Source organism: Catharus ustulatus, chromosome 1, assembly GCF_009819885.2.
Source record: "Catharus ustulatus isolate bCatUst1 chromosome 1, bCatUst1.pri.v2, whole genome shotgun sequence".
In the NCBI taxonomy this organism is placed as follows: Eukaryota; Metazoa; Chordata; class Aves; order Passeriformes; family Turdidae; genus Catharus; species Catharus ustulatus.
In genome coordinates, this window is record NC_046221.1 from 104,254,949 (window position 1) to 104,543,306 (window position 288,358).

The 288,358-nt window shown below is 36.9% G+C and overlaps 1 protein-coding gene and 1 long non-coding RNA gene across 4 annotated transcripts; one reads left to right on the forward strand and one right to left on the reverse strand.

Annotated features, from left to right (window-relative positions):
- Window positions 1-38,072: 38,072 nt before the first annotated feature.
- CDH19 (cadherin 19) lies at window positions 38,073-159,885 on the forward strand. 3 transcript variants are annotated; one of them, XM_033052514.2, is made up of 13 exons: window positions 38,073-38,227; window positions 64,137-64,233; window positions 118,604-118,824; window positions 123,075-123,369; window positions 130,357-130,476; window positions 131,128-131,292; window positions 132,198-132,382; window positions 133,860-134,113; window positions 136,411-136,547; window positions 144,848-144,969; window positions 153,533-153,650; window positions 155,645-155,896; window positions 158,230-159,885. In XM_033052514.2, exons 3-13 carry the CDS (start codon window positions 118,627-118,629, stop codon window positions 158,721-158,723), a joined length of 2,340 nt encoding a protein of 779 aa, XP_032908405.1. In that variant the 5' UTR covers window positions 38,073-38,227; window positions 64,137-64,233; window positions 118,604-118,626; the 3' UTR covers window positions 158,724-159,885. The 3 variants fall into 3 exon arrangements, with proteins under 3 accessions (XP_032908405.1, XP_032908388.1, XP_032908396.1); XM_033052497.2 differs by lacking the exon at window positions 64,137-64,233 and having other exon boundaries at window positions 38,074-38,227; XM_033052505.2 differs by lacking the exons at window positions 38,073-38,227; window positions 64,137-64,233 and adding an exon at window positions 88,668-88,817.
- Window positions 78,650-80,004, reverse strand: LOC116992677. Its single transcript, XR_004417091.1, has 3 exons — window positions 79,890-80,004; window positions 79,308-79,452; window positions 78,650-78,776 (listed from the first exon to the last, which is right to left on the reverse strand). It is a non-coding gene; the product is annotated as an uncharacterized LOC116992677 (long non-coding RNA).
- Window positions 159,886-288,358: the final 128,473 nt, after the last annotated feature.

Sequence of the window (288,358 nt, forward strand, 5' to 3'; positions counted from 1 at the left end):
AAAAGAGAGCTGCTCTGTCTCTCAAAATATGCTAATAATACATGATTGGAGAAAGTTTCCAGTAGTAATGCAGTGCTGAAAATGTTACTGATAGTATTATAAAATTCAAGGTTGACTTTAAAATTATTTATGTGATTCTTGGATGCAATTTCCTTTAAAAAGTAAAAAACTTTAAAATAAATTGAGAAATCATACCAGGACATGATTTTTTATATTTGGAAATGGTACTCAGAGAGGAATGCATTTTGTTAGAGAGTCTTCTCTGTCAGAAAATTAATGTAGGATCTCATTACATTGTAGTTACAGTTGTAGATGAGACTATGCCAAATAGTCTCATCAACAAAACCCAAAACATATTTCTGCCTCTACTCTTCTTGTTTTAACTTCATTTAATCCTATTTCTCCTCAACCCCTTCTTCCGTCATGTTCTTGAACCCTGAGATAGTAATTCTTCTCTTGTACAATTCTAATGCATCTCTGATTTCCCTATCAGCAAATAGCTTTCCTCCCTACTTATTCAGCCATTCGGCTTCTCTCTCAGATAACACAGTTCTTATAACCACTTCTTATTCACCACACTCTCATTTGTCTCTCAGCTTCTCTATCATCTGTGATTTCCTTTGCTCCTTACTCTCCTGAACCTTAAAGGAGAGGGAATAAATCATGAAGAAACATGTGTTTCATTTTTCAGGTCTGTGCATGTGAAGCACAAGCACAAGTTCAGGTCAGTTCTGGATATGGCTGATTACTTCTTTAGAGGCTCAAAATTCTTCAGCAAATGGAAACTATACGTCCTCTCTGGATGAAATGCAACACAGCTTCGGAGTCCAGCTGTAAATAATTAACAGATCTCTCCTGAATCCATGTCCGCAATGTCATTGAATTTTCCCCTCTGTATGCATTTTTGTAGCCTGTAGATCCTTTTGTGTCAAAATTTGTAATCAAAGTGGTGCAGCATGTACAATTCACTCCAAATGTCTAAAGTTTAGCAAAATAATCAACAACTGAAAAAAACTTTAGAACAGGAAGCCTTAGCCAGCATTGGCCTGCACTCTGTGTTAGTATCTGCCCAAAATAGAATTAAAATTTTTAGCATGTAAATTTTATACGAAGCACCATCAGGAGCTATGACCTTCTAGAGACCTTTTTCCAAATCCAGTTATTTCCATTCTGTGTCCTTCGCATATCCACAAATATGACTAAGAATTCTATTTTGAGAACTCCTATATTAACCAGGGCCAAAATGTGTATTAAAAAAACCATTTATAATATCAAATCCCTGTCAACACATTGCTGAGAATATTTTGGACAGAAAGGAATAATTTGTGTGCAACTAACATTTTGCTTTTTGTTTTTTAATTGTTAGCTGAATTTATTGGCCTGAGTATTCTGACACATGACAAGGGTAACGATCTAGGAAAATTGAAAAGTGTGATACTGACTAGGCAAATGAAAAAACATATCTCTACTCTGCATGAATTGTTACAAAAAGGTTTGATAAAGTATTATTTAGTGAAAGAAATGGACATTTAGAAGCATAAAAGTAAAAGAAAAATGAGGGGTCATAATTTTATAAAAGTAAGATAAGTTTCCTACTGAAGCCAAAATAGTGGAAATAAATATACCATCTTGAAATCTCATTGAAGTGGATAACTCTTACATTGAAGGATGATGAAAATTATATTTATACCGGATGAACTGTAAGTATGAAAGCTTAAAATGAAAACTGTGGTAATTTTTATTAACATTTTGGTAATAACCTCACTGGAGTCAACAGCTTTTTCCATTCCTTCTCTCTGTAGTTCAGTTTCTAGCTAGCTACCTGCAGTGAACTAGCTGCAAAATAAGAAAAAGTAATTGAGCATTTTGTGAAGAAGGGAAGGATACAGGTATTATTAAACAGTGATCAGTTTCCCCAGTTGTAGACAGTACTATAGCAAACTTTTCTTTTTTGTTTCTAAGAAGATGATAGAAAAAGCACCAAAGAAAAAGGTAAAATAGGGCAGGGAACATACAATAATTTCACGATTATAAGCAACACTATTTTGACTAAAATTTTGGTCCGAACCCAAAGTGCGGTTTATAATCAGGTGCAGCTTATATATGGACAAAGAACGAAAAGTTGCTGTTTTAGTTTGGAGGACAGGTGTCTGCTGAGAAAGGCAGGAACTTCTCTTTGAAATGGAGAATGTAAACCCCCTCCCTCAAATTATTATCATTTGGAAATCAAGGGGCTTTCAGGCAAAAATATGGGAATTAGGAATAACAGTTCTTTTCTAGGGAAATTAAAATAGAAATACAGTACTACAAAGAAACAAACTGCAAACCCTGACAAAGTCAGAGTACAACCTGACACCCCGTCAGGCAGGGTGTTGGTAGCAGTCACATTAAATGGTGGCTGCATCCTCCTGCAGTGACAGATGTGATTCAGTTGGAGCAGTGGTCCTGTACAAGGTGCAGTTTCCTTCTGGAGGTCCAGTGGTGATGTGGAGAAATCCGGTTTTCCTCTGGAGTCCAGTGGAGAAAGGGGCTCCCTTAGTGTCCCAAAACCTATGTTTTTATCTTGGTAAGAAATGTTGGGCTCTTCCCCCTGGCTGGAGTAACTTCCAATGGGATGCAGTAATTTTATCAGTCCCACAGTGGGACTCAATGGGCCATTAGCAGAAAATGACTCCCTGGACGAAGGATGGGTTGTGAAAAGATAAAGAACAATGCCCCGTCTGGTTTCAATGGATGGCCCATTATCAGAATATCTGCCATTGAGATAAGGATCACTGCCCCCACCCTCAACAGATGGTGATAGAATAGATACCTTTTATCACTCTCTGTATTGTAATGTAGGGCTTATAATCAGGTGCGGCTTATGTATGGACAAAGAATGAAAAGTTCCTGGCACCTGGAAGTGCGGCTTATACTCAGTGCAGCTTATAATCATGAAATTGCTGTAACTTGTGTAATGTAGTATCTTGGAAAATAAATGGAGAGGGAAAAAATCCAGTAATTTAGAAAAAGCAATTTTTTAAATGTAAGTGGAACAAAATCGGCATGATCAATGAATCAGTTTGGAATAATGTAATTATAGGCCATATAAGCTTTTAAGATCATTGAAACATGACAAGGCCATATCTCTAGCAGTAAGCTATGTCTTTTTAATTACATGAATTTATCTTTGAACCCCTTTAGTACTTCAAGTCTACCGTTTTCTGTTATCAACTCACTTTCTGTGGGATTGGGAATAATTCTGTCGCAAATGCATTAACATTATTGCCACATCTAGATTTTACCTTCCATCCTCAAATGAATATTAGCTAAGAAATTCTTTGAGGATATGTTTCTTTTGAAACTTGTGGCTCTGTAAGCAAGTTCTGTCTTTGACAGTGTGTTGCATTCAAAGTAAAATATACTGCTGATTCAGAAATAGTTATTTACATGTATTTCTGAAAAGTTGTTTTATTGTGGCAGGAAAACAACTAAAAGCAAAGGTAGGGGTGCAGAATCTAGGCATTCCCACAACTCATTATCTTGCAAATACATGGATTGTCACAGCATGAAAGCAGTGACTGTATTCAAGAGTAGCCAACAGATCTCTCACAGTGAATAGTTACTGTGGGAGGCTTGACAAGAAGAAAGTTGTAAGCGACTTTTGTGCTGCTCAAAAATTCATTCAGGCATGTAGGGGGTGAAGCTTCATCTCTCCAGTTTAGTAAACTGGTTCATTTTAATTAAGCAATAAGGTCTGGTAAAGCATAAACTATGCAGCATTAATTCATAGTTAGTGTATCACCGTTAGCCATGAGGCTGAAGGATGTCACCATCAATGCAACAAGGCATGAATTACCTCCACTGAGAGTTCATTTTGGAGTGTCTTATGGTCACAAAAAATGTTACTATTTAAAAAATTTTCTTTTATATTTGATTTAAATCATTGCAATTACAGTTTTGTATTAAGAAATCCCCATTTTTTTCAACTTTTTAGTCTATCCCTTTATTTATCAATGAAGGATTTCAACTCACCCTGCACAGTGCCTATTTGCAATGAAATAAGTGGTAATGGGGAAAGGGAATAGTCAGGGTTTTGTTTTTTGTTGGTTTGTTTTTTTTTTTTTTCTGTTAACCTATTCAATTTTTTTCTGTTTGGCTATGCCTGAAACTTCATCTCTTTTCTGAAGGGCTGGTATGCAGATTTTTCACAAATATATATAAAAATGTATAAATTCAGTGGTTAAAAGAGAGTTTAGATTAAACTCAGAAGCTGAAAATCCCTAGTGCTGCTCTAAATACTGAGCATATCCCTTGCAGTTCAGCAGAATAAGTCCACTTTCTTCAAGGAACTGCTTTGTATTCAAGTAACAGAATGTTCTGTTCTAATGACAGTCACTAGAACATGATGCATTTTGCAGAGCATTTACCTGCTTTGTTTCTCTTCAACTGTTGAAGATTTCATGTATGTTGCAGAGTGGAATTACAAAGAAGTTCCCACACTCTCTCTCACCATACCCACTCTGAGTTACATCTCGCTCAACTTTGGCCCAAATATACTGCAGTCCTACCACCATGGGAGAAAAATGAAAGTTGACATTAAATAATGTAGTAAAAGGCATAATATCCTTGTATTCTCTCAACAAAATCCTTATATTTTATTTTAAAACATACTTTAAAACATGCTTTACCAGAAAATTGGAAAACTAGAAATTTAATATTGTTTAATGATGCTGATGGACAGAAAAAAAGCACACTAATAGTACAAAAACATGTTTAGCAAAACTTTTAATATCTTTCATCCATTCTTACAAGTTCTGTACTAATTATCATTCCTTTCATTAGTCTTCTTTTCTCTGTGCCACTTTTATCATAGTTAGTACCCAATGAAAGAATTCCTGCCTTATTTTTCATTTTGAGGAGGGGATGTTAGCACTTAGAGCGCATTAGGACTGAGACAGGTCCTAATAATATAAGCTGGCAACACTTTCTCTGCCTCTTATCATCATAAGTCAAATTCTGTCATAATACGAGACCAAGTGTATGGAATATCCTGCATTTGAAGCACATTGTATGATTAGATTTCTTTACGCTGGTGGAAACCAATTAACAACACAATAGGATATGATTCAATACAACTGCCACATTTCATAACAAAGTAATTATTTCATTTTTTCCAAATATTAATTCAGGATTTTCTTTTCCATATGGCATATGAAAGAAAGTAATTGACAGTGTTAAAATTCTATGTTTGCCAAAAGTGCTCTTTGACAAGCAAAAATTCAGCAAGCAAATAAGTTTTCATATATAATTAGCTGATGGAATGACCATGTGAAATTTTATTATTTATAAGTAATTAATTTATTACTGGTAATAGTTTTCTCTAAAGAACTATTTTTGAGATACCTAAGAAAAATAGGTAATTTTTAAAATATTATTAGCATCAAAAGGTAGAAAACAGTATAGAGGTGTAGCAATGTCCACTGGAAATACCAAGGGTTTTTTTGGCCAGAAAGTGGCACATTGTTTTGTGTAGTCTCAGGGGTTAAGTAATCTATTTTATCTTCACAGAAGATAGCAGCAAATAGTAGTTGAAACTTCATTAAGGTAAGAGCTTGCTCATGATTATTTGGGCTGGAAGTCTCACTCTTCAGTAGAACTTGCCTTCAAACTGCAAATTTGATCTCTTGACCTAGTTCAACTAAACACTGGATTGTAACTTAGCCACAAATACTATGGATTTTTAAATGATTAAACATCCTGCCAGGGAAGAGGGAGGATAGTAATGATTTTTTTCTGTCTCCCAGGAAACTGAAAAGAACCTACAAAATTACTAAATAGCTCAGAAATGGTCTAAAGTTAAACTTCGCACAGTCCTTAAAAACATAAGTTGTCATCAATTTCTCCTCATCCTAAACTGATACTTAAAAAACCCACAGAAAAGTATTAGGTTTCCTTTTTCTGTCTGAACACCCAGTACAGTGAAAGGAATCAGTACATCTCATCAGTCTGATTCTCACACAGACAACTAATGACGCTAGTGTTGATATTTGCTTCTAGTCATAAGCAGAATACCTGTTACCTTTCTAGGTCAGCCTTAAAATTACTGATCAAACTCTGATTTTCACAAATCTGAAGGCAGAAAGTTACAAATTGGTAGATTGTATTATACCTACAGAAGAAGCAATAGCACTGACAAATAGTGTAGGGTGGACACTGATTAAGTAACTAGAAAAATTATTTCCCTAGTGGTGATCAGCATTAGAAGAGGTAACTGAAAGATGGTTTGTAGCAACATTGACATATACTATGACCAGGTTTGACATGTTCAGGTTTACAATGAATTAATTTTATTACTGATTAGATGGATAGGAAATTTTGTATCAGTTTACAATTTCAGATGAAGAGGTTTATTTTAAAATATAAGAAAAAGTATTTTGGTTTGAGCCAAAATCTAAATATGTTTCTTAAAGAAGGTATATAAGCAGGTAGATAAGTAATAGCTAAATGTGTTGAACATAATAAAATTTTCTTTATCCTGATTAGTGGAGGTATTTGAGGGCCTAGAAAGTTAGTATTTATATGAAAAAATTATCAAGAAATAATTTGCAATAAGTATGTTTGAGGAACAGGTTAATAATCTCTAGATAAGCCTACTTTACTACTTCATATCTCATTCTAAATTTTTTTAAAATCAAATTCACTTGCCAGTGTCACTAACATAAAGGCAGAACAGTTTTCAGTAGAATAATTTTGTGCCATTATTACATAAAATCTGTGATAGTTATATCAGCTGTATCTCTTGTCTTCTAACTTTTTAAATTTTTAATAAACTTGGCTGTTGCTCAGGCAATTTGTTTATAGTCATAAGGGGCCTTGACTTGGTTTCTTTATTTGAGAAGCATAACACTGTGGAGAAAAAGCAAACATTGTTTTCATTGATAACCAGCTTCATACTGACAGCAAATAGATATTTGAAAATCTGACCTTCTCTTTGCTTTCTATGGTCATTTTATGATTGACATAGGATAAAATGTTTATGAAAGAGTATTAGGTTAATCAAAATTTCTGAGAGAAAGAAGAGAAAAGTAGGAGGGAAGGTGATAGACTTTGAAACAAGATAAACCCTTCAGATTTATGAATCAGTCACGTGAATTTTAATAAAAATTCAGAGAGTCTAATGTAGTAGAGTCTTCACAGGCAAATTGCAAATGTGTGCAGCATGGTACACTTCTACAAGGCTGCAGAATAGCCACATTAGCATCCCAACATCTTTAAAATAAAAGATCTGCAAAATTATTCACTTGCCATGCATTTTGAATGTTAATGACATTTAATACTGCACTTTATTAACCTTTTACATTAGTGGTCAAAAATGAAACACTCTGGGAACAAATGCATGACAGAAGGGAAAAATTTTTCTGACGGATATTGGGCTCCATTTGACAGTTAATAAAAACCATCAAGTCCATATTATGTTAGATTAACCAAGATCTGGATTCTACTTGACAAGTCATTATTATTAAAGGCAAGTGGAGGGTATTTTCAAATACACCCTGGAGTGATGCATGTTAAAATATGTATGGCAAACCCTTGAATGTCAAGGACATTTTGTGCAGTGTATAATGGAAAACTGCATGTAATGTGCAGTTTGGGAACTATTTTATGTACCTCTGAAGACCTCAAAGCATCACAATGAATGTTTTATTGAAAACTGTCATACTTGGTACTGGGACCAACTATATTGCAGATATTTATGAACAGTCATCAGTTCAGCAGCTCAGTGCTTCTGCTAAAGGAGGAAAAGAGCAGAATGGCCCATCTTAGTTTATTCTCTCTTCACTTCATGACCTGAGTTATTCTAAATAGTCCTAAATTAGTACTGAAATTTTTACCTTAATATTCTTTTTAAATACACCAAAAGCCTTCTAATTTTGGTATCAATGCTGCACAAGGATTTTATTTTCCAAAACTCATCTGTTTTCAAGTCTATCTCCAGGTTTTGTTCTATTGAAGAGTTATTTTTATTTTACAACTCCTTTGCACTATTTTTGTAAGAAAAGTTAGTATTTAGGGATATATTTGTTTGGAAATCTAAATTCAAATACAAATTTAAATTTCCAGTAGTTTATGAACTTTAAAACTCTAATGTTGTTAAAACAGAAAAAGACCTGATTCAGCTTCATAATTATCATTTTCTCCTTCACACTCATAAGAACAATTCTGTTTTAGCAAAGAAAGAGAATTACATCAAACGTAACCTTTTTCTCCATACAGAAAGTAATTTTGCAACACATACTGTCTGTCCTATGATGTGCCCACTACCTCTGACTATCCCCTTATATTATGAAAGTAATGTAATGCCCAGGTAAGTGGTAGAATAGCAATGAAAAAAAATCCAAAATTATTATTCTACATCACGGAGATACTTGATTCAAATTTTTTTTTTTTTTTGTTTCCTTTTTAAAGCCCAAGTGTTTTGAACTTGGACTCAGGTCTTCAGGTATTATCAGTCTACAAGTCACTGTGATCTTCCAATTTTATCAGGAGCGGATGCTCATTTTTGAATGAATGCATCACTTTATGTTTGGTCAGGACTTATTGAAATTTAAAAAGTGATGAGCGAAAAAAGAACCATAGGTGAAAATGATAATGAATTAATGTGCAACTGGTGGATTTGAGGATATATGCCTGCTAGAAGAAATAAAGGGGGTAAGGCAGAGCAGAGCAAAGTGCTTCCTCTGCATGAAAAATGTGAGATAGTAAAGAGGATTTTTCAATATGTCCACAGCTAATTCTTGCTTTTATCCCACCTTTTATCATGTCTAGAGATGAACCATGGAATGGACATTAATAGTATTCTCTTTGTATACAGTAATATCATCCTATCAAAATTCAGATAATTTACTGTAATTTGCCACAAATTTTGCAAAGCTATAATAAAAAACTTATTGAACTCTGCTTTTGTCATGAAAAGACCACCTTAACTTTGTAATGGGAAAGTAGTTTCAAAAATTTCCAATTTTATATACTCACTATTATGGTAACAGAGTAATTCCCTTATCTTTTATTCAGTTTAGGTTTCACAGAATTCCTTTGTATCATGCAACTTACACACATAGAAAAAAGTACCACACTGAATGCCAGTTCTTCTTAATTCCATTTGTTAATTGAAATTTAATTTTCTACATAAAAGACTACGACATTTATTTAACAAGTAGAAAATGATATAACATTTTGGAAATAAAAGTGCTTGTGACAATTTCACACCACATGAAAGTGTAAAGTTTTATTTACTTTATACACATTTATCATAAAAGTACTGTGAATCCTGGGGAATAGGAAGTTTAGATTCTCTGATCATGCAATCCTTGAAGATTCAAATTTCTTATTGTATGCATAAGGCTCTTAAACAAAATCCCTGCTTTAGCAGGGAGTTGAGCTAGATGGTCTCAGTGGCCCCTTCCAACTCTGCACATTCTATATTCGTGAATCTGTATTATAACTCAGTAAACTTTCAGTGAGACCTGACTTTGCTGTTGTCCAGATCTAAAAATGAGTTGAAGAGTGTACACTTAGGGATGGTGGACACTTGGTCTTCCCTTTCTTATGTGATTTCCAATTTTTAACTGAGCAGAATTCTCTGTAACCACGTGTAACATTAGTATTCCTAGGTAAAAAATGTTGCAAGTTAAACTGAGATAGGATAAAGAGATTACCCCCGAGATAATCTTTATCAATCCAGAAAAATAATGATCAAGGTTATAACTCTAGGAATACTCATAAACACACAGAGACAAACCATTCAGTCTACACCTTACCTCCCATAATGACTCATAAAAAGAATCTCAGGAAAAAAGATCAAAGCTGAGAGGAACTCTAGATAGATCACTCATCTGACTTTTCCTGATTGATCATTGAGGAACTTCTGTCTGGACAATAATATTTATTTTCCTGGAAGTATTCCCCATTAATTATTTTAACATTTTTTTAATGTAAAAAAAAGAAGAAAAATATTTTCTTTGTTTCTAAACCACTTACAAAATTATCTTTTTTTTTCACCTAGCTTCTCTGTTATGAGAAACAAGCAATCATTCCTTGTTCACCTTTTCCTGATTAACATGGTTTTGAATACCTTTCAGAAAACCGCGTTGTCTTGCAGGCGAAAAACCTTCTCTTGTGAAAACTTTACTATGTTTTAATAATCTTTCTTGCCCTTCTCTGTTCCTTGTTTGTTCTACTGCACTGTGTTATGTAGGTGATCAGCTTTCAAGTATGACCACAATATAAATTTGTGACACTTTACAACCTCCTTCAAAAACATTACTAACATACATCACTACTGTTGTTCAGCTTTCAGTAATATCTTTTTTTCAACAACCTATGGAGAATAACTCCAAAAGTCCAAAACATATTTTCTGTGCCTCAATAATTGAATTAGGCCTATGCAGGTTTGTGTCTATAAGCCAAAATTTTTAAAGGTTTTTAATGTGAGTTTCTTTTTATTAGCTGATGTTGATTTTTAAGTACCAGTAGTAATATGAGACAGCTTTAATAAAATTCTTGTGTATGTAGGGTTTGGTTTTTATTATTTTTAATATTAAAAATTGCATTATTCCAAATATTTTTTCATCATTAGAAAACATTTAGACATGAGCATTCACAACTTAATCTGTATCACAGACATTTATTATAAAGCTCAGTTTTCATAACAGAATTTTGATAGTCTGATGGTGATGTATTTTACGCATAAACACTGATTAAATACTCTGAAGTTTTTTTTCTAGTCTTTGTTTCTTGCATGTGGACAGCTATTAATTCATAAGTATCTTTCTTCTTAATTGATATTATTATAATTCTTGAAGACTGTTCAGAAGGAGCCTTTGAAAGACTTTGAAAACCCATGCTTTTATGACTAAATTGTAGGATTTTGAATAATTCCAGTCTTTCTCATCTGCATAACTAGTTGGACATTAGAGATATTTGTGTGAGATTGATACCAAGATATCAGAATGTGCCCTATATGTGTTTGATATATTTTAACATGAACCAACAAGTTCCCAATGACTCATATTTTCAAAGGACTTGAATCTTTTTTTTCCAGCTATGCTAACTACTGAATATATGACAGGAAACTGTTTCTAAAAGAGATGATTGAAATATATGGTTTTCATTTAGAGATTAGCTGTTCTGTCAGGTGCTTTACCTGATCCTCTCAAAGGGAGTACTTCTGTTATGAAATTCCTCAAAGACCAATTTAAATCTCCAATGAATCATTCACTTATTTCTAAAAAAAATTAGAACAAAAATTCATTAATTACACCAAAGGCTGGAAAAAATCTGTTTTGACCCCTGCCCAAAGCTAAACTAACAAGTTTAGTATTCCTTCTCTTTGAAATTTGAGTCTCTGACATCCTCCTTTTACTCATCTAACATGTTAATTTTCAAGGTTTTTAGAGTCACACAGTTATCATAATTATAAAGGGTTCAATATCCAGGAGTTCTACACTTAAAAAAGATTATAAAAACTGGACAGGAGATTCAAGCTAAATCTTCAAGTTCAATAAACAGTATAAATCAGATATAGCATTGCCTCATGACTGTCATCATCAATTACAAGTAGAGTGTGAACAGCAACACACAAGAATGATGTCTTGACTCTATAGCAGGATTCTGGGTAATAAAATGGTCTATCTGTAAACTGTACAGAGTCCTTCAATATAAGACATTCTGTTATAAATATTATGTACAATATATTTCCACCTCAAATATGCAAGGTACCTTTGCAGAACACCATGTCAAGTGGTTATCCAAACACATGAGTCAGCTTGCAGTCAAATTATAAAAGTTCATAAAAATTGATCAGAAATCTGTAACTACTAAATGAGCATTGTTTGTGTGGAGAGGTCCTGGTACCAAGCTGGTGAGCTTTTCCATCTACTCTGGAAATGTCACTGAGTTGCTGCAGTTATGTTCACTACTGTACTTTACTTCTCCTCCTAAAATTGTTGTGTGACACAAGGCAGCTGATGCAGTTACCTCAGAGATGGCTTTATTTTACAGCAACTGAAATGGGGCCTGGCATATAGCCTGTACCTGTCCGTGTTTGTGAATTCCTTGAGCTAAATGGTATTTATATAGTGTTAAGAGTAGGTATTTATAGATGGAAGGTGATGTAATAACTGACTAAGGGTAAAATTGCCAGAAATATTAAATTACGGTTCAGGCCATGGTGTCTGCTGTTTACAGTGCTCATTCAACTTTTTTTGTTTTTTAGAATGTAATTTGTATATGAAATACGCTCTATTTCCAATCTATTCTTTAAACTTTTTTGGTATCTTGTATGAAAGACAACATTTTTCTTTTTTGTATCTAATACATCATCCAAAGCCAGAAATAATATGTTCATTTATTATTTTCGTATAGATATTTTGAAGAGCAACAAGTGCCAGTTGCCACCTCAACAGTTGACTGGACGAATCGAAATGCCATGATCCCCATCCACAAGATGCTCCGTGAGCTGGAGAGCCACGGTCAGAAAAACCCACTCACCCTTCAACAGCCCCATCTGGCCCATGCACAAGTCTGATGGAGAATGGAGATTGACTGCGGACTATCGTACACTGGACGAAGTGACTCCACCACTGAGCGCTGCCGTGCCGGACATGCTGGAGCTCCAGTACGAGTTGGAGTCCAAGGCAGCAAGGTGGTATGCCACCATTGACATTGCCAACGCATTTTTCTCCATTCCCCTGGCAACAGAGTGCAGGCCTCAGTTTGCTTTCACCTGGAGGGGCATGCAGTACACTTGGAATCGTTTGCCCCAGGGGTGGAAACACAGCCCCACCATCTGTCATGGACTGATCCAGGCTGCACTGGAAAAGGGTGAAGCTCCAGAACACTTGCAATACATTGATGACATCATTGTGTGGGGCAACACGGCAGTGGAGGTATTTGAGAAAGGAGAGAAAATAATTCAGATTCTGCTGGGAGTCAACTTTGCCATTAAAAAGAGCAAAGTCAAAGGACCTGCCAGAGAGATCCAGTTCCTAGAAGTAAAGTGACAAGATGGACGGCGCCAGATCCCCACTGAGGTCATCAACAAGATCACCGTGATGTCTCCACCAGCAAGAAAGAAACACAAGCTTTCCTAGGTGCCATCGGCTTTTGGAGAATGCACATTTCTAAGTACAGTCAGATTGTGAACCCTCTCTCCCTAGTTACCCGCAAGAAGAACGATCTCCACTGGAGTGCTGAGCAGTAGCAAACCTTTGCCCAGATCAAGCAGGGATCGCTCATGCAGTGGCCCTTGGCGCAGTCAGAACGAGACCAGAAGTGAAGAATGTGCTTTATTCTGCAGCCGGGAGCCATGGTCTGTCCTGGAGCCTTTGGCAGAAGGTGCCTGGGGAGACTCGAGGCCAACCTCTGGGATTCTGGAGCCAGAGATACAGAGGGTCTGAAGCCAATTACACTCCCACAGAGAAAGAGATCTTGGCTGTCTATGAAGGAGTCCAAGCTGCCTCAGAGGTGATCGGCACGGAAGCACAACTCCTCCTGGGGTGGATGTTCAAAGGAAAGGTTCCCTCTACCCACCACGCCACCGATGCCACATGGAGCAAGAGGGTTGCCCTCATTACGCAACGCGCCTGCATTGGAAACCCGAATCGCCCTGGGATTTTGGAGATAATTGCGAACTGGCCAAAGGTGAAGACTTTGGTTTCGCCGATGGTGAAAAGTAAGAACAAGTAACCCGGGCTGAAGAAGCCCCACCGTATAACTAACTGCCAGCAGATGAAACACACTACACTCTTTTCACCGACGGTTCCTGCTGCATCGTGGGGATGAACCAGAAGTGGAAAGTAGCCGTATGGAGCCCCACATGACAGGTTACACAAGCTACTGAAGGAGAAGGTGGATCAAGTCAACTTGCTGAACTTAAAGCTGTTCAACTGGCTTTAGACATTGCTGAGAGAGAAAAGTGTCCAAAGCTCTACCTTTACACTGATTCATAGATGGTAGCCAATGTTCTGTGGGGTTGGCTGGAAAGGTGGAAAAAAGCAAACTAACAACATAAGGGAAAACCAATCTGGGCCACTGACGAGTGGAAAGACATTGCCACCCGGGTAGAGGAGCTCCCTGTGAAAGTTCATCATGTAGATACCCATGTCCCAAAGAGTCGAGCTAATGAGGAGCACCAACACAACAAGCAAGTAGATTTGGCCTTGAAGATAGAGGTGTCACGGATAGATTTAGATTGGCAACACAAGACAGAATTGTTCCTGGCTCGATGATGCCTCAGGTCATCAGAGCAGAGATGCCATGTATAAGTGGGCACGAGACCGAGGGGTGGATCTAACCATGGACAGTGTCTCTCAAGTTATCCATGACTGTGAGACGTGCGCTGCCATCAAGCAAGACAAGCCGGTCAAGCCTCTCTGATGTGGTGGGCGTTGGTCCAAATATAAGTACGGGGAGGCCTGGCAGATTGACTACATCACCCTGCCTCCAACCCGCCAAGGCAAGCACTACGTGCTGACCATGGTGGAAGCCACCACCGGATGGTTGGAGACCTACCCAGTACCTCACACCACGGCCCAGAACACCATCCTGGGCCTTGAGAAACAGGTCCTTTGGAGGCATAGTACCCCTGAAAGAATTGAGTCAGACAACGGGACTCATTTGAAGAACAGCCTCATAAACAACTGGGCTAGGGAACACGGCATTGAGTGGGTGTACCATATCCCCTACCATGTACCAGCAGCTGGGAAAGTCCAACGTTGCAATAGCCTGCTTAAAACCACCTTAAAGGCACTTAGTGGGGGGACTTTCAAGAACTGGGAGAGTAATCTACCAAAGGCCACATAGTTAGTAAATACCCGAGGTTCCACTAACCGAGCAGGCCCTGCCCAATCTGAGCTCTTGGGAACACCAGACGGAGATAAGGTTCCGGTGGTACATATGAGAGGTATGTTAGGGAAAACTATTTGGGTGAACTCTGCCTCCAGCAAAGACAATCATGTCCGTGGAGTGGTTTTTGCTCAAGGACCAGGTTGTACCCGGTGGGTGATGCAAAAGGATGGAGAAACCCGATGCATACTCCAAAGAGACCTTGTTCTAAGGTAAACTATCCATGATACTGTGTCTGTAACTGCATGTATGTATATAATTTAAAGGTTCTAATTTGATGTAGTATGTTAGCATGAGAAAAATTTGGGGTGGATAATGTTGAGGGTTGGGGGAGTTTTTTACTCTTTCCCTCGGTGGAGGAATTTTTCCCATTATTATGTTAACAAACTGGCCGGACGGCTCCCCTTTAGCTCTTAAGTGCTCAAGACAAAAGGGATGGCTGGGCTGGCTCAATGGCTCGATTGCTGAGGGGGGTTTGAGGGGTGGCGGTGGATGGTCGGGTGCTGCTTTGTCCTTCCGGGGGGGGGGGGGGGGCGGGGAGTGACTCTCACGCTCGCCGGCCTGAACGCTGGGGAGAGAGGTTCTTTTTTCTCTGTGGTGCGACCAGGCCCTGCAGTCCGACACTGCTACAGCTTCCTGCTTCTGAAAACACTGCTGAGAACCTGGACGCAAACAGTGAGCAGAGGTTTCTTTTCCTTCACCCTTCTCCCACCTGGGACCCCCCTGCCACTGCTGCCTGCCTGTTCCTGCAATTCCTGCGACTGAGAAAAAAAAAGCTACTCCTCCCCTGCTCCACCGAGACTATGGGGAGAAAGAGGACACCTGACTGGACAAAAGACTGAGACTGAGTTTCGTTCTGTTTTGTCACTGATCTGTTCATAGCTGATGTTGTTCTTGTTTTGTCTTGTAAATATATCAGTAAAGAACTGTTATTCCTAAACCCATACCTTTTGCCTGAGACTTCCTTAATTTTCAAATTAAAGTAAACTGGGAGAGAGGTAATTTTTCACTCTCCATTTTGGGAAAAAAAAAAAACAAAACCTCTCACCTTTTTCTTTTCTGGCAATACTGTCCCTTAAACCAAGACAATGAACTATGGATACAGGCAAATATTTTACTTCACTACTTTGTGTCTGAACCATCCACAGATTATCAAAAGTGACTGTGATCTCCTAAGTTTTTAACTGGGAAACAGAAATGTTCACCTTTTCTAAATCCAGAATTCAGAAAATACTTATCTTTTCTCTCTGAAACCATGTATCTAGCAATTTGGGTGTTTGCATATGGCAGAGTCCGTCTATTTTTCATATCTAATTTATTCTTAATATTCAGATTTGTCATTATAAAAGGTCTTACTTATTAACATAGGTTAGACACTGAGATTTGAGAAAAAAAATAATGATTTCAGACTTACAAGTGTAACGCTAAAAATAACTCCCTTGTCTGTCCTTTAAACTATCGTTGCCATCCCTCAGATTTTCCATAGTCTTAGATTTGGCTGAGCTGCTGCAGTCGTGCGCGCTTCTATTAACATCTTATTTCCACAAGATATTTAGTCAGAACTGACCTTTGTAATAAAATTCTTATATGAGAAATATACCTCATATTGAAATTGCAGAGCCATTTTTTGTAACCCTTCAATAACCTTATTCCGAGATTTGTAAGGAGCATGAAAGCTTAGATGGTCCAGCGTGGTTGAGTAACATACAAGATTCACAAATATTCAAACCAAACCAAACCAAACCAAAAACAAACAAAAAACCACAAAAAACCCCACAAAAAACTGAAAAGAAAATAGAAGACAAGGCAAGAAAAGCTAAAAGGAATTTTTATTTGAAGGTGACAAAATAATATTTTACTTTCATTTCAATGTAGAGGTAAAAGTCTTGAAATTTATCATCATTGTAAAAGCATAAAAAAAAATGCATATATGATGAAATTGAAATACAAAAGAGTGTAAATGTGAAGGTATAAAGTTTTAAGGTTAGCTTTTCATAGATTGTTTTTCATTCCATAATTTTAAAAATGACAATTGCATAGTAGAAGTAAATTGAATAATTTAGTATAGTCAGTATACTCAAACTGTTGAAGAATAGGCTATTCTAAGCTTTATTGATTTTTTTTTTTTTTATGAAGGGGAAATAGCTGCATATCCATCTACAATTTAAAGTACTTCATTATAATACCTTGGATGTTATGTAATTTTCTTGAGCCTTTTTTAAATCCCTACAAAAATTAATTTAATAAAACCATTTATATGTTAGTATTCTATATTCTGAGATTGAGTTTTCTTAATCTGTAACCTGTCCTGAAAAATCCATGAGACTAACATGAGAAGAGAATGTAAAATTATGAAAATATTTCTGAATCAGCATGAGACTAGACAGCAGAAAATACACATGAAGATCTTTGCTTTTGAACTCAGCAGTACTGATGTGATTTAATCTCTACCTTCCACACAATTTAAGCATTCCTCATAGGCACTCTTTCAAGTGGATATACACATTCAGAATAAATAAAAATCATACCAATAGCTCTGTACCACAGACATTGGGGAAGAAGAATACAGTTTAAAAGCAGACTTTTTGTTTAAGACACAAGCAATATATAAATGTTTCTCTGTTGGTTTATTTCACAGACTTTACAAGATTTCTTTTGCTAGTGTTGCAAAAGCAGGGCAACCAACAGTGTGCCAATAGAATTCATGTCTCTTACATTCAGGTATTCAGGTGGAATTCATTGAAAATGTGGAAAGCTATGACCAAGATAGGTAGATTATTTTCATTTTGAAACTGATTTTCAATTTCATATATATATATATATATGAAAACACTAATTTAAAGTTTTACACTTTAAAGTTGTTTAGCATATAATTGGCCAAATTGGAACATGGAGCTGAAAACTGAAAATTTTCAAGGCTTACTCCCACAAATTCCAGGTAAGAGAAGAATTTTGTCTAGAGTTTGGCATATAGCTACTCATATACTTCACATATTCAGTTTTTTGTTTCTTGACATGATTTAAAATTGTTGTCATCAACACTGTCTATATAAAATAAGGAGGAAGGTTGAAATTTCTTCAAATAAAGATGCAGACATAAAATTGATGACTTTGAACATAGCATGGGATTAGGAGATAAGAGCATGCTGATTTCAAACTTACCTACTGTTTGCACTTACAGAATTAGTTTTCTGCTTGATAGTTAGAAGACAGAGAGGGATAGGAGATTCACAGTGACTTTGTTTACTTTCATAAATTTTTCAGGTTTTTCTCCCATTTAATTTCCAGGCAAATTCTACCAACAAGTGACATTTAAGGTTCAGAGCAGAATAAGTAGTTTAGTTTATTCTGTAGCTCAGCTAGTGTAAGAGAAAAGCCTAGAGCTTCCAAGAAAAAAGTTTAAAGCTTTTAGATTCCTGTGCATGCCTTTAGCTGTTGGATTGGAGTTTTTTTGTTGGGTTTGGTTTTTTGATTGTTTTTCTTCTCCCCCCTGGCATCAGGGTTGCTGTACACTGTTATTACTCATTTGTCAATGCAAGAAGTTCTGGTTTTGACTTGACACAAGATGACAATGATGGAGACATGTGACAAATGAGCCATTCTCTTTTTTATGTACTTGGCTATTTTGTTCCACCATGAACACTATTTTTTTTTTGCCAGAGGTTTTCATCCCCTGAAAATTTCTTGTTGTGCAACTAGTGCCACTCTTCAGTCACCGAGGATGGATGCTTGGTTGCTTTTCCCATGCAGTGAGCACACAGCAGGAGAACATATGCTGTGTGGTGGCTTATATGGGAATTACTCAGAGCTAAGGAATCTGACAGATCTTAGCCTCATTCAGCTGCTGCTCAGCAGAAAAGACACTAGAACTTGATTTGATACAAGGCATTACAATAATCTTTTTGAAAATCAGGTATAATACTTTACTGATACCTGTGTAAATGGTATTAATGTAGTATTTCTAGAAAGATGTGTATATATATAAAAATATGAATGTATATATTTAAGCAACAAAATAGTCAGAAAATGAGTCAGTTAAACAGGTGTAACAGGATACAAAATTCCAAAGTTTCCATGAGAATAAAGCAACCCATCCTATTTCAGAAAATCTTCTAGGCAAGGTGCTAAAAGGAAGCATGGTGACTGCTCTGAGAAAATAGATATTTGTCACTACTAACAACATAATAAGGTATAACAGGAGACTTCCATTTTTATTCCTATTCATTTATCATATTATTTAAATGAAGAAGGAAGAGAGCAGAGAAAGACAGAAAAAATTGTGCCAGCAACCAGAATGTCCCAGCCAGCTCTGAGAAAAGACATTTTTACAGCTGAGATTTGTTGCAGTATGTTCTCTTGTTTAGCAGACCGTACAGGGCTGTAAATACGGAAAGAAAGAATATAAGAAAGGAAAAAAAGCTGCTAGCAGTTTTTTGACTTGATGGAAAAACTAAACACTTGGTTTGATTTTTGGTTAAAAAAACTCCACAATCTTAGTGTCAGCTTTCTGGTTTCTGAGATCTGTGACCTATGAAAGTGTTTTCCAAGTGGTGTCACTGATGAAAAGCAAAAATGGAATTCCAGTGAACAGCACAGGATTTAAACACAATTCAGCAGACAGCTGCATAATATTAGGGATGCATACACATAGTGTAGCAGCAAATTTCAAGATTCTGGCAATAACTTCTTAACGGCATTTTTCTTTAGCTCCCTTCTTTGGAAGAAATAATAACAACAACAACAACAACAACAGTATTAAACAGTAATTAATTCAATCTTTTAAGAATCTTACTGTCGGTGTTTCAGCATGTCTGACTGTGTTGCATAAACTGACTGTGACTCACAGAAATATTGCAGCACTGGTACCTGATGGCAGCTTGACCATTCACCCTGAATTGTGCCATGCCCTGGAGTTTTATTTGACTGCAATGGTTATTTTCTCCCATTTTCCAGGATATGCAGCCTGCCAGGAGTGAGAGAAGACATCTGTAGCTGGAGGACTGCATTAGATTTCAAAGGGCAAAAGTCTCTGCTCATAAACCCTCAGGTCTGTACTGTGGTCAGATTTCTGATTCTGGCACAAAGCACTAGGTCTTTGCACAGATGACATTGGCTGGAATAACCTCTTGGTTTAATTGGTTTGAGGTCATCATAATTTCTGGTCTCCTGTGTCTGCAAAGTGGGAAGACCTAATTTCATAAGTGCCCAAGTCTTTGCCTATAATATTTGTGTATAAGGTTTCACAAAGTGAATGTGGTCATTATTCATTCCAGATTTTCTAAATGTGTCTTTATTTTCAGATTCTCTCGATTCTGGAATAATCTTTGTGAATGCTGTCTGTTTCACTGGCCCAAGATATTATTGGGTAACCAGGAACAGAAAGGTAGAAATCCACTGAGGTCTTCTCATTTCAAGAAATCTTTGCTCATTGTCAGAATGTTGCCTGACCAAAACACAAAAACTGAGTTAAGTGGCACAATAGTTAATGTCCAAAGAATATACAAATATAATGACTTGCATTTGGACAAATTCTGGAATGCAGCAAAGCCATTACAACTGATTAATATACTCAATAATGTAAGTGAAACGAATCTTTACCATGTTTCCCACCATGGGACAATTAAGGGCTTACTGGTAACATTTTATATAGACTTTGTTAATCAATCAGTAAAATAGTATTATTTTCCATAGCCGCAGGAGAATTAGTAGCAATATACAGCCACTTGAAAATACTTAATTAAACCAAATATAGAGATGTTGAATTTTTAAAGCAAGGAAAGATTTTCAGAAGTAACTATTTTATTAGTCAAACAAATGTAGCATAAAAAAAAAAGTTTTAAAAGCTCCCTTCTACCAAAGAAAAGCTCTACCAGTTTTTTGAGACAGTTGAAATTTAAGCCAATTGAAAACAAGCTTTTCCTGGTTGAGGCTCGGTATTGGGATTTTTTTCTTTTTTACTTTTGTTTTGTTTTGTTTTTTAATGTTATTTCCCTTTCTCTTTTATCTCATTTCCTCTTTTGTTTTATTCTCTTGATTGTCTTATTTCTTTACTTTTGTTTTCTTATTTTCCTTTTTTTTCTTTCTGCTTTGGGATGGTGAGTGGGAAATGTTGGTATTAAAGCTAACATGGCATTTTGGTGTACGTTATGTCCTACTGAATGTGACATTGGGAGTGTAGTTTTATTTGGGTAACAGGAAAGATGACCTTTTCCTGATTGCATGGAATTTACAATGAATCATAAACTCCCCGCATGCTGATGTACCATAAAAATCTCATACTGTGTATTGCAGAGTAGACCAAAACTCATCCTCCTAAGTATGTATTGACATGACAAATTTAATAGAAGCATAGGGATAATGGCCAATAGTAAAATGTGTGACTTGTTACTTGTTTATTTACTAGGAAAAAACTCAAAGCTGTTTTTGAAATTGGATGATTATATTACTCAATTTTTTGCTCTATGCTGGTTTAATTCTCCAAAATTCTGCCTTTCCATAATGTATGATAAAGGAGAAAGAAACTCTGGTCTTTTGAAAGCTTTATCTTAGAAGGATTTAAATCCTTACTTTATATTTTGAATGAGATTTGGACAGAGTATAAAAGCTGTATCTCTCCTCTGCTATTGTCTCTCTGGGCTTTTACATATGGATACTGAAATTTTGTAACAAAGAATAATTCATCATATTTAAGCACAGAGTAGCTTCCAAATATTATTATGAAAGAAATAGGGACTGCTATAAACTCTAAGGCCTTATTTGATTTTTCTCTATATTAGCTCTATATTTAATTTTATTGTTGAAAATTTCTTGTCCATGCTTTCTGATTATTGTTAAGCATAAATGCTTGCACTCTTGAGGTTGTAGTTTTCATTTTCTATTGTGCCAATTTTCCTTTTCTAGCATGGATGTCTGAGAATTTAAATCAACGAACAGAGTGCAACATTTTCAAGTCCTTTCCCCCCATTGACTTAAATCCTTTTTTCCCCTGTATTTAAGGAGAACTGTAGATTATCTATTGGCACTTAAAACCTCCAAAAGCTCCCAATACATTTATTCTCGTTAACGGTTACCTCTATATTCTCTGTGTTAGAGATGGCCCACTAGCTGATCCTTCCTTCCAACTGGCAAGTTCAGTGGGAAAAAGTGTCAGTTTCATCATTTTTATTCTGAAGTTTACTCATTTTATTTATGAATAGTTCCCACAGAAGTCGTTTACAAATGGAATTGCCTGTAGGACATGTATCCCGCTGCTGTTTTCGAGGACTCACAAATGACTTAAAGGGATCCTATTTTTACTGTCTTTCCCAGCAATTTTCATATCAAATAGTCTCAAACTACAGACAAAAACCTGCTTAAACTATTTGTCTCCTGCCAGCTCTACTTCAGCTCCAAGGGTTGAGCTGCAGTTCCTCTGTATATAGTAATAAAATGTTAACAGTTTTACGCCTATTTGCAAAATATAGTTGTTCTATTCGTATTTATGGATTTAAAATTAAAGTTTCTAATTTATACTAGCTCAAAGTGGAACTACTTTTAATTAAAAGTGCTTGTATACTTGTATCCACATCTTTATTAGATTTTTCCTACTTCCTGAACTTGACACCATGAGGTAATTTAACAAAGAGAAGAAAAAAAGGAAATATGGAAAGGTTAATAAAAGATCCCAGAAGCATTTACAGAAATTCCTAACGGCAGAGAAAGAAATTAGATGCACTGCCTTGGATGTTCAAGAGTCCATAGCTGATGGTGCCTTTCAGCAAGTAAGCAGAAATGCAGCCACCAATACTGAGCCAACAACAAGCATAAGAAAATAAGATCTCTACTTCTCTCTGAGATTAGGCTTCATTAATCAATGAGTTCAAATATTACTGAGGTGTCAGAATGCAAGGGGACAGGAAGCCTATGTTGACTATGTTACTGCATAGGTCTTATTTTTATCCAAAACCAGGTTCTTGACATTGTAAAAGTATTTGTTGTTACGGTGAAAATAAATCAGAACAACCCTCAGCAAAAAGTGAATTTGCTTGAATTGAAGAAAATAGCAGTAGCCCATTGCACAAAGACAGCAAAGAGAAGGAAACGATTTTCAGACTTGCTTGAGACATAGGGCTTATTCTCAGTCTACTGCAAGCATATTTTATCACCTGAATAACTTATTAGTCTACTGCTCTGTAGTAGAAAGTAAATTTCATACCACTCTTTTAAAAAATCTGTAGTAAGGGGACTCTGTGGAGGTTGTGATTATTTTTGAAAATAGAGGAAATGGTTTTAGATAGTCTTTTCTAACTCAAGAATAAGCAGCACAGTATCATAAACTTTGTTTCCATAGGGCTTTCTCCCATGTTTCATTAAATCAGACATTCTTGTCTTCCTAGAACCTTGTTTGGGTTTCTAGACAATGGTATTTTCCTTTTCCCTTAAATTAAGTCCTCACCTTCCTTGTACAATTGCTGCGTCTATCTAGTTTCTGTTGCAGCAGATTACCTCCTGACAGCAGAATTTCATTGAGCTGGCTCTGAAAGCCCCTCAGAGATATGATAGAAAACATCAGTTTGACTAACAGAGATCTCTTCTCATGTTTTCAGCTGGGAAAGGGAATTCCTCATGGCTTCAGAGAGCTTTGCAGGGGCCACTGAATGCTCAGTAAAACCCACAATTCTCTTATGTCCTAGAGAATTAACAGTTACAAAATTGGCTTGAAATTCACCATGAAATTTTGACTCATAAGTTTACGTGTCTACACATAAGTTCCCACATGCATACTAGGCATCTAAATTCCTGTTAAAGTTATCATAGATTTATTTTCCAGTGTTTTGGACTTGGTTTGTACAATGGAAATAGGGATTTTATTAGTGAGACTACACTGTAAGTACCCTTCAGAGCCATTATGCAAAGAATATAACTTCTTATAGCCCCTGGTAAGAACATGTTGATGATTTTGCTAGTAATGTAATAGCTTTTGCTTTTTGTTCTGGAGTTCAATGGCTCAATTCCTATTATGTCAACCAAATGGGCAGCTGCCACATCTGCATTTAATGTGGTTCATGAATATGGGACGCAAACTAAAATTCAGCAAGATTGCTGGTAGAATCCTGTATAACCAAATTTAATTACATAGAAACTCACAGTTTATTGAAAAGAAAATCAACTATAATCAGATTTTCTGTTTTACAGCTAGTTTAGGCATCCTAAAATTTCTGCTTTTGATATAGAAGGGGAGCATATTATTTTAAATTCTAAATGATAGCATTTATTAAATGGGAGGAGAGCAATATAGCATGACTAGGATACAGACTCAATCCCTGTGAAGGCTCACGACAAACCTCTGATATAGTTTTAACTTTTATTTTCTCTCAATATTTGTATTTCCTGGATGAACAAAGGAATAAAGGTTTGTAATCAGGTCCCTAACTAGGGCTGAAAGATAGTATGAAGGTAAGGTCTCCAGTCCCTACGTTCACTGCTGGAGTATTCTCTGTTAAGTGCAGGTAACCATTAACATTTTGGGAAGTTATTAACTCAGTCTTGATATCGTGTGATTCATCCAGCCTTAATCAAAGAAGCCTTTACTCTATGCATGAAGATAATCTAGCATAAAAATTGCAGCAGGTTATTTTTTAAGGGAGGATGCAGAGAGTGCAATTACCTCAAGTATTTACAGAAACCAGTTATCTTGGTGGAATAATAGAGGCTATGATATAGGCAGAAAAAGAATACCAAACATTTATCATGACTTATGAAACTAAAAAAACCCCTGTAAATATGCTTTATAACTATTAAATATGTATTATTTGCACATACCTTTACAATGTTTTGCCTATAAATGTTGTATCAATGGATGTATTTAATATTACTTTATAATCAGCAATTAAGCAAAACAATGCTTCTTAATAACAGCCTACCATATTTCACATTGAACTGTAATTATGTAGTTAGAATACCACTGCACTATTTTATGAGGCTGTAGTTTTGTAAAAGAATGGACAAGCTATAAGACCAAGGTATAAATAGGTCCATGTGATGACTGGATAAAAATGGTTTCCTCATAAACCATCACAGATGAATTGGTGTCTCTACTACACTGAGAGGTCCTACTCTTTTAAAAAGTATGTCCAACCTACATGATGACCTACATATGTCTTGTCACAGCTTTGGTGGAAATGTTGGGCACTTACCAGGACACTGTTCTCTTAATCCTGATGTCTGAAAAAGAAAGCCTGAGGGCCTGATCATCCGTTTGACTTCTTTCCTCACTATTATCAATTAGTTTAATAAGAGATGCCATTCCTTTCAAACTTGAAAAAATAGCACTACAGTTCAGGCATATGTAAATCACAGGCTAGATAAAAAGCAAAACTAATGCAAATCTAACTACCTAGACAAATATTTCAAAACATTAAGGTAATTTGTAAAATCTATATTTTGCTGCTGCAATTTGGAAAGGGAAAAAAATAATAAAAAAGTGTGAGGGAAAAAAAACAGAGAGAGAGAGAGAGAGAGAGAGAGAGAGAGAAATTTTAGTTTTCCAGTGTTGGTTTTTCCAATGTTTTGTATTTCATTGTTTGATTGTTTCTGTTCCTTTTTATCATTGTCATGAAATAAATTGTCTTATTTAGAAATACCTTTATCCACTTATTATATCTTAGTAAGCACTTACATATAAGTTTCTGCTTTCATTCTGGCTCTCTTCAACCCAAAAGCATTACAAGATTCCGTATGGTTGATTTAAAGATCGGGGGGGAAAAAATGATTTGACTTTTGAGAGACCACTGGCTGTGATCATTGTGAATGTTTAGATAGCTGAGCTTTTCAGACAAGCAGAAATGTTTATCAGATGTAAGGCTGTTTTCTAGCAGCAGTAAGTGAATAGATTTTTCAAGAAAATCTATGAACAAAATTTCTGATAACTAAAAATGTTTAGAGAACTCCACTCCCATTAGTTTTATACTATAAGTGTCAGGAGTAAAATTCACATAAATAGGAAAGAGCTGGAGTTGTATTTGCAATCATAAATTCATATTTATCTGAACTTCATTCACAATAAATACTTTTGCGTGAGATTTGACCTTTTTGCTCCCTGTATTTAAAGGAGAAAATCACAGGTAATGTTAGCACTTTTAAATAGCTGAAAACCTCAAACATCAGAAAACTACTGATTTAGAGCATGTAGGGTTCGTACACGTTTCACCTTGCCCTGTATTTGTTGGTAGTTTTTATCCTTAGAAATCTGCAGAATTCTTTGATCAGGTATTTGAATTTTGTCTGTAGATAGGTAAGTCTCTTCAATGGGACTCCTAATTCTGCTGTAAAGCATACAGAAATCATCTCGTCTACATGACTCTGTAGATCTCCTACCCTTACTACACTTTTCAAGTTTCACAGGGGTTGAGTGGAAAATCAATGGGTTTTTATAACTAAATTAAAAACAATGAAAGCCCTCCCAGGAAATTCATTCTGGTTTAATTACAGCAGTTAACTGTAACTTTTAATCAACAAGATTAAAGATAAAACAGATAAAACAAAACACCGGAAATGGAAATTTTCAATTTGGAAATTGATGAGCTAGTACAAATGTATTTAATTGCTTTTTAAAATAACTGTAACAAATTAGGAAATCATTTTTTCTGAATAAAATCACATGTTCACTTCTTGCTATGAAGGAAAACAGAAGGACTTTTCTTTTAGAATGTTGCCCAGAAATGCAAGGCATTTTGTGTTTTTGCAGAATAGAAGAGGAGATAAATTTAAACAGGGTCAATCATTCTAGTCTGAACTAGCTTAAATATATTTCAAAATTCTCGGATGCTCAAAATACCACTTGAATATAAACCCGTATTTCTAACACAGGGCAGGTAAGGAGGTAGCTTATATGTAATCAGCTACTGAAGGTCTAGTCCTGCTATATGGTTTTACTTACATAAATAAAATACTTGTATTCACAGACTACAATAAGTTATCCTTTCCATTCAATGTAAAAAAAAAAAAAATGTATTTATATATTTTTTTTTTTAAGAGTGGGGGCTGGGTTTTTTTATTTTGGCATTATTTTCTTTCTATTTACTGTGGAGTTACTTGAAAATCAGGATGTGTGAAATGTGTGAAATTTAAGGAAAATTTCCCACATCTGAGACAATGCAGCAGAGGAAAGAGAAACAAGAATATTTTCATCTTTCTTCACAGATTCCATTTTTTTTTTTTTTCAGATGAAATTCCAAAAGATCACTCCTTTAAAATATATTTTATAAATTGAGGATCAAATCCATAAAGCAAAGATATCTCTCCAAGCTTATGTCTGTTTGTACAAGATTAGAAATCTGAGCCGTCAAATCACAGTTTCACAAAATGTCAGTAGCACCTTGTGCTTGTACTGCTCCTTGAACAATCTTTTTGAACAATCCTGGCCTTCTAGTCAAAACTTATTGTTTTTCCTTATAAATATATAAGGCAAGCAAAGCTAGATATAGGCTTTTGTGCTATGCAGTTTCATGGGTGTCAATGACATTTGACAGGCTAAATTGTAACAGGCTGGAGATTTAAAGTGTACCCTATGTTTTATGAGCAAATCATTTAAAGTGAATAATATAATCACAGTTCTCATAGTTTCTCTAGTGTTTCAGTTTTTCACTGATTGTGCAAGAACTATGAACTAAACACACTTTTTTTTTTTTTTAACTTGGATATTTAAATCCAAAGATTTTCTTTAGATGTTTAATACCTCCAAACTCCTATTTTCAATTCCATATAAACAAAAGTGAGAGTTTCAATCAAAAACAATAGACATACTGATAGAAGCAATATTAGGTGATCTTGTTTCACTTAATTTTCAGCATATATTTTCCACCCTTTTATTTTGAAGTACCGTCCCAAAGAAGTACAGATATCCTAAGCATGATGTCTTCAATTCTTACATAAACCCAGAAATCAATTTTAAAAATAGCTCATATATAATCACAGGCCATCCTAGTTCATATTTTATCAGTTGTCCCAAAAGAACTAGATTTGGTCTAATTTGGGATAAATCCTTTTAAGCTCTGTTCTGTGCCTTTCTGCAGAGCTACTGTCTTTTAATGCACAGTAGGTGTTACATTCCTTCTCTTTTCCTGTCAAACCAGCTCTTTCTGTGTTTCCTTTAGTTTGTGATATACTGTTTTCTGTCTATCAGTGAGGCCTTTGTGGGCCTACTTCCCTATTTCTATTGTTTTTTGTCGCCATTTCATGTGTGTCAAATTTTCGTTGTTCTTTCTAACTCACAGAATAAGGACTCTGTCCGGCATTTTGAACTCCTGATAAGTTTGCAATTCTCTGATATGTTGGAAACCCACTAGAAGGCTACATGAAGTTAAAGATGAATTTGTTATGGTAGAATTTATGGAAAAGATTGTTTCATCTCTAGATACAAAAGAAAAAGAGAAAGGATTCCAACAGTAAGCAGTTAGTAAAATGGAAAACATTTTTGATCAAAAAAGAAGAAGAGAAGGAATGTGAGAGAATAGTTTAGAATATTTAATTACAAATTATTTGGATTTTGGTTCACTGTGAAGGAGTAATAGATAGAATTTAATAATAGAATTTTATGTGTTTAAGTATCCCCTGATTTCAAGCTGCACATTAAGCAAGTGCAAAGTTAAACAATGCACATTAAAATTTTTATCTCTATAAGAATTTAATCTCAATATTGATTAGGAAAATGTATGTGCAATTATACATAGACAATACACATTCAAATATATGTACACTGAGGTTGCATCAGTGGAAGAAAAAATCTTAAATAATTTAAGTAATTAAAGCCCAAAAAATGCATGATATGCTAACACACAGAAAACAGGGAAACATCATCTCACTGAATATTCTGAAAATACTAGCTTACTTGGCAAGGCATCATCTATCTGAAATGTAGCTATTTTTAAAAAATATATAAAAATATATTTTCTAGTATTGTATATGGTAGTTAATCTCCCCTTCATCTCTTGTGATTTTAGAGTGATGATTTCCACCTAAAATAATATTCTTGCCTAGACCAAAGAAACAGGGAAGTCTGTCTAGCAAACATTACGCAAGAAACTGAAACTGACTGTAAAGTGCTGTGAAATGCATATTGTAGACACTGAAAGAAATTAGATTATCCTCCCATCGTCTTTCTTTATAGAAATATGGTATGTTTCTTGTAAATCATAACAAGAGCAAGTACAATGTTTTCAAACTGAAGTAATTTTTGAGATGATAGTATTCCTTAAGACACTGATCTATTTGATTATATTATCAAACAGAGAAAAGCAATCTACCACTGCTTCAGTTTTGTAGATGAAAAATAGCAACACTAAAATATAAGAATGGACTGAGGAATAATAATAACAAAAATCAAAACCAAAACACAACCTATTTTTCCATACAGGGAAATCCACAGGAGGCCACAAAAACTGCTTTGCAGCATGGAAAGTACTTGTATACTCCACTTCTTTCTCCTAATAACAGAAAGCTAATACAATTGGAGAAGTCAACCTGTTCTTCTTTCACAAAGAGAGTCAGCAAGACCTATTTTAAATACATATATATACATTTACAGCATTTTTACTATAGACCTTTTTTTTTAAAGTAGTGAAAGTGGAAAAAGTACAATTAGACAAATTATTCCAAAAATCAAAAAACAATGCTTTCCAGGCTTTAGTTTCCAGAACCAAATTCTATCTGCCCATGTAACCGCAATTACTTGTACAGAAAATCAGAATCATAAGTTAAGTTACTGTAAGTGATGTCAGCCTCATTTGTTGTCAGGAAACAGAATGTCCAGAAGATAAGGTCATCCAGAACTGAAAACAAATTTGTTTTCTTCTCTACTTTGTTATTGACTCTTAAGTTCTGAACCAATGTGTGAGCAACGCTAGAAAAATGAGGCATTTGTCATTTAATAAGCAAAGATCTAATGTTCAAAAAGCTGAGAGAAAGGAGGAAACATTGGAATAAGTGATATGTAGGGGGGAGGAAAAAAAATTGTGTGGAAAACATGCGAAAATATTAACAGTAGAATATGGGAAAATATTAACAGTAGAGGATAGAAAACCAACTGTGGGACCTATTATACTTCTTAGTGACTTCTGACACGTGGAACTGGTGTGGGGGTGTAGGCACGTAAAGTGATAACACTTGTGACCTGCAAGAAAATAAATTTAGAGTAAATAGAACACTATTTTTTGCGAGTTAAATTATACGCTAATAGTTTGAGAATTAAGGTCAGAAACCTTATTCTCAATCAGTGCACATATCTATATACACAGCCTCATTCTCTGTAATTTATAATAAAATCAGAAAACAAGAAAAGGTGAAGGAAATTTTTTATGCTACTCTTTTGGTTTATGGCCCTTTTTTAAAGCACATTTAGGCAGTTCTGTGGAATTCATATAAATGACTGGGGTGTCTAGGCAGTCTGACAGCATTATTTATAGGCAACAGCAACAACTGGGGACCAAGCTATCTTGCTTGATATGTCTCTGTCTTCTAGTGCTCTGAGTGGTGACTAATAACTAGGGTTAGAGAAGTTGCAAATGCACTGACATTAAACAAGAGAAATGACAGAAGGGAGGGGAAGGGCATGCAACAAAACAAAATGAAATAAAACAAAATGTGTTCTGTAGGAAAACCAGAGCACAGCACAATGCATTGTAGCCACTCTCTCTGAACATTCTGAGTTTTGCATTTTCCATTCAAAGTGTTTACACCTTCAGTATCATGCTGCTTTCAGCTTCACCAGGGAATACTGCAAATGCTTACAGTACAAAAGCCTTTTTTTTCAGTTTGTAGCAAGAGAGGTTCTTGTGGCATTCTCTTTGTGGCAGTTGTCTATCACTTCCTGAAAGGATGTGTCTGTTCTCAAATTTGTGTTACAAAATCAGGAAGGTTAAACATAAGAAGCAGTGAAATTCCAAAGCAATACAAAACACATTGCACAGTGTTGTCAGTGGTTTGTTACTGGTTTTCTCTATTTAAATTTATAGGGAACAAGATAATCTAATAAATCTGAAAAAATAGTTAAAAATAAACTCTTATGAGGCAAAACTCCCCCAAGACAGATATCAGGGACAAAACTTGCGGCAAGAGAAATTTAGGTGGGAATCAATATTTTACAGTGATTGTATCTTTTGCTATTTCAGAAAATTTTCAAATTAGTAAAATATTATTATTTTAGGAAGAACACACATGTAGTCTAGTGGAAAAGGTAGAATCAATGAGTTTTTAAACTTATTATTAGTCTTAAGGATTAACATGAGCAGACCTAGCAAAATCACAGAAAAAAAATCAGAATTTCAGAGTGACTGACAGGTGCCTGGATCAGTATGAAGTTTAAATCTTAGTATCTGCTTTTTCTAGCTGCAGAACTTTACCACAGTTCGTGTGCAGACAAGAAATCTGCTGCCCTTTGAATATGACATTAAATATCACAGGAAGTAAGTTGGCATTTTGTTAGTTGTCCTCTTATCCCTCTTGTATGTTTGCTAATGGATTGAAATCCTCATGACAACAGCAGTGGGAGAAGCTACAGCTCTCCAAATCTCAAACCAGGGACTTCGCAATTATTTTAGCAGAGTTTGAAGCACTCAATGTGCAGTCTGTGGGAGATATTATGAAAAACTGATGTCTTCTGAGAACTTCAGGCGTTGAACAGTGATCTGTATGCTGAAGGCAAGTAAAAAAAAAAAAGGTAGTAGACGTTGAAATAAGTCATGTAAGTTTAACTGTTAAATAGAGTGGCATGACATTTTATAGAAGGAAGGCAAGAAGATTTTCTCTACTGTTTTCTTAATCTAAAACTTTCCTTAGGCAGCAAAGTATCTTACTCAAGCTGTAGATTTCAGAGCAATAAGAATTTGAATTCTCCTTTCTGAAAAAGGACAAATTTAATTGTTTTGGAAGACCAATCTTGAAGAATAATTTTCATCTGTAAATATCCTTACGTCTGTTTATGCCACAGTAGTGCATCTACCTTGGCATATCCTGAGATGCTGGTGGAGAAAAGCAGTATATTTTCCTTCTAAATAATAAAAAAGGTAGAGATTAATGTGTTTTTACATATACATGTGTGTGTCTGTGTGTTTTGCTCAGTATATCTAGACATTTAACTGAGTTTTGAAGTGTCAGTTATCGAGCATGAAAGAATCACAACTGAAAATGCTGGATCAGAGAATTTTCAGAGATGTCCAGGAAATAAGTCACAGTCCTTCCCTTCATGACTACTGATTCCATTATCATTACTGTGAAATGTAGTAAAATTTTCTGTGTTCAAAAATCAATATTACAGTAGTTTCACGAATACAAGCCGCACGGATTATAAGCCGCACTTCCGGTGCCTCGACAATGTTGCTGTCTTTGTCAATAGATAAACCGCACCCCGAATATTAGCCGCACTTTCGTTCGTCGCGAGAATCCGTGCGCAGCTTTCACAAATTGGCCAATTAGTAACAGGATCGCGGCATAGCGGGCTTTACTGGCTCGGGGCGGGGCCAGGAAGGCTCGGCCCGCTCATGGTTGCCGACGGGGCCGGGTAGCCCAGCTCAGCGCCACGGCTCGGCGGGGCTGGCCGGGTGGTGCTGCCGCCGCCGCCGGGCTCGCTGGCCCCCCTCTCCCGTCAGCACCGCCCCGCTGCCGCGTTCCCTAGCCCTGCTGGCGGCCTGCCGCCGCCCGGCTCGCCGGCCGCGCCGCGCCGCGTTCCCTAGCCCTGGTGGCGGCCTGCCGCCGCCCGGCTCGCGGGCCGCGCCGCGCCGCATTCCCTAGCCCTGCCGGCGGGCTTCCGCCGCCACCACCCGGCTCGCCGGCCGCGCCGCACTGCGTTCACTAGCCCTGCCGGCGGCCTGCCGCCGCCCGGCTCGCCGGCCGCGCCGCACCGCATTCCCTAGCCCTGCCGGCGGCCTACCGCCACCGCCGCCGCCGCCCGGCTCGCCGGCCGCGCCGCGTTCCCTAGCCCTGCCGGCGGCCTGCCACCGCCGCCGCCCGGCTCACCGGCCGCGCCGCACCGCGTTCACTAGCCCTGCCGGCGGCCTGCCGCCGCCCGGCTCGCCGACCGCGCCACGCCGCGTTCCCTAGCCCTGCCGGCGGCCTACCGCCGCCGCCGCCCGGCTCGCCGGCCACGCCGCGTTCCCTAGCCCTGCCGGCGGGCTGCCGCCGCCGCCACCGGGCTCGCCGGCTCCCCCCTCCCGTCTGCACCGCTGCCGCGTTTGCTCGCCCTGGCCGGCACTGCACGCCCCCGCACCGCCGGGCTCCCCCACGCTGCTGGCCCCCCGCTGCCAGGCAGCCCCACCCGCCCGGCTTCCTGCTTCTGCCATGCTCCCCTGCACTGCTAGCCCCAGTTCTCCCAGGCTCCCCCGCCCTACTGACCCGGCTCTGCCGCCCCCCTGCCCCGCCCTGCTTGCTCAGGCTCTGCCGCCCGCCCCCCACACTGCTGGCCCCGCCTCTGCCAGGCTTTCCCACCTCAGCCGGGGCCGGCCGGGCTCCAGCTTGGCTTGGGGCTGCCGCGGGCTCTCACTTCCGTGTTGGCAGCTTTTAGAATTTTGTTAATGTATTAGTCGCCCCGGAATATTGGCCGCACTTCCGGGTTTCCACCAAAATTTTGGTCAAATTGGTGCGGCTTGTATTCGTGAAATTACTGTACTTGCCTTTTTTTAATTTGCACAAAACAGAATTTAAAGCCCTCACATTAAATTTCTATGATCTTTTCCTGAAGAAAAATTTCCATGTTTAGTCTGAAAATATTACTCTGGAAAATGACTTTGCATAGTAAATAGATACACAGAAATTTAAAGATCCGAAATTTAGTAAATCAGACTAAAATGAAATTACTCATGATGTTTTCTTTTTTTCAGTATTGGCTGCATAATAGTTAAGGCTTAAAATGGCTTTGCATACTTAGGTTAAATTAGGAAGAAGGAAAAATATGAAGAACTTTGTAAAGTGCTTAATGTGTAAGATGAACTGCAGTAATACTTACTTTGAATTTTGAGCATATTGATAAACTTGTCTACAGTGGCCATTATCCCATAAATAACTATAAATTATCATATCCCATTAATCACTATAAAAAAAGAAAAAACACCTATACTTTTTTTTTTTTTTCATATGGAAGTTCTGGACAGATGCAGATGTTGAGATAGATTAATTGTTTTGTCGTATTTTCTACTTCATACATACATTAATACATATCTACCATTAATTTCTAAAATTATTTTTCAGGTTAAAAACAAATATCAGAACTTTGACAGGACTTGGGGAGATTTTTACAGGTCCCCATGAATTTTAAGAGCCATCAGAGTACAGTAATTTCACGACTATAAGGCACACTCATTTGACAAAAATTTTTGGCCCAAACCCGGAAGTGCGCATTATAGTCCGGTGCACCTTATATATGGGCAAAAGTTCGGAAATTTGCTAACCCGAAAGTGTGAGCTGCAAGCCGCGGAGGGAGCCGGCAGGGCCACGGCTGCCGGGTGGAGGTGGGCCATGGGGCTGGGACTGCTGGGTGCCTGCGGGGGCGCGGCTGCTGGGTGCCTGCGGGGCCGGGGCTGGGGCTGCTGGCTGGAGGTGAGGCCGGGGCTGCTGGGTGCCTGTGGGGCTGGGGCTTCCAGGTACCTGTGGGGCTGGGGCTGCTGGGTGCCTGCAGGGCCACGGGGCCGGGGCTGCCGAGTGGAGGTGGGGCCTCGGTCAGCAACCACGTGGGGGGAGCTGGGGGAGGATCCTCGCTGCAAAAAATAGTGCGCCTTATAGTCCGGTGCGCCTTATATGATCTGCAAAGTTGCAAAATTTGCCGACTCCCGGGGGGTACGCCTTATAGTCCAGTGTGCCTTATGGTTGTGAAATTACTGTAGTTCCTTGGTGAGAAGGTATAAAAGAGTTATTCAGAAGCAATGGGCCATGAGAAGGATAAGGTAGGATTTTCCAAGAAGCCCTTATCTGGCCTCAGCATTGTGTAGCAGCAGGACCTGAGTACCTGGGGTCCTCTGGAGGAGATATCAAATAAGGGGGAAAAGAATCTGTGGGCTATGAAATCTAGAGAAAAGTTTAAAGGACCAGAGTCAAACTACTCAGAATAATACCATAATTACTCTCAAGGCATCATATCTGTGTCCAAGGCAACATTATCTATGATAACTCTTGGCGGCTCTTTAGTTTATCAGGATATTTAAAGTGAACCTTAGGTGAAGGACTCACATACAATATGTTTTTTAAAATGGAAGACTGTGATCATTTTTCATATACAACTCTTCATATACTAGATGGGATTGAAAAAAAATTAGGAGTGAGAAACTTGTAAATAGCACAGGAAAACAAATATTCAGGGTTAATTGTGCCTTTAAGCATAGCATGCTCCCTGCTGCAAGAGCTCCCATTTAGTGTTTTAGTTGGGGAGCAACCTATTACAATTCCACTTTTGCTATTTTCTTGTTTGTTAGTTTTTCTCAGTCTAGAATAAAAGTAAATCAGTCTGAATAAAAAAGAAGTTTTCTCTATATGTATAACAACAAAACCATGACAAGAGAGATTGATGTGTCTATTAAAGAAGTAAGTGAGGGAAATCATATCTTAGTTTGCTAAGGCTACGCTTGCTGTTCTTTTTCTAAATGCTTTGGAGTATAATGTTGTGCTTAAAAAAATAAAAATTAACCCATTCATCCAGCAAAATCAGGAAAATAATAATTTAGCTTCCAGGATAATTTTGAAAATAGCAAAGTATTCATGTCAGCACCCAAATTCCCAGCTGACTATAGGTTCAGTGATCAGAAACTTTCCATGCAATTACCTGTCATCTTCTTCGAAACGTAAAACAAAGCATAAAATAGGTTTGTGGGGTTTGTTTGTTTTGGGCTGTATTTTTTTTTTCCAGTGAAGAAGACTAGGATCGCCATACAGAAAGCTGCAGCATCTGACATTATAAACAACTGGAAAGCTCTAGGTATCAAAAATTTTTAAAACTAATGTTAAATATTTTAGGAAACATTATGATGCAGTTTAGTTGGTTACAGATAATCCTCTTCTTTTTGCCATTGTTTTAGTTTTGCAACTGCACTTGTTTACTATCAATCCACATCAAGTCAGAGAAGTTATTTAATTGTGCAGAAATCAGTGTCTTATGAAGCAGTGTTAGGGCTGCACAGGATTAATGGAAGCTGATGAATGGCAATGAAACATAGAAATAATACAGGTGAAAGCCTATAGATATTTTCACAGTTTTCATTTTCACAGTGTTTCATTCTACATTTTAATTATACTACTGGTCAGCAAAATCCACTTCTGCACAATGGGTTTGGGATGTTGCAAATGGGAATAACTTCTATGATGATGATACCATTGGAAGCTTCTTATTTAAGAAGTATTTCCTCCTATCCCTGCATAAACCCCTATCTGCCTATTATTTATCTCATCTGATCATATAAATGGTATTCACAGGGATTCCCACTGCACTTAGTATTAATAAACCTCTTGAGAGTGCCTGAAATAAATCAAATTTCAAATGAACCTGAAACTTTAACTAACCTACCAAGACATAAGACAGAGCACATAGCTCAGAAGTGCAGAACATGGAAACTTCACTGAGTTGCAGAACTTGGTATTACTTCTCAGTTGTGCCCTGGCAACACCTCAGGGCAAGGCTAAAGTCACAACTGCCTTGTCCTTTCATCCTTCTGCATGGAAAGAAAATAAAAGGGGACAATCTAGATCTAGCTGCAAACCAGCACATGACAGATGACTGATGTGCCTATGTCTCAGCAAATGCACACAGATACAGTGCAAGAATGATAAATAGCCTGTCTGTAGTTAAGCAGAAAATCAGTTCTCCTTGACAACCTCTGTTTTTGTGATGGCAGAATAGCTATTGAAGTCCAAGGCAATACCAAAATCAACTCACAAGAACGAATTTGTAGCAAGTATTTTGGCAACACAGTAAACCTGGAAACATGATTTAAGGAAAAATTTCCTCAGACTTTCAAGCACTGGTATTGTCTTCTCATAGACTTTCAAGCTTTCAAATTAACAGAAGCAGTAAAAGCCTGGTTCTGGACAGATTCTTCTGCAGTGGAAGTGTCTTTGAGCAACTGTGAAGCTGACCAGCATGTCAGGTCCCCATCATCTCATCTATGAAGCTAATACTAAGCTCCAGTGTGTCAATGAGAAATTACAAGTTGCTCAAAAACTAAGTCAGAGTGTAAACCCTTAAATTAGATGCTCTAACACATTTTTTTGTGATACCATCCTCCCTTGATTTTCATTATAATATTTAGTCTTATTATCCAAATCATTCATGTAAGCATGTATATTTGAGGAGTCATGGGATCCCACCTCTGGTGTTGGTCTCTGTCCTTCAGAACTACTACTGAAAAGGTAAAGGTGAACACAACACCTCCGTGACCTTGTGTGCCAAAATGTAGATTTGTAATTTCCCATTTGGAAGATACCTCCAGAAATTCCCTATGTCAAAGTTAGAAAGGAAATTGAAAAATTATTCCATCTTCATAAATTTGGATCCATGTGATGTCTAAATAGGGAACACAGAGATCCTGAGGCAGTCTCCTTCTTACAGATCTCAGCTGGTTTTTTTGCTATCACAGCAACCACAGACAGCTTGCTTGGACACCATGCTGGGATGAGTCAGACCTCTGTATGCATCAGAAAGCTTCCTCATGCCCAACACTTCTGAAGACTGGATTGAATGATGCAGAGAGGATGGTTTGTACCAGAGGAGCTATGATTTTGTGACACAAAATTCTGCAGATATTTTTGAAGGGAAAAAAATTTTCCACTAAAGTGTAGTGTGGATGGAATTGCTGTCAGGCATGTGAGAGCCTCCAGGATCTGGGATTTCAAGTCTGAGTCCAATATCTTGAATCAGAGACACCTAACTCTTTTATTGACTAAAAAACATAGGACAATAATGTTTTTTCCTTAGACACCTTCTGACAGTTAAGAAAGTAGACTCCTGGTTTAGACGCACATAAAATTTTTAAAATCTACTGTTACTTACGGTTAAAAGTACCATTCATGCAAAACATATGTACAGCATGTTTACTGTCTGCCTAATATTTATTCAAAATGCTTTCCCACTGCAGCTGGGAATGCTGCTTCTAACCACCAAAGACAAGTGCAGAACGCTGGGGATGTAGAACAATTGACATTGTTAAAGGCAACAGGGACAGCTTTCATCCAAAACATACTACGCATCTCACAGATGCTGGTTATCTCCCAGAGCTGGTACTGATAAATGATGTACAACACGAGTGATTGCTGAGACACAACCAAGCAGAGAAAAGGGTATCTAGGAGGAATTCTTTCACAGAAAAAGCAACTCATTAAATGAAGACAGCAGGTACAGCATTTATTTTTCCTTTGCACATCTGTCTTCCTTCTTTCTTAAAATTAGGACTTGTTTGTTTGCATGCTGCATTCTATTTAAAGACAGAATCTTGGTCATGACAGCAGCAAAACTTTGATTTCTTTGTGCCTAGGATGGGTTAATATAGGTATAAATGTGATCAAGAGCATTGAAAGGAGATCTTGAAAAAGTACTTAGCTTATGAGAAAGCAGGGTGCACACCCAAAAGAGGCCCTGTGCTTCAATATGCCTTACTCTTACTCCCCCATAATGGATAGCAGGTTCCTGGTTTTCCTCCTTTCCCTTTAATATTTCATGGTTTTTTTCCCCAATTTCAAAATATCTGAGTTGTCCTAAAGAATATCTCTATTGTTTGAAAGGTTGTACAGTTTTTTTTTTTATTTCCTGGTTTTGGCTGAAGTAGAGTTAATTTTCTTCACAGTGGCTGGTATGGGTCTATGTTTTGGATTTGTGGTGAGCAGGGGGTTCATAATACAGAGATTGCTGTTATTGTTGACCAGGGATTGCACAGAGCCAGGGACGTTTTTGCTTTTTGTACTGCCACGCTGGTGAGGAAGTTAGGGGCTGGGAGGAGACACAGCTGGACAGGCGATTCAAACTGACCAAAGGGATACTCCAAACCACATGGCATTATGTTCTGTATATAAAGTGTGAGAATAAGGAGGTAGGATGTGAGGTTTGGAGTGAAGTTTGTCTTTCCAAGTCACCATTACATGTGATGGGGCCTGGCTCTCCAGGGGATGGCGAACACCTGCCTGCCAATGGGAAGCAGTGAATTAATCCTTTGTTTTACTTACTTGTGTGCTTGACTTTTGCGTTCCCTATTAAACTGTCTTCATCTCAACCCTTGAGTTTTCCAGATGTCACCCTTTTGATTCTCTTCCTGATTCCACTGGTGGGGCAGGGGGAGTGAGTGAGTGGCTGTGTGGGGCCCCATTCCAAGCTGGGGTTAAAGCATGACACTAGTCTAACCTGTCTCATATATTAAATTGTGTAAAGAAAATTTGCAATTAATTGAAAACATGCATAAACTTCACAGATGAATGCCTCAGTCATTATCTTTCAATTATGAATCTTGGCTCTATCTATTCTTCAATATCTGGTTCTGAAATCACCTTCAAATCCTGACGTATAAGCTCAGTAACCTGTGTAGGATCTGGAAGATAAAGAACACTTTGAGTTTTGGCTCTGCCTTATGTCAGATCCTATTTATGGGGAAATATAAAAATTATCATCTATGGTGACTACGGTGTGGCACATATTTAATAGAATAAACATAATTTTCTCAGAAACACTGGCGTTTGAAAGCAGAAATCAAAGAATTTGCAATATGTTATACCAGGCTCTGATCTACTTCCAGCAATAATAGGAGGGTTTTTAAAGAAAATCAGACACTTTTATCCACTCAGGTCCTAGGTTCAGAACCAAACAGAGCTGAATATTAAAGTGTGACTCACTGACACTGATTCAGGAGTCACTGAGGACATTTAAACTCACCCAGTGTGGGTCATTGTAGATCCACTTGAAGTGGCATGATCCACCAACCATGAGACCATACAGATTCAAAACCTTTAAAAATTGCTTGTTTTAATTTGCTGTTGATGCTAAAATGTTTTCTTTAAAAATTGTTTCCCTTTAGGCAATTGATGACAGATATGGGGGAATGTTCTAATGAAATTGTAATTTAAAAAAATTTAAAAAGTAATATGAATAAGTGAAGAAATGTAAGTATTTACAAATTGCTCTTTCTTACTCAGGAAGGGAAAAAAAGACTTTTGATTTATTAAACTACTATGCTTTAGCATTTTAAAGTTTAAGCTTCTTGTCCAATTTGTTATTAATTATTTGAAATTATCTTTCATTTTGGAATTTATTTCATTTTAGGAAAAAAATATAGAAATTCAAAAATGATTTATTCATTTATGAACTAAAAAATCCTGAAGATAAACAAGTTATTGTCTTTTATGCCTCATTTTTATTTGCATTGAATTCAGAAATCTTAAGGGCTAGGGAGACAATATGCTTATACCTTTTTTAATGGTTTACAGCTAGGAAAAGTGAATAAATGAAGCAAAAATTTTATCATTTATTTTCATAGACTTTATTTCTCGGATCTACTTCATAATATGAACACAGAAAATGTTGCAATTCATGTCATGCCTCCCTTGATCATTATCACTATATTCAGTTCAAAATAAAATTAAATAGGTACAAACTGGTCAGAAAGTAATTTGGTTGGTCACTGCAAGAACAATATTAATCATCAGAAGCTAATGTATTCTTTTAGTCCTATTCACTCTCTCAGAATTAGTTCTAGAGCTTAAAATTATTCCATGGCCAAAGTAGTTTGGATTTAAGCAACAAAATCAATTAACCCGATTAATCATAGATCCATTTGATCAATGGAAGGCGTGATATAACAGCAGACTATGGTACTGAATGATTAATGAGTTTTCTTTCGGTCTTGGGAAGCCATAAATAGGCATGTGATTTTTCTGTTCCATTTCTATCAATAATTATGGGTCTCTGTACAAAATGTCACACTAGTTTTATAATAATTTTTGCTCCTATAATGCATGCTAAGATTGAGAAGAGACTCAGGTATTTGTCCTTTCCCTTCTTTCCCTTCAGCAGTAGTAAGGCTGACTAAACAAAGGGACTTTGCACTCTGGGTTTGGGTCATGACACGATAGATGGCTGGGTCCAATTACTTCTCCTAACCTGGCCTGCTGCAAGAAGGGTCATGTTTTAAAACATAAAAAAAAGGAGAAAAAGAGCACGAAGGAAGCTGGAAAGAGTAATCAGTATCCATGTCCGGTCTTTCTCTTCCTTACAATGGAATCATATTTTTATCCTTGCATTCCACAGAGCTTGGTTTGCAGATTTTTTTAAGTCTGGGATACATTTAACTCTTTTTCTTCCACAATGGTGGTACAAAGTCCACATCACCAAAGTAGTTGTTTATGATATCCTAAAGAAAATCAAATAACGAGTGAAAGTTTTACAGTGTGAAGGATGAAATCTTTGTGTGTAGACAGGATGGGGTGGGAAAAGTTGTTTGGAATATTTCCTATGGACTGTGCTATGAAATTGCAAATCTAACAGAATAATCAGTGAAACTTATTTTTCACAGGCTAATAGTTGCCTTCTGTATTCTGAGCCCAAATTTATCTGTCCCATGGAAGCGAACTCAGTTTGAAAAAGTGTTTTTCTTCACACAACCTGCCTAGCTGCGCTTAGTCTTGCATTGGATGACTCAATTACTTCTTTATGACACATATACTAGCCAAAAATATTCATTCCTTGCCTCTTCAGGAGTGTAAAGAAACACCCACGTTCCCCTTTATCAATTTGTTAAAGAACAAGATGGCTTAATTGCCACATTGTAAAGCTTATTTAACTAGAACCTTTAGTATATTACAGTACACAAAAGATTATACAGCTGCTTCTAGAAGTGCTTTTATGAACAACTCATCCAGGAACAGTGCACGCAGTGGATGCAGTATAATCCCAGTCTTCCTTGAGAAGACAAACATAGAAATTAGCAGAAGAGTTCAATCTGATGCCAGTGCACACAAATCTGAATGCTTTATCTATTTCCCTCACAATAGACTGATGTAAGTCACTAAAGAAAAAGAAGTCATTGCCTTTTCAGTCTGTCAGATCAATGGTCCGCAAATAAAGAAGCCTTCATGCCAAGAATTACAATAGATGGGAGATCTGTTACTTTTGTTTTCAGTGTACTTGAAAAATTAAGCCCATTATGAAGATTTGTGTATGCACTGGTTTTCTTGTTGTGTTTGGTTTTGTTTCTGACTATAAATCCATTTTTTCAAGACTTTCTTATTTGCAAATCCTGAATTAATACATCAGTATTGGAGATACTGTAAAATTACATTTCTGTATTAGAAGTGGCTTTCTTCTTGGAAAGAAAGTCTGCGTATTCCATTTCCTGATAGACCCATGGAAGGGATAGGGATGTGAGACATCCAAGCAAAAAAAAAAAAAAAAAAAAAAAAAAAGAGACCTGAAAGATTTAGTTACTGTAGGACAAAGCATCTTATTCCAGGTAACTAGCAGGCCAAATTGCTTGAAATATCTCCTTTATTGAAATATATACTGCTTTATTGAAATACATACAACATTTTTTTTTTGTTATGTGCTATGAAATAATGTTTAGGAAACACAGTTCTTGTTTGTTTTTCTAAAAACTGAATCTATATATGTGTGTATATATGGGGGTATGTGCTCATATTCTTTAGTTTTATTAGCCCTACTCACACAGAGAAACAGTGTTTGGACTTGTGATGTTGTATGAGAAAGAAAAGTGTGTCTACCACTCCCAAATTGTTTAATCCTTTCAAATTTTAATTTTTGAGCTAATAATGTTGTCTAAGCATCTCATTAAACTACAAGAAAAATAGATATAATCAATATAGAATTTGAAGGTTTTTTTTAATAAAATGCAAGAAGTTTTTCAGAAAACATAAAAGCAAAATCCTTAGGTTAAACAAAAAAAAAAAGTGAGATGTCAAGGTTTGAAATATCCAGGACAGACCTTGATAATGAATAAAATAGACTCTGACTGGGACTTTTTTCATTCTGGATTTCAGAGGAGCTCTTGGTTTGTGTGGTCTCTGTTACATTGGATGGACAATTTGTCTCATCACGATTTAATTTGTCACACACCACTTACTTACCAAATCCAGGGAGAAGAATAGTCTTAAGGACACTTATATTTGATTGTTGCAGTAAGGAAAATTTTATGCCCTCAGTGTCCATTACTTTTTTGCAAATATGAAATGAATACCCAAAAATGGTGACAGATGGAGTCCAAACACATGATAAATTGTTTGAAATCCAACTATAATTTCCTGTGAGTATAAAAACTAATTTGTTTTTTCTTTTTGAGCTCAAGACGTTGAAAATTTTACTTTATTTAAAAATCTTAATACCAAGGGATCATACAATATTCAATTGAAGGCAAGGAGTATTACAGGAAAAGAAAAAGTTGAAGCAAAATTTTGGTAAATGTGAAACTGATAGTCAACAGAGATTTATGTGTGTGAAACACAATAATCGTTATGCTAAAAACATCAAGCTTCAATAAAACAATGTTGATGACTTGGATATTGTAAGACATTTATTTTCTTGTTTCCATTAATGTTGTGGTAGGCTCACTGGGATTTTAAATTTAATTACTCTTATTTCAAATAAAATTGAGAGAAAAAAAGAGGCAGCAAATATGTTTGAAGACCACAGGTGAAATAAACAATTATGAGGCTGATATAACTCTATAAATTGTACTAGGTATTTTAAGTTAATTGTTTTTAATAGATTTTAGCATGCTTTGAATTTTTCAGAATGTTTCTGGGTGACTTTTTATATTAAAGATAAATATTGTTTCATATGCATGTGTGTAAACATACTTATACATAAATTTGGGTGCTGACTAGAAGTTAATAAATAACAACTGTAAATGGAAGATAGGTCAGATCGAAGGTACAAATACTGTGCTTAAGTTAGTATATTCTAAAATTATGCATTAATTCCACAGCATAAAAAATATTTTTATATGCCTTTTTTGAGATAGATATTAGACCAAAAATAATCCATGAGTCTATTCATGCTTCAGTATTTATTATTTGATTTTTATAACAGTATGAAAAATTGACTTGAAACATCACAACTGAGGTGTAAAAAAGTCAAAGACAATCAAGTTCTACTTTAAATTTTATTTAGGTTACCTATATTCACTATTTATTCCTCTAATTGCAGTGATCTTAATTCTTGAAGAAAATTCCAAACTCTGGTGAACTTAGAAATCAGAACTTCACACTAGTCCTTTAGTGGGTCATTGAAGTGGTTCAAAAAATTCAAATTTGAAATTTCTATCTCCATGTTACATTCATACATTTAGGTTTAGTGGATAATGTGATGTCTATAAGAATCTCTCTGTTGGTAGACACTGCTTACATGAAAATTACCTTTTTTTCACTGATATGAAGAGAACACCACATCACTGAGCCACAGACTAATGGTGAATGTTCTCATCACAAATCTATAACGTTTCTTGCATATGCTGATGTGTGTATGCTTAATATCCAGAAAAAAAAAAAAAAGAAAAAAAAAAGAAGAAAAGCTTTAAAAGTAATAGATTAAGTACTCTTGATCTCTCTCAAGGAATGTAAAGTAGGATTTTTATTGCAGACCATCAAATTTCAGTCTTGATTTTCAGTTTAAAGGAAGGGATGCAATACCTCAGGAACATAATCTTACTACATTACATCCTCTGCCTAAAATCAAAAGAACAGACAATCTGGAAGGTGGGATCACTTGTAATGAGCCACCATTAACATTGATAGCTACTTCAATTCTCACTCTTGCTGAAAGACTGTAATTAGCATTTCTTCAGCGAGAGAACACGCGCAAAACCATCAAATATCATTTTACAGTTAACTAAGTATGATATTGAGAAAGAAGTGAAATAGTTGGAAAACTAGTTTCTTACCATGATGTTGCCAAATTAATGTGCAAGCGAGGACTGGGAAATCTCCTCTGTGTGTCTGAGAAAATCTAAAAGACTACAGTAATTTCACGAATACAAGCCACACCATTTTGACTAAGATTTTGCTCCCAAACCAGAAATGCGGCTTATACTCAGGAGTGGCTAATATGTGAATAATTTTCTGACATTTACAACCTCAGAAGTGCCAGCCAGGGTGCCGATCTGAGCACCTGCTAGTAACAGCCGGCATTTCGCGATTGTTACAAATTGTTACTCTGTTGTGCCGCGGGTGGAGCCTGGCTGCCTGCAGGCAGCACGGGGGGCGGGAAAAGAGGAGGGAGAGCTCTCTCCTTCCCTCCTCTGCCGCAGCCCGGGGGAGAGACGGGGGGCCCCGTGTTGCCATTGCCACGGCTCGGGGAGGAGGTGGGGGCCCCGTGCTGCCATTGCCGTGACTCGGGGAGGAGGCGGGGTGCTCTGTCCCCGCCTGCCTCTACCATCGCAGGAGTGGGGGGGGCTCCGTCCCTGCCTGCCACCACGGGGCAGCGCCGGGCCAGGGTGAGCGAACCCAGAGGCGGCAGTTGGCCCTGAGTGGCCCCGCTGAGCAACCCCGAGCGGGCTGAACCTCCACAACCCGAGCCGAGCCAGTAAACCCCGCCCTGCCGCGGTTCTGTTACTAATTGGCAACTTTGTTGCACGCAGGTCCTCGCTGCAAACGCCAGAGTGGCTTATACTGAGGTACGGTTCATTTATGGACAAAAAACAAAATATTTACCAACACCCAGAGATGCGGCTTACACTGAGTGCGGCTTGTATTTGTGAAATTACTGTATGTCCATCTTTGTAGGTGACAATTTTGTGGTAGCACGTGTTGCAACCAAGACATGAGAACAGACCATGTAAATATTATTCATCTGTTTTTCATTAGATACCTTGAACATTGGATAAAGCAGCTAAAACAACAAACTCAGATGCATAGACCTCCAAAGCAAAAACAAGCAGCTTTTTCCCAGAAATTTCAGTACTGTTAAAACTAGACTGCTATTAAGGTATACAGTTTAATTTTGATGTATCTGTGTGACCCATATCACAGTATTTGATACAAATAACCTTGAGCTACTGTGATTTTTCTACCAGTACAATTTCATAGTTTGTGTAACTCAGTTATTTTTCAATGGTAAAAAAGAAACAGAGAAAAGAGAGCAACTATGATCAGTATTTGAAAATAAATAAAAAGTAATATTTGCTTCATTGAAAACTTGATGCAAAATTTGAATTAAGACATAATTTATAGTTTATTATGGAAAGTGAAACAAAATCACTGTTGCAGTTTTCATATAATGTAATTTTAGTCATTTGCTCTACATTTTTTTATTTCTTTGTTTAGAATGCAAAATCCTGGGTTTATTAAAGAGTATGCATCTGTACACCTATGTCATGCAAATGAAATAAACAAAATTATTTCCATAGCTAATAGTCATAAATTTCCCATAGCATAATTTCAGTTACATAAAAGGAAGATTTTGTTTACTAAGTTTTCATTGACATTTGAGTTCAGCTACTGCCATGGTAGAAGACAAGTTGATTAGGTCATTTGCATCATCTAAATGGAATTCTGAGTAATGTCATCATGCAGTGGGTCATTGAGAACAGAAAAGTGATTGTACCCCATCAAACCAGGCTTTATAATCAAGCAAATAATACTTGGAATGTATCGTTAGTCTGTACAGATACAAAGTCTGATTGGCTGATATTCAGATAAGGAATATGGACTTTGAATTGTAAAAGGGTGCTTAAGAGTGGGAAATAAAGAAAACATTAAGAAGGAGGAGAAGAAAAACACCTTTCAAGTGAATCCATGTTTGCATCCCAACCTATTCACATTAGTCGGAATTGAAATCACCTTTACATGTGGTGAGATGCCAATAAAAAAATTATTTTCACTAACAATATAATTTTATTTATATGCATGAGTGTTTCTATAGTGGATTGTATATTTTATTATGCACAAATGTTCAAGATATCTCCACATTTCAATAGGAACAAAGGGTCTTACTTAAACCAGCTTTAAACAAACTTGTATAGAAACATTTAACTTCAGCTGCCTGGAGCTCTTGACTTTCAATCAGCCCCAAATGGCTCAAGTTAGTCCAAACTGTAAAAAACACTTTCATTTAAAGCACATACCACCACCGCAGAGGTGTTGAATCTGTTGCGTATTAAGTTAGCCTTTGTCAGCAGAACATTGTGGGGATTTAAATGTGTGTTAACAAATTACCTTCGTTCAGAACACCAACTTGACCTGAATCTCCTGAGCTATAACATTCAGCATGATCAAAAAAGAGAAAGGAAAGTGACAGTCTAGGTTAGACTCTCTTGGAATTGTAATGTTTTCACTTTTAGTACAACTGGCAAGAGTTTTAAGAAACTTGAGAATATGAGAATATCTTCTATTGAATGGAATATGAAAAAACCTGAGAATAATACTGTGTTTAACCTCTATACTGTAAGGAACATATATTCACATGTGTCTGTATATCTTGCCTTAGGCCAGTGTCAAAGAAAAGAGTGTTCAATCCTGTAAGGTACTGAGTACTCTGGCTGTGATCCAGCAGAGCACTCAACTATGTGTTTAAATTTAAGTACATGGATCATGCCACTAACTTCAATGGGATTATGCTTAAAGATAAACTAACCTTAAATACTTTGCTGGATCACAGCCACAGAGCTCAGTATGGAGTGAATACAAATCCAGTCTGAGATGAGTGTTTTCTTCTCTGTTTCAAATGAGACTTCACAAAATACTTTAAAAAAATTCTTTTCAGGAAAGGAAGTTCATATGATAACCAGACTGAATAGATTCAGAAGGGAGGGAGGATTAATAAACCTTGGCTTCCTGTTGTTCAAACAAATAGGCAAAGCAACAAACAAAAATCAAGTTTTGAACTTTCCCAGGCTTAGATAGTCATTTTTTTTGCATGTAACATAATGACTGAGCATGGACTGGGATGTAGATAAAGCAGCAGAAATTGAGTGAAAGAGTAGAGATAGAGGCAAACAATGTTCCCTTTTATCCTTTGCCAAATTTCTCTCCTGATTTTAGCTGTGGCCTTTCTTAATTCTGTAATTGAAAACAATGAGAAGTCTCTAAGTCTAAGCATGTGTGAATGCCCTCACAGAATACACATCAATTGAAATCAGACAATACAGTCTATATAATTAGAGGCAAGGGACATTCTTATACTGTTCCAGATTAAAAAACACATCATAGTAAGCTTAGGAAACGAAGAATATTTAAAAAAAAAAAACAAAAGAAAACCTGTGTTTTTCAGCATTATATGTAGAGACTACTAACTTTGTCATTTGGTGTACTGTTTTGTGGCTCCTGTCAGTGTAAAGAGGACCTGGTTAAAGAACTGGAGCCTACTGAAAGAAGGCAGATGAAACATACTTGTCTTTCAAAAAGTGAACCAAGTGAGAAGAGAAAGAACCTATCATGTATATACTTCCACCACTCACCTATTCTTTTAGGGCAACAAGAAAGCATTGTCATCAATTTTTCTTTTATTATTATCATTCCAGGTTGCCAGGGTTTTGGGCAAACCTGCAAGTTTGTCTTCAAACAGTAACTGTCACAACAACTCAGATGGTGAAAATGGACTGTGCAACAGTATTTACCAGGGTGATGATATGACTTGAACAAACATGTAACAATTGCAAAATCCTGGGCAGCCTGACTGACAAAATGACAACCAAGTCACATTTATCTCCCTGTAAAAGAGAAAAAGAGAACATATTCCCTAAAATATCACACCAAAAAACTAGGACTGCCTCAGAAAACTTGGCCACATATGGCTTTCTCAAAGGCTTGAATCTTATTTAAAAATAATACACAATGCATGTAATAGGGCTTCATATTTCAAGAGAAATAATTAAAGACAGCATTGTACATTCTAGCTAACAGCTCTTGCTGAAGCAATGGGCAGCACTGGCAAAAGTCTGCCACAGTGCACCCTGAAGTACAATCAAATCAAACTGATAAAAAATTCTATCAGAGGTTAGTGAACATGAAACACTTTTGAACTACAAAGCGTCCAAGCAACTCAGCATGTGTATTTTTTTCCCCTAGGTTTATCTTATTCCCACAATTCAACTTCTCACCTTTTCATCATATCCATCAATTTCTTCCTTGTAGGGAAACAATTATACCTTAGCAATCTCTTGAACTCATTTATACTCTGTTCTTGAACCTTGAATCTTATCCTATGACTTTTTTTTTTTTTTTTTTAATAGAAGTCCCACTTTAATTTTCTATTTACTCCTAGATCATTAATGCTGGAAAATATTCTTCACATTCAAAATTTGTCATAATGTTTTAAAGGAGGACATATTTCCTCAGTTATACTCCCACAGATCTACCTTTTAAACTATATAATCCAGTCAGAAAGAAAAAAATCCAAAAACATTGAACTAGTTGATATCTCTTTTCCATCATACACAGGTTTTATTCTCTCTATTAACAGAATACACAAGAGTTTACAAGCTGTATGCAATATAGGAACTCATTGCCTAATTTTTGGAAATGCTTTTTCAATTTTTAAAAAAACCTAAATTTTGTTTGACTGAAAATTCCACTTTGCTCCAATGGGGAAAATATTTAAATCTGTAGTTCATTGATGCTAATTTAACTGAAATCAAGAGATAGTTCCACTTTTGAAATTCAGTATTTCTTGCATAACATCTGTAAAGCTCACTGCAATACCTGTAGCAGCTCTTTTCCTGGGAGGTAAGTGTCCATCAGGAATTTTTTCATCAAAACTAGAATTCCTAGGGAACTCCCACAAAGAAACTGAAAATTAAAGGCCTTCTAAAATATAATTTTTATTCTTACTTCTGTACTAAGGCATTTTGGTGAATTTCTCCTCTTTTTTTCAACTATTGCAATGCCCTGCTGAGGTCCTGATAGAGTTTAGGTTGATCTCGAAGTCAGCTCTTTATGCAAGTTCTCAGTTTGTTTCCACACTGATGCTAACTCAGGTTTTCAACACTTTTACAAAGTCACTGCTCAGTGTTCACAATGTCAGCACATAACAGCTGAGCTCTTGATTTTGAACCCAGAATAACACACTGGCGAGCTAGCTCAAATTTAGGGTGCTTATTAGCTCTAGGGAGAAGTCTCCTGCTTTGAATACGAATGAAGTTAAGATGTACATGAAAGCTAAAGCTTGTGTTTACACTTCAGCAGGAAAAGAGGCATTCAGATTTTTTTACTGTTTATGTTTTTAGATTCCCAAGGGAAATGACAAAAAACAAATCTTACATAGAGAATGGAAGCATGTTTAGGTAGAGAAAAGTAGAATATTTATTTTATTTATTGGCATATGAATATGTTTGATACAGACTTCTCACTGTGTGAGCCTTGTTAGGTTAGGAATCTTTTACTGCAGTGTAGTTCCTCTAACCCCAGCAGCACAAATAAAGTAAAGCTCAATTTTCAAGAAAACCAGCAAATGTCATTTGTCCCAGGAAGCAATGTAGTTATTCATATTGAACTTCTGTTTTGAATTAGTGACTAAGTACAAACATAATTCAGACTTCCTTCTATTGGTAGATAAGAGTCTTGAAAACTGGGAAATGGGAATTTATGTAGTAATTATGATGTATTACTTAGGTGGCAATTTAATCAAAATTACAGCACATTTAAAACTGAAAGTGGGAGAAAATGCATATGACAAAATAGGATTTAATCCCTTCTTTGGATGTAGCTCAATGAGACAACATAGCTGCTTCAAGGTGTTGAGGTATGTCCATCTTCTTTCTGATCCAATCCTACCTCTCTCTTCTCCAGCTCCTTGTCTCCCACTTCATATTTGCATTCATCTCTGTGCAGCAATCTCACTTCTCTTGCGTCCACTGTTACAAAACTGTTTTTGAAGGCAAATGCAGGTTAGAGTCTGTGAAAGCATCGGGTTGATAAACCTATGCAATTTGTCAGAACAATACAAAAACACTTTCATGCTTTTGCTGGGGGTGGATTGTGTTTTGTGGTTTGTCGTTGGGGCTTTTTCCAGCCAGATTTAGTTTATTGATTCGTAATTGATTTTCTGCACAGACAATGTTTTGGTGGCTCAAGATTGGGGAAGGGTTGTACAGTAAGAAATGGGGAAGCAGTAGAGGTAGAGGAGTGGAATATTGCTCTTTCCCATTTGAAGGTAGAAAGTTTCTAAGTCTTCTCATATTTCTACATAGCTGTACCGTTAGGCTATGATAGTTTGGAAGGGATAACAAGTAAATTTGGTGTGGTATTGCCACACAAAAGACTAACTTATGGTCAGACTTTGTAAAACTACCTTAAAAGACTGAAAATTAAATTTTACCTTTTAATTTATTATCAAAATTTTTTAAGAATGATTTTACATTCAGCAAAGAATCTAAGAGTCTGTCAACTTCTAAATCAGATGCCCAAAGTTAAATGAGGTTAAGACATGAATATTCATCTTAGCACAGCCCTGAGGGACCAGCGCAGAAACAGAGATCTTGAAGTTTCTCCCAGAGCCCATGTTTTGTAGTCTATGAAGAAACTGGAGATTATTTTTCACCAGGTAGATCAAACAGCTGCAGAGGTAGGAGTCTCTTTCAGAGAAGACTATGGCAGCAACCAACATGTTTTTGCTGAGAGTTGAACTCTTTTGCTGCAAACAAAATGTGATGCAGCTGGTTGTCTATCTGTACTTTGTGGTAGCTAGGATTTAATGGAGCTTTGCTGACAGAGAACTTGGATAATGTAGTACAAATCAATCCTGTCCTGAAAATGAGTGTCAGCTTTTACCAATATACTTTCTCATATTATTCTTTACCCTCTCACAATTAAATAAAAAAAAAAAAAAACCTTTTAGCTTTTCTGAGCACTAATTTGCATTGAGAAACCAAGTTTTATGTTCTGCCTATGTTGACACATACATCTTATTCCTCTTAGATTAAAACAAATTCTAAAACTATTAATTTTTATGGATTTGCTTTCCTGCCTGCTAGGTTCATTTGTCTAGATTGCAATGAATATAATTTTTCATCAAGTGTCTTCATTTTTGTTTTCACACAGTCCTCCTGCTTTTCATTAACATGAGTATGGGTTAACCACATGACAGTTTTTTTTTTTTTTTATTTCTATTCATCCTCCTCAAATTTCCTAATCATTTTTCATCTCTGCTTTAATTGTAAAGTTCCACAAACATATTTCTCTCTTTTTTTGCTGTTGTCAAAAGAGCTCCTCTTTTTGAGCTACCCTCAGCTTTTTGGTGCAATGACTGAGTAGAGCTACTTGAGTTGCCTCTCAGTAAGACCCTTTGAATTTTGCTTTGTGCACATTTGGTTTTCCTTTGTTCGGAAAAAACAATGGAAACAATTGTGCGTTTTGTGTCAGAGCACAGTGTTTACACTCTTACACCATGACTGCACTTGCTGTCCCAGACCCAGTAGCACTGCTATGAGGAATGTTACACCTTGCAATTTTATGTAAAAGGAAAGTCATTCTTATATATGTTTTGATACTGTTCAATCTGAGGGTACAATTGCATTCGCTTCAGTTTCGAAACAGACTGGCATTCAAAACATCTCTTAAGAAAAAAGGGTATATATTTCTGTGTAAGTAAAAACTGGAATATTTGCGGTTTGAGGGTACAAAGGAGTTGATCTCTAGCTTACTCTAAAGCCTACTGAATCAATGAAAACGCTTCCACTGGCAGCAGCTAATTTTGTAGAAGGTCCCTTTTGCAGTATCTCTCCTCCACTATTGGCCTATGCCTTGTTCTGAGACTCTTTCAGCAAAGAAATGGAAAGAGCATCTTACTTAACAGCTGACATCCCTGGGATACATCCCTGTTAATCAGAGACAAAAAATAGCACTTCAGTAGATGTAAACGTATTTTTAAAAACCAGAGTAAAATTACATACCTTTGCAACTAATTTATCACTGTTCATAGTTTCCAGTCTATGGCAAAAGAAATGCCAATAAATATTTACCAAAGGAAAGCGGATTTGCGTTTAGATCATTTTAATAAATGTTTAAAAGAAAATCAGCATAGATCACTTGGCTTTGGCAATCACTTATCTTTTATCTGTCTGTCTTTGATGGATGTTTTTCATGGTCTTCAGTTTACAGTAACAAGCAGGTTTTTAATTTTTCTATCTTCCTTCTTGCTAGTACCAGGCTATGATGGATGATGTGACAAAAATATTAATCACTAAATTCTAAATCCTGAATACAAATCAAATTAGTAATATAAAAAAACAGATTTGCATTCTCCTTTGACGTTGTAACTTCATCTGCTACTCTCTTGGTTTTCCCTCCTTCTTGTTTAATCTTGCATCTTGTTTAAATCCGCATTTGGATATCTTGTATTTTGCCTTAAGGATATGAGTGTACAGTATTGTTCTAATATACTTTATGCCATTATTTTAGCAAAGGTGTTCGGATTTTGAATTGAAGCAGCAGAAGCTGAATGATAGCTATCAAGGACTGGATTTCCAACCAACCACATTCCACTCTCTAAACAACATGGGTAAAAAAATTTGCTAAGTAAAAAATCTGGCTGTCTGACCAGGCCCAGAGAGTGGTGGTGAATGGAGTTATATTCAACTGGTGACTGATCACCACTGGGTTTCCCCTGGACTTAGTGTTGAATATGGACTTGTGTAACATGTTATATCTGGGATCTGGATGAGGGGACTGAGTGCATCCTTAGTCAGTTTGTAGATTACACCAAACTGGGTGGGAGTGCTGACCTTCCTGATGGAGCTGACATGGAGAGTAGGAAGGTTCTGCAGGGGGATTTGAACAGGATTGACCTACCAAGGTCAATATCATTAAACCTTTAAAATATTTGTAGAAGTGACAGTTGAGGACATGGTTTAATGGTGGGCTTGGCAGTGTTTGTTTAATGGTTGGACTCAGTGGCCTTAAAGCCTTTTCTAACCAGAAAAAATCTATGAATCTGTGATTCTATTCTGTTTTCCAAGTGTTTTTATTTTACTCTCCTGAAGGGCAGTTTACCCTGCCCTTAAAGTCACTTTAAAGTCACTTTAACAAATGCTTTCCTCATGTTTAGGAGTGTCTGAGTCCCTAAAGGTCTGCTGCATCTAAGTGGTTGCTTGGAAGTTTTCTGAGGTCCTCTATCCTCCATGTAGAGGAAAAACAATACCTCATGACAAAAATAACAATGGTACCAAATGGTAGAATGGTAGAATGATCTTCCTTTTTAAATGTTTTTTTTCTTTTACGCACAATTTCTACTTTAAGTTGATGTTGCATGAAATAACTGACCCCACTCACACACACACACACAAAGAAGATAGTGATGTTGATGTTTGCCTGAGAGAAGAAATATGTGTTCAGGAACTTACAAACTGATATTTGTGAAAGTCAGGGAGGACTAAAATAAATGTATACAACTCAAAATGTTGCTAGTTAAAGATCAATAGGGAGAAGAAAGCTGGTTGAATTTAAAATGTTCCTTCTTATAGATACCATATATTTTGCAATTTTATCTTAGCCTTGCTGTTACTCACTCTTGCTGGAAAGCTACTCTAAGGTTGATCTCAACAGAAACTCAGATTGACTCAAAATAAAGGATTATTTTATTGTGTGGTGTGCATCATCTGCAGTCTCTTTTACAGTTCTCTTCAAAGGTATGACTGACCAAGTTAAAAAGAGATGTCAAGGCATCCTTATTCTTTTATAAATTTCCAACCACTTTTTGGTCATCTAATTTAAACTTTTCAGGTGACAGATTTTATCCCATAATTCTTGTATCTACCTTAAGGTTTTACATTTTTACATAGTATTTCCACATATGAACATAGATAACATCTGGTGGAGCTATAAAATGTATTTTAGAATGGTTTTTAGTCTAATGTTAAAGACTTGCAGAGGCAGAGCTCAAAAGCATATTGATGAAAGGATTTCAGTGTTTAGCTATTGTAAGTGTGAAAACGAACTCTGATTTCTAGCATTAACTTTCCTCCTCAGGCTAGTGGATTTTCTGATAAGCATGAATAAATTGAAACACTTTTTTAAAAAAATCTAGCTGCATAGTTTGTGTTTTGGATGATGAGATATTTTGAGACATAGAATTCCATCCAACCCGAACATCTAAGGGAACAAAGCTGCCAGCAATCAAAACCTCAGATCACCCTCAGCTTCCCCTGCAAAGTACAGTAATTTCACGATTATAAGCCACACCTGATTATAAGCCACACTTCCAGGTGTTGGCAACTTTTCGTTCTTTGTCCATTTATAAGACACACCTGATTATAAGACACACGTCTTATAATCCCTTGGTTTTGTCTGGTTCTTCTTATGTAGTCTGGGATATAGTCTATCAATTTGCTTTCAGGTATGAGCAAAATGCCTATGTGTGTAATACCCACACCTATCACAAATTCTTAAAAATATTTGTTGTAAAGGAAGAATTTCATCTTCAGACATAGCTCTACTGGAGGTTCCTGGAGAAGGCGAACCTTATTTCCAAGACCTAGACATTCTCGGCACTTTGGTGCCAAAGGATTATCACAGTACTAAGGGAAGTTCCTATCTTGTGTACCTCAGGCAGAGGCAGAAAATGTCCATGAGCAGAACCAGAAAACTCATGATTTATGGGATTCAAAGCCCACAAATCTCTCACAGCAGTTCTGCATGTTCAAGCTAGGGTGCTCCATTAGATCCATGACATATTTTGGATTTTTTTGTGTTGAGTTTGTACCATTCACACCTGGGAATTTAGTCTAACTTGAACAAAACTTACAGGTAATATGCATTCTAATAAAATTTATATTCTGATTGTAATAATTTTTTTCCTGATTGTAAATATAATTAAAACATATTAATTCCTTTTTTTTTATCATATATATCATATGGTCATAAAGAACACCTACATATATTTCTCCTTTTTCACTTTTCATGCAATCTTCTTCCCTCTAAGATTTACCATAAGTGTGATGCTACAATTTTACAGCGTTTCTCTGTCCACCAAGCAAATCAGCAGAGTTTTCACCTACCTTATGCCTCCATCACTGATACCTCTTGATAATGTGCAATGTGAGTGAAGGAAACTGGGACATCCTATTTGAAAACACATTTAGATGTTCCAGCTTGAGTGGAAAATAGACATCATTTCAAGTAATGCTCAGGAAAAAAACCCCAAACATAAGAACATTTTGTTTCACAGTAATTCCAAAGACTTAGCATCAACAGTGACTATAAATAGCAGCAGTTACTGAAAATGCTGTGGAGTGTATTACAAACGTGTTTGAATTACTGTACTGGTGCTGTGTAAAAGGCCATATGTATATGCAGAAAACATGCTGGAAAATTAAAACTGGAGGAAAACTAGTGGGATGCAAAACAAACTATAAACACCATTTCACCCATTTCTGCCCTTGAAGTTAAGCACTTCTCATGGAGGTGAAGCTAAATAAATTCTGAAAATTAGAAGAGAGAAAACCAAAAAGCATGCTGAAAAGAAAACTTACAAAGAAAATGTTAATGTGTTATTGAAGTTTACATTTATTCTTTTTCTAAAAAAAATATTAAAAAAATATAAAAGAGTATAAAACAATCTTCAGCTAAGCACTACAGGTTTCTTCTAAGAACATGAGGAGTTAGAATATACCCACTTTTTAAGGCTAATCTCAAATCTGTGTTAGAAGCCCATTTAAGATGTCTAATCATGATTTCAGTTTTTCTCACCCAACCAGATAGGAAACATCTAACTGTCAAACACCGGGACAGTTCCTAGTTAAATACCTCTTTTTTATATATAGACCTAAAGAAATTGGGAAAAAAATACAATCTATGAAATATTATTATAAAAGTTATACTCTGATGTGGTAAAACCAGAATCATTTTGGGAGGCTGAAGCTGTTCCTTAAAGGAGAAGTTGTCATACTCCTGAGTTATCTGACATTCTTGGCATAGGCAGATTAAAAACAAAAGCAAACTAAACCCACCCAAAGGAGGGAAACACCCCCTCAACAACTACAATCTTTGATGAAAAGTTTTTTTATGTTCCTGTTGGATCTGATATCCAATTTAAAAGTTTTGCATTGCCCTCTTTTTAGGCATTTGAACTTTTCACTTCTCCCCTGACAGTCTAAAATATACATCGTGCACTACCCCAGTTTTGATGCATGAAATTTAAACTAAGAAATGAATTTGCAGGGGACCATGATGGAAAAGGATTCTTACTTTTCTTTAGATGTATGAACCTGCTGCATGTAATGAGTGACTCTCTGGATCCCAAAGATATCTATGGGAAGATTCCCCCAGCCCCATGACTCCAACCAGGCAATACACATCTTCTAGATTAAGGGAGCAGTGAAGAATACTTCTGTGACACTTAAACGGGGCAATCTCTAGCATGTGTTGCATTAGAGGAACGAATCTTGAGTTCTTTGCTAGTGCTTTAATAGCTGGAAAATCCCACTTTTCATTTTACTTTTCTTGAAGTGAGGAAACACAATCTCTATTGGTAACAACTCCCAGTCATGTCTGAGAAGTGGAACCTATGTGACTGACCATTGCATCCATGTACAGGTGTTGTCAGGTGAGAACTGAAGTTTTAGGAGGGTTCTCCATGGCACCCAACACTGACACTACAGTCTACAGCTGCAATCCAAAGGCTAAACCTCATTTAAATGAAGTATGATCTTGTACACAAAAAATTATTTTGAAGGAGCTACCAAATTTTTATGCTAGTATACAAATTCATGATACGTTATCTTGGGTATCAGAATTCCAATTTTTCATACTGAGTTTTCAGAGGTACTGAAAGGTACTGAAAGGCACTGAAAATCTGTCAGTTTTAGGCAAGAGAAAACTTCATATAAATATCAAATTTAGTCAGGATGGTTTGTGTTCTGGATGTTAGTGAAGGGCACAAAGGTGAAAGGACGGAGTGGAAGAGGGAGTTTGCGTGAATGACTTTAAGCCTCTGGGTGAGCTCAGGGCAGACCCTATGCCTATGAAATCATTTTCTATTGTTAGCCTGTACAAAATGTTTGACTGTAAGCCCAGAGGGAAACTAGACTGGTTTTGTGCCAGACTACTGTTATCAGGGCAGTGCTAGACTGCTGCACTGCACATACAGAACAAAGAATTACAGATTTACTTTTCTCTTCTCTGTGAAAGTCAGCTTAATGACCATTATTGTGATTTTCTACAACAAATCAGTAAAAAACCCATGTGTTCAGGCAGATGTGTTTCTCCTGCATTAGAGAAGGGAAACCTTGATTCCCTGTGTACTGAGGGTGAAAGGAAAGTTATTTGTACCCTTGAAAAGGTGACCTGCTCCAGAATATCTCAGCAGAGATTTGCTGCCGTCTTTATACTAGCCTTTACCTTTGCACACACAATTATCCTGGTTAACCAGGATAGTGAATAAAAAAAATGATTTCTGCATGTAAAGGCATGTGGCTTGGGTTTTACTTGAGAGAATCAATGGACTCACAGTACATAATGGGGGGGTGGGGGTGGAAAGAAAAATAAAATAGAAAACTCTTTTAGCAGTATTTCTGGTAATAAACGATGAGATAATTATATACGTGAAAATATCTTATGATCCCATTCCTAAGTAAGCTCTGCAGTACAGTGTTCTAGTAAGCATGAGTAAGAGATTACTGTAGAATTTAATTTAAAATAAATTTTGTTTTAATACATTATATGCATTCCTTTCAATCTCTGCATTTCAGCATTGTCTGATAGTGTTTCATTTGTTGAGCTTTATTTCTGCTTTACTGGTTGTAATAACTACTCAGGTTGAGAATCTTAGTTTTGGATACTGATGGACAGGCCATTTCATTTTAGATCCAGGTTATACTTGCTGCTCACTGTCTTCAGATATAAAGGGGTAAGGCTATAAAAATAGAAAGTACTTTTCACAGGTCATTTGATTCAGCTTTGGAGAATAGAGTGGTGTGATATCGATCATGTCAGAATCTCTTCCTCTGCTTTAACTAGACCAGCTTAACATTAATTACAGAGCATTTAAAAGTCATCTGTTTAAAGGAGAATGGCTGGGAGGAAGGATAGATGAAAGAACTTAATAAAGTTCTGTTTCGGTTGGCATGTATTTTGAAGAGCAAAGTGTGTTATCAGCCCTGAATATGATTCCCATTCTGTCAGCATGCTCAGGAAGTGTAGGGTCCTTTGCAGCGAAAGTAGAACGAACGTCATTTTGAATGTGAAACAAATACGTAAAACAAGTATCCTGAAACACAATTTCTCCAAGGAAGTTGTCATTGTCACAAGTCATGAAGTGATTTAGTATCAAGAAAACTGTAGATAGTTTTGCTTCTTTCCTCAGGGCTCACTGATATTAATTATTTGCAGGAATGAGTATATTCTTATGAAACAATAAAGACAAGGAATATTGAATCTGAAATAAATAGTTTCATTAAGTAAATGCCTCTAGGTAAAAATATGCTCTGTGAAATACAACTCTTTCAAAGTCCTATATATGCATGTGCTGTCACAGATCCTAAACTGTGTTTTCTTGAGAACTTCCAAAGAGGTAAAGTATACACCATTAAATAAGTAATATAGGATATCTACTATGTTAAGATGGTTTTCAGTTAGGTTAAGCTGACTATAGGACAGAGGGTTTTCCTTTATGAACAACCTGAAACTCTTGGTTACTGTAAACAAATTATGCTACAGCTTGTACTGAGTAAAATACAAATTTCTCAACTAAGTGACTGTTTTACTCAGCTCAAGTCGCTTATAGTGGGACAATGGCCTTTTAAAACCCATTAATTGCTTGCCAAATTCTGAAAAATGAATATTCGGATGGCTCATCATGGTAATCCCATGTGTTGGCAAGGATCAAACACAGACATATATTGGCTTGCAAATTAATCTTAGGAGCTAGATAACATAGTAACATATTTTGTGTAGGATGAATAGATAAACTGATCACATCTGGGTAAATTCAGTTTTTGTATTTGCAAGTTTTTGTATTTGTACTTGTATGGTCAGCTTTTCTTATACAGGCAAGTCAATATTAGATAATACCTGATGGTGAAACTCTTGGTTTTTCTGTAAGTGTTGCACTTCTTGTTAATTCAGTCTCAAATATCAGCTCTGGTAGCTTTTTTTGTGGATTAACATGCAAAATAGTAGATTTATAGTAAAATTCCACCAGAAAAGTCTTGCGTTAATCTTTATGAAGGTTAGGTCCAACTTTATTAGATATGAACAAACAAAGCAAAAGGTGGTTAAAGTGATTCACCTTGCAAGTTGTACAAAGTATAACCTCTTCCTGGAATCACAGAGTATCTCAAGTTGGAAAGGACCCATAAGGAATATTGAATCCAAGTCTCTGGTCCTCAGAAGAGTAGCCTACCTCTTATATAGAAAAATCCTTGTTTTATCCCATGATAATCTCACACAGGAGTCCTACTGAACACAAGACACTCCATAAACAAGACAGGCACCCTGTTCTGATGGCAGATGTCTGTGTACCAACTCTATGTAAAGACGTCTTCATCTTAAAGGGATGTTTGAAGTCTTCTGGAGAACCACTAATGAAAAATTTGTGGTTTGGGGGGTTTTTTATTGGTTGGGGTTTTTTTGGGGTGAGGTTGTTTTTTGTTGTTGTTGCTTTTGTTAGGTTATTTTTTTGGGGGGGGGAATAGTTTTTTGTTTTGGTTATGTTTTTATTTGTTTTTATTGGTTTTTTTGTTTGTTTGTTTGTTTGTTTGTTTGCTTGTTTGTTTTAATTATTCTATCAAACTAGATTATAGGGAAGCATTTACAAGTTTCCCAGTAGTTTTTAAAAAATTATTTTCATCTGTTGGATGACTGATGTCCTTCAGTATCAAGGGTTCTGTTGAGAAAACAACATGTCTTCTTAAAGATGATGTAATGGGAAAACACTGGCAGATAAGAAGTAATACACAGCAGGGCAAAAACTTTGCACCATGGCCCTGTGAACTAAGACAGTAACACATGTTATTTTCATGAGATCACAATTCTGGAAAATTAAAAATTTTAAGTGAGGATATGAAAGGCAGGAAAAAAAGTTGCTATTATTGGTAGATTTACAAGATTTACTCTATCATTAATTTTAGCATCCCTGGAACTCAGCTTTTAGATCCTTCAATCCTACTCAATCTGCACAGAGTTCAGTTCTTCCTAATAGCAAAGCATGAACAAATGGATTCTCTCTATTTAAGGGGTACCTGTGGTGTTCTAAAACATGTAGTTTCAGTTGCTTACTTTTTATATTGTATATCTATTCAGAAACCCTCTGGAAGTACAGTAGCTGGTCAAATAATCTGCAGTTTGAGTCAAACAGTATATCCAAGAGGAGGGTTGTGAAGATCAGAGGGATGGAATATCTCTTCCATGAAGTCAGGCTGAGAGAGTTGGGGTAGTTCAGCCTGAAGAAGAAATCACCAAGGGACCTAACTGTGGCCTTCCAGTACCTAAAGAAAAAAAACTAGAGAAGGGCTTTTTCCCAGAGTATGCAGTGATAGAACAAGGGAGAATGGCTCGTAAATGGAAGAGGGTAGATTTGGATTAGATATTAGAAATAAATTTTTCACTGTGGTGGTGGTGAGGCTTGGAATAGGTTGGCCAGAGAAGTTGCACCATCCCTAGAAGTGTTCAAGGCCAGGCTGAATGAGGCTTTGAGAAACCTGGTCTATTGGAAGCTGTCTCTGCCCATGGGAGGGGGGTTGGAGATAGATTATCTTTAAGGCCCTTTCAAAACCAAACTACAGTAATTTCACGACTATAAGGCGCACCCTTTTGACTAAAATTTTCCCCTGAACCCGGAAGTGCGCCTTACAGTCTGGTGTGCCGTATATAATGTAAAAAGTTGTGAAATTTGCCAAACCGGAAGTGTGAGCCGCAATGGGGGGGCGGTGCCAGGGGAGTACTGAGTCACGAGGAGGGGTGGGAGTGGGTGGCCACAGCTGGTAGGAGCCGCGGGGGGAGGGAGGGAGCTGCCGCTGGCCCCAGCCCGGGCGCAGGCAGAGCAAGAAGCCGGGCAGCGCCGCCCCCGGCCCGGGCGCAGGGGGGATGAGAAGTGCAAGCCAGCAACAGCCTCGAGCCGAGCAGAGCCCACCTGGCGGTGGCATCAGGACAACAGCGGTGCAGTGAGAGCCTGCCAGCATCGGGGCAGTGGTGGTGTGGGGGAAAAGCGCTGGGGGCGTGGTCCTCCCAGAGTGAGAGGCGGCTCCCGGAGCACCAGGAGAGCGCCGGAGTCCCAGCATGGCATGGGGCACCCAGAGTGCTGGGGAGGCATGGGGAGGGAGGGAACGGGTTGCTGCAGAAGCCGCGAGCCGCGGCAGCCCCGAGCCCCGCCTCACCAGCCAGCATCAGGGGCAGGTGAGAGTGCCGGGCCCCCCACACAGGGAGGGTGTTTGGGGCTGCATTTAAAGACTGCGCCAATCTGTGAAAAATGTTCGCAAATTGAACACCTGCCAGTAAACTCCACGATCGCAGGATTCTGTTACTAATTAGTTACTTTGTTGCAAGCGGCACAGATCTTCGAGGCAAAAAAAAAAGTGCGCCTTATAGTCCGGTGTGCCTTATGGTCGTGAAATTACTGTAATCTGTGTGTCTATAGTCTGAGCCCCACAAGTCCCCTCAGCACTACAAATAAAAGGCATTATCTGCTGGCCAGCAGCCCAATATCAAGACATCAGAGACAAGTCAGAACAGACTCTCAGCCTGAAGGTGCGATTGGTGCCTGAAGGGAACATTTCTATGAATGCTGAGTTAACAGAGGCCAGCATAATATCTTTGATATTCAGATATTTCCTATTAATAAAGCAGGGATCTTGGTATTGAACATACAATTCTGCTCAACCTCATCAAGATACATTTTTTTCTTCTTGAATCACAGTAAGGTATGTTTTGTGAAAAAAAGCTTATACCATCAGAATGAAAATTGAATTCTAACAGGGGGAAAATTTTAAAAATAAAAGTTGTGAAAGTCTCCTGAAAGTGAGATTCAGTCCAATCTGACACAATATATTGTTTTACTGCTGAACAGAGTCCCACTAACAAGTATAGATTACATGTGTAAGACCCAGTTTTGCCTGCAGCTAATGTAGCTAGAAGATGTATCAAATGTGCAACTCTCCTATTTACAGGCAGTAGAAAGAATTTGTTTCTATTTAAGTATAGGGTAAAATGGAAAAGAATATGAACACTAAAGCTTAAAGTCAGCCAAAATATTTAACACCAGTAACTGACTTAATGTTCTAAATAATCTAGGGCGTCTACATTTGTACCTACATGTAAAATATACATTATTATTTTCTGGAATATTCAATTTAAGAATTACATTAGTCATATTAAAATGCCAGACGGGAAGAGGAGGTATGCTCTGTATTCTGCTGTATGCCTCCTAGGAACTATTAGTACTTCATGCTGTAACAGGCTGAAAATGAAGTGTAAACTCATCAGTGTAATTATTTTTCCCTTCCTTTTGTGGAGGCTGTGCTGAAGGGTGGACATCTTTAGCTTAATCACTGATTACATTTGTTGCCAACTGTAAAACAAGTATAGCAATTCTATTGCTATACTGAGTTGTTGGGAGCCCCAGTTCCTGCTCTAAAATTTGTAGCTCTGCTGTATGAAAAACAGAAAACGTACTTTTTCCTGCTGGTGGTTTGAATTGGTCTAATTTGTTCTCGTAATGGCTCCAGATGTCACAGTATAAAAGGAAGCCCAGCCCTGCAAAAAAGATTGCCATTCTGACCTTCTATTGAATTCTAGAGCTCTTGCCCTTTTTTGTCTTCTGAACAAACCCAGCACTCACAAACAGGCTGAATGGAGTGGAAAAAGCAGCTTGACTCTTGTGAAAGAAGTTACAAGCAGAGCTGAGATGGCCGCCTGCCACTTTCCCTGTCAGGGTGACATCTGCCACAGCTTACTGAGCTTTTTATTGGGGGGAAAATGAACCTTCACCTCAGCAGGGCTGATCCTCTCCCCCCACCCCTGTACCTTTGTTGTGTTTCTTTTTTTCTGAAGCATTTGTGGTTTTCCTTCTGTTTCTGGAGTCTATCTTTTAGGAGAGATGAAAGCTATACCTTGTGGGGTTTTTACTTCTTCAGTGAGATCCTGATACTATTTCTGTTCTCATACAATAAAAATTTATTTTATTACATTTACCACTCTATTTGTCTTGGCAAGAAAAAACCCATCAATTCCAAATGAATACAGACAGACGTCTGCTCATATCGATAATAGTTCCCTTACATGATACCAGGCAGGCAACATGATTCATGCATCTTTGCCTTTAATTCATGTATTTGGTTAGCTGAACTGTTCAAGACCAAATTTGTGATATTCTATTTCCCTGTTTACAGGTGCAAGTAACAAATCTTAGCAATACTGGTTTTGCCTGCAAATATGTGTGCATATGTGTATGCACATGGATCTGCATTTGTGTGTGTCTATCTCAAGGTACTGTCGCTTTATTTCCTTAGCTGTTTTTTAAATAAACCTAAACACAACTCTGCCAAAAAACTGGATACAGAGCATGATATAGTTGCAGCTTTCATAGGTAGAGAAAGGGTCATTCAAAGAAAAAGAAGAGAACATATTCAAAATCCTCCTCTGCTTGGAGAGGGTATAAGTACCCTTGGCAACCCAACAAGAGCATAGATTTTGATCTGTCCTACTAACTGCCTCAGATGTACTATTCAGCATCCTCCAGGGCAAAGACATGCTACTTGGCAGAGGGCATAATCTCCCAGTGCTACATGAGGCTGTCTCTATTTAATGAGTGCAGAAAAGGGAATAATCAAAAAGGATGAGACCAAGTGACAACCAAAGATATAGTGTGCAAATCACCCATAAAAACACTTTAGAAGAAGACTGTAGCCCTTGCTCATACAAATTCATATTTTCTCAATTTGAGAAACCCAGCAATCATGTACAGTACTTCATTATTATATTCAGGAAGCAGAATTACGTGGATACGTATTTTTTTCAATATAAAGAATTCAAGGGGGAAACCTTTTATTAAGCTGAAATAAAATATTCTTTTTTGGTATCATGTTCAAGAGAGTGAAAAGCAAGGGAGAATTACAGACTAATGTTAAAGTAGACTGAAAATATAAAGGATTTTGGAATATTAATATTAGAACCTGCCTTGGACATTAAAATAGTGTTAAGGATCTTCCCCACAATGTTTATCATAGGATACATGTGGGAGAAGAAAACTCTGTAGAAGGAGTTTGCCTATTTTTATATTTATCTTTATAACTTTATATCTATCTTCATATCTTCATGTCTTTATCACTATCTTCATCAACAATATATTTTTATTAAATTTTACCTACACAGTATGCTTCTTTGGGTTACGTCACTGCTTTTTGGGTTGATTTCAATTTACACACAAGAAGGAATTTAATATTCAAATACTGAATTTTTCCTTGGTTTCTGTTCTTGCTTTAAAATGGAATTCATATAAAAAATATTTTGGTTATGAGGTTTCTACTATCAAGCCCACAATGATCAGATTAGAAATCATAGGCAATTGGGACAAGTTTATTATTCACTTATCTGCCAGATGATGTTGGAGTTCAAAAAGACTCAGTCTACTGAAACCCAGAATAAGAGTTTCACTGTTGCATTTTGTGTCTGATATGATCTTTACTCAATTTGCAAAGCAAGTTTCCTTTTCTTTGCAGAATATTGTGGTGCATTGCTAAGCTATCTCTTTATTTGACTGTTGTGTTAGAGACATGTAAGTGCTAAATTCAATTGTTCTTTCATCAGAATAATTCTTATTTTCACAATTCATGAAGTATACTAGGATGTACATAAATGTGAAATATGCTCATAGTCAGAAAACAACCCAAAGCCTCATGAAATGGAAGGAGGGAAGGAAGGAAGGAAGGAAGGAAGGAAGGAAGGAAGGAAGGAAGGAAGGAAGGAAGGAAGGAAGGAAGGAAGGAAGGAAGGAAGGAAGGAAGGAAGGAAGGAAGGAAGGAAGGAAGGAAGGAAGGAAGGAAAAGAAAGAAAGAAAGTGTCAGCAAATATGACACTGGGCCAACTGTCTTCCGTGGATTCATGCTGTCTGGAGATTTCTATCCAACTGTTTTATTTTTTTTCTCCCTCCATTCTCTGTTATTTATCATCAGTCCATCTCTTTTTTTGCTCCTTGCAGTAGTAACTGACTCCCACCAGCACTAGCAAGTAAAGGTCACTAAGGCAAGTGCCTGTGTCCTGATAGAATTGATCATTGATCTGGGAGTATGACACACATATGACAGAGCAAGGTCATTCAACTTCTTTCCCCCTATTCTTCATTTCTATTCAGGTAGCTATCACTTCAAGGTTCTTCCTCCCAGTCTGTCATATTGTTTCTTATTATACTACCAATGAAAAATAGAGAGTACTCCAACCTTTATGAGATATTATCTCCTAAGTGTTGCTCGACTAACAGTTCAGAAACACACTCTTCACTAAAAAAACCACATTGCTGAGGTATGCTGTTTTGAAAATACAGGGTTTTTTCTAGTAAAATTTTTTACTATGGGGAAAAAGCTGCAAAGAAAGATGGAAGCCAATTCATTAGGAATAACCTATTAAATCTTAATGAAAATATGTGTAAAGGAGTCATATATCTGCAGGGATGACATAAATAATAATTCAATGTGAAGTAAAAATTTACTCAAATACCTATGATAATAACTTTTGTTGATGTAAAGCAATTTAGGATATTCCATAAGTGCCATTAGGCTATTTATCTTCGAGCAAAAAAAAGCATTTGGGAGCAGTGCAAGGACTTTTGTTTAAAATGGATAAACTTACTTGCATATTAAAAATCAGCCTCATGCTCTGACATCACAGCTCCACTCTCAAATATTTAGTGGTGCAAAAATAGATGCATTTTTGAAAGCGTGTGAAGCAAATTTCCTACTTTTTTTGTTTGTTTGGTTGACTTGACATAGTTATTTTATTATGTGTAGGAGTGAATGGTGCGTGCATTGACAGACTCTAAAACTGTAATTTCTATCTGACAGCCAGTGTCTGAAGCCTCAGGAATGTTTTTAAATTAACCTTAATCCAGAACTGGAATAAATTGTCTGAAGGAACAAAAATTATTTATTGCTATATTTCACTGATTTTCCGAAACAAAGATTGGATGTAAACATAAAACTTGAGGTTAGCCCTTCCTAGACTGTCTTCGTCATCTAGCAAGAATTGAAAGTGCTATGTTTTTTTCAGATTTTATAATTGAGTCAGAATGGGAACAGAGTTTCATATGAGGTCCAACTGCTGTAGTCACTAGTGTAAATCAAAATCACTGTCTTATACCAGTTCTGGTGCCAGGTTATCTGATGCTGATGAGAGCGTACAATGGGGAAAAAAAGACAGAGTCTAAGGCCAATGACATAAGAAGATTTAAAAATTTTAGAGAAGCATAGAGAAATAATTTTTTAAAGAAAAGATCCCTCCTTCCACATTTCATTCAATGGGTTTAAAAATTATTGAAGATTAAAAATATGTTCACCCATTCAGTATAAATCAATCTCTAACTCTTGGCTAATTGGTAGAAGATTTGGTTAAGGACAATTATTACATTGTTGAAGACTGGCTTTTGGAAAAAATTGTCATGGCAGTCTGAACATTTAAAGACATGATGTTAAGAAAACCTTATATCCCTGGCCCCTGATATCATAGATTTTTAAACTGTGATGGGCCTTAAGGCATCATTAAGTCTTTCCTTTATCAAAAGGTAGAATCATCGGAACTTAAAGCATTGCTGACAGATGTTTCAACAGTTTGGCTTAAAAGCCAAATGTTATCACATACTTTCCCTCCTGCATCTAGACCTCCGTCACCCTCAAACTATTTTTTTTTTGCTACATCACATTGTAAACTTCTGTATAAATCACACTTGACTCAATGCCTACCAGTTTATAATCAAGGAATTACACTTACAGTAATTTCACGAATACAAGCCGCAGCAAGAAGACTAAAATATTGGTGGAAACCCGAAAATGCGGCCAATATTCCGGTGCGGCTAATCTATGGACAAAAATGTGATGTCTGCCCTTACCTAGTATCATGCTGGTCCAGTCCCGAACCAAAACAGTCTGAAATCCATGGTTTCCCGTTGTTCCGACGATGAACCAATCAGAGAACAACTTATTGCCTGCCTGTGGATGGCGGCGTTACTGAGGGGCGGGGGTTGTTATCAGGGTGAGTTACCTCGGCAGTTCGATAAAAGTGTGTGATATTTCTCTGTACTTTTTAAAGTGTTTTCAGTCTTGTGCGGCTACGGGGCTGGCTGGGCTGGCAGGGAGAGGGCTGGGGGAGCCTCTCTCCCCGCATAGAGAGGGATGAAGCGGGTAATCGGCTCGCAGGGAGAGGGCTGGGGGAGCTGCTCAGCCCACAGGGAGAGGGCTACAACGGCCGCTCCCCCCGCAGTCGCAACGGCTACAACGGGGCCGCTGCCCCTGCGGGGTTGCGAGGGCCAGAGTGGCGCTCGCCCCGCGGGCCGCGGGGGCTAAAACGGGGCCACTCCCCCCGCGGGCTGCGAGGGCCAGAGCGGCGCTCCCCCCGCGGGCCGTGGGGGCTAAAACGGGGCCGCTAGCCCCCGCGGGGCTGCGAGGGCCAGAGCGGCGCTCCCCCTGCGGGTCACGGGGGCTAAAACGGGGCCGCTCCCCCCGCGGGCTGCGAGGGCCAGAGCGGCGCTCACCCCGCGGGCCGTGAGGGCTAAAATGGGGCCGCTCCCCCCGCGGGCTGCGAGGGTTAGAGCGGCGCTCCCCCCGCGGGCCGCGGGGGCTAAAACGGCCGGTCCTGTGCCAGCACGGAGCACGGAGATGTGGCTCCGCTCGGAGCTCAGCTGCCTGCCCGCGCGGCTGAGCGGCTGTTTAAAGGCAACGCGGATCCATTGGGAATGCTCGCAAAATGACCACACTATTGTTCCTGTCTTTTTCGGCTTGTAAATAAAGGGTGTGTCTTTTTTCACTTGGAAACAATGTTTCCGAGGTCGGCAGTAAGCCAGTAAGCCCCAGCGATCCCGCGATTGTGTTACTAAATGACGATTTTGTGAAAGTTCGCTGCGAACTAAAGTGCGGCTAATATTCCGGGTGCGGCTTATCTATTAACAAAGGCAACAATGTTACCAACACACCAGCAGTGCGGCTTATATTCCGTGCGGCTTGTATTCGTGAATTTACTGTACTTATTCTCACTGCTAGATTTATTCCCCTGATATCTATCCTCATGTTGTCTCATACAGAATGACATTTATTATTTTTTTGTCCTACCTATGAAGATTACAGGGCATATTTTATCCTATTCCTTCATATATCACTTCTCTTTTATTTTTTTCTATGTTCTTAGCAGATTTCAGTATTTCAAAAAAGTGATATATTTTATTAGATGGCCCTTTCATGATTAAGCTCTTCCTTACTAAACACCACAGTAAGTATGTAGGCTTTTCAAAATATTCTGCATGTTGAGATTTTCCTCAGTTCTGTGGATTTATAGCCTTATCCATAGCATAATCTTATTGCCTGGGTGGTTCAAAACCATTTAGATGTAATGATCTGTATACATCTCTAACACTTTGCTTGAAATGTCACCCTTATTTTGATCTTTAAATTTCCTTAAAAAACTTGCATTTTCTCTCCATCCAAGATGGATGATTCCAATATTTGTTCTCAATCACATTTTGTCATCCTGTCAACTTATATCTAAATCATTGTATTGTTTAACCCTGGGATTGTGTAAATGACCAAAATTAATACTGATGTCAGTTAGTTTGATGAATGTCCCAAAACAAAGAGAAAAATACTTGTTTACTTTATATGTGAAATGATTAGTGTAACCAAAGCAAAATCATGCAACTAAACTGGCTATGATAAACTGCAGATAAAAAGGTTCAGGTCTACACAGGTGTGCAGTTATTAGAAAGTAAATACACATACGTGACCTTGTGTTTCTTCTGGAGAAAGATATCTATAGCTCACAGAAACAGGATGCATACGTGAAGACATCCATATGCCCATGCTTTCATAGACTTATCATGTGTGTTCAATTTTTGACAGTTCTGTCTCCAGATAATAATATATCCAAGTATGTCACCACATACTTATAACTTGTCATGCTTGCCATGCCTCTCTAAATTTGTGAACTTTCTCCAGAATCACTGCAAAAATACTGCCCTCCATCCCTCCCACCCCCAACATCCCTTGAGTTCCCTGCCAGACACCATCACTTTAAAATACCAGCAATGCTCACTGCAAGATGAATGGCTTACAAGATGACTAGAAATAATGTGAATATTTCTGCTTGGCAAATTTTACTGAAATTTTTGTCACATCTGAAATGCTTTGAAGACAGATATCAATGTATATTGCCATTGGAATTTACTGAAGGCCATAGCCCACCTGTCTTCTCTAAAGCAGCTTCTTCTACCATTTACCAAGTTTCAGACTAAGGACCTCTTGGTTCACAACATTGATATAATTACTTTTTTTGTCTTTCTGTCTTTTAAATATCAGAAAGATGACCGATTCCAACAGTGTGCAAAAGAGAACTGGAGAAAGAACAGTGGGGAAAATTATAAGTATTTGAAGATGCAGAGAATCTCGACATTAAGTGAGAGCATTCTAGCAATGCAGAGAGTGTTATAGGAAATGACATATAAATTAATAATCAGAAAGTGCCATGTGTATAATAGGTATCAAGAAGGAAAAGAAAAGAAACCACCTCCTAGATCTGTAGTTATGGGAGACACCAGATAATTTAAGTAAAAATGCACAAAACTTCATTGAAGTCTAGGGCACTGCTAAGAGTGGTAGAACATGCTTACCTAGATTGTCTTGGAAATAATTTAAAATACTATAACAAGAAAAAGGCTTCATACAAGTAGATCAAAGAACAGAAATCTTAGTATTTTGCATTATTCATATTTGTTTAATGAAATAAAAAGAAAATAATTGCTGTTCTTTGAGGAGCTAAATGGTAGCTGACTAATCAAAGATGACATGGTAACTATCACATGTACTGTTGCAAAGCAGAACTAGATATCTATTTTGAATGTCAGAGTTAAAGTCACCATCCCCAGCAGTAATATAAATAATCACAACACCTCATCAGTTTTTCCTCTGTGAGCATGAAATAAAACTGTTGAAGCCTGAAATGAATAATTTATCTCAGAAGATGGCAATAGCGGTAACATCAACAGTTACAGAAAAGGAAATAAAAACTTTTGTCATCTTAATCATTTTGTGGCGAAACACACAGGGCTGTGCCCTGCTGCCTGGTTCCCCTCCTCTGGGGAGGAGGAGAGGGAGGAAAGGAAGGAAAGCTGACACAGCAGTGCCAGTGAATGGGGCAGGGATGTGCCCTTGCCCACCTCTCTCTGCCTTTCCCTATTCCTGCAGGACTGCCGGCTGTGCCATTGCTCTTCGATCCTCTTGCAGGAGCAGCAGCCTGGGATGCAGGCAGGCCCTGCTAGGAGCATACACCAGAAGCCATCCCCTCACCCTGAGGATTCATGCCTTCCTGATAAAGTCCTCTTTTTTACTACAGAAGGAGGGAGGCAGGTGTGAACACATGGGGCTTGGAAGGATTAACCCTTTTTTTGTATTTTCGGTCCTGCTTTATCTCTGTGTTGGCAGTTTAAGAGACTTTCAATTATCCTTATCAGAGTGTTCACTCATGCAGCTTCAACAACTAAAATAACTGGGTCTAAGCAAGTTTTTTATTACTGATGGATGTTGTGGTTAAGAGGACATGACAGTGAGCTGCAAGAGTCATTATGTATTAATTTTGCTGGTTTATTTTAGTAAGCAATTTATAGCTTTTCCAGAATGTCTTTTACATTTTCCGCTCATTAATTGAGTCCCATTTATACTATTTCTTTTGCATTAAAAGATGTATTGCACTATTTAAAGTCTTAATTTAGCCCATATGTCAAAACTATATCTAAATGAGCCACTTAGAGCACTTTTGTATGAATTACATTATGTATGTCTTTCCCTCTCTGTCTTTTCCATCCTTGCAGTTTCAGTTTCCTTATTAGATGGTAGGAAAGGAGCAAATAAAATATAAGTATAATAAGTAGCAACATTAAAACACAACTTGGGAGTACCAAGTCAAGTTCAAGCTGTAGAAGATAATTTTAGTGCCTGAAAATCTCTGGCTTTTCATTTATCTCTTTTCCTATCTGTCTGCTGAAGGTATTGCTACCATCCTTTACAAAAAGAAGGTGCATACTTTCTAAAGAGAATTTCTTCTTTGTAAACCCATGTTAGGGAGACAAAGTAGCAAAAAATAGAAGGAAGTATCAAGGTGGACCATTGCCAGAACGTCTTTCTCAAATCTTATCTAGTATTTCTTCTTTTGACAGACCTTTTACTCCAGGAAAAAAAGATCAAAACAAAGCCAAACCAACCCTCTCTACCCTAAAATCTGACCTGTGTTACTGACACATTCTCTGTTTTAAAAAGTTTGTTTTGTTTTTTTTTTGTTTGTTTGTTTTGTTTTTTTTTGTTTTTTTTGTTTTTTTGTTTTTCTGGGAACTCTTCTGGAGGTTTTGTATGCATATTTGATTTCTGTCAAATAATTTTTTCCTGTTTCATATCGTAGCTTCCTAAGCTGTGAGCTAGATAGTTTACTGGTTTACATTTTTAAATGTTTCCTTTAAGGTCTCCACTGAATCTTCCATGGACTCCAAAAGAGTGTATTTACAACAGGGTACAAGAAATGATTGGAAGCAGGCAGTGACATCTCCCATTGGGAGTAGCACATTTGCACTGTTCAAATGTGCATGTAACTTAGATGCTGATATGGATGTTCACAGTAATGATGTTTGTCATCTGCTCCATTGCAGATGTGAGAAGCTCTTTTCCATTTATCACTACATGAGGTGTCATTCTTACTGTTCTTTATGCTTCTTTCTTTATTCAGAGAGTTTGGTGAGCTTTTTTTCTACTTTATCTTTTCATAAGCAATATATGATTCTTTCAGATTACTTAAGGCACATACTATATTTTTAGGGTCTCGATTAATACTGGCCAAAGCACTTTTTTGCCCATAAAACTGGATTTTCAACAGAGGTTTTACTTTCCTTCTATGCTATTTTGTGCTAGTAAATTGTGTATTATAAGAGACAATATTGCCAGTGGTTATAATAATGATCTTTAACATCTGTTCTTTGCAAATACCAACTGTTTCTTAATTTGGTGCCATATTTAAAAGTAATTACGAGCTTTCAGCCTTCTAATTTAATGTAAAGTCATATTTCATTTCAATGTATTTTACTACGTAGCTGAATTTGTTTCCTTTGTTACATAGTTGAGTTTTAGATTATAGCAGGTTACTATTTCTCTCACCCTGGATTTATGTTTTCTTGGTTCACTGACTGCTTTCTTTCAATCTTGGCAAAGAAAAAAAAAAAAACAAAAAATGATCACAACCATTTTGTTAAAAATTCTCCATTTTATCCTGAACAAGAATTTAAAGTACTGCAATCTGGAGATATGTCTACAGATATGCAACACCTAGCAGTATTGTTTCTTTCTAGCAACTACTTTTCACATGGATATTTATTTATTTATTTATTCATTCATTTATTTGCTTATTTATTTATTTATTTATTTACGCTACACTTTGGAAGACTTTGTGTTTTTGGCCGAACGCCTTACTGATACTCATAAGGGAAATCACTTCAGCCCCTGGACTGCTAATTTATCTTCTCCGTAAACAAGAACTAGAACAATTCTGCACCCAAATCTTCAATGTTATAGGTGAGATAGTAAATTTTTAGTTATCGGTACTTACACATTAGAACTTTATAAGGGTTATCTGCTCAGATATTTCTTGTTCTCTATTTTTTCAAGGAATGCACCCTAACCAGTCCTTGTGCTTTGTGCAGAGCCCGTTTTCCACCTTCATGGAGGGAATTATGACACATATTTTCAAATTTACTCTCTCTGTGGAAAGGTCGCAGTTATTTGGGCCATTCTGAAGTATTATCACCATAAAAATAACCTGTTCTCTCTTCTAGATCTTCACTGATCTGTTGGAAATGTTTTTTACTTTTTTTGTCTTCAAGATAATGTTGAAGAAACCTGAAACTGTCTAAGGATTTGATCAGGTTATTGATAAGAATAGTTCAGAAAAATAAGAGAGATCCATGTTACTCCATAACACCTTGCTACCTCATTTTAACAACTTTCTGGATCGGTTAGTATTAGAAGCTGTTGAAAACTGACTCCTGTACTAGCTAGATCTCATACTCACCCAATGTGGCCATTCCAATGTTCCTGCAATTGTTTCTGTCCTGGTACTGCATCTATTCCAACTTTCTGCTAAACATATTTTAGGTACCCTTGAAATTCATGGTCATAAATATTCTCAGAAGAATACATGGTCTGCAAAAATATTTTTAATGATTGTTGTAAGCAGTTATCCCTGTAAAGTTTATTATAGTATAGATAAAGAAGGATGGATATTGCATTAAGTGAACATGTACCTTGTAAATATTGATGCAATGGGCTGGGGAAAAATTCTGGTACAAAATTGGTTTAGGTGACCAGTATAGTTAAGCACAGACGAAATGCACTTTATGTGTACAAAACACCAGGAATACTTTTTATTTTCCCCTTTCGGACAACAAAGTAAATTGAATTAATCAAGAACTGAGTAAAAAGCTAGTAAAGATACACAAATTTTTACTTTAAAAAATATCTGCAAATACATACTGTTCATTTGTGCTTGTAGCTATGCTTCCTGAATGGCAATACAGAAGCTGAGGGCTCAGAACCCTTTCCACCTGTTCCTAATCTGCTAGGGTCACTGAACAGAATATTCAAATTCTTATGCAACCATAAGCTTTTAGAAAATCTTCAGCTTTTCAGACTCACAGACACAGGTAAATTCAAAGATGATAATTTCTCTGTACTGGAAGTGCTGTGATATGAATATATGCATTTTTTCTGAGCTTTTTTTTTTTTGCTGTTGAAGGAAAACTAACATTTTTTGATTATGCTCAAAACAAACAGATCAAATAGAGATGATGAGTTACTGTTTTTAATTTATGAATATCAGACAACCTTTAAAAAGAGCATCAAAACCTCTGATTTTTAATGAAAATATTTAAAGCATATATATCGTTTTGGATGAAGGAACTTTATTCTCTGAAGGTACAGTACCCAACACAATGAAAATACTATTTTTTAGAGTCTCCTTGATACTACTGTTCACAGCATGAAAAATTAATAATATTATTAACCTTCTGGGGTAACACTTCAGAATAAATTTCTTTCTTGAGGAGTGCCCTTTTTTGTCACAGAATTACATTTCCAGTAGTTTGAAGGTTTTATGAAATAAAATCAAATGGTAAGGATGCAACATGAAAGAGTGAATTAGTTTATGACAATGCATTTGCATTTGAAGCAAAAAGGACAGAAAGCCAAATACAACTAAAAATGAAATGTCTTATCATTGACCTCTAGAGAAGGAATATTATTCCTTGTAATATTCCTGTGTTAATTTTATTAGCCACAAATTGCATTTGGAACCTCTTTGCATTTTCTTTCTATATTTCTTTTTTTAAGAATGATTGTAAAAGTTTATGTATAAAAATTACCAAGCTATAATTTGTAAATATTATATTATGTCACATCAAAAAAGGAAGATGAGAAATGCTTATTACTATTTTTGATGAATCTTAGGGTATTATTTTGTATATTTTGTTTCTACTTTTGTTGAAGATGATCTTTTGGAAGAATCCTAATGACATATAATACTTTATAAAGTCATTCTATCTAGTTAGTCAGATAAATTTATTGAGGAAAAATAATCTCTGATGTGTGATCAACTAACTTCCTCTGGAAATTTTATGACTAGACTAAAAAGAGAATTTATTTATTGTGTTGAAGTCGAAACATTTGAATGTTCATGTTCCCAGAAATGCAGATTCCACAAAGTTTTATGATCAGCCAATTGATGTGATATGTTGCTTTCATACAATTTTTTTGAGAATTTAGCTTATTGCTTATAATAATAAAATTGAAGTTATTAAATTAATGAGAATTCATTTCTTCATACCAATAACTAAAAATAAGGAATACATGATTTGATCTGGGAAGTGATTGCAAAACTAAAGTTATAAACATCTTCTTAAATCTTCCTCTTGAATCTCTTAATTGAAATAAGAAGGTGACTCCCTTTTTCATTTGCTACCTTTGTTGTGGTTTTCTGTGTGTGAATTATTTTGTTTTTACTTTACAAAGACATGGAAATAGCTACTTATAAGAATTTTATAAGCACCTTTCCTTATAAGCACCTTTTTTTTCTTGAATATCCCAAAACTTTTGTGCTATAGGGCAAATATTATCTTGTCTGATGAACAAAGAATCTCAAATTCCAAAAACACTGTGGTAAATGCACATTTGTGCAACCAGTTTTGTGCATCTGATTTATAGAATGGGTTGCTTAAATTCCTTTGGAATTAATTAATCTCAAATCACGTTATAAACAAAGAGCAACAGTCACATTCTTTTCAAAATCAAGAAATTTTTTTTCAAATTATAGTCTCAAGATTCAAATGAAATATTAACTTATTAATAGAAAATTACTATCGCAATTACTATATTAATAAGTTGTGATTCAAAATATGGGCAATTAAAATTACTGTACTCTAATTTCCTGGTATGCTGACTTTATTTTTCCAGTGAAGTGTTCATCTTTTCTAGTGACCCGCTGTGTACTGAGGTTGGTAGCTTCAGTGAGGGTTGAAGGAAATTTTGCATCAAAGCATCAGAATCTGCAGCCCTTCACTGGAAGCAGCTAACTCTTGGTGAGGATAACATCTTCCCTCTCAGTGCCTGAGGCCCTTTTTGTATTTTATTTTTCATTTTTAGCATCTTGGTCTTTCTTCATTGGTCTGCAGGACCATGTCAAATCCAAATGCACTGTAAAAGGCATGTTTTACATGTTTACCCAGGTTACCAGCTTACATTCATCTCATAAACATTGACATGTCATCTCTGGTACCATCCTATGCCCATAATTTTAAGGTCTCTGCTCTTATCCTGCACCTCCCCTCCTCTATGCAGCATTTAATTCCAGGGTCATGGAGAGTTCATTCTGCACCAAACACAGCTGCTGAATACAGATATCAAGCAGCTACCAAAGTATGCATAGCTATACACAAAAATGCATGTTTGTACACATTTACACAGCTTTACAAAGCCAAGGAAAGAAAAACAAAATCAGATAAGCATTAAATTGATCATTGGATAACCTCTTTTATTGTTAAATAAGCTAAAAAATAAAATTATTTTCAGACATGAATACAGGCAAAAGGTTGTAAATCCTAGCACATATGATGTCTCCTCAAAACATGTAGCCCATAACTAGCAATGACCTAATGACCTTTTTCTGTAGAGCTTGAAGGCTGAGCTTGCTTTCATGGAAAAGGTGGTCCTAAGACATAGTCCATTTATGAGACATTTATAACATCACAGACTGAGCATTCTAAAGTCAGGCACTAAGTCATCGGCAATGGAAAGCTTATAAATCTGATAAACTGATTGACTTGTTAGACATAGGCATAGTAGATTTTTTTCTTTTTTTAGTTATTATAGAGTTGTGTGAGACACTATGAAGAAATTATTTTCTGCAGGTCATGCCTGGAGCATATTTTTAACACAGAATTTGCAATGGCACATGCCATTTGATTTTATTTTCTGTAGTATAGTTTAAACAAGCTGTAAATCCTAAAACTGCTACTTTCTTCATAGAGCCCCAACTGATGGTGGCAAAAACCTTAAACACTGTTTGGATTTTAGAGTTACTTTATTGGGAAACTATGATTCTATAGAGATAGCAAAATGGAGATACCAATGGCTGAAGGAAAAAATTGTCAAGTCCATATAATGTAGGGCATACCTAGATAGCTATGGCTACACTCTTTATTAAATTTAGCTCTGATATTCCTTTTCATACCAGTTTCAGTGATCTTCCAGACACTGACCAGTAGCTGCCATCACAAGAGAATGCTCCGCATTACATATGGGCCCTGCATACCAGGACAGGTTTAGCTTTCTGGCACATAGAGCAGTAACCACTGAAATAAAGATGAGAGATAAGAGGAAGAGCTATATTCATTACCACTCCAGTGCATGCTATTTTATTGAAAAGCAGAATAATTTTGTGAGGTTACATACAACCAGATAAACCCTGCTTTCAGGAACCTTTAATGTAATGGTGAAAGAGAATACGCACATATGTATCATCCATGTATCTTAGTTTCTAGATTACTGACACAGGTTTCTCTGTCACATGCATTTTTTCAGAGTTTTATGGTGCACACTTACAGATTTCCAATCTGCATTTGCTTACAGGCATGGAATTCTTTTAAGGAAAAAGGAAGATTTAACCTTTATAACTTATAAAATATTCACATAACAAAACATGATACATTTGCCAAAATGATCAAATTTGAGACTGGACATAAAATGCATGTCACTGCTGATCTTGAAAATACTGGGAATTTTGAATTTCCGCTTTAAGAAGCATGTGAAATGTGAAAAGTACAAAGTTAATCTTAAGTCTTTTGCATCAAACAACAGAATCCAACCACTCCATTTCATTCTTGCTAGATTTAGCTTCCTAATCCTCTAAGGAGCAGAGTCATCCAGTGACAATGATAGTTGTCCATCCTATCCACATCCTTCTCTGTGTGAAGCCTGAAAACCTTGCCATTTACACGGGAGGTGGATTGGCTCCTGGAGGCAGCAGCCTGACTGCTGCACAAGCTGCTCTGCATCCTGCTGGGGGTGAGCTGGCCAGCACCCAAGGCAGGGCTGACCTTGCTCCTGGGCTACTCACATCTTCATCTGTCTGAGGCCTTGCTGTGCTTCTCATAGGTTGCTCTCCCTTTCCTCCTGGCTGCCAGAATAACCGGTCCTCCATCTGGCTAGTGTCCAAACAAATCCAGTCACAGTTTCTCCATCTGGTTTATTCTTCAAAAGATGAACTGGATGTTTTAATTTAGAAGAGTCAATCTCTTCCTACCCTCTCTCCACAGCCTACTTATTTCGTCTACAATTTTGGCTAGATTTCTGCATAACTGAGATGTGACTGCCTCCTCCCTACACCTCCCCCCCATTTTTTTTCCCCTTTGATCCTTTTGTGTCCTCCAACAGAAGAAAGTTTCCTAAAGCCTGTGAAATTGTCCCTCACAATATAGCTTCATCATCATTGCACAACTTTCTTGTCTATTCTTTGCTGTTTTGTGGAAACCAGTCTTTCTTCCAAAAAATAGAACAGCTTAAAATCTCTATTTTTTTATCTGTACTATATTTTAATTTTCCTCTTGATACACCTCTATCAATTACACGCATTCCACCCTCTCCAGTAGATAAAGATATTTACAACACAAATTCATAGAAATAGTTGTGTATTAACAACTTATATCTTTGTTACCACAGAGCAAACACATGAAGAGAGAAAGTTTTTGAAAGGAAGAAGTTGTGTGAATATTTTCAGCTTACCATGAAATATTGCTTTAAACAAGATGATTTTCCCCCTCAGATTTTGTCACATAAGGTCTTGTTTGCTGCTTGACTCTGACTCTTCGAGGTCAATGCAGTTCCATGCTGTTACTCATGTAGGATTCACGTCAGGGCATCAGCTGGTCTAATTGGCAGAATGTACACAGTGGCCAATGAAGCAAGCTACATTTGCATTTTCCTGTTCTGCTCATAGATCAAATAGGAGCATTATGTAAACAGCAGTTACTCAGTACTATCTTTCATGTCTTTGATATTTAAAGATTATAGAATCATAGAAAAGAGTCCCACAATGATTTGAGTTGGAAGGGACCTTTAAGGTCATCCAGTTCTGATTCCTCAGCATGGGCAGGGATGCCTTCCACTAAACCAGGCCCCCATCCAACCTGGTTTTAAACACTTCCAGGGATGGGCATGCACAGCTTCTCCAGGCAACCTGTTCCAGTGTCTCCATATCTTTACAGTAAAGAATTTCTTCGTGATATTTCATCTAAATCTACTCTTTCATTTAAAGCTAGTACTCCTCCTTGAGGCCATTACCCATCCTTGCTGCCCATCACTCACCAAAGAGAAAGATTTTGGGACTTGCTGCAGTCTGAGGTCTGCAGTGGAGACTCTCCCTTCAACAGCTCCATTGGAGTGGAGGCATTGGCCCACCACACAGGGCAGATGGTGCAGACCCAGACACAGGTTCTTTCTTATAGGTAAAAATGAAAGAAAACAAGATAATTGTCATTATAATCACAGTTTAAGTTAAATTGTTGTGCCCAGAACACAACTGTGAACTGCATTAAATTATTTTCTTTTAAGCATCCACCTCTGAATCTCAATGTAAAAATAAAAAAAAAAAAAAATAAAAGAAAACCAACTTTTTCCCCATCTAAATTAGAAAACAGATAAAAAGAGGGGAATTCTTAGGAAAAAAACCAAAACAAAACATAACAAAAATCCCCAAAAAAGACCAACAAACCCAAAACCAAACAAAATGGAAGGTGGTATTATTGTCGAACAAAGCAAGGGTCTTCTTTCAGTTTTGCTGGCTGGAAAACTCTTTCTCAGGGTGTAATACAAAAGCCCAGTTTTTTCATTCTAAGAAATCAGAACTCAAAAAAATTGCTCTATTCCTTTCCTCTATTCCCAAGGAAAAAAAAAAGAGGTAGACGTTTAGAGCGGTATACTGAGCATAAATTGAGGACACCCTGTCCTATGTAATCTTTTTAGCATTCATTAATAAAAATAAAATAATAATTGGCATTCTGGGATATGGGATGAAGTGTTGGCATCATGGAATTCTTCAGATGAGACTCTTTCATTTTATTTTGTTCTATTTGATTTCATTCATTTTTTGGAATTGAAATGTCATGAGGATTAATTAAAACAAAACAAAACAAACCAAACAAACCAAAACACATTGACATTTCTGAAACTGGAATATTTAATTTAGTTTTTCTGAACTAATCCAACATGGTTACTTTTTGGCCACAAACATTTGTGCATAAGTGTCTGTTCCATAAATGTCTTGGCCTTGTAGTCACTACTCAGTTGTTGTACTAATTTCTACACTTATTTTCAAACTGGGACATTTTAAGGCAGTAGGATACTGGGCTGATCAGACACAGTTATATTTTTTCTTCATAAATACACACTTCATATTTATAATATCTATTTCATGCATATTTTTTTCTACATGTAAATGGGTGTGTAAGTGCTATTGCTACTTACACAGAAGTGGAAAAGCTCTAACAGTTGTATGAGACTGATCATGTATGCGAAAAAAAGTGTATGAGGGTTATGTAAACAAATGGAGAAAATATCTGTCTTGTTATTCTTCAACATATTTTGTTATTCACACTGAATTCTGACTTGCATTGCATAAGATCTATATCTCATGACAGGCATTGTCTGTAATGCAGGAGACGGGAGAATACGAACGAGTTACTTACAGATAGCAGCCCAATTCAGGCTCTTAGGAACTGATCATCAGCATGAGACCCGAGGCTAAATAAAGAGATGAGATGACATCCCCTATTTCATTCAATTTATTTCTAAACACTGTTTAATAGTAAGACAATAAGAGAACTCCATTCCTTGAGGGGATCATCTCAAAGATTTACCTGCTCTGAATTTAACATTTGGTTGTATCTTGTGATGGAAATAGAAACAGAGGGAGAAAAGACAATCAGGAGTCTGCATATTATTTACCAAAATCAGTGCATCCTATCATAACAGTAGTCCCTGAGAAAAGAAAAGGAAAGAGTAAAGAAAAGTAAAATGGAAAGGAAAAAATTGGAAAGGTCTGATTACTGTGAAATATTCAGATTTTTTTTAATGAATGGTTATGCACCATTTCCACAGACTTTTCACACAACCCACTAAGTACACACATAAGCAGTTATATTTTGCTGCAATTCATTAAACTTTTTTCCCTCTGGAAAAAAAAAGTCATTAGACAAAAACTGAAAACATGCACAAGATTATCATTAAATAATACTTTAAAAGACACAAAATGATTTTTAAATAGATTCCAGATAATTCAATGAAAAAGACTCTCATTAGTATTGTAGATTAATCCATGTATTTTTGTATTTACAGTGCCTCATATAACTTCAATCTTCTCTTCCAGAAGCTGTGACTCATAAGATATTTTAGCGGGAACGGAATTCTGGTTGTAAAATTATTAAAGATGAAAGGAAGGGGAAAAAAGATGCATTAAAGAAAAATAAATTCTTTCATTCAGCATTGTATATTTATTTTGTATAGTGACAAGAGACTGTTCAGGAATGAAAGAAAATGTTATTGCCTTTCAGCCTATGAAGCACTACAGTCCTCACTTCTCTGTTTTCTCTTGGTACCACTTGGCTCCTCTTGAAGCTATATCTCCTTTAAGTGGTTATAAATAAGACTAGCTTTAAGAAAAACTGCATATCAGAATCCCCATTAAAAAGTCTGTCAAGAGATAGCAAAGATCCCAACAATAACAAAACAAAACAAGACAAAACAAACACCACAAATCCCATAAATTCAGTATTGAATCTCCAGAGATGCAGATATTACGAATGTCTTCACTGGTATTGTGAGCAATAAAACTTCTATCTTCACAGCACTTCAACTTTCCAGAAGTGTTGTGCTGTCTATTTACCCATCCTGGAGTAATTCTGCTTCTGAAAATTCCAGATGTAAATTTCAAACACAAGAGCCAAGATTTGGACAGAGGTAATATGGGAGAATCATCCCCATTGAAATAATGGACTATATCCCTCTCTTCTCCATACTTCCTTTCCTTCACTGAATAAATTGATTTTACTCTGATATCAGATCACTGAGTGAACTGAAGAGAGTGAAATCTTATGAGATCAGTCCAATTAAATAAATGTCATCTCCTTGAATGAAAAATGACCCCTTTAAAAAAATTGTGGTGTTCTTTGTTTTTCTAAAAGCCAAAAAATTCTCTGGCATTTTTCCATTTTTTTTTTTTTTGATGTTGTTCAGTTTCTGGAAATATGAATATATTTTATTTAAAACAAAACAAAACAAACAAAAAAAAAGTGAAGAAAGGTAATTAAATCTTCTGAATTCTTAAGACTTTCCCTTCAATCCATTATAGCATGTACAGATATACAGTAATTTCACGAATACAAGCCGCACCAATTTGACCAAAATTTTGGTGGAAACCCGGAAGTGCGGCTAATATTCCGGGGCGGCTAATACATTAACAAAATTCTAAAAGCTGCCAACACGGAAGTGAGAGCCCGCGGTAGCCCCAAGCCAAGCTGGAGCCCGGCCGGCCCCGGCAGAGGTGGGAAAGCCTGGCAGAGGCGGGGCCAGCAGTGTGGGGGGCGGGCGGCAGAGCCTGAGCCAGCAGGGCGGGGCAGGGGGGCGGCAGAGCCGGGTCAGTAGGGCGGGGGAGCCCGGGAGAACTGGGGCTAGCAGTGCAGGGGAGCATGGCAGAAGCAGGAAGGCCGGCGGGTGGGGCTGCGTGGCAGCGGGGGAAGCCCAGCAGAATCGGGGCCAGCAGCATGGGGGAGCCCGGCGGTGTGGGGGCCTGCAGTGCCGGCCAGGGCGAGGAAACGCGACGGCGGTGCAGACGGGAGGGGGCGGCCAGCGAGCCCGGCGGCGGCAGCCCGCCGGCAGGGCTAAGGAACGCGGCGCGGCGCGGCCGGCGAGCCGGGCGGCGGCGGCGGCAGCCTGCCGGCAGGGCTAGGGAACGCAGCGCGGCCGGCGAGCCGGGCGGCGGCGGGCAGGGCTAGGGAACGTGGCGCGGCCGGCGAGCCGGGCGGCGGCAGCCCGCCGGCAGGGCTAGGGAACGCGGCGCAGCCGGCGAGCCGGGCGGCGGTGGGTAGGTCTAGGGAACGCGACGCGGCGCGGCCGGCGAGCCGGGCGGCGGCAGCCCGCCGGCAGGGCTAGGGAACGCGGCAGCGGGGCGGTGCTGACGGGAGAGGGGGGCCAGCGAGCCCGGCGGCGGCGGCAGTGGCTGGCCCACCGGCAGGGCGAGTACGTAAACAACGCAGCGGCGAGGCGGCCGGCATGCCTGCCAGCGGCGGCAGTGGCTGGCCCGCCGGCAGGGCGAGTACGTAAACAACGCAGCGGCGAGGCGGCCGGCATGCCTGCCAGCGGCGGCAGTGCCTGGCCCGCCGGCAGGGCGAGTACGTAAACAACGCAGCGGCGAGGCGGCCGGCATGCCTGCCAGCGGCAGCAGTGGCTGGCCCGCCGGCAGCGCGAGTACGTAAACAACGCAGCGGCGAGGCGGCCGGCATGCCTGCCTGTGGCGGCAGTGCCTGGCCCGCCGGCAGGGCGAGTACGTAAACAACGCAGCGGCGAGGCGGCCGGCATGCCTGCCTGCGGCGGCAGTGCCTGGCCCGCCGGCAGGGCGAGTACGGAAACAACGCAGCGGCGAGGCGGCCGGCATGCCTGCCAGCGGCGGCAGTGGCTGGCCCGCCGGCAGGGCGAGTACGTAAACAACGCAGCGGCGAGGCGGCCGGCATGCCTGCCAGCGGCGGCAGTGGCTGGCCCGCCGGCAGGGTGAGTACGGAAACAACGCAGCGGCGAGGCGGCCGGCATGCCTGCCAGCGGCGGCAGTGGCTGGTCTGCCGGCAGGGCGAGTACGTAAACAACGCAGCGGCGAGGCGGCCGGCATGCCTGCCAGCGGCAGCAGTGGCTGGCCCGCCGGCAGCGCGAGTACGTAAACAACGCAGCGGCGAGGCGGCCGGCATGCCTGCCTGTGGCGGCAGTGCCTGGCCCGCCGGCAGGGCGAGTACGTAAACAACGCAGCGGCGAGGCGGCCGGCATGCCTGCCTGTGGCGGCAGTGCCTGGCCCGCCGGCAGGGCGAGTACGTAAACAACGCAGCGGCGAGGCGGCCGGCATGCCTGCCTGCGGCGGCAGTGCCTGGCCCGCCGGCAGGGCGAGTACGGAAACAACGCAGCGGCGAGGCGGCCGGCATGCCTACCAGCGGCGGCAGTGGCTGGCCCGCCGGCAGGGCGAGTACGTAAACAACGCAGCGGCGAGGCGGCCGGCATGCCTGCCAGCGGCGGCAGTGGCTGGCCCGCCGGCAGGGTGAGTACGGAAACAACGCAGCGGCGAGGCGGCCGGCATGCCTGCCAGCGGCGGCAGTGGCTGGTCTGCCGGCAGGGCGAGTACGTAAACAACGCAGCGGCGAGGCGGCCGGCATGCCTGCCAGCGGCGGCAGTGCCTGGCCCGCCGGCAGAGCGAGTACGTAAACGCAGCGGCGAGGCGGTGCTGACGGGAGAGGGGGGCCAGTGAGCCCGGCGGCGGCTGCAGCACCACCTGGCCGGCCCCTTCAGCAACCATGAGCGGGCCGAGCCTTCCTGGCCCCGCCCCGAACCAGTAAAGCCCTCTATGCCGCGATCCTGTTACTAATTGGCCAATTTGTGAAAGCTGCGCACGGATTCTCGCGACGAACGAAATTGCGGCTAATATTCGGGGTGCGGCTTATCTATTGACAAAGATAGCAACATTGTTGAGGCACCGGAAGTGCGGCTTATAATCCGTGTGGCTTGTATTCGTGAAACTACTGTACATATAAAATATGGTTGATTATTATATTTCAGGTTTACATTTAAAATAAATTAATAAATATCATGTTATAATTGACAGATCCGTAACCAAGTTTAAAAATATATATATTTTTTAATTCCAAATTTATTATGCTCTTACCTTTAAGAAAACACCTAATTTTAGTTCTAGGTTTTGGATGGATAAAATTCCTATTTTTAATTACAATAAAGATAGTGAAAGAAAATACTCCAAACAGGTTAACTTTATTTTTTACTTCACATACTCTATACAACAACTCTCTTTATTTATTTATTTAGGTAATAAAAATCCACTCAACTCCTCCAAACCTCCTGAAAGGTTTTGCTAAGGTGATGAGTAAAGTTATTCTACTGAACTCTCCCATTTAGCTGAGATCCTTCTCTGCAGGAAATGTCATGCTCTATAAGATCATGGGTAAAGGTAAAAGGGTAAAAGTTTTCCTTCAGAGGTGGCAGTCCAAATTATTTCATCTCTATGTTAATATTGAAAAGCCTGCTGATCATTAATAGATGCCTACACAAAGAGAAGCAGAGACTGCTTATCACACGAGAACACTGTACTGTAATGTGTTTTCTTCTGATTTGAGAAAATTTTTCTCAGAATTGCATTAATTAGCCTTCATGTGACTTCTTTTTTAAGGTGCAGCCTGTACAACTACCTTTAGTTTTTCCCTTACAGTTACATGCTATCTTCATCTTGTCAAAAACCCAGCCATTGCTCTAGTCAGTCCCCTTCATGAGTTCTTCAACATTTCTAAGAAATCCTATTTTTGTTTGCTTCCTTGCGTTCATTTGTGTTTGCTTCACATGGCAAATCTTAGTTAGATTCTATCCTGTGACAAGATCCAGTATTGTCAGTAAATGAGAATATCTTGTTTACCAACTGTCAACAACAGGTTTGCCCCATTCTTACATCCATGTCTAGTTAATTCTGCCTTAGTGAATGAAATGTCACCTCTTCTTTATTAGAAGAAAGTCAGTGAGAAGTATAGTTCCTAAAAGAACTGTTTTTTTCCAGGTGGTGAGTGGTAACATATCTCTGAATTCCAATTACACTTCTTCAGTTTCCACAGAGCTTAGGAGAATGTCTGTCTCCTCTTCACGTTTTTCTGGTTTGCTCTACCTCAATCTGTACAGAGCTGGTGTCAGACCATGAATAAACAGTAAGAAGTAACCATTCTCACTAAATAGCAGCTCTCACCAAACATTCCTGTTTCTTATAACAAGCAAACAAAAAAGCAAACAAAAGATGAAGCATGATAAAATGTGTAGACTATGAAAATGTGATCATAGTTAATTTTAATTCCCTCACTCAAGTCTAATGTCAAGATTTACACAATTCAGATTTTGTCTAGCACAGGCAAAAATTTTTTTGAGGTAAGGGCGGACAAAGAAATTTCTGACAGCTTGTTTTTTATATATAATTTCATAAATAGTCAAATAATGTGTACTAGGAAGACTATATTGTCAAAGACCCTTAAACTGTATAACATTATGATGTTTGCTTTGATTTGTGGAAAAAAAAATAAATTACTGATCTATACTTCTCAAAGGTAAAACTGTATATAAGTTGATAAACTGTATTCATTTCCAGCCTGATACAGAAATTATATTACTTGTGCTAAAATCATTAGGATGAGATAATCCTCAAGAAGTTTTCAGGAGATCATCCTTAAAAGACTCATAAGTGATTCTGAATAATCTTTAAAAAATCCAACTGCTCAGATAATTGACACCATACTTTCCTATAGAGAGCAAATCTTTCTGTCTCATTCAGGATGGACATGATGGGTGGATAGTTTTCCTGCGTTACTTCAAGCTCATTCAATACAAGTTTTAAAGTCTGTGATATTGGGGAGGGGTGGGGGGTGTGTGTGTTTATTTGGTAGAAGTTAATTTGACCTTGACATCTAGTAAATGCAGTGAACAGGGATTCAGCGTTTGCCAAGGCACCAGGTTTCATATCTGCATTAATTAGGACTGTTCCCTTGGCAGACCATGGTCTCATCACGTTGTTTTATAGCATTACCCATGCTAAAGAGTCACATTTCCTCATTTACCATCTCTTTTGTTCTTCTCATGAAATTCCTGAACATCTGACTAAGATCTGCATAGCTGGCCATAATTTAATAAGAAAAAAAAACTAAAAACAAACGATAAAGGTACAATGTATGTGACAGAAATATAGACAAGAAATTTTCCATTTCCACAGAGAAACAGTTGTTAAATTTTCTGAGACTATTTGAGGAAGAAGAAAAAGGGAGAGAGAATTTTGTTGAGATGGGTGGCTTGGAACTTTCTAAAGTTTTAGTTTTATCATTAACAGGACACATTTTTTCTGAGAAAATGTCATCTTTGGTTTTTTCCATTTAGTACTTCTCAGAAATCTTCTTGACCTGGAGCTATAACTGATGTAGCACTACATTCTAAATTATTCCACCATAAACATGTTTTCTATAATAATTACTGAAGTGCTATTGCAATGCACAGTTCCTCTTTTTTCACCAAATATCCTCATTACTTTTTAAAGGCACAATGAATATTTGAATTAATGCTCAAAATTTCCTAAGTTTACTTAAGATAAAACTTATTGTCTATGAAAAATTATCACCAGTTGCATAATTATTCCACAATATTTTTAAGTGTTTTTTTGTATTTTTTTAATATTATATTTTTTAATATTATATTATTTTTATTATCTTTTAAATTTGATTATAAGACCCTAACACCAGCTAGTAGATAAAATTTAATTTTCACAGAGATATATAACAGAATAAAAGATATTCATTTAATGTCTCTAAAACCAGGTTAGGAGATAAAACAATATCTTGACCATGAATATTTTCTCAGCGTGAAGATCGTATGATTCTTGAAACTAAACTATTTGGTGAGAAAAAAAATGGCCAGAGGGCAAAACCCAGACTATAAAAACTCTCTTCTTTAACTAACTTTTGTGACTGCTCTAAATTGACCACTTTTTTCCTTGACTAATCTCTAAACAGAGAGCATATCCTTTCACTTGCAAAATGCTCTCACACAAAATAAATTACCTTCCCACCACCCTGGTTACTTGCCAGGGAGTACTTTATTTTTCCACTGAGAAGAAGAAAATCAGCTTGTATTTTGCTTGCTAGAGCCTTCTGCATTTTAATTCTGGACTCTGAATGAACATCAGAGAGGCTTTATGATGTTTTGCACAAAAGTGCCTGTGTTCATAGTTTTACTCAGGGCACCCAAAATAGCATGCAGTAAGCAGTGTCATACTGTGAGTTTTCAAAAGTAAAAGCAGAACTGACTTATACTGTCAGGAAGCTGTAACTCCTAGAGCTTTCTGAGGATTTGTGAAGTAAAACAGAACTTCTTACTTCTCTGCATCCCATGTTTCATGCAACTTTTGCAATATCCATTCATTTATGCCTAGAAGGCCCTGAAGTTACACAGGTAAGAGATTTTTTTTTTATTATATTCTAAAATCAAAATTAAAACATTTGTCAGGATGCATCCAGTACAAAAACCACAAAAGGCAGAGACAAACCCAGAAGTCCCTCAAAACATCTAGAAAGAGAATCTGCTTTGTCAGAGTCCACCATCTATCGTCTATATATGAGAAATTCCAAATTTCTAAATTGGATTTACTAGAGGAAATACTCACTATGCTTGTTAAACTTGCACATTAAAATTTTTTCTGCTATCAATCAATTTTTTGCAAGGCGCCCTAGCTCTGACAGAATGCTTGTGATTGCTTCAGGTGCACTTATGCAAGTGGTTGTTTCTGAGGGTGACATCAAGAGTGAAAATTGTCTGGTTTAAAGGAACACTAGGAAATACTCCCTGTCTTGTTACTCTTCACTGTACTGTAACAGAAATAATATCTTTTTTTAAATTTTATTCACATTTCTGTTCCCATTCCTCTTTATAATCCCCCAGCTAGCAACTGCAAAGTCTTTCAGACCACAGAAAATGTGTGCCTCTACTTTTGTCAGATCTCAAGTGTGATACAGAAATTTCTTAATAAATGAGCTTTTCAAAGAACAGTGCATTTCAGACAATAGCAAAGTATTTGCATTACATGTTTCTTTTGTAACACTTCTAATAGGAGGTATAGCTACAATTTATTTTTTAAAGCTCGGACTCTTCAAATAGACTGTAGCCAAAAAACATTAAGTAGGATACAGCCCAGAGATATTCAATAGTTGTTGATTTGTTTTTAAAATACGAAGTGACTGTCAGCTTGTTCATTTCTGCAAATTACTTTGCTATGAAACTCTTGGGAATTGCACAACTTTTGGATTATAACATTATTTTTATTAGACTGTTACTTAGAATCAGTTGTGGTTGCAAAAGCACACCAGATAAACTTCTTTTATTTTCTACCTGGATTAATTTGCATTAAGGTTCAAAACTCGATCCGTGGAGTCGGTTTTAGGAGTCATAAAGATGCATTTCAGTATTCAGCATTTTTCTATTGGAAGTGTTGAACCAAGAAGTTACATAAAATGAATATAGGGCTGAATTTCTGCATTTTAACAGAATAAAAAATGTGTTAGTGAAAGACCTAGAAAACGAAAATCTATTCTTAGATATATATTTTATGTAGTGGAGAGAGGATGAAAGAGGGCCTTGTTCACAAAATACTCTAAGAAAAGTAGTTTAAAATAAAAGGACAAAGTCACAAATCTACTATAGAAAGCCATGCTTATTTAGAAGCAAAATGCAACTAACTACTGTAACCTAGTGCAAGGTAATTTATGAAATTATAATTTACATTCAAAACTGAAAATTGTATAGTATATTAAAAATGAAGTCTGTATACTTTTTTCATGGGTCAGAATGTTTTACAATTACTGATATGAAGTAATTTTTGGACAATATAAAAAAAAATTGATATTTAAATAAGAATATAATATACTCTATGCAGGCATATTTTAATGATGTCTGTGGTTTAAGCTACTTGTTGGTTTTCATGATTACTTTACTTCATTTGCTTTGATACTTTTTAAGTCTTCTGGGTGAAATTTCCATTGTGTAGAATTTGTGTCATGTTTTCTAAAAATATACTTGGAATATTCTGGTTTAGTTTGTTCAGAAAGATTTGAATATTTCTTAAATGAGTTAAATTTAAAAGGTAATTGTGCCAACAGATCTAACAATACAATAGATAATAAGGAATTAAAATATTAGACCCTTTATAAGTGAAAACCATTATTTTCCTTTTACTTTGTGAGTCACGGAGAGTTTTGATTTCTATCACAGGCAGTAGAGATAGGTTCCCCCACAGTCCCTTAACTTTTTACTGTTTCAGCTATGTTCAGACCCTTTTGATGCTAAAGGGAGTGATATGTAACACAATGTTTTTCTTATCTATCCTTCCAATTTTTCTTTATCTAACAACGTATTTGTTATGTACACATCCATTACAGAGGAAGTTAGTGTGGATCAAGACCCCATGGGACAAAGCAGGGGACATAATTCTGCTTTGGATACACATGTCAAGGTCTCTTCTCCGCATGTGCATTGCCTGTAGCACAAAAGAAATTGCAGTTGCTGCTGCTAACAAGATGTAATTGTTAACAATATTTGCAAAAGAACATTTCTCCCAGGCTTTCTGTTAGGGATACAAACATAGTAAAGACCTTGCCAATAGAAGGTGATATTAAATTAGAATCATTCCATCTCAGGCCACTGACTTAACTATTAAAGCAAACTCCTTTTGAGACAACATAATTAAGGAAAATGGATATTTAATTACCATAAAAGTAAGGAAAAAAAAAAAAAGAAAGTAAAACCTCGGTACTGCAAATACACTACTGGAATTAAAAATGCAATATCTGAAGATTGCTAAAACAATCTTGAGGGAGAGCTCTAGCACGTGTATTTTGATATAATGTTAAATTTGTGGAGGGAATACTCTCTTTTGCATTGGTATTGTGTGTATATATATACACATATATATTTTTTGTAACTAGTGAAGGACAATTGTTGCAACCTTAAAATTGTTAACATTAGAGGAAACGTAAGATGTCATCTAGCATTTTACTTTTTACACATAATTTGGACACTTTGGAAGCTGGAAGATATCCTAGTAGAGTAAATTATAAAATATAAGTTACAAAAGAATAATTGAATCCTGCGACTGAATACTATCTTTAAGTATTTAATGGGATTGAAATCTAATCAGGTCTGCAAAATATGTCTGCAAAATTTCTCAGTATTTCACAGATCTTTTAGACAATGTTAAATAAAACAGAAAATTAAAGTTCTTGAAGTTTTATTTTGCTTAAACATTTTCTGCTTAAGACTGAGTTTACAAGCATATTAAGCAATAATAGACATTGCTATTATATTAACAAATATTTTAAATGCTCTGTGGTCATTGTCATGCAGCATAAAGAAGGTTTGAGGCTTTCCATTGTTAGCATTTAGACGATGTAGTCGGAATGATGTGTTTTGTTTAACTATCAAAATTACAAAAAATTAAAAGTGATTTAAAGAGACTATGCCTGTCAAATGGTAAAGACATTGTGGTTACACACTCCTTTCCCTGTAGACAACCTTTTCAGAATGGTGAATAGGATATCTAGGGTATACAGGGAATATCAACGTCCTGTGATTCATAAATTTAGGTGGGATAATGCAATCTGTCAAAAATGCTTAGAAAAAACCAGGGAGGATCAAAAAGTTTTGTAAAGAAAGCTACAGATATTTAACAATTCATCCCAAGCAGAATTTATCAGGAGATGGAAAAAAGATCTATATTTGATCTTGCTTTGAGAAGAGATTGTGGGTCACTGGATGAGGTCACAAGTGCACAGAGCTCACTCCCTAGGAGTTGTACCCACTCCATGGTAAGATGAAACATAGGATCTAAATCAAAACAGATATGACTCCTTGCCAAATCATTATTCTGTGATTTCTTGAGGATTTGAAGTACTCTGAAAATGTTGAGAAATCTGCCAATAAACTTAATAAACAAAATCATAACGCAGCAGTTTTTAAGAATTTATATAATCCAAAATAATCCAAAATACTCTAAATATTTTCTGCATCTTTTTTTGAAATTGCCTGAAAATAGCCATACAGCACATATGTTGTTACACAAACCCATGCTCTGAGTTATATGTTGACATCAGCTCATGTATGCAAACTGATCAAGAATCTCCCTAGTACCTTAATGTATTGTCATGTATTTTTGAGGAGATGGAAACAAAAAAAATTTGGAGCAGTGTTTTTGACTCATCCATGACATTTAAGCAATTTATGAAAAAGATTATTTTTCCTAAATGGAGTGAATTCCTTCTCTCTTTCATACTTTGCATGTAATACACAAAAAGAGGTCATTGTCTATGGGTCCATGAGCCATAACAATTTGTCACACTGAAGACATATTTCCCAGGCACTTCAGAATCCCATGGACCCTGCAGAAAAATTCAGAAATAGGAAAGAGAGAAGGGTATGTGCCAACATAATGTAAACTGTGCTTCTTTCAGTTACTGCCCAGTTCAGCTTCAAACACCTGATTTCTCACTCTCTTCATGAGATGCAGATCGCTGTTGGAGAACATTAAGGGCACTGCTGGTGTTGTTTTTATGTATCACTGTGATGTATATTGACTAGGCCAAAATCTACCCTTAAGAGTAATTCCCAGTAGTGGAAGAGCTAGAATGATTTATGCTCCTTTATATCTCATGAGATACTCCTGGAAAATAAAAAGATGTTTCCAAACAAATTAAGACAACAACTAGTCATACAGAACGAACGAAAATGTGGTAAGTGTATTGCTTTTCCCCTAACATCAAATTTAACATATAAATTGAATTGGTTTCAAATGCCAGGTCATTAGATAGCTGGCATACATGGCTATTTTCATAAAAGACTGACCCAGAAAATATATAAATAGCATTTGGAAATGTCACATAGAGATAAACTGTGATGATTGCCTGGCTTTTCTTATGCACTCTTTCAGGGGTGTGCAAATGTTACAAAATTAGACCCATTTTCTGGTGCCTCACGTGTAATTTTCCTCTACTCATTTCTTTATCTCAGCTATTTTGTTAAGTGATCATATTACGGAAAAAAAAATTCCACTTAAAGATTATAGCAAAACAGAGTGTAGACTCAAAGACAGTCACAGCAAAAGTCTAATTTGACAGTGTGCAGAATAAATGGGCTCAGTTATCTGAACATTTTAATCAGAGCTATATGAAATTCTATGAGTGACACTACCCCTCTGGCCTGCAACCTGTGGCAGAAGCAGTAACGCTGTCCTCCAAGAAGAAGTTCAGGCAGGTCAACAGAACTGTGTCCACCACATGGTGCACAGAATTGGATAGGTCTCTGATTCCCTCCTTGTGTCCTTCCACATGTACAAAAGGAGTTTCTTTCCTCTCATACTGAGGAGCCCCTTCCGCATGTAACTCTCTTGAGCAAACCCAGCCCCACCAACTATGGGTCTCATGGGTGGATATCTGACAGGGATTACCCATTCACACACTCTGCACCAGCCCATGGCTGTGGTTGAGACTGGGTTTTTCAGAACTTTTCTCCTCTGAAGAGCAGCACCACAAGCTGCTTACAATGGGAACCCAAGCCACCCTCAGGTCACAGTCCAAGACTGGATCATGAAGCATCCTCATTTGATGGGCAGAGGTAGTTCCACCATCTGAAGTACCCAGACATGCAATTGAGTGCTCTTAGCAACCTAGCACTAAACCACGCCCCCCAAGTTTCTATTACAACAATTCCTTAAAGACCAAACCTAAGAATTAATTACCCTAATCCTCCCAAAAAAAGAATCAAATATTTAAAAAGCTATTTTCAGTAGATAATGTTGCTTATTTCTCACAAAATTAAATTCTCTCAGAAGATAAGAGAATTTAAAGAAAGGACTTACTCCCAAATGTAGTGTCTACAAGCACAGTATTGTTGTATGCATGAAACATTCAAAGAAATTCTGAAATATAAATTTATATTCACATTTGCCATTTATATTGCAAAAGTAAATAATTCAGAGATGTGAATAAGTATTAAGTTGTCCTAAAACATGGATTTTTGTTTTTTTCCTCCATTGGGTTTTTGTAGTGTAGTTTACCTGTTTATTCCATTTTTTTTTCTTTTTTTTCTTTTTTTCACCTGATAGATAACCTCTTCAGAATAATAGCTGATTTCCAACTGGAGAAATACTGCTTAAGTCTGAGCTGCTACAATCTGATTCAGCCCATTTTGTTTCATATGAAAACTAGACAACACAGCAAAAAGTGTTGCATCATAAAAATGATAGACCATATTCCTGAGTATTACTAATCATAAATGTCAAAGGGAGTAAAATGCACACTATTTCAGTAGGATATCTGAAGATAAACTCTCTTGGAACAATTTCAGTGGCCTTCCAGTGGCAGCAACTTTAGATTTCTAGGAATTTATAATTGTTGCCTGTAGGCTTTCATTTTTTATGTCTGGCTATGTTGGAGCAATGTTCAGTATACCCAAAACTGGGAAATGGGGTGATCCTATGGGCTGGTATAGCAGAACCAATTGGAGAATGAATTCATGTCAGTGAAGGACTGAGCTCATATTTGCCTCTAATACATGAAAAATATGATCATTTTAATGTATGCCTGACAATTTCACTATAAAGTGAGGTAATAAGACTGTTTTGTTTTGGTGTTTTCTCATATCCCAAAGAGATATGGTTTTTGTTTTTTTTCTTTCTACAACACATAGTGATTAGGATGTATATGTTAGTATGATACCATGACATTATGATCATATTGATCATAAATCTCAGTAATTATATTGACAGAAAGCATTATGGCAATCAGCTGCATTAAGCAGGGATTAAAATATGTGAGAAAAAGTTTGCTGAAGTATTTTGTTTATCTTTTTTTTTAAACATACTGGAAAAAAAGAAGAAATGTCAACTCCTTTGGATAGTATTATTCCTTTTGCTCAATCTAGAAAAAGATGGCTTTAAAAGGGGGGCTTATAATTCAAAGTGGTTTGTATCAAGAAAATAAATATGATATTTGTTAAGAATTTTAAACATAATTTTAAACTAGTCAATCTGTGAAACATCTTTGTTCTGGTCTAATTTCCTTTACTTGAATCATCTTTCGGTAGCTAAAATGAAAACATTCCTAATAGAGGAACATGTGACCTGCCTGTATGTGCTTTTAAGCAACTTATTACCTTAGGTTAATTGCCAAGATTCTCTCTGGACAGAAATATAGTGTTTTAGACTCCATGCACTGCTTACCTTTCCTACAATGCTGTAAAGCATAGATACTTTTCTCCATAGGACATTATGCTAAGTCTTTAACCTTCAGGTGTTTAAATTATTAAATACCATCTCAAGAAAACATGGGAGCCTCAGGGTCTGTATTATTAAAAGTAAAACTGTTATCTATGCCATAAAGAGCAAACATTTGCATGAAAAACATTAGATAAAATCTTTCGGTTATTACCAGGCCTATAATATCTATAGGTTCCCGATAAACGCTGTAATATTTCATCTTGTAGTCACCATTTTTCAGTAAAAGAAATTTATTCCGTATTATGTTCCGTTCTTCTGGTGATAAAATTAATTTTCTACCTCATTTAGTGGTTGTATTTAGCAGACAATTCTAGGAGAATAAATAATTTACACAAATAATGCTAATAAAAGTTAAGTAATGAAATAATAAAAAAGGTAACAAGGAAAGCTAAAATGAGGGCAAAAAACCCAAAATTGGGTTTTGGCTAGTGTAGCTTTGGTCAAGGCTCTGCTAGATCTTGTTAAAATGACAGTGGGTTCTGAGAAGAAGCATAGGATGTTTTTTACTCAGCAGAAATTGTGAATAAGTTTCATTTAACTGAGGCTGAGAGGCTGCAAATTGATTTCTTGATTCATTTAGGACACAGTCAGGGGCAGCACATAGAAAACCCTGGAGAGAAGGGGACAGCATTATTGTTTCCTTCCTTAATAGGTGTAAAAGGTTGGAACTCTGTCAAGCGGCAGCAAGTTCATCTGTGTAAAAGACACTGCTAGGTATTTGCCCATCAGACACATCGATTGCTTGGAGTGAGGCTGAACCGTGGGTGACAGCCTCAGCAGCCACCGGTGGCTTGCTGCCTCCCAGAGCCGGGGGATGGAGATAATGGGGGATAACCGGGATGTTGAACCAGCCCCGCCCTGCCGCCAGCCGCGCCCTCTACCGAGCCACAGCAACTCGCTGCTGACAAGCCACGGGAGACAGGTGGGGTTATCAATCACAGCCTGCTCTGTCTGCAGTGCCCAGCACTGCTTCTTGAGCTTGAGAGTTGGCTGAAGACTACCTCGAAAATACTCTGCAATTAGTGAAAACACTTAAAAAAAAAAATCAAACTTAAATTCCTATGGTCTCACATCTCTCTCAAGAGAGGACATGAATTTGAAGGAAACAAGTTTTGCTAAACTGCATAATTTTCACATAGAAACCCACTATTTTAAATTTTAAATACCAAGGTATTTATTTTTAAAAAGTCCATAAAATACTGTTGGGACAATTGTCTGTGTTAAAAAAAAATAATTCAAGTGTCTGGCACCGAAGACACAAAACCTCAAAGACTTTAAGAGGGCATATCTCAGCATGTAATTTTTTTAGGCATTTAGGTCTAACCCATTAGGCAGCTAGTAATATATAATATAATATATAACATATAATATATAATATATAATATATAATATATAATATATAATATATAATATATAATATATAATATATAATATATAATATATAATATATAATATATAATATATAACATATAACATATAATATATAATATATAATATATAATATATAACATATAATATATAATATATAATATATAATATATAATATATAATATATAATATATATATAATATATATTGTATATTATATATAAAAATATATTATGTGTACCATTATTTACCATTTTTAAATAAACACATATATATGTATAAAAGATAAGCAAATTAATAAAATTTCCATTAAATTGCATACAAGCTCCTCAGTTTGCAAACATAAACATAAACCATTGGAGTTGGTTTTCTTCATTTAAGGGCTACAACCTGTACGTGCAGAAATAGTCCACCAGTGACGGTAATGGTGTGTTAAAAAACATCCCTTCTAATGTTGGAAAGCTCTTTTCTACTTTGAACTTCTGAACTATTTCTAAAATTTAGAATATTTCTGTATAGATGTTTATATATTCATGTTTTGTTTTCCAGTAGTCATAATGCATTCTAACTCTCCCGTTTCCGCATCTGTGGTAAAGAAAACAGGTTACATACAATTACAGCACAGGAATTTTTTTGGCACAGTTTCACACTAGTTCACCATTTTCTGATAGCACTAAACACAACATACAGAGTTCAGTTTATTCCATTGAACTCAACCTAGTCAAAAATATCTTCTATATGAAAGAGAAAGAAAAAAGGAAGGATCTTCATTATCAGTTGGATAAAGGATTTAATCTCCAAGTACTTTCCATCTTGTGATATTCATATTTCACTTAGAAAAATGCACTAAAATGATTTAAAAATCTATTACCTTGAAATAATTATTTTCTTTCAGTTCTTTTAATCCCTCTGCTTCCTCAGCAGAAATAAGTCCCGTCATTTTGGTGATATTGTACAGGCATTCTAAAGAGGAATAAGCATTTGGATTTATGTGCAGTGATGTTGGAAGTAGTTCTTAGACTTGTATTAGAATGCTCAACAAACTCAACACTGTACAATAAAAAGTCCTGTGACAACAGATTAACCTTAGCCTTCAAAAGAAACTATCTTTATGAAGGAGTTGAAGCAATAAAACATGCTGTAAGCATGACAGCCACTCTCCTACCTTATCAGGCATTTTCTTCCTTCAAACCTTCTATTGTACAAGTAGTAAATAATGTGGCAGAAAACCAAAGCATTTTAGTTTAGTTTTTGTTTTTTTGTTTTTCCTTATAGTTTGTTCAACTTACAGCATACAATCTCTTCATTCAAAGAACAAGAGGGACTGACCTGGGGAAGCAAAAGTATCTGGTGTAAGAAGAGAGGGAAAAGACTGACTACTGGAAACAGCTGTTAAACTCTAAGGTGTAAACTGCAAACTCTTCTTTTGGAAGATTGCAGAAGAGCAGCATAGTCCTCTATGAGATAAAATGGGAACTCTTAAAATTCATTTACCATTAAGGCAAATTCCCCCCCTGAATTCTTAATATAGAGCAATGTACAACTGCGTGCCAGGGGAAGTGCTCCTCAAGGTGAAGTGCTTTCATTACAGATGAATTATGTGCCCTGTAGATTGAATCAGTTGCTGTTTCCACAAAGATTATAAATCCAAATAGAGTGTACTGCAAGAATCCTGATAATGGATCATATTTTACTTAAAGGTTGCCTTTTCACAAACCCTGCTTGGCCTTTACTTGCTCCTAGCTGCAAATGGTTCAGCATCCAGTTTCATACCAGCATTTGAAAAAAAAATCAAGTGGTATGACCCACATATAAAAACGCTCACCCTCTTTTTATATTAAGTAACTGGATTTTTATGAGGTATTTTCTCTTCTCATTCTCTTTCACAGAGAAAAACAATTCATTGAAATATTTCAGATAATTTGACTAACTTGGAAATTTTCAATTTTGAAATAGCTCAGAGTTCAATAATTTTCTCAAGGTAAAATGTTTTGTTCAAGCATATTTCAATTTAAAGCTGTGCTATTTCCATATTTGCTTATTTTGAATATTACTGTTTGCATTCAGTAATATTCATTGGATATCAAGCGAAGAAAATGGCAAGACATCTGGAAAGATAAGTTCAGATGACCTAAAATCCTTTATCTATTCCCTGTTCTAGCTGGCCAGTTACCTCTTTTCTGTTGGTGGTTGTGTGTGAATGCCTCATATATTTGTCTCTTTTAGTTTTACCTAATCCTTCTTGACACTGTTTCAGCAATGGGCAGAATTAACACACTAGATTTATTCATTACTCTACAGACCAGAGGTTATTTTAATGTTTTACTAAGAAAACTTGAAACCCTTGTATTTATTTGTTTGGAAGATGACACTTTCTATCCAGCAGGGATTTTTTGTTTTGTTTTCACATTGCTGTGCTGGCTCTCTTAGCATGGATAATGGCCTTGGCCCCTTCCCAAAGAGAGGGATTTCTGTGCTGTGTTTAAGATTCCATAGAACCATGCCAATACCCTGTCCCTGTTTCTGCTCCTTTGATACTGCACAGCGAAGGTGAAATAGTACAATAACACAATCAGCATTAGCGATGTATATTTGGAGTCATATTTCAGTTAGGGGCAAGGAGGTCGCAAAAGTAATTTGAAGGAAAATGAGAGTGAAAATGTACAGAATTTACTTTCCTGGCTGGCAGGAATTGGCAATAACAGCAAGAACTCAGGACTAAAATATTGTCATTGCCCTTTTGTTTACATGTTTCTCTGTAACAAAACTGTGAGACCAGGAAGTAATCCCGGTTTATCTCTACTTGTATTTTCAGCCAGGTGTCTAGATACTTTAACCTGATTTTTGTTCAAACAAAGCGTTAGTGAAAATATGAAGCACTGCTAAATGAAGTTTCAACCCAAATTAAATAAGCACATATCTGTATTTTGCAAATATCCTCCATTCATTACACTGACATATATAATGGCCTTTGGGAAAGTAGTGAATTAGACACTAGGTTCCTTCTAATTATGAGTGTCCAGAGGACAGACAATTTCATTAAAATTAATACTTACAGTGGAAGGCTAAATAGGCTATAGCACATACAATACAAAGTTCTTATGCTCTGTAGCAAACTTTGAGAGAAAATCATACCAAAACCACATGAAGAAAAAACAAACCCATATAGATATATAGATATAGGTAGCTAGATAGAGAGATAGAGAGAGCTAGATGAGATAGATAGAGATGAGCTAGAGATAGAGATAGAGATAGAGATAGATAGAGATAGAGATAGAGATAGAGATAGAGATAGAGATAGAGATAGAGATGATAGAGATAGAGATAGATAGAGATAGAGATAGAGATAGAGATAGAGATAGAGATAGAGATAGAGATAGAGATAGAGATAGAGATAGAGATAGAGATAGAGATAGAGATAGAGATAGAGATAGAGATAGAGATAGAGATAGAGATAGAGATGATAGGGAGAGATAGAAATAAGAAGTTCAGAACTAAGAAGTTCAGAACTAGAGGACATTTTCTAATAAAAAAGTACAGTAAATTCACGAATACAAGCCGCACTGAGTATAAGCCGCATCTCTGGGTGTTGGCAAATATTTCGGTTTTTGTCCATAAATAAGCTGCACCTGAATATAAGCCGCTCTGTTGTTCGCAGCGCGGACCCGCATGCAACAAAGTTGCCAAATACTAACAGAACCACGGCATGGCGGGGGGTTTACTGGCTCAACTAAGGCTGTGCAGGCTCGGCCAGCTAGGGGCTACTGACGGGGCCAGGTGGCCCAGCCCGGCGCTGCCACTCGGGGCTGGCTGCCGCCTCTGGGTTCGCTCGCCCCAGCCCCGCTCCCGCCGCGGCGCCAGCCGGGCATGGAGCACCCCCTGCTCCCGCCACGGCGGCGGAGGGCGGGGGCAGAGCACCCCCCCTCCTCCCCGAGACACGATAATGGCGGCGCCCACCCCCCCCTTCTCCCCAAGCCGCGGCAATGGCAGCGCAGGGCCCCCGTCGGCTCCCCGAGACACGGCAATGACAGTGCGGGCTCCCCCCGTCCTCCCCGGGCTGCGGCAATGGCAGCGCAGGGTCCCCCCGTCTCTCCCCTGGGCTGCGGCAGAGGAGGGAAGAAGAGAGCTCTCCCGCCTCTCTCCCCGCCCCCTGTGCTGCCTGCAGGGAACCAGGGCAACAGAGTAACACTGTAACAATCGCCTAATGCCGGCTTTTACTGGCAGGTGCCTGGCTCGGCACTCTGGTTGGCACGTCTGGGGTTGTAAATGTCAGAAAATTATTCACAGATTAGCCGCCCCCGACTATTAGCCGCACTTCCGGGTTTCCACCAAAATTTTTGTCAAATTGCTGTGGCTTGTATTCGTGAAATTACTGTATGTTTTCTGTAAGAGACTCCTAAAAACTCAAGAGTGTGCTGAATAGCAGTGGAGGTTGGAAAAGGGAGATGAGAGCAAACCTTTTGTTAAGGCTACTGCCTATGGTATCTCACAACTCATGAGAACTTCCTAAACAAAGCAAAACTTACCTAAACTCACAAAGAAACCCCAATCCTTTTATTATCACATGATGTGACAAAGAAATTTATGATAGCGGTATATCTAGCTGATCCCTGTTTTCTTTGATTACAGGTAACAATCTTCTTTTTATTTGTCTGAATCGTTTTTTATGTCCTGTTGCCTTTCATGCCATTTATCTACAAGTCATGAGCAGGAAACTATAAAAGGACCCAAAACACTGGAACAATAGGAGACAGCTGGAATGACACAAAATGAAAATGCAAGGATAAAGTTTGATTGCATGATGAGCCCTCATCCCAGAAGAAATACAGATGTCAGTCTGTTCTTCAAATTAAATGTACATGGGAAACTTTCAGGATCAATATCTTATTGAAATCTGGAATATAAATTAAAATACTAGGAAAAAAAATAAAGTAACATAAAATATAATAAAGCTGTAACGGTAATCCCCACATGAGCTGTTTTTCTTGCAGTTGCAGGATTAAAATAAATAATTGATTTCCTCAGGAACCTCATGAAAAAGACCTACAGAATTCATTAATAGAGTACATTAAATTATATAGAATTTGTTTTCTAAGACATTTTAAGTTATTGGTAGATTTGATGATTGAAATGTCACTTTACTTTTACTAGTGCAATGTTCTTAAAGAATGTTTATTTTATTTATATTTACCAGTGCTATTTTGGCAAGTTGTAATGCAGTAGACCTGGTTTAGGATTTCAATCTACCCAGTTGCTAAACATGGCATAATGTAGAAGGTGTGGGGAAGGAGTGCAAAATTAGGCAGAAAAAAAAAAGTTATGGTTCAGTTCGTGGGTAATCTCAAATCAATTCTAGGAAAATGATTTTCAGTTTTAGGCAAAAGATCAAGACCTGAGAAGTGTGAAATTGTCTGGAGTAAGCAAATATATAGTTATTCTTGCTACCCAAGACAAAATTATATGGTTCATAACACATTTTTAACAGACTTCTTCAGTTCTGTTGTTCCACGTCTTGTTGCCTCAGTACTGTTACTGCAAATTGTATTTATGAATGAGGAACAACAATTGACGCCAGTCCCATTGTTTTCACTAGATTGCAAAATTCCAAGTGTACCATCTTCTCTTTAAGTTATATCCGCATGGACTTTACGGATCTTAAGAGCTCATTTGAGGGATTTTTTTTTTTCAAAATAAATTCTTAAATAAGTTAATAGCGTAACTCATAGCCTCTCTTAACATGAAAAGAACTACTTTTGCCATACCCTGGTTTGCTTCCTTTTCATTCCCCTTGGCTTTTTGATTGGCTTACCATACCACACACAAATGCTTTTGAGACAGCATGAGACAATCAAAGCCCATTTTTCACTAACTAAGGAACTGACACTTATTTATTATATATATATTATCCATTGACTTGATAGACCTAAATAATTTAAGACCATTACTGTCTGCAGGATATGAGTTCTGTCTTATATAAACTAGGGAATTAAGTCATTGTCCAATGAGTTACTATGGCAACTTCATGGACTTCCCAGTTTCTGTTGGCTTGCAATGAATTAAAGTCAGAAACTCAGACTCCTGAAAGAAGGGGAATTACGTGCATGAAGTTGCTTTTTAAAAATGAACTATCCATAAAAACCTATTACAGTAATTTCTTTTGTAAGAACTTATTTTGCGGGGTAAATTATGATTTAGTGAATCATAATATCTCTGAAAGCTCATGCATAATCTACATTTATATGCATTGAGGTTATCCAATTGGCTCCACAGGAACCAAATAAAGCTCCATAGCCTGATGAAGGAAAGGAAAACCCTACAAAGCAGGAATGTTGATGCCATGTCCAGGGCCAAGAAGTGGCTTGAAAAGCATCCACTCACTAATGAACTCTGAAGTGCTATTTCTTCAGTGCTAATTTCCATGAACCACTGTGAAGGGATTAACTTCAAAAGAAGTACCCAAAACCTTGCATATCACTTTTAAAAAATATATATGTGTGCATCCATGAAGAGGCCTCCTATGTCCTGTCTTGAGATTTTATTAAAACATTACTTCCCAGAGGAAATTCTCCCAGGTGTCTCGCAAAACTAGTAATTAAAGCAGTGAGAGATGGAAATTACAATCCGTACTTTTTCTTCCTGCTCTTCGCCATGAGTTGCTGTTTGAATTTACAGAGACATATAAAAGTTACCAATAAAAAGTGGTGATTATCATAGCAGAAAAAGTCCTGTTTTTGGCAACTTAGCACCATCAGTTTCTGATTTTTAAAGGCAAGTTTCCAACACGAAACACTGGTTATTATACAGTCTCTTCTACTTAAGAAAATCAATACACATAAAGGTATAAAAGTAGTTGTATGATGTCAATTTTATCCATAATATATGTTGGAATTTCATTTAGTTTTGTATTGGTGGGTTTCCCTTTTTTTTCTTTTTTTTTTTCTTTTTTTTTTCTTTTTTTTTTCTTTTTTTACCCCCTAGATTCTTGGTGTTTTAAAACAATATTTACATTGTTGCCTTTTTGTCTTAAGTCTACATTGTTACTTTGTTTCTTTATCCAGAACTTTTTCTCAGGAAATTAGCATTCCACCTTTACTCATTCTTATCCTGGAGTTGCGAGCCTCCTTAAACATGGGTAATTTTTTAACAAATTGTCTATTGCAACTTAATTCAACTCCCAAGCCTTTTGCCTCCTGTATGTCAACATAGTTCTCCATGGCTCTTTGAAATCTTCTCAGATTACTTCTGCCTTCCAAAAACTCCGCTCCTTTCTTGACTGTACAACTTCTATAGGTAGTACATCTTGGGTCACTTCATTATCAATGTCTGCTAACAGTAATTGCTATAGTATTCTTAATCCTTTCTCTTACCTCCTTTGCTCTGGAGACGCTACTTTGACCATGCACTGCAATACACTGATGTCACAGCACCAGCACCAGCCTTTACTGGTTTTGATATTCTTTAGAAGTAACTCAGAGTACAGTAATTTCATGATTATAAGCCACACCATTTTGACTAAAGTTTTGGTCTGTACCTGGAAGTGCGGCTTGTATTCCGGAGCAGCCAATATATGAAGAAAAGTTCAGAAATTTGCCAACCGGAAATGCGAACATGCAGCAGTCCCAAGTTGAGCCGAGGCCGCCTTGCCCCGAGCAGGGCCAGGGCTGCCCCCGACGGCGGCGGGGGAAATCGGGCTGAGCCCACATGGCCCTGAGCCAGTAAACCCTGCGTTCCTGTGATTCTTTTACTAATTGGCTACTTTGTGAAAGTTGCACACAGATCCTCGCTGTGAACGAAAGTGCAGCTTACAATCCAGTGTGGCTTGTATATGGAGGAAAAAGAAAACGTTGTCGACACCCTGGAAGTGCGGCTTATAATCAGGTGTGGCTTGTAATTGTGAAATTACTGTACTTTATACTTAACAGAGTGCTCTGCTGATTTCTCCCAGACACGTTTCTTTCACTGAATTTTAACAACTGATAAAGATGAAAGGACACAAACCCATCCCATAAGTAATATTTCTGAATTACTTCAATTGACCTATACTGGATGTATCTATAGATTTTACCTAAGCATGGTTTTTAAAGCTGAGGACAAAACTGAAACTTGCAAAGGACTTGTCTGCTCTTTTCCAAAGCCCTGCTCAACAGAACTGTGTATTGACCAGGAGGGAAGTTGTCCTCTGAATATCTCCTGTGGACCTAAAATCCCCCAGCTCATCATACTTGTGCCCCTTTCTGATTCAGGCCGTGCTCCATGTATAGCTCATTTCTTTCCTAGTCACTGTATGGAAATGAAGTCTTGCATTTTAAAAATCTGACTCTTCCAGTACCTTGCTTCTTGTCTCTTACCATTCATCGTGATTTCTACCCTGTTGAAGTCATCCTAGACAGGAATTACTTTCTTGCTGTTTCTGCCTGTCTCCTCCACTTGTTTCTTGGTCCAAGAAGCTTCTTAAATTGAAAGAAAAAGTAGGTGATGAAATGTAAAAAATGTTAGGTCTGATTGTGCATTTCAATACTCTGATAATACATGAAGTCCGTGATACCTGCTCAGTTGGAGACACAAAAGCTAAGGCTACAAAGTACATAAGAGAACTTGAAATTGGTAAAATTAACCTCTGAATGACACACAGGGACTTTGACTCAACAATATAATTTTTTACAATAGGCTTTTATGAAGTAAAATATCAAAAGAAATCTGAAGGGAGAGGTCTGTTTGAGAGATAACATTGAGCAGGGAAGCAACAGAGGGTCACACAAGTAACTTGGGGAGAGTGACACACAGAGATGATAAAGAGGGAAAAAATTGCAATAAATTGTTATTGCAGATGACCTACAGCAGTGGAGACAGAACTGACAGGTGAATAGGTAATTTATTAATTTGAGGGGCAAACAGGAAACATTTTTAAATGAAGAAAGGAAAAAAAACTAAGGTGGAACATTCAGTGTCTTGGCTTCTCAGTGAGAAAGCAGTCTTCAACGTAGGCTAGAGAGATGAAGAATCTTGTTTTTGTAAGGTAAGAAATGGTTGAAAAAGTAAAGAAATTAATAAAAAAGTTTAAAAAAGCAGAACAAAAAAATATGGAGAAAGAAAAACTAATATTTTTCCAGCTTCAAAGAGATCTGGATGTCTGGCTTTCCTATCAAGAGCACCAGTCCAGAACCTAAGTAATCCTGATAACTAACAATAAAAAATAATTGAATTAACATAATTCGAATTTTGGGGGTTGGTCAAAAGTCTTCATCCATAGTGAATTTTTAATCCCATTTTCCATGGCTATCACACTGGGGTTTTTTGTTTCCCTCTCTGAAACAAGGTAAAACTTGAAGAATGATCAGAATGTAAGGACCTGTGATAAAAATGTTCTGAAAAGGTAGCATTTGGGGGTATTCAAGATATCAAATAATAGCAGGAATTTTTTAAAGTCTCTTTCCTACAAGATATCTAACAGAACTACCCAACAACAGAGTGAAATCTGAACAATGTCTTTCAAAAGGCAAATTTCAACACATACTCTAGTGATGTTCATGACTTCCTTATTAGTGGAGTTTTAGTCAAAGGGAATTAATAATTAATAATAATAATATCCAAAGATATCCTATTTTGATTCATTGTAAGGACTATGTTGAATGACAATGGAAGTATAAAAAGCATTTCCCCTCCTCTTTACAGGAAGATTTGCATATACCAAGTAGCAAGGTAACAAGAGAAATTCTGTGGGTGAGCCTGCAAGTAATGGATGAAAATCATACTCTGAGATAACACAATGAAACTTGAAGATGGAGAGTGAAGTCCCAGATACTATGCAACTTAGATTTTATTTTTGCTTAACCTTGTAGTATATTTTGATATTATGTCAGAATATAAGGATGTCAGAAAGATCTAAATTCACACATATCCTTCAAAACTAGCTTTTAAGTCTAGAATTTTTGGAGGATGCAATATCTATAGCTAGAAACTTCCTTCCATTTTCATAATTTTCTTTATTTATGACTCTCATGGAAAATTATTTCATTGTAAAAATACCACAGTCTGTTAGACTCTATCTGAAAAATTTTATTCTACAACTAAAATATGACAGAAAAGAAAGGAAATCCTTTTTGAAAAAAATCTGATAGGAAATTTATTGTACAACACCCTTTGTGTTGCCTGGATGACATAATACTCGGCTCTTCTTCTGTTCTGAATACCTCAGTGCATGAAAATTCTTACAGAGTTAAATTGAATCAAATAAAGATTTCATTGAATTAAAATATTTTTTGATATAAGAGACATTAGAAAAGGATATCAGCCTTTAATGTTATTCATAGAAGAGTAAAGAAAAGATACATTTTTGGCAGTAAAGTAGAACAGCGAAATATTGAAATCAGTGGTAAAGGAGAGACAAGCCTTTGATCATTGAGACTTAAGCAAAATAGAAATAGAGTTTATTCCATTGCAGGAAATAAGGGGAGATTCATCAACTGAGTAATAGATTAAGAGAATAAAAAGGCAAGGAAATATATTTTTAGAAATTTTATCAATTATATATTTTCTCAATGTGTTTTCTCTTTCAAAAATCAGGTAAATTCTACCCTTTCCGAACTGATACAACTGCAGACTCTGAGGCAGGTGCATTCTTTCAGCATTTTTCCAACTGACTTCCACAATGTGGTACACAGACATTTTCTGTCCGTGAATATAAATTATGCCCTTAAATCAAACAGCTGGATTACATATCAGAGCAGATATTCTAGTTTATAATGAAAACTCTCCATACAATTAAAAGTAATTTATTCTTGCTCTCTTTATCTAATGTGCTTTATTAATAAACAGAGAGCAAACCTAATGAATTTTTTAATGGTTTTTTTCCTCTCCTTACTTTTTTTTTGTTTTGGTTTTTTTGGGTGGGTTTTTTTTGGTTTTTGTTTTGTTTTGGTTTGTTTTGGGTTGTTTTTTTTTTTTGTTTTGTTTTGGTTTGGTTTCGGTTTTGATTTTTTTTAATGTAGAGATATGGTTTCCTTAGCTGCTTGTAATGGACTACTTTCTTCAATATTGATTTATTTTAAAATTGGTAAAATTTCCTGAAATACAAGCATTAAATTCTGATTTCATTCTGGTGCTCCATTGACACACTGGATGATTTCATTTCAGGGTGTTTCTGATTTGTCTCATCTTATGGAATATTAACTCTAAAACCAAACCCAGAAATTTAACATAACTCAAATTCTAGCAAAGGGCATCTTCCTAAATTAAATATCAAAGCTTCTTTTTATCTCATGTTTGGAGGAATTAAATCTCAAAAACCATGAAAAAGGTGAGATCATTGCACTATTAGCTTTAATGTATGCAAAGAATAATTATGAATTAAAGAGATTAAAAGAACCTAAATCCTGAAGAGAGTTTTGGAGCATTTCATGAAGTGTCATCCTGAAAACCATTTGGCAAACAGATTCAAGCGTGAATCACAGAATGCAGTCCTTTACATCATTATGCTGACAAGTGGTTCTTCAGTACTGAGTGGTATCCTGCAGAGCCAAAAATGTTCCAGTAGGATTTGCCCAATGAATCAAACATCTTGTAATTGGATTTGCTACCTCCCTACAATAAAAAGCAAATGCCAGAAGGAAGAATTTCTGTTTTTACTGTGTACATGTGTTAGTCTTTCTAATCAGCAAAATATTTATGCTAAAATACATGGGTTTACTATCTGAGAAATAAATAATAGCCCCAGTTAAGGAAAGCTACAATTAAAACTAAATGATTTCTTATATTTTAGCGTAGACATTGCAGTGTGCCACAACTACTGGTACTGGCATAACTGAATCTTTTAGCTTCTCAGCATCTGTTTAAGAAATTGATTTTTATATGAGAGTAAAATTGCTGAAGTTATTGAACGAATGTGGAGAATGAACATAATTTTTCATAAAGTTAAGTTCTAAGGTAAGCTTTTCAATTTTTCTTTAGCTAGGAAGCATCTGGACTGAAGTAACATTTAGCTGTATGGCAGAAAGTCTGTGAAAAAGAACAAAATATTATCATTAATTTACCAGTGTTTAGACAAGAGACACAGATATTCCTCCTGCTTAATTTTTCTTCCCCACAAATAAAGTGAAGTAGGAATATCTCAATGTCTTGTCTGTTAAACTATTTATTAAATAACTTCATACCTCAGTTAATAGCATGTGGAAAAGCTATGCTTCCAGAAGAGTACAAGATACCACATCATCCAAGGACAATCTCAAAGGTTAAATTGCCTCAGGGGAAGTCCACCACATCTGTGTATGTGTGTTCTTGGTGATACCTGCAGGTCCTTTTGGAGGAAGTCAGTAGACTCCAAATGAAATACTTAATTAAGTAATTGCTTTCTGGTGTTTCAGATTTAATTTTAATATTATCTTAGAAACAGTAACACAAACACTCATAGAGAAAGTTTACAGAAACATTAACTTGCTCCTGGCTCAGTCCCTAAGCAATGTTTACTTTAATCGGCACTTCCAAAGGTCATCTTGGTATAGCAAAAGGTTTCTGACAAACTCCTGCCCAACTGAAGTTTATTCTTACATACACACAATCAGTTTTGGTGGTGGGAATGTTGTGGGTGACTTTGTACCTAGAAATTTTAAGGTGGATTGTGTCATCTTTTCCAGGTTCTTTCTAAAGTATCTCAAAGAAATTGCAATGACAATACTTGGGTCTCCTTCCTCAAGCAGGACTGAAATGTTTGAGGCTGTGCTTCCAGCTCTATGTTATTTCACAGTGATTGAAATGATGATTCTGTGTTTTCGTAATCATGTATTCCAGAGATTCATGAGAATCTTTGTTCACAAGATCACAGCAATGAGTGGCAACAAGCCCCTAAGTCAAACATAAGAATGCTGTACCACACAGAGAAATACTGAGCTGGTCCCAGTTTCAGCAAACTTACAAGTCAGAGTTGAAAAAGGCAAGATACTGGTTACATGATCATGTATGCTCATGGCCATCAACAAATAGGTACTGTGAAGCCGGTTTTATATTCCATAGTTCAAATGGAATGAAATGTTACCAATAGTCACCAACTTTTATAAATTAAAGAGTTGTTTCTCAATATTTGTTCACTCATGCCTATTGGTGACCAATATAGGGAATTTTCCACTAAGGAAATGAGAGCTACTAATGATACCGCAGAATGAGGTTGTAGAACATACATTATGTCATCACATCGTCTATACTATCTCCTTTGACTTATAGGCTGAACAAGTAACACGTCACCTCTCATTTTCTTTAATTATTGCAGGAAATATTATCATTCACCTTAGCCCCACTTCCCATAATTTTAAACAAATCTGCTACCTTTCCCTAGAGTCATCAAAGGTTTTTATTGGGTGACATGGTTTTTCAAGAAACAAATATCACAATCTGATACTGCAAAATGTGTTTTGAATATCTAATATGGACAGAAATGTAGCTACTGCTTGGTATGCTTTGAAGACTCAGAGTTTTGTCATCCAAAATGGCGTTTGGGATTTTTGTACAGTGCAACAGATATTGTAGTAAAATACGGGGGATGTGTTAATATACTATGTTAGTATATATAAAACACTACGAATGACATGATTTCTAGTGAGTCTGCTCCACACTGATAAAAGTCCACAGCCTTAAAGGCACTAATCAACTTAAAAATTCCTTTCCCTAGGCTGTTTTGTCCATATATATCTGAAAGATAATTACACTGCTAATTCTATATAATAGTTCGAAGGCCTTCCCTAATGACACAAAGGTATATTTTCAAAATGAAGAAAATAATGTGCCAATTAAAATGAAGTGAAATTTAAATACATTCATAACATCTAAGTAATTGCTCTCCGTGTAAGTGAAGTTCTGGGTGACTGGTGGAAACATACAACCATACTGTGTTAATATGCACTACCAGTCAACATTATTTGGTCAAATGTCACATCAAGATGTGCATTATAGAAAACACCTTTCAAGGTTAAGTTGCTGCTTCTAAACTAGTTAGTTGTGCAGCAGACGGGAAAAACAACTGTTGATACACCTCTAATTAATTGACTGAAGAGAATATTACATTTAGATGTTAGTTTGGATAAGCACAGTATAATTAAATTCAGAATACTTATTAGATGTGGCATTCCAGATTTATTTTAAAAAGTATGCAGAGGACCAGGAAGTCAAAATAGACTAAATTAAAATATTTAGATTCAATTAAAATAATAGCTTAACTAGATTAACCATAATGAAAATACAGTAATTTCACGATTACAAGCCGCACCTGATTATAAGCCGCATGTCCGGGTGTCAGCAACGTTTAGGTCTTTGTCCATGTATAAGCCGTACTGGATTATAAACCGCATTTTCATTCGCAGGGAGGACCTGCGTGCAACAAAACAACAAATTAGTAACGGAATCGCAGGATCGCTCGCCCTGGCCCAGCACTGCCCCGCGTGCTGGCGGGAGTCCACCTTTGCCTGCTGTGGCAGCGGGAGGGGGAGGCACGGAGCCTGCCTTCACCTACGGCGGCAGCAGGAGGGAGGCATGGAGCCCCCGCCTCCCCCTGGGCCACAGGGCCAGCAGCATGGGGCCCCCCGCCTCTACCCCGCAGGACCAGCGGCATGGAGCCCCCCACCTCCCACCCCACGCTGCCGGTGGGAGCCTGCCTCCACCCGCTGCGCAACAGAGTAACCAATTTGTAACAATCAGGCAATCCCAGGTTTTACTGGCAGGTGCTCGGCTCGGCACCCTGGCTCGCACTTCTGGGTTGGGAAATTTCCGAACTTTTTTAACATATTGGCCTCTCCTGAGTGTAAGCCGCATTTCCGGGTTGGGAGCAAAATTTTAGTCAAAGTGGTGGCTTATAATGGTGAAATTACTGTAATTCAGGCAGATAAATGTAAGATGAGAGGCTCATGGAAAAGGTGCCTTGGGCTACAGCAGGACTTGTGTCAATTTTATCCAGTCACAAAAATCAATTGATCACTCAGTCAATCACACAATATGTATGTATGGTAAATGGTAACTGCGATTGCATTTAGTAAAAAATTAAGTTCAAATTGCAAAATAAATTCCATTAAATTTTAATCCCTTCTCTTCACTGCTGCTTTTTTGTAAGCTTAGTTAAACATTACTGTCTCAATAGTGACTTCCAGCTTAGTTGAAGGTAGATATGCCTGCCATATTTATTCCTTAAGAATTTAGTATGCCTTCTTCTAGTGTCTCCAAATAAAATATTTAAATTACAAGGAGAATGGAAAACTTATTTAAAAAAAAAAAAATCTTGATACTTGGTAAAAAATCTTGGATTGCAAAAGAGTAAATGACATATAAAATACATGAAAAAGATAATGCAGAGTTTTAGCACAACAAGAGTATAAAAATTATTATCCTACTCTTTCTGAAATTTAAAAATGGTAAGAAGCAGCAAGAATAGGATTAAGCTCAGTACTTTGCACATGCCAGAAGATTTTGTCATTGTTCTATAAGGATTATAAACGCAGAAAAACAAACAAACCCACAAAACATTAAAATAGTTGAGATATTTGTTATTTTATATTATTAATTGCAGAAGCAATATGCCTACTATATTGTGGAAGACCTAAACTAGTCAATGAAAATGAGTCTCTATCTAGTGTTTTCTGGAAAGAAGATAAAGCAGTAGCACTTATAATACGCTAGGATACTCAATATTCAACCACATTAAATGCAATTAGGACAAATAGCCAGTAGAAATAGAACAAATGAACAAGTCTGTAGTGGAGAAATATGAAGGTTTCTATTCCTTTAAGCTTTTATGACAGGGTAATCTGTAGGGGTTAGTAGCACATAACCTTTCTTCTTTATCCCATTAAATGAAAATTAAAGATATCGACATACGAGAGAGACAAATTGCACCACAATCATAATAACACTGATGCATAAAATAGAACATGCAACAGAAACATCATGTTAAGCCTGTTCTTGAGATAGGAAATGTTTCAGAAGCTGAATATTAATGAATTTGTCTTACATTAATTATTCCTCTTGTTGTTCGCTTTATGTTATTCAATTAAGCAAAGACAACACAAAATTCCACAAAATTAATGTCTTTCAGTCTGACTTTTTTTTTTTCTTTGGCTGTGTACATTCAAAGGTAGATTTTTCTCAGGAGTCAATATGTCAAAATTATAGCATCAAACATATATAAGAGATGGTCCTAACAAGTCTCTTGCTTAGGAGTATCTACCACATCCCTTGTTATCCTATTTCAGTGTTTTGCTACCTCTAACTAAAAGGTTTTACTTACACCAAATTATGGGACTTCTGTTACTTTTATTTTTTTTCCCAATGAGAAACTATTCTATTAAAAAATTATCTATTTGTGCATATTACTACAGCACTCAAAAGCTCAGTGCTTTTACTAATCCTCTCCTCTGCTGCATACTATAATTATAACACAGAGTACAAGGTCATTTCTTTTACAAAGACCATAGCAAATGAATGTAAAACAAGAGACAACTGACAGATAGGGAAAGACAGGAAAGTACAAGGGGATAATGAGGAAATACTAGACACAGTGATAGGCAGCAGTCTCAGCACAGAATCATCTCAAACAGTGTAAGCCCTTTATATTAATTTTTCTTTTAAGTAGTTTGGATTTTTAAAGAAAAGACTAGAAAATGGTGAGGGAATAAGAAATTACTTTCTGAATAGTTTGTGGTACTCACTTCTGAGACTAAGCTACAATCAATGCAAGACAAAGAAGATGATTGTTTCACAAGGGAACAATTGGATTACAAAAAAATGACAACACATGCTGGCCGAAGCTGGAGGCAGTGTCTCATTGCCAAATGAATAGGAAGATATTGGAAGCAAATAGGCTGTGAAAGGTCCTGAAAGTAAAGGCAAATAGAGAATGTTTGATATAACAGAGGGGAGAAAAACAGAGATACATATAGATCTCAATTTCATTGAGTAGCTTTGTTTTTCAAAGGAATTTGCCTACCATCTGTATTTTCAAGTTGAAGTCTTCTTATATACTAACAGTGTGCACAGCATATCAGAAGCAAGAAATATTTACAGTAATTTCACGATCACAAGCCGCACTGACTATAAGCCGCATCTCCGGGTGCTGGCAAACATTTCATTCTCTGTCCATACACAAGTCGCACCCAATTATAAGCCGCTCTGTCATTCGCAGTGAGGACCCACGTGCAACAAAGTTGCCAATTAGTAACAGAATCGTGGGATGGCGGGGTTTACTGGCTTGGCTGAGGCCGTGAGGGTTCGGGGCTGCCAACAGGACCAGGTGGCCCAGCTTAGCGCTGCCGCTTGGTAGGGCCACTCGGAGCCGGCCGCCGCTGCTGCTGGGCTTGCTCGCCCCGGTCCAGTGCTGCGCCGCGGTGGCAGGGGGGCACGGAGCCCGCTGGCACCTGTGGTGGTGGTGGGAGGTGGGAATGGAGCCCGCTGGCACCCACGGCGGCAGAAGGTGGGGACGGGAGCCCCCCGTCTCCCTCCAAGCCGTGGGGCCAGCAAGAGGGAGCCCCCTGCCTCCCCCCGAGCTGCGGGGCCAGCAGGAGGGAGCCCCCTGTCTCTCTCCTGGGCTGCACTACCTGAAGGAGGGAGCTCCCCCACCTTCCCCCCACCCCCCGTGCTGCCTGCACAGAGCCCAGCTCCCCCCGTGGCGCAACACAGTAACCAATTTGTAACAATCACGTAAAGCCGGGTTTTACTGGCAGGTTGCTCGACTCGGCACCTCGGTTTGCACTTCTGGGGTTGGAAATGTCAGAAAATTATTCACATATTAGCCGCTCCTGAGTGTAAGCTGCATTTCCGGTGTGGGAGTAAAATTTTAGTCAAAACGGTGCGGCTTGTAATCATGAAATTAATGTACTTGTTATTCGTTTGAGACGTAATGCTTAACTCCGTGTAACACAGGATATTAGTATAAATTAGTAAAAAAGAGACAGCAAAATGCTCCAAAATATTAATTGCATGCTTCATGCTATTCATATGTGACTACTGAGCACATTGCAAGAAGGTGGCCAAGAGCAGACCAGCATAGCCATATTCTGCATCCTCACTGTGCTGTTGTCCATACACTGTGTCTCCAGACAGGTTTGAAAATGGCTGTTTGGCATTCACTCTGCATGGAATACTGTCCCACAAACCTGAGATATTTTGTTGAATAACATGAAAAATACCAGAATATATCCAAAACCACAAAAAAGCCTACCCAGAAGTATTTGCTATTAGAGACTGAACACCTCTCTTCATATATAAACAGCGATTGAAATGCATTTTTCTATGATTCCTCAGAAAGGTCTCCTTGACTGTTCAGCTTTTGTTGTTTGAGTAGTCTGTCCTTTGCAATGCGCTGCAATAAAATGAATGTTCCTTTTCAAGGTTACTTGTGTGCAGATTACTGCATAGCATTAAGTAAACCCATAGCATAGAGACTCTCCAAGGTCTTTAGGCCTTCAAAACCTCACTCAAGCCTTATCTCAGAGCCAAGCTGAGCTTTGTTGGACTTTTATTCCATGTCACAAATATTATTCTTGCAGCTATGGGAAAAGAAATAGTTTTCTATAACAAACTAAAAAAAGAGGGTACCCAAGTCACATTCCTTCTATTCAAGTCTTGTCTTGCACTTTTAGAGCTTTACAGTCAAAAACACAAAATGTGAAGAAATTGGAATTTACACTTTAGACTGTGGTTCTATTTGACTTTTCTATTAAAATTCCTCTCTATTTGTCTCTGCAGATTACATTTTAATGAATTATTGTTCAACATCATATAAAGTTGCTGGAAGGAAATAAACAGTTTTCTGTATTATCTGTCTGTCTTTTAAAGCAATTATGGCATTTACCTTTGGATAAGTACGGGTATTATAAATAATAATATTTATTTCTCCTTCATAGAGAATTTTATTCTTCCATACTAGAGTCTTGAAAAGAATGGCTAATACCATTGCTAAGTGGGTTTTAAGAGTTGAAATGTTTATGGTAGGTATTTTCAAAATTTTCCTTTTTGTCTCATAGAAGATGGCTATCTTAACTGAGCACAGAATTATATTTAAAATTTCCTTCATTGTGCCAAAAATCACTGAAAAGTCAGTAATAGCTTACAGTTTGTGAAAAGTCTTAATTTTCTGAAAGTATACACATTGGAAATGAAACTAGCTACAGACACCTACAGCTTTTAGGATACATTTGCCCTTTGTCGGTTTAATTGGAGAAAATAATGTCAGAGGTGGTAAAATCTGTTAAGACACAGAATCATGGAATCACAGAATATGTTCAGTTGGAAAGGACCCACAAGAATGACTAAGTCCAGCTTTTAGCCCTGCACAGGACCATTCCAAGAGTAACACCATGTACCAGAGATCATTGTCCAAATGCTTTTTGAACCCTGCCTATAGGTTTGATGCTCTAACCACTTCCCTGAGGAGCCTGTTCCAGTGTCCAAACACTCCCTAGGTGAAAAGCCTTTTTCTAATATCCAACCTAAGTCTCCCCTGGAGAGAAATTGTTACTAAAAATGTTACCAAAACAATTTCAGGCCATTCCCTTGGGTCCTATTACTGGTCACCACAGAGAAAAGATCAGTTCCTGCTCCTCCTTTTCCCATCAAAAGTACGTTGTAGATTGCAATGAGGTCTCTTTTGAGTCTCCCCTTCTTCAGGATGAACAGACCAAGTGACCTCAGTCTCTCCTTACATAACTTTCCCTCAAGGCCCTTCACCATCCTTGTAGCCCTTTTTCAGATGCTCTCTAATAGCTCAATGTCTTTCCTATATTGTAGCACCCAAAACTGCACACAATATTCAAGGTGGGGCTATCCCAGTGCAGAGCAGAGCAGGACAATCCCCTCCCTTGCCCAGCTGTAATACTGGGCCTGATGCCCCCCAGGACAGGGTTGACTCTCCTGGCTGCCAGGGCACTGATGGTTCATGTTAAACTTTGGATCGACCAGGACCCCAGGTCCTTTCCTGCAGCATTGTTTTCCAGCATCTCATTCCCCTGTCTGTCTGCACATCCAGGGCTGCCTCATCCTAGGTGCAGAGTCTGGCACTCATCTTTGTTAAACTTCATACTGCTGGTAATCGTGTAGCCCCCTAATTTTTTGAGTTTTCTCAAGGTATCCCTGCCTTCAAAGGCTCCTCCCAGTTTTGCATCATCTGCATACTTGCTTAATATTCCTTCCAGTCCTGCATGAAAGTCATAAAGATGTTGAAGAATGAAGGGCTGAACATAGAGCCCTCTGGAGCACCACTAGTGACAAGATCCCAGTCTAATGTCACCCTATTCACTGTAACTTTGTGCCCAACCTGTGGGCAAGTTGCTCACCAAACACATGATATGTTTATCCATCTGTGTGCTCAAAATTTTGTCTAGAAGGATCCTGTGAGAGCAAGTATTGAAAGCTTTGCTGAAATCCAAAAAGATTATATCAATGGGTTTTCACTGATCAACTAAGTAAGATACCACGCCATGAAAGGAAGCCAGATTTGATAAGCAGCATTTTCCTCTCATAAAGCCATACTGGTTGTGACCAATTGCTGTGTCCTCCAGGTGTTTTTCAATCACTTCAGTATAACATTCTCCATAACTTGATGAGGCATTGAAATGAGACTGACAATCCTGTAGTTCTGAGGTTTTCCTTTTTGCCCTTCTTGAAAAGTGGGATAACATATACCAGCTTCTCAGTTAACTGGGACTTCTCTGGCTTCCCAAGACCACACAAAAATCGTCGAGAGAGGTTTTGCAATGACATCAGCAGCTCTGTGAGGATTCTCAGATGAATTCCATCAGGTCTTATAGATTTGTAGGGATCCAGCTGTAGCAGCAGATATGGCACAATTTCAGAATCAGTTGGGATTTGACCATTGATGTAGTCGTGGTCCTTCAGCTCAGGGCTCTGGGAGCTCCTTGGTGCATCAACCATGCCAAAGGCACAGGCAAAGGATCCATTAAACACCTCTGCCTTGTCCATGTTTCTCTTTGACTGGGAAGGAGAAAGTTGTAAATTTTTGCTTCTTCTTCATGGTACCTTTGACATTTTTTGCAGGTATTTTACTGAGCTGGAAAAGTGGGTAAGAAGAGGTTAAAAAATATCTGCAACACTCTTTCAGCTGTCAGTCATCAGGGCTACTAAGGCTAGATGTTCTCCCCTCAGGCAGTTTTGTGACTGCAGCTCAAAATGAGCCCTGTCTAAGCAGAAACATACAATTATTCCAATCAAATTATTTCTGGGCTACACAATACAATTACTCAGCCTAATTTGAAAGATAAATTAATTGAAGGATTATTTTCCTTTTTTTTTCTTTTTTTTTTCATTTTTTGCGTGAAAGTCCCTGCGTAGGATATTCATAAAGAAAAGTTGAGCAGTTGACTTCCATGTTAGAGATTCTGAAAGGATGTCTATTTTAATAAGAAACAGACTTTGATTCTGCTCTTTACTTTAGGGGAGAGGAGGAGAATTTAGCACTGTAAATCAGTTCTCACATTAGCACAGAATCAATATATAAAAGTAGAAAGACAAAAATGATGCTTTTTAAAAGTTTTATTTCTTTTTTTTTTCCTTTTTCACGGATTAAGATTGATTGAAAGAACGGTTCAGCATGAATTCCTCTGTATTGCTACATCTCATGGTGATGCTGGTTCAACTTTGGCCTTACTCTCCCAGCACGCAGAGCTCCAGCGCTCAAAACACAGTTCAATCTTTCACAGCAGTTCGAAGAGTGAAACGTGGCTGGCTGTGGGAGCCTCTTTTTGCAACTGAGGAACAGATTACGCCGAATCCTATGTATATTGGACAGGTATGATAAGTAATGATTCAAGGACAGCACAGGGTTAGATTTAACATGCTGATTAGCACCTTCTACCCTGACTTGGGAGACCAAATATCTCCAGTGACATGGAAACAGCAGCAAACATAGAAAGAGGAGATCAGGAAACTGTAATAAGGCAGTGCTCCATCTTTCCTATGACCTTATTCAAGGTCAGAGAAGTCCAAGAGCTGCGGGCCATGGCACTACCGAGCACCTTCCTTCACTGAGGACTGCTGTCAAGGAAACTTCCCGTGCATGCTGTTACTAAAACTATTTCCATACACATCAGATGAATGTATAAAGCTAAAAAGTTCCTTTCTTCCTTCTGAATGGAAGTTAAGGACTCATTTATCAACATCTGGTAATTTGCTTGTGCTTTTTCTGGCACTGCATCAAAGCAGCCATACTGAGTGTAGTGTAGTTTACAAACAGTATTTAGCATGATTTTCTATTACACTAAGTAGCAGCTGATTTACCCCTCATTAATTTTTAATGAACTGATTAATACTAAATCCTTTTACCACTGAGAAACTACAGGAATCTGCATGGTTCATTAGATTAACCTAGGTTTAGCACAACGAGCAATTATTTTTACCCTCCTTTAAAAATGTACTATAAGATAATTGTCTTAATGAGGGTTTATCTGCCCCCTTCTCTCTCTGCTTATCATTATTATTATTGTATTTATTATCATTATTTATTTTTATGTTAGAAGTAATTTTAATCTTGAGATCTGGCTTTCTTTTCTTGAAGGCCCTTTTTAGATGAATGAACCAAAATAAGTTTAACTGCTAATTAACTAGCACTAAAATTTAATTGGGCCCAAAGGGTGAAGTGCTCAAAATTCATTAATTACTTTTTCACAGCCCTTTCCAAGTAGTTACTATGGAAGTGTGATGTCTCACTTCAGAACGAACAAGTAAAGACATACTGTCTATTTTTTAAAATTTTTTTTTACTTTTCCCGTACCTTGACAACAGTTTTCTGCAAAGAAACTTCATAAGTGTAATGTATTTTCCTGATCTCACCTTTTTTATTTCTCACAGGTTAACTGGGGAATTTACTAAAGATTATTGTTAATGAGTTGCAGTGAAACCATTGTCTAATGAGACATATTTACTTGTGTCTTTTTATTGAGTAGAATATGCACTGCTTTCAGCAAATGAAGTAGTAGTCTATGATCAACACATGAATTTTTAGTAATTAAGGCCCTGAAGAAAACTGCATCAACAAAAATACAAAGGTAGACAGTCTCTGTTTTTGAATCACTATTCCATATAAAAATCTTTTTAAATTTGAAATTTGTTAAATTTTCAAATTTCATTTAACATAGAATCATAACTCCTTTTTTGTTACCGAGATTAAGAAAAAGTAAGAGTGTCCATCAACACTGCAATGGCAGATACACAAGAATCAGTACAAAAATACTTGTTCTCAGTTCTCATTTACAATGGTAAGACCATTTATTTTTTTCCCAGACTAAAAAAACAAGTAAACAGAGAACCTTTGCTGTTCTTTCTCAGCAAATGTCATCTGCAAGGGACCTCTCATTTAACATGCTCAAGGTCATGAATTCTTTTGTGGATAAATGATTCTGAGTGAAATTGCTAAACACGGGTTGTATCTTAGCAGCCAGTCGAAGGCATGCTCCAGACCCTAAGGATTTGATACACTCTGCAGTCACATCTGAACCCCATGTTAGTTTAAAGATCTAGATATAGATCACTTCTCCCATGTCTTCGGTTTTGTGATAGGAAAACCAAGATTCATGAATAACAAAGAATCTGTGTTGCCCCTTAGAGAGATGCCAAATTTGGATGTGCTAAAATAGTTTGACCACTTATAAAGGGGGTAACATGGCCCACAACTACTTACGTTGAAAATATTTAAGTTGTTCGTATTTTTAATTGTTCTAAACTCCTTTGGATTTGAAAATTCTGTCTTTTGTACTGACAAGCATAATTAACTATGAATATTTTAGGCCTTAAATACCTTTACAGAACTCAGAGTAGGAGCACAAAACTGTTCCTCATATCTCAGAACAGTGTCCCTGTCACATTCTGAATAAATTATCCATCTGATGCATGCAGACAATTATGCATTATAAAAATCTTAAAAAGTATAGGCATTTTTTCAAAGAAAAGTTAAGAGTATTTTTGCAACTTCAGAAGTTACAGTAATTTCATGACCATAAGGTGCACCGGACTATAAGGCACAATACTATTTTGCAGCAAGGAGCCATGCGGCACTCAACAAAGTAACAAATTACTGGTAGGTGCTCAATTTACAAACATTTTTCAAAGATCAGTGTAGCCTTTAAACGCAGCTCCAGGCGCCCTCCCCGTGCAGCGGGCCTCTCACTTCCGCCCACCTCCGGCGCTGGCTGGCACGGCTCATGGCTCCTGGCTCCCGCTATGCGGTCGAGCTGCGTCCTGACTTCTCCCCGGTCGGTGGCAGTGCTGCTGCTCAGTGCTTTCCCACGGCACTTTTTCACTGCTTTTTCACTGCTTTTTTGTTGCTTTCCCGTGGCACTTTTTCACCACTTTTCACCGCTTTCCCGTGGCTCTTTTTTTGCCGCTTTTCGGCACTTTCCCACAGTGCTTTTTCGCCGCTTTCCCGTGGCGCTTTTTCGCTGCTTTTTGGCGCTTTCCCATGGTGCTTTTTCACCACTTTTCCACGGCTCTTTTTGGCACTTTCCCACGGCGCTTTTTCACGGCTTTTCCACAGCGCTTTTTCACCGCTTTTCGGTGCTTTCCTGTGGTGCATTTTCATTGCTTTTAGCCTCTTTTCCACGGCGTTTTTTTGCCACATTTCGGTGCTTTTCTGTGGCGCTTTTTTGCCTCTTCTTGGTGCTTCCCTGAAGCCACGCCGCTTCCCCCCGCTTCTCCCCGGCCGGCGGCCATGCCGGTTCCCAGTTTCCCGTGCCCGGCGGCTGCGGCTCCCGCGGTTCCCGACTCCCCCTGCATGGCTGCAGCTCCCGTGGGTCCCAGCTCAGCTCGCAGCTCGCACTTCCAGGTTCGCAAATTTCCGAACTTTGTACATCAGATAAGGCGCACTGGACTAATAAGGTGCACTTCCAGGTTCTGGGGAAAATTTTAGTCAAAAGGGTGTGCCTTATAGTCGTGAAATTACTGTATATCAAAACATTTGAGTAGATCCAATGGGGAAATGTTACTTTCCCATTCTATGGCCTCACAACTTACAGTGACCCTTAGGGTGAATAACCATAAGCAAAAGAGTGAAATAATTGAAGTCAACAGTTCGGCATATTATTTGCATTTTAAACATGCTACTTCATAAGAGAGGCATAAGAGAGGTTGAATAGTATATTTTTTTTCTAACATTGGATTGGTAATTAGTATCCAGGCTCTTAGAGAGTTTGACATTTTTTGTTCTGAAACCAAAATAAGTGGAAAAAAATTAAAGGCTTAATTATATAATGGAATTTTTTGTTCCCATAAAATTCAACTCATAAAATTCAACTGTGGATGCCTGCCATTTTAGGAAATTAAGTTAATGCCCTTAAAATATTGCTCTATTATATAGCACTAGCATTAACAGAACTATTTTGTTGCCATGAACAAATGCAGCTAGACCAAAATTGTCTCCAAGGCTCATCTTCATCAAAGGAATCATCACCATAAAGTTCATTTTAGCAATAAAACAGAGGATGTAGATCAATGGGAAATGTCTATTGATTAGTTTTGAAATAAACAATACAGACTTTCACCACAGAATATCTCTTCACCTCCAATACTTCAACAGAAATGGAAAATCACTACTGCACACATTTACACTTAGCATTCTTGAGTAAAAAAAACCAAACAAAAACCCAAAAAACTTAAATAGTACACATGTCATCTGCAATAATAAAAAATTTAGACAATGTTTAATTACTTTCGCATTGTTTCCAGCAGAATTGTAGGGGAGTTGATAAAATAATGAAATAAAGTAGGTATTTATACATATTCTCTTCACTTCAAAGTAACTGAGACATCTCTTTTCAGGTATATAATGCGTTTATATGTCTGTTATTTCAACACTTTAAATTATTTTAAATATTTTAAAATTAAAATGGTTGGCTGAAAATGATTGGCAGTACCTTCTTTCAAATACTGGTTCCAAAAAGGCTCATTAGTGACAGTATTCATTGTAGAATCAAAACAAAGCATAAAATTAATATTTCAAAACTTTGTTCTTCCCAAAATGTGACTTATTTTTCTCTTTTGTACTTTCAGTTGAAATCAGATTTAGACAAGCAGGAGGGCAAGTTAAAATACAATTTGACTGGGGAGGGAGCTGGAAACATTTTTATCATCAATGAAGATAATGGCACAATATATGCAATTCAAAAGTTGGATCGGGAGAAGAAACCGTTCTACATTCTAACAGCACAAGCAATTAACAGGAGCACTCGGCTTCCTGTTGAACCTCCACTAGAATTTATCATCAGGGTTCGAGATGTCAATGACAATGAACCTCAGTTCTTGGATGGACCTTATGTGGCCACTGTTCCAGAGATGTCACCTGAAGGTATGATATGCTGTGAATCAAACACTTTATTTCCTGATTTTTCTAGACAGTTGTGTTGAGGTAAAATCTTAATAGCATATTTTACAGACTGCATCTCAGTAAGACAGAAGCAAACTGTTTTACACGTTTGGAAATTTGCTAAGGTGTATTCTTAACGTGAGGGTTGTAGATACCTCTACTTAGTATTCTTGGATTTATTTATTTAGTTACCTACATTTATCAAAGTCTTTTTGCAGATTCTGGATACATGCTTGGATTGACTGAAGACATTTGTCTTTCCCATCAGTGATTCAGCCTTGAAATTTGCACTTGTTTAAAAATAAAACATTCCCAGTTGAAATAGGTAGAATGCTGCAGCCAGTTGTGAAGAAGATGTGATGGCCACCCTCACTCTCTGTCACCTACCTATTCACACTGCCAAGCCTCTTTCCTACCAGTCAGCTTCTCCTTGTTTGGAATAGATAGCGTGCAATAAAGGACTGCCTTCCAATTTCCTAAGTACATTAATTGTAATTTTCCTGTCAAGTCAAAGAACTGAATCCCTGTACCTCTTCTTTCACACTTTCACATGACCAGACAGACCTGTACTAGGGTCTGTCATGCATCTGGAAACTTAATAAAACAAATTATATATCTTATATGTGTACATGCATGTTTAAAGCCTTCAAAAACCCCAAAGTGTGAATACAGCTGACATAAGCAGGCATGTTATAGATAATATCTCCAAATAACTATCTTCAGAATCAAAGGGAAGCTAGATTCTTCAGATCTTATGGAAAAGATCCCAGTGATCTTTTTAAGGTATATACCTGCTTCTTTTTGCTTATTTCTGTTGCAGTTGACATTGAAAAGAATTTTAAATATTGTGCTGCTTTAAATGGTATGAATCAATGAGGTCATTAGTGTAATATCATCAGTGATGCTATTATCTGCTCAACTTTTAGAGCAGAATCAGTGAATATTTAACAGCAAACCATAAAATTTATCTTCTTCTTACCAGCCAGGATAGCAGTTGAAAGAAAGGATATCCATGCCTGGTACTTAACTGAAAGTGGGGTTAGTATTCTAATTTCTGCCAGGATGCAGCAGCTTGCCCTCACTACCAGCAGCAGACAAAAGACATGCATTTGATCAATTTGCTAGCTAGTGACACTTGCTACCTGCTTATACCTCCTTCCAGCAGGAAAATCACTTCTTTTTTTTTCTTCACTGCCACTTCTGTGCAGAAAGACAATTCTGATCCTGACCTCTTGGTCAAATAATTGTTTCCTACTATAATCAGTTGCTTGTTCAGAGGGTTCCTCCAGCTTTTGCATCTTGCTCATTTGATCAAGTTTGATGACAAGATAGATGTCTTGTCAAAGTTTTTTATTTTCTATGTGCTCATAGCAAAAATGAATAAAGTTCATTGTCTAGCATTATCTGGGATTGCAAAAATTTGTAACTTTGATAGTTCTTTTCTGGTTGTTTTTTATTTTTACCTCTATGGTAAGAGATTGTTTATAGGCCCCCGGTCTCTTATAAAAATGTTTTTTAATTGACTTATTATTTAGTATGTCTTCACTTATACTCACAGAGATTTGTAAACATTTGTATAAGTGTATGAAAAATTGGATTTTTTCCAATTTGTCTTTCTGTCTTTATAATGGTCATACAGAAGAAAAAAAAAAAAAAAAAGAAAAATAACCAGGTAGGGTGGTACTTAAGGTCAAAAAACAACAGTAGTAATCTTTTCCTGTATACCTCTGTTTCTCACCTGAAATCATCAAAAAGCAGTTGACAATTGAGAATTTTCACTCTACACTGCCTTGAATTTGCTATTGTTACACTGAAAATGAAAGTCTCAGTTGTCTTTGTCCACTCTTTTGTGTCATCTATTATATATTTAGATTCCTAAAACATGGCATCACTTCATCCTAAGATTAATTAAGCTGCAGAAAATGTAATTTACTTTGTGATATTCCTGTAATATTACAAATAAAAAATATTCCAGTGAACTGTAGAAATAAATGAAATCAAAAAAATAGATTAAAAAATCAGAAGTAAAACCATGTCCCATTTTCCAGAATGGGTGAAAAATTAAGTAAGATGCCAATTTGCCTTCTCTCTCAGACACTGACTTCCTGAGATAGTAAATTCACAGATTTACGATCATCTAGTGCATGATACATGAGTCCAGGTCATCCAGGATCTTGAAATATTTTCTGCATTACTGCTTCTACACTTGACCTCTCTAGCACTAATACCATAGCTATTCCAAAGATCATTCTTTCATCTACTTCTTCCATGGAGACACTAGTGGAATACTAATATGTATGTCTGTAATATACAATACAAGTGGAGTGTATACCTTGATAGTGGTCAACTCCAAAACATGAAACAACTGAGCCACACACCGTGAACCCTTCTCAAAAGGTGGGGACAGCACTACTGAGGTGAAACCTGTTTCAGTGTGCATTCTAAACCAATCTTACAAAGAAATTTATAAACTCATAGCAGAGAGGAAGAGTAACCCACCCAAAATTTGCAATATTGATAGCATAGCGGTTGATTATATTAGTGTTTGTCTTCCAGTAAACTAAAACGTGTTCTTGTAAAACACAGGGTGAAGAATAGAGTTACAGTAATTTCACAATTATAAGCCGCACTGAGTATAAGCCGCACTTCTGGGTTTCAGCAACTTTTTGGTTTTTTGTCCATATATAAGCCGCACCTGATTATAAGCCGCAAGTTACAATGCAGAGTGTGATAAAAGGTATCTGTTCTATCACCATCTGTTGAGGGTGGGGACACTGATCCTTATCTCAAAGGCAGATAATCTGCTAATGGGCCATCCATTGAAACCAGGCAGGGCATAGTTCTTTATCTTTTCACAACCCATCCTTCCTCCAGCCAGTCATTTTCTGCTCATGGCCATTGAGTCCCACTGTGGCACTGATAAAATTACTGCATCCCATTGGAAGTTGCTCCAGCCAGGGGGAAGAGCCCAACATTTCTTACCAAGATAACAACAGAGGTTTTGGGACACTAAGGGAGCCCCTTTCTCCACTGGACTCCAGAGGAAAACCGGATTTCTCCACATCACTACTGGACCTCCAGAGGGAAACTGCACCTTGTACAGGAGCACTACTCCAACTGAGCCACATCTGTCACTGCAGGAGGATGCAGCCACCATTTAATGGGACTGCTATCAACACCCTGCCTGACAGGGTGTCAGATTGTACTCTGACTTTGTCAGGGTTTGGAGTTTGTTTCTTTGTAGTACTGTATTTCTATTTTGATTTCCCTAGTAAAGAACTGTTATTCCTAATTCCCATATCTTTGCCTGAAAGCCCCTTGATTTCCAAATTATAATAATTTGGAGAGAGGGGGTTTACTTTCTCCATTTCAAAGAGAAGTTCCTGCCTTTCTCAGCAGACACCTGTCCTCCAAACTAAAACAGCAACTTTTTGTTCTTTGTCTGTATATAAGCCGCACCTGATTATAAGCCGCACTTTGGGTTTGGACCAAAATTTTAGTCAAAATGGTGCGGCTTATAATCGTGAAATTACTGTAATTTAAATTATACAGTGCAATGGGGAGGCTTGTTCATTGCTGTGTTTCAGTGTTCTCTAGCTTCAGTTCATCTCACTGATGCTCAGATTCCTAATAATTTCCTCACAGAAAACACTCTTAGAAAGTGTGGTCATGACTTGGGAAAGTAGGTAACTGCTAGTGCACATTTTGTCTGGAACTAGGAAAGTGAGCAGAGAGTAATTCAGAGCTGGTCACTACCTCAAACAACCACAGTAAATAAAGAAAATAGACATAAACAACTGTGCCTGAAGTTAGTTATAAGTATCAATATAAATACAAATGTTCCAACAAATTGGAATACATTTTAATTCTTTATTAGCTCTCTTTTACATTCAGTACTAAATTTTATTAGGGTTTTATATGCAAGTGTCACAGTAAATGAAAAGCGTGTCAGCAAATGGACTCTCTTCTGAGAACACAGGACTCTGCTTTACCCTCAGGCATTTGGTACAATTTCACACTGTCTTCCTGATAGCTGTTAAACTTGTATAAATGCAGTATATCTGATGGAGTGGTTAAGAGTCAGATGCAATAATCTATCAGTACTTAATGTCTTTATAGATCTTAAGCTCTAGTTAGAAAAATGAACAGCTATTTGCCATATGAGGGCCCCATAGTATACCTAATGGGCTGCAGCATATAAATGGCACTCTACCATATTTTGGCCAAGAAGGGTAAAACAAAGGCTGCAAAATACAAAGTAACGGTTTGCCTTAAATAAAGTTAATTAAAAACTTCAATTGTCAGATATATCCTGTGATGTTCATAATGTCAGGACTAGGGCTTACAGGTTTCTTTATTTTTGGGGATGTGTAAAGTTTAATGTTAATTGATTGTTTCTAAATATATTATTTGTATCTGTTCAATTATTCTTCTCACAACCATTTAGTTAAAAATAATGGTTTTTGGGAGTTTTTAAGTACAGAATATTAACATTTAACTTTCTGTCACACAAATGCAAATGCTAGATAAATATGATTCCATTCTGAAAACGATTTGAGTTTGATTTTAGGGGTTTTTGTGGGTTCTGTTTATTTTTTTTCTTAGGGTTTTATTTCAGGTTTTGTTTTGTTTGTTTTAGTGGAATTTTCTTTCCCTGATGGTTAAATGTTTAAAGAAATTCAGGTTTCATGAAAGTGAAAAATTCAAAGATGAGTAAGTACTCTAAAGTCAGCTTAAAATTTTTCTTCTTCTTGCAACATAGTCCATACTTAACATAGAATTTCATGTAGTTATCATACAATCTTTGTTCCAACAAAGTATGAGAAATTATAGCCTGCTCTTTACATGGTCTCCTGTTACCACAATTTAGAAATAAATTTTCATCCTCCTTGGAGTGCAAGATATCTGTTGTTTCTTCCTTCCAGGTCAGTTCTCCTTACTGGGTTCCTTTTGACTATTCATATTTCCATTAATTATATCCACCAGCTGCCTCTCACTGACTCCAACTGGACAAAGTCCTTACTTCTGTGTTCTGAAGTACTCTAGAAGAATTAACAGACAAGAAAAAAAGTGTGTTTGGGTCCCAGAGAAGGAAATGCGGGTTTAGATTCAATATTTCTTTATGATGCTTAGAAAGTGTGCAGCAAATAGATCTACTTTTAAATGTAAGATGCACAAAAGCTTTGATGATAACTTTGAAGATATGTTGAATATTATTCAATTCACTATATATGTTGCTATAAATAAGTCCGTTCCTAAACATAGTGGACATTTTTTAGCTTGTTTAGTAAAAAATGGCATTAATGACAGACGAAACCTGTTGTATCATCTGCAGTTCTTGATCCCTTCCTTACTGGAATTTATTTTTTCAAAGCAACCATGTTCTAGTCATGCCAAATTTTCTTTGAGGATGAATTTTCTGTGAGTGTTAGAGCAATTTTCACAGATCCCAGCTGATATGAAATTAGCAGTTGTGTAGCTGAAGATTCTAGTTAATAATTTAATAAGACTCTTCAGTCTTATTAAAGAATTCTGTCATTTCTGAGGCATATATGGACCCTGATTAAACATGAACCTGTAATTTTATTTTTATCTTTAAAATTTCTCCAGAACAATAGGATACATATATATATATATATATATATATATATATATATATATATATATATATATATACATACATACATACAAAACATCTATATTTTTGCCTATAAACACACATGTCAGATATTTGATATTGAGATACTTCATATTGTGTGTAAGTTTTGAAGGACATATAAGATCAAAATTCAGTGGGAATTAGCAACAATTTAGTTTACTGCCTGTCTGAGAGAAGATAACATGCACTTTAAATGTTGATAATAAAATGAGAGAAAATGAAAAAAAAAGGGTTTTTTTAAAGAAAAAAATATTTAATTTAGCCTATCCTTATATGAGAAAGTTTTTTTTCATTTCTATTTAAAAAAAAAAATATATTTAGCTGCTAGAATACCCAGCAATGAATGTATCTGTTTTATTTGGGACAAATATCACATTTGCTTTTGTCATTAAAAAGGTGTTTATGGTCTAACTCCTTGCACTCCAACTTTTCTTCTTTCCTCCTCCAGCCTAACTATACTGCTGTATTGATAAGCAGGTGCAACCGTGTGAACGTATGCCAGAAATTTTTAGAAAGTAGGCTTGATTTCCTGCTGTTCCTCACAAGAAGTGATATTTGTATTCTAATGCAGAATCTAGGTGAGGAAAAAAGACAAAAATAATGATTACCTTAAAAAAGATGTTACTGAGGGTATTTTTTGAAGGACAGTCATTAGAGATGGTGCCATGAGATTACTGTCAATATTCTATTTAGGATATGAATAGCTCCCCATCAAAGAAGAAATCAAGCTCTGCAGTTTGATTCCACTGTGTTTTTGCACTGGGATTTTTGCCACAAGTTTGCATTGGGATAAGCTCATTAAAGACTCAAGAATAAATTTTTTATCAGAGTCTTGTTGCACTTCTTGGCTGTTTTGCTTGTTAACAATTAATTTCTTTATCACCAGTGGGCCTACTGGTGATAAAGTGACTGTGTTTTCTTATTCCTATGGTAAAATTCCATAAAATACTTTGAAGAATATAGAAGAGGAGGAGAAACAATTTGCTTTATTCCACTGACATATTAGAAAATAGGCATTATATGTGTAATATTTTAAGCAATATAAATGTAGTGTTAAAAAAACATATACCATTTATTTTTTGTTATTTATTGAAATTTTGAATGCAACAAGAACAGCTGCTGAGGAATTATTTTGCCTTTTTAATGATAAATTTTAGTAGGTGCCATTTGGTCCTGTAAATTTTTAGGACTGTTTATTAGTGTAGCTATTATGTTAAAAGGTTTTTAAAGAGTTTATAATTATATTTTGTAATTATGAGACAATTTATACAAGACAAAAGCAAACATAATCTATTTTATTTTTCCTTGAGGTACTTCGGTTACACAGGTAACAGCTACAGATGCTGATGACCCTTCTTATGGGAATAGTGCTCGTCTGCTTTATAGTCTCATTCAGGGACAACCTTATTTCTCTGTGGAGCCGAAGACAGGTACTACAAGTGAATTTTTAACTTGAAAACATTCAAAAACTCATAAAATGAGTGCAAGCAAAATTGTTTTTCTTGATTTCAACACAAAGATCAACTGATTTGACCCCACACTCTTACATTTCTGAATAGTTCCTAGATCTGAAGAAAATCAACTTTTCTTTCCCATAGGAAGATGGAATTCTTTCTCTCTAGCAAATTCAAACTTTATTTATAAAATTATTTTGTTGGAGCAAAGAGTAAGACCTTGAAAATCCCACTTAATAAATTAATCTAGGAACATGTCTCAATTAACAGTTCTATGGCACATCATGAGATATTTCTATCTGAATGTTGAAGAAACCACAGATAAGTGACATCCTTCCACAAACCTAATTTCTGAGTGAGGGATGGTTATATATGATAGAGGGAATATGTGGAGTATTCTGCTCCCCAGAACTCTAAATGTACAGAATGGATTTGAAAAACCATATACTTGCTATCATGAGGATTAATACCCACTATTAGGACAGTTGTGCTATGCACTGTCTAGAATAAAAATTCATAACTGGGTTCAGTGATACATGTTATATTCATATTATGCTATATACCCATGTCATATGTTGAGAAAAAAAAGAGATTCATAGGCTATTATATTATGCTTTTTATTTTTAGGGGTCATTAGAATGGCTTCTCATATGGATAGAGAAACAAAAGATCAGTATTTGGTCATCATCCAAGCCAAAGATATGGTTGGGCAACCAGGAGCACTTTCTGCAACAGCCACTGTTACCATAAACCTCTCTGACATCAATGACAATCCACCTAAATTTCAACATCGTGAGTAGAGTCTTGAGGAAATTTAGATCCACTGTAGTCCTTCGACTTTAGCATACAGCTGTAAAAAAGTAAAATAGGGGGGTGGGGGGCATGGGTAGTGGGGAGAAGTCCTCATAAAAGCTTAAAAACCAAGAGGAAAAGAAAACCTATCATTGGAAAAATCTCAAGTCTTCTGGTTTTAGTTACCACTAGACTTTGGAGACAAATTCTTAAACTACTTTCACTATAATTTGCAAATACGGGAAAAGGGGATATCTAGCATGATTTTCACTCACCTTTTTTCTTCTTTTCCTCTCTTAATTTTTTTTCTAACACATACTATAAAGCTTTTGGCAAATGATGTGAACCTCTCTGTCCAGGTAGTTTCTAGCTCACCGGAAAAAACTGTGAGGTTGGGAAGTGCTGCCCTCCACTGCTTTTTCACCCTGTTCAGTCACAGAATCATAGAATAGTTTGTGTTAGAATGGACCTTTAAATGTCATCGAGTCCAACCCTCCTTCAATGGGCAGGGATGCTCAGAGTTGCATTCGAACTGACCTAGACATTTTTTCAGGGATGGAACATTCACCATGTCTCTGGGCAGCCTGTGTCAGTGTTTCATCACCCTCCTAGGAAAACACATTTTTCTTATACCTAATCTAAACCTTCCCTCCTTCAGTTCAAAACCATTAACAATCTTTTCTTTTTTAGTCCTTTTCTCTATACACAGCTGAAGTAGGGCTGAGAAGAAAGGGCTCCCAAGGGGGAAAGATTGTCCTGCCTTGCACCTGAGTTCTATACAATGCCAGATTATCTCCATTGCTCTGGTAGAAGTTAGAGCTTTTCCAAGCTCTCTGACAGCCTCAAGCTACAGCACTTATTAACCATGGCAGATCCCTCAACTTTGCCAGTATTTGTTTCTTTAGGGCTCTACTACATGAGTGTTTCTGAAGAGGCTCCCGTGGGCACCACCGTAGGCAAAGTCTTCGCAGAGGACAGCGACACTGGGGACAATGCAGCCATGGACTATTTCATTGAAGCAGATAGCTCAGATACTTTTAGCATCATTACTAACAATGAGACTCAAGAAGGAATTGTCTTACTAAAAAAGGTGAGATCTCAGAAACTTTAAAAAATACTCTAAACATTAGAAAGAAAATCTTCAAGCAAGATGGATGTATAAAAAAAGGCCTATTGCTTACATTCTCCTTTTATTTCTTAAGGTTTTGTGATTTGATTAGAATATGATGATGGATAAAAAGAAAAATGCTTTTCTTTCTGTTTATATTTTTGAGTCATTCCTATTACTGCTGAATATAATAGTGACAGTCAGAGTATCTTAATGTTATCCCTAACTGTGTAACACAGTGTATCCCATTGTGAGAAAATGTTTTATTTTTTCTGTACATCATCTGATCAATAAATTGTAAGCAATCTCACTTCACTTCCAACACCCCCTGTAAACTAAGTTAGAATTTATTACATTATTACATAGGGGAGTTTTTTTGTGATATATCTTTGAAAAGATACTAAGCACAATCCAAAAAGACCAGTTTATGAATTAAGAATATTCTTTGAATTTATTTTGGGATCACTCAGGAAAATTTCTCAGTCATATCAGGGATCATCTGAAATGAAAATAGAGTTCAATAGCCCAGTGAAATGTAGGACCCTGAAGAACTGTGAGAGTATTTTTGCTTTTGTTTTGATTTTTTTTTACTTGCTTTGGCCATTTATATAGTAGATCTCTTGTTTATTTATTTATTTATTTATTTATTTATTTCAGAAGATAAAGACTATCTAAAATTGTAATTAAACTGTGTTTTTAAGGGTGACATTCTATGAGAATTCTTTTTTATAGTATTTCTTGGTTGTAGCATTAAAGCCAGTATGAAATGTGAAAGCAAACAAATACATTTTATTTTGAAAGGAATTAATAAAAAGGAAGCCTTAGAATTACAGTAATTTCACAACTATAAGGCACACCAGATTCTAAGGCACGCTTCCGGGTGTTGGCAAATTTCTGAACTTCGTCCATATATAAGGCACACCAGACTATAAGGCGCACCCTTTTTTTGCAGTGAGGATCCGCACGCAACAAAGTAACGAATTAGAATTGCGCGATTGCAGGGTTTACTGGCAGGTGTTCAATTTGAAAACATTTTTCACAGATTGGTTTAACCTTTAAACGCAGTCCTAGGTGCCCTCCCCTTGCCGCAGGCCCCGGCACTCCCGCCCACCCCCAGCATTTGCTGGCGTGGTTGGCAAGGTGTGTCTTGTGCCGTGGCTCAGGGTTGTTGCAGTATGGCTGCGGCTTGTGGCTCGGGGCGGCTCGCACTTCCGGATTGGCAAATTTCCCAACTTTGTCCATATATAAGGTGCACTTACTGGTTTCCATCAAAATTTTAGTCAAAAGGGTGTGCCTTATAGCTGTGAAATTACTGTAACTTTTAGAAGTACACATTTTTTAAACATTCTTAAAAACAGCATTAAACTACTTTGTCTTTAATCTCACACCATTTATTAAACTATATTTAATTTAAATATGAAGAATGAAATATTCCAAATCTCACTTTGTTTCTTAACAGAGAGTGGATTATGAGAGCCAAAGGAGATACAGTATTGAAGTAAAAGCTGTAAACAGATACATTGATGAGCGTTTTTTGAAAGAGGGACCATTTGAGGACACGACCATTGTCAAAATCAATGTGAAAGATGCTGATGAACCTCCAGTTTTCACCTTGGAGAACTATGTGATGGAGATTGCTGAAGGAGCTGAGAGTGGTTCACTGGTGGGTGTTGTAACAGCTAGAGATCCGGATGATGATAACAGTCCAATCAGGTACCTGTCTTAAAATGTAAACTGGCCTAAAATGCAAATATAATTGATATTTCTAAACCGTATTTCTGTTCCTCATAATTACAGTTAATCATGACTTTGTAGATGTCATGGTTTAACCCATATAGGCAGTTAAGGATCATAGAGGCACCTGTTCACTCCCACAACCACAGAATGCAAAAGGGAATTGAAAGGGCAGAGTTGTGACAACTCATGGGTTCCAATAAACACAGTTGTTTATTATTATTATTGATATATATATTTAAAATATTAATAGATAGTATCAAAGAAAGTAAGAGATGGGAAAAACCCAAAGTTGCAACAAAACCCCAAGAAAAACAAGTGAAGCAAAACGACCCAAAACAACTACTTACCACAAGCCAGCTGACACTTAGCCACTCAACCCAGCAACAGTAGATTCTGCTTTTTACAGTATCAATGATAAATAATTTTGCTATCTCTTAAGGGAGAAAACAGGTAATTAATCTTTAACATGGAATTTATAACTTAAATAGTTTCTTGAATTACCTTACATCACTGTGTACTAAGCAATTTAGACAAACCAGGATACAATGACAAATGGTTGAGACACAACATAATTTATGGTGTGTAGATTTCTAATAGCAGAAATGGATATATATTATGCAATGGTTTCAGAGCTTTAGACAGTGATTTGTTATGATTTTCCATTCATTTACTGTTATTTATTAAGCAAGTAATAGGTTAAATTAAATAAGAAAAAAATGTACCTTTTTTTTTGTTCCCCCCTCTAAAAGGGCTCATTAGGTGGTTTGTTTAGATAACTGTAACATCTCCTGTGGAAAAATTAAATGTTAATGCATATCTATAGCTTTTTAGTTTGAAATGTTTTGGAGGAACTGGTTTCAAATTGAATATGTCTGCATAGTGCCAAAACAGTGATACAGGTATTGCATCAATGAGTTCCTTTAGAATAAACTACATCAGTTTTAATATTAAGATATGCTTTTTGGGGTAAGTGCCATGAAAATGAATCTAATTTTGAAAACATTTGTATCATAAGTGACAGCAGTTACTTATAATATAGGAAATGTCTTGCTTTGTGGATTCCAAATTTCAAACAAACAAACTAAAAAAGATGTCCAACAAATCCTCACTATGTCAGTAACAAAAAAATAACAAATACCTAATATAGTTTTTTTCTGAAAAATGTTTATGAATAATCAAATTATCAAAAAACCCCAAACAAAACAAAATAACGATATCAGAACAATTATAAATACCTTGAAAAGAAATTTATAAGTATCCAAACTTTGGTTCAAATTATAAGCACTTTTACTTAAAGTGCTGTGCGCCACCTTCTTATCTTCTTACTGATTTTAAAAGAGACAAAATGTAGCTATAAATAACAAGTTAGAGAGTCATTTAACAGATGACAAGTTGTCTGAGCTGAAGTCCTAGGTGTCTGCAGGAAACAGAAAGATTTTGTCATGCAGAATTAAAGTTACAATAGAAAGGAATATTTGCATGTGGGCATTCTAAATTGGAGTGGAAAGAATCTTTCAACTATTCAATCAGGTTTTATTTCCATGAAATAAACTTGATTAGCAACTGCATCATATGATCTTCCTGCTTTTTAGGTCATTAAAAACATCAGTAAATATCTTTTCCATTTGAACCAATATCTTTGCTTGTTATTTTAGTTCATCTTTGTACTGCAACAAATGGTTAGACTTTAACAGCTCGAGTGGCATGTGTACATGTATGTACACATGTACACGTCCACAGCATCTGGAGCCTTTTCGGCAGAGTCTCAGGAGCACTACAATCATCTCCTGCATTAGGATTTTGCACTCTGCCTTAGTGTCGCCCCATTACAGATAGTTGTCTGTCTTTATAATGCCCATTCCCTTGGCATCAGAGCATGTCAGCAATGATAAAACAGATTTGCCATTATACCTCCACTTAGATGTTGGTGTTATTCATTTCACAAGTGGCAATCTTGCTGTTTCTTTTCAGTAAAGTCATTCACCTGCTGTGAGACTGACTTAGAAGTGAGAATGAATAATGCATTTCAGATTCAGTTCACATTAATATAGATCTGAGACGTATTTAGTTTTATAAAAAGAAGAGCTTTGATCTTGGCAGCAGTGAATTTTAAATGTTTATAAGTGTACATTTTTCCTGTTCAAGTTGTTGCAGCACACATTTATATGCATATATGCACAGTTCTGTTTTCTCAACAGACAATAGCTTTCTATGTCCTTGCTTCTGATGGAACATTTCAGTACTAGGGAATGTCTTTCCCTCTTTTGGTGCAGGTACTCTATTGTCCGCAGCACACTTTTAAAGAGGCTGTTCAGCATCAATGAACACAATGGAGCAATCATTACCACTGAACCTCTGGACCGAGAGATAGCTTCTTGGCACAATATAACTGTTACAGCCACAGAAACAAGTGAGTAAGAAATTTAAGGAATGGGTTTTTTACACTGTGAACTGTAATTATCCTCTGTATATGCCTTCTTTTAAGAGGAGAATACATTCTTCTTTCTGGTTATATTACTGTTGCTTGCTACACTAAGGAGCATTATTAAAATGATTAGTTAAATAGAAGTGGAATTTGAACTCCAAGGTCCCGTGCTTTTTCATAAAAGATGACCTTATGAAAAAAGAAACTATAATAGGATCGAGAGTATAACGCTTTCAAGTTACACTGAAGCATAAGAATTGCTCCTGCAGTGCAAGATCTTATGTTAAATTAGACCCTGGTTAATTTCACACCAGATTTTTGACTAGTGTGAAATTAGCCAGGGTCTAATTTAACACCAATCAGAAACCTGTGGCTCAAATTAATTGCGAATGTTGAGGCCTAAATCATCTAGACGTCTATTCAGTGACAATTAAAGCCTTGAAGCACCCTTTTTATATAGATTCCACCTATCAATTTTGTTTGAAAGTCAAATGCAAATTACCTCTGTTTGTGTTTTTGGTGATCTGGTTGCCCTAAATCTGGGACAACACCAGAAATTTAACAGCTCCTGTTTATAAGGCAGTTTAACAAGATTACTGGGATATTATTTAAAAACTAATCCCATTCATCCTCAGGTAGGAGGAAAACCATATGAAACTAAAGTAAAATCAATAAATCAGACAGATTTTGCCAAATGCTCTTAACACCTGTTCTTTACTCCTGAATCTCAGTTAAATGCCATTTATTGCTACAACTACTTTAAACATATATTTTTAAATTTCTCTGTTCCCAAAAGGAACCCTTCCCTGTAGAACATTGCTGTTGGAAGTCTACTATAGGACAGTCAGTATCAATTTTCACTGAAGTCTTTAACTTGTATTTAGGAATTGATGGTACTATCTTCCTTTTCAGCTTCTCTCTGAGTTCTTCAGCATGAATTTCATTCTCATGTTTTTGGGCAGATGAGAGATGCTGGCAAATTTGATCTCTGGCATGTCTTGAACAGCGCTATGGAAACACAGTATGATAACTTTGGCCAACACTTTTTTGTTTAGTTAAACTACAAAACACTAGAGAACCAAATGTTACAAATGAATAACTGTCTTCTGCAACAAAAGAAAGCAAGGTTTTCACAGTAATGAAAGTTATTTTAGAGAAACTGAGACCTCATTATGTTCAAATTCTTATTCTTTATTTCTTTAATGATGATAAGGTCACTGTCTATAATGATATGTTCAAAAGAACTGAAGTTAGGTCACCTTGGTGTGGGCATACCTGAAAGGATTTTTATCAGGAACTAGTAGTATATTATTCCTTGAAATATAGTCATAACGTGTACTGTGTACATGAGACATTTGGTGGATGACACTGTGGCTCCACTGAAGCCAAATCAAAATGCCATTATAGTTCATCCAAAAAAGATATTCACTGTACCTTAACCACACATGGAAACTGCATTGCAACTGCAACCTCCCCAGGAGCCTGTTGATGCCCTGACATTCATACACTACATAAGACTTTTGAGTAGGTTGCAATGATTGCAGGGATCAGAGATTAGTAAGAGAGGCTTTGTTATTTCAGACCTGTGATGTGGATCATCCTATCCTCATGCCATTGAGGGAGCATGTTTTAAAAGCATGCAGAGGTAGTTATAATTTGTTGAAATTTAAAAGCAATCAGGGGGAACTTGCAACCTGTTGACTGTCATTCCACTTCATGCCTAAAGTTCAAGAAAAATCAAGTTTTCTTTCATCAGTTTTTACTCGACTGTAAGAAACTTTCATCAAGTACAAGGCTGAAGCACAAACAACAGCATTCTAATCCTGTCTGAGAGCAAGAATTCCTTTATTATCCATTATTATTGAATTGGCAGACAGTCAGTACTGGTTTTCTCCTAAGCTCAGTACTGGGGTCAGTTCTGTTCAATATGTTTTATCAATTATGTGGATGATTGGATTGAGGGCACCTCAGTCTATTTACCTATGACACCAAGCTGGGCTGTGGGAGGTTATCTTGTTGAAGGATCTAAAAGTTCCACAGAGAGATGTGGGTAGGCTGGATTGATGGGCCAAGGCCGGGTTCTAAGCCCTGTGCTGGGGGCAGAGTGTCTGGAAAGCTGCCTGGCAGGAAAGAATGGGGATGGTGGTCAAGGGAGGCTGAACATGAGCCAGCTGTCCCTAAGTGGCCAAGAAGGGCAAGAGTATCCTGGCTTGAACCAGTGTGGCCGGCAGGACCAGAGCAGTGATTGTCCCTCTGTGCTCAGCGCTGGTGAGCTCATTCGGCACAATGCCTTGAGTCCTGTATTCAGTTTTGTACCACTCGCTTCCAGAAGGTGCTGGAGCTTATCCAGGGAAAGACAAAAGAGAGGGTGAAGGCTTTGGACCACAAGTCCTATGAGGAGCATCTCAGAGAGTTGGGGTTGTTTAGATTGGAGTAAAGGAGGGTGAGGGGTAACCATCTCTACAACTACCTGAAATAAAGTTACAGGGAAATGGGCGTCAGTCTTTTCTGCCATGTAACAAGTAAGAGGATGAGACGAAAAGGCCTCAAGTTGCACCAGGGTTTAATTAGATACTAGGATTTTTTTTCCTGGAAAAGAGTTGTTTAGCATTGGAATGAGTTTCCCAGGGAAGCAAATGTGTCACCTTCCCTGGAAGTTATTAAAAAAACCTGTGGATGTGGTACCTGATGTCATGGTTTAGTGGTGAGCACGGTAGAGTTAGGTTAATGTTTGGACTTTATTAACTGAGGTCTTTTCATGCCTCAATTATCTGTGATTCTGTAATCAGTTTTACTTGATACTGTCAGTCACAACAAAATTAATCCACAACAGACGAGAGTAATTTTACCACTGACTCTTACAGATGTCTTTTCATGGAGGTCTCCAGGACATGGATACAGGACTGAAGTTCTTTGATTATTTCAGTATGGATAATATCAATCCAATATTTAATTGTCACCCTGCCTTGGTCACACATATATTTTTGTTGATAAACTTTTTAATTCTGGCGTAATCCTTTCTTTAAAAACTATTTATGTTCATTTCTTTTACGAGTAAAGAAAATTTCCTTAGCATAAATGATAATCATGCTATAAAAACATAAATAATAAAGATAACACTTATGGTTAGTAGTAGTGCTACTATTAGTATTATCATTACAAGTTTATGTTTACTGGCTGATGTCAGTGTAAGCTTTCTTTAATCCCCTGAAAATACTGAGCTCTGTTTTGTGTCTAGAGTGGGTCATTGCTTTTCTTTTCAAGCTACTAATATGGGTCCTTGGCAATTAAAGTGTCATCCTAATTTTCATACTGATTCAGCCTGTTGCCCTTGACATCCTGTTCTCTTAGTCCTTGTTTTTCAAGTCCTGATCTCTCTTGTAGAGATTGTGACAAAGAAATTTTCTGCTAATTGGGAGATATTTAGATAGTGTTGGATATGGGTACATTAGCTGAATTCACATCTGACATTCAATAATTTTCCTGTGTAAGGGATAAAAGACAAAGTATATATTGCCTCCCTTCTCTTCAAAATGCAACCAATGCAGTACCTCTGCTTCACCAAAACTGTTATTAAATATTCATGAGACACTGATTTCAAGAGTGGCTTTGTAATATGTTGCTCCCTCCCAAAGCAAAACAGCTGTTATTTCAGGAGAAAAAATAATCATATTGTTAAAAACTTCCGTACATACAGATATGAGAGAAATGTTCTTGCCATTTAACCCTATACCAAGGAAAAAAATATGATCCCACCAAGGCAGCTATGACATCACAACCCAAATATATTAAAGAATTAGAAAAAGGCTATCACAAAATCTCCTCTACCCCTCTCCAAAATAAACAAAACAAAAAAAAACCCCCAACAAACCTTCAACCTTTTAGTGAAAGAATACAGATGTGATTGCAACAATATGCTATCTAAATGTTTTGTGCAAGCAAAAAGTAAGCTTTAATGGCAATATAGGGTGCATCTTAAAAACAAACAAGGTAAGAATAGGCAAAAACTTGCTGGGTCCTTCCTGTACCACTTTTTATACAATTGAAGCCACCAAAGGTATTCCCTGCTTTGTATTCAAGATTACAAAGCTTTCCTTTAAAAGACAGTGTAGTCAAATCTCTGCCCTAAACATCCAATTCTGACTTCAGCAAAAGAATTAAACTAACTCCTACACTCTTGATATTATTTCTAAAAAGGATGTATGGTACTTTTTATGTTTATCTAACAGAAGTTGAGCACTACTGTATTAATATGCATGTTTGATTCAACAGGAGAAATACCATCTCACAAAGAAATATTTTTGAAATTATTCTGACAGATCACAAGGTTTGGTAAATTAGCACAGCTGCAATGACTCCACAGGAGGAATAGAAATGTGAAACTGCCTCTGTGGTACTTGCTTTTGCTGCCATTTCCTTCAGCAAAAGACTCCAAGATATCAGCATAGATTCCATAAGACCTGAGGAAACAAATGTTTGCTCCAAACAACTAGTGTATTATACAATAAAAAAAGGAATGTAAGAACCAACCAAACTGATGTAGTTTGGAAAGAGGCAGAGAGGAGTACATTTTGCTTTTTTCTTAAAGGTCCATTTGACTAATTTAAATAAATGCCTTAAGTATTTCTGAAGAGGTCAGATGCAGTGACACTAGCACTGAACATGTGACATATTTTAACTATAACTGTTGATGCACTCCTCGTTTAGATATAGGTGACTGATATATTGACAGATATTTAGGGTGAAAAATGTTCAGTATTCTTGGAATATTTTAAGATTACTTTAATCACTGGAAAAACATATTCATTACCCTACAGCACATCTGTGTTAACAAGGTCATGAGCCCTGTTATTACAGAGGAACTTTTTGCCTACAAGAACAATAAATTACATTGTGCGGAAGCAGACATTTTTTAAAACTATGCTGTATTAGTCAGGATTCAATCTGCTGATAGGCAAAGAACTTCCAAGAGGTATCCAATACTGAATTAAAGAATTAAAGATTATTTTGGTTTGGAAGGAACTGATAAGGTCATTGAATCCAACAACAAACTGTTAAATCCACCACTAAACCATGTGCCTACTGCCAGATCTGTATCTGGCACTATAGATACCTTCAAGGATGTGACTCAGCCACTTCCCTGGGCATTCTATTCCAATGCTAGACAACCTTTTCCAAGAAGAACATTTTCCTATTATCCAATATAAACTTCCACTGAGGTATCATCACTTCTTACTTGGGAAAAGAGACCAACCGCCAGCTCCCAGCAATCTCCTTTCAGGCAGTTGCAGTGTGGTAAGTTATCACCTGAACCTCCTCTTCTCCAGGCTAAACAACCCCGGCTCCCTCAGCTGATCCTTGGTACCTGGAGCAAGCTGGGTTATGTTCAGCTGTGGTGAACTAGCAGACCCTGGTTGTTTTCCTCTGCAGAATTTTCCAGCCACTTTTCCTGAAGCTAGTAACTCTGCTTTGGGTTGTTGTGACTTAAGTGCAGAACCTGGCACTTGGCCTTGCTGAAACTCATACAATTGACCTTAACCTATAAATCCTGACTGTCCAGATCCCTCTGCATAGCCTTCCTGCCCTCATTCCTGCCCAGCTTGGTATCATGTGCAAGCTTACTGAGAGTGTACTCAGTCCCCTCATGCAATCCATTGATAAACATATTAAACAGATTTGTCCCCTGGGAGCACCACTGATACAGTCACCAGCTGAACTTAACTCCAGTCCCCACTGCTCTCTGAGATTGGATATCCAGTCAGTTTTACTCCAGCAAAGAGTGCACTTGTCCACGCCATGAACTGCCAGTTTCTCCAGGAGAATGCTGTACCTGCTGTATTCATTGACTTTTTTTTTTTTTCCAGATAACATACTTATATACATTCTTATTTCATTAAAAAAATAGTTTTCTCAGCCTAGTCTACATGCAACTTTTGTACTGTGATACTCATATATCATTGCTTTTCCTTGTCTGCAGTACTTTTAGCTGTAGAACCCTGGGTAAAGGCAGTAAATGCAGGAGAAATGCCTTGTATTATTAATTTTCCTTTACATACAGGAATAAGATGTATTGACATATTTTTTTATATCTAAAGCCACAGCAGTAAATTATATTTGAGTAACAGAAACAATATATCTTCTGTGAGTACTAAGCCCAAGTATTAAACCTGTAATGTAGATGATTCTTGGAAGAACAATACAATACCAAAACTAAACACTCAGTCTGTGAAGCCTGTCAGCAGTAATGCCTTAGATATGTCTGAGCAAAATCACACTTCTTTGTAAGTATGTATGTGCAGAACAGTGGATAGAAAAGCTCTGTTTTTTCCAAATTGAGTCTGAGATTTCTGCCTTGGTTAGGGTGGGTTGTCAGTATCCACTGTGATTTCTCCATGTCTAGAAATGGCAGAAATATTTTTAAAATGAAAATGTTTTTGAATTTTTCTCCCAAAGCTTCAAAATTTGAAAATATTTAAGAAGAGGAGTAACAGAATTTGTTAAAGAAATTAGTGTGACCAAGGAATGAGTGTCATTATGGTAACCAAGATGTTAAGTGATGTAAGAGTACAGCCAGCTCTTCAACCCCAGTTGACACTCCTGCTCAGCCACTGGAAGCCCCCTAGGGCCTGGGGATCCAAGACCCATATCCAGGTTTAGGAATGCTGCTGACCTGTTTGCAGGCTCAGCCAGTATCACAGCTGAGCACATGTTCCAGAGACTCACAATGATGAGGTCAGTCACTCAGATTGACACAGACAAGGCACCTACATACAGGATTCCTATTGACTACAAGCCATTCCCTTGTTCTTTTGGGAAGGCAGAAGAACACTGATGCAGACATATACACACATGCACAGCACTCTCCAGGTTCACAGCCACACACACACTCATGGAGCCCTTCAGTAGCTACTTCTGTTTGCCCAACACCCCTTCCTGTATGCCAAGTTTTGTTATCTAATTCATGGGTCCCCAACTCACCAGCTAGTGCACACTAGTTGCTTGCTGGTAAACCCACAGAACTCACACACTCATCCCTCATCCATCCCCCTAAGCAAGTCCCCCCCTAAGTGTGGACCTCCCGAGCACCTCTCTGAGACCCAAGGACCCCTAATCACTGTATAGTCCAGTTTAGTTTGTCAGTAAAAACCTACAAAAAAACCCATGTATGCCAAGTCTGAGGAAGACACAGAAAATTGTCCCCTGTGCTCCCAAGTCATTAGCTGGCATCAGAGAGCCCCGTCCATTTCAGTATGTGGAACCAATTCTCATTCGCACATACGCAGGTCACACCAGTGGCTGCCACTTAGTCCTTGCAGCACACATACGCGTATGCAGAGAGAGAGAGAGAGAGACGTGGCTAAGAAAATATTTATTAAGAAGACGTAAGTTGATAGGACAGACTGGTGATCAGGTTCAAGGCTCAACCAGACAAATTCACTGTCTCGCCCTGTTTTGCACAGAATCTTTTCTAGCTCAGCTCTCTTTGTTCCTCTGTGCATGTCTCCCACGTGTATGTGCATCTCCCCTGAGTCCCCATTCCCCCAGATATGGGGTCCCCCTCATTTAAAGCCTTGTCAGTTACAAAGTCCAAGTTGATCTATCTGGAACTGTTGTCCCGTGGTGTCTGGATAGCCCAGAAATTATCATTAAGCTTGTTTCTTGTCATGGATTAGTGCTTGTTTTGTCAGGTGTGTGTCTTGGTATGTTTTGTGTCTGTTTTCCCCTTTCCTGCATTGGTTTATCAATATTCGAGGCCACTGATCTGATGGAAAAAAACATTGTCAAATGTCCACGTGCCCATATCAATTAGTATATCTGACCATCATCTCCTGTCTTTATTATTTATCCCTCAGGTTTTTGTTTCAGTATATTCTGGTTTATGGCTTCCTCTTTGTCTTATTAACTCTTGTTGAAATGGAAAATGTCCTTTCTTAGGAGAGTTGATACTCTCCCACCACATAACCTTATGGCTAGTACAGTAAATTTTTCTTCATCAACAAAATATTATTTAATTTTTCCTGATCAGGTTTTATTTTTTACATTTACTTATTGGGTAAAGAAAGCATGAGCAAATCCAAAATTTTACATTAAGTGTCTTATTTCAAGACATACTATTATAATGGTACTATATTTTTATAATAGGGTAAAATTATGTCTATAGGTCTGTGTGATTATTTCCTTCCCTGAAGAATATAAGTAAAATTGTCTAATGTTTACATTATTTTGAAATATGTAGTAGATTATTTTAACTTTTTTTTTTTTTTCTATCTGTTTTTAACCATTAGGGAATCCTGAAAAAATTTCAGAAGCGAATGTGTATGTCCAAGTTCTCGATGTTAATGATAATGCACCAGAATTCCCTAAAGATTATGAAACATTTGTTTGTGAAAATGCAGTTTCTGGACAGGTGAGCATGAAGTAGGTAACCATCGTTTTTCTCACTACAATGAAGATTTGGTCTGAGATATTTAGGATTCATTCTTTCAGTTCTGTGAGTACAGACTGCATTTTTTTTATTTCCAAAATTAGTTCTGTTGATACATGCGTAGTATGAAATATAAATTTCATTACATTGATGCAGCTTTTTCCCTACTTTAAAATCAAATTTGTGTGTCTTGTTCATTTTTAAATAAAGTAATAACGTATAGACAGAAACTTCTAAAAAAATATAAGGCACAAATTTGTTTCATGTTAAGGTTGCAGATGAAACTCTTATGTCTGGTAACTTCAGCAATAGCACAAGAACCAGGCTGAGACCAATTTCAAACCAGATTCATTGTGTCCTTCAGTTAGAAAACATTTGCTGTGAACTGAATTCAAACCCTGAATAGTTCAGTGCAAGTCTGAAAATGTTTAAGACACAGCCCTTACAATACCTTTCTTATTTGGGAGCTTAAGCTATATTCCCAATGCAGTCTGTTAGTTTGCTTTTTTTTGTTTGTTTTTTGTTTTGATTTGGTTTTTTGTTTTGTTTTTTGATTTTTCGTTTGGTTTGGTTCTTTTCTAAAGAAAAAGATATAAAATAAACAACAAATCAAAAAACTCTACCAAACGAAAAAAAAAGCTATAAAGAGGAAAATCTGTGTTTTTTCACTCTAAAGCATTATTTGGACATTTAAAAAAAGACTTTTGGGATATCTGTGATGGTTCTGTTCTAACACTTTGTTAGGTGGATTTCTGAATGAAAAAAGCCTCTCTTTTTATGCCATATTGGTTTACTTTGATCTCAATTAGTCTGCAGTTCAATGAAGATTTTCCTTTTGCTCAAATGATCTCTTTATAGGCTTTTGCATCCATTTATGTGTTTCTTTATCAGCAACAACTTTGTTTGTTCTGCGTTTGAAAATCTTCCTGTCTGCAGGCTACCTCCGTTTAGGAGGTATTTGAAGCAATCCATTTCTATTGGTCTTTGGATATCTCATTGGCGCATAAAAGTTCAGCATTAAATCAACTGCACTTTGTGTTCTTTGGCTTCAAGACACCATGAACTAAATATGGATGATTATAATATGGATATTCATTATCCATGTTTTGTACTTGCCTACAAGATAAAAACACAAGTGATTTATTTCTCAAGGTTTTTAGTATTCTACGGGTACCTACTGATAAATATTATCTGTATGCTAACCTATCAATAGCTACTTTTCAATATAAATTACAGATATATATTAAGAATTCTGAGAATCACTGGACAAAACAGTTCAGAATAGCAGTTTTAACAATAAAAATAAATTCTTTAAGTATAGTACACCAAATAATTCTTCTTAGACATTGCAATATGTGAATGAGGGATGAACGTGATATTTTTCTCAGCTTACAGAAAGGCATAATGTTACTGTAGGGTTTTTTTTTTAGTTTTTTTTTCATTGTTATAGGTTTTTGAGACTCACAGGTATCTTTAGTTTAGCCTGTTGAGACTGCAACAGTAATGTTAACTAATATTCTCATTAACAAATTATCTTAGGAAGAACAATAGGAAACTGCTACAGAAGTGCATTATTATCACAGTCAGAGTTTATGATATTTTATTCAGTGTTTATGATTTAAACAGAGCTTTTAGTTGATGTATCTTCTATGGTGTTATTAATATATGTTGGGGGTTTTTAAAAAATATTTTACTAACAGAAAAAAATATCCTTTATTTTTCTCAGCAAGAAACCAAATGATTCAAATGCAATTTTATAGGTGGCCTGGTTGTCCAGTGATTAGGAAAATTTATATTTCAGAAGAATCAGTTTAAACAATTAACCATATTTTAAAAATAAATTTCAAACAGGTATAGAATCTGCATACATGTTGAGATCAAAGATTCTTTAGCTACGCTGTCACATTTCAGTTTCTAAAGCAGGTATGTCTATCTTTTTAGCTGGAATCCTTGTACTAAGAGATGTTTTCAGAGATATTCTACACTTCCGCAATTAATTTCTTTCCCTGATCTGAGCTGTGTCTAATTTCATGGGATATTCCAAAGCATATTTGCATTAGTTTACAGTGTTTATGGGAAAAGGAAGGAAACACACTGCAGAGGGAAAGACACTACTAAAAAATGAATTGTCTTACTCAATTTAGAGTTTATCTTGGTGTCATCCTAGTTTACTATAAAATTAATTTAGAGTCAAGTTATTTTTACATAGCCTAAGAGTACACTGCTATGTGATATAGAATATAAAACACATAATTAGTAATACTAACTGTTGTCTTAATCATCCATACTCAGACACAGTTAATAATAGCTTCAGTCTAGACAAGAAGGCTTGCTTTGAAGTTTCAGATTTTCTTAAAAATTATGAAAATTCTTGGTCTGTTTTTATTGACTGAGTGCTGACCTTCAAGCTCTTCCTTCAACACCAAATGTGGTGTTTTTGTGAGAATTACAGCTGTGTTTAGCTTAGCCTCCAAAAGTCATTCAAACAAAAGGATTTGGTTTCAGTCTGTGGGACTATAATCCAAATTTGACAATAAAAATGGATGTTAAGAAGATAGATAAGTGGTTTTAGCATCATACTGAATGCATTCATCATGTTTATTAGACATTTTGAATGGAATTTTCACTATCAATTTGATGTTATAATTTAGTACTGTCCTATAACACAGAAGTCAGCTGTATGCTACACCATAACTGCAGTTTTCTTTAAAACATTGCTTTCACTGCACCACCACCATTATATAAATCGATTTCCAAATTAATTGAACACAAAAGTTGCACTGTTAAATAGCCTTCTGTCCCACTACAGCTATAGCTGTCATCAGATAAAGCAGAAAAATATTAATAAGGCATTCAACCTGTGATTTCCTTTTGATTGGGCCTTTTGACCTTATAACTGAGTGTAAATACAGTAAATGATGACCACAATGTTCTATTAATTTTTATATTTGCCATTTATGGGTGTGTACAGTAAGTATAAACCTTTGAACTTCAAAGGAAATATTCTTTACAAATAGTCAAAACACCAAAATGACCAAATCCACCCCAAAAGTAATACTAGAGATATCTCATCAAGAATGGATCTCAAAAAAGCTTAATTCCCAAGATATTAATAAATTAACTCATCTGGAAGATGTAGCTAAAAAGTTTGATGCAGTTTGTATTAAAATCCTTACATTATATGTAAGCAAGCTGACCCTCTAGAATGTAGCTATGCATGGTAATTTCAGCCCTTTTGTGAATATTGGTCTTTCTTCCTGTCAGTGAGGAAGCTGATTTCAGCTGAAGATACTGAACATACCTATATTCTGAATTAATGCTGTCATCTCTAATAGAAATTTATTCTCATAATCCTGAGTTCCTTTAATTTGGGGATCACAAGTGACTGTGATATTGCAGCTTGCTTAGAAATTTTTATTAGATTCAAACAAGTGATTAAGTATGCAGGAGTTTTGAGTCAGAGATGAAAAAAAACGAATTTATTTACTCAGTACTTGGCACATAATAAAATAATATTCAGTTACAGTGAAAGTGAGAAGTAGTCATTTGCCATTACTTCTCTACATAATGAAGTGTTGACAAAAGAAAGGAGAGGAAATCTTTAAACAAATTCTTTGAGCATATGATTAATGCTAAAAATTAGTAGTTAGCTAAAACAGATCCTGTCTAATAAATCATGATGCAAAATTATTTTTCTTAGCAGAGAAACAAAAGTGAGAAGTAATACAATGTTTATAATTTAATATTGCATATTTTCTTCGACATTTACAAAATGCATCTGAACAGTAATGATACGAAAATATCTAAGCAGTAATGATAAGAACATAAGAAGTTAAAAAAAGCAAACAAAACCAACAATGAATGCATCCTTTAGAGTGCAAAAACATGGTGAAGTTGTGAAAGCAATGTATAATGTAACAGACTCACAGTAAACTACACCTGCAGATGCACCGAGTGTGACGTGTGATGTTTTGAAACAGTGGGCACAGTGACCCATGGAAAATTCCTTTTTCTGTTTTATGTGGACCATGATTCCACATTATCTCTTAGCAGAATGGCACAAGTGGGAGAAGTTTATTAGCATGTGTGAGCAAACATAAAAAAGCACCTCGGTGTCATGGCATGAGCTTTGTAATTGCTAATCCTCTGCAGATAAGTACACAATTTTATTTATACTTGAGCAGAAACATTTACGGTAGACCCAGATAAATCAGTTCCGTCCTGTCAATTTGCTTTTCAAAACAGAAGCAGTCAGCAGGAGAACCTGAGTCTTGAGGTAAAAGGTCTACCTGGAGCGTGCAGTGCTTACTATAGTAATCAACATTTTAATCTTTTACCTGCTCTAAACTCTGATGATCAATAAGCATGAGATTGAAAAAAAATCTTACTGCTTATAAGACTTCTGAAAATTTAATCAAAACCAGTTCTGTACTCCCAAAAGAAATGGGTGATTCGTCTCTTACATCCTGTAATCCACAGCAGAACTCCTACCAAAGGGTGTTTTGTGGAAAACAAACCAAAGAAACTGAAGTGGAAAGACAGAGGTGGCAAATATGGTTGTACATCCCTCCATTTCTCTAATAGGATTGGTGAGACTAACACACAAAGGACTCAAAATTCTGTGCTCAGAGTTCTCTAGCATCAAAATTAAGAATACTGGTTGTTGTTCAGGTGGACTTAAGTTTAACTTGGTTGAAGGCCCATAGAAGCAGAAAGGGTTGTAACAAAGAAGCTTTGACCTTTCCTTCTGCGCATCTCCATAATTCTAATTCAGTAAGAGCATTTGGATTTGAGGAAATAAATGTCCAATTAAATTTTATTAAGATTACCTGACGGTCAACTACTCCATAATACACAGTTTTTTATTTACAAGATAACAAAAATAATCTAATATGATAAATAATTTATTTACTAGATGCCCTTCCAACCACTTGGGCTGACGTGTATAAGGAATTTCTTCCTTTTTCAGTTTGTCAGGGTGGGAATTTTTGTTCAGATAGATTACTCACATCTGACTTAACTATGCCTAGTATATTCCAGTTGTTGCCATCTACATTTATCACAAGGCCTCACAGCAGAATTTTGTCTGGCATGCAGATTCCAAACCTTCACCTCCACGTAGGCCTGAAATGAACATCTTCCTGTTTTCCATCTATGCTTGTGGTGGCTTATTTTATGGAAACTTCCTTCTTTGATAGCTCATTAAGATATTTCACTGCATCCTTTAAGTCCTCAAAAGCCATCATAAACTTAAACCGGTTTTTCAAAAAGGATCTAGTGAATTAATCTGTTTTAAAGAAATACCCATTTTTAATGAACTACTGAATCATTAAAACTTCCATATTAATGAGACTTGAAATAAGAATTTTTAAAGCAATTAAATTTCAGTCATGTCAACACAACTGACATAACCTCGCAAAAGCAAGAAATATTTTCTTTGTTTATATGCTAAAATGCAGGAGGTTTGCAACCCTTAACACATAAGCAGTAAGTGCAGTTTTTGAGTATGTGATGTCAGTTTTCCTGATAGAAGGCTAGAATCTCATAGGTTACATGTACAAAAACCTAGGAAACTGGGAAAAAAAAGAAGGGATTTCCTTCACTCTGGGTGATTTTTTTCCTTCAGGGTCAGTGAAATCAGAAGTACTTACTGCTCTTTGAAAATTTTATAGACTAATCTGGGCTTTGTGAAATCTTAGTGGAAGTGATACAACAAGAAGTAAAGAATAAGGATTTGCCCTACCCTTACATTCCAAATTATCCCCTGCTGCTAAGGTGAATCTTTGAAGGCATGTGAATATATCTAGAACAACCATAGGAATCTTAGGTTTGTGCAGAAAAGTTTAGAACAGATCAGAGTAAGGGAAAGTAGTTTGATTTTTTTTCTCAGTCACATTCTCCTCAGAATTTTATTGATTTAATCAGATATAGATAAAATGTACAGAGCCAAATACATTCTGTATGCAAAATATGGAAGTCAATAATAAAACAGTAAAACAATATCCAATTCATAACTACAGTAATTTTATCATTTTCATACATGACATACTTCTAAAAGTACATTTTTAAAAGACATTGGTGATATCTGGTTTTTTGGTATGCAGGTAGGTAATTTTTCTCTACCAAGTAACTGAACTAAAAACAAAACAGAAAATAATAAAATTAAATTAAAAGTGGCTAATATGTCTTTGTAGATAATGAAATTACCCTGCGTATTTAGTATACTTTAATAGACCCTGAATTTTAAGGACAGGAGTACATCCATACCAAGATTTATCCTCATCTGCTGCCATGAACATATAACAAGCAAATTTTCAAGAAAATCCATATTTTTTTTAGCTTTTTTGAAGTAGGTGGCAAAATATTATAAAATGTGCCTTTCTTCACAGTGTAGACAATTAGATTATATGTAATTTTATACTCTATTGAGTTCATATTGATCCCATTCTGGGAATTACATTTCCTTATAAAAACTAAGCCTGTGGTAGTCAAGGAAATGTTAGTGGTCAGTTTCTCTTCACTGATTCCTTTACCTGCATTTTTACACCTGTATTTGCATCACCCCAGCTATTTTGTTAGTTCTGAGGAAAGAAAAAAAAATCCCTTGAGAATCTGTCTCCTTTGTACACCATGACACCTCTGAAAAGAGGCTATTCCTCTCATTAATGGCAATCCAAAAAAAAAAAAAAAAAAAAAAAAGAAACCCAAAAATTCAGTGGTCCTCATTTTTCTACAGAGTGAAAATAAAGATTTAAGATAAATTTCACATGTGAAGAAGGAACAGTGCTAAGAATACAAAGCTTTTGGTGTGTAAGCCACAATTTTGCACTCTGCTGTGATGATTTCAACAAACATGGCTTGCTTGAAAAGAAAAAGAACGTGCGATGAAGGTCTAGATCTTCCACAGAAAAAGGATTTAATCAGAAGAGAGTTTTCAAAGGTGCAGACAGAAAGCAGCAGTAGTCATTTCCATTGACTTACTTCTTCCATTTTAAAGCACTGCTTGTATCATTCAGGTGATCTGTAGTTTGAGAAAAGTTGAGGGTTCAAGTTCATGTATACAAATATCTACAAGGCATGATAAAATAGAACCCAAGTTCAAATTCAACCCTCTCTTTTCTTGGTGGAAAATTGGTGGACTTCCAGCAGTTTACTTTCCTCCTGATCAACAAGGATGTCCACTGATAAATGTTTATTACTAAATATTTACTGCTAAATATAAGAAATATAGACTTTTCAAAAGCAGAAATATTACTAATTATGTAAACTGTGTGGTTGTTTATTCACAGAGATGAAAAACATTCTTTTGAATGCTGTTATTTTTTATTTTATCTTGCAATGACGGTCTGGTTTGAGATATTTCCAAATGAAGGCTGTTTTGTTTTCTTAAGAAAAAGGAGCCAAAAATTTCCATAATTGTGGGAAATAGAAAAGGTAGAAAACTCTCAGAAGCTGTGTAAAAACAACTCAAAATAGAAGATTGCAAGAATGCAAATATAAATATGCAAGGACAAGAAACAGTAAAGCTGTGTTTTTAAGCTGTATAGAGATAGACCTTAGAAAATATATTAAGCAAGATAATAGAAAAAGGTAATTTTAATAATGAAGTTCTATCCATTGTTTTTAAGCCAACAACAAGCAAGCATTGTTAAAAGCAAGGTGTAGGTATAACTTTAGTAATTGGCTTGAGCAAATGCCTGTAAGCTTTTAACAGTATCCCACTAGCTAAAAATCTTTTTAAAAGACCTTGTAACAAAGAGATTTTTGTCTGTTGTCATGGCAAGAGCTTTCACCATCCTGTGTCTCACCCTGTAATGAGACTGATGTGCTGAAATAGAAGCTCTGAGACTGCCATACCTGCAGCCCTGTATAGGTCCAACACATAATCAATCTTTTATAATATCCAGAATCAACAAATATGAACTTGTCAAAATATGTCATTTACTGGAGATACAATGTACCAGCTGAATAATTGTCACTGTGTTTGTGGACTCAAGGGTTTTGCATAGAAGGATTTCTTCAAATGTAGAATGATGAATTGTTAACCTTGGATTAAAAAAACCAGAACAAAACAAAAAACAAAACAAAAACAAAAACAGAACAAAACAAAAAACAAAACAAAAACAAAAACAGACAAACAAAAACCCATATAAACACTCTATATATGTTATGGGTTTTGCTTTTTTGTGGGTTTTTTTCTTTTTGATTTTTGGGTTTTTGGGTTTGTTTTTTTTTTTTTTTTTTTTATGGAGATTTTATTTGCTCCTGGTCTTTTGATCTGTAAAACCTTTTGCAATTTCTCAGGATTTTAATGCCTGTCTGTCTCAAATGGATGAAATCTTAAAACAGAGTACTTGTAGAATATAAGTCTCAATAAATCTATATGGGCATTTGGTGAATATTTGCATATTATGCCCTCAATACAGATTCGTGGATCACACCTTCGACATCAATAGTTTAACATACCTGTTATAACCTTTTCCTTATTTTAAAGGATGAGGAAATTCTTTTACTCTGAAACAACTCTGTTCTCTTATTTTTCCAGCTAATTCAAAACATCAGTGCAGTGGATCGAGATGACTCAGCAGGAGGTCACCATTTTAATTTCTCATTGGCTCAGGAGGACGCAAACAGCTCATATTTTACTGTCAAAGACAATCAAGGTAGTGTCAGTCATGCAGCTCTTTAAGACCTTCCTAATGGAAGATGCATGCTTCCAGCAGGTTCTTAATTTTTTAAAACTTTCCATTTAAATAGAAATTTTCATTATAATAATTGGACATATCGAGAGGTCCATTTCAAAACAATAATTCAATAGTATCAATGAGTTTATTTTCTTTTCAAGTGAATAATATAAACAGCAAAAGGTAGTTTTATTTCAAGGAAAGAAAAAACAACTGAGATGAAAAATACACTGGCATTCCTTAAAAACTATTTTCTTAATGTTGAATGTGGTGGTAAATTCCAACTTTCTTGTTAAAATTATTTGCCTGAGAAATAAGATCATTAGAAAGAGAAGATTGATATAAATACAGGACTGTTATTTCACTAATTCAGCAAGACCAGTATTATCGATACAGATAACTAGGAATGCAATCCTATTCCATAATATATAATATCAAGCAAAACCAGACTGAGATGAAAATGCAGGTGCGATATCTCATGGAATTATAGTCATGGAGCTAGTCTACTTAGACTAAAAAGAAAAGCTTCTTCAGACTAAGCCAAAGTACACGTCGTTCTTATCGACCATGTTAATTATTTGAATGTTCTGGCTAAGGGAACAAATCAATGGAAATAAGTTTTGGAAAGTTCCAAATACGTTAAACGGCAAACTGCTTCTCAATTATCTTCAAAGTAAGTCAATGTGTCAATAAGAATTCCAATTCTCATCTTCATTAACCTCTCACTCCCTTCCAGGAAGAGATAAGTCATTTTATTAAGGTCAAACTGTGACAAACCATGTACCTTTCCCACCTTTCCTCTTTCTGCCCCAAACCCAAGACCCTCACACAAAGCAACCTATTCAGTTCCTTTTGATGGCTACTAATGGGGAAAAGAAAACACTTTGAAATACAATGCAATCAGATTTCAATCTGTCCCTTTCTACCATATTCGACAGAAATGGATGGTTGAATTGTGATAGCCCTAAGGGAGAGAAAAAGAGACTGTAGATTTGCAGTATTTTATCTCCATTTCATCAGAGTTACTTTCTGAACTATGAGAGAAACACAGAACAATGTATATGTGAGGGAGTTAACTTCAGTAGACTGTTTGTATAGATGTATTGCACAGATAATGATGGAAGCCCTTTTTACTGTCCTATTTCTATATATGCACACATGCAGTCTTTTGCTCTGCCATGAGAAAAAATTCTGGAAATTTTTCTAAAAAAATTCATGGAAATATTTCTAGATTCTTTTTTCTTCTTTTCATTACACATGCATGTGGACAGGAGTTTTTTGGGTTATTTTTTTGCAAAATGCTACGTTACTTATTTGAATTTGTTGATATGCAGTAGGACCAATTTAAGCTGTTTATTGTGTTTTTTACAGAAAAATTTCTAAAATACTAATAGGTAGATACAAAGCAAAGCGAAAGCATCCAAATCTTTTTGCTCTTTTAGGTGGTAGAAATCCAGCTAGTTCCAGTTTTTGTGCCAGGGAAAGAAATAAAAGACTATTTTAGTGGACTTTTTTTCTTGCTTTCTCTTCTTTCCCTTACCACCTGTTTTCACTATGTGCTGCTAGCCATAGTGTTTTAACCTTTTTGATTGGCAAACTGTCTATATTTTATCTGTGAACTTCTGGCTTGGTAGCAGCTGGATACATGGAACCATTTTAAAAAGCAATTAATTAGTCTGAACAGGTGTCAGGTGCTGAAAAGATCTCAATTTCTTTAGCTCTGAACATTAAAACTGGAGATCCTCGGTCAAATTTCATTATTGCCCCTGGAGTACCTATATCAAAAATAAATGCAATTTATTCACGATCGACAAAACACGCACCAAAAATCAGTGCCTGCTTTTACTTTTTTAACTTTCTTAATATGTAGCTTTGCAGAGAACCACTGCTTTCAAATAGGTCAGATACCACTGAATATTATTGTGGTTGCAAAATATATAAATAATTATCATCATAATAATTTTATCTTCTAGATAACACAGCTGGAATTTTCACAGGAAAGAGTGGCTTCAGGAGGCAAGAGCAGTTTTTTTTCTACTTGCCAATCTTAATTCAGGATAATGGAACTCCACCGCTGACGAGCACAAATACTCTCACTGTCACTGTCTGCGACTGTGACACTGAAGTTAACACCTTCTATTGTCGATATGGAGCTTTCATGTATTCCTTGGGACTCAGCACAGAGGCTTTAGTTGCTGTTTTGGCTTGCATATTAATATTCCTGGGTAAGTACAAACAAGAAAAAATTACTTTGCTTCATTTTACAGAGAGGTTGGTTAAGTAACAAAGATGGACCCTTGTCTTGAAGACTGGAAATACTGGGCCTTTGGGAAAAATTTAAATAAGGCAAATGTTTAATTTCTTTCCTGTTTTCTTAGCTATAATTTCTCCCTTCCTCTTCCCAGTTTTCAGCAAAATTTTAATTCCAGCCCATTTTCCTAAAAGTTTGGTTTAGTTCAGTCATGGTCCTCTTTATTCTCCTGGCATGGCAATAATAAAGATTTCAGAGCTTGAAGTCTGCATTGATCACAGGTAGAGCTGAAGACAGCATTGCACAAGAAAACTTGCTAGTGTAGGAATATACTAAAAGAAGTGCACCCTACTCAATCTGCCTTAGGAATGGCAAATGTAGAACTGAGATCAGTTATGAAAAATAAAAGAAAAATGGAATCTGACATCAGTCAGAAAGCTCTAGACACAGGGAGTTTCCCTGCCAATTAAGGTTACATCTCTAGAAAGCATTTTCTCCAAATGCTGGACATTTCCTTTTTCCTCTCAGGAGACACCAATTTAACCTCCAATACATTTGGGAATTTGTGGATGTGAAAACTGGGACTGAGAGTGTTTCAAATGCACAGGAGTTTTTCTAGTACCTCTGGAAAGGGTCATGCACAGCCGGCAAACAGCACTCAAAACCAAACCAGCAACTCAAGGCCGGCTGTTCTAGACACCAAGCATTTCTTGACTCCATAGCAAAGCCTAGGGATGCACTACTTCCCCTACATCCATGTCCTGGTTTCCAATCGAGGACATGGGAACATGCAATGAATTTGTTTTTTCTAGGCTCACCTGCACTTCCAAAATTGTCTTATTTCAATCTGAGCTTAGATATCTGCCTTATGTCTTTTAGTCAGTTTAAGCTTACAGGTTGGTGGGCATTTCAAGTTTTGTTTGATGGTTGCAGAGTAGCTGAATAGGTTCACAGTGTGTTATTGACTTCAGGGACTAAGAATCAGGCAAACTGCATCACTGTCCAGGCCATAAGGGGAATTATTCATCAATGATTTCTTGAGTTCTTGCAGAAAGGTTCTCTCTCCAGGTGGAATAAACCCCTGACGTCTATTGGGCCTATTCATATCACAAAAGACAAAGCAGGGATGTAGATAAATATATTAGTCCAAAACAAGAAAAAAACTATCAACTACTCTCTTTAAAAACATGTGTTTTAAATTCCTTAATTCTTTGAATGTATTTTTGTAATTATTTAAATTTAAATAATAAAATGTTCTGTATATAACAAGTTTGCCATTTATCTCTAAAAACTAATTTTCAAATAGGAAGTATATCATCAGAAGAGTTAACCAGGTAAAGCATTTGGAAAGTTAAAATCATCTGCTTTGTGAATATATAGTAGAAATTCTTATTTCAGTGCTTTCAAGTCTTGTGTTGGTATGTCCCAAGCAAATAGAATAGTTTATTTAGAAGAGGTAGAAAAACAACTTCTTCAGATTCCTCATACTCTTAAATTGAATGAAATTCTGTAATTCTTTGTGATTGTATCATTTTATGTCCTGAGTAAAAACTACAATCCACAAAACACTTATTAAGTAGATCTGCAGCAAGATATAGTTAAAATAGAAAGAATTATTCTCTCTGAAACTCATAGACCAAATCAAAGGGATTGTTTAGTTAAAATGAAAATATGTGGGATTAAAAAATACTATATTAAAAGAAAATTAAAAAAAAAATTTACACACATGAAAGAAATAAGGTCATCTGATTCTTAAGTCTTGATAGTAAAATGACACAGAATTTAGTGAGTCTTCAAATTTGCAAACCTGCACCACAGAAATAGTTGAACAACATTCTCCATAGTATATGGAACTGGATGATTCAACCAGGTGAGAAGGATATCTTGTTCATTGTCTCAGTTTTCATTTGATCTTGATGGGGCTTTTATCACAGAGACTGATAGATATTATGAATTTAAATTCTGAATGTGAAATGGATATATTATGTGATAAAAAAAGCACTTTCAAAAATCATAACCTGTGTTTCCATCAGTTTCAAATTTGCATCTACCAAAAGAACTGTTCCATTTATTTCACCTTTTTATAAGTCCCTTTGTAGCCATTTTCCCAACACACCCATTGCTCATCTCAAAACCATAAAATCCATAAAAATTACAGCTCTATAAATTTGTTAAGATAGCTTCACTTTGCAACAGCATTGATACTAAGATAAGAAGCATTTTTTTTAATCTTTCCAAGCACATTCATAGTCTCTAGTTGTGTTTAATTTTTCCCTTGTCCCTTCTCTTTTATTTTTATTTTGTCAGTGTTCTTTTTGGCAATTGTAACCATAAGGCAGCAGCAGAAGAAGAAGCCTCCCTTTTCAGAGAAGATGGAAGAATTCAGGGAGAACATTGTCAGTTATGATGATGAAGGAGGGGGCGAGGAGGACACAGAAGCCTTTGATATTTCAGCCCTGAGGACACGCACTGTAGTGAGAACGCACAAACCTCGGAAGAAGGTGGCCTCTGAAATCCACAGCCTCTACAGGCAGTCTCTGCAGGTTGGCCCAGACAGTGCAATCTTCAGGCAATTCATTTCAGAAAAGCTCGAAGAAGCAAATACAGATCCTAGTGTTCCTCCCTATGACTCACTTCAGACCTATGCGTTTGAGGGGACTGGCTCTTTGGCAGGATCCCTCAGCTCGTTGGGCTCTACCACTTCAGACATGGATCAGAGCTATGACTACCTTGCAGACTGGGGACCTCACTTTAAACAGCTTGCAGGCATGTACTCTTCGCATAGAACTGTGGGGGATTAAGCACTTTTTGAATTGTTCTTTTGTTTTCCTAAGCCTCAGCAACCAAATACAACCACAGATTTTCAAAAAAAGAGATCATCCCACATTAAAACATGAGAAATTAGAGCCCATGGGTTTTAATATGGGAAGTGTTGGTTGTGGAAACCTCTTGAAAGGATAAAACACAAGAGAGGTGTTACCACATGAAAGGATGGTGGTTATAGTTTGTAAACTTTATGGTTATCTAAGTGCTTAAATACAAACTATGCTGCTTTGGATATCTAGAGCCTCTTCTTCATACTGAAAATCTGGATCTTGCTTGTACAAAAGGAGGAGTAGAAGCCATAAATGGATGTTGTAAACATTCTGTCCTCCATAAGCTTTAAACTGTTTCCAAAGCTGACAGACTTGCTGTTTCAGTTGAATACATACATTAACCAAAGTTAAACACTCATATTTGTATAATGCTTCATTATATAAATAAAATTGTGTGAAAAAGTAGACCCTAGATATTCTAATACTGCTGTCAGAAGTGCTCACAAAATCATCTATTTATTGTTCTTAGGATAATAAAACTAGAACAAATGTCTTTTCCTATCAGTATAAAAATAAAAACCCATTACAACATCAGCAAGTATTTGCAGCCATTTTAGGTTTTAATGAAGCTATTGGAAAATGTGTAAACCAATATTTAATTTGGCAAATAAGATAGGAAAAAGAATCAATATTTAACTTAAATACTGTAATCGACCACATTATATATTACTTCACTTAGAACAAAATGCTGTCCAAATACAGACCTTTTCCCTTTTATTAAGAATTTAAAGAATGACTGATTTACCAGCACAGATTTATTTTTTTATTATAGAATATAAAATTAGCTGCAGTAGTCAGTTTTATTATAACAATATTAAGAATCCTTAAAATGCTAAATGGGTGGTTATAAAACTTTATGTATGACATTAGATAACAAGATAATAAAACGCTTTAAATGTTAATCCACTTTGAAAATAATCCTGAATCATTCTGTAAGACTCAAGAAAGATTTCAACATTAATTTCACACTGCATTTTTTTCCCAACAATTTCATAACAAATATAAAGCTATCTCAGAATATTTCTTATACCACTACCCAGCAGCAATTTTGGAATTACATCAAATGCTTTCAAAATGGTCTGTCTGGAAAATAGAACCAACCTGTATTTTTCTCACCTCTCATTGAGTGTTCATTTTACAGAAATTATGTCCTGCAATCAACTGATTCAATCAGCTAAAGCTGGTATAGTGATAAACCAAATTATGCCAAACATTTCTCTCTGTTTTCCTTTTTTTTTTCCTCCTTCTTTTTCTAAGTAGGATATTTTAGGTAAGTGTAACTGAATTACAGAGTCAAGAAAGCAAATGCAAGGAAGAAACAAGCAAATAAACCAGACCCAAAAGACAAATTCTGCAATGTTTACTACAGTTGCTCTTCACAGAAGAAAACCAAGGTATGTAGGCTAAGTGGAAAAGTGCCAGTGCAGAGTTTAAATTCGTGGTACCTAAAAATAAAACATGAAGGTGTTTGAAAATCAGGAGAGATTTTCAGTGTGAGGTCAGGTAAGGGTAGAAATGTTATTCATTATGTTTATAACTGGAAAATTATGGATAGGGGGTAAGGGGGCAGGGTGGCCGTCTGAGCAGGTGCAGATGAAGCAGCACTTGCTTCATGAGAAGAAAAAAGATACTTGCCAGTCTCGTAGTAGGTTGCCAGTGTAAATGAGCAGCTACAAATGAGCTTTAAAAGATGCACAAATAAAAACATCGTGTTAATGAATGTAACCTTTTATGCCAAGGGCTTTCAAACAGACGTGGCAAAATTACTTTTATTTGAGAAAATATCTTACATATTAATAGTTTGCTCCATGGAGAGGACTAGAGAAAGAGAGAGCAACTACACACCACTGCTTGTTGACGATAGTGAAAACGACATGTTTAGGATTAGGTCATAGATTTATGTGGGTTATACCCTAAACAAATCCTTATTCCACAGATGGTCCCAGTGGCTTTAAGAGAATTCTTTGTTCTTTCAGGTTGTATTTAGTACAAAAAGGATAACAGTGTCTGATCCTTTCTCAATCCAGAGATTTTGTCCATTTATGAGGGAAAATAGCCTTGAGCACTAAACCATTGTGTTTATAATTTTCTCTCTTTATGGTGAGGTATTTTAACAATAAATATTTTTTTGTAAGCAGGGTAGGCTGTTGGCAGTAATTTATATGTGATAAAGAATAATGGTCTACAATGGATTTTAAATGATCTTTAGCTGAAAACAACAGAAAAAGGGCACATTTTGCTATGAAAGAAGAATTTATTTCTAGATGTTACAGGACCACACCTTATATTAGGTTCCTGGTATTCAATCTAAGCCAACCCTGTCAATTTATTTCCACATGTGAGAAAAGAACCATTGAACTTACCTAGGAACTTCACACTTTAAGTTTGCTGAACAATGTGTAGAAAGAGATTTTTAGAATTGCCTTCTTATTTGAAGGAAGTAAACATTTTAAGAAAAAAATTATCATATAAGAGCTCACAATCATGAGTAACATGAAATTAGTAAAAGATAAGTTATAATTTGGAGTCTTTTGATGATGAAATATATTAAATTGTGGCATGGCTATCCAAATAGATTCTTCCATTATCTTTATCTTTCAAAATTTGATTTCTACCTAGAATTCACTATGTTATTGGCTGAACTGCAGAGTGCAAGTATGGTGGCAGATGATGCATAAATATTCAGCTGTTCATGACCTTCCTAAGGGAATATAAGGAAGACTTATTTGCTGGTGAAAGGAAGTAGGATCACACACGCTGCTTTTCTATATGAACGTTTTGAAGAGATATTCCTACAGATGTCTTTTTCTGTAACCTGACAAAGAAAGTGTTTAAGAACTGGTAAAATACCAGACCAAAGATTGGCTTTCTGTTTCAGTCTCACTGATACAGATTCAGAGTGTTGTGGCTTTTGTTTTATTATATAAAATCCAAGGAAATTAAGACTATGCATATATAACAAATGCTTAGCATTCAGATGTCTAAAGTTAAAAAAAATATACAAATCACTTGATAGCATATTGCAGCTTCAGACTAATTGCTGTACCTGGAAAAAAATGGATTTTATCAATTAAGCCAAAATAAAAAGCCTTAGTTTGACTAGTTTTGACTTTATGCATCCCAATGCAGGTTTTTTATTATCATAACACTGAGAAAAAAATCTGCATGTTATTGAGTCTTAGTCTTCAATTCATGTAATTTTCCTACTGTATTTTTTTCTCACAGGTATTGTCATTACACTCCTAGCTTTGCTTTCAAAATCTGCATTGGAAAACTGGGTTTTTTAACACTTATTCTTAATTATAAGGGGTCACCCTGTCAGATGAGGGCAAAATTTGTTTGAAAAGACAGTGTGCATTTTATGTTTGAAAGTCAGATGTAAGATATGCTCTCTAAGGAACAGAAGTTGAAGGAGTATATGTGATTTTACATTCTGGAAAAGAAGGCATTTCACCCTTGATCCAGACTATGAACAAATAGAATAGAATTTATATGAAATAAACAGTAACCACTAGTAAAGTCTGTAACATTTTTCTGCCAGAAAACTGGTAAACCTATGTCTTATAAAGAAAAATAGAGAGAATTATAGTTTATGAAAAAATGTTGACACATTTGAAAATAATAATTTGGTTCCTCTTGTATTTGTTTGGGAAAAGAGAAATTATTCATACATGATCCTGTATCAACCTTCTGTCTCATACATGGAGTTCAAGGAACAGTAACATTTAACTCTAATAATGCATAGAAGGAAAAAACATGCATACAGACAGATTGCTTACATCAGTATGAAACACATTACCTTCAGCAAACAGATAATAGTATTAGTCAGAAATATGTATAGGACTCCACAAGATGTGTGCCAGCAAAGGCACACAAAGAGCAAAGATTAATAAAGATAAAAAATTAATAAATACAATTAGAAAACCTCAGTGTTTAAAAAAATTGTCAAATAGCAGAAACTGGAACATGATATCAAAGGCTCTTAATTCACCATCCATTTTAATTATTCTTTAGATAATACTTCCATAATATTAAAGTTCACAATTTATGTACCACTCCATATATAGGATTTGGTTTGTAGAGAGAATAAAGTCTGCATACACATAACTGACCAAATGGATAAAAGTTATTACATTAAAGCTTAAAAGGATACAGAATTACCCATAGGAATATATATATATACTCATGTATGTAGTTATAAATGAAACATTACCTCTGACACTATTGTAAGTAAATCAGCCTCTGTCATTAGAATTTCCTCTTAAAAGACTTTAAAGAGGACATCTTCAACACATTTTTTAGTAGCTTAGGAGCTGGAAAGTAATTTTTTATATATTGATTTTTATGTATTGAAATTGGACTTAAAAATGTCAAAACATTCTGCACTATTAATAGTGAGGACACTTGAAAGATAAGCAAAAATTGGATGACCCTGGAGAAAGAAAAATAGAAAATGTTTAAAATATATTGACAAAAATAAAGATCATCCACTCTAGAAATAGTACTCAAAAAAAAAAAAAAATCTGCTGTTATACTGGGCACTTATCCAGTAGGCATTTAAGCAGGACAAGGACAGCCTAGCTGCTAAAATAACTATGAAATGACAGCAACAATTATTCCAGAAAAGGAAAAAAAATCAAATACTAACAAAACCTGTACATATAAAATTTTGACTGTGACTATGAACCTAAATTGATATTAGACTAGTCAAGTGTTTAATTACATGCCAGCTCATTCAGATTCTGATCAGTCACACTACTATTGTTTCTGAAATTCACACATTCATTTAAACAGTATGCCAAAAGTAGTTCCAATATTACTATTAAAGCTTTTTCATAGGACAAAAATCAGGTTTTTAATTTTTTATTTTTTGCATACATACAAACACTTTGCCAAACCAAGATAAATGGTCCAAGAGATATAAAAGAGGTGATAAAAGAAGATATCCTTAAGTCTCCTTCTAGACTTTCAACAGTCTAATTCAATATGCCCACATTTCATTGGTATCTGATGAACCTCATTTCATTGGTTGCAAATGACAATTTACTTATATCACTTATGAATTCAAAGTGTTATTACAATTACTTTGCAATTATTTTATAAGGATTATCAAAGCTTAGTGTCTAAAGTAATACATCTTCCAGGTTCTTTCTTTATCTTGTTATCACAAAAACCTTACTCTGCCTTTCCACCACTGAATGTAAAAACATACTGGAGAGCTTCTATAGCACTTGCATCCCCTGTGGTACATCTTGTTCAACCTCTGCCAACTAAAAATCTGGAGTAAGTTATTCAATTTCCATTCTGTATTGCCAATACCTCAGACATCACAGAAATTCAAGACAGGCTGGACTCTCCAGGGCTTCAAAATGAGACATCTTTCCTTGCAGGAAAGTCTTAGACACCATAGACCTTCCACAGCAAAGAACTCCTCCTAATATCTCTCTTTCATCTCGCTGTGGACACTAACTTGCTCGTAATCACACCCAAAGCTTCATCTACTTTCCCCAATCTGATAGGGGCATAAGGACTTATCTTACTCCTTTTACCTTCACGTACATTTGGATTTGTTTTTCAAAATTCAATATATTTTTCCTCAGCAATAGCTCCTGTCAGTCTTGAATTATTATTATTGCTTTATATTTTCCTACTAACAAGTATAGGTTTCCAAGTCAGTTCCTTGTAGAGATAGCTATTTTGATATCACAAATTTCAGGAAGAGAAAGATGCATGAAATCAAGGCAAAAAGAGGCCAAATGCTTCCTGTAGTTGGTTAGCTCCTGAGCTGGAAATAACTGATCCTGAAATATCATTCATCATTTTACTTGGTCTCAGAGGCCATGAAGAACTTAATCAAGCTGGTGAGCACCTTGCTTGTGCCTAAACCACCCTTTCTTTTGTATATTTTTTTATTAATATTGTTGGTACTATTCATTTCTCATCCCATTAATGTTTGTTTTCAGTAAAATTGTATCTCAACATATAGTCTCTGCCTTTCTCCCTCTCTCACCAGAAGAGAGCACAGGGAAGTGGGACAGCTTATTTGGAGTTTAATTCCCAGTTGGTTTTAAATCACAACATTTCATATAAAAACTCTATATCCACCTGAGTTGAACAGTTCTGTTTTCGTATGTCACTGGGAAAAATTTTCTGGCATGTGACCAAAGTGTTTGCTTGAAGATATTTTATATGTTTGCTAGCATTCTTTATTCATTAATCTTTCTTCCCTGGTCTACAAATCTGATTATATTTCATATGGTTTATTCTGCATACATTGACTACTTCTTTATTCTAAAGCTCATTTTAACCAGGCTGCAATATTTCATCCATTCAGGGATCAGAAGATAAGCACCAGTAAGCTGTTTGCACCTTGTAGCAACCTGTTCTATTGGTAGCATCCTGGGACAATATTTTCAAGGCCTCTTCTCATTTTTCAATTTTATTATAATCTGGATTTTAAGATCATAGTTAATTCTACAGCAAATAGCCCTTTCAAACAAATACAAAAACAAAAATATAGATGTATAGAATTACACCACATTATTACGTAAAGCTAAACAAAGTTAAAAAAAAATCAAATAGTTACCTGATGGTTACATAATTCTTTGTGTTTAAACAAGCCACAGCATATTTTCTCTCAGGCCGAGATAAATCCAGAGAATAGCTGACCTGAGTTATGTTAATACCAAACCACTCACAAACAGTAACATTTCCACAGTTACTACCTACACCTTTACAATCACTGGAATGTTTTCAATGGCAAAACACATTCAGAAACTAAGAATTAATCTCCTAAAATTTCATGTATTTCTGGAAGAGGAATTACCCTGAAAGGAGGTGAAGATATCCCTTACCTTTCTGTTGGTCTGCATTACCAGAGATAAAGTAAGTAATACTAGAATAATGTAATTTGTATGTATTTGTCAGAAATGTATTTTCATCCTTGGTATTTCTTCAGAGTATATTTGTAATATGAAATTCATAATTTTCCACCGCATGTTTTGATTCATACATCCCTTACTCAGCAGAAAATTTGTTGGTCTTCTGCTGTCTAACTTTTCCTATGTGATATATGGTTTGGATTCAGTAAAAAACAAACCAACCAACCAACCAACCAACCAACCAACCAACCAACCAAAGTATTCTTCAAGATTTATTGCAATGGGATTGAAATATTTGTTTTCCATTACTACTGGAGAGTGGTAGAGACAATGAGAACCTGATGATTAAAGAAGCAGCCTTCTAAAAAAAGATTTGCTCCGTAAAAACTTGCAAAATTTTGGAACAGCAAAAACTAGAAGAAGAAAATACTTTGCCGATGCTTTTTTGTTTGCTTTTTCTGCTGTTCAAGAAAAGAGCTTTGTAATGCAAGTCATTTTAGGGACAGCCAAATGCACCAAATAGCTGTTGCAGCAGAGTTCTCTGGAGTCTTCATTCCTTAGACATAAAGCAGATGTTTTCAAGCTATTAGTGTAGTTGATATATTGGGTTGATATTAAATAGCAGTGTGAATGGAAACAAATAATTTCTGGGCATTGAAAATCAAATTCAGTTTGTACCATCTTTCTAATTTTTCTTTACATTATCCAGGATATAAATTAACTGTTCCTGACATTCCTTGCAAAATACTCACTGCATTTGTATATTGGTTTTCTCCAAAGATCATGCAGAACAGTTTTAGCTTTCCAAGTTTCTTCTCCTTATTGATTCACTGGCTTGTAGGATTCTGACAAGTGTGCACTTTTTGCTCCAAGCATTTTCTTGATGTTTCTTTAATGTGCACCTTTAAAAGGAAAAAGAAAAAAAAAAAAAGAAAATAGCAGGAGGGAACCAAAAGCTCAGTAAGCATGTAGAAGTGTCATTGTGGAGTACAGTTTGAAAGACAATCAGAAATGGAATCTACTGGGATTTCTACAACTTAAGCTGCAATAAAAGAAGAATTTCAACCTTTTTTTATCTTTGTAGGATGCAAAATATCCTTAGAGACCTCAAACAATATTCCTTCTATTGCAGAAACGTGGCACATTAGAAATGCTTTCCATTATACAGTTCTCTTAGAGTGATATGTTACTGATATTTCACTATAAATTTTAAGTTTGTGATAGTGTTACGGGAAGTAATTTTGTAATCCTTACTAGAGAGAAAATGGGGAAAATTATCAAAGATGTAATCAGGATAGTTAAACAAAAATTATCTCATATTCCTTTGATTTTTCCCATTATTACCTTTTCATATATTAAATAATGATTTGACGTCTGAAGTCTGGCAGTTTAACAGTGTAAGAATGGGTGTTCCTTGTCTACAGGTAATGTTTCAGGAAAAGATAATGAAATTCTTGTCAATTTGCACAAAAAAAAAAAAAAAAAAAAAAATCCAAAAAAACAACCCCAAAAAAACCTAACCAGACAGAGGTTCCTTTGGTTGTTTTGGTGGACCTCAACTACTCCAAAAATCAGTTTGGTTTTTTTTGTTATTTAAGAGGTGCAAACAGGGTGCAAACAGTATTACGCATATATAGGTAGAGAAAGCATACAAACTGTTTTCTTAGATAAATGATATCGTCTTAATCCCAACAATTCTTGCTTATTTCTTTCTTTAATCACAGGCAATTTTCTTACATTTTATTGCTTCTGACTCCATGGGAATTTAACAATCCCTGCCATTTTTCAAAAGCTGCCATACCCCTGAAAAAGTTAGATTCAACCTAGGCATACCGAAAGGATTTCCTGTGCTCCTACCCATTTACTACTATCTCTCATAGCAGCTGAAGGGAAGCCCTTCAGCCTGTACCTTAGAGAATAATGTGGGAGGACAAGAAAGAAAAAAAAACCTCATGCATCTCAAAACCAAAAATAAGAAAATTAAGTAATAACTCACATTCAATAACAAAGCATAAAAGCAAAGAAACTAGAAAAAACTCAGACCTTGGAAAGGCATTAAAAAATAAGCTTTAGAGATGAATCTGAGCCAGAAACATCAATTTTCTTGCCCCTGTGATTGTTTTAAAATGACACTATACCTTGAACCATTCTTTGAGTTTTTAAAAGTATATATGTGGCAACAGTGTAAAGAGAGGAAAACATAATTTCCTGACAGAATAGCTGTTTTCTTCAATGCTATTTGCTCTGAGTTTTTAGATACTATTTGAGCACATTCCAGGCAGCAGTCCAGCTCAATCTGACATTATAGCTTTCAAAAACTTCCTTCTTCTAGTCTCGGATGCCTTTTTTGACTATGCATACTTCCTCATCAAAACAGCTAATTAAAAAAACCTAATTATCCAATTTGCAACACATGTTCTAAATTCCTACCACCTGAAACTGATATTCTGAAGCCCTAGTGCATACTTAACCCTGTCTTATGTAAAACAAGTAGAAAATAAACAAGCATCTACTGATTTTCTTGGAAAGTATTTTTCTTTTTACTGACAGAGGATTCTTGGCTGGAACAATCAATCATCCATACACTGAGAAACCATATTTTAAAAGTCCTTAAAATATAATTTTGGGGATGTTTATAGTAGTTTGCATTTTTTTTTTTCAGTGTGAAGACATTTACTCCGGGTTATGTTTCCTGCAGATTTGCTTAGACCTATGGATGGGAATAAAAGATCACTAAACAGTTGTACTCCTGGAAATTCTGTGTGTCTGCAGAAGCACATGGGCTTATTAGGGCTATACTCACATGCTTTTACAATGGACAGTTTTATACAATGTTATACTATTGAAAGAATTCTGAAAATGTTTGCCCAACAGTTTTATATAACCATTATTCTGAATTTCTGGACAAACCTAAACACTTCAGTAAGAAACCTATTATTTGTCAATTGGGTTTCTGCACTTAGCTGCAAGACATTGGAGTAAAGCAATAGGTTCTTGAGTTTTGAGCTACTATTCTAACAAATCTTTGTTGTTGCAGTATAGTATTTGTGATGTTAAAGGCTTCCATTAACTGAACTTACCTTGCAAAGATATTGAAAAAATCGTAATGAAATAAGGCTACGTCTGCTGGTTTTATTTATTTTTTTTTTTCTTGTTGCTACAGAAAATATTTTTTTCATCTGTTTAAGCAATGAATTTTTATTGCTTTACAGAACACCCGAAGATCCAGTGCTTATTTGAGAATTTCTGCACAAGAAGCTTCCACTAAGTAGATGATTATATACATCCTTTCATGCTCCTATATTAACTTAAATGCTGATTATTGTGGTTCTTTTTCACTTTTCTTTCTTTCTTTTTATTTATTTTTTTTTTCAACTCAAGTCTTAGCATGTAAAGCATAGAAGTGCTACTGTAGGACCTACTTTATATACCGTGGAGCTTATTGGTGGGAAAATCCTGATATCCAGGATTTGCTTCACACTGTGATTAACTTTTCAGTGGCAACAGAATGGGATTTTTAATTCTAGGTTTTAATAAGTTTATGTCACTTATCAGTTGAGCACTTTGGTTGGAAATATACTATTCTCACATAAAATGTTTTTATTCTGCATTCTCCTTTTCTGCTTCTAGTAAACCAATTCTGCACATAATTCTAATTCTTTCTTAAAGTATTCATTTCAGAATAGATTCACACAAGGCTCTCAAATGTTAATATTTCAGTTATTTTCCTTTCCAAGTGATTTTTCTATCAAATAACACATAACTGTTAATGCAACACCCACTGGTAAACAAATCAGGCTTGTTTGTGGCTTACCTATATGGGTTCAGCTGCAGGAGGAGAGGCAAAAAATTATAAATATTTTTATTGCTATTCTGTATAAGAAATACTAAAGTATTTGATATTCTTCTTGAGATAAGCATAAATGTATTGTAGAGCTCTTAAGACATATATAATTCAAGGTCATTCAAAACAGCTGATATTCCATGTAGTGTTATTTTGTCTCAGGAACAACCATAAATTCAATTTGATTACAGAATACAAACTAATACCTTTTCTTTGTTTGTTTGTTTGATTTTTTTTTTATCTACGCCATGTATGTACAACATCTTTCTGCCTCATGAACTTTTAAAATTCCAATTTCTAAAAGTATAGTTATAGTAAATCTAACTATAAAAACAATTTTTTAGTCTGGATATTGATCTCCATCCTTCAACAGCTCAAAATTATTTACTCTGCTGCATGCATAGACAATAAGAGTTTCTGTGCAAGGGTTTAGGAATGCTTGATGAGTTCACCAAAAATGCTGGGAAAAGTGATACTTGATGAGGCATATGGAGTCATGGAGTATGCTCTGCTTTACAAGATGATACTGGGAAGGTAGCAAAAGAATTGTGACACAAATAGAATCTGATCTGGAGGTGTTCTACTCCTGTCACACTGGTTCATGTGTCTGTATGTGTGAACGAAGAGAGTATCGTGAATTTTCCCACAATCCCCTGAGCTGTCCAGATGCCAGTGAGCTTAGATATAAAAACCATATTACCATTCAAGCACATAAATAAACCCTTATTAGAAAGTGATTGTGCTGATGCTCTAAAAGCAGCTCCACTATGCGGCTCTGAAATCATAACAGCCGTACGTGTGGCTACCTTGACATACTTACACCTGCCTGCCTGCACTTCTCTACAGAGAGGTTCTCTAATATTACCCTCATCCTGAATATTTCTGTGAGGATTATTTTAATGTTGGAGTCAAATTCAAAAGAGCAGCTTCTTGGGGGAACGTGCATCAGTATTTTGTGGGTTAACTCTTTTAACAGGATCCAATAATGTTGCAAATTGCAGAAGTGGACCTGCCATTAAAAATTACTTGTATCTTCAAGTGGTGCTCTGTTTTCTAATTAATTGATCATATAAGACTTATAGAAATTCAGGGCCAAAAATTGCTGGAAATTATGGAAGAGTGGTTGAGCACTTTAAACCAGACATGAAAGGTTAAATTCTGCCTTTGAGCAGTACTTATGTCAGGCATAGTACAGCCTGAAAACACTCACTTTGTGAAATAAACTTCAGCTATTTTTACTCTGAACAGAGAATGGGAAGCCAGATAATTTACTGCAGTTGAGCAGATGTTTGTTTTGTTTTGATATTATTACTGTTAAAAAGAATGAAAAATAAGCAATACCAGCCAATGGAGAAATGTTATTGCTATAATAACAGAAATACTGCACAAATTGAGGAATCAGACCAAGAGAGAGCACTATACGAAAAGATCTCTAAGAAAAAGAATAAAACAATAATTCTTATAAAAGAATAGAAAAAAAAGAAATAAAAAATGCTATGGACTGAGCTTCCTTTGCTTCTCCATCATGATAGGTGTCTCATTGTTCAGGGGCTGCAGTGGTTTCTGTAGGAGAGTCAGAGGCCAGGAAAGGGTGCTGTAGATGAAACAACCAACAATCTCATCCAAAGAAGCCTGAGTTTAGGAAAAACAAAGAGCACCCATCTCATCCTCCTTGTTGGTAATGAGGTCAGAGCTTACACAAATTGCCTCACTCTTAAGCAGCATGATCAGCTGATGGTAAATTAGGCTTGATGATTAATCTGCAATACCCAAACCTAGTGCTCAAAAATTTAAACTGAAAGCCAGAAGGTACATAGTCCCAGAATGAATTGCCCTAAAATATTATAAGCTTTGTCTGTGCAAGGGGCATGAAAAAATTCCCATATATTCAAAATTGCCACAAAAGGCAACCTGGATGGAAGCTCCAATGTAGTTGATGTCTCCCCCTTTAACTTGTTTTACAAAATTTGCACTAAGGTTCAATTGACCATCATGCTTTTGGCTGGTATGCCAGGGCAGAAAGTTGGCACCAAGAATGACAAGTTCTAGTTGTTCAATATGTGACGCCAGCTATCACAGCTGATGGTACTTGTTCATTCAGTTTTATTGATATGACCCTCCTTTTTTCCTTTTCCATTACTATTCCTGGTTGAGGGTTCTGGAGCAAGACATTTTACAACTGTTGTATCAGCTCCATATATGCGTGTGTGTGTATATATATGCCTTCCTGATGAACTTTTGAGGCAATGTCATGACACTGATATGAGTTTGTCAGGTATCTTGGGACTCCAGCACGAGCCCAGAGAAAAACAAGGCTGTCCTAGTCTATAATAATAGTTGCTTTGGTGTACTCCTCTTCCATAAATTGTCATATTGTTTCAGTTGTTATTACTTTTAAAACATATTTTTGTTCTGTTATATATTAACATCCATCTCTAGGAATCAGCTGTCAAAGTAGTGAAACTTGTTTTTCCTTTTGGTAATAGCTTCTCCGACTTTAATACTTTTTAGCATTTGGTTTCACATCTTACTCATAACTTTTCACTCTACTGTTTATTTGAATGACTTTTTCCTTCAGAAAGATTATTATAATCTAGATGATCCCTTTTGAGAGTCAGATAAGTTATCGTTGCACTGCATTGCCATGTCTAGTGTTGGCAGGGGGTTCTAAGTTCACCCTCTTATCTCTCCATAAGCCAAATATTTATTTTATCCTATTTATCATATTATGCAACAGAATGTGAATGCTTTCAGCATTTCCCCCAGATCATTAATAAGGTCTTGAAGAGGACTGGACCCAGTACAGATCCCTGGAACACACTGCCTGATACCTCTAACTGAACATTCTGAGCACAGTGCTTTGGGCTCGGGTGCTCAACAGTTTTCAATTCACCTCCATGCTTATCCAGCCCGTATTTCAGCAGCTTGTCTTTGAAGATCTTACAGGAGTCAGAGCCAAAAGCTTCTGCAGGACAAGTTATCCTATGTCCGCTGCTCTCCCCTCATCTACCCACTGAGTCACTTAATTGTAGAAGTCTCTCAGAATAGTCAAGCCTGGCTTCCCCTTTGTGAATCCTTGCTTACCTTTTACCTTTGGTTTATGACCCATGTTCTACTGTATTTGAATGTCAGTCTCACAGTAGAATCTCAATCAAACCAACATTCAAGCCTCTGGAATATTAGTGACTTTGTGACAATCTTGATTGATTTTTCTACCTGTAAAATAGACTTAAGTAATAGTTTGCAACTTTGTATGAAACAGAATACATTTCTTTTAAACTGGTACCTGAATTCACAGTGTTCTGTAAAATCCAGGTAATTTTTTCTTCTTTTCTGATATATCTAGGTAAGTGGAAATTCTTTCCCAATCTTTCATCAATTAATTTATTGTATAATTTGACTCAAGAATAGGTTAAAATAGTGCAAAAAATTATAAAATGGTACATCTACAATACAATTTTATGTAGCTTCTAAACTGATGAAGTGTCACATTCCAAGTTTAACAGAATCATAGAAAATTATCTGAGATTTCAAAGACAGAAAATTATTAGCTCGAACTTGTCATTCATTGAAATGTTTTTCCAGTCATTTATAAAGGCATTGATTTCACAGGCTAGCTTCCAAATTCAGATTGGCAATAAATTTTTTGCATCAAATTGTTAATACGCGAATCAAGGGACATCACTAAACTACAGAGAACTTGGGAAGTTTCCAGAAATTTATTTACAAATTTCAGATAATTAATTTGATGGAAGGCTTTCCAGTGTTCACTTTTCATATAAAATAGTGGCTTCTATTAACATTGTCTATTTTGAAGTGCTCCAATTTTGTCTATCCACAATAACAGATAATGAGGGTAGAGAAGGTAATTTTTTTTTCTGGGAGTGAGTGGGTGGTGGGTGTCACTTGTTGGCTTGTTTGTTGGTTTTTTTTCTCTCCTGGTTTACAATAAAACATCTGACACTTGTAAGCAGTTGTAGCTATTACTCTAAAGACATCTTGATTGGCATCATTAAAATTACCCTGTAATAGCTAATACATTAACTATTTGAGTAATAAACTGTCAACAATAACTAGGAAAACCTTATCTTCTTATTTTCAAAATTAATTAATTGGTACCTACCATGTTAAACTAGATTACACACTATTTTTTTTTTTTTTTTCTTTCCAGGAGAAAAATGTGTTGCATTTACAGAGCAGTGGGTTTTAATCTGAATTTGACACTATTTTCAACATTCTGCTCACAATTAATGTACAGTAAAGTGTGTTCTCTGCAGAACCAGTTTTATGATACATGTACAGAGATACATTTTAATTTTAGTATTAATTTTATAAATGCTCTTTTAAATGCGTTACCATAGCTCTTAGAGAGCCAATCAAGGTTGAGTCCCTTTAGCACTTGGGAGTGAAGAAATTGTGATACAAATGATTACATCTGCTTCAAAGACTTCATAGATCAACAACGCTGAAAGAAAAATCCAGAAGTATTGATTATCTACGTGCAAGGACTTCGGGGAAGAGATAAAAAGTATGGGTTATATCTTACGAGTCTTTTGTTGACATTTCCTGTTAGGAGGGGTCTTTTCCTTTTATTCAGGTCTAGATTTTACTTTTCGGGTAAATGAAATGGTGCAAAGAACCAACAAGGAAAGAGATAATGAATTTGGAAAACAGGCTTGCTTCCTTGTTTTTTTTATATAGTAGTGCAAAATTGGAGACCAGGAGAAGAATATTCCTCTTTTTCCCTGAAAATCAGCTGTGCTGCAAAAATCCTGGAAAATTTAAAATTCAAGACAACTGCCACATATATGAACTTGGAATTCAAAATTGATAGAAAAATAAATTATATAAATTTAATACCTGTTTTTTCCCCTTAGTTCAAGTTTCAATCCACAATTTAAAAACAATGCAGTGAGCCAAGCAAATTGATCTCATCTCATCTCTCTGACAATCTGCCCTGTGAGTCAGATTGTGCATCAACAGTACCGAGATTTTCTTCTGGTATTATAGAAACTACTTCTATTTGCAATGATTGTATCTTTGCTCTCATTCTTTATGCTGTTTTTTTAATTATGTGGTTTTTATATCATGGGTTTGATTTTATACAAAATTATCATTCTGTGTCCTACAAAATGTGCATGGAAATGTTCCCTAAGTCTGTCTCTTAAGGATTATTTCAGTTCAGTCAGAATGGATAAACTCAGCTTAAAACATAGTTTTGGAGGTAACATATATTCAACCTTCAGAAAAAAAAAAAAAAATTATCTGTATGAGAATATTTCAAAAATCTGTAGAAGGAGAACACAGGTGAAATAATATGACATAGTTACACAATCTTTTCTACTTTTCTATTATATTTAATTTCTGTTGATATTCTATTTTCAAAATGAAGTTAGGTATAAATCAATTATTTAAATATCTCTTTTTTTCAGTAGGAGTTACTATCTTGTTTCCTTGACAGCAATTCAACTATGATTGTATTTCAAAAAAAAGCTCCCAGTTCCACTGGAAAAAAAAAGCAAGCAAACAAGGACTCAGAAAGCAAACAAACAAACCAGTAAATGCTGAATTTATTTCAAATTTCAGCATATGCTTATATTCTTTTTCTTGGAGATGAATTGGTAGGAACACTTACATCTGGACTAAAATAGTTTTTGAGCAGAAGGCCAGAAGTTAGTTTTATTAATGGCATTGTATCCCTTTGTTCGACTGGAGAGACCAAATCCTCGCACTCTTGAAATATGGAATTTTAAATAGTTGGGGGTAAAAAAAGTAAAATATTAGAAGAAAAACTAATTATTGTTGTTCAGTATTTAGTTAAAGCTCGAGGAAGGCCCTGTAGTTGACGTATTGCTTCTTATGTTATATTTCCCTTCTAGATTGCATTTTATGAATGTTTTCTTTTGTACCACAGTATGAAGAGACATAAAGATTATATCTTTTTTTTTAATTAATGAGGAGTATATTGCTTCACTGAGAAAGAATAGCAGAAGAAATATATTTTCCTTTATAAAAGGGAAGAGGTTTGTAAGCAAATTTGAGTTTTAGTTTGTGAGGTACGCTTCAAAAATTATTTAAAGTGCTTGTGCTGAAGTTCTTACAGTTTTATGCAATACTGAAATATGCAAAGTAAGCTCTTAGGTGCATTGCATGCCTTGGTTAAAATCTACATTGAGATAGCAAAATTTCAAGACAATAACATATAATTTTTTAACGCATTAAAGGCTCTTGACTGTATATCTTCCATTCAGTTCAGATGTTCTGAGGCAATTTCTTGTAGCTGAAAGATATCAACAGCTAAAAATCTTAGAATATCTTTGGTAATTTGAATTTAATGACTTTCCAACTGAACCTGAAACAAACTCAACTCTCCCCATAAATATTCAGTCTTGCAATACGCCAATCACTTTGTATGTCACATGGGAAATACATCAGACCATCATAGCTCTGACAAAAGGAAACCCTAACATATGAGAGATCGATAATCCTAGCTGCAATTAAGTATCCATCCTATGAAAATTTAATAATTAACCAGACTTTCTCTAAAGTTATAGAATTTCTTCTATAACTTTTCATACAGTAGGTGTAGCTTTCTCTTATGGTACAAGGTTCTTGAGAGCCCTCTGAACTCTCCAGTAGACATCTGAGACACTGGGACTGCATATGTGAAATGTAGGACCCACCTCAGTATTTTGCCCCTCTCACTTGCCTTCTCCATCAACCTTCCCAAAACCAGTGTTGTTACCAAAGTTTCAAAATATACTCTGCGAATTTCACAGGACCAGTAGTGTTCATCATAAGTCAATCAAACAAATAAGTTATTTATTTATACCAAATGGAACACTTCCAAAATTAGAAAAGTTCTAGACTAGGTATTTTGACTGTTTGGGTTTCTTAAAGTACCCTAGGAATTATGCTGGTCCATCTTCTTTTTTTATAGAAGTGTATTTCATCCTGGAGACTGAAATACAAGACAATGTATATATTTGACTCAGCAATTCACTTTTAGCTGCATCACTATGGAATCTGGGGCAAAGAAAGACATATTCTAACCGATGTGATTAAGACAGGCAATATGTAATGGTCTCAGGAAAACAAAACAAGCGCACACAGCAAAGTTACATGAATAGAGGTAATAAGAATATAATAAGAAAATTTCAAGATTTATTGTAGTCCTCCTGAATATTGTCTTCCTGAAACACTAGATAGTAAAGAAGCTGTCCAAACTTGTTTTATTTGTGTGAGAATGGCATAAATAGCAAAGAAATGTAGACGTGGTAGACAATCTTCCCCTTGACTGATAGGCAGCCATGAGATATGGATGAAATCTGATGTAACAACTTTGAAATTTTACATTGCCAATGAAGCCTAGCAAAAGAGATTTTAAAAATCTCTTATTATTCAACAAAATTCATATTCATTTACTTTACTTCATCCTAAGTTTCTGTTTTAACAAAGTCAATTATTTCAATTATTTTAACAAAGTCAATTATTTGTTTCTAGTTTTTCTGAAATGACTGACATAGCCCCTAATTACCACAAAGTTCAGAAAGAAAGCTATTCGTTAACAACTGCATTAGTATCAGTAATGTCTGATTCCACAGTATTGGGAAAAAAAAAACCCTTTTAAAAACAACCAGATCCAGCACAGGTCTACATTCAACAGAGAATTTATTTGGAAAATAATAACAGCAATAACAAGAAGATTTTGACTGTATTTGGTGCCTGCACTGAATTTTTATTCACCCAATTATATATGCTACTTACGTGCATTCACTGAATGACCTCAATATTATAAAATGCAGTCAAGTAACTTCTCATCCTCATTCAGAGTTTTGTTTTTTTATTATCAACTAGTTTCATGTCAAATAGCTTAAAATTGTTGCTTTCTCATCTTCTGGCAAAAGATTATAGGTTTTATTCAAACATATAAAGGGAAGAAAGTGCCACAAAGCAATCTGTGAAATACTATAATCATCTTGGCTTATCACTGTTCTTATTAATGTAGATGTTATTGTTATTTATTATTCTTTCTTTTCTGAACTGACATTTTAAAAAAAATACTGTTTATTGCTAACATAAAATTGATCTTCTAATTTCCTTTTCATGTCTGTTTTTTTGGGTTTTTTTTCCTCCAATATATACTAAGACATGTTGACACACCTAATTCTTTTAGGTTATTTTACCTATCTCTTTCTATCCAGGATGAAACACAGCAGGGTTAAAAGTAAACTGAATTCCAGAAGATGCTTTTTTTTTTCCTGTTTTTGTGGTTTTACACATTTTCTGATTAGGTAATTATTACCAAATTTTCTTCCTTAGGATTTTCTTTTGTTTTGCAAGGGGAAAAATTAATTAGGATCACTCTGAGATTATACCTGAGAAAAGTCTGGGTCTTCAACACATATTTAATTAAACCATTTACTTCTTTAAAGGCATTTCTTACAAAGATAAATCCTTAACAGTCACTGCTGAAAAGCATGTAACAGAAAAAAAAATACTAAACCAGCTGAACAGTTGTAACCTACATTCCTTGGACACAGTTTTATATACTTTTTTAAGACTGTCTTTATACTACCTGTCTATATAATACCTGTGCTGCAGTATATGAGAAGATGGATAGCAAACAGGTTTCGGATATTAGGAATTCAGAGATTACCGACCTTTGTAATCTAGGTTATTTCATCCATTTATGATATGCCTTTCATTTGTTTGTGACGAAAGTAAGTTTATTAAGGGAAGAAAGGCCTCAGAAAACTAGTTAGTATTCAAATTTATCCAAGCTCAAGAGCAATGTATGCCAAAAAAAGAGGAAGTCAGGCAAAAAAAGGGTTGCTACAGTCTTCACCAGCAATTACTCCAGCCACACTGCCCAAGTTACAGAAGGCAAGGGAGGGACTAGGAAAATGGATAACCACTGTCCACTGTAGATGTAGACCAGGTCTGAGATAGTTTAAAAAACCTGAAGGTGCACAGATCCTTGGGAGTTGATGGTAGCTGATGAAATGTATCCACAGATCTGGAAGGCACCAGTGGATGAAGTGGTTAAGTAAGTATCCATCGTATTTGAGAAGTCTCGACAACACAATGAAGTTACTGCTGATAGGAAAAGAAGAAACATAATCCTCATCTTCAAAAAGGGAAATAATTTGTTTCTTAACTAGAGATACATGGTTTTTATGGATGAACTACTCAGTGGATAAGGAATTGGCTAGATGGGCACACTCAGAATTTGCATCAAATAGCTCGATGTCCAAGTGGGGACCAGTGACAATTCCCCAGGGGTCAGTATTGGTACTAGTGCTGTTTAACATCTTTCTCAGTGACATGGTCAGTGCAATTGAGTGTACCCTCAGTATGTTTACTGACAGCACTGAGCTGTGTGGGAAAGGGTGTCATGAAAAGGAGGGACCTTGACAAGCTTGAGAGATGGGCATATGCAAACCTCATGAGGCTCAGCAAAGCCAAGTTAAAGGCCCTGCACCTAATTTGGAGCACTCCTAAGTACAAATAAAGGCTGTAGAAAAAACGGATCAAGAAGACCCCTGAGGAGAAGAATTTGGGTGTCTTGATTGACGAGAAACTCAACATCAGCTGACAACATGTGCTTGCATACCAGAAAACTGCGACAGCAATCTGACTGCAAGAAAAGCAGTGTGGGCAGTAGGAAGAGAGAGGTGATTCTGCCACTCTGGTGAAACGCCACCTGTGGTACGGTATCCAGCTCTGGGACCTGCAAAATAAGAATAATGTGGAACTCCACCTGTTGGAGTGGATTCAGAGAAGAGTCATGAAAATGATCAGAGGGCTGGAGTACTTTTCCTATGAAGACAGGCTAAGAGACTTGGGCTTGTTCATCCTGGAGAAGAAAAAGCTCTGGGGAGACTTTACAGCAGCCTTCCAGTACCTAAATTAGCCAAAAAGAGTGATGGAAATTCATGTTTTACAAGGTCATACAGGGATAGTACAATAGGTAATAGCTGCAAACTGAAGGAGGGTTGTTTTAGATTAAATATTAGGAAGAAATTCTCTACTGTGAGAGTGATGAGACACTGGAAGAGGTTGTCCAGGGCAACTGTGGATACTCCATCCTTACAAGTGTTCAAGGCCCAGTTAGACAAGACTTCAAGCAACCTGGGCTAGTGGAAGATGTCCCTGGTCATGGTTGAGTGTTTGGAACTAAATAATCTTTAAGATCCCTTCCAACCGAAACCATTCTATGATGATTCTATGATTTCACTATTCATAACACTCAAGGACCTATGCTTCATTTAAAGTGGATCCTATTAGAGATAGTAAAAAATAAGTCTATTAAAAGTTAGTAAAGCATGGAAAACATGTGGTAGACAATTACAATAAAATGCACTCAAAAATTATATTCATTCTATGGCACTTTTTGGGCTTTTCAGATAGAAGCAAATGTTGTTCAAATAATTCTACAGAATTTTCGTTAGAAAATCAGAGCTTGTCTGCATTGCTGAGAAATATGTAAGTTAAGAATAACCGCCTTTGAAGAAAAAAAAACAGGATAGTGATGTCAGAAGATTTTAAAATTAATAGAGACTGCATAATTTTTATTAATGAATTTTTACATGCCACAGAAACATTCAGGCTTTCTGCACACAGGTTAGACTACTTACAGTACAGCCTTCATCTGAACCTATAGGCGATTATACTTGTACTGTTAGCATTAAATAAAAATTTCAAATATAACACTTGCTTTCTGGCTTTTCATTAAAAATATTTCATGGTAAAACAGTGGTGTTTAACTTGGCCAATACTGGTAAACCAAAGGCATCCAAGACTGGCCAAGAATAGTGCAGTGAAATTTGTGGGTTTATTTTTATAAAAGTTTTTTTCCTCTGGAAAATTGAAACTTCAGTTATTTTATTTGTTCACTAGAAATGAAATCTTAATATTTCAGGTCCTTCCTGAAAGTGAATACAAATGAAAAGCACTATTTACAAAATTCACCAAATAGCCAATCTACACTAAGTGGCTGAAGGCAATTACTTCTGAAATTAGAAAAAGATATTACTAAACTAGTGAACCTAATTTTCCTTATTTGCATGAAGTGTAAAAAACCCTATAATCTTGGAAAAACACAGAAAAAAACTATATTTACTCATGGTTGCATTAGAATAATTTCAGTGTTGTGCAGTAGCACATTATACTTTTATGTAAGTCTGTAAAATATGATAATGCCACTAGTGCTATTTTGCATGTGCTATATTTCCACAAGCAACCAAACTGTGCATCACACATTGTCTAAATAAGGATGTGTAAGCAGATCCTTCTGAGTTATTTTATGAATGAGATGTTTTAATCTCCATTAGAGATAAGATGTTGATTCATCTCCATTTATTGTGTAAATACATGGTGGAACAGTATGCATACAAAGGAAATGCTTCATTTTACTAATCAAAGAGACCTAAAAAGACTGCTGTTATCTGCAATCTTAACTAGTAGTTCAGTGTATGCCCTGTGCTGAAATCATCATGCTTGTGCTTCAAATGCTCTTTATTAATTCTTCTCTTAACAGAGCTGAAAAAACTCTAGAAAGAAAGACTTTAAAAAAAAATGTGGTTTATTTTTACAATGTGAATTTATAAGTAATTCATTAGGTGTTTTTGTAAAGACATTCTCCTATACAAGAAATGAATAAGAAAATGTGCTTTTCTTTTTTATTTTTCTTAATTAATGATGTACAAACTGTCCCAGTTTACCCTCTTATTTTGCACATCAGGAAAGGAATACATATTCAACTCCTCAAAGATATGGAGGTTTGAAGACTGTGTGCAGGTTTAAAATGTGGGGGATCCTCCTCTAGGTGCAAATGCTGGTTGGATTTTCCTGACTGTGTGAAGATGGTGTTTGCCAACCCAGTCTCACGGCCAGATTTTCAAGCTGTGCCACCAACTGAACCACACTAGCTTGGAAAGCAGAACCACACAAACACAGCCTTGTAGCTTCTCAGATAGAGGTGTCTCCTCTCAAAGTTGCAACATCACCTTTGCCTCATTCTAATTCTACTCCAAGGAATCTCTAGCACCACTTAATGGAATTAGTTGTTTTCAGTCTGAGGACTCTTTTTCTGCCTGGTTGGTTCCCTTTGCCTTGATTTTTATCACACTTTTCTAGGGGTGATTTGAAGTGCCGGAGTAGCAAATTCAGCATAGCTCACTCTCCAGCTGGGCTGAAGGCCTCTTCCATTAATCCACGGCTCTTTGAACAGCTTTCACCGAAAGAGGTATTAGCTCCTACTGCAATTTGAATAGAGCCAGACTCAGTGAGGGGCAGACCCACTTGTAAGAAAAACACCCTTCTTGAGCCTGAGATGCAAAAGTCAAGCTTGCCTGGAAGCAGAGACACAGGCACCTCAGGAAATGCCATGAGGAAGACTCAAACGCTTTTCAAAATTAGGTTAGTGACAGACATGCAACACTTGAATGGGGACTGTGTGCAAACAGGCCAACAGTGACACAGCAGGTACCTTATGGGGCCATAATCCTTAGTGAAGGATTCCACTAAGGAGAATGTTTTAAAAATTCCCCATGATTTTTATTTTCAGTATATTAAAAATAGAAAAAAAATAGAAAAAAAAACCTTAATTTGATTGTACTTAGCATATTTGTGCTGACTAATATGTTTTACTCATAAATTGAAATTTTCTATTTTTGTTTGCAAAAATCCCCACACTATATAAATCAAGGAAAAATTAAAAATATCTTCCCTAAAATGACATTTCATGCAACCCAACTGTGCTGGTCTCTCAACAGGTAAAGCACTGGGGCAAGAGAAGCTAACAAACATTATACATCATTCTGTTTGACATATGTTAGTGCTCCTCTATGTGTGTACAAGTGTATGACTATGTTACATCATAAAAAAAAAAATAAAGCAGGAAAGCAATTGCTTTTTCAATAGTCAAAATTAGTCTTATTTCCTCTGTTTCAATTTGACTGTTTTAAAATAAATAGTCAATACACAAGGAGAATTTCTTCCAGACTATTTACTTCAGAGAAACTTTCATCTTTTTCTCTCTTGTCTATTATCTAGTTAGTGCTATGGCACTTAACAATGAAATTAGTTCATAAGTGTCCATACTTCTTCTAACACCATGCTTTAGCACTTAGAGGCTTTTAGGTGATGGTTAAGCAATTGTTTTCCATTCCTCAACATACAACCATCCTGTACAATGAAAACCACAGAAATGACTGGTTGCTTGTTAAAAATAAAACCAGCAAAACACACCTACAAATTTTATCAGTTTCACACTGTAACATGACTTAAATTGCTTTAATATTTCTCTGCTAGTTGGAAGGCCCTTTTACTGAAGTACTTAAAGCTTTGAGAACATGGTGAATTTTTTTCCTGAATAAAGCAAACTACCAATAGCTCAAAACTCCAGTAGGTGTTTATGCGACCCTTATGCTTTTTGGCTCTCTCAGGAGCAGAGACACAGTCCCATCCTGCAGCTGTCTGATCCAGAGAACTGCCAGCTCTTGGCCTCCTCCCCCTGTTGCCTTGTAGCACAAGGCATCAGAGAAATTCACCGAGGTCATTCTCGTAATGCTTTGTACTTGATGGGATGCGATATTTGTCTGTTGTTTTAAAGTTTCTGTTTACAGGCAGCTCAGAGCAGTGGGGGATAGTAAATGCAGAATGCCTTTTCCAAGACTCTGCTGGCTCTTTTCTATTTACACAGTTTCTATCACACTTATCACAATAGCAGATAAGCACTTTTCAGTGTTAAAGATGACAATTACACTGATGCATTTCTAAACCTATTGAAGCCTGCCACCAGTTGGCACAGCTTCCTCTCAGCTGCTAGATACAGTCTATGAGATTGCCAATAATTTCAGAGGCTGACAGACCAGCAGTGTTTCAGCCCAGGGATTACCCAAATTAATACCCCTTTGGCTAGTGTCTCAACCTGTCAATTATAAGATTTCATTTCAGAATGCCTCTACATGCCAATTTTAATTGCTGTCAAAAAGCTGGTGCATGTAGCTGAAGATGCATAGTGCTGTTGAAGTTTACAGGACAACAGATAACAATAGGATAGAATAGATGAAATGTGAAAAAATTATGTCAGTATACAGTTGCATTGAGTTTTGTGACATTATTTGAATACAAATAAAATAGACATAGTAGGACTTAATTTTTTTTTTCATTACACTTGTCTTTCAAAACAGACTTTAAAAAAAAAGTAGCAGTTATTTGTAGCCTGTTTGTCGCTCTACATATGTTAAACAAATTTGTCTTTGGGGTATGTTATCCTTTTCATGAAGAAAACAAAGAGATCTTTTTCTTCTGTTTACCTCATACATCCATCATCCCTATACCTCAGTAATAGTATTTCAGGGCCATTTCAAAATTACATTCTGAAAAAGAAACTACTTATCAAAATGCTGAATTCCAAATGCTATCCTTGGGAGATTCTGAAATGTCTACTTTATGGAGTTGAGAAGTTCATCTTGCCATGTAAATTTATGTATGAGAGCATTCAAAAATCTCTCTCCAAAAAGTTAATGATCCAGGCAATGACAAGTTAACCTTCTTCACTCAGCAGGATATGGAAACACAAGGAAAGCAGGGGTTCTAGTGCCAATGGGCTATTGTCTTAGCTGGTATAAATTTGCATGCCTTATGAAATCCACACTGACCTTTCAGGATCTGATGATCTTCAGCAACAAGTTAAATATCCCATTCTGGCCTATCTAGACCATGAAAGTAACACTGAACCTAAGAACGTAAACAAGGTCTCATATGTTTTCAGGTGTATAAATTAAGCACACACATCCAACTTCATGGGGCATTCTTAAGATATCTCAAAATTCAAGTTCATATCCTTGAACCTTAATTTATTAGGAAACCATTCACTGTCATTCAAATTTTATTAAAAGTGGTCATGAAATTACATAGTTAGCTCTCTCATCCTTTGTGGGAACATCCTGTCAGGTCATGGACATACAGATGTCAGGTTTTTTCATGTACCTACTTGATAACCTGAGCTACCTTGGTTTTTAACTTTGTTTAGGGTTTACTTCTATTTACAGATATTTGTCCATGGCAGATTACTCTTTCAGTAAAGAGACTGGCCTTTTTGTTTTTTAGTTTCAAGGCAATTGATCTTTCCCAGACATTGCATCAGAAATAAAGACTGTTTACTTGGGTCTATGGACTGCTTAGGCTGCAGGAAGTGAAAGACCACTGCTGCTACAGTGAAAAAAATTGCAATTGCATTGTAGGGCTTCAGAATACACCCAAAGCCTAAACTAAGATGAGGAAGCATGAAGTGTATTTTGGCTATATTTTAATGTATTTGATGCAGCTGCAGTAAAATCTTTGTGAGAAAAAACATCTTTCATTAAATTATATTTATTTCTTATATTTATTATGTTTGTCCAAATAAAATCAAATGCTTTGTTACCAGCTTACATGAAAATAGTGTCACATATTTTGTATTTTTTTGGTTCATATTTCCATATTTTTGATGCAAGAAAGACAACAAAAATGAGTGAATATATCCAGAGAAAAAGCTTATTTTTCAATATTTGTCTAGGCAGATTTATGACCTATGCTAACCCTGAAATGGGGAAGTTCAACCTTCTTAGCATTTAACATATGCCTACATTGTTGGTAATACTATGGTTTTCAAATATGTCCTAGATATGTCACCCTCAAACATAACACCATGAACTCCTATTTGTTAATCTGAATTAATGAGCAGATGATGTCCAGCTAAGGTTGGAGAAAATAACGATCTTACATTGTTAGGGATGATTAAGGTACACATGCATAGAGTATTTTCTCATTATTAAATCTTTTATCACAAAAATTGTCTTTGTTTTTTTCTTTTTGTATAAGCATCCTTAATGATTTTAGGGGTGTAATGATAAGATTTTGACTAAATAGAGAAACCACAGCTATTTCATCTTTCTGGGGTTTTTGCTTGATTTATTTTTGCTATAATTTTTGGCATTAGAAACAACAAGTATTGTGAAATTTTTTGTAGATTTGTTTTACAGGACCAGAAACAATTTGAATATTTTTTATTTAATATTTTTAAATAATAATCTAATGCACTACTAATCAACTTTAACACTTTCTAGCAGAACACATGAGATTTACCAAGGAAAGATTAAAAGCATATACAACATTTTCTCATCCTAATCCATGCTGTTCCGTGTCTGAAATTCAATGTTCCCTTGTTTTTATGTTAATGGAGCATTTTTAGTTATTCTTATATTTTAATTATGAGCTGTTGTAGCAAATGAATAATCCTTGGGACTTTAAAGATTTTTTTTTTTCTCTAAAGAAGGAGCACAGAAACAGTGCCTAGAGACATATTTGTTTAAATTATAGTGCAATTAATTTTCTTGTACTTTGTAAAATAAATAATTGATTGAAATATTTAACAAAATAGTCATTGTAAAAGTAAAGAATCACAGATAATTATCTTTCTCTAGATAAATATATAGCACTATTTTTGAGGCATTTTCTGTCAGTATAATGTTTTTCTTAAATCTACAATGGCTATATGTATGATTATTAAAATTACACTGCTACTTCCTATGCCTTTTGCTGCAGATTCTGTAATTATGATATGAACACTCCCTCAGAAGTATACATTTAATTTACACATGGTGGGATGGTTCAGTAAGTCTACTGTAGTTCAGATTAACAGAACAAAGTGCAACCTTTCAGAAAGAGGCATTCTGGAGCATTAAACCACACTTCCACCTCCCTAGTTCTGGATTGCTTCAGCAGCAGGAACTGTTCATGGAGCATAGCACGCAGTAAGATTAAGAGTCCTTGCAATGTCTTTAATTTGCTGTCATGGCTTACCCATCCTGACTCCTCACAGCCCTTTCTAGACCCCATCTCACACTCTGAGGATTTGTTCTTGAGCTTTTGAACACCTCTCTCCGGATTAAAAAGAACCTGAAAATGTACCAAAATTAGGAGTTTGAGATTTTTTGCCTTGCTGTGTCTTTTGTCTCTATGTGTCTCAAGATGGAAAAGACTGTGTCTCAGAGACATGATAATAAGAAGAAGGTGGCATATTTCTTAAAAACCTGGGTATTTTAAAAGTTTTATTTGATGCCACCTCCTTAGAAACAATTTCCTACATTTAGTTTATGAACCCATGCCAGTATTTTAACTTTTCTGAGGCTAGGAAAGCCTGTTAGGAAAATAAACTTGTTGTAATTGCAGTTCTAGCTGCATAATATTTTTCTGACAATCTTTATGTTGGCATATTTTATGTTATTATTATAGCTTGAAATTTATAACTGCTGTTTTGTGTCATCAAGAAAAGATGGACAGAAGTGTTTTCACACTTGTCAGAGAGCTGTGACAAAATGGGAAAAGTGGAATTGTGTTTTATGTAGAGCTGGACTCACCTGGTCAAAAAGAAAAAACCCAAACCAATAAATAATAAATTTAAAAATGTCTTTTATTAACCAAAATGTGTTACAAATATGCATATGTTGCAGCTTTTCATATTTCTTTCAAAAACACTTTCGGTTGTAGTTTTATAAAAACTCACTAAGCAAGGAAAAAAAAAACCAGTAAGCAGGAAAAAAAGTCTTTTAATGTTCAGGAACAGTCAAAACAGGTAAAAAAGGATTTAGTTGCACCCTCCCATACTGTTCTCCTTTCACTGACTTGTTCAGTAAAACAACTGTTTCAGACCAACCCTCTGAGATTTCTCACATGGTCACTAAGGCTGGGGTGAAGCCTTTTCTTGGGGCACTGGTGGTTCTTCCAGCCTTGCCTGTTCTACAGAAAAGCTCTCATCATTCAGAACTCTCCAGATTTCGCTGGTTTCTATTTCCTCCTTGTCCCCACAGTCTGGGGACAAGATATTTGCAGATGGGGACTCTCCTTGCCCGTTTGCACAGATCCTCAGTGCCATGACTCTGAAATAAAGCCAAGCCTCCAACAGTTAGTCTTTGCCATAAAGAGTAATTCTTTGGCTGAGGTTGATTACTGCTGCTTTCTTGTGTTTACTAATTAACTAGTGCTTCTCCAGGAATCTGTTTGTGTAATTTCCACAGTGTATTATTCATTTTCTCTAGTAGGTGTTAGAGAAATTTTTTTTGCCTAAAAAACCCCAACAACCAACAAAATAAGCCAATACAAACACACACACAAAAAAAAAAAAAAACCTGATGTAAATCTCTATAATTAATTATACATGTTTAGGAAATCAGAGATTTTGCAGCCTGTTATCTTCAAGTCTTTTGTAGAAGTATATGTTACACTGACTGAGACGTACCTTTAAGACATTAACTAACTTCTAGACAAATGTATAAGTTACAGGACTACTGAAAACACACAAACCAATAGATATGACAAAATATCTTATTTCTTCATTTGGCATTTGAAGAAAATTACCCTGTCTGAAAAGGTTCAACTGTGTTTGATATCTATGAGGGAACATCTTGGGAAATACATTTTAAGAAGAAGATTAAATCTAGTTGTTATAACTGTAACTCCTATTTTTGAAAGTCTTATGATAGATGAAGAAAGGAAAATAAATAACAAATCAGAAACAAAATTACAGGAATGCAATCTATTTTTTCACCTGAAATTCAGAGCTGTTGGAAGAAGATCTGTTGAAATTATAAACTTCCTCTAATTTATAAATCAATCATTTAATTTTTCCCAAGTGTTCTATGGTTAAGGAATTAAATTTATTACTAGAGTTTATAATGGATTTAAAATATATTATTATATTAAATGTGAGGTGTTCAACTTTCAGAGATTTATTTTGGTAGTATAAATACAGATTTTAAGTGATCACACTAAACTCTTTTCTAGAAAATGCACTTTTACCAGAATAAATTATAAATATTTAAACTGGATAAGCTTTCATTAATTTTAAGAAGTATCTACTGACTTCTAAAGAGCTTCTTTCATTAATTTTAAGAAGTATCTACTGACTTCTAAAGAGCTTTTATAAGACTGTATTTAGATTCCTAGAAATCAAGATGATTCTACTGGAACAATGTTGATGTCATGTTACACGTAACCTATAGATTCACCTTTCTAGTTTCACTCTTGAAAAATATTGAGTACCTTCAGTTTTCACAGAAATTACAGCTAATTACAGAGGAAAAATGATATTTTCAGTAGGTTATAGAAACAAACTTCTGAGCCTACAGGATATATAATAAATGTTAATGAAAATATTATTTTTCACTCTCTTGCAAGGATATCACATTATAGTTAAGAAGATAAAGACAATAGTCTATAAATCTGTCTTGTATTCCTGACTGAATCATAGATTTACAGTTTTTCTAGCACACAACATAGATCTTAACAATATTCTCAAATCGAGATCATATCATCCAGCAGGCAACAGGACTTCTTTGCTTTCTCCAGAATCCGGGAGGGTTGTTATTGCCCAAAGTCTCCCCTCAGTGTGGTGTGAAACTGCATGTGGAATTTGGAAGAGTGCTACAGGTCTCACTTAAAGACATATTTTCTATGAACTTAAGAAAGTCCTTTTGTTAATCCCTGCATTTAATTTTTCAGTCTATGAGACTGGCTTCATGTCCATGGTGTATGAATAATGTTCTCTGTCTATAATGTTTACACATTCTCTATGAAAAGATTAACCTCAGCTGAGAGCTCCTTATGCTTTTATAGACTAGAAATGCTACAGCATAATTATTTTCAGTGGAAGTAATTGCACAGTACAGCAATAACATCTCCAGAACACTTTGTTGTTGTTTTCTACGGTTTTACAAGAGATATCTGTATCTAGTCATACTGATTTACTTTTTGCAAATGTTGTTTCTAATTAATAGAAAATTTAATGGAATATTTCTTTAAAGAATTAAAAGCAATATTAATTTTGAAAAATTGAGTTAATGAGCACTCGCCATGAAAACCTTATTTATAAGGATACAGAAGCTCTTCCCAAGACTATACGTAAATGATTTTTCAAAAACACCCAATGAGCTTGAAGTACTGGTCTCAGTTTGTTCATAATGATTGCTAATTGCTTTGTGGCACTTAACATAAGTATTTTTTACCTCTTTTTTGTCACATAAGTTAACCTGTGTGCCTACCAGCCAATGTACACATCAATACATAACGAGTTATCTGACTGACATTTAACCTGCCTATCTGTAAACTTCCCTTCTGTGTCAGATGGTACTCACTGAAATTGTCTTAAACAAAGTGCTTCTATTACCAGTTAATGGGCTATATTTGCCATATTCAGGGTGAAATATATATATAGAAATAGGGAATTCTGTAACTACCAAGTAAATCTGGCAGCATGTTACAGATACAACATCTTCCATAGTATCTGTCATACTGAAATAATGTGAATAACAACTTTAAAATATTTTGTATGTAAGTAATTTCAGCTAACAGAAGAACACAAAAAATTTAAACTTTTGAAATACATTTAAGAAATTTATCAAGAATGTCTATTTCTATTGTTATCTATTTGAAATGCTTCTCCATATTTAAAATATTTATTTCTTTAACAGACAGAAAATATTTCCATTTTTTCTAACTTAACTCATAGAAGCTTGTTAAGAAAGCATGTAGTCTAATTTCTTTGAAAATGCAATCATCCTGTTTCATATAACATTCAAGGTGCTTAAAATAAATTTACAGTAATTTCACGACTGTAAGGCACACCCTATTGACTAATTTTTCCCCCAAACCCAGAAGTACTCCTTATAGTCCGGTGCGCCTTGTATAATGGACAAAGTTGAGAAATTTGCCAAACCGGAAGTGTGAGCCGCAATGGGGGGGCGGTGCCGTGGGAGCACCGAGTCGCGAGGGCGGGAGCGGGCGGCCACGGCCATCAGGAGCCACGAGGGGAGGGAGGGAGCTGCCACCAGCCCCAACCTGGGCACAAGCAGAACAAGATGCTGGGCAGTACCACCCCGGACGCGAGAGCGGGGGGAACGAGAACCCGGGCGGCCCTGGCCCGGGTGCGGAGGGAATATGAAGTGTGAGCCCACAACAGCCCAGAGCAGAGCCTGCCCAGCGGTGGCATCAGAGCAGCAGCGGAGCGGCCTGGGTGACCGCAGGAAAGCGCTGCAGCAGCGATGGTGCAGCCCAGGCAGCCGCGGGAAAGCGGCAGCAGTGGCAGTGCGGCTTGGTCGACCGTGGCAAAGCGGTGACAAGCGGCGCAGTTGCGGAGAAGCCGGGAGAAGCGGTGCGGCCGCCACCACCACCGTGGGAAAGCGGCGACAAGTGCCGCCGCTGCCGACTGGGGGGAAGCCAGGACGCAACGCGGTTGCGCGGTGGGAGCCAGGAGCCGTGAGCCGTGCCAGCCGGTGCTGGAGGAGGGTGGGAGTGCCGGGGTCCGCTGCACGGGGAGGGCGCCTGGGGCTGCGTTTAAAGGCTACACCGATCTTTGAAAAATGTTTGCAAATTGAGCACCTGCCAGTAATTCGTTACTTTGTTGCGCGCTCCTCGCTGCAAAAAAAAGTGTGCCTTATAGTCCAGTGTGCCTTATATGATCTACAAAGTTGCGAAATTTGCCAACTCCAGGGGGGTGCGCCTTATAGTCCAGTGTGCCTTATGGTCATGAAATTACTGTAATGGAGATTGATAGTCATGTTGAAAATGTCAGCAAAACATTTGTATTTGTTATTGAAAATAAATAATACCATTTAAAATAATTTTATATTGCCAGAAAGCCCTTTACTTTGAAAGGTTGAACTATATTTATTGTTACAACTATTAAGCTTCTTCATCTGAGACCAACAACTTACTGTGTTAACTATTATAAAATGCATAACGTTTATTTTCATGAAAGAAGAGTCTTTTTGCATAGTTTGGGGGAGTCAGAATGAGAATACATGTTAAAAATCATCCTGGTAAAAAAATCAGATTAAATTATGTTGAATTTTATAATTACTTGGGTTTGTTTTTTTGGCTATGAAAAACTATTTTATGTATTTCTTACTATTTAACTTTCATTACTCTACAAAACGTGTAGTTCTTACTGACAACATTCTTTGCTTTCATGATTTTGTCTTTGTATATTGTAAAATGATAGGGCATATTTTCTATTCAAAGAAATTTCTAAGATGCTTTAGAAAATATTGTTTTGATGATGTAATATGGGTGAGAGATATTAAAAAAAAAAACCTGTTAGATTTTTTAAAATCCTTGAATTTTGAAGGAAATCTATGGTATTGCATATACAAACACACAAAGAGAAAAGTTATAATACTGACATAAAAAATAAATCTAATTTTGTACATTCTGGGGGTGGCCTGAATAACAGCACAAATGAAAGAAGACTAGAGATGGTGGGGAATAAAAATCAAATGCATATCCAAACTGAACATAATTTTACTTCTGATTGTCTTTTCACATCTCTCTAGCACACCTTATACTCTTCGAATTGAAGTTTACTCTTTTAATTTCATAAACATCTGCAAGAAAGTGGAGATGGTTAGGGTCTCATTTCATTTCCTAAACTGTACACTTATATGTTAAATATCAATGACCACTAATAGATAGAGATGAATGAAAGACAATACTAGCTACAAAATTTCATTACCTTTGATAGAATTTGGGGTCATCCTCATCTTTAAAATCATGCACAAATTGATGACTTGATAGAGGGTTTGCAGATCCTCTGCTTACACTCTTTTCCCATTAAAAGGGAGAAATACCCTTGGAAAGTACCTTTACATTTTGCAAATTATTTCAGAAACTCAGAAATTCAATTAGTATTATGTGATTAACATATTCTAGCCCAAGAGTCAAGACAAATGGGGTTTCAGCTACTACCACAATATTAAAATTAAAAAAATAAATACATTTCTTGAGTATTTTTTGAAGCAGGAAAGGCTTTTTATTTGCTCAGTCCCTAGTTCAAATGCACATAAGATTTAAATTTATTGATTTTGACATTAAGTCTTTGGGTTGAAAGGTACTAAAGGAGATTATTTTAAAACAGCATTGTGTCTCAGTCTGCATCTGCAAATAGAAACCTTGGAGCATATGTGAAGAATTCTGTATGTCTTGTGCACTGGTCATAGCTTTCCTATGGACATTATATAGAGTCCTCTGTGCATTCATATACCGGCTTTAAGCACAGAATTCCAACATCTCAGACAGCAACCTGTCCTTTCCCTTTCAGCTATGGTATGCTCTTGACACCAGATCCCATTCCTTAAAAGTTTGTTGCAAGGCCAGTTCCTGTGTCTTGGGTTAGATCGTTAATGAATGTAGTGACAAAGAAATACTGTTCCTCGTTTAGAATGTCTGAAATGCTACATAGATATGACAGGATCAAGTCATATTATAGGGCCCTGTCAGAGAATCAATTACATATTTGAGAGGTAAAACAGCTAAATATGTGTTCCTGAGTTTTTACCCTCCTGCACATTCCAGAATTGCCAATTTACTTGCTTTTTATGATCTCAAAGAGAAACTGGGCTCATGCAGAGAAAGCAATTCTGATAAATACATACTTCTCAAACTGCACTGCCTTATAAGCCATCAAAGCAATTTGAAATTCAATTTGATGTTTGACAGGGAGCCAGCATACTCCCTTCAGGATACATTGACATGCTGAGGCCACTTAGTGAGAGAAAAACTCAGACTATACCATTTTGCCAAAGTTGGAGCATCTGTAGTGTTTCTCAGAAAGATCATAGAATAAATATATTAAGAGCCAGAAACTGCAAGTCAAAGTTCAGAATATCAATAGCCTTCAACTGTTTTCTGACTAGATGTTACCATTATGTTCTTTTTTTTATAAACAACGGATGTGATAGACCTACCAAGAGATGCAGTGAAGTGCCCAAAAATTCTTTATTCAGCAGTAGGCATTAGTAAACTAGAAAAAATTGCATCGTTTATTAGGATTATAAATTGGTATTTTAAAATCATTTCTGCAGAGATGACTAAAAAACCTGTATATTGATAACAAGGACTACTTTCTTTGGTTTGGTTTGGTTTGGTTTTCCTCTGAAATGGTCAGTGTGTACAAGATTACCGGCCTTTATACACTATTTACTATCTAAAATGTCTTTTTTTTTCCTGGAATCTTTTGTCTAGCTAATTTGAATTATGTCACTGGACTTTTTTATGTCTCCAGGAACTTGATATTTCTATAGTAATGTTAAAATCAGGGGTATTACTTTGAATTACACAAAATGGTATATAGACCCAGTTGTCTGTGCATTTAGTTGAGAAGTTGCAGCAAACATCATATTTTCAAATGGAAAAGAGCAGCAATATTCTCGCAGTTTAAAGTATATCTGGTTGGAAACAGAGAATTCTGCCAAACCAAGAAAGACAAAATTTGAGTTACTCATTTCAAAGTTATAGACACACAGTAGGGGTTTTAAATGGTATAAAAAAAGTATATATCACATCTCGAAAGACTAATCAATTAAGAATTTCTCACAGATCACCATAAGAAGAAACTGTCAAAACCATACAAATTAAAATTGTAGTTTAACAGATATTCCCAAGGTTGATAAAAATATATTTTCAGATTTTTTTTTTTAGCATAAATGAAAAAATTACAAACTTCCAATTAGAAATTAGCAAATTATCAAGAATAATAATAAAAAAAGGAAAAACTTGGAAAAGCTGCAAATGTATCCTTACTGAAAGTGGACACAACTGCGAATGACATTGAGAGTCTTGACAAATATGTATTTATTGTAGTCATCCATTGATCACAATTAGAATTTTCATGGGCATGCTGTGATGTGGAAAAGTTAAGGCATTTGTCCAAGGTCACATGGAATGTCTCTTGCAGTAGCAGGAATAAAAGTACTTCACCATTCTATGATTCACCATCTTATTTACCTTTTCATTAAGTCATTCTCTTGTCACAAGATAAACAACCTTCCTGTTAAAAAGCATAACAAACAGCTAAGGATCACTTTGGCACCAGCTGAAAATGAGGGTGAGTAAAGGATAGTGTGTCAGCTACTCCTCTGAATATCCTTTCAGCTAGACGTGCAGTATAATGCCATCTGAACTTGTGTTGACTTACTAATATATATTTTGTCCTATTCATTTCCCATAGTCTGCTATGTCATGTGGGTAACTTATTTCTTGAGAGATGTAGCTGTTATTACACTTGGGGCCACCTAGCTGTATTTTTCTTTGTCTTTAATGCTTCTGTGTTTAGTTATATTCACAGAACTCTGAGATGGTTGACTTTGTCATAAGGTATAAACCTTCTTCACAAAGCCTACTTTAAGCTCTGAATCATGCTTAGGGAAAGGAGCTGCTTCAGTAGTTTAGTTGCACACTAGATAAAATAGTTAACACTGTAGGCTATAGCAAATGTGATTATTAGTACCAATACAATGGTCCCTTAAATGTTGCTGGGCAACCTGGCCTCCAAAAATATTTGTGAGGAACCAACTGACAGTGTGTGTGAGACACCTCACTTGTGGTGCTTTCTTTATTCTTTCAGAAAGGAGAACAAAAAAGAGATGAAATTTTGCTATATGATGACAGTAAAAAGCAAAATTATCTGTCAAATGAAAAGATGTACTATTAACAACAGTGGATAGTTTGATTTTAGCAAGTGAAAATTAATTTCTTTTCCCCCAGTTTCCTGGCCTCCATGGAATGTCTTCCTGTTGCCTCTCATAAATCTGTAGTCATTCAGTCAGGTCAACTTCAGACCTGCAGATCAAATTATTGCTTTAGTAAGTCCTACTGAACTAGCCATTTTCACCTTTTAGTCTTTGTGCTAATGCATGTTCAGTGATTGTGTTAATTTAGATGAGAAGTACCCATTTTGCTAGCACAAATCAATGCAATTTCTTTTGTGTAATTTGATGTACAGGCAACCCAGTAACCAGTGGCAAATGAACAGACATTAATATTCGTGAAATTGAGCTAATAGTTTATAATTTCACATAAGCTAGGGGTGAACAAGAAGGCAAAATATTGGCAAATCATTTAAGTGAAGAGTCATCTAAAACACAAATCTGTGTTCACATGAACTAAAATACATCAGGCACTTTGCATACCTCAGAAATTAGATTTTATAACTAGAGGTCTAATGTAAATCAATAACCTGGTTCTTACCTATTTGATTCTGTAAAGAAAAAAGAAACATAATGAACCTGTGTGTTCCATCAGGGTAAGTATAGTGATACAAAGCATCCTCAATATAGCAAAAAAAAAAATCAGGTCAAATCTTGAGATACCTGTAAAATGCAGAATTAAAATACAAGTAGACTCCACAAAGACAAACCTGTGAAGTGGGATTTTCTGTTTGCTATGTGATAGGAAGAAGACTTTCCAGCAGATCTCTACGTAGATTACAGCACATGCTGTGCATAAATAAAGGTGAGGTCAGCAGGTAAATTTCCAAAGATTTCCAAGTATAATCCTGTCATGGGAGAGCAAAAGAGTATCAGTTGTCACTAAATGTTCTTTTCCCTTTAACGTGACAAGCAGTTCTCCAGGTAATAAACTTTAATAGTGTTAACTAGAGAAGTCAAAGAAAGACTCCTGAGCAACTAGAAAAATGACAGATACTAATATCAATAATTTAAATGTTGAAATGCTTGAATGCTTATCTTTAGTCCTAAATTCAGGGTACAGTAATTTCACAAATACAAGCCGCACCAATTTGACTAAGATTTTGCTCCTAAACCAGAAATGCGGCTAATAAACAGGAGCGGCTAATATGTGAATAATTTTCTGACATTTACAACCTCAGAAGTGCCTGCCAGAGTGCCGACCCGAGCAGCTGCAAAGTCGGCATTTTCTGATTGTTACAAATCGCTACTCTGTTGCACCACGGGTGGAACCTGGCTGCCTGCAGGCAGCACAGGGGGCGGGGAGAGAGGAGGGAGAGCTCTTTCCTTCCCTCCTCTGCCACAGCCCGGGGAAGAGACGGGGGGGGCCCCGCGCCGCCATTGCCGCGGCTCTGGGAGGCGGCGGGGGACCCGGGCCGCCGCTGCCGCGGCCTGGGGAGGAGGGGGGGGGACACGGGCCGCCACTGCCGCTGCTCTGGGAGGCGGCGGGGGACCCGGGCCACCACTGCCGCGGCTCTGGGAGGTGGCGGGGGGCTCCGTCCCCGCCCGCCGCCGCCGCCGCGGGAGCGGGGGGGCTCCGTCCCTGCCTGCCACCACAGGGCAGCGCCGGGCCATGGTGACCGAGCCCAGTGGCAGCGGTGGCTGGCCCCCAGTGGTCCTGCCGAGCGGCAGCGCCGGGCTGGGCTACCTGGCCCCATCAGCAGGCCCGAGCGGGCCGAGCCTGCACAGCCTTAGTTGAGCCAGTAAACCCCGCCCTGCCGTGGTTCGGTTACTATTTGGCAGCTTTGTTGCACGCGGGTCCTTGCAGCGAACGACAGAGCGGCTTATACTCAGGTGCGGCCTATTTATGGACAAAAACCGAAATATTTGCCAACACCCAGAGATGCGGCTTATACTCAGTGCGGCTTGTATTCATGAATTTACTGTGTTCTTTCCTGTTCTCTTCACATTTTATCATTTTCGCGATTTGAACAAGATTAGGAGTAATAAAAGGATTTAACAATTTTTAAGAAAAAGAACATTTTTATTCTGTGTCATGCTGACCAGTGATTTGTCCAGAAATGATTGGATAAATCAAATACCTAAATACCTACTTATCTTTGGTTAGGCATGTATATGGTTATGTTTCTGATAGTATTAACAACGCCAAGAAAATTATGCTATAAGATTTAAAACTGGCATTCTACGACGTTCAAGAGAGGAATATAGTCTACTACTCTGAATCACGCAGGATTAGCTAGCTCACAAGGAAGTAAAAAAAAAAATCCAAACAAAAAAAACCAAACAAACAAAACCAAAAAATTTCCAACCAAACAAAAAAAAAACAACCCCAAAACACACAAAATAGAACCCCAAGCCAAAAACTCCTCAGAATGCACAAGATGCAGCAATGAGAAAACCTTTGCATCTACCTGTGAAGTTTGCTGGTACCATTTTCTTGAGGTTCTGCCCTCCCCAAATAGGCAAAACCTACCAGAGCTCTAGTAGCAGTTTTCAGAGGGAATAAATTGTTGCAGAAGTGTCTTAGTAGAGGATTCAGGATGAGAACTGCATTTCTTCTTTTAATAACATGTCTTCCAATTGAAACTACAGAAAAAAAGTGTGAAGACATATATATATATATATATGTATATATACAAAATTCATCCAGCTTCATTTAAAATTGATTTATCCATTTTATTTCATTGATTCACTCTGGCCTAATTATTTTTAATATAGTGCCAGCAAACAACATTTTCTGTGAAACAACTGCTACTGGAGTTCTTACTAGCTAGCAAATTCAGTAGAAAATATGTGTGCCAGAACTGTGCTGAGAATCTGTGTATGCCACAGCATGTCCATCTGCTGCATACAACACATGCCAGTTTCTTCAGTATGCACTGGAAAGGCAAGGATGGAGTGTAGGGAAGCAGAATCGAGTTTAGAGTGTAAATAAGACATATAATACATGATTACCACAATAATTCCTTTTTTTTTTTTTTTTTTTTTTGTGGTTTTAGTGTATTCTTTCAGATTATTTTTCAGATTATTCTTCAGATTATTCTGTTAAGGTCTTTGGCTATATGTCGTTTTCTAAGCATGAGACATAAATGGTAACTTTCCACTAAAATGAGTTATTCGTACTATTCATGATAGTACTAAGCTTTCAAATTCCCAGAAATAAGCAGGATTAGAACTACCAACTTCTTCTATGTATCCCTGCTTCTGTGGTCACAATTTGTGGCACATATTTCAACAACATGAATCAGTTTTTTTTAAATTCTGATATTACATGGAAAATAGGACAGCCTAAATCTAGCACTAAATACAAGCCAGGTTCTGTAAAATCCACACACAGATGAATCTTTTTGCATCTGCATGGTCCCTCTGGGAATAACTGCTGCTATATATAATGCCCAAATCTGTATGGAGGTCAAAGAAGATATGGTGGGCCTGTCTAGGAAAGATCAATCTTACCAACCAACAAACCGACCAACTAACCAACCAACCAACCAACCAACCAACCAACAGCAACCTATTTTGTACGCAGAAAAAACCTGCACAGATAACACACAAGTATGTTTGCTCCAATACAGCTGTGCAGTTGAAATTTTTATGATTACTAAGATGTGAATTTTTGTTTCATCCATCTGGGAAGTTCTTCAATTAAGACACAATCTCCAGACATATTCAGACAGGAAATTGCACCTCTCAGAAATTGTGTAGAAAATTGATAATGTTAAATCCCAGGAAAGAGATGCAATCACTGAAACTCTGTCAGAAAAGCAATACGGAGTTCAGCCATACCACTTAGGCACAACCTGGTGTTGTGAAACTAAAGCTTATCAGAAACAGAAAAGGAGAGTGTTTGTGAGATAACTAGTTCTCTTTTAAGTGGAAAGTGACCTCCCATCTTCACTGGAGGTGAGCGAAGAAAGCCAGAGAAGACAAAGAACTCTTCCTTCTTTCTTTCTTTCTTTCTTTCTTTCTTTCTTTCTTTCTTTCTTTCTTTCTTTCTTTCTTTCTTTCTTTCTTTCTTTCTTTCTTTCTTTCTTTCTTTCTTTCTTTCTTTCTTTCTTTCTTTCTTTCTTTCTTTCTTTCTTTCTTTCTTTCTTTCCTTTCTTTCTTTCTCTCTTTCTCTCTTTCTTTCTCTCTCTCTTTCTTTCTTTCTTTCTTTCTTTCTTTCTTTCTTTCTTTCTTTCTTTCTTTCTTTCTCTCTTTCTTTCTTTCTTTCTTTCTTTCTTTCTTTCTTTCTTTCTTTCTTTCTTTCTTTCTTTCTTTCTCTCTTTCTCTCTTTCTTTCTCTCTTTCTCTCTTTCTTTCTTTCTTTCTTTCTTTCTTTCTTTCTTTTTCTTTCTTCCTTTCTTCCTTTCTTCATTTCTTTCTTCCTTTCTTTCTTCCTTTCTTTCTTCCTTCCTTTCTTCCTTCCTTTCTTTCTTCCTTCCTTTTTTTCTTCCTTTCTTTCTTTCTGCCTTTCTTTCCAATTATTTTCGTTTGGTTGGGTGTTTTTGGTTGGGTTTTTTAATCTGTTTTTGGTTTTTTTTTTTAAAACTTTTTTTAGTTAATTCAGGGTTTCACCTTGGCAGGTTAGTGAAAGCAGTATATTTTAGTGTGCTTCTTTGAGAGGCTACATTAATTTGTCATTTGTATTACAGTAGGAAACAACCTTGATGCAGTCTGGTAGCACAGCTGGTTTCAGGGACTTCCATCACTTACTTATGCAAATTTTTGAGAAAAAATGAAAGATAGATTAGTTTGGTCAGTGGTTTTCATTACTGTGTCTGTGTTTTTTTGCTGACAACAGCCAGATGCAAGCAGAGATGTAACTTTTTCAGAGGTATATTGGACTTAAAATTGAGGCCCCTATTCAGTATTCATTTAGTTCTTATGAACACAGTTCAGACAGATTGGTTTCACTGCAAATTTCAGCCTAGAAGGCCTGAGTTAAAACAGAGTGATAGTTTTCCAAGATAGCTTTGCACTTTGTGGTGTCTTTGGAAGGTCAAGCATCTTTTTGTGGAAGTCCACAAAATTTGTTTTAGAATATGGACTTCATTTTATGATACCATGGTCATAATAACATCAGGTTTTTTTGTTTACATATTTAAACATATATTTATTTTCTTTAAACTTTATTTCTTTTATGTGTCTAAATAATAATTCAGTAAAGGGAAATCTGAATTAATGGAAAGATTCCTTACAAAAATACAGATCCTCAGCATTTTCAGTTCATGTTTGATTAAATTGCCGCCTTTGCACAGAAACATTTATTGTAATATAAATATTCTTTTCCTGTCTTTGGAAGAGTCATTTGTTCATAGTACTTTTCCACTCTACAAGAACTCACGCTATAATGAATACTTATTCTGTTGTCTCACCATACACTTTTAAAGAAAAGAATGCCATATTTTGATAGCTACTTTCATCCTCCCTCTTCCATAATTCTTTTTCATATCTAAGAATGTAAACTGGACAGTTTCAAAGAAGTCAAAACCAAATTGATTTCAGTGAAAGAGTAAATGGACGCAAAGTGAAGCACAGCAGCTTTCCCCTGAACATCAGGATTTTTTTTGTCCTGTGAGGTGACTGAACATTGGCGGTACTGCTCAAATAATTTGTGGATTGTCCCACCTTGGAGACATTAAAAGGTCATCTGATCAAGAGTAATTGACTAGAAATGCAACTGTTTGAGCAGGAAGGTTAGATCAGATAAACACCAGAGGTATTTTTAAACCTCAATCCTTCTGTGTTTGTGGAGTAATGAACTTGCATTTGAAAACTGCTAAACAATGCCTTCTGAAGCAGAAGTGTATTTTTTTAAACTGTTTTGCCTCCCTGATCCTAGTTAATGATACTTATTGAAATATCTCTGAGCTGGAAACTGATCTAAAACACTGTCCCTGAGCAAACACATCAACCTTTTCACTTTGCTGCAGAATTACTGAGTCCAGAATATTCACAGCATCCTTTACATCAGTGTGGTGCTGTCAGACCTCACATGGAATACCAACTATACGTCACAGAAGGAGAGTGTATTTACTCTGTGCATTCAAGGCTTTTCAGGCTCACAGCTAAGTCCTGTCACTATAAATGCACACATTTGGGAAAGGGGAAGAACTGGTTAAGTAATTTGTCTCAATTTCTAATGTTCCTTATGATCTTAAATAATAAGAAAGTCTTAAGCAAGATTTTTAAAGTCAGAAACTATACTCTGATCTGGGTCCTGAAATCAGCTAATGATCAAGTTTTCTTTACTGTTTCATTGTATCTTTTCTCTTACTTTTCTTTAGCCATCCTGACATGTGTCCTTGTCCTCATGGCATTGACCCTCAGCCTTTCTGCTGTTCTTCCTCTGACCCCAGAGCTCGCTCTAGTGTTTTACTTTTCCAGCCTCCAGTATTTCTCCTATTCTTGTTCTTCTTGAAACTCCATAAAAAGTCCATTGCCACTGCTAACATGACACTTTGTTCTGGCATAAAATACTCATCCTAAATTTACACAATCTTTCTCTTTCACTGGAAATAGAGATTCTGAATATGTAATGTAGGAGGTTTTAGTTAAACACTAAAAATTTTAGTTAAACTCCCTTTTGGTATTTAAAGTATCTGTCACATACTTCTTTTACAACTCACAGTGGAATCAGTTACATATACGTATACTGAACAGACCATAAGAAATATGTTGATGAGAAAATCCAACCTTAAAATCTTGCTCAGTTGAGAAAAATGTTTTATTTTCCAAATATGTTTTTTTTCATATTTTATAACTTGCAAACCAAATGAAGAATTATAAAGACCATACTGAAATGTAATTAGTATTTCCTTTTTTATTTGATAATTTAAGTATGTCACTGGTTCCTGATATCTCTAATTAAAAAATGGAATTAGCAACATTTTACTAACTGTCATACTTGCAACAAAAATTATGCAGTCATAAATGTCAAATGGAAATTGTAAACAAATATTTTTTGCAGCTAGGTGTATATTTGTGAGTGCATATATCTTTCACACACCCACTCTTTCTTTTAATATTTTATTTTTGCCTTTCGATTTTCCATTTGGATTTTTGCATGTCTAAGATGTACTGAGTTATGTTTTCTAGGTAGAAATTATCACAGTCTCCAAATAGGATCCATAGTGATTTAATCACTAAGTACATGATTTCAAAGAACATTGACATACGTTTATCTTCAACTGTTTGACAAGCAGTACGAAACCACTTGGCTGTAACCTTTGTCATGTAACTTATAGGCTAAAGTGTACTTGTTTCCTTGTTCTCTTTCCCAACTGGCAAACTCTAATGAGGGTTGAAGCAAGCACAAAATGAATCTGTTCTCACAAGTCATTAACAAGGAATGAGACTAGAACAATGGCATTAATTTCTTGCAACAGCCTTTCTCTTGTGATCACAGATGCTTTTAGGAGACACTACAAAAAAAAATTTTCCAAAACTCTGTGATTACAAGTTTGTCTAAGCACAAGAGAAAAGCCTTACAATGAAGCACAGAAATTCTGAAATTGGAAGCACTTTCTGACAGGATGACCTTCACAATCTAACAAAGTATTTCAGCACATTGAGACTCCAAGTATGAGCACTAAAAATCATCAGGAGATACAAGGGATTGTGCCCTTCTAAGGCAATGTGACAGTCTGGATTTCTGGCTCATCAAACCCAACAAGACTGGACACTCAGAGCAATGATGAAAGTCATCAATAGACAGTGCAAGGTGTAACCGGTCAAAACAACAGGACAATTAAACCTTCTGGTTTGGTAATACCTGTAAAACCTGCCCAGAAGACTCTGCTGTTGTGAGCAATAGGAATGGTCATATTTGGTCAGGATTTAGGAAAGGCAGGCAGGAAACAGAGACAGAGTATTGTTGCCTTTGGGCAAGTACACTTACACTTAGAGTGACAAGCTCTGCTTTCTCTAATCAGAATTCATTAACTCACATTCTTCTCTTGCAGAATTAAGCTCTAAAAATGAGAACAGTTTGACAGGTCCCAGAAGATCATTCCCTAAAAGTGATTGTCCTTTGTCTAAATGTGATTTCCTACCTTCTTCCAACCCAAGATGCTGGAGAATCAAATATTATTGAAAAGCTACTAGGAACATTCTAACAAAACTTGAACCGAGTCTTTGGTAATCAATATGGTCAAACTGGACTGACATAGGTGTTTTCTTAGAAAAATTGTTAGTAAAGTATGACATTTTCGAATGAAGGATTTAATCTTAGAATATTTTGACTTTTTAGTAATGAGAAGGAAATAAACCCTCCTGCAGCTGAAAAATGAAAAGTTAGTTATTCATCAGAGCCACTATTTAGCAACCTGTTATTAAAACACCATCTATCCAACAGTTTTTTATCAATATTTATAAATGTTTAATATCAACATATATTACAGTGTTGTGATGTTGGTTATATTTTTTAATGATTTATGAGCTGAACTAAACTGAATAATAATCATGGATCCAGCTCTTCTGAGTTACATTATAATTTCAGAAAGTCTTTAATTTTGCAGTAAAATGGACAGATAAATATTTTTAGACAGTCAGGATGGTGTCATATGAGTATTTAAAGATGGTACAGATAGGATAAAGTGAGAGATATCTTGTGAAAAAATGTGAGAATAGATATCATCATTACAGAATTTTTTCTCCATTCTGCCAAAAGTGAAATGTGATAAAGGATGCCACTGGAAAAGAGAGTGAATTTGAACATATATATGTATATTCTGCAAGGTGCACACAGTCAACTAGGATCCTAAAAATGTCAAACTTAGCTTTTGTCAAGTTTTGTGGTTATGTATTTTCTGTATTACCTTTTTCTGGATAATGTGTGTGACAGTAGAGCCTTTATCTCATTTGCAATAAAACAAATTCAGCATGTTGTTTCTAATAATCAGCAAAGCCAGTCTTCACTCAAGGGTGCAACTCTGGGTGAGACTATTATTGATAACAGTCTTTTGAAGGATCAGGTAGAAAACCAAACAGATGTCAAGATGCCAGTAAAGGTTGGGTGTGATACTGTTGGTACAAAGTACATGATCGTGCATAATGTACTAAGGGAACATTATATAACAGTAGCTCTGGTAGTTTTCTTTTGATAGATGTCAAAATATAATGTTTCATTAGAGATGCTTAATTTGAAAAGATATAAACTGAAAAACTTGAAAGATCATGTTCATTGATACTTAAGCCAGATGACATAATGTAAACTGAAGATCTGTCTGTACCATGCATCCTGTATCCAATACTGAGTCCACTGTGACTAAGTACTTGTCGTATATACCTGAAAGATGTTTTCTTTGGAGGGTAGATATGAAATCCTGGTCAAAAAAACATCCTACTGAAATAAATACTGAGAAACAAAATATAATTACTGAGAAAATAAACCAAGAGATCTGCATGGCCATTTTCATGTTTCCTCTTTCTCTTGAAATGTGTGTTACCTTACAGGTATAGCATGGATTAGAGAATGAAGATAGATTAGAGATACAGGAAGACATAAATACTGATTGATAGAGATATATATAGCTGTACTTAAGTCTGTTCAAGGTTGTTAGTCTCACTTCAGAATGTGGACTGTCATTTCACTTTTCTTCTAGTCTGAGTAAAAAAAATAGAAGTACAAAACAAAAAATAACAGCAATACTAAACAGGAAAGAGACAATCCATATGCAGTGTGAAAGCAAAAATAGATTAATGCAATGAAGTTTCAAGAAAACACTAGAGGATGAATTTTTCTTAAAAAGAATACCATGTCCTGGGCAGGTGCAGAATCCCTGTAAGAAGAGGTAGGAGCCATCTTAGTTTTATCAATACAGAGTTACAGTGATGAAAGTAGCAGGAGACGATCGTTTCCCAGCACCTTCCTGGGCTTTAAGAGTTTCTATGATAGCTCGCCACAGAGGTTAAAAAACAGCTAGTAGTTTATCGCCTTTAATCCCCCAATCCCAGAGTTTCACCCCTACTCCATCCCATAACTCTGCTGTAAAAGCAGTGCTGGCATTTAACCCTTTGTCGTGTGATTTCGCTCAACGTAAAATCAGCTTAAGAGTGAGAAGAACCGATTTGCCATGCTTCTCTAGAATTTTAGTCATAAGTTTGAAAATGTGTTTTTCTTCTGAGGATTTATTGCTGTCCATGTTCCCGACAGCTCACTTTGAAAATCCAAAGGGATTGATGTTGGCCAGGTTCCTGCTTCCTTTCAGCAACACTTCAGTGCCGTGGGGCTCACTGTCGGACGGCAGCTAGGCGAATTGTTGTTCCTCACACAGGGCACCATTTGCAGCTCTTGAAAAAAATGGACCATGCAGTGCAAGCAAAACAAAAACAGTTTATTACACTAATCACCACTATTTATAGTTCTCTAACTTCTGCACAAAATTTTCTACTCGGACCCCCTTGCCTCTGTTCTCTCAGCAACACAAACTTTTTGTTACCAAGTCCCTCTTACATCCTTTTGCACCAGCAATGTCCACATCCTCTCTCGTCAGAGTGCTCAGACATGGTGTCTTCATTTGTTCTTGCCTCGAGTTTCTCTCTTTCATGGCTTCTACTGTACCAGAGCCAGGAGGTCTGTGGCAATACCCAGAGCAGCTTCTGTAGTTGTCTGATCTTCCACACAGAGTAATTTCAGTAATCAGTTGGCATGTGATACAAAACATATCAAAGATTATTTTCTAGAAAATGCAAACAAGTTCTTTTTTGTTTTTTTGGTTTATTTTAAATTGCTTGTTACAATGAATACTTTGTCACAAATATGCCATAGCTTTAAATATTCTCTATTTTTTCATATTTTAAACGGGAAAAATAAAAATCTCAAAAAGCAAAAAAATATTTTAGAAAGGAAATAATGCATCATTAATTTACTTCATATGAACCGAAGAAAAACTAGAAATGTAGTTTCTGAAGGATTGAATAATTTTAAAGCTAGGAAATGTTGTATTATTTTTATTTCAAGAGTCAGATTTATTGCCATAAGAATGCAAGGTGTTTGAAATAATTTAGTCCCAAAAGAATAAATCTGCAATCCAGTGAGAATTGAAAGGAATAAAAACTTCTGCACTGATTTACTAAACTACGTCTTTCCCTTTATCTTCAGGGTAGTTGTTTTTGTTTTGCTTTTGTTTGGTTGGTTTTTTTAACCATAATGAATTTAAAATATAAATGAGAAATTTAGCTGCAGTGTGAAAATCAATGAGCTGTTCAAGAGGAGTCTGCAGGATTTGTTTCCTTGACCTCAGTGGGTCCTTTGGTAATCCATTTGAATAGGGTTCCTGTGTAATGGCAGGCAACAATTGGAAATGCCACAATTTATTATGTGTATGAATTAAATAGACAATGCTTAATTTTGTAGTTCTTTCAGAATCTTTTTCTTTTTGACTGAAAAACTGCAACTTTGCTTTTCACTGAGTGAAATCACTGAAGACAGTGACAAGACAAGCCTAATTTATTTTCTTTCTCTTCTCTTCCATGCACCCCCAACACCTTTTTCCCTTGTTTAATTTTAAATGCATTGATTATTCCCTATCAGGCTCAGTGAAGGCAGACTAACAACTGCTAACAGAATTCCATAAACAATAAATTAGCTTGTAGATTAAGCTCTGCTGTTTATTTTTTTAAGGCTGTGATAAGACCTTCATGGATCTCAGAGTACTAAAACTAAATAAAAGCTTTTGCCCACGCCTTTCTGTGCCAGAAAGAAGATTGAAATACACTTTTCTAACGGTTTCAGCAGAATGTTGGTGCATTGAGTCTGATGAGAGAGAGCTTTTTTCCCCACAGCAACCCTCACAATGCTGTGCTTTGCATTGGTAGCTAGAAAGGTAATGATAACATACTGGGTTTTGGCTACTGCTGAGCAATACTGGCACAGCATCAGCTCTGTTTCTCAATGTTCTCCACACTCACCAGTAGGCTAGGGGTTGGGTAAGATTTTGTGAGGTGACATAGCCAGGACAGCTGACCCTAAATGATCAAAGGGTTATTCCAAACCATAGAGTGTCTGCAGATATAAAATCTAAGAGACGAGAGGAAGAAGGGAAGGCATTAATTTTTTATGATGTTTATCTTCCAGAGCAACTACTGTGTGTGCTGAAACCTTGCTTCCTGTGGTTGGGAAGTGGTGGGAAAATAAAGAAGTTGTTGGTTTTCCTTTGCTTCCATGGGCATGAATTTTGTAATTTTTTTATTATATCACCTTGATCCACAAGGAGTTCTTTCCATGTTATTTTCTCCCTGTCCTGCTGAAGAGCACTGTGATTGAACAGCTCAGTGGATACTTGTCATCCAGCCAAATTCCACCTACCACAACTGCTTGAAGATCAAAGTGTCCAGAATCTTATAATATGGTAAGATAATTCACTAGTAGGATGTCCTGACCTTTATCTTTGGAAAAAGCAATATAAGCTGACAGAGTAGTCTGCAATGAACTTGTGCCTGTTTTATCACAGTCATAGTAGAAGAGTCTACTTCATGTTCAAGAGACTGCCGGTCCAGCTGCTTGCTCAGAGCATGATCATCTATGAGGTCAGGCCAGGTTGCTCAGAGCTTTGTTCAGTCAGGATTTAAAAACCCCGAAGGACAAAGAGAATAAACTCGTTGGGTAGCCAGCTTTGCTACCTGACTGTCTTCATGGGGAAACAACTTCTTTACTGCAATTTATATCCATTGTCTCTTTACCCTGTCAAGAATGGTTGTAAAGAGCCTGTCTTTGTCTACCCAAAAAACCTAATGCCATGGGGAGGTGCAGTTAGGTCCCCCAAAGTTCTATGTTCTCAAGGATGTATCAGTTCTGGTCCTTCAGCCCCTTCTCCCTGGGCAAATGCTCATCTCTGAGTATTCCATGTGCTCTCTGTTGAAGTAGTTCCAGTTTGCTAATGCATTTCTTATCCTGAGGTAAAGGGAAATATTTCTATGACAGTTTGAAGATGATAGAGTGGCCCTGGAAGGACTTACAATTATATGTATCCATTTTAGACTACATATATAAATATATATATTTAAACATCTTTCATATATTCCTTTCTTCTGTCATTTCAGAATTAAATCTCTAGGGGAACACTATAACTAGAATGCTACAACAAATCCTCAAAGGACTTGCAGTTAGAATTGATTTATTAGAGGCATTTTTGTAGATAAAAAACACATTACAGTAAATTCACGAATACAAGCCACACTGAGTATAAGCCGCATCTCTGGGTCTTGGCAAATATTTCGGTTTTTGTCCATAGATAAGCCGCACCCGAATATAAGCCGCTTTGTCGTTCGCAGCGAGGACCCGCGTGCAATTAGTAACAGAACCGTGGGAGGGCGGGGTTTACTGGCTGAGCTAAGGCTGTGCAGGCTCGGCCCGCTAGGGGCTGCTGACGGGGCCAGGTGGCCCAGCACGGTGCTGCAGCTCGGGGCCGGCCGCCGCTGCCACTGGGCTCGGTCACCCCGGGTCGGCACTGCCCTGCGGTGGCAGGCAGGGACGGAGCTTCCCCCGCTCCTACGGCAGCGGCGGCGGGTGGGGACGGAGCTTTCCCGCGCCTGTGGCGCCGGCGGCGGGCAGGGATGGAGTTTCCCCGCTCCTGCCGCGGCGGCGGCGGGCGGGGACAAAGCACCCCGTTGGCTCCCCGAGCCGCGGCAATGGCTGCGCGGGGCTCCCGTCGGCTCCCCGGGCCACAGTAATGGCTTGCGCGGGGCTCCTGTCGGCTCCCCGAGCCGCAGCAATGGCGGCGTGCGCTTCCCCCCCCTCCCTGGGCCACGGCAATGGCGGCACGGGCTTCCCCCTCCCTCCGCGGGCCGCGGCAATGGCGGCGCGGGGCTCCCATCGGCTCCCCGGGCCACAGCAATGGCGGCGCGCGCTTCCCCCCCCCTCCTTGGGCCGCAGCAATGGCGGCGCGGGGCTCCCGTCAGCTCCCCGGGCCACAGCAGTGGCGGCACGTGCTTCTCCCCGCCTCCCCGGGCCGCAGCAATGGCGGCGCGGGCTTCTCCCCCCCTCCCCGGGCCGCAGCAATGGCGGCGCGGGCTTCCCCCCCCCTCCCCGGGCCGCAGCAATGGCGGCGCGGGCTTCCCCACCCCCTCCCCGGGCCGCGGTAGGGGCGGCGCGGGCTTCCCCCCTCCCCTCCCTGGGCCGCGGTAGGGGCGGCCCGGGTCCCCCCTCTCCTCCCCGAGCTGCAGCAATGGCGGTGCCCCCCCCCCGTCTCTCCCCTGGGCTGTGGCAGAGGAGGAAAGAGAGCTCTCCCGCCTCTCTCCCCGCCCCCGTGCTGCCTACAGGGAGCCAGGCTCCACCCGCAGTGCAACAGAGTAGCGATTTGTAACAATCGCAAAATGCCGACTTTGCAGCTGCTCGGCTCAGCACTCTGGCAGGCACTTCTGAGGTTGTATTAGCCGCTCCTGATTATTAGCCGCATTTCCGGTTTAGGAGCAAAATCTTAGTCAAATTGGTGCGGCTTGTATTCGTGAAATTACTGTAGTTTATTTGTCCTAACTTGCTGTACTACCTAAAACAAAACAAAACAAAACAAACAAAAAACCCCAAAGATAAACAAACAAAAAACTCCAAACCAAAATAGTTAGTACTTCCAGAATTACATTAAATCTGAACAACAGCCTCTACAAGTCATTTAATTGTAAACAATAAAGTAAGTTGACAATTAAATGAAATTTTTATCTATATTTTGACAGGCTGTTCTGACACCAAGAGTATGTTTAAATACTGTTGCATGCTAGTTTGCAAAGATACTGGAGTTGACCATGAACAAATTGTGACTCAACCAACTCATTGTTACCAATGAAATACCAATATGATATTGAAGACTATTCAAGACCCAGAGAATCAGGGATTTTTTCTGCTTTAAGCTTTCTTTTGAATTCTTATTTTAACAGGGTTCCCGCTATTATCAATAGCAGACAAAAAGAAAATGTCAAAATAGTAACATAATATTTATACAATTTAATAGACAATGTTTAGTGTTTTAGAAAGCCTGGCAAAATGGCATTGTATGGTTTAAAAAATTGCAACTCTGCTTTTAAATAAATAAATTTAAATTATAATTTGAGTTACTAAAAGCATAATAAGCTAGCTTGGACTGACTATTTAGGAGCATAGAGGTTACCCCAACCAAACGCACTGTCATGATAGAAACAAATACACTTAAAGCATCCTCTATTCAGTCATATTCCACCTCTTTTCATCAAAATTTGTGACAAATTAGCATCTGTATTATTATGGAACAAAGTACCTGTAAAGCTACTTCTGGAAAAATTAAAATGGCTCAGAAAAAAAGAAAAAAAAAAGTAAATGTCCTTTTGAAAATGGAAATTAGTTTGAAATTAATGGAATTTAAAAATTATTCTAAAGTTTAACATACATTAGTTTTCTTCAAAGCAGGAAAGCAATCAAAATAGTTGCTAAAAATAATGTTATAAAACATGAATGAGAAATGCAATGAGAAACAGAGTTGGAAATCCTAGGTATGTGGAGTATACCCATTATAACATTAATCCTTGCAGGACATCAGCTAGAACTTGAATTGGGATGGATATGTTGAATAATTCTCAGAAGATAAAACTGATATTTTGGTCTAAACAAGCAGCCTGTGGACTTTTTAGTTCTTTGGTCTTGGGACATTAAATAATGGAGCATCACCAGAAGAACACGACAACATACAGAAAAACAAATTCTAAGAAACGGATGGAGCTTCTAAAGAAACCAGTTAAATCACAGGGGAAGTCTTCAGAGAACCTCTGAACAAGATATTTGCATTAAAAAAATAATCTAAGAATACTTGTTTAAAGAAGAAAATTCATAGTCAACATCTAAGGGTTTCTGTGGATAAGACGACAGGTTGAACAAAATAGATTTTAAAAAATATACTTGATGTATTATTTAGAACCTGAAAGATAGAAATTAATTTTAAAAAGAACCTACTGCTTTTTAAAATAAATTATGTCATTGGGATTTAATGTGGGCAAAAGTACATGAAGATAAGCTGTAAAAAGACTTCTGAAATCCAAAAAGTCCAACCAAATTTTAATTCATTGCTTCCTCTCTTGTGAAGTGATTTTTTTTCTCATGATGCCAGGAAATCTATTTAGCACATTGAGGAGATGTCCTCTTAGGATGTTGCTGCATGAGAAGTGACATGCTGAGGGACATGTTCACTGTTGTCATATGAAGTAATGGATTGGAAAAATATTACCTACCCACGGAAAAAAATAATACTGGAAAAAATTAACAAACATGAACTTTTCATTCCATCACATACTACTATCATATCAGCAGCATTTTTGCCTCTGTATTTTTAATTTTGATGTGTCAATGCAGATCATACTGTTTCTGGAGAAGGGCAAATTTATCAAAGATAACTACTTCTATGATAACTGTGAGTTAATTAAGGAAAAATCACGAAGAAAAACTCCAGAAAGGGAACACAAAATATTCTTTCAGCATTCAAGGAGATAGTAGGAAAAGCAGTATCATGATGCCATGCATAAACTGATATTATGTCACTGGCAAACACGTTTGCTTGGGTCATGTTTTTCTTATTAATAATCAGGGAGTACAATAGGTTCTGTTGAATATATTTTAAACATCATCAATCAAAAACGTCTCACAACAAAAAGATTCAGTAAATATTTCATTTTTTCCCCTCTTCTTTCCTTCTGCTGGGATTCTTTGGTTTCTTTTTTTTGTTTGTTTTTAAATATCAGCATGAAGGAAGCTACGTGGTATATCATTCTCACTCTAGACCTGCCAAATACTTATGTACAAGAAATCCCTGCACCATGATAGGTATTAAAAGATGCATAGATAGATAGATAGATAGATAGATAGATAGATAGATAGATAGATAGATAGATAGATAGATAGATATAGATGATAGATGAAATATAGGTAGATGATAGATAGATAATAGAAAGATAGGCTCTGAATGAAAAAAAAAGACTCTTGCACATAGCTATTTTCCATTTGTTGTTCCAGTTACAGTGTAACTACTTTTTAAATGAAGTTTCTTTCAAAAGGTTAAATGTAAAAGTAACTTATTTTCATTAATAGGATAGACTGAGTCTGAATGCCATTTAAATCTTTAAAAATTATGGTAATTGATAGTAATAGGTATTTGGGAGTAAAAGATATTTTTTGTTTCATTTTTGTTCTGTACTCTGATTTTTTATTTAAGCCAAATGAAAAGGATTTTCTTCTCAAAAATGTTTCCTTACTTGTTTTACTTCTGAAAAAATTTGCACTTTCTTTAATATCCAAAATTATCATTTCTAAGTGTTTAAAAAGACCCATAATCTCAAAAAAGCATATAAAGCTTCTTCTTCTGTCTGATTGCTCTTACATCTATCATTAACTGAAAAAGAACTGAAAGAGAGAACATCCAGCCCTCAAAGCTGATTTTACACTGCTAAACCTCTGTATGCACTTTTGGCAACCCCATTATTGCCATGTTATTTCATCAGGATTAATTTTACTACAAAGATTAGAAAATGAATTAAAAATTATTAAACAATGACTGTACAATGCCAACTACTACATTTTAAATACAATCAGACATAATTTTAGGAAATAAATCTGTGATAGATTTCTGGAATTAAAATCCTTTGTTTCTGTGGATATTTTAGCCTTCAAATAATGATGCATTCTTACAGAATGTGAATAAATTTTGGTTGTTAAGAACTAAGTATGTGCATCTAAAGAATTCATATGTGTATTAGTGTATTTTATTCCATGGTAACTCTGGACATGCATTTAAAAAAGACAAAAGTTGATCTTCCTTTCTTTGCCCTCTGTGCACTAGTGCTGCATATTTATAATTGATACTAAGGTGGATTGATGGCTTTCACATGGGAGCACTTTACACATAGAAATTACATTACCCCTCCTCCTATCTCATACCATAATTTCAACTCTGATGAGATCATTCTCTTTCAGCCTTCCCTAGCTGTATTTTTATAGGGTTTTTTTGCCATTTTAATTATATTTTACATCTTTCCTAGAGTTGGAAATTTTTTAGTCGTTTTCAAGAAACAATTTAAAGCTAAAAAGAAAATACTATACCTACTAACTAAAATGTTAATATCTTTTTTACCTAACACTCTCTAAAACAAAGTCAGCAAGATATTGGGAACTTTGTTCAGTGGAAATGTCATTCAAGACATAATATTGTGAACAAATTTATTTCACCACAAAGCAAGTCATGTAGATCAAAAATTATGCATTATTTCTCTGGTCTTTTTTTCTGTATCTAAAGATATGATTTTCTGATAAATCTTGCTAGCAGAAGAAGGGATAGTAAGTATTAGGAGAATTTTAACTATCTGCATTCACATATGAAGCTAGCCCCATGGTCTTTTAAATGGTTTCATTCAATTTATCTAATAAACCATGGTTTCTGTGTTATGGGTGATGGAAGTACTGCTGTTTCACTTATAGATCCAGATCTGGTGGAGAGACCCTGTTCTGCAAGGCAATGTGGCTTCACATCTAGCATCTCTGCCTGTTTTACCTATTAATGCTTGAGAAAAAAACTCCTCTGCTTGAAAACTAATTCACACTGCTCATGATACTGGAGATCTGGTAATAAATAAGTTGCCATTTGAATGTGGAAATCCTTCTCATTAAAATCTAACATCCCTTCTCTCTCTCTTCATCTTGACTCAAGACCCAAACTGAATCATAATGCTCCAGTTGTTGTTACTAAAATTCCTCTAATAAAAAAAGAGTGGTGTAAGATACTTGTACATTACACCAGCATAAAAAGAATACCGTTTTGTGTTTGCGTGACACAGTATTTAAGGTGGAAGGGATATACAAATATAAAAATGAAAAAATCTGAAGGTGGAAGGGTTATACAAATATAAAAATAAAAAATTCTGAAGGTGGAAGGGTTATACAAATATAAAAATAAAAAATTATGTAAGGAAAGGATTAGCTGTCTCCTTGTGATCCTTCTTATTAGGAAACTTTTGCATATTATTACGAACAACAGAAAAGGAAAAAAAAAAAACCCAGAAAAAAACCAAAGGTCAACATCTAAACAAGTCCAACCTCTCAATTTATTTTTAAGTCCTTTTATATTTGTTAGCTGGCAGCTTCTGTTGAGAAATGAATGAATATTCTTTGTCTGTACTTTACTTTTCTGTAAAAACTTGATACCTGTGCAATTATCTGAAGACTTAACCACCTGGAGGCACCTACAAAATTTGTGAGTGTATTTATTCCAGTGTAGTAGTTCACTTGAAACTTAAAATTCTGCTCCTGCCTTTGGCAGCTTGAAATCTCTCTCATCTCTAAACCCCACTGAGAAGTGTAAAGTAGGAATTCCTCAAACTACCTCACCTGAAGGAATCAATCCAGCAAGTGTCACAAGGTGACACATACCTTATGCATTGTGGTCACACTCCAGGGACTGCCAACTCACCTCTGAAAAATCAAAGAGATATGTGTTTATATGGGGTCCAGAAATACACAGATGTAAACCTCGGCTTTAAATCTTGCATCTAGGTGATTTTCTCCATTTATGAAAGAAAGCCTCTTGTGAGGAAAATTAGCACCACAAAACAGTTTTTGTTAAAATGGTATTTCATATAATATTCTATACTTAATTTCAAAAAATTTATAAGAATATGTATTAAAATGTTCAGTATGCCAGGACATATATTCTATTATTTTTGCTAAGACTGTAGGAAATGTAACCCCAGGTAGAATTCTAATTTCCTGAGCCACTCTGAAATACTGAATTCTAGCATTTACTAGAGAAAAGGAATAATGAAATGAAGGTAAATTATGTTTAATTTGATTCAACACCCTTTAGCACCATTATACAGAAACCTTCAATGTGCTTTAACCTGAAAAATGCTTCATAATAGAGTAAAAATGTTGTCAGGTGTAATTATCATCTTTAGATAGGAATAAATGAGGCAATAACTGTTTCAAGGTACAATGAAAATGGACTCATTCAGAGATTAGAACACTTTGGATATAAAAACCCCCAAAGTGTAGCTTTCGAAATTCCAACCAATATTTAAGAAATCACAAATAAATAAGGACTCTTATTGATTATTTACTCAAATTGTACAATTCCACTGCCTAAGTGGTATCAAAATGGCTAACTTTTTTTTATAGATTTGGGAAAAAAATAATCCCTTCATACTCTGAACCGCAACTGAAAAGATTCCTCTGTGCAGCAGAGATAGAAGCATAGGCTCTATGTGACGAGTTCAGCACAATTACACTATAACTGAGTGAAGTCTGCAATGCGGACAAGACCTGTGTGGGGTATTCAGCAGTTCAAGGACTGAACCATCCAATTTACTGAAGATAATGAAATGTGTCATAATCATTCCCACTGCAAATACTCATGTGGAGAGGATTTTTCATTGATGACAAACATATGGACTGACAAAGGGAGCAGGTGTGAAATTGACTTAGTTAAAGCAGAGCCTCAAATTCAGGCTAACTTCCCTTTGATATGTCAAACTAGTCTCAGTTCTGCCCTAAAAAAATCACACAGTGCTTAAGATCACTAACAGTCATCATAATCATACTTAGCGTTTGCATAGAACATTATGTTTTCAAAGTATGTACCAATTTGCATTTCTATCTTTTCTGTGTGTGGTCTTGAAATTGATGCTCAAGGTGAGCAATGAAACATTTCTCAGTGATATGGCTCCAGTTATTTATAATTTTTTTTAAATTAAAGAGGGATGAGGAGAGGGTAAGAAGAAAAGATGGGTTTCAGATGGGACCTGACAGTCCTTCCTGTTATCTACAAGCTCAGCTTCATCAAGAGGAGAAATATCTTTTCCTTTTAGAAATGGATGAGCTAGGGACATCTAGTTCTGACTCATCGTCCTCCTAATCCAACCATACATTCCCACAGAAGAGGAGAATAGATAGGGCGGTAAAGAGAGGTGCTACAATGCTAGTAGAAGAGTTAAACAAGGCACACAGGATGACTCAGACATCAAATACAGAAGAAAGATGTCAAACAGGCTAAAACAGGACAGAAAAGAAAACTCAAATATTCAAGAAGTGTGAAGAAAATCAGTTTTGCAGTGGCACAAAGAAACTAGTATGTGGTTTTTCTGCTCCTTACTATGAGACACAGGTATTATACTGATTATAAAAGAGGGAGAAATAAGGGGAAAAGGGTTTTTTGCTCTTAATAAGCTAAAGAAACAGACAGTAGGAAGAAGTGCTTGCTAACTGAAATGATTCAAGAGTGGTAGAAATTAATGCACCCTATGAGGTGATATCATACCTCATGTTCTTGTAAAATGAAACCTGGCATAGGCAGTATAATGCACAGGAGTTTTACCATGTTTCCAGATCTCTGGTATCAAATTAAATTGCATATTTTTACTTGATGAGCAAAAAGAAGCATAAGAAAAAAGTGGGAGAAAAAAAGAAAGAGGAAGGCAGGTATAAGCTGAGTAAATTTAAAAAAAAATAAATAAAAAATGAAATAACATAGCATAAATAAAAGGATAAAAGAAAATAAATAAGAAAGGGTAACATAAATTTAAAAATTAATCTCAAGGCAAGCAGAATTATAGAAAGAATAAAAATCTGCAATAGGTTAAAGTTGTGAAAGTTAGATTTGGGAAAGTTAGAAAATAAGTTTAAAAGCAGTAATCCTGATCTCTTATTGACAAATATTCAGAAAAAAAGACAAGAAAGTGAGAAAATAGGATGTGGCATAAAATCAATAATATTAAACTAGTATTATTTTTATCTACTTCATCAATAATATAGTATATTTATCTTCAATACAGATCTTGGAAAAGTTTTAGCTCTATAATTATTTTTTTACAGGGAAAAACACTGATTTTTATTTTGATCAATTTTAATCTCAGTGAATCATATTTGACTGAGTCTGAATAAAGGAGAGTGCTGTCATACACTTACTCTTATAAATAGTACCCTTCTCTCCAAAAGAAGCTCCTAAACAATTCTATAAAAAGTGACACACTATATTGTACACAGGAATGTAATAAAATATGTGGCAAAAGTGTCAAGACACAATCAGTTGTTATTTTCATTTTTTACTGAATTTTCACTCTGAAAACTCAAATCTGAATTATATTCACTGAAGTATATAGGTGCAGAACAAATAACAAAATAAATAAGTAGAATCAAAGTGAAATGATAGAGGATATAAATGCACCTACCTGTGACATTGTATGTGTCTTAGGTTGTTCCAATGAAGTTGTTTCTATGTTTCTAAAGCATTTTATGGAGAAGGATGATGAGATATCTAGACATCTAGACGAAATTTGCAATACTCTTTCCCTTATGTCTACATTGCTGCAAAATATATCTGGTTTAATCTATACTATTCTATATAGGGTTTCTTTTAATACTTGAATACATTATGCCCTGAGGGAGGATGGGGAATTCACCTCTAACTGTGACTGTGACAACCACTTTGAATGTGGTAACACCTTTTGACATGACCAGCAAACACATGCGCTGGCTTGCACAGTTCCTTTCTTCATCTTGCACTGTTTTTGGCTAGAGTTAAGGATAGAGTTAAGTTTATTCGCAGTAGCTTGTTAGGGCTATGTTTTGGATTTGAGCTGAAATGACATTGGTAGCACACTGGTATTGTAGTTAGGGCTGAACAGAGCTTACACAGTGAGTGGGCCCAGGGTGCACAAGGAGTTGTGAGGAGACACAACCAGGACAGCTGTCCCCAACCGGCCAAATGGACATTCCACACCATAAGGCATCATGTTCAGCAGTCACAACAAGGACTCAGCAGTCGTCTGCTCAAAGATTGTCTGGATATAAGTCACTTGGTGATGGTGGAATGAAAACCATTGCTCACCACCATCACTTGTCTTTATTGGGTCTTAGCTTTATTTTTTTTTCCTTTTTTCCTTATTGTTTTATATTATTAGTAGTATTACTAATTTCTTTTCTGTCATTAAATTGTCTTTATTGAGTTTTCTGACTTACAGCCACCAGGACTACTCCACTAGGAGATGATCAACTAGAAGAAAGCCTTGTTTTAAACACAAACAAGGTGGTTGTAGTTGCATCAGACAGCAACAGCACAAAGAGCTGGTAGATCTTATCCTTTATTCATCAGAGAGGACCCCACCTGCAAAGACCTTGGGGGCTACCAACACTGCAGCCAACTGTACCTCCAGTGTCTGAAATAGAACTCATCTGAGTTTTCCACACAGGAAGTTGCCTTTGAAGTGACCCCCTAGAAATGTCCCCCTAGGAAGGCTAGATTGAATTGAAAAGCTGTTTTAGCTCCCACCTTGCCTGAGGAGGCTGTACTGCTCAGCCACAGAGCATTACCATGTCTGCCTTTGATCCCTTTTGCACACCACTTTTGCTACATGATGTGCTCCTCTGCTACTCTGATTGTCATGGTTCTTAGAGAGAATTACACTGACCTTCATGTGTTTTTGTAAACTCCTATGGGCAGAAAAATCCCCTTCTGCCTGTACTGTATAGGTGGAACCTGTGTAACAACTGCATAACATATTGCAACTGAAAAAAGTGCCAAATGCCTCAGGTCTTTGACATAGAATACAACTGCTAAATATTAATAAAATAAAGAGATAATAATCTCTTTGCATATAACACACACAAAAAATAACAAACAGTAAAATCTTTAAGGTGATTTAATAGTTTTCAGACATTTAAAAATGTATTATGAAATGTCATACAGTAAAATTTATGGTCCATCTTGAACCTATAAATCAAGAAATCTCTGTCAGAAACCTTTCATAATGTCCACATCCAGAACTGGTTATTTTAAAAGCTATTAGAAGTAGTTTAAGCAAATTATGTTAAAAAAAAATGAGTATGCGTTGAAAAAGGCAATGGAATGAATGTAACTAAACCTTGTGAATATTTTTTCTTTTTTTTTTCAAAAAAGTCAAAACAGATGACATGTGGATAGCTATTGACAGCTTGCCAAAATTAAAAACAAACCAGAAGAAAAAACAGTTTTGGCCTGACTCCTTAAAGTTTGCTCAGGTGGTAGAAGCAAAGTGTCTTAAACATCTTATTCAATATCCACCTTGTGTAAAGACAGGCATCAATGACTGGAAAAATACAATTATAGGCAACACAGTTGAGAACATATCTTAAGTCTAGGGCAACCTGGAAATGATAAACCATATGTTTTTTTCGTGCACTGTTTTTCTTCCCCTTCTGTAAGTTACTCAGCATGAGATCCATGAGAAGATGATCGCCAACTTTATCCTTAATAACTGATTTAAAATCATGCACTATTCACAAGAATCCCAAACATCTTCATTTATTTCACCACAGTAGCAGGTCTTTTGAACTGTGTTTCTCCCAAAATGTTATATGTACAGTAATTTCACGATTATAAGCTGCACTGAGTATAAGCCGCACTTCTGGGTACCAGCAACTTTTCGTTCTTTGTCCATACATAAGCCGCACCTGATTATAAACCGCACGTTACAATACAGGGTGTGATAAAAGGTATCTGTTCTATCACCATCTGTTGAGGGTGGGGGCAGTGATCCTTATCTCAACGGCAGATGTTCTGCTAATGGGCCATCCATTGAAACCAGGTGGGGCAGTGTTCTTTATCTTTTCACAACCCATCCTTCCTCCAGCGAGTCATTGTCTGCTAATGGCCCATTGAGTCCCACTGGGTGACTAAAAAATTACTGCATCCCATTGGAAATTGCTCCAACCGGGGAAAGAACCCAACATTTCTTACCAAAATAAAAACAGAGGTTTTGGGACACTAAGATAGCCCCTTTCTCCACTGGACTCCAGAGGAAAACCGGATTTCTCCACATCACCACTGGACCTCCGGAGGGAAACTGCACCTTCTGTAGGAGCACTGCTTCAACTGAATCACATCTGTCACTGCAGGAGGATGCAGCCACCATTTAATGGGACTGCTACCAACACCCAGCCTGATGGGGTGTGAGGTTGTACTCTGACTTTGTCAGGGTTTGGAGTTTGTTTCTTTGTAGTACTGTATTTCTATTTTAATTTCCCTAGAAAAGATCTGTTGTTCCTAATTCCCACATCTCTGCGTGAAAACCTCTTGATTTCAAAATTATAATAATTTGGAGGGAATGGGTTTACATTCTCCATTTCAAAGAGAAGTTCCTACCTTTCTCAACAGACCCCTGTCCTCCAAACTAAAACAGCAACTTTTCATTCTTCGTCCATATATAAGCCGCACCTGATTATAAGCCGTACTTTGGGTTCGGACCAAAATTTTAGTCAAAATGGTGTGGCTTATAATCGTGAAATTACTGTATGTGTGAAACAGAGCAGGAATGGGGGAAGGGAGGTGGCTTGCAGAGGAAAGAATTGTTCAAAAATCAGTTTAACTGAGGAAATAATGAGGTCATATGAAAATGCAAGTGCTCTTATGAATCCATGTGTCTTCATGGGACATTCAAAACAGTGCTTCTGAGCATAATATTTCAAAATAAAATCATAATAAAAAAGAAAACAACAATATAATAAAGAATCAAGGACCTTGAAATACTGAGTTAACCCAGCCACAGAAAAATCAAATCAATTGAAAGCCTTGAGGTAACTTGCATTTCTAATATACTGTATGTGCAAGAAAACACTCTGTCTCTGGAGTTTCTTTCCCCTCTGGAAGGATTCTGCTATTGTGATTTATTTGTTTTTCCTAATATTTCTCTAGGCAATTATATCAGTGGTATATATATTTTTTTCTCAGATAAGTGAATTCATTTCAGATTTTACCCCCAGATGACTTTGAGGAATCACATGAATACATCAAAAGAGGCTACACTAGAAAGTCAAACCCTGTTTAAAAAAAAAAAAACAAAAAAAAAAAACCAAAACGAAAACCAAACAACAGCAAAGAAAAAGAATTCCTGGACAGATTTCAGTTATGTAAAGTAAAAAAGTACAGTATATATCAGTTGCATCAGCCAAGTTCTGCTTTTTTCTGCTTTGTTTTTTTTTTTTTTCATCTGTAAAGACCATTCTTTTTTTCTGTTTTCAGCTATGAATTAATCTTAGTAAAATTTTCTAAGATTTTAGTTTTTAGCCGTCTGTAATGTCTTATGGAGACAAAGTAATAACATTAGAGGAAGAAATGGGGAATAGGAAATACTCTCCCCGCAAACCCAACACCTTTAAATTTGTGTCAAAGTTGTACTTGAATCTCTACTGTTAGCAGATAAAGATGAGCTGAAATTATTTGAGGGGATCTCAGGACAAGAAGTTCAAAATTTTTATACTAACAAAAATTGCTAATGGTCTTCATACCAGACTTTTTCTTTCTGTTTTCAAGAGAGCTACAGCATTCAGCTGTATGTGAGACAAGGATCTCCACCATAAGTTACCAGAATCCTCTGCAACAGCTAAAGGGACTCATAAATGGTGTGGATGCATCTACTTAATCAAGATATTTCAATTTGTAATTAATTTTTAATTTCTTTTTAAAGCCCACTAAGTATGTTCCCTAAAAAAAGCTCTAAGGGTAGGATTTTTTATTCTTTGGTTTAAATTTTTTTACTCCTGACAGGCTGCTTTAAAGTACCAATCAACAATATTTTTTCCCTGTATACAAAATTGGGTACTGTCAACCAATTAAGACTTGGCCTTTTTCTGAGAAAAGGTCTAAAATTGTTCAGATGGTTCATTTCCATATGTAAGAACATGTAAGGATGGCTAAAAGGTCTGGGAAAGAGCTTTTTGGAATCAATGGAAAAAATCCAATTTTTTGGGGGTTTTGTGTCATGTCCTAAGATAGGATGGATCACTGAGCAGACAATCCCATAATTTCTATCCTCTTGTACAACTGAAAACTTATTGAACCATTAGTTCTCCAAGATCCCTAATCTGGAAACAGATATTTTGTGTCTCTATAATCTCTTTAATTTCAAGAAGAGGTGTAATCTGAATAAGGACAATTCTATCAAAAATAGAATGTCTGATGTAAAGTTTGCCTTTACTTTAATAGATTGAGATAAGATTGAGCATGTTTTTATCCATATTTTGCAGTATCAAAATTGGCTATTTTATTTGCTAATTGAATTCATAAGAGAAATATTTCTGCATTAAAGTTTCCAGCAGATCGCTTCACTTTTGAGTTTTAATAATTCTTTCATATGTCAGATGTTCAGGAACAATGCTACAAAAACTTTGTGGTCTCTGTCTGAGCTCAGACATTTTTCATGCCGGACGACTTTCTGGAGCTCCACAAGTGATCTGTAAAGTAAGCAAGTTTCCTGTCAGCTTCCCTTCCAGATCTGATAATAGTAAACAAAATGAAAACATGGCATCATAGACAACTGACACTAACTAGCATAAAGAAATGAATTGTAATGTTTCATTTCCAGTCGAGGTTTATTTTATATCTTTTCTGCACCATGTAGCTCAGAAATAAAACTAGAAAATAAACTTTGTTATCAGTGGACAGTGTTCTAAGCACAAATATTGAGAACTAGATCATGTGAATTGATCAAGAGTGATAGCCTCAGAAATGAAGAAACACATAGAAAAGCCTGTTAGGTGTGTTGTTTTCTCTGCTACTCACAAACATACCTCCCTGAAGCACACTCAGAATTTTACAAGGGCCTTTGCCATCTTGAGAAAGAAGGTTAAGTCATGTCATTGTCAAAGTATTTGCTCACAGCAATGAAAGAATTCATTGAAGTTGTGTCTATTTTACAGTGTCCTGTGTTGGAGTGAATATATCCCTGCACGCTGCTCTGACTCCATACATCAAACATTACAAGGGCCACAGAGTGCAATAGCTTCTCCTCTGGACTGCAAAGTAGTGTTAGAGGAGTACAAGATGGCATCACAGAGTGGTGAGTTTTCTTGGCATCCTCCCTGCTGCTGAGACTCATATCAAAGCCTCCCTCAACAGTATGGGTGAGAAGGGTGAAATCAGAGACAGAGGTATTCACTCTGATTCTCAGCTTACTTTCGTCTCCTTATGACACACCACAGCTCTGAAAAGTTATCCACAAAGCTAACACTTGTGTCAAGATGTACAAAGAACTATTCCTATCTTTTCCTTATCTCAGGCAGAGGAGTGTTTCTCAGGATCAGGGGCTTTGTGTGCCAAAAATATTGTCGGTCTGAGCACGAGTTTCTCTTCCAGAGGGAGGATACTGCACGATCAGGCAGTAGCAGCCAGATTACATTGCAGTTTATTGATACAAGGTGCTACAACTGAGATCAGAATGTTATGTTTGAAAAACCCATGGATTTATCTTGAGTGTCTAGGAGAAAAATCACACCAAAAAATGGGCAAAAAATTTGATTGCATAGATTATATTTTTTTTAAAAAATAAGGCTTTTTTGAAACATCATGTTCATTACTCTTGATGCAGATATTATACTGCTAATATTTTCTGCATATGACTGTGATTTAATAATGATTTAATTGACATGTGATTAGTGATGTTCTACACAATAGTCCTAGATATCATGATTTCATGTAAAGGATATATGGTACTTATAAGGGTTTTTTCTAATATTAATGTTTCTTAGGCTATCTGATCAAAGTGTCTGACAGGGTAAAACTTTTATTATTGATTTGATATGAAGTCTGAAAGAGGATTCTTGAAGTTTTCTTAATATGCCTTTGGTGTCAGAAACTTTGATCTAATTTTAAAGCATCTCTGGAAATTTCACTATTGGAAAATTGAAAAACTCCATGCAGAATCATGGAAAGTAAACTTAAAATTTTTCTATAATCTTTCATTGTCTTGTTATAATGATCATTAAGAATTAGAAATCTACAAAAACACCTTGAGGCCAAAGCCATTTCATATTTTCATTGGTATAGGATGATGAAATATATTGATGGGACAAAGACAGAAAATATCAGTACAAGGAGTCTAACAAAATTGTAGAGAAAGACTTAGACATTGGTAAATGAACCATATTAAAAATGATGGGAAAAGATTAAATACTCTAAAGTACAAGATCATGGAACTTTGGATAATAATTAAGTTACCTTCTATAAACTGAAAGTAAATAACAGATAGGAAAAAACTTAATTACATTACTATTAAAGATGTAGTCAGTTTGGACAATCTAAGACAATCAAAGAGCCACAAAAATGACTCTAGGATTAGAATGTCTGCCATTAAAATGACAGGTTCAGAGAACTGTGTTTGATTAGCTTTGAGAAAAGAAGGCTTAGAAGATCTCATCATCATGTGCCAGAATTTAAAAGGTGGCTACAAAGAAGATGGAGATCATCTTTTTCAAGAAGTCCCATGGAAAAGACAAGGGGTACTGGGTAAAAGTTACTCCAGTAAAAATTACAATTGGACACAAGAGGAGCATTTTTTACAATGAGAGAAATCAGTCATTGGAATAATCTCCCCAGGAAATTATGAATTCTCCAACCTTGGATAATTTTAAAATTAATCTCAACAGGGTACTGTGACAGTTTGTCTAGACCATGTTTTTCCTATGAAAAGTTGAACCAGATGATTCTTTCAACCCCTTCTGATTCTATAATTCTATTAATCAAACAAGACTGTGGAAAAGTAAGCATGCTTATGCAAATATTAAAATTACTAACAAGAGCTAAAAAGATACTGGGAAAACATCTGTAGAAAAATGATATATGATGCTACACCAAGTAGAAAGGTAAACTGGACTCTTCTCCAAATCTTCTTTCTATGGGTCTAGTGATCCTGGTGAGATTTATTTAGAAATACTGTGTCCAATTTCTAGAACTGAAATTTAGAAAACAGGAAGTTTTACCTCAAGAAATAAAAGATCTTTTAATAAAGTTCTGCAATGATCTCTCATATGGAACGCTTGTTCTATAGTAGAAACTAAGGTTTGGTAAAACATAAACCAAGAAACGATTTTGTTTCTCTTTGCAACAAAACAGGAGGTGGAAAAACACCATGGACATATCTAACTGAAGCAAGATGTTGTTTTTTAAAAATAACCTTTTAGTAATAATTTGAGAAGTAGCAGGTATCAAAGCAATGAGGTGGTGAAAGATTAAAAATCATGGTATACAAAATTTGAGAAATTTCATAATGGATATTGGAACTTGAAAGGAAAGGATGTTACAGTATGATGATCCACAGAACCAAATAAATGGAGGTGGAAAATCAAACCATCCCTGGATTTTCATATCCTGAAATTGAGTTTTTGAACTTTGTTGTAAACTGCATTTTTAAGTAAACAGATGATAACGTAATATCATGCTCAGATTCTTATAATTTCCATACTATTGGCAGGAACTGAGTTCCTTTTCCACAGTGAGAAAATCGAGCTCAGAGAAATCTTTCTGTCGAATGAACAGAAAAATTTTTCAGCCATGAAAATTTAAATTAATTTTTTTAAAAAATTGCCTTAATCCAGATGTGAAAAAGTAATTTTACTTTGATGCTGCAATAATGTCTTGGCTGCTAGGGTAACAGGAAACATGAGCTTTCATGTCCTCCCTTTGTTTTTTGTGGTAATGTTAATGCTTTCTGAAGTTCATCCAAGCTCTGCTTAGCAGCTGAGGAGCTGATATAAATAATTAATTAAAATATTTCATTTTTTAATATAGACTTTGGAACTTATTAGTGTGATTCAGCAGCACTTACTTCGTTAATACTTCCTTGCAACATTTCCAAGACAACAAGGTCTTTACAATTTTGTTGGGTTTCTTTTAGTCAAATATATCTGTTACTGTATTCTGATAGAATGACTGTCCTTGTAAAACCTGTTTGCTCATTTTTGTCAATTAATTTTATTAGTTAAAAGATAATTTAAAAGATACACACATTTTGGACAAATTCTGGAACAATTCTGATTTTAGATACTAAGCTGAAAAAAAAAATGAACTGTACACTATATGCAGATTCACAGCTCCATATAATACCATACAGATTTTACTGTGGTTTTTTTCAAAAATAAGAAAGCTTCTGTATATAGTCATCTGTGGTAATGCATACACAGCCCAAGATGTGGCTGCTTCTCAAAAGAAGAGTATGTCCAATAATAATGGACATTCTCAGTTTGCATAATATGAAACAGATTTGTTGAAATTGGTTGGGAAAGCTGTAAATTCTGGGTTTAGAAAGGCTGAAATACTAGAAGTAATGTGCTAGAAAGTAAAGGGGAGGAGGGCTTAAAAAAAATGTAGACAGAAAAGCAGAACATTCGGAATAAAAAATAACAAAGTAAAGAAATATGGAAAAACTATGGGAAAAGGACATTAGGCAAGCAAAGAGTTGTGACAAAGACTATATAGCACATGCAAGTCAGATTCCAGTTGTATCTTGGAGACCTAAGCTCTAAATATTCATACACTGCACTATATATCTTATATTGTTCGCCATCTTCTCTCTTGCTGATTTCTTAGCCTTTGCTGAATTCTTTTGAATTTTAACCTTATTAGAGTTCCAAATATGCTCTCCTATTTCTAAAATTTAAATCACTTTGGGGAAAAAAATCATACACACACACACACAAAATCAATAAACATTACGCAGTCCTTTTTACTATGCTAAAAGACAGATTTTCTAAACCACTTTGGACTGCAAGATCATTTCAAGGTACAATACATCTTCATCTGTCATAAATTGGCATAGCCATTATGGAAGCAGAGGAGATATGATTTGCAATGATGAAAATCTGCCCCTATGAAGTTCAAAGATTCTACTTCTATCTAAATAATATTTGAAAAAAGAAAAATCTATATTATTTTAGGCGTCAAATGGCTTCACTATCCACTTTAAATTGGTTTTGTACTGTTCTATCCCCTCGTCTTGCTCTTCCTTTTTCTTCTATAGATAAGTTGCCGTATAACTTCCTTCAAGGAAACAAAGAATTTGAAGACTGGCCATTAATGTACAGGCAACTGGAGCACCTCCTCCATCTGCTTCTCTCACCTTGCTGTCTGTAGGACTATTTCTTACCCTTTTCTCACTCACTCCTCTCCACAGCTACTATGCCGTGTTTTGCTCCTTCTTAAGTGTGCTTGGCTGAGGGACTGAGCTGTGCCCTGTGCTGGATCCACTGGAGCTAGCTGGACAGCACAGGACAGGCCCTCCTCTGCACCCTTCTCATTGCCAAGGTACTGCACCTACACCCAATACGTCAGATAAAACCTGTGGAAAGGTACAGCAAAAATAGTGATGTCAGGATGCTTCCTTGGCCTACTTTGGCATTTTCTAGCTCTCACAAGTACAGCCAGCTTTCCTGTCTCATGAAGAGACAAGTTTATTAATCTAATTTTTTACCAGATTGTTGTTTCTTTAGCTGATAACAAGGAACTGAAGATCAGTTAAATGCCTTATGTTTCAAGCATTTCTTGGCAGAGTAACTAGGATACTACAAAACTGAAAATATTCCAATATTCAGGAAGTAGTGCTGCTGAAATTATATTTGGAGAAATGCCAGTAAATTAGTGTAATTAGTTCTGAGAAACTTCTCTGACCTAATTCAGACCATCTATTCATCGCCATTCAAACGTTTTTGGAAGAGTCATCATGAATTTTACTTGTTAGTGTGAGTGAGCAAGAGAAATGTATCTTGTGTTAATTAAAATAAAATCTAAGAAGGACTTGGCAGATAGGAAAAATGTAGGATAGATCTATGTTTCTCTAACTTTTATGCTTATATCACTTCTGGAAACTGCTTTATTTTCCCTAAGACACATCCACTGATAAAATCAAGGATCACAGTTCTGGAGGTTTTTGTTTGGTTTGGGCGTTTTCCCTTTTCATAGGAGAAATGTACATTTTAATTGTGCAATCCATGCAACTATCATGCCTTCAGACTTTCCCAGTGCTGAAGTGGTTAAAATATACTAAACAAAAAAAAGGATATTTTTCATCTTCTGTCATACTTTTCCTGTCAGGTAGAGAAATAAGGTCAGGGAGGGGAAAGGATTAGAAAATTTTAAAAAAAGGTGGTGTTTGTTAGGAAGATCACATTAAGTATGCCTGTACCAGGGGGTGAAGCGTGATCTTCAGCTTGCAGTAAAGGCCAGACCGGCATCTAGCTTATAAGTGAAAAAATTGCAACATAGTATTGGGATTCAGGATGGGTTTAGGCACCACAGATGAAGACTGAACTTTAGGTTCAATCACTGTGCTGCACAGTCCAACAGCAGGACCCTTAAATTATGCTTTTTCTCATGACAGACTTAAATGTTGCCATAGCCAACCAGTGATAAAGGCTTCATCAGGAACTGTAGCTATAGGACAAAGAGTACATACAAGCCGCACTGAGTATAAGCCACATCTCTGGGTGTTGGCAAATATTTCGGTTTTTGTCCATAAATAAGACGCACCTGAATATAAGCCGCTCTGTCGTTCGCAGTGAGGACCCGCGTGCAACAAAGTTGCCAAATAGTAACAGAACCGCGGCAGGGTGGAGTTTACTGGCTCAGCTAAGGCTGTGCTGGCTCAGCCCGCTAGGGGCTGCTGACGGGACCAGGTAGCCCAGCTCGGCACTGCCGCTCGGCGGGGCCACTGGGGGCCAGCTGCCTCTGCCACTGGGCTCGGTCACCATGGTCCGGCACTGCCCTGTGGTGGCAGGCAGGGATGGAGCCCCCCGCCGCCTCCCAGAGCCGCGGTAGTGGCGGCCCGGGTCCCCCGCCGCCTCCCCGAGCCGCGGCAATGGCGGCGGGGGGCCCCCCCATCTCTTCCCCAGGTTGTGGTAGGGAGCTCTCCCGCCTCTCTCCCCGCCCCCCATGCTGCCTGCAGGTAGCCAGGCTCCACCCGCGGGGCAACAGAGTAGCAATTTGTAACAATCGCAAAATGCCGACTTTGCAACAGCTCGGCTCGGCACTCTGGCTGGCACTTCTGAGGTTGTAAATGTCAGAAAATTATTCACATATTAGCCGCTCCTGAATACTGGCCACATTTCCGGTTTAGGAGCAAAATCTTAGTCAAATTGGTGTGTCTTGTATTCGTGAAATTACTGTAATGTTTTCAAACTTTAAGAGGGGAAAGTTACATTAGATATGCAGAAGAAATTCTTTACTATTAGAGTGGTGAGGCAGTGGAATAGGATGCCTGGAGAAACCTGGTAACCCTGGCAAGGCTGGATGAGACTTTGAGCAACCTGGTCTAGTGAGAGATATCCATGCCCATGACAGGAGAGTAGAAGCTAGATGATCTTTGAGGTCCCTTCCAACCCAGATCTTTCTGTGATTCTATGATTTTATAGAAACCACATGAGTTAAGAGGAGTTGTGTCTTGAAGACTAATCTTCAGCCTGCTATATATTTGGTAAAGTAGGTAGAACTAAAATCGAAACTATCAAGGTCTCATTAATCTAAAAAAGTAGTCAGCATCTGAAAATGGCAAGGAAGAAGAAAGAAGTTATCCATAGCCAAGACAGCAGTAATATAGCAGTGCAATCTTTGGTCTGAACAAAGAATAGTGAAAAAGCATTCACTCATGGAAATAAAATGGCTTCATACCTGAGGTTCAACATTTTGCATTAAAAATTGCCTTCCTCAAAGAAGAATAGGTCTTTGAAGTTTTTTATCAAAATGCAGTTTTTCATTTTATAAAGTCACCTATTAAATGACCAACTTACACAATTTCAAAATAGGGGGAAAAAAACAAACAAAAAACACCCCAGAAATACACTTTTCAACATCAGCAATAAGTGAAGATCATTTTTGCCCATACAAAGAAACTTGAAAAATTCCCAGTATTACACAAAGGTATGTAGCATTTTGAGAAAACCTGTGCTTCAGGAGCACATTGTCCTACTGGAAGCAGCTGTGTTAGACTTTTTAATTTCTTTAACTGAACATGAATATGGAAAGCTATGGGGTGTCTATCATTAGTACCTCAGTATCTTGTAGAATTTCATGTTATGTAGACATCTATATGAAGAGAGAACCTTGTGGTAACATTTCTATCATACATCAAATGTTTCATTTCTTCAACAAGGGAATGTATTACCCTACAGTGGACATAATAACGGTATTCGCATAATCTCATAATGCATCATTCAACATAATCTTCTTATCATGTCAGTTGGTGATTCACCTATCTTATGTCAGAGATAGCAGCAGCTGGTGCTATCAATGAGTTTTTCTAAGCTGTTTTGAAATTTCAAAGAGGTGAACAAAAATTCACTTCATATATGAACTAGAAAAAAATGTCCATCATCACACTTGAAGGCTGAAAAAGTGCTTCTCGAAGCTAGTCTTTGGGGTTTAGTATTTTAATTCATATTGTATGTCTTAGAATATTTTCTTTTAGTGTTTGGGGGCTTTTTGGGGTTTTGGAGGGATTTTTAGGGGTTTTTTGTTCATTTGTTTGGTGGGAGTTTTTATTTTTTAATTTGGGTTTTTTGTTTTGGTTTTGGGTTTTTTGGTTTTGTTTTTGCACCAGTTTGAGTTATCATAAGCCACTTTAAATTACTTAATTTTATTTGCTAAATAGAGGAACAAGAACTGGAATATAAAGAAAGCTTGATTTTTGTTGAAGTCATGGATATAATTCAGTTTGGGGGGGTCAATAGGCCTTGGCCCATGTAATATAAATGGTATGCATCCTCTTAGATGGATTCACTGAGCTGATTACACTACAGTGGTGTGTGCTAAAGCTATCAAAATATCAATAATTTGTAGTAAAGGTAGGACATTGAATAGAGGGCCTTTTCCTATGAGGAAAGGCTAAGAGAATTCAATTTGTTCAACCTGGAAAAGGCATTGGGGTGACCTAATTGTGCCCTTCCAGTACCTGAAGGAAGACTACAAGAAAGATGGAGAGGGACTTTTTACAAGGGTATATAGTGACAGGACAAGGGGAAAGAGCTTCAAACAGAAAAAGAGTAGATTTAGATTAGATGTCAGGAAAAAAAGTACTTCCTACAAGAGTGGTGAGTCATTGGAACAGGTTGGTTGGTAACTTGTGGATGCACCATCCTTGGTCAGAGCCAGGCTGGATGGAGAAAGATGTCCCTGGTCATGTCAGGCAGGTTGATTTAAGGTCCCTTCCAACCCAAGCCATTCTATGATTCTATAATTCTATAGTTTCATCCCTGTGACAGGAGAAATTCTTTAGGAGAACAACACATTAAATTGTTTACAAGGTGGGTATCTACTTATATTGCAGCATACTTCAAACTATTTTGTGCAGATCTACTTGGTATAGCTGAAAATAAGATTGAATTGGAAACAACTGAGGGCTCTTGAGTGTCCATCTATTACTATTTCTATGGTAATACACAAAGAGCAAATTAAATTATTTGATGTTTTGACAGATTGTGTTTTTTCTTCATGCTTAAACAAAAAAATAAATCATAAAATACCCTTTACTGGTCATGAAAATGTCAGCCTTGTCTCAGTGCTTGCTATAAGCTAGTATGATTTCTGTTGGTCCTTTCTAAGTATCAAATCCATAAATTTCTGTGGTTAGCAACACATAATTAAATATAATTCTTTCTTGTGATGGTACTTGCTCTTTCGTATAGCTGTCAGCTTGTTTTCTAATATCAGCTATACATTAGACAATATGTAACCATGACACCAGTTAAATAGAAAAACATACAAAAGTCAGACCAATTTCCTGAGTTTACAGTTCCTGTGTTCTGGTAGATTATTGTAGGCTATAAGATACCAGCATTTTCCATGGAAGTAATTTTGGCATTGCTTTGAATACTCTTTGCTATTTATACTAGACAAAATGCTTATTAACAGTTTCTAAAAATTTAGAATTTCACTGTCTGTATTATATAGTATATACACGACTCTTCTTTACTTAAAGTAATTTCACGAATACAAGCTGCACAGAGTATAAGCTGCATTTCCGGTGTGTTGGCAACATTGATGTCTTTGTCAATAAAAAAGTCGCACCCAAATATTAGCCGCACTTTCGTTCGCGGCGAACTTTCACAAAGTCGTCATTTAGTAACAGAATCACAGATCGCCGGGGCTTACTGGTTTACTGCTGACCTTGGAAACATTATTTCCAAGTGAAAAAAGACACAGACAATAGCTGCTGCAGTGTTTCCTGCAAGTTTTGTTTACAAGCCAAAAAAGACAGGAACAATAGTTTGTGGTCATTTTGCGAGCATTCCCAACGGATCTGTGTTGCCTTTAAACAGCCGCTCAACCACGTGGGCGAGCGGCCGAGCTCCGAGTGGAACTGCATCTCCGTGCCGGTACAGTTACCCCGCTCATCCGCGAGAGCCCAGCGCCCCCCTCACTCTCCACGTGAGCTCAGCATCCCCCCCACCCTGCTCTGCGTGAGCCCAGCCAGCCGAGCAGCCGCACAAGGACAGCGAACCACATAGCTGCACAAGACTGAAAACACTTTAAAAAGTACAGAGAAATATCACACACTTTTATCAAACTGCCGAGGTAACTCGCCAAGGTAACTCACTGTGATAATACCCCCCACCCCTCAGTAAAGCCGTCATCCACAGACAGGCAATAAGCTGTTCTCTGATTTGGGCATCATCAGAACACTGGGAAACCATAGATTTCAAACCATTTTTGCTCGGGACAGGACCAGTACGATATCAGGTAAGGGCAGATATCACATTTTTGTTAATATATTAGCTGCTCTGGAGTACTAGCCGCACTTCCAGGTTTCCACAAAAATTTTGGTCAAAATGATGCGGCTTGTATTCGTGAAATTACTGTACTTTACATGTAAACTCTTTGGAATGAAAGGTTATACTTTTAAGAATCTTATTTTTGTTAATTTTTGAGAATAAAAGCCAAAGTATCTTCCTTACTTCATTGGATTAAAGTTTAATGTGTCATGTCACCATGCACTTTTGAAGGTTAACTTAGATCTTAAATAATTTTGGGGGAAAAAAAAAAAAAAGATGTTATCTTCTTTATATCAGGAGTTTTATATTTTACCTAGACTACTACATAGAATATTGGTAATTATTTTTTTACATATACACAGAGAATGTGACAGTAATAGGCAGGAGACCTGCAAATTCTCATTGCTCTAAAAGTAAATGCATATACTAGCCAGTTTTTCAGCTGGTGTAAATCACTGCCTTCATGCAACCCATGCAGTTTTTGTCAATATTATCACCCACACTACTTACTTTGCCTAACCTTTCCATGTTTAATCCCTATATGGTATATGTGTTACTATGAATGAAGTGCAGACCTTGACAGAGAACATGGTACAGCGGATGAGACAAAAAAAAGAAATACAAATTGATTATGGTGTGTTTTGGACCAGCACTATAACAACTTTCCCTTCAAACCTCATTAGGCATTTTCTCTTCTTCAGTCTGTTCTGCTTGCCTCTGCTCCTGCCAGTATAAAATGTCACACTTCCAAAGATGTGCAGACATTTTAAACCTTTCTGTCACATGCCTTCCACCCAGCACGTTGTTTTTTCAGATAACTGCACTTTTCTTCCACTAATGATGGACTGTATTCATATCTACTGTAACACTATTTTGGGCCAAAAGGCTTTCTTTAAATCTAAAATGCCTATGTTATAAGCAGATATTGGAAATGCATTATATACAACAGACTGAATTTGAATGCCAAGTCCTTCACAAAATATTCTTTTTGGTACTCAGCATTACATTTAACAGTGTCTGTGTTTAATAGAATAATAAATAAAAATAATATGTTAAAATTATATTGCTAAGAAGTACAGTAATTTCACGATTATAAGCCGCACTGATTATAAGCCGCACTTCTGGGTTTCAGCAACTTTTTGGTTTTTGTCCATACATAAACCGCACCTGATTATAAGCCGCAGGTTACAATACAGAGTGTGATAAAAGGTATCTGTTCTATCACCATCTGTTGAGGGTGGGGACAGTGATCCTTATCTCAACGGCAGATAATTTGCTAATGGGCCATCCATTGAAACCAGGCAAGGCATTGTTCTTTATCTTTTCACACCCCATCCTTCCTCCAGCCAGTCATTTTCTGCTAATGGCCCATTGAGTCCCACTGCGTGACTGATAAAATTACTGCATCCCATTGAAAGTTGCTCCAGCCAGGGGGAAGAGCCCAACATTTCTTACCAAGATAAAAACAGAGGTTTTGGGACAATAAGGTAGCCCCTTTCTCCTCCGGGCTCCAAAGGAAAACCGGATTTCTCCACATCACTGCTGGACCTCCAGAGGGAAACTGCACCTTCTGCAGGAGCACTGCTCCAACTGAGCCACATCTGTCACTGCAAGGGGACTGCAATCACCATTTAATGGGACTTCTACCAACACCCTGCCTGACGGGGTGTCAGGTTGTACTCTGACTGTGTCAGGGTTTGGAGTTTGTTTCTTTGTAGTACTGTATTTCTATTTTAATTTCCCTAGTAAAGAACTGTTATTCCTAATTCCCATATTTTTGCCTGAAAGCCCCTTGATTTCAAAATTATAATAATTTGGAGAGAGGGGGTTTGCATTCTCCATTTCAAAGAGAAACTCCTGCCTTTCTCAGCAGACACCTGTCCTCCAAACTAAAACAGCAACTTTTCGTTCTTTGTCCGTATATAAGCCGCACCTGATTATAAGCCGCACTTTGGGTTCGGACCAAAATTTTAGTAAAAATGGTGCGGCTTATAATCGTGAAATTACTGTATACATAATATTTAAGTAATTATTCAACAAAACTGAATTGCATTCTCTTTTGGGAGTTTTATTATCTTTATTTAGGTTAAAAAAAATTTAAAGGGGGAAAGAAAAAAGCAGTGTAGGAAAAAAAAAAGTCTTCTAATTTGTAATTACAAAGAAAAAAAAGCTCTAATACAATTAATTTTTTTGGACTTTTTTTTTTGTCACACAACTGTGTGTGTATATATATAAATATATATGTGTGTGTGTATATATATATGTGTGTGTGTATGTTTCTCAGGCTTCACCAGGTTTAATTTTCATATTAATGTATTTGCATAAGATCCATAATTTCAGACATTTGCTTGATCTAATGACTATTGCAAGTTCTTGCCAAAGGATAATACAAGAGGAAGAAAAGTATCTAAGAGGGCGTATTTGGTTGTTGTATATTTATGGTGTACTATTCCGTTTGGAGTTTAGGTGTAAGGTAACTGTGGACTTTCTCAGTTTAAAAAAAAGTGTTCAATAAAGTAGGTAGACAACGTATAGCTACATAGAGCTAATTGTCTATGTGGATTGTTTTAGCATGAAAAAATAGCATATTTGTAAATCTAACTGACTTTAAAGTGATTTATTCAATACATTTCCACATTGAAAATGAGCCCCTATTAGCAATAAAACATCCATTTAGCTGTACAGGCAAATTCTCTGAGGATATGTGAAATTAGGAGTTTAAATTATGTAAGAGTTTCTTACAAATTGAGGTCATGTACCCTATAAACAATGGGGAGTGAATTTAAATTTCTTCCTTCAAATAATTGTCTTAGATTTCTACAACTTTCCTCATCTTTCCTTTGTCACCATAGCACTGTCTATATTCTTTATATGCATTCAGTCTCTCCTCGTATATACACACATATGTATATATGCCTGTGTGTGTAAATACATGTATTTGTCTGTGTGTGTGTTTATGCATTCCTATGGAGCTTTGACATTTTAGCTACAACCTTGTCTGCTTAAATGAAGATGTATTTAAACTGATGTATCCACTGTGGTGTCAGCCAAGAAACTCCAGGGACACCTTTTTTTGGGAGAGGTCACCTTCTATCTCAATCTGATGACAGCTGTTACTCCACTTCTTTTTCAGTACGTCAGATTTTTTATTTTAACGGTCCAGGGACATTTTTGTAAGACAGTCACTTCTTCCTCCCCTGCCCCCTCTCTTAGTCCTCTCCTATATATTTATTTTATTTTTATTTTATTTTATTTTATTTTATTTTATTTTATTTTATTTTATTTTATTATTTTATTTTAATGAGACAGTTACAACTCAAATTTTATTCCAGGTACTGCACAGATTCCTGTAGCATGGTATCTTTTTGCTTGCCAGCAGCAGTGACATTTTTCTGTCCGACAGGAGGTGTTCTAATGACACACAGCAGTAGCACAAGTTGGAGCCTAAGTGGTAGCCAATGTAACATCAGCTCAGTCACTTCAAATTAAGTTTGGATGATGAATCTGTAGCACTACAGAGCTTATGAGACTGAGACACAGAGTTTATGTGATTACTTCTCTTTTATGTTTTTTTTTTTTCCCTTTTTCTATTACATTTGACTTTTTAGATCAGACCATGATATACATGGTTAACTTGAGGCTTCTAGACAGCAAGATGGAACTTAACTAGGGTATAGAAAAGATACAAAAAGCTTGGGAAAATTGAACTTACAAGCCTGAATGGGTAGCTGGTGGCTAAAACTGTTGTAAATGAAAATTCGGATGCAGGAACTATTTAGGGTTACATTGTTGACCAGTAAAGCACTTTGTTACCCTAAAGTTCACTATTCTGGGAAAGAAATCTAAGAAAAATGAAGTTAATATCTTGTTCTTAAAGGAACAGCCCGCTCTGACACATCATTTTATTTTTGTTAAGCTTGTTAAAAATAGGTCAATCTTGCAGTAATTTAGGAAAAACGAAAAATACAGTTGCACTACTTTATTTGAAGAAGAATAAAAGACAAAACAACCAGATTTTGTTTTTGTGATCATTTACTATATTATAGATCTAGATATTAAATACAACTGGAACATAACCCAAATTATAGTATACAAAATAAGTATACAATGTGCATTTCTTTAATACATTTCTAAGATCACAAAAAGTCTCAAAATGTATGCATATGCAACACTCTTCTAGAACACAGAAATCCTTTTTCATCCCAATTTAGAGGTGAAGTGCCATAAATTTAAGGTTTCATGTCACAAAATATTTTTTCTCTAATAGGGAGAAAATTTGTATCTCCAGAGAAAAGGCTTTACCAGGATAAACAGATTTTTTTTCTTGGTCCTCTTTTCTTTCATTAGTGAGATGTGTTCATTGCTACTGTGTACAGTCTTTTCTGTAATTTGAATGAATATGGTAGATATACAGGTGTTTTTATTTATTTTTACAGTTGTTTTTGTTTCTTTTTGCTTATAAAGGACCAACAAACAGTAAAAAACCCTTTCATTTAAAACTAGGTTTCTGTTATTCCCACTGTCCTTGCATGTAGAGGACAAAATATATTAACTATAAGTAGGGCAAGGAGAGGACTGGAGTACCTCTTCCTAGGACCAAGGGATATAAAATGAGTGGCATTTTGCCAGCTTGTTTACATCACACTTACAATCTCATTTTTAAAATTATTAGAGAGATACCTCTGACTAAATTAAGGTGCAAACAAGACTATGTGCTGAAGTCAACATTATGGATTTTATTTAGTAGTAAAAGTGAGAGGGAGGAAGAGGGAGAAAGAAAGAAATATAAAAGCAAGGAGATTGAGGGGCGTGGTGATGAGGGAGAGAAAAGAAAGTGAGAGACAGATGAAGCAGAACAATAATAATCAGCCCTCTAGATCTCCAGTTGCCCTTTGGTTCTCTTCTTCTGAGCTTCTCAGTGGTGAGAGTTGCACGAAACACACATGGATTAATGTCGTTCAGGTGCATTTGGGAGTGCCCAAGAACCTCCCGGGCCTTATCAAATAAGGGGGGGTTATGGCCTTCCCCATACCAAACCCAACCAGAACTGATTTCCAGCAGGGCTGCTGTTGGCTTTACTTTCTTCTCACTAAGCCTTTTTTACTTCTCCTTAGACCTGAGATAATTGGATAATAGTGCCAGTTTTATATTTTCTCAAGTTCCTATCAGAGTCTTAAAGTCAAACTTCCCAAAATCCAGGAGGCAGTGGTCACAACTTCTTTATACACTTTACCATAGTGAGCAAAGACCTTTGGTGATCTTAACAGTGTTTAAAGCAATTATGATTTTTTAAGCCTCGTACAGATGCTTGTAAGCATCTCACTTGTACTAGCTAGTTAGCCAGATCCAATAATATTTATCAGTCAGAGAACTCATATGGATCCTCTCAAAGATGTCAGCCTGGCTTCTCAAATCATAGAAGCATAGAATGTTAAGGGATTGGGTTGGACTCTAAAATCTAGTCCCAATCTACTCTGCCATGGGCTGGGACAATTCCCACTAGGCCAGGTTGCTCATGGCCCTATCCACACCTACAGATTGGGTAGGGAAGTAGTTGAGACCAGACCTGAGAAGAACATCATTGAAAAGTTTCTAAAACGCATGGATTCTTCTATTTAGAAACAATTATTTTTATTAATATTCTCTTATGCTTCATAGAAATATCCCAATAGATTTATATGATTTCATATTCCACAATGTGCAAAGAAATGAAGACATTTAACTTTGTCACTCTCACACTGAAATAAGGTGAAAGACTATATTTTAGAAACACACACACAAAAAAAGAATGGGGATATTTAACAGGCCTCAAAGGACAATACTTGTAGAATCAAATAATCATAGTTTTGATTTGGAAGAGACCTTAAACATAGTTACAATTCCCCCACCATGGTCAGAGATGCTTATCACTAGATCAGGTTACCCCAGACCCTGTATATTTAGGGGGAAAAAATTGTTTAGATAAGGTTTCTGTAGCCATGCATGAGTCTGATATTTCCAGTCTCTTTTGAAGATTCTACAGTGTAATAAGAAAATCCTATAACAAGACTTCTGTAAAGACTTCTGCGGGACTTGATTAATTACAAACAAAACCAGAGTTCACAGCCCTTTTTTTAACAAATGTTTTTTTCCTTCAGAAAGTGATTGTAGGGATCTGGGCATATTTACATGCAGACACATCTACATGTTAACTTATATTTGTAATATGCTCAATGAAGGAAGATCAAAAGCAAGAGATATAATATACATATAATAAATATTTCGCTATTATCCTGTGTTTTAAGATAGATAGTTTTCATTCAGGTTTTATTCAGATTTAGGATCATCACTCTAATCTAGTAAATACCAAAAGCTAGCAAGGTATTTGTACTAATTTTCTCTGGAAATTAATTTGCATTAAAACACTTTTGTAATACTCCATATATCTACTCATTCTCTATTTAGACCCTAATACAAATTGGTAAGAATATAATGAGTAAATATTCACACACATTCTAAGAGATTGGAAAAAGAATTGTTAAATGATGTAGTATTTAGCCTTAGGAAAAAAGAATGGGTTTTGAAGGTAAAAGAAAACAAAACTTCAACTTTATTGATAATATCCAGTAATTCACATTTAAATACCTCTATCATCAGTACACTTGCCTTATTAATATATTTCCTCATCTTCTCTGAAAATTGAAATTAAACTAGCTGGAGAACAAACTCTCTGTTGGCCCATTTACCCTATGACTCTCTCTTTAAGCCTTTAAAGACTACAATCCCTTCTTTTACTTCTTTTGTCCTTTCCACAATTGACTGCATGAAGGTTTTACGCATGTCTCTTGACCATCCAGAATTTCATATTTCATGGTTTTAACATATCAATTGCATGGTTGTTGCCTTTAGTATTTGAACAAAGAATCTCAGAACAATCTTGTCTCAATGTATTAGAACTACAATAGAATTATTTTAGAGTTCTTTTTTCTGACCAAGAAAACAAACTGCAAAGCAAAATTATATTTCAAACTTGATCTGTATGTAACAATAATAGGTGTGTGCACAAAAAGTAGAAAGAAAGCCTACAGAGAAAAAAATCATGTCTTCATTCAGTGCCAAAGCATATCATCAGTGTAGCATAGCCAGAATTAAGGACATTAATGGCCAGTTATCAGCAGTATAATACAGTGTTTTCTTCCTTCCAGGAAATATCTAATAAAATTTTAAATTCTTTTCTGTTTATCGCTTAAATTGGATAGGTAGGAAATATAACAGAGGGCAGTCAGATTAGCATTTTTTTGCAGTCAGTAGAATATATTTAAAGAGGCAAAATATACTTTCTGGAAAATTTTATAATAGCTGTCACGGTGGCTGTAGCAATAACACCAAGAAGAATTATCTTGAACTTTGAGAACGTTTCTTACTTCTATTTGACATGGACTCAGTACTTTGCCATATAGCTCAGAAAACCTAGGTTATTAGCTTTATAAAACGGCAAACATTTTAACTATGGCCCAATCAAACTGAAACAATACAATTAGTGATGACTGAAAATCTTCACAAACTTGTTTCAAAGGAAACAAATAGTCGGTATTCTTACTTCACCCCCCTTGTATTACCAGTGTTGTTTTATTGAACAGTGTATTCTCTCTCTTTTTCACAGTGTTGGGTTCTTCCCCTTCTACACATGAAAATTGCCAGAAAAAAAAGAATCCTTACCTTCTAATGTCTTAAACTAAATGTAGATGTCTTTTGGATATTTGGTCCTCATCTTCAGTAGAAAGAGAGAAAAAATACTCTCCATTTATTTCATAGTTCACGTGGATATACATAACCATGTTTTAGAAGAATCTTACTTCAATAAATGGAATACGTATTTTATTGAAATATTTACAAGGTGAACAAAGATTTAGTGTGTCTAACGATATGGAATAGCTGAAGAAACTTAGGTAACTAAGGATATAGGTGATTTATGTAGCCTTAGGTGACTCCAGGATATCAGAAGACCAAAATTTTAAAATAATGCAGCTTTAAAGACATAAAATTTCTTCAGCTAAAAAAACCTTTTAAAAATCAACAAACCCTTTGGGAACTGTTATATAGTTTGGTTGGTGGTGTTTTTTGCTTGGGTTTAATGAATAAACTTACTTTATACTTATTAAAAAGGACTATTTCCTTTCTTTTCTTAGCTCTTATCACAGGCAGCCTTATGAGAGTTTTATCTCAGCATCTCAATCACTTTAAATTCTCATCAATTCTGTCTGAAACATTCAATTTTATCATAAATAGTTTTGGATAGAGGCAGTGTCTCCTCTCCTGGAACTAACATATTTTTTTCACATAGAGGCACTGTATAAGGTAGCCAGTCTTAAGGACTTGCAGAGGAGAGTTCAGTGATGTTGTAGTCTCCATTGCAAATGTGCTTAATCTTGTTGTTCCAGTGTAACTTCTCTGTGTGCTGAGCAAAGAGCTCAAGGCACTGTGTTTACTTTGGTAAAATCCTTAGATTTTCTAACACAGCATATTCATCATAGGTAGCATGAAAGCTACAGCTAGAAGTGATGAATGATGGTCAGGTTAGTGCTATTCTGCTGCATGAGACATACAGTGCATTAAATGAGTATTTTTATATCTTAAAAAGTTATTTCCAAGTTTTTGTTCTAGTTTTGTTGTTTGTTTGGGTTTTTTTTTTCCCACAACTATCCAAACAAAATTATCGGCATTTATATCGAACGCATGGAATCAAAGAAATTGGTTTCCATGGGAACCTTATCCGCATGACAGTTTTCAAATACTTTTCTGCTTTACAGGTGTCATTTCAGTAATTCTAACTGTATTAATATTGCAAGTGGACACGAAATATATGACATAAAAATGATTTGTTTGTGTGCGTGTGCGGACAGAACCTAAGCAAACAGCATAATGATTGAGCAGCTTTTTCAACTCTGTGGCTGTGACAGTCTGTTCGTTTATTGTGAACTATTCCCAAACACCTCATTTTGGGACAAATCTGAACATAATTTGTTCTGCCTCTAAGTTTTAAGCACTCATACACTTCTAGAAGAAAGAAAATTAGTTTCAGCAGAATGTATAATAAGTTTGCTATACATTAAGGGATTGCTTCATTATGAAGCATTCACATCTGAAACCAATTTTCTTCCTGGAGGATGCTACCTTAAGAGTGTTGCAGACTAATTGAGATAGAAACATGGCAACAAAGCTGGAAATCTGTACAGAAGTGTGGCAACTGGTGAACCCTGCTGCCTTGATTAGCACATTAATTACAAAGCAGGTGTTAGTGGACTGTGTTAATGGGCTGAGCAAAAGGTCAAGAGGGCTTAACTATCATTTTTTCACCATCAAATTATTGAATATTTATTTCACCTCATCTGATTTGAATATGCCTGAGGAGGCTGGTGATCTTCATAGGGCAAAGTCACTTTTTCTTTTTTTCCCACTTTCTTTCTTCTTCATTTTATTTGTGTTAGACAGGAGGTCATTTTGAATTAGAATATGTAGTACTTTGAAAAAATGAAATCACTTAACAAAAACCAGGGACTACCCAAGGTAATTCACTACTCCGGTGTCAAAAACCTACCAAGATGTGTTTATCTGGCCTGAATGTACATATCAGTGTGTTTCTCTGTAGCAAAGAAGACAATCCTGAGATTATGAATATTTTTTTAAGTATTTAATGGGTCTGTTATTTCTCTTTTGACTGAAGAAAAATTATGATTTTATGATCTCATCCCTGAGGAGAAGTATCTTCCTCTCCTTTCTTCCTCTCTGAGGAATGCATATCTTCTGGATTGAAGACAACTACTTTCTTCAAAAGAGAATAGTGTGTGAACATTTTAAAGAAAAGAGACAAGTACAATATTTGCTGGAAACTTAAGTTAGTAATCGCTAATTATTTCTAATTTATATTGGGCCAAGTAGTTCCAGAGTACAGTAAAATTAAAGGGAAAAAAACCACACAGATATTGAAGATGGTAGTAATAAATGGAAGCAGAAGTTGGTTTTGTTTGAATCGGAGAAAAGCCACCAAATAAAAATGAAAGGAAAGGCTTTATTTGATTATATAATTACTAAAAACATAAGCTTGGTATTATCAGAGAATATCCATGTTCTAAATCTAATGACTTCATAAAAATATTTTCATCATTAATTTCTAAACATTTTGGGAAATCAAACCATTTTGGGATATGTACACTATACATAATTTTACTTAAATACTAACAAGTAATCCATTAAAGATTATATTCACATCACATTTTCAAACTACTTTCATGGATGAAAGAAAGCAAATATATTCCTTCTGTTTGGGTCTCTTCATAGAATTCACAAAATCAGTGTTTCATATTTTTAAAATGTTAACAAATCTTCTCTAGTATTTTTCAGTTCTGTAATTTTTTTTTTTCAGTTCTATAATTTTTATTGACACTTGCTTATAATTTCCTTATGAAAAAATGTACCTCCTGAATCACAAGTCATTCTGGTCTTCTCTTAAAAGACATAATTCAAAGATTTTTCTTTCTGTGACTAACTTTCTTACACTGTAGTTACTTATTGTGGAGGATCAACAGAAGCAACTCTTCGCCCCAGGGTATCTCAGCCTACAAGACATGAACCTTTTGGCCAAGGTGACTGATGCATCAGACTGAAGATAGGTTATTTGAATGTCACAAGAGACAGAGCCAAACAGCTTTTGAAGAGAAGATACTGAAATAAATTGGCTCAGACATTTTTTATCAGCAAACCCTAGAAGATGCACAAAGGGTAACTGGCAACTGGAAAAGGCTCTCACAGGTTAGGTTCACACAGAGACTGAAGTCTATCTTTAAGTGTAATCTCCACAATCCACAGTAAAAATAAGCTGAATGAGTGTCATTGTTTTGTCCTTGTTTTTGTCCTTGTTTTTGTCCACACCAGATGGGATCCCTGATCTTACTGCTCTGTTTACAAGTGATTACTGGATATTGAATGTATATCTTATCTAGTAAACAGTCTTCTTATGAGAGTACAAATTTAAGCAAAATGCATCCTGCATTCATAACTGTTAGACAAGAAGTTGATGATTTATTACATTTGTATAAGCAGGAAAAATTTCAGATTGATTAATGTGAAGATCCCTCTACATTACTTACAGAATACACTAAATCGTACTTTTATCATTCTAGAAAGCTGAAACTAATTTTTTCTTGTAGATAATTTTTGATATCTTCAAAAATACTTTAATTCATTCAAGGGGTATCCTTTCCAAACACAATTTTGTGTTGCATGGCATTAATATTATTGTAATAATAGAATTTTTAAAAACTTATGCATTCTGAAATCTTTCCTTAACTACAGTAATTTCACGAATACAAGGATTATAAGCCACATTTCCGGGGTGTCGGCAATGTTTAGGTCCTCGTCCATACATAAACCGCAATGGACTATTAGCCGCACTTTCGTTCGCAGCGAAGATCCGTGTGCAACTTTCACAAATTTGCCAATTGGTAACAGAATCGCGGCATAGCGGAGTTTACTGGCTTGGGGCGGGGCAAGGCAGGCTCGACCTGCTCATGGTTGCTGACGGGGTCAGGTGGCCGAGCTCGGCACCACGGCTCGGCGGGGCTGCTCGGGGCCAGCCGGGAGGTGCTACCGCCGCCGGGCTCGCTCGCATCCCCCTCCCATCTGCACCGCCGCCACCGCGTTTGCTTGCCCTGGCCAGCACTGTTGGCCCCCCACGCTGCTGGCCTCAGTTCTGCTGGGCTCCTCTGTGCTGCTAGCCCTGGTACTGCTGGGCTTCCCTGCGCTGCCAGGCTTCCCCGCACTGCTGGCTCGGGCTCTGCCACCCGCTCCCCGTGCCGCTGGCCCTGCCTCTGCCAGGCTTTCCCACCTCTGCCGGGGCTGGCCAGGCTCCAGCTTGGCTTGGGGCTGCTGCGGCCACTCACTTCCGTGTTGGCAGGTTTTAGAGTATTGTTCATATATTAGCCACTCCGGACTACAGGCCGCACTTCCGGGTACGGACCAAAACTGTAGTCAAAATGGTGCGGCCTGTAATTGTGAAATTACTGTACTATGTTTCTGAGAATAATCTGAGGACAGAAAGATAAAAGACAAGAACTATCTCAGCTTAATTACCTTCTTTTAAAAGGTAAAACATATTTCAAATTTAAGTAAAGCTAATGAGACAATAAGTAATTAAAATGCCTGAGGACAGTTTTCTAGAGTTTATGTCTTTTTCAGATAAAAATTTAAAGTTTCTTTTTCTTACAAAGGGAGCAAACATGAATCATTAATCTGATTCCAGATTCCAGCCTTTTCAAAGAACACATAGCCAGTCCTGTAAAATCTTTGGGGTTTTTTTGGGTTTTTTTTCAGTGTATACAGGTATATACAGCTTACATTCTCAGTGTTGTAAGGCATTTAATATCCATTAATTTCAGTAAGAGCTATCTTCCTAAATATTTATTGAGGCTCTGTAAAACATCTAATCAGATTTCTGTCTCCAACTTTTTCAATGGGTTTTAAGTGATAGATCACATAAAACTTCTGTAAAAGTCAAGATGCTATACACAATCAACCTCTGATTTCAAAAAAGGTAGCCATAGGAATTTGGCCATACAGTCCTCTGTAAAATCTAAATTTTGCTTTGTCATTGTACACACATTATTTGTAGCAACTGTTGATTTATTTCAATATTCCTTTTTCTGTCATCTATTACATTTTAGAGGGGAAAAAGCACAACAGATTTTTTTAAGAGAATTCTGAAACTTCATACACCTTATCTATTTTTTCCTAAGAGGAGTATAGTAATTTCACGATTATAAGCCGCACCAATTATAAGCCCCACTTCTGGGTGTCAGCAACTTTTTGTTCTTTGTCCATACATAAGCCGCGCTTGATTATAACCGCACATTACAATACCGAGTGTGATAAAAGGTATCTATTTTATCACCATCTGTTGAGGGTGGGGGCAGTGATCCTTATCTCAACGGCAGATATTCTGATAATGGGCCATCCATTGAAACCAGGCGGGGCATTTTTCTATATCTTTTCATAACCAATCCTTCCTCCAGCGAGTCATTTTCTGTAAATGGCCCATTGAGTCCCACTGGGTGACTGAAAAAATTACTGCATCCCATTGGAAGTTGCTCCAACCAGGGGAAAGAGCCCAACATTTCTTACCAAAATAAAAACAGAGGTTTTGGGACCCTAAGATAGCCCCTTTCTCCACTGGACTCCAGAGGAAAACTGGATTTCTACACACCACCACTGGACCTTTAGAGGGAAACTGCACCTTCTACAGGAGCACTGCTTCAACTGAATCACTTCTGTCACCGCAAGGGGACTGCAACCACCATTTAATGGGACTGCTACCATCATCCTGCCTGACGGGGTGTCAGGTTGTACTCTGACTTTGTCAGGGTTTGGAGTTTGTTTCTTTGTAGTACTGTATTTCTATTTTAATTTCCCTAGAAAAGAACTGTTATTCCTAATTCCCATATCTTTGCCTGAAAGCCCCTTGATTTCAAAATCATAATAATTTGGAGGGAGGGGGTTTACATTCTCCATTTCAAAGAGAAGTTCCTGCCTTTCTCAGTAGACACCTGTCCTCCAAACTAAAACAGCAACATTTTGTTCTTCGTCCATATATAAGCCGCAACTGATTAAAAACCGCACTTTGGGTTCGGACCAAAATTTTAGTCAAAATGGTGCGGCTTATAATCATGAAATTACTGTACTTTACCTTAGGCTATATTTTCTTGAATTTCAGAATAATGTTTAAGGACATTTACCAACTACAAAAGGAATTTCTTCTCTTACTGTAATTATCCAGGAAGTCTTGGATAATTAAACTAGTTGTAAACACCTAAATCTGGGCTGTGTGAGAACATTGCTTTTGTCTGTGAAGGAATCTATTTTTGATCTATAACAAACATCCAAATAAGTGAGACTGCCAAACCCAAATCTACACCAAGTCTGAGGACTTATAAAGCATTGGCAAACTGGTATGTAATCTTGCTAGTCTAATAGGTTAGTCTTTAGAAATTAATACCTCCTGAGAAAACAGTCACAGATTATTTTCTCATACTGGACTGTCCATAGCAGTCCTCTATGTATTATTATTCACTTTGATTTTTGATATTATATTACCAAGAATAAGTTTTAAATGTCTGAGTGACAGGGTCATCGGTTAATCAGCTTCCTACAATGGGAAGAACATTTATGATTTTAGTTTTAAATTTTGAAGTTACAAGTCATTAGGGTTATAATGTAGTAGTGTAATAATAATAATTTTTAAAACATAATTTAAAATTATTTGAAATTTCTCAGTTTAAAATTTTCCCTATAACCACTGGGACTGCTGTGTTTCATTTTCAAGCTTTGAATTATTTGAAATGAAGTTCATATTGAAGTGTCATTGGGGCGTGCCCTTGTGCATCTTGGTACTATCATGTTTGTCAAATTTACCATCAGCGTTTTTCAAACAAATCTACATTTTGTGTTTATACCAAAGTCAGCTAACATTGTTAGAATTACACCTGGGGTTAGGGATGCTTGATATGCACACCGTATATGCATAGATATTACCCTAGTTGTATGTTTGCAAGTTCCTTTCTCCAAGGATTTGAAAAAAAAAAAAAAATTTAAAGGATCACTTCCAAAGCAACAATTTCCCCCAGTACAGCCTTTCTTACTCTATCTTGCCTCCTTTACTTCCATTGCCTGGTGCTACATGAGTCTATCAAGGTCTCTTTGGTATCTATAAGTTCCAGTTTGATTTCATAGAAGCACTTGCTCCTTTTCAGTGCTGAATCAGGTCAACTGCAGAACAGCAGCAGAGGGATTGTGTGATTGACAAGTCTGCCTTTGGGATACCAGCAGACATGAAAGTACATTGGTAGCAGGGGCTTCAATTAATTTGATAGAGAAAGAGAACAAGAAGTAGAGCTACACAATTTTCTTCCATGAATGTTAAGAAATAACTAGATAAATACATTCAATTTCAGAAGCAATCTTCTGAAATCAGTCTGCAACAAATTATCTGTGGGAAATTTTGATCAGGAAAAGATTTTGCTTCAAACCCACTCCTACAGAATTTATCCCTGGAGGTTCATTTATGATGGTCTTAAAGGAAATACTCAGAAAATGTTAAAACACTGACTGGAGTTGCAGAAAAGTTGAAGCCATTTAGGCACCTGGAGAGTAAATTTGTTATTTACTTTGATAGGTGAAAAAGGGCCAAACTGCATTAAACCAATCCCTGGTGCATTATATAAACATTTCCATTTATAATCTGAGTCATCTACTGGCTCAGAAATTTTAATATCAAGGATGTGGTAAGCTTAAAAGTAGCTCTACAGTACTGAGTTGTAGCAAAGGCTAGCCCATGCTAATTTTAATTTTGCACCAGATTTTAGTCTAGTAAGATGTACTCAATATAGCCTACATATCCAAGTGATGAAGGTCAATACTACTTTAAATTCAACATGGGATTTTTTTCTTACCTGAATTTTATTTCAGGATCTGGTAGGAGCCTTTTTATTTGTGCCATTTGCCTCCAAGCATGTTTCAAAGTGGTCTGAGAATGATTTTTACCTATGATGCATCTGTTAGTACATAAAAAATGTCTTTCTTAGGTGAACCTCATGCTTCAATGTTTTCAGTTTATTAACTTGGAAATAATAAACCTAACTTTTTTGGAAACTTTGTACATTCTTAGTGAGTTCTTTACAGCACTGTGTCTTTTTTGTCCTATGCCATTGGGAGTAAACACTAAAGGTAGACTGAATGAAAACTGTTCTGACACCTTTGCTGAAAGAATTTTAAGATCCTTTTAGTCAGCTGCAATTATACTGTTGGGTGAAGAATCCAAAACCAATGGTCTCATTAGTAAGTGTTTCAGTAAAAACCGACATGCATTGTGATAAGTTATATTACATGTTATAAATTTTCTTGCAGTCAATGATAGCTTTTGTATATATAAAAATATTTTTTCTCCATGCATGCCAGAAATCTCTCACATTTTATCTTAGATCATCACAAATTAAATTAGCAATTAGTTTTATTCTCAGAGATAATATTTTTCATATGATTACACTGACAATGTGATTTCTGTAGGATGGAATAAACTTATTGACATGAATACCAAGTACAACTGTTCATGCGTTTCATATCTATGCAGAAAAAGCATACCAAATGCAAAACAATTTATTTTATTTTTACCCTGTCCTAATTACCCCCCTTTGGGCAGTATGAGTTGGCTTGGGCTGACTCTTCATACTTCTGTTATCTGATCCACCTAGCCTCACAATCTCCCAAGAGTGATTTGTTTGAAATTGATCTTATGTGGATGGTGTATCTTTATAAACTAATTGCAAGAGACAATAAAGAATTTTTTTAATAGCATATGGACTAAACACGGAGATATTTCTACACTTTTTAAATGTTACTTTCAGGAGCAACAGCATATGTCAGAAAAAGTGCAATAATCTGCATTCCAAGGTCTCCTCACCATGGAAAATATAGAAAATGCTGAACTCTGTGAACTGAGAAGAACACTTTGGGGTTTTTAAAAAATATGAGTATTTAGATGCTGCAAAAAAATCACTTAACACCTGGTGAGGATGGCTCTTATGAGCTATTAAATGAATAACATTCTCCAAACTTCCTCATCTTAAATATGTTTGTGACTCAAAGTAAATGCTATATTGTTGTACTTAGTCCTATTACAGTATGATTACTTGGAAATCTGCATTTGGAAACATTTGCCAATAGAAAATAAAAGATTGCAAATAGCATGAAATGTGCTCATTTGCCTTGAATACACTGCAAATATCTCACTAAGTGCAGCGTCTATGCTGCAGTTGCTTACTGTATCCATGCGCATCTTATTCCTCGATTGCACATTTTTTTGGCTTGACCAATGTACCTTCCAGAGAGAACCTGTAATGGCCAGGATTGTTCCAAAGTAAATGCACAGTAAAATATGATTAAAGTAGTACCTTTCTCCCTGAAGTGTCCTGCTGATGCCCCACATGTGCTGATAATCTTAGAGAAAGAGATCTCGTCAACCCACCCCCTTTCATCTAAAGATGAATTCATACAGGCTCTAGCATGCAACATGTGGCTGCATAATGGTTTAATCTATTGCTGCTCATTGATAGTAGCAAATGAATTTCAGCAGTTGCAGGTAGCATCCCCATAAAAGTTTAATGGGCCATATTTTACCAGTCCTTGCCTGCTGCATTCTGTCAGCTGATCAGCCTGTGTTGTGCCAAAACCTCCACGACCTAGATACATGGTCACTGTAAATCAGCCACAGGCAGGCTGGATAGGGACTGCATGGATGCTTCAGGTAATCATTCCCAAAATGTCTTGCCAATCCTGAACTGAACTCCCAGAGGCTGAAAGAAGCATGACTATGAAGAAGCAACAGATAAGAAATGTTAGCAAGAGATATGTTTTTTACTTGCAGAAGTTTTCTTAAGAAAATTGCAAAGGTAATAGTTCATACTTGCATCTTTAGAAATGAGTTTAAGCCTAATTTCTTAGAAGTACTTTCCTACTCATCTGGTTGAGTTTTTCTAATAAGTTACAGCTGAAGTGGCCTCATGACAAAGACTAAAGAAGATCTATAAACAGCCTAAGTTAGCAAAGACTGTCAGACAAATCATGGACAGAATATGTACAGTAATTTCACGATTATAAGCCGCACCATTTTGACTAAAATTTTGCTCCCAGCCCAGAAATGCGGCTTACACTCAGGAGCGGCCAATACGTGAAAAATTTTCTGAAATTTCCAACCCCGGAAGTGCAGCCGAGGTGCCGAGCCCAGCACCTGCCAGCAAAACTCGGGATTACGCGATTGTTACAAATCGGTTACTCTGTTGCACGGCAGGTGGAGGCGGCCTTAGTGCCGACAGCAGGGAGGCGGGGGCTCCCTCCTTCAGGCAGCACAGCCCGGGGGAGAGGCAGGGGGCTCCGTGCTGCCAACCCCGTGGCTCGGGGGGGAGGCGGAGGCTCCCTTCTACCAGCCCCATGGCCTGGGGAGGAAGTGGAGGACTCCTGCCCTCGCCTGCCACCGCCGCCGCAGGAGCAGGCAGGCTCTGTCTCTGCCTGCCACCACAGGGCAGCACCGGGCCGGGGTGAGTGAGCCCGGCAGCAGCGGCGGCAAGCCCCGAGTGGTCCCGCCGAGCAGAAGCGCCGGGCTGGGCCACCTGGCCCCGTCAGCAGCCCCGAACGGACCAAGCTCGCACGGCCCAAACCGAGCCAGTAAACCCCGCCATCCCGCAATTCTGTTAGTAATTGGCAACTTTGTTGCACGTGGGTCCTCAGAGCGTCTTATAATCAGGTGCGGCTTATGTATGTGCGTCTTGTAATTGTGAAATTACTGTAGTTCTGATGCCAAAAAACCAGGTGCAGGAGCAGTAGGTAAAATGTTATTGTGACATGTAGCTGAAGTTACCTCAATATTGAGCTCATATCATTTTCTTCTAATGAGAGACCCTAGTGCAGTTAATGATGGTGTTTGTAGTCTTAAAGTGTCTGGATGAATATGCACAGGGACATGTTGGGTATGTATCTAACCACCACAACCAAGAGTTATGGATAGTAAATATAACCACTGATGAACAGAATACATCAATGTATATTTGAAATGCTCAGTGTGAATTGGCTTAAGGAAAAAGGAGTAGCCCATGGCCTTTATATTTAAAGCAATGCAAACACAGTTCCTGTGCCAAACTAAGCCTCCAGTGTGTTTAGAATCCACACAGCATCCGATATTGCTCGTTGGAAACTTCACAGAGTGTGCTTTGATTGGCAATCCTTTCCCTTCCTAGGACAGCATTTCAGTTCTGAAACTGATATGTATGGAACCTTGATGAAAAGAGAGTCAAGACGATAATACTTCTTCCACAAGGGGCACTTTATTGCACATATAATTTGAAAAGATTTCCTGCTCAAATCTGCTTAGATATGTTACTTTGCTTTCAATTTCCTCTTTAGTTCTAAGAGGTACATTACAAGCTTAAATGCCAATACATGGTCTGGATACATAATAAGTTTCTTTTTGCTACATAAATGATATGTATTTTTCTTCCACAGTCACCATACAAATCACAAATTATGTTGTTTTTGGTGAAGTCTTTCAACTGCTGAATTCCTTCTACCTTGTTGCTCTCATTTGAATTTTGTTGATCATAAGTGCCATAAGAATATTTCTGCTGAATGTGAATCAGACTGTTGCTCTGACTGTGGATCAGGAGTCTTCCAATACATATTTTCCAGCTCTTTTGTGATATATAATAAATACTTTAGGCAACCTTGTCAAGCACCAATTTTTCTGCCAACTGTGATGAAGATTCATTGCAGTGTTTTAATTGACATATCTATGCCTCATTGATTCTGTTCATGAAGATACCATTATTTCATTTTTTTCCTTTTTTTTGATTCAAGATCTTGGATTTCAGTTTGACCCCATCTTGAAGACTAAGAATATAGTTGCACTGGTTGCAGTTCTTTTTTCTTTCCTTTCTTTTTTTTTTTTCTTCTTTTTTTTCTTTTTTTTTCTTTTTTTTTTTATTGTAGTCAGTATGCAGTAATAGAACTAATGTCAGTGAATCTTCAATATTTCACTCTTGTTCTGATTTTATACAATATGTAGAACTGGAATATGGACAGTTGAGGGGAGATCCCAGAAGGACATTACAGAAAAACCACATCCCTTGAAAATTCTGTTCTCGGAAAAGAAGAATTCTCCAGACAAAACAACTCTTCTTCTTGCCAGGAAAGAAGAGAGCTTTGTTCTTTGCCAGGAGAATGGGCTGTCCTTGATAAACTTCCTCTTATATTACCTATGCATGAATAATAAACTGCTTTGATTTTTGATTTATTTCTTTTATCAGTCAACCTGTGGGATTTGTGTGTGAAAATCTGGTAATAATTAATATCTTGAGTGCTGATGTGTCATTTTGATTCATTTCCTTTCTCTTGCACACAAGTCTAAGATAATGCTTTCAGTATAGCAAATGTCTTTTCCTTCCCACATTCTGTCCTCATGTAGCTTGTAGGAATTGGATGGGTTCATAATTGTTACATCATGTTTGCTATTTCCAGAATTGAAAACCGTTTTCATTTCCTGGCAGCCCATTTTATGGGAATTTTCACAATTCAAAATCTAATTAGTTGCTTTCTTACTCTTCCTCCACGGCTACCCAACCAAGAAAAATGATCTGTCTTCCAGTAAGTCTATTTCCCCATTTCCTTCTGAAATTCTAGAATGATCATGAATTTTCCTGTTTTTTTATATAAGTTTTTTTTTCTTCTTTCTTAAGCAAATCCCAAAGGTTTTTTTATATGAAAAAAGCTATGAAATTCATCCCTGTAATTCAGCTTAGAATTGTTGATTCATTTTGGAGCTGTTGTCAGCCTTAGGTCCGTTTCTTTGTGTCTTGTTTATTCAAATGTTTAAAATACACTGAATATTTTATTTAATTTATGATATATCAGAATTTCATGAGAAGAACCATCTTGGAAAATTTGAGAATAAGTATTGAGAAATTAATAGTACTAGGGAAATATTTAATCTCTGTTTTCCTAATTTATATCTTTTCCTTACAATGTGGAAAAATGTCTGAGATGTAATCTTCAGGCAATATATTCCTCTGGAGGGACACACACTATCAGATTTAAACCTTGGGTTTAAACCTTGTCAGCCACTAGATCACTCAGTGACTCCCTCTCCCCCCATTTTGATGGAAGAGAGACTCAGAAGTCTAAAAGTAAGAAAATTGTAGGTAGAAATAAAGACAGTTTAATGAGACAGAAAAAGAAGAAAATAATTATAACCAAAAAAAAGAAAAAAATTGAATATACAAACAAGCGATGCAAATGAAAATGGCTGCTCACCATTCCCAGCCCATTGCCAAGCAGTGGCTGCCCAGTCAGCTTCCCTCCTATTTTATATCCTAAGAATTGTGCCATACACTATGGAATATCCCTTTGACCAGTGTAGGTCAGCCAGTCCTGGCTGTGTCTCCTCTCAACATTTTGTGTCCCACCAACCTTCTTATCTAGTTTAAACACAACTTAGCAATCACTAAAACATCCTTGTATCATCAGCATTATTCTCAGACCAGATCTGGAAAACATGACTGTACCAGCTCTCAGAAGAAAAATCAACTCTATCCCAGCTGAAACCAGGACACAGACTAACACTGTGAAGTTCGGTTTTTGCATTCTGAATTAGATGTTTCAATAACTGGGCTAATAAATAAAAAAAAAAAATTCTTCAGTTTAGAGAAATTGTTGTCAAATGTAAAGCAATGAGATTCTAAAGTACAAATACTTCCATTAGACTGTCTGTTTCTTTAGTGTATTTGTTAAGAAATTTTAATTTCATCCTCTTTCATAGATTAAAACAACATGTTGCTAGAAATCAAGCATATGCTTTATGTTAATATTTTTTGATTAATTATCATTCATGAACTAGCATAATCCAGTGATACCCTTTATTTTTTTGGTCATTAGCCCAGGGTAAGTTTCAACCCTTATTACTCACGTATGTCCTTTTCTATTTGCAACCATTACACATGTGAGAAGCCTAAATCATACATTAAAACGAGATTCAAGTAGTGGTTTCCACATTTTCTCTGCAGCTTTATACTTTCATCTTTGAAAAAAAAAAGAAAAAAAGAAGAAAAATTTTACAAAGTACATGTTTCCTCCTTTTACATTGAGGCTATAGTAGTTAAGGTGTAATGTATTTAAGCTGAAAAGTCCTAATAACACAGACTTATAATGAAAAACCTGTCAAGTGTTTAATAGTGATACTAAGCAATTATTATGACACTGCAAAATGTAATCAAAGCCAATCACAGATACTTTTCCCAGGTTGTATACCTCCAAACTACTAAATTGCTAAATTGTTAGCCATTAAGCTCAACCTCATTCCTTCCTCTTTGCACAGAGATAAAAACTGAGTGTTTTGATGAACAATTCAATGTCAGCAACACCATCAAAGTTCATCTGTGCCAGCAATCTGCTTTTCTAGGAGCACCTTTTGGGTTTAAACAGCAGTCATGATGACAGTAATGATTCCAGTGTACCTCTGATTCAAAGATTACAAAAACATTTGTGTTATACTTAGTTAACCTGTACTTACTATTTGTTTCACATTCCCTCTTAAATATTGTGAGTAGACATATTCAACCAGAAGCACAGTAAGAGAAAAATACGTTGCAGAAGTTCTTGCAGAGGACCGAGCAGGGGGTAAATATGCCCTAAACTCTGGGAACTCTTTTTTCCTGTGTAGCTAGATCCTCAGTAGCTATTGAAGTCGGGAGGCAATGATGGACTGAAGGAAGTAAAGGAAAGCCCTTGCACTTGAATATACTATTCCTAGGGTTGGAATTAACCTAAAATGTGGAATAGCATGCACTCAGATTGTTGAAAATTTCAGTTGAACATTTGTGATCTACAAATAGAAGCTGTCTATGATCAAAAATTATTGTTTAAAAGGGAGAAAATGTGATTTTTGGAAGCTAATATGAGAGGTCTGGTGTAGTGAAGATTTAGAACCTGGTCTGAAAATAATTAAATTTATGACCAGGGTAACTGTAGAAATTTATGTTTTAAAATGTACCTGTGTTCACAGTTCAGTTAGTATCAGTGAAGAAAATGGAGTTAGTACACCAGCACTTGATTCATTTTGGAGGGTAAGCACCCTCTAAACCCCCTTAGAGAAGCAAAGACTTTCCTCTAACTGTTCTATGAAGTTTAGTGTGGACCCATGCCACTTAATGACTTTAATTGTTACTGTTGTGTTCCAGCCACCAGAGAATCATTAAAATGTACAATAGGGCATCACAGTGACAGAGCCTGGGAATTCCATAAATATGTGTCATAATAGAGAACACAGGACAGAAGGGAAATCATTGTGATTCTTATGCAGATTTAGGCTTCAGTGTAAAATTTGAGCAGAATGAGTCCCTATCAAAATGGAGAATGAATAATCTCGTATGGAAATTATGGGACCTTCATATGAGGCTACCAGTTTCTTAGGACCAGTACTTATGTAGATAGAGATATATACCTTATCTATATCATATATATTTCTTTATATATATGATACGTGTACACACATATGCACATGCATCAATATCAACAAACTAATCTGATAATGATATACATATAATGTAAATACATATGCATGTACAGTAGTTTCACGAATACAAGCCGCACGGATTATAAGCCGCACTTCCGGTGCCTCGACAATGTTGCTGTCTTTGTCAATAGATAAGCCGCACCTCGAATATTAGCCGCACTTTCGTTCGTCGCGAGAATCCGTGCGCAGCTTTCACAAATTGGCCAATTAGTAACAGGATCGCGGCATAGCGGGCTTTACTGGCTCGGGGCGGGGCCAGGAAGGTTCGGCCCGCTCATGGTTGCCGACGGGGCCGGGTGGCCCAGCTCAGCGCCACGGCTCGGCGGGGCTGGCCGGGTAGTGCTGCCGCCGCCGTCGGGCTCGCTGGCCCCCCTCTCCCGTCAGCACCACCCCGCTGCCGCGTTCGCTCACCCGGCCAGCAGGCTGCCGCCGCCGCCGCCGGGCCTGCCGCCCGCCCCGCGCCGCGTTCGCTCGCCCGGCCGGCGGGCTGCCGCTGCCACCGCCGGGCTCGCCGCCCGCCCCGCACCGCGTTCGCTAGCCCTGCCGGCGGGCTGCCGCCGCCAGGCTCGCCGCCCGCCCCACGTCGCGTTCGCTAGCCCTGCCGGCGGGGCTGCCGCCGCCGCCACCGGGCTCGCCGCCTGCCCCGTGCCGCGTTCGCTCGCCCGGCTGGCAGGCCGTCGCTACCGCCGCCGGGCTCACCGGCCGCCCCCTCCCGTCTGCACCGCCGCCACGTTTCCTCGCCCTGGCCGGCACTGCAGGCCCCCGCACCGCCGGGCTCCCCCACGCTGCTGGCCCCGATTCTACTGGGCTTCCCCCGCTGCCAGGCAGCCCCACCCGCCGGCCTTCCTGCTTCTGCCATGCTCCCCTGCACTGCTAACCCCAGTTCTCCCGGGCTCCCCTGCCCTGCTGGCCCGGGCTCTGCCGCCCCCCTGCCCCGCCCTGCTGGCTCAGGCTCTGCCGCCCACCCCCCACACTGCTGGCCCCGCCTCTGCCAGGCTTTCCCACCTCTGCTGGGGCCGGCCGGGCTCCAGCTTGGCTTGGGGTTGCCGCAGGCTCTCACTTCCGTGTTGGCAGCTTTTAGAATTTTGTTAATGTATTAGCCGCCCCGGAATATTAGCCGCACTTCCGGGTTTCCACCAAAATTTTGGTCAAATTGGTGCGGCTTGTATTCGTGAAATTGCTGTATATTTCACACTATAAAAAACACCTGTATTGGTTAAAATGCCTCTCTGGAGGAATGTTTTATGGAATGGGTACGTTGCTGCATAATACTTTGACTAGGATAATTATAATGCCTTTCAATATCAAGGCAAAGCATAAATCAACACACTTTACAGTTTTGCTTTTAAAAAATCCTCAGAAAATCATCATATGTTCAACTGGTTTTCAAGATATATGAATATATTAAAAAAGCTGTGTTTCATGGTAATTCATGGCCTTAGAAGAGCACACATATTTGTCCTGGTAAACCTAAATGTTCTCACTATTGCTTGTCATCTAAGAAAAAGTATAAATTAAACAAAATGTACAGGTGACTAAACATGAACATGGCGGGACTCTGAATATTATTTTATACTTCATGAATGTTTCAATGTTTCTGCAACCTCCAGATAAGTTAAAAGTCAAAATTAAATTACAGTAAATTCACGAATACAAGCCGCACTGAGTATAAGCCGCATCTCTGGGTGTTGGCAAACATTTCGGTTTTTGTCCATAAACAAGCCGCACCCGAGTATAAGCCGCTCTGTCATTCGCAGCGAGGACCCGCGTGCAACAAAGTTGCCAATTAGTAACAGAACCACGGGAGGGCGGGGTTTACTGGCTGAGCTAAGGCTGTGCAGGCTCGGCCCGCTAGGGGCTGCCGACGGGGCCAGGTGGCCCAGCCCGGCGCTGTTGCTCGGCGGGGCTGCTCGGCACTGGCCGCCACTCGGCGCCGCCGCTCGGGGTCGGCCGCCGCTGCCACTGGGCTTGGGGCCGGCCACCGCTGCCACTGGCCTCGGGGCCGGCCGCCGCTGCCACTGGGCTCGGTGCCGCTGCTCGGGGTCGGTCGCCGCTGCCACTGGGCTCAGTTACCCCGGCCCGGCGCTGCCCCATGGTGGCAGGCAGGGCACGGAGCTTCCCCCGCTCCTACGGCAGCGGCGGGGGGCGGGGACGGAGTTTCCCTATTCCTGCCGCGGCGGTGGTGGGCCAGGATGGAGCCTGCCTACTCCTGCCATGGCGGGCAGGGATGGAGCACCCCGCCTCCTCCCCAAGCCGCGGCAATGGCGGCGCGGGGCCCCCCCATCTCTCCCCCGGGCTGCAGCAGAGGAGGGAAGGAGGGAGTTCTCCCGCCTCTCTCCTTGCCCCCTGTGCTGCCTGCAGGGAGCCAGGCTCCACCCACGGCGCAACAGAGTAGCAATTTGTAACAATCGCGAAATGCCGGCTTTGCAGCTGCTCAGCTCGGCTTGGCACTCTGCCTAGCACTTCTGAGGTTGTAAATGTCAGAAAATTATTCACATATTAGCCGCTCCTGAGTATTAGCCGCATTTCCAGTTTGGGAGCCAAATCTTAGTCAAAATGGTGCGGCTTGTATTCGTGAAATTACTGTACTCCACTTATACTGTAAAAAGTAGTTGAGAAAAAAATGTGTGACACATCTGATCTTATCACATTTATTTGGGGAATGCCCAGATTCCCCATTTTGAACATCCAGTTGAGGGTTGGATGAGTGGAGAACCTCCAAATGTCAATGAAGGGCAGATTCAGGATCCCCTGATGAAACTGAATTGCCAAAATCTATTGGTCCTGAAGAGATGCATCCCAGGGTTCTGAGGGAGTTGGCTGGTGTTGCCCTTATAGTCTCCTTTGTATTTGAAAAGTCATGTCAGTCAGGGGAAGTCCCCAGTGACTGGAAAAAGGGAAACATGAGTCTGATTTTTAAAAAGGAAATAAAGGAATCCCCAGGGAACTGCAGACCAGTGAGCCTCACTTCCATGCGTGAGAAAATCACAGAGCAGATCTTCATGGAAACAACATTAAAGCACATGCAAGACTAGGAGGTGATCCTTGACAGTCAGCATGGCTTACCAAGGTCAAATCAGGTGCGGCCAATCTGGTGGCCTTCTAAGAAGAAGTGGTTGCCATGGTCAACAAGAGATGATTGGTTGGTGCAATTTACCTAGACTTATGTACCCCCTTTAAGACAGTCCCAAAAATCATCCTTATCTCTAGACTGGAGGGTTGGATTTGAAGAGTGGACTATTCAGTGAATAAGGATGGATGGATGGATGGATGGATGGATGGATGGATGGATGGATGGATGGACGGATATAGACAGAGTTGTGGTCAATGGTTCTATGTCCAAGAGGGGGCCCAGGATGAGTGATTTCCCTCAGGACTCTGTCTTGGTACTGGTGCTTTTCATCAATGACACAGGGTAGGATCAATTTCTCCCTCAGAAAGTTTGCAGATGGCACCAGGCCAAAGCTTTGCATTTGTCACAGCAGGACGGGATGCCACCCAGGGTGACCTGCACAAGCTAGAGAAGTGGGATCATGAGAACTTTATGAGGTTCAACAAGTTCAATTTCACCTGGGTGGGGCCGATGCCTTTCCCTGGGTCCTAAAAATTAAGAGTCAGACACAGTTAAGGAATAAAGGGCTTTTACCTCAGCATTTTAATAAGGATTTTTATGGTGCACCACTTCACCAAGGCGGAATATGCTGAAATGCACACACGCGATAGATTGCGTATACCATTTATAGACCTTACAAAATAGCTTATCTAACAAAGATGTCCCAATGAGAGGCTTGAGTGAATAGCATGATATTCCACCACGCCTAAGAATTCCCCCCTGGATAGGCTAATCTTAATTTACAGGATGTACTCTGAAGAGGACCTTGCTTTTTCAAGATAGCACAGAATTTTCCAACCTCCAAATGCAAGATCTTTAGGATGTTTGGTCTTCTGGTCTAACAGAATACTAGGACTATGTTAAATTATCAGACTTAAGGAATTACAAGTATGCATGCTAAGAGCACTGAGGATACATAAAAGGTATATAAAAGGCACATAAAAGGTATACAAAAGAAAAGGCAAAAAATAACCATGGCATGAGGACAATCCCAGATATGAGAACAAACTTGGAGAGGAACTCCCTGAGCATTGAGAGGAGCTCTGCAGAGAAAAATTTGGGGGTTCTCATGGATGGAAAGCTGGATATGAGCCAACAGTATGGATCACAGTCCAGAAAGACAACTGTTTCAAGAGTGGTGTGGCCAACAGGTCAAAGGGCTAATGATCCATTTCAGTTCAAATCCTCAGGAAGTATAAAATGGAATAGCTTTACTGAAAAAACACTGCCCCTAAAAGCTTTTTCATTAATATGAATGCTTTGTTAATCATAACCAGCTCCATAATCTTCATTACAGGAGAAAGTATACATTTATATGGGTTAGCAAGATTTTGCTATGTCTCACAAATATTTCTGAAAGCATTGAATTAGTGCTGTGATTTAAGTTTTCAGAACAAATTTTGGCTGACTTGTTGCAGAAAATATTTCTTTTTTTTTTTTTAAGCTAGGCTTTTAATCTTCCTAATACTATCTCAGATAATGCTGGAAAAACACCTTTGTTAATCTCTCAAACAGCTTGTGTATTTATCCCAGCATCAGAAAAAAAGGACATATCAGATTCAGATAATCAAAAACTCACAGAATTGTTGAGATTGGAAGATCACCTTGTCCAACCTCTCTGTTTGGTTAGGGACATCCAGACCAGGTACCCTGAAGTATGTCCAGAAGACTTTGGAAAATCTCCAAGGATGGAGACTTGTCCTGGGTATGGAAGAACAAAAGGGACAAAGTATCTAGCAGGGTTTAATTCCATACTTCTTTATTGTGTATTAATAATGTTGTTTTTGCTGTTCATTTTTCTTATTTCATTGCTGTTTCTGTTTGTTTGTATCAAGCAAATAGTTTTTAATCTCAAATGGGAATCTCTGTTTTTCTGTCTCACTCTCACCAGAAGAAAGGGTAGAAGCAGTTCAAGCATGGTTTAATTTTCCAGCTGGGTTTTAAACCAGCACAAGACTGCAGAAAACTCCTGGGCAATCTGTGAACAGAGAAAAAGTGTTTTCCGCAGTTCAGGAGGAACCTTCTGTGTTGGTGCCAGTTGTCTCTGGGTTGGTCTCATGGCAACACCAAAAAGAACCTGCTTCCATCATGTTTGCATCCCCCATTCAGGTATTTACAGACATTGATTGATAAGATCCCCAAAATTTCTCATCTCCTGGATGAGTAGCCCCAGCTCTCTCAGCCTTTCCTCACATGAAAAATGCTTCAGTCTCTTCATCATCTTTGTTTCTCTCACTGGGCTCTAGGATGTCCAAGTTTCCCTTGTACTGGGGGAGCCCAGAACTCAACCCAGTACTCAGGTGTGGTCTCACCAGTGCCGAGAAGAGGGGAAGAATCACCTCCTCTGACCTACTGGAAGTAGAAAATACTTTGTCCAATGAAGCCCAGGAGACCATTGACCATTCACAAAAAGGCACATTTTTACCTCCTGTAAAGACACATCTGGAGTTATCCTGGAGCACGCTGATACAGACATGCATAGATAGGATAGTCCAACTTGAAATATCATTACAATATTTGCATATTTATCAACATAGGTATTTGAGAAAGTCTTCTAGAGGAGGTTTTAGTACTAAATATCAGTTATTAAATGACTTCTGATTGAAACTTGAATTTTGAAATATCATTTAACTGATACTGCTTCCTTCCTTTGATTACTTTGATGTCTGAAGTTATACAAGAATGTTATAAAAGGATAGAGAATATCTATTATGTGAAGATAACAGGAAAATGAGTAGAAAAAACATAGCCTGCAGAGATATATTTATGTAAATAGTTTCTAAAGATATATGATTTCAGTTGTTGGTCTTTTTTTTATTTTTTTAATTATCCACAATTTTTTGTAACATAAACTAAATTTAGTCATTTAATATAACATAAAATTAGCTGGATATAGAGGACTGTTTCTGCCACATTATACACTTGCTTTTTCTTACATATAGAGCTGAGCTCCTGGAAAGTTTTGGGAATAATCTAGGAGGTCAAATATGGCTGAGCTGGTAAATTGTTTCTAGGATCCATATTTAGAGCAGTCAGAAGTAGTCGGGAGCTTGATTTGATCCATGCTGCACAAAAATTGAGACAAAGCCTGCCTCAGAGAGATGCAATCTAAATGAAAATGACAGACAACAAGCTGCAAGCACATAGTAAGCATCAAAATGCCTTGGTGCCAGGGTCAGTATTACAGTTCAAAGTCCAATCCAGTTATCAATTATTGTTTGTAGCCACTTTCCAAGCAAGTAGTGCAGAAATTAATTTATGCTTCATTACTTCCTACTGTTTATGGATCTACCTCTGATTAAACACAAAGTTGTTTACAGGTTATGTCTTCTATTATTTTTTAATCTTGTGAATAGGGTTGTTTATATGTAACATGCAGTTAGATGTCAAATGGTATTTTCAATCAGAGTTGGGAGAACAGATTTTACTTAGAATTTTATGAAGATAGTAATATTATTTAAGCTTCATATTATACCTACTTATTGCTTTAACCTGCAGAACATTTGAAAGATTATTAGAATATAAATAATTTTGATAGAGTGCAAACATTTTTTTCTTTACAATTTGTAGACATAACCTAGATAAACCAGAACTAAGAATGTATTCTCACAATAGCTTATGTAATTGAAGATCCCTGATCCCTTTAAAGAATTATTTACAGTAATATTTTGCAGAATATAATAAATTAAGTAGGTGAATATGAAAGAACAGCTAGCTGTAACTGAAATTTTCTTGTTTTCACTATAGTGAATTTTCTTACAAACAGGTTCTTCCAAGGGTACTTCGATAGGACAAGGCCAAGACTCTTGAAAACAACTTCTAAAGTTCAAAAAATTATGATTTAAAATAAATTTTACTACAAAGTAAATTTCCCTCTATTTATTTAAACGTTGTTTGTAATTGCAATAATTTTTGTTCTGTGAAATATTTACAGAAGTCGTCTCCATTGGTGATATCATCCCTTCAGCCCAGAATAGTTATAAAGAGATATGCAAAAGATAAACCACAAGATTAACTTTTCTTTAATTAAACTGATGATTATGACTTAGACAAATTCCTTAGATAAAGCCATTACACTACGTAACTTATAAAAACTAAAATTGTTTTGAAAATAACAAGAAAATAAGATAATTTTGCTTTTCTTTAATAGTAATTTTAATGTTCAGGGAAAGTAAAGGGTTATGAGCTACAGATATCACACATAACTGATTTGTGGTTGACCATTTATAGAGCAAAATACTATTTTTCTGTTAATAGGAAGAGTTTAAAAATGTAAGCTCTATACCATGCATAAGTTATCTAGCCCTATCCCCATTGAATTAGGATATTCTGTGAAGGTAGAGCATGAACAGGAACACTTGCACAGTCCATAAGGGCAGCATATGAAATCCTGCGTGACTTCTTGCAGTTACCTAAAGCTGTTTCTCCTAAGAACAAGTAAAATTGTAAAGCAAGTTTCTCAATACTCTTTCCTAGAGCTTTTTAAATCTATGGTCAAAATTTCAAGATGGGAATCAGTGTTTGGTGTATCTTTCTGCACTATATTCTATTTTGATTTTGACCAATCAAAGAATATTCTATAGGAAAATAAAATAATCTGACAGTTAGGAATGTACACTATTTTAGCATTACACTTGTTACCAAACCATCTTAAAACAAAACCTTCCCTTGTTTTAAGAAGACTCAGAGATGTAAAGAGAAAACAAGGCTCCAAAGTCTTAAAAGACTCCAAAGTCTTGATCAATAAAGGCTGTCTAGAAATAGTTCTGAATATTAAGTACACATATTGAAAACATAAAGGTTTCTCAATTCAAAATGTAAGCTGAAAGTAAACTACTTTTCATTTTTTTGCAGAATCTGGAGGCAATAAGACAAAAATTCAGAGAAATTGTTACAGTTTTGCTTTTATCAAACTAACAAGTTGAAGCTTTCCGCCTCTGGACATACTTTTCAAGAGCGAGAAAGATATATCAATTCTAGGAATTTAACAATTTAGTAGTTAGGAGATATAAGATTGAGGAAAAATATCTCCATCTGGATTCAGTCCAATTTTTGCAGTGTCATTGCCATAATCACTGCTAAATTAGTAGTGGCAAGTGTTGGTGGCGGCAGGAAAGAGTACAGAGGGAGAGAGTTCCTTATAGACCTGTAGGATAGTTTTGTTCTTAATCGTTTTGGTCTTCAATATAGAATCACAAGAGAAATTTCTTTACATTCTTTAATATATTTTTGAGCTTGAAATCACCCAGATGAAAAGCTATTTTAACACTAATCATTTTTTGAGACAGAACAGCAAAATAATTCTAAAGTCTCACTATCTACATTAATAAGGTAATTTTGACATCATCAATAAAACCAAAAGGAATTAAAGACTTGATGACTTCTATTTTTAACAGAAACCAATTAAAAAACCCCAGCAAACATGAACAAGAAAAAATAAACCAAAACTCCCACATACCTGCTCTGTAATGTGTTTCTTTGAGTTCTAATTTGAAATATAAATTTGCCTTTATATATGATCTACTTTTCCCTTACCATTTATATTTATGGATTTCATTTTTCATATAGAGCATTTAGAAATGCTATTAACAGCTGATGATAAAGTCTAAATACAGAGGATAAAGAATAATTGCCAATGTTTGAAGTAAACAGATACATCCCTTGCCTCTGAAGAATCTGCTGCTGCTGTGAATACTGATACATCTTTTGACATTGCAAGTGATGCGTTAGGTGTAATTTCAGTTCAAGACAGAAGATTACAAGGTCAAAAGCTATCCACTTGAGATAAATCTTATATCATCATACAGAACTTAAAATCCTTGATATAGAAATTCAGTAACAGAATAATCAGGGTACTATTATTCTTTTTCTTTTAAAATTTACATCTGAGAGAGGTGATAGTTATGATTTAACTTGAGACAAAAGGTAACAGAATAAAACAGGAAAGCCAAGCTGGAGCTCTTCCACTGCCTTTAGATCCCAATCCATCCTAAGAGACTTTCTGAGTGGGCACACATGCTGAAAGCAAATGTTCCATAAAGCATTCCCAGTGGACCTGAACATGGTCACAGCCTCATCCACAAGGATCAGACTGATTTGCTGTCAGACTAGGCACCTCTGCCATTCCTTGCCATGAGAAAGAAAGGCTTGGTAGCTTGTTCTGAGGGAAGGAAAAACCACAAAGAAAACACTTCTAGCAACTCCAATAGGAGTCATAAGTCCCACTCCCACTGTTTGTAACAATTGTCTGTGAAAGTCTCCATGTATCTATCAACTTGTGGTGTATCTGTTCCTGCAGGATTCTGAAATCTATTTTCTTGGCTAATCTTTTTTAAAACAGAAAGTTAAAAAAAGACTGGTTTTTTTTTTTAATATATGTATGAAAACAATTAGATTCCAAAATGTCTGTTAAAATACCTGCTAAAGCTTTCTTTCTGAAAATATAAATATCAGATCCTCACCGTCCTTTTTGTAACCAAGGGGCTCAAAGGCATTGTGGTCCCATTAAGGAGAAATCAGATTTCACACCAATAAATGTAGACAGAGGAGAAACTGTAAGACTAAAAATTGTATCTGTAGTTATACAACTAATAAAGAATTTCACAAGGGATGGAGAAATGTAGTTCCCAGGTATTAAAAGGATTCTTTTTTCTTTACAAGTAAGTCTCAAAATCAGTCCAGAAAAAGCACAGTTAAGAAACTAAACACAAACAGGTCATAAAATCATAAAACATAAGAACTGCATGTCAATACATTGCTGCATTTAGTAACACCAAAAGAATTTGTAGCAAAATCTGTACAAGAGTTTCAGTAATCCAATCACCTGGTCAGAAACAGAGGGAAAGAAACACATCACTCATATTTCACTTGGACCTCAAAATTCAGATTCTGAAGCCAGAATCACCAGAAGTTAACCACACTGACTTGTCACTCACCATCTACATTATATTCGGTCCTGACTGAAAATGAAGATGATTGAAATATGTTAAAAATATTTGTCCTTAAGTTACTGTGAAACCACAAGTGAGGAATATAGCAAAGCTATTCTGGTCTAAAACATGCAAAAATCCATCTTTAGAGAAGTCTCACAGAACAGGCAACATAAAAGATTATTTATTAAAATTGTCTTCTCAACATAAAATTCAAAATTAGAATTCATACAATGGCAAATAGTTAAAATTTACACACTATTAAATCAGTGAGATCCCCCAAGTCTGGCAGAAAATTCTTCTAGATGTTGAGGCACAGATTTGGCCACAAACTGGAGACACATGAAGAAGGAATAATCATGCAGTTGTGGAAATTTAAAATGGCCACAGACACCAGCTTATTTTATTTAGCTTAGATCTAGAATTATTGACTTGCTTGCTTAGACTGCTGGTCAGAGTGATAGCTGATATCAACCACAGTTTTAACCATTACATTTTCCTTACTCTTATTAGTTTTCTGATCCTTGTTAGTTGTATTCTCCTTATATTCACATTTGCATTAAAAAACATCTTTAGGTTTTAGACTTTACATCTTTGATCTATTTGGATTTACCGTTGTTTGCAACTGCCCTGACAATTTCTTCTGTCTTTTATAGCCTCCAGAGGAGAGAATCCAGTAGCATTTGCCTTAGGCCAGGTAAAGTTTCATTTTCACTGTAGAATGCAACTAGGCTGTTCAGGTGGTTTCTGAAGGTGGAGAGAGTTACAAACTAGAGACTGAAATAAAACTTTTGCAATGGCTAGGGAAATCAGAACATAGGAATACTCTTGTTGGAGTTCTACCTTTCTGTATGTGGTTTGCCATCAAACAACAAAAAAAGAGAGGTTTTAACTGTTTCTTAGTAAGTAGGACATTTAAAGTCTCTTTCAAGACCAAGAGTCTCAGGGTATGATAGAGTATCAGATGACAATTAGGAATGTTTAACCTCCCATTCATGTGTAACCCCAAACGAAAACCAGAATACATTGGTTGTGGTAACACAGATACAGCCAAAATCTACAATAAACCAAACTTCTTCCAGCAGTAACAGATACAGAAATTTATATGTTATGGGTAGAAGGAATAGATTAGATGTTATTATGATATTTTTTTCTAATTCTCAGTTGTAACCTTAGACTTCTGATTCCCATTAGAGTATCAATTTGCTAATTTCTACTGGTTCTCTAATGACAAGTTTCCTCCACTCCTCACAGATTTATGCACTATATTCACTAGTACCATCTGTTGGTGAAAACAAACCATAGATTTACCAAACAAATAAACATTATTATTGAAAATTATTCAGTGACTTGGAAAATGTGTTACAACATAAGACTTTCATGGTTTTTTTAGCTTTTGTTTTCTGTGATATTGTCTCTGCTTCCAAGGCCTGTGTAGACAGAACTTATCTGTAACTCTCCTGTGGTAGAATCTAAACAAAATACATAGGTAAGCAGCTGGTAGGTTGATCTAGCAATCCTGACAAGTCTCAGAAGATTTCTTAATTTTCTCTCAGATTAAATAAGACAACATGCTAAAGTGCCCTCATTTTCCTGTACACTTTGTCATTGAACTATTTCTCATAGATTATAAAAGAGAAAGAACTTTAATATGAAACTACTGTAAAAGGAAGGAAGGAAGGTAGGAATGCAGGAAGGAAGGCAGGGAGGAAGGGAGGAAGGGAGGGAGGAAGGGAGGAAGGAAGGAAGGAAGGAAGGAAGGAAGGAAGGAAGGAAGGAAGGAAGGAAGGAAGGAAGGAAGGAAGGAAGGAAGGAAGGAAGGAAGGAAGGAAGGAAGGAAGGAAGGAAGGAAGGAAGGAAGGAAGGAAGGAAGGGAGGGAGGGAGGAAGGGAGGGAGGAAGGGAGGAAGGAAGGGAGGAAGGGAGGAAGGAAGGAAGGAAGGAAGGAAGGAAGGAAGGAAGGAAGGAAGGAAGGAAGGAAGGAAGGAAGGAAGGAAGGAAGGAAGGAAGGAAGGAAGGAAGGAAGGAAGGAAGGAAGGAAGGAAGGAAGGAAGGAAGGAAGGAAGGAAGGAAGGAAGGAAGGAAGGAAGGAAGGAAGGAAGGAAGGAAGGAAGTTTTCTGACTTTCATCTGCAGTTTTATATTTCAGAATAATAAAAAAAAAATCTTCTGTCTAGGAGCTCCATAATACATATCTGTATGATAGAGACAAATTTTCTAGATGTCAGGAAAGTGCAACATTTTGCTTCATTTTGTGCTTAAATTATTATCTTCTCTTTTTGACTTGAGTAAGGACAATCAGGAGAAACCTGTAAGTGATAACAATTTTAATCAAATTGAGACTGAAACCTTTTATTAGTAAGGTATTTTCTTTGGTTGGTACAATTGAGCCATTCTTGCAGTGATTTCTGTGAACTCAAGTCTGGCATCAATTTATTTGCATTTTGGCTAGTGAACAACTTATTTTCCACCACAGAACTACATTATGCTCTGCATACAGAAAATACCCAGCAACTTAAGAACATAATAAAAATCCCCAGTCGACTTGCAGAGATTTCTTCTACCATACATTAACATTTTTCTGTTTTAAAGTGAATTTACATTAATGACCCTCTAGCCTTTCCTCAGTGAGGTTCATGAAGGTCTAGCAGACTTCATTTTAATACTAGTAATTTCCTTATTGTTGCATATTTTGAATAAAAAAAAACCTGGTAATGTGATAAAAATATTAGCAATTTAAAACTTGCATCTTCAGATTTATTATTACTGTATATTGTAATACTTTTTCTCAGAAATTCATAACTTTTCTTCTCTACACTGATATTTCAAAATATTCACAAGATTAAGAGAAAAAAAACAAACCACAAAACAGTGTGTAGTGATTCAGAAAAATATATTCTAGCCTTCTGTTAAATTAACGGTTATTTTACTGGCTTTAATTTCTGTCTCTCCTCTGCTATTTAATGGTCTATTATTTTGCATATTACTTGTATTATACAACTATCAAAAGTATAGGTATAGTTCATGAACATATTTTTTTGTACACATGTATTCCTTTATGAGTTTTTTCTTATGCAGATGCCAGTCCTGCAGATAGAACATACCTCCCTGTACATGCAGTTCTGATTTATTTGATTACTTTTGCTAGCCTCCAGCTATTCATATTCCAAGTACTTATTAGCTTTCCTTGACTGAGGATATTAAGAAACAAATACGTTTGTATATGATTAGTCTTTCAAAACATAGAATCCATCATAAAACAATATAAAAGGGTTTTTTTTTTTTGTTTTTTTTTTCTGTGATGGAAGAGAGGCTGATTCTGTTCAAAGATTTTAGAATAGAAATTCTTTTCAATTAAAATAGAAGCCAGACCAAATAATTCAACTAGTCTTCATATTTTTTGCTTAGCCCTTAATGTATTCCTCCTGTATTTGTATGATAAAGACCATTTATTGAGCATCACTACCCAAATTATGCAGTTTTGATGTTGGATCCTAAGACTGTCATCTAGTAAGCAACAAACAAAGAGTATCTGTGAGCAGCTGACCAATAAATTGGACTTCATCAAAAATTCAATACCATCCAGCAAAGCATTGGGATATTGCTGGCTTCAATTTATGGAAAAGGATTTTCACAGACAGTATGCCAATCATGCAAAAGGATGGTTGAAAATAACTGTTGGATTGGCATAATAATCATCACAGGAGACCAATGTAAATGTCATGAACTATTGGGAAAGAATAAACTGAGCACTACTACGAGGCCTCATGTGTTCCCAGTGTGCACAGATAAAAATTTTATCACAACAAACAGCATGGTAGTTTGCATGAATTATTAAATCATATGCATACAAGAGGGTTTGTAATTAAACAGAAAGACTTACTGAGGATTATAGTAACTGACAATGTCTACAGCCTGCAAAGTCCAGCTATAAATCAAGAGAATAACATATATGATTGCTTTTAATTTGTAAGACAATTTGTGAGTTATTAATTTATAACATTTTTTGGATATTGCCAAAGAGAAGACGAACTTACAATTAGTCTTTCAGTATGCATGTCAAACATTAATAAAAAATATTAAGCATATAGCATTATTTATATGCAATCACTTTTATCTGTCACAATATTAAATCCATTATAATAAGCTATTTAATGCAGAAATTTAGTTTAAATTGAGTATGTTGTCATTTATGCGTTATTATGTATGAACCCTTCTAATATGCCTTGTGTTTTACAATTTTTGCAACAGAATCACATGCTTGAAACTCTCAAGGGCTTATTTTGTATTTCAGTGATGAACAATTCAGCCTTAAGGTAATTAATGCAGATTATAAGGCCTGTGACATTTAGAATAATACTGGAGGTTCCTTTTCACACCATTATGTACACAAAGTCTTGCAGTATGCTAATGTGTACAGAAGGTCAGTAGCTCTCCTTTCTTATTGCCCTCTACCCACAGAGAAAATAAAGAATGTACTTTGTAGAAACAAGTAAAAGTTTGCAATTATGTTCTCCTTTCATAACCTGAAGCACATGGAGATATCAAATAGCTTTATATTAACTCTCTTCTTATTATCTTATTTTACCTACTATAGTGGCTAAAGTTGCATTATTTTTCTCCTCTGGTTTAGGACGATGATGAAGATGTTAAATAGTTGACTGCCATTATTTCATTTCTTGAAAAGAAGCAAGTACACAGGTGTAAAAACACTAAAGAAACTAGCCCTGAAATTCTCAGCATGAAACTCCCAAAGGGGAAAAAGTGAAGTACAGTTTCAGCATTCTAGTTTGATGCTAGTCCAAGGTAGTTAGCTCTGTCAGGACTGGAAAATTTCTGAAGCATATCACACAGTCACATATGTGGCATAAACATACACACGAAGAATTTAATCTTTCTAGTTTGAGGTAGCTATGAGGCAAGCACACAGGAAGATTCCAGCAAGTTCTCCAAATGTGTCTATCTCTATATAAAAACTTGGGTTTTTTTCCTTGGAAAGTACTGACTACTCTATTTTATACATTTTTTTAATTAAATTGGTTTGAGAAGTTCTTGAACAAATATTCAGTTAATATAACACACAAAATCAATTACTTGCATTATACAATCTTTATGTTGGCATGCAAACTTATATTCCATTTTAAAGCAATTTTCTAAACTTTTTAAAGCACTTTCCCACACCAGTTGTGAAAGTCTCTAGGCAGTATAATATTAGAAGTCTTAATGCTATTTGCAAGGTCCTAAAAAATTCAGAATCAAGCTCAACAGGAGAACACAAACTTTACAATAGGTAAGTTTCTATCTGACACTGAATAGCATTTAGATGCAATCCAACTGCACCTAAACTGTAGTTACCCCTATAAATATACAGAAATTAATCAAAAGTAAAATTCTTCTGATTTCTTTTAGGGTTTTGTTTCTGTACTAATTACAGAAGAGTAGTGGCCATGATCATAGAATTATAGAATCAATCATACAATCATTCAATGACTTGGGGTTGAAGGGACCTTAAAGATCAACAAGTTCCAGTCCTCTTGCCATAGGCAGGGTCACCTTCCGCTAGACCAGATTGATCTAAGGTCCCCATCTAACCTGGCCTTGAACATTTCCAGGTATGGGGCATACACAATTTCTCTGGACAGCCTGTTCCAATGCTTCACCACTCTCAGAGTGAAGTTTTTCTCTCTAATACTAATCTAAACCTTTTCTCTGCCAATTTAAAGCTGTTACTCCTTTCCCTATCCTTATGTGCCCTTGTGAAAAAGCCCTCTCTGGTTCTCTTCTAGTCTACCTTTAGTCAGTTGAAGCCTGCTATAAAGGTCTCCCCAGAGTCTTCTCTTTTCCAGGCTAAACAAGGACAATGTTCTAAGACTGTCTCCACAGCAGAAGTGCTCCAGCCCTCTGATCATCTTCAGGGTACTTCTCTGGACCTTCTCCAACATGTCCTTGCCTCCTTATGTTGGAGGCTCCAGGACATCAGGTGGGGTCTCACAAAAGTGGAGAAGAGGAACAGAATCACCCTTGTTGACCTGAAGGCCAAATTTGACAGACATGATTTGCATTTAGTGAAACCGTGTTGGCTCATGTCATCATTTTCAGTGTGTCTTGGCATAGACCACAGGAGGATCTCCTCCATGATCTTTCCTGGCACCAAGGTGAGAGCAACCAGTTTGTAGTCCCCTTTCTTTCTCCTCTTTTTAAAAATGGGAGTTCTGTTTCCCCTTTTCCAGACTACCAACTTCTCAAATATGATGGATATGAGTGGCTTAGTCACGCACCCACCAGTTCCATCAGGACCGGCTGATGAACTTCATCAAGTCCAGGGAGGGGACTGCTTAGATTGTCTCAATCTTCTCCTACAGAGCTGTGCTGGGCTGTGGCAGATTTCTGCTATAATGTCGCCTGTCCCAACCCTCTTTGATCCTGACCACAAGCTCTCAGTTCTTACCTCACCCATCCCCAGACAGAGGAAAAAAATACTTAGTTATACAGGTCAACATTTAAAAATATTGTGAACTTTCTTATGTGTTTTAATGCCGTTTTTTCCCCCACAGTTTTAATTTTTTAGGAAAATCAGCTTTGTTTTCATTGTTTACCCACTTATTTGGAATCTGACACTTAAGTAACTCAGCCAAAAGCTTTTTGATTAGTATCCTTACACTTTGCTAAGCAACATCCATAAATATCCAAAAAAGATACCCACTAAACCAGAAATTAATATCCTGTAACTGAATATTGAGATCATGCAAGTATTTAACAATAAAAAAATCTTAAAGAAGAGATCTTCAGAGAAATCCTGTACAGTAAGTACTCACTTGTTTGTTGGGTGTTTGTTCTTCGTTACTTTACAGTGAAAGTATATCTTTGGTTGTTTCCAAGCTTCAACACCCACGTATTTGATAACCTAGGAGACTAAATATCTGTGACACTTCAGCGAGTCCTGGAACTTGGGTACTGAGTGTTTTTTCTTTCAATGAGTGAAACAAACGTCTTCAGTGTGAAACACTCAAACTAATTCTGACTACAGGTTAGACTATGGGGACTATGGACTAAGGAGCTAGAGAACAGATATTCTGATTTTCACTGCAGTGTCTCTCTCAAGATGTGTGGCTTCATGTTGTACTTCAGACTTCAGGTCTTCATCTCAAATGATGGACTCCCTTTTAACCTACCTGGGTACTTCAACACATCAGAATTTCAGAACATTTTCATGGGATTCTTCTCACAGTATCTTCTACGTTTTCCCTCAGTCCTACATTTAACAATTTTGGTATGCTTTTTCAGGGCACACAAGTACTTTCCCTATTTCTGACATCACCGATAAAAGACAAGAAAGTAGTGGAATTTCTAAAAAAAGGCAGTACCATGCTCACAGTCAAAATACCTTACCATTTCCTTGTGTGCTAGATATCTATCACAGAATATAGTCCCTCTCTGTTCTGTTACTGAGTCTGGAATAGCAATGATCATCAGGGGAATTTTTGCTTGGTGTTGTCCATCATTTATCAGCAGGTCAGTGTCTCACAAATTACATTTATTAAGCTTTGAACTTGGTGTAAGAAGCAGTCATGAAACTGCATTCAGAAAATTACAAAAAAATATAATAGAGGGAAATCAGTTAAAGGCCTAGAAACCACAGGTAAAACCCTACTCTTACTTCTTCCCGCTTAAAAAGCACTCTCTTAGAAATGGATGAGCTGCAAGTGCTCCACCAAAAACTTTTCTTAACAAATTCAGTACCGAGACCTTTTTTTACAAGACAGTAATCAATGTATGCCCTGGTTTTACTTCAGTACTTCATGAATTAAAGTGATAGTAAAGAATGATTGTTTTAAGGAAAGAAAAAAAAAAAAAGTGACCTTTCCTCCTTCCATTATCTTGGCCACTAACTCATTATCTTGGCCACTTACTAGGCATTTATCAGTATGAACTTTAGCATTCATAATTGTGTTACGTCCTGAAACAAAATTTTTAATCAATACTAATAGATTTCTATGCTGAATCAGAACTTTTTCAAGTGGGAGTTTCTACTTGCTCCTAGTTTAGAGATATTTTCTCTTGTTTTTCTCACTTTTTTTCTCAGTTACAAGTATTTGGCATACCACAGGTCTCAACCTGATGAACAGGAAAAAGTGGACAATGGATATCCAGTTTGCAAGTATGTTTATTGAATTTCTTTGTACTGAACTGAGTTCAGGATTACAAGCCTTAATTTCTCATTCTGTCCATGAGATGCATTTACCAGTGAAACAAGGAGGTCAAGAGATGGTCTTTCCAGTTTAGAATCCTTATTCGCACCTTTACTGTGAACACCAAATTCTGAGGCAGATTCTATGTCACTGCACAACTTTAACCATACTTTCAATCATCCTTGGCCTCCAATCAGGTCAGTCTCTTTCTTTGGTGAATCCCAAAGTATGGAATATATTGCAGACAAATTCATTCCCTTCTGACCTTCACTTCCCAGGCAGAGCATTGATAATTTCACTAAAGGTTGATTCATCATATCTCTGTGATAGCAATGTGAAGAAATCAGGAAGCAGAAGTATAGGAGCAAGCAAAAAGAAGAAATCAACCAACCAACCGAACAAAAACAAACCCCAAACCCTCAAACTCCCAAATCTACAACTCATCAAGAGTAAAAAGTGAAGGTAACCATATCCAGAGATCCATACCTGCCACCCACCTGTGAGACACAATAGATAAGAGGTTTCTAGCAGATTTTCAGCTCATGGAAAGAGCTGGGACACTTAACCTGACTAAGCAGCTTAGGTAAACGGGGCTGAAGCTCAATGTTTCTGACACAATTATTATGTTTATAGTGAATAATGTTTCTATATAAAGGGAAAGAAAAGTGCAACATCCCAGAGAGAGACAGGGAAGTTTTCTAGGGCATCTGGAGGAACAGCAAGACAAACCACTTTGTGTGACCGACTATTATCTCCTGGTCAGGCCGCACTGCAAGGCTGCAAAAAGACAGTTTTGGACTCAGCTACCTTCAGAAGTAAATGAAATGGTAGAAAAGTAGTAACTGTTACAAGACTTCAAAAGGATGGAAAACTATTCTGAGCAACAACTTTCAGAGAAGTTGTGCATGAAATAAAGAGAGAAGTCAGATCCACAGACCTGAAGACCCCTAGGACCATGGTGTTTTCCCACCTAAATGATTCTATGATTCCATAATGCAGAAAAAAAAATCATAAAAGAGCAAAAGATCATAACATTGTTGATGTGCGCATGTCCATGAAGCATTTTAAAATGTTGTCAATGAAGAGAAAACAGAGTCCCACTATAAAATTAATTTCCTACCAACATCACAGTTCTTCCTCACTTTTTTGCCTTAAGTCACCACAGGGGCTGGGGAGAAGCTGTCTTTCCCATCAATCCATTACAAGATACCCTGAGGCAGCTTTCTTAGGTCAAAGAAAATCAGAACTCCTCTCTTTCAAACATCCACACTTCAATCCTTTGTCCCATGCACTTTTAAAATGTAATATTTTTTTTGTCAGATGAAAGAAACATGATCAGCTCTCTTCTTTCTATGTCTTGATTTCCTTTAATTCAAAAGGTTAGATTTCAATGTCATGAAAGGTATTCGTCCTTTGACACAGCTTGGAAAGTCTCCTGTGTGCACTGCCTGCAGGCTAAACTAAATTCAAGTAAATGAATTTCTTCATAACCTAAACCAAAAAAGGTAGAAGATGGGAGAAGGTGAGAGTTAGACACCTAGTTTGTAGTGATTGAATTGTACTTATTTGTGTGGGAGATAAATTATAGCACTCAGAATAACTCCTTGTCTGGAAAACAGCATAACTGGCAGGATGGAGATTCTGGGTGAATTTTGGAGATGAGGTAATTATATCTTGGGATGTAGTTTTCCCATCTTTCACACACAGATTCTTTAGGAAACCATTGCCATTAATTGAATATAAAATAACCAAATGATGATGTGACAGTGGGAGAACAGAGGGGTGGGCAGTGCTCAAGCAGGGGAGTTAACAGCAGTCTGGAGTCTGACTATAAGGAATTTGGCTGATAAGAGGCCAGTCTGTGTTTATACAGATTCCTATCCAATTTTTATGGGGCATACTGAACAGGTCCCTTTTTGGGAACAAAATCAGTGAGAGGCAAATAGGGTATGGCAAAAAGTGAAGTGGGGAGAAATCCTGAAAATTGCAAGATCCATAGCAGTATAAGTTGAATGGGGAATAGCCCAGCAGAAAGGGTACCACCAAACCCAACTCTTAAATAACCAAAAAGATTCCTTCACTCTTGGCTATTCTTAGCAGAGGAAAAAGAAGTAAAACAAGAGGAAGGGAAATGAGGTTATCTGTTGGAATGACTGCAAGTGAAACATGGCCATTCTGGGATGAGAGACTTGTTAAGAGAAGGGGTAAGTAGAAGATGTCTGGTCACCCTAAAGGCATACGAAACATTTATCTCTGCCTGCAGCCAATTCCACACCAGATTGGAGAAACACCCCCTGCAAGATTCCCCCTCTCTGTCTAAGGACAGGAAAAGGGTTATGGGAAACTTGGCAGGTTGACTACATTGGTCCTTTTGACAAATCAGAAGGAAAATAATATAGGTAGGAGTTGAAATAGTCTCAGCTCTGGTGCAGGCTGAAGCAGTAGCATAGGTCACAGGGGAAAGTACAGTGAAAGGGTTCGGTTTCCTCCCTAAAGCAAAATCAATACTATCAGATAGTGGCAGTCACTTCACAGCAGGAATAGTCCAAGAACAGAGGACTGCTGTGACTGTTTGACAGCCCCTACTATCCACAAGTCAGTTGGACAGGATACAGGACAAATGGTGGGTTAAACCAATTTTTGAGACCTTGAGATCCAAAGTGGCTTGACTGACTTCAGGAGATTATGACCAAAGTCATTGACCAAAGGAGAGTAAATGGATGTCTATGACTTGCGTCGTTTTGACCTAAGTCACCTACTATATCTTCTGGAAACAAAGGGAGTTTTTACATTTAAATTTTTACAGCTCTTCACATTTTCCACATCAGCCTGTATTGATAAATTTCCCAGCTGTTGGGTTATAGAAGTGCAGTATATATTGTTGTCCCTAATTTTTTAAAGAAGGATAGACAATTCTCATTTTCTGAAGATTGGTCCCCAAAATATAAATCACCTTCCTTGCTGGACTGTTTTCATTGAGACAGTAGGTGGTGGCTTTTATCTTCTTGAAATTTTTAAACACATACTAAACAAGGTTGTCCTGGCATGTATCCTGACTGCTGTTTTAATGGTCAGCTTAACCTTTGTTGTCAAAAAGACAAAGTACTGCTTCTTTCCAGTATAGTACTCATAATATAGCTAGAACTTAAAAATCAACTGAGTATTCTGGAGAAATCACTTTCTTCTTATTTATTTGCTTATTTTGCATGGTAATTAGCTACCTTAAATTGCACTCTTACCATTTAAATAATTCCAATTTAAGCACGTTCTGGCCTTTAAAAAGAGAAGGAAAGAAGAGGATTTAATTGAAATACATTGGAAATTAAATTAAACATAAAATGGAATAATTCATGATCAGTTCAAAGTTCTTGGCTGAATATACTGGTCATATAATTGTAAATTCTAATAACTATTATTCTGACATGTAAAAGAACACAAATGTCTATCTTTCTAATCCTGCTTGTTGCACCGTTTGATGTGATCAATATTACAAATGCATCACTTGCCACTCTAGAGTTCATGTAACTGCTAATATTACTTTGGTACAATTCATAGAAAGATCTAAAATCAAAATAAAAATTTAATTTGATAATTTTAATATTTTTAAAATAATTGGAGATATATATTTTCCCAATATTATTTATGATGTAAAGAGTACCACCTGGACTTCATTTTCTGTCTTTTACATACATCAGTTATTGATTTACAAAGATGAAAATCTGAATAATAATATTTTAATAATATTTATAACAGAACAACTTTTGCTTTTTTTAGCCCAACAGAAGGAAGGAAGGAAGGAAGGAAGGAAGGAAGGAAGGAAGGAAGGAAGGAAGGAAGGAAGGAAGGAAGGAAGGAAGGAAGGAAGGGAAAGAAATAAAAAGATAGAAAGAAAGAGAAAGAAAGAAAGAAAGAAAGAAAGAAAGAAAGAAAGAAAGAAAGAAAGAAAGAAAGAAAGAAAGAAAGAAAGAAAGAAAGAAAGAAAGAAAGAAAGAAAATGAATTATATTTGCACAGTGTTAGTGGCTATTAATAGACCTGTGAGGTAATGCTTTAAAGTGTTCTGAACCTTCTTATATCTAAAATTATTATTATTGACATTAATATTGGTTGCAAGTGAAATGCACCTTAATTATTTGATGCCTGATTGTAAAAGCTTTTTGTCATTAAAGTTATTGCTGTCATCGTGTGCTGCTTCAGATTGAACAAGTCATACCTCTGTCATCACTAATGGTCCATTATTAACACATGTCCTCAGCCATTGATAAATTTAGCTGAATAATTGTCATGCTCTACTTCAGATTTTTCTGCAGTGTCTGAGACTATGATAGTATTCCCATGCTTACATAGGCTTGCATTCAGTATGAAGAGCTTTTTGATATAGGTTTGCAGAGGACTAGCATGTATATTTGCAATGCCTAGCATTCAGGTGTGCTAGGAAACATGACTCAGAGTGGCTCTTTCCATTTTGGTTAATAAATAAGCTTGGTAGAAAACCGCACTGCATTGCCCTGTGTAGCATTTTGAATCTTCTTTACTCTGCCATGTGACTGTTCAGCATGCAATGGCTTCATGTAACTGCTACAGGCACAGTACATGATCAGACTGGCAGTTTCCTTCAAAAGGAAGCCACACATAAAACTGAAGTTGCTTCTGCTTTTAATAGTGATACTGCCTAGAAGACATTAACATGATCTAGGGCAATTGCCATGCCTGACTCACCATCTAACCTGAGCCAGAAAAATAATTTCTAAGCAATCTCACAATTCTACAGAAACCTGTGAACTGGAAAAAGAAAAAAAAAAAGAAAAAAAAAAAAAGTCCTGGCTTCCTGGCTTCTCTTCTCTCTTTCCCCTTCCTTTTCTCTCTTTCCCCTTCCTTTTCTCTCCTCTCCTCTTCCTCCTCCTCTTCCTCCTCCTCTTCCTCCTCCTCTCCTCTCCTCTTCCTCCTCCTCTTCCTCCTCCTCTCCTCTCCTCTTCCTCCTCCTCTTCCTCCTCCTCTCCTCTCCTCTCCTCCCCTCCCCTCTCCTCTCCTCCCCTCCCCTCCCCTGGCTGAATGGTACAGGCCTCCAGCTTCTTGACTCAGCAAGTCAGAACCTGTGATGTGATATTATGTAAGAACCCAGGATGACTCAATACTTTAGAGACATATGACATATATGACATGCTGTCTGGGTAAAGACTACCTCAGAAATATGTTTTCCCACATTTTTATATGTCCTTTCAACCCAGGGGAGAAAATCAGGATCAAGAACAAGGAACTCTTAAGTGATGACTTCATAACAAGGTGAAATTTGAAGCATAATTATGTATTCCCTACTACCTCGCCTATCAAACTATTAAGGTTGCATTTTTAGTGACATATAATTAATCACTTGTGATTTATCTTCATTCCCTCAGGACACTTGTATCATCTTGTGTTTGCACTTTTGAGGTTCCCTGCAACAGTCCTGATATAAATGTTACTGACAGCTAGTGCTTCATTAACAGCAATTACTCACACCTGTGTCTTTGTACTAGCATCACTGAATAGGTCAATTTACAAAAAAGTCCTAACAGTCTAGTTAGAGGATAGATATATATGCATATTTCATAGATAAAGTATTTTTTAAATTTTCATTGTTGTAATTTATTAGTTTCAAAAATATCAGTGGTATATCATTAAAAACTACATTAAGTATTGCTCTCCATACAGATCAGACCCAAAACACAAGAAGGTGAAGTACCCTGAAAGCATTGATCCCTCACAGCAAAAACATCCTGGCCCTTCTCCACATATTTACTCTTTCTTATGGCTGCTATTCAGCTAGTTTCTTCAATCAATGTGGAAAGCAGGTCAAAGGTGCCTCATGCTCATAGAAGAACTTGGAAAGCCATCTTGTGTATAGCTCTTTTTGGGAAAGTTCACTAAAGATAATGCTGTCTGCAAAGGCATGGAGTCTTACTGGCACTACCAGCCCCACTCTCATGCTGATGAACACTGCTACTGCACAAATGTTTTGAAACTTTAATAGGATTTAATTTTGCATCTTCGACCACAGATGGCAACTGAAGTTAGGAAGTCTGATGAAATTTCATCACAGAAAGAAACGTAATATAAAAGGAAAACTTGGGAATGAGAGCCCTGGTAAGGATTTATTTCCAGGAAGGACTCCATCCCTGTAAAAAAAGAACATTTTGAATGCCAGAAAAGGACGGTGCTTTCTTCAGCACATTCCTGAGAAACATCCAGCAAAGCAGAGACAAATCCTTTTAGGAAGACAACTTGCACCATCTGTAGAGTTATGTAGTTAAAATGCTGATTCTGGTTTTGGTAGTTTTTTTTGCAGTTTCTAAGAGTACAGTACAGTAATTTCACAATTATTAGCCACACTGAGTATAAGCCACACTTCCAGGTGCCAGCAACTTTTCTTTCTTTGTCCATACATAAGCCGCACCTGATTATAAACCGCACGTTACAATACAGAGTGTGATAAAAGGTATCTATTCTATCACCATCTGTTGAGGGTGGGGGCAGTGATCCTTATCTCAACAGCAGATATTCTGATAATGGGCCATCCATTGAAACCAGGCAGGGCATTGTTCTTTATCTTTTCACAACCAATCCTTCCTCCAGTGAGTCATTTTCTGTAAATGGCCCATTGAGTCCCACTGTGGGACTGATAAAATTACTGCATCTCATGGGGAGATACTCCAGCCAGCGGGAAGAGCTCAACATTTCTTACCAAGATAAAAACAGGGGTTTTGGGACACTAAGGGAGCCCCTTTCTCCACTAGATTCCAGAGGGAAGCGGGATTTCTCCACATCACCACTGGACCTCCAGAGGGAAACTGCACCTTCTACAGAACCGCTGCTCCAACTGAATCACATCTGTCACTGCAGGAGGATGCAGCCACCATTTAATGGGACTGCTACCAACACCCTGCCTGATGGGGTGTCAGGTTGTACTCTGACTTTGTCAGGGTTTGGAGTTTGTTTTTTTGTAGTACTGTATTTCTATTTTAATTTCCCTAGAAAAGAACTGTTATTCCTAATTCCCATATCTTTGCCTGAAAGCCCCTTGATTTCAAAATCATAATAATTCGGAGGAGAGGGTTTACATTCTCCATTTCAAAGAGAAGCTCCTGCCTTTTTCAGCAGACACCTGTCCTCCAAACTAAAACAGCAACTTTTCGTTCTTTGTCCATATATAAGCTGCACCTGATTATAAGCCGCACTTTGGGTTCGGACCAAAATTTTAGTCAAAATGGTGTGGCTTATAATCGTGAAATTACTGTACTTTGTGTAGCTTGGTGCTCTCAAAAAATGAATTTTGTTTGGGAATACTTCAAGTAAAAGAAAAAATTGCACATACACAAAAAAAAGAAAAGAAAAAAGAAGTAGAAGAAAGAAAAACACACATAAAATTTCATATGCTCTCTAAACAGTCAGCACAGGAAGATTACCAGAATTCATATCTCCATATTTAATCCTGTAGAAGGGCTGGCATCTGGCAATCCACATAATGGTGGCTTTGCAGTGTTTTGTATCACTTATTGCTCCATGTTTGCTTCATTTTCTTTCCCTTTACCTTTCACTGGACTTTCATATGATTTTACTAACCCTGAAGACAACTGGACCACTAAATGGAACAAATTCAATTTGCCAGAAGATTCAATTGTGCAAAAGTCCCACAAGAATGTAGATGAAGTTACAGACCAGGAGCTCTCTTTCCTTGACCAAATTTTGCTCTAGAGGTTTAATCTGTCATATTAATGCACAACAGCTTCTACTATTTTTTGAAGTTTCTTTTATAAATCAGTGTGGAGATGGTTGATTCCTCATTAGTTATACTTGTCTAGCCAAGTAAAATTTATTTTATTTCATTATCAGAAGTAACTGTGGGAGTTCATGTAACTGCTTGATTATGAACTTCACAACAGAATAAAGTTTGCAATATGTTGTGGCAAGATTCTATCTCATTTTTCAAACCTGCCTTTTTAATGTATTCTGCTAAAATATTCCATTTTGAATTGGGTAACAAATATCTAATCTAGTTTCTTCATTTTCTCAGTTCTTTTTTTTTTTTCTACAGGAAAACTAGAAGTTCTTCAGGAGACAAAGAAAATTCTTAATCTAAAACAATCTCTCCAGGCAAGCCATATGGGAAAAAGCAAAATCACAATATGCCTCAATAGTTTTAATAGAAATTATTATCATTAGTTCCACTTCTGGCATCCTACAATAAACACAATTTATAATTATGTATATGTATTTATTTTTCTCTGCTAAACAAGATGCACCATTTCTACCAAGGCTTACTGCCGTTTTCATCAAAAGGATAAAGTGATTTGAGTGACAATGTTTGCACTGATTTACTCTTTCAATACTACTCCAAAAGCTCTTACCATCAAGAATAACTTTTCTGTAGTTTCATTTATTTATTTATTTATTTATTTATTTATTTAGATTTTTACTCTGTGTTCACTGCAGGATGCTACAATAAAAGTTACATTTGGTGGCTTGGAAAGTGAACACTAACTGAGTGGTAAAGCATATACAGTACCTACAGGTAGAAATTCTTGTGTATCTGTACACTGTGAACACACAAAACTGGCATGTTTTCTTTCAGCTAGTACAATTTTTCCCTTTTTAAATTCTCCTAATTACATTTTCACAAGTCATTAAAAGCTGGAGAAACTATTAAGAGAGATAAGCAACCAAAATTTTAAACAAAGGACTAAATATTAGTTTTATCAGTAGATCAGCAACATGATACATCATACTCTACGGCTTCATATTGTCTTCAAATAATTTTGGTTAGTTAGGGAATGACCAATTGAATCTGTACAAATATTCAGAATGCAGAAACATGTATATGGAAGCAATTTGGCAATTCACTTCACTTTACATTTATGTATAAAGTTTTTAATTTTTATTACTATGAGTCTAGAGACTTAGTGTTTTCTTTTTTGGTTTGTTGTTTTTTTGTTTTTGTTTTTTTTTCCTACAAGCTGTCTTTGGAAATTATAGACTGTTCATTGCTCTATTGGGTTTATACATCAAGGTGGTGGTAGCAGAGGGCTGCAGGGATGGCCTCTGTGACAGACACCAAACCCAAAGAGGAGGAAATAGGTGCTCTGGGCAGTCCCTGGGAAGAGGTGCTCTCCCTGCAGCCCCTGGAGAAGCCCATAGTGAGGCAGGCTGTCCCTTTGCAGCCCATGCTGAAACAATTTGGAGCAGATTTCCACCTGCAGCCTGTGGAGAATCCTGCAGCAGAGCAAATGGATATGTCCTGAAGGAAGCTGTGGCCAATGGAGAAGTGCCCATGCAGAAGCAGATTTCTGGCAGGAGCTGTGCCTAATGGGAAATCCACACTAGAGAAATCTCTTCCTGAAGGACCATGCCCAGTGGAGAAGTCACGTTCTGGAGCAGTTTGTGAAGGACTGTGCATTATGGATGGGACCCCACACTGTAGCAAGGAAATTGTGAGAAAGAAAGAATAGCAGAGAAGAACTCTTATGGACTCATCACAACCCCCACTCCCTCTGCATCATTCAGGGGGCGGATGAAATAAAAGAACTAAGAACATTGAGCCAGGGAAGAAGGCTGGGTGGCACAGATCTGCTTTTAGGAGTTTTTTTTGCTTGTTTGTTTCTCATAATTCTACTTTATTTTTAATTGAAAACTAATTAAATTAATCTTCTCCAAACTGAGTCTGTTTTGCCATGATGGTAATTGTCAAGTAAGTGATATTTCTGTATTTATCCTGACATTTAAATTTGCCATCTTATTTTGTCCCCTATCCTATTGAGGAGGGGGAGTGAGAGAATAACTGGGTGGACATCTAGAAGCCAGCCGAGGTCAACCCACCACAATTGCTTGGCTTAATTTTCATTTTCACCTTTACATAATGATTTATTTGCTTTACCCTCACATGACTATTAGAGGTTAGCTTATTGTGTAGTGCAAATAGGATGGACAAATCATGTTTGACACTATCTTGATACAAATTAGTTCAGAATTCGTCATGATTTTTTTCTGGTTTTAGACTAATTTCATAACCATGACTTCTGTTGACTTCTAGGAATGAAATATATTTGGCTAAAAGTAGATATTCATGAGAATGATTCCTCTCTTTTGGGGGTTCTGGTGCAGTTTGTGTTAGTGCTTGAGATCAATTAATCTTGTTTGTGAATCCTCTGATACCCATCTCCATCCATTTAGCTATTCTCTCAGCCAGGGCTTCCAAGACCACTTTACATTCTTTTCCTAAAGAGAATATTTAAAGATTTCTTTTAAAATGAACAGAAACTGTCCAAGATACTGAAATAGTTGACTGGCTCTTGTTAGTCTACTCTTAAGAATTCTTAAGAACTCTGCTTGAACCCCATGAAATTAAATTTTATATAAAAGGTTAAATTTATTTGGATTTAGATGCAACATAAAAATAAACAAACAGCAACAAAAAAGAGCCAAAAAAACCAACAAACCAACCAACAAACAAACAAACAAACAAACCAACCAACCCCATAGAATTTTACCACAAACAATTTCTGAGTAAATATGCCTAAATCCTCAAGGTGACATGGCTGAATGCATTATGAGGAAAGCTGAGCAAAAATAGATTTCTGACCCCACATTATTTTGACCATTGTCAATGGCCTAGAAGAAATAAGGTTACAGTCAATAATTTCAAAATGACAATGATTCTGTAATTGGTAAATAATGAACAGTACAAATCATTTCACTAGAAGATATAGTTCACTTGGCAAACTAGGACAAGAAAAGCATTCCTTTCAAAAGAAAACAATGCAAGCTATGCATACAGAAAGATTATTTTAGGGAGAACTATGTTAGAGTGCAAAGACTCTGGAAGACTAAGTAGATAAATAGGAATTTGCAATAGTCTCCAATGGCATAACTACAACAGGCAATTGATGAACTAGGAAAGAGGAGTAAAGAGGTGCCTGTTACAGAGATCCACATCTTGAGAAGGGCCTTAGAATACTGGAGAGATTTTAAATTAGAAATAAAGCCATAGAATCATAGAATATGCTGGGTTGGAAGAGACATCAGGATCCCAGATTCCAACACTAGGCACTCTGCAGCATGCCCCAAGAGTCATACCATGTGCCTGAGAACATTATCCAAGCACTTCTTAAACTCTGTCAGGCTTGGTGCGGTGACCACTTCCCTGGGGAACCTGCTCCAGGGCTCAACCACCCTCTGAATAAAAAAAACTTTCCCTGATATCTAACCTAAACCTCCACTAACTCAACTTCATGCTGTTTCCTTGAGTTCTGTAGTTGGTCATAAGAGTGAAGAGATCAGTGCCAGCCCCTCCTCTTCCCCTGGAGAGAATGTTAAAGACTGCAATGAAGTCTTCTCTCAGTGTCCCTTTCTCCAGACTGAACAGACCAGGTGACCTCAGCCCTCCCTTGCCCAGCTGCGATGCTGTGCCTGATGCCTCCCAGAACAGGGTTGGTTCTCCTGCCTACCAAGGCACTGCTGACTCCTCTTCAACTTGCCATCAACCAGGACCCCCAGGACCATTTGCACAGCACTGATCTCCAGCCTCATATTCCCCAATCTATATACACAACCAGGCTTGGCTTGGCTCAGGTACTGAATCTGGCACTCAGCCTTATAAAACTTCATATGGTGATTGCCCATCTCTCTAAATTTATCTGGCACTGTCTAAAGAGCCTCTGTGCCCTCAAAGGAGTCAACAGCTCCACCCAATGAAGTGTTGTCAGCAGACTTAGTATTCTTTGAACCTCACATCCAGGTGGTTAAAGAGAACTGGGCTGGGGGTGGAGCCCTGCAGAGTCCAACCAGTGACAGGTCGCCAGTCTGATGACACCCTCTTCTCAGCAGCCCTTTGGACCTGACCCGTGAGCCAGTTGTTCACACATCACTTAACATGGTTACCCAGCTGGACATTTTGTCCAGAAGGATCCTGCGAGAAACAGTATCAAAAGCTTTGCAGAAGTCCAAGATCAGCTAGGTGAGTTACTCTGTTGTAGAAGGAAAACAGGTTTGACAAGCAGGACTTTCCCCTCATGAACCCATGCTGACTGTGCCCTAGAATAATAATTCCTGTAGTTTAAAAGAATATACAAATTCTCAGAAAAATCCTTGGTGTTTTTAACTTGAGAACTTGAAAAGTCATTTGATCATACCCTTTAAGTATTTGCATACTGTACACATCGTAGGAGTACATGAATGCCTTTGTAGGGATTTTCATTCTAGTAAAGGAGAAAGTTGAGTCACTATTCACTAGACAGTTGGCTGGATGTGCTAGCTTTAATTATACTAGGAAATTACATTTCAGAGTAGTAGGAACTCTCTGTGTGTACTTTGTGAAGGTGATTCTCTGGCATTTGATTGACAGGATCAAGTTTTGAAAAGGACATTGGGAATGGCTCTCCGTGTGTAGAGGCCTGAACTAACTGCTGGCCATCCCATAAGACTACACTGTTAGCACCAGCAGAGCAGCTGGTTTTGAAGGTGCAGAACCTCTTTTCCATACTGGAGAAGGAGAAGAGGGAAATTTCAGCTTGGATGAGGATCATGGTTGTATACTTTTGTGCTTATGACAGTGGCTGGTTCAGAGAAACAAACCAAAACAAGATGATATCCAGAGTTCCAAGGGCAGAACAGAATTTTTAGCACACAACAGTTCTGTGGGTCCTGACTCAGGAAGAGGTCAGTTGCCATTTGGTCTGAAGAGGACATAGACAAAAACATGAGTAACTGAAGCATGATGAAAACTTAAAATTTGTATTTGATGCAAGAAAACAATGAGATTTTGAGATCATGAAGAAAATCTAGTTCATCCCAGGTCTAACAGAACTGAAAGCAATTAGCATTACTTTTAAATGTGTTATAATTCAAAATTACTTTTTTAATGGAGGATGTTGTCAATATTTGTATTTAAGCATTTCACTGTAGCTTTCAGGAAATAATGTGTAATTTTAAAATGTTTGGACTCATTTTCAATCTCTTCCCAATTGACTGAAGTACTTCTTAAGCAAATGTTTGCATATGTAATTAGAAAACTGTATGCGTGAATATGTGCAGCAATTATATTTGCAGCACTGTACATTTTTGGACATTTATACCATTGAAATTAGTTGCCACAAATATTTACTTATTATTTTATTTAAAAATGTTATCAGAGACACTTCAGTTATACTAGAAATCTATACTCTCTGTGTTATTAGTTCATACATATATAGTATGACCTTTTCCTTTTTTTATCCATCTGCTTTTACTTCATTTTACTCTGAAGTCAGGGTAATTAAAATTTTCATAATATTTCCTTTTATAACAGATTTTTTTTTGCATGTGTGTGGGATGATGAGGAAAAACTTAATTGCTTTGAGTGACATATCTTTTATTTCTGTTTCAAAAATACTCTACTCTCATGTTCAAGGACTAATCTGAATTCCAGGAATGTTTTAGCTCCAAGATATCCACAACTGTCTTCCATGCCATGACTAAGTATTAAGTTAATAGAAAAGTACACTGATATATAACTTGGACAACATTTGTGAATTTCTCAATCTAACAAAATAATGTCTTTTATTTTCTAAATTTCTATGGAATTTTTATGTGTTTCTCAATTAATTATTGTAATTCTGAAATATAGCTTTGGAAGAATAGGCTTGGGCATAATGTTAAGTTAGACATTTTTGAAGTTTTTCAAATTTGTGTATCTAGTGAACTGAAAGGTTTCCTTGATGAAGTAATGTTTTCTGCTCTGATCCCATGTTTATCAAAAATAAAATATGAGAGTTCTTCATGCTGAACTGTTTTTTGTACCTTTTGTTGTTGAGCAAGGCTCATGGAGCATATTTTCTGTTTGTACTTTGACCACTCAAGCTTCAAGCACAACTGCTAAAATTTATAACAGATCCCAAATCAATGATAAATGTTACACTTTCTACTAACCCTGATTGTGTGCACAAATACTTTTAAAGTTTTATTTTTAATATGCCATTTATTGGCTTAACCAATTACTAGCTTTTCTCCAGTAATAGGAAAGTGGTTCTAAAAATCTATATTTTGATAGCATGGTTCTTTGCCAAATATGGCTATATCGCTATAACTGAGAACTAAGACAAAACTCAGCATTGCTTAGGTGGTGACTCAATATGAGTGAAATACTAAAGGAACACAAGGTCAATTTCTCTTCACTTTGATAAGTGCTTTGATGAAAAACTCAGACAAAAATATCTGTGGATGTATTTGTGCTTTCAAAGCAAATGAATTGAACAGAGTGAAAAAAAGAAAATTTTCTTCCCAAGGATAAAAAGGTTATCTGCACATCTGCAGTTTGAGATTAAAGGTAGTACAAGGACAATAGTGCTTTCACTGGTGGTGCTCTTCCCCCATTAGTGCTTGGCCCCACAATGCTTCATTTATCAGGAATGTATTATGGGAGACAGTTTAAAAATATCCAAGTGA

What these genes read in the sequence shown, in the direction of transcription:
- CDH19 (XM_033052514.2), top strand. Translation starts at nt 118,627, where the DNA reads ATGAATTCCTCTGTATTGCTACATCTCATGGTGATGCTGGTTCAACTT. An exon ending in TCCACCTAAATTTCAACATC is followed by an intron (nt 131,293 to 132,197) that starts GTGAGTAGAGTC and finishes TTGTTTCTTTAG; the next exon opens with GGCTCTACTACATGAGTGTT. An exon ending in GAATTGTCTTACTAAAAAAG is followed by an intron (nt 132,383 to 133,859) that starts GTGAGATCTCAG and finishes GTTTCTTAACAG; the next exon opens with AGAGTGGATTATGAGAGCCA.